General features: G+C 37.8%; 11 protein-coding genes and 1 long non-coding RNA gene across 26 annotated transcripts in view; 5 read left to right on the plus strand and 7 right to left on the minus strand.

Annotated features, from left to right (window-relative positions):
* Positions 1 to 9,771: 9,771 nt before the first annotated feature.
* Positions 9,772 to 30,396, plus strand: LOC148850186 (Polynucleotidyl transferase, ribonuclease H-like superfamily protein). Of its 5 annotated transcripts, none has more exons than XR_016099962.1 (10): positions 9,794 to 9,933; positions 10,042 to 10,104; positions 12,732 to 12,880; positions 14,364 to 14,421; positions 15,042 to 15,110; positions 15,190 to 15,285; positions 15,436 to 15,525; positions 15,647 to 15,691; positions 26,682 to 27,255; positions 29,991 to 30,396. XR_016099962.1 is itself a non-coding variant. In XM_088947826.1 (9 exons), exons 3-9 carry the CDS (start codon positions 12,732 to 12,734, stop codon positions 17,889 to 17,891), a joined length of 618 nt encoding a protein of 205 aa, XP_088803952.1. In that variant the 5' UTR covers positions 9,772 to 9,933; positions 10,042 to 10,104; the 3' UTR covers positions 17,892 to 18,321. The 5 variants fall into 5 exon arrangements, 3 of the variants coding, with proteins under 3 accessions (XP_088803952.1, XP_088803955.1, XP_088803954.1); XR_016099963.1 differs by having other exon boundaries at positions 26,682 to 27,048; XM_088947826.1 differs by lacking the exons at positions 26,682 to 27,255; positions 29,991 to 30,396 and adding an exon at positions 17,781 to 18,321 and having other exon boundaries at positions 9,772 to 9,933.
* Positions 25,139 to 26,300, minus strand: LOC148850187 (cytochrome B5-like). The gene is made up of 2 exons (XM_088947830.1): positions 25,798 to 26,300; positions 25,139 to 25,685 (listed from the first exon to the last, which is right to left on the minus strand). Exons 1-2 carry the CDS (start codon positions 25,879 to 25,881, stop codon positions 25,344 to 25,346), a joined length of 426 nt encoding a protein of 141 aa, XP_088803956.1. The 5' UTR covers positions 25,882 to 26,300; the 3' UTR covers positions 25,139 to 25,343.
* A 10,150-nt stretch (positions 30,397 to 40,546) lies between the features above and the next one.
* SRFR1 (Tetratricopeptide repeat (TPR)-like superfamily protein) lies at positions 40,547 to 118,725 on the plus strand. Of its 4 annotated transcripts, XM_088947832.1 has the most exons (25): positions 40,547 to 40,931; positions 41,057 to 41,166; positions 53,100 to 53,587; positions 54,614 to 54,658; positions 54,776 to 54,877; positions 54,964 to 55,044; positions 75,852 to 75,918; positions 81,984 to 82,084; positions 82,396 to 82,503; positions 84,391 to 84,461; positions 84,540 to 84,596; positions 87,941 to 88,049; positions 88,152 to 88,232; positions 88,455 to 88,520; positions 90,565 to 90,651; positions 98,852 to 99,058; positions 102,265 to 102,587; positions 110,957 to 111,043; positions 111,116 to 111,215; positions 115,219 to 115,310; positions 115,525 to 115,563; positions 115,654 to 115,744; positions 117,512 to 117,609; positions 117,697 to 118,008; positions 118,459 to 118,725. In XM_088947832.1, exons 1-24 carry the CDS (start codon positions 40,810 to 40,812, stop codon positions 117,983 to 117,985), a joined length of 3,021 nt encoding a protein of 1,006 aa, XP_088803958.1. In that variant the 5' UTR covers positions 40,547 to 40,809; the 3' UTR covers positions 117,986 to 118,008; positions 118,459 to 118,725. The 4 variants fall into 4 exon arrangements, with proteins under 4 accessions (XP_088803958.1, XP_088803960.1, XP_088803957.1 ...); XM_088947834.1 differs by lacking the exon at positions 88,455 to 88,520; XM_088947831.1 differs by lacking the exon at positions 118,459 to 118,725 and having other exon boundaries at positions 117,697 to 118,340.
* An 8,144-nt stretch (positions 118,726 to 126,869) lies between these two features.
* LOC148850189 (glycine-rich protein) lies at positions 126,870 to 134,561 on the minus strand. Of its 3 annotated transcripts, none has more exons than XM_088943772.1 (6): positions 134,180 to 134,561; positions 134,027 to 134,068; positions 133,800 to 133,914; positions 133,643 to 133,687; positions 127,335 to 127,367; positions 126,870 to 127,253 (listed from the first exon to the last, which is right to left on the minus strand). In XM_088943772.1, exons 3-6 carry the CDS (start codon positions 133,837 to 133,839, stop codon positions 127,084 to 127,086), a joined length of 288 nt encoding a protein of 95 aa, XP_088799898.1. In that variant the 5' UTR covers positions 133,840 to 133,914; positions 134,027 to 134,068; positions 134,180 to 134,561; the 3' UTR covers positions 126,870 to 127,083. The 3 variants fall into 3 exon arrangements, with proteins under 3 accessions (XP_088799898.1, XP_088799899.1, XP_088799900.1); XM_088943773.1 differs by having other exon boundaries at positions 133,800 to 133,882; positions 134,180 to 134,437; XM_088943774.1 differs by lacking the exon at positions 134,027 to 134,068 and having other exon boundaries at positions 133,800 to 133,882; positions 134,180 to 134,548.
* Positions 134,562 to 138,650: 4,089 nt separating this feature from the next.
* On the plus strand, positions 138,651 to 145,045 carry LOC148850190 (uncharacterized). The gene is made up of 2 exons (XR_016098969.1): positions 138,651 to 141,300; positions 144,480 to 145,045. It is a non-coding gene; the product is annotated as an uncharacterized LOC148850190 (long non-coding RNA).
* Positions 145,046 to 149,899: 4,854 nt separating this feature from the next.
* Positions 149,900 to 151,820, minus strand: LOC148850191 (3-oxo-Delta(4,5)-steroid 5-beta-reductase-like). 3 transcript variants are annotated; one of them, XM_088945506.1, is made up of 3 exons: positions 151,579 to 151,820; positions 151,337 to 151,470; positions 149,900 to 151,232 (listed from the first exon to the last, which is right to left on the minus strand). In XM_088945506.1, exons 2-3 carry the CDS (start codon positions 151,373 to 151,375, stop codon positions 150,102 to 150,104), a joined length of 1,170 nt encoding a protein of 389 aa, XP_088801632.1. In that variant the 5' UTR covers positions 151,376 to 151,470; positions 151,579 to 151,820; the 3' UTR covers positions 149,900 to 150,101. The 3 variants fall into 3 exon arrangements, with proteins under 3 accessions (XP_088801632.1, XP_088801633.1, XP_088801634.1); XM_088945507.1 differs by having other exon boundaries at positions 151,337 to 151,498; positions 151,579 to 151,774; XM_088945508.1 differs by lacking the exon at positions 151,579 to 151,820 and having other exon boundaries at positions 151,337 to 151,527.
* A 33,195-nt stretch (positions 151,821 to 185,015) lies between these two features.
* Positions 185,016 to 188,154, minus strand: LOC148850192 (Pentatricopeptide repeat (PPR) superfamily protein). Its single transcript, XM_088947658.1, has one exon. The coding sequence runs from the start codon at positions 187,906 to 187,908 to the stop codon at positions 185,419 to 185,421; it is 2,490 nt and encodes an 829-aa protein (XP_088803784.1). The 5' UTR covers positions 187,909 to 188,154; the 3' UTR covers positions 185,016 to 185,418.
* A 6,400-nt stretch (positions 188,155 to 194,554) lies between these two features.
* Positions 194,555 to 197,551, minus strand: LOC148850193 (uncharacterized). Its single transcript, XM_088943678.1, has 2 exons — positions 195,232 to 197,551; positions 194,555 to 194,837 (listed from the first exon to the last, which is right to left on the minus strand). The coding sequence occupies exons 1-2, from the start codon at positions 197,081 to 197,083 to the stop codon at positions 194,671 to 194,673; spliced, it is 2,019 nt and encodes a 672-aa protein (XP_088799804.1). The 5' UTR covers positions 197,084 to 197,551; the 3' UTR covers positions 194,555 to 194,670.
* Positions 197,552 to 201,077: 3,526 nt separating this feature from the next.
* LOC148850194 (SWIB/MDM2 domain superfamily protein) lies at positions 201,078 to 206,236 on the minus strand. Its single transcript, XM_088942691.1, has 2 exons — positions 205,622 to 206,236; positions 201,078 to 201,577 (listed from the first exon to the last, which is right to left on the minus strand). The coding sequence occupies exons 1-2, from the start codon at positions 205,913 to 205,915 to the stop codon at positions 201,458 to 201,460; spliced, it is 414 nt and encodes a 137-aa protein (XP_088798817.1). The 5' UTR covers positions 205,916 to 206,236; the 3' UTR covers positions 201,078 to 201,457.
* Positions 206,237 to 223,334: 17,098 nt separating this feature from the next.
* On the plus strand, positions 223,335 to 225,477 carry LOC148850195 (uncharacterized). The gene is made up of 2 exons (XM_088942693.1): positions 223,335 to 224,154; positions 225,218 to 225,477. Exons 1-2 carry the CDS (start codon positions 223,522 to 223,524, stop codon positions 225,302 to 225,304), a joined length of 720 nt encoding a protein of 239 aa, XP_088798819.1. The 5' UTR covers positions 223,335 to 223,521; the 3' UTR covers positions 225,305 to 225,477.
* A 20,470-nt stretch (positions 225,478 to 245,947) lies between these two features.
* Positions 245,948 to 249,353, minus strand: LOC148850196 (uncharacterized). Its single transcript, XM_088942440.1, has 3 exons — positions 248,477 to 249,353; positions 247,388 to 247,735; positions 245,948 to 247,289 (listed from the first exon to the last, which is right to left on the minus strand). Exons 1-3 carry the CDS (start codon positions 248,897 to 248,899, stop codon positions 246,669 to 246,671), a joined length of 1,392 nt encoding a protein of 463 aa, XP_088798566.1. The 5' UTR covers positions 248,900 to 249,353; the 3' UTR covers positions 245,948 to 246,668.
* Positions 249,354 to 277,568: 28,215 nt separating this feature from the next.
* Positions 277,569 to 288,358, plus strand: part of LOC148850197 (transducin family protein / WD-40 repeat family protein) — a 17,593-nt gene continuing 6,803 nt past the window's right edge. Inside the window, exons 1-9 of one of the 4 annotated variants that reach the window (XM_088946047.1) lie at positions 277,682 to 277,857; positions 278,852 to 278,918; positions 280,772 to 280,870; positions 280,973 to 281,025; positions 283,863 to 284,469; positions 284,557 to 285,231; positions 285,822 to 286,262; positions 286,679 to 286,873; positions 288,000 to 288,056. In XM_088946047.1, coding sequence (XP_088802173.1) covers positions 277,826 to 277,857; positions 278,852 to 278,918; positions 280,772 to 280,870; positions 280,973 to 281,025; positions 283,863 to 284,469; positions 284,557 to 285,231; positions 285,822 to 286,262; positions 286,679 to 286,873; positions 288,000 to 288,056 — 2,226 coding nt within the window. In that variant the 5' untranslated portion in view covers positions 277,682 to 277,825. Of the gene's footprint in view, positions 277,858 to 278,851; positions 278,919 to 280,755; positions 281,026 to 283,862; positions 284,470 to 284,556; positions 285,232 to 285,821; positions 286,263 to 286,678; positions 286,874 to 287,999; positions 288,057 to 288,358 lie in introns of all 4 variants that reach the window. The other 3 variants (XM_088946046.1, XM_088946045.1, XM_088946048.1) reach the window with 3 other exon arrangements.

Consider the following 288,358-nt stretch of genomic DNA (forward strand, 5'->3'; position numbering starts at 1 on the left):
CAGATTCTCTTCTTTTTCGTTGTGCCAAGTGCCAACCACTCTGACTTCAGATTCTCTCTCTCTCTCTCTCTCTCTCTCTCTCTAATCCAAGTAAAACCAATAATAGACTGGTTTATGGTGGAGATAATTAATGATCTTAACAATAGTGCTTATCCACATCAATGGATTTGCAAATGCATCTTAATCTTTTGGGTTTAATTAAGAGGTTGAGGCCAAAAAGGGTTGGCAATGTGCTTAATCAGTTAACTAATGCACAAGATTTTCTTTCTTTTTTTATGGTTTATATTTTATTCATATTTAATTTTATATAGATCTATTTATGTTTTAATCAATTCCAATTCAGATGTGGAGCTGTTATGTGTTCAAACTGATCATGTTTGTGCTTTTACAGAGTACAAAAACCCAACAAATTATGGAGGATAGATCATATTATTGTTTTCAAACTGAACACATATGTGTTCAAACTGATCCCATTCTAGCAAAAAACAAACTAAAAGTTATAGAAGATAGATCAGATTCGTTAGCTTCAATACAGAAATCAAACTATTACAGAATGCAAAAAACCAAATCCATGATTCGATAACTTCAATGCATACAAAAACCCAACAAATAGATACAAAAAAAACCCAACGATAGAAAGCTTGAAGGTGAGAGATTTGGCAAAGGAGAAAGAGGGAGTAACACCACCGAAATCAACAACAACAGAAACGAATAGAAGTGTAAATTGGGTCGTTCCGTCCATGGCCCGGCCCGACATGATGGTCCAGGCTGTACTGGGTCTGGGGTTTCAAGTCCACGAGCCAGCACAGCATGGCACGACTGCTGCCCGCAGCCTACGTGCTGGCATAGCCCATCCCATGGCATGACGTGCGGCCCGATCCACGGGCATGAAGGGATGAGAGATTCATCATATGGATGGCTGAACCCTATAGGAAGGTTGAGCGAAATTTCAAAAATTTCACTCTCTTCCATATGGAATCGCATTCTATTTTAGAAAACTGCATTTTCAATGATCAATGTTGAACCAAATCGGACCAGATCTGAAACCAAAAGGGATGAGAGAGATATACTTGATATGGAGTAGCAGTAACTCCCAATGAAGGTGTTCACGCCCAAGGAGAAAACAAAAAAACTGCTTCCACTGAAAATGACACAGTGTGAGGTGAAATAGGATCAACAAGTTGGTTCTTCAGCAAGAATGGAGTAGAGGGCTGGTGAGCATGACTTCAGATTGCTTCTTCTACCAATAGGCAATATCAAGAACAATTCTTGATCACTCCCACAAGTGGAAATCGAACTGGGTAGGGGCGGCAAGAACAGGGAAGAACTCTGCACTTTTCTATGTCTTGTCTGGTGTGTTTTGCATGTCCGCCCTGCTCTCTTATTTATAGCCTTAAAGAGACAACCTCCTAATCTGATTAGGAGTTTCTGATCCAAATCTTTATTTGGATATGGACTATTTAAGTGATAAAGTTAATCCCTTATCTTATCTGTAGTTTAAGATCAGCTTAATCCTAATCAAATTAGGAGTTTCCTGATCCAAATCTTTATTTGAATCTAGACTCTTTGGGTGGATATGACTTATTCTCTTATCTTTATCTGCTGATCCAAACCCATATATGCCCCTATTTAATTAATCTAATTAACCCAGTTTGAATTGGGCTTTAGGCCCATTAAGTTTATGTGCTCACTTAACCTCTTAACTTGCTGCCCAATTATCTCTCCTTGTATGGCATGAGACCCAAACATTGATTTATACATCAGCCACATGGGTTCAGCCTAGCCTTTGTTACAAAGCCTGGCCGAATTCACTGTAGGAGACATTGAACCCCTGAGTCCATCACCATGGGCTCTTAATGGGCTTAATAGTTATACTAAATGGTCATTGGGTCCAGCCACCTTATGAAAACCCAAGGACTGTGGGCAGATGCACGATTAGCCCATTAGGTATTAATTTCAATGGTCTTACACTTAACCTCTCAGCCCATAATGATCAAACACTGTCTGACAAGAGAGGACATCTCCCTCGGCTGCAAGGAACAATGCTGCACTCTCTACTCACATGGATCCCGGGAATTAAAACCTTTTCCATCAAAGAGAGTGCATCCCTGATCATTCACTTTGTCTAGCAAAGGGGCTGATCTTATCATTATGATCACCCACTCAAATGAATTTTCGGACTGTCCCAACATACCTAAGTTTTGACCATCTCTAAGGATCTCACTGATTGGCATATCAAAGACAGTCCGATCCGACACCTAGTGCAGTACCATAATCGAGTATAGGGGTTAGGTGTAACATTCCAGTTTTGCCCATTTATCTCCAAGGTCCATGGCAATACTGAAATTTTGGTTCGGTTTAGGGTTTAAAAAAAACCCACACTGCATGTATCTTAGGTTTCACATTGGCAACTAAGACAAGCCACCCCAACCAACTTGGTGATACATCAATGTCAGCCTTGGCAGGATAAATCTCCCCAAATCTATCCAACGGCTGTAGAGATTCTAAACTAACACGAGTTTCATTAAGTGTCCAGTTTAAGGGTATTACATAGAAACACACCACAATGACATGAATCAATTATGTACTTTATTCATTTACAATAAATGTCAAAAGATATATCAATCTGATTGGAGCTAAGAGCATAACTGTCCAACAGGGCCCATAAAGGGTCGCGCTTCGCCCTTCCGATGAACTAGCTATTAGGGGGGTCTCGAACGTCTAATTTCAGCTTTTTTTTTGGGGGGGTTACAGAAATACCCCTCAATAGCTATAAACAGCTATATAGGGGGTGTTTATGTATTTTGGTTTTGAGGGAGAAAGAATGATACAAATGCCCCCCAACAACTAATTTGGGGGGCATTTTGGGTAAAGTGATAAATAACTATACAATGACCAAAATACCCCTCCCAACAACTAAAAAATGACTAGTTTTTAAGGTTTTTGGGCAATTGAATTATTTTCAATTCCTATAAATAGTCCTATCCTCCACCATTCTCATCACACCAATTCAACAATTCTCTTAATCTCTTCTCTATTTCTCAAGTCTAAATCTTTCATGCGATCTCTAATTCTCCAATTCTCAACTTTATTGAAGTTTCAACAAAAAAAAAAAAGGCTTGCTCAACATCTCAAGTATCTCAACTCTCAAGTTAGCAATTTAGGAGGTTTGGACTCTTGGAGTTCAAATTCTTCAACCATTGAAATCAAGTTGAGATTCTAAACAGGCAATCCAGGTAAGTGTAATTAAATTAATTTTATTTTTTTAGAATTAAAAAACATGGTAGACTTCCTCCCAAAACCAATTCCCCAACATGTTCAATGTCAATGATATTCAGTTACAGCATGGTAGTATTAGCACCGATATGGATGCTATTGATATTGATGAAATTTTCACCCCTAGTACTGATACTAGAGAAAAGAAAAAAAAGGTCACTAAGTTGATTAGCCCGGTTTGAAAAATATTTAAAATAGAGGAGGTTCAGGATAAGAGAAAAAGAGTTGTTTGGAAAAAATGTAGGAAAGACTTTAACTATTGTAGCAAGGGTGGTACTGGCCATTTAGGCAGGCATTTGGTCACTCATGAGAAAGAAGAAGAAAAAGGGAGAGAAACAACACAAACACAAATTGGGCGGGGGGTTTGTACTTTGAAATATTCTCAAGAAAAAATGAGACAAGAATTAGCAAAATACATTGTACATGTTGAACAACCATTTTTGTTAGCTGAAAATACTAAACTTGAAAAATGGTTACGTTATTCTATAAATCAACAATTTAAAAACGTTTCTAGGAATACTATTAGATCATATGCTTTAAAAAGTTTTTATTCGAATAAAAATTAATTTATATGTTATCAAATCTTAATTCTAAAGTTGCAATTACTTATGATATTTGAACTTCTAAATTTAAATAAGTTATATTTGTGTTATCGGTTATTTTATTGATGAAAACTGACTTTTAAATAAAAGAATTTTTAAGTTCTACTAGGCTTGAATGGCTATATATTGTCCCAGGTATTGTTGTAAATGTTTTAAATACTTTACATGCTTATGGATTTGACAATAAATTATTTTTTATTAGTTTTGATAATTCTAATAATAATGATTCAGCAATAAATATTTTAAAATCTCAATTAAAACAATGTTTAAATGGAAGATTATTTCATATTAGATGTGCATGTCACATCTTAAATTAATGTATTCAGGATGCTTTAATATCATTTCTACTCATATTTCTAAAATTAGAACGTGTATTATATATTAAAAGTTCTGAGTAAGAAAACAATAATTTAAATATTTATGTCAAAATTATGATTTAAAATATAAACATTTTATATTAGATGTTAAACATAGATGAAATTCTACCTATGCTATGTTTGAAAGTTGTATTTTTCACAAACAAATTCTTAGTGATTTTTATATTATATTTGAGGAAGACTAGAAATGGCAATTTGTATAAGAGATTTTGTAAAACATTTTTATGATACAACTAATGAATTTTTGGATATTTATTATCCAACTATTTGTAATTTAACTTATCAATTAATGATTATTAGTAATTGTTTTACAAAATATAGAAAAATCCATAGTTTAAAAGTATTGTTGAAATAATGAAAAATAAATTAAAAAAATACTGGGAGAACATTTCTCCTCTTTATTGCTTAGCTACAATAATATATCCTGGGATTAGGAAAAATGGTCTAGATATTTTACTTGAAACATATTGTAAAAATATGAATATTGAAATTAGAAATAGATAAATAAGTAATTAATAGTTTATTATTTGAAATGTATAGTTTATATGAATATGACATAACAGGGAATAATAAAAATTTATAACTTGTATAATTGCATCTTCAACTTCTGAACTTGAGTCCAATAGTGAAAGAGAAAAACTTTTTAATTTAATAAATAATAGGCAAAAATCCATTGCCTCAACAACAAGTTCATTTACTGAACTTAAGTTTTATTTACAAGCAAAATTTTCTACTTTAGGTTATTCTTCCTTCACCTCGGAGGGAACAAATAATTTTGATATTTTAGCCTGGTAGAGTGAACATTCAAAAATTATATAGTGGCACGTGATCTACTAACCCCTTCGGTGTCTTCAATTCCATTGGAATCTTGTTTTAGTAAATGTATTAGGGTGTCGGACAACAAGAAAAGTTGTGTGAATGATGAAAGTCTAGAGATGTGCATTTACTTTAAAGATTGGTTGGATGTTGAAGATAAATTACAAAACAAAAGAGGGCATGACACTAAACCCAATGTTTCACCTGAAGCAAATGATCAGAGTCAAGAACAATATGAGAAAATGATGAAGTCATTTTTTTTTGTATACTCAATAGTTTTATAACATTTTTTAAAATTATTGTAAATTTTGTTTTAATTTAATTTTATTTATTTGATATTTTTAATAACATAATTTTTATTTTCAATATGTAACTATATTGTACTTTTATATTTTATTAATTTATTCCATTTTCCATTTTTCAATTTCCATATTGCATTCACCCAACCATTGTATGCTTTGTATCATTCAAATTTAAATGAAATAAAATTCCTATTTTTCTTCCAATTTGTTATTCATTTTGAGTCTTTGTCTTTTTGACTTCTTATTTGGTTAAGTATTTTTTCATTTCTTTGTAGATTTCTTATTTTTTCAAGTAGTTCCCAAAGGAAAGTTAAATATTTTAGTTTTACTTAACAAAGAAATAAAAAATAATAAATGTCAAAAAATAAAATAAAAAAATATTTTGGCCCAGTTCGGTCCACGCCCAAGGCCTGACTTGTGGCCCAGCTTGGTACAGTCTGCAGCCCATTCGGCCTAAGCCCGCATGGGCTTGGGCATGGGTAATGCCTGGCCCACCCCCCAAATTATCTCTAGGGAGGGTGACGTGACCCATGATGGCCCACACTTTGTGTTGGCCGTGCCATGCCATGCCGACCCGCCATGACCCGTTTTACACCTCTATAAATGAAGGAGAAAGAAACGACGGAGGAGAAAGATGACATATAGGCGGTGGAGAAAGCCTGCAAGAGAGCTTCAGTGAAGGAGACCTCCCTTTGTGGCGGAGCATAGCGACAACAAGATTTTGCGGTGGAGAGGTTAATGGCAAAATGTTGTAGGGTTAAGAGTGTGTATGTGAAACATAATATAAAAAATGAACTATGGGCACACAACCCTTCCACATAAATAATCATTGACGATATTTTGGGGTGTGGATAGGGCCGATTTAGTATATAGTGTGGACTGGTCCCATCCATGCTCAACTGAATTGCATGTTCACCCCGTGGCATGGATTGAAATGGTCCATCCACGAGATGAATACACTATCAAACACTCTCTTAGTTGGGCGGAATCCGAATCCCATTCCTATTCCCAGCGGACATTCCCTCTCCCTCTTTTGAGAATGAAATCGCATTTTAGCTAATTCTAATTCCCATTCTAATTCACGTCTAAACTAAACAAACTATAGGAATAGAATAGACCATTCCCATTCCAATTCTGACAGTGGGACCAAATGGAAACGGAATGAAGCCTTTAGACAAAAGATAAATGTCTAGATATCAGCTTCACTATAAAGGAGACAAAAGAAAAATGCAACAAAAATTGGAGATATGGATTGCTAAGATTTCTATCATAAGAGGGAGAACCACATTAGTCATATTTGTGACACAAACTATTTCATTTTTCTTGATGTCAATGAATTTGTTCCAAGCTAAGATAATAAAGAGAATAGGGAAAAGGCAAAGAGTTTTTTGGTGAAATGGGGATAAGGAGACATTCAATAGCATCGAGAGAAGCTATGTACTAAAGAAAGAAGAGGGTTAGGATTCAAGAGAGGGAAAGAGCTGAACTTAGCTCTATATAGCAAATGCAAACTTGTTTGGAGATTCATGATAGAAACAAATAATTGACGGCCGAGATGTAAACATGTCCATATGCAAACACGGATGAGATGCAAATTCTATTAGTTTGTAAACTCAGTATAAATGTCATTTGAGATATGCCATTTATCTATTTTCTCAGCTTTTTTGTATTTTTCTTATTTTCTTTTGTTTTAAAAATATAAAAAGTAATCATTGCTTATTTTGATTAGATTAATAAAACTGCACACTATTAGAGAGAAAGACCTTTAGGTTTTCCAAAGCCTCTTATATTAATGCATGTTATTATTATAGTTAAAAAAAAAAAAACATTTAAGAGAGGGGGTGGGGGGGAGAAAGGGAGTAGTGATAATAATTAATGTATTTTAAAATTTATAGTATTAATAGTAATTGCAATATTTTTAATAACTAACAATATTAATCATATTAATTAAAAATAATGTATTTATTAATTAACAATATTTTTTAATAATTATAGTATTTTGATTAATACATTATTTTTATAAATTACAGAATTATTTATTAAAATTCTGAATTTATTAGTTAACAATATTTTCAATTAATATAGTACTTTTAATAATTATAGTATTTTAATTAATTAACATTATTTATACAAAATAATGTATATTTTATTAACAATGTTTTTAATAATTACATTATTATAATAATTAACCATATTTTAAAGTATTTTCAATGATTGCAATATTATTAATTACATTACTTATTAATTAATAGTGTTTATTAAAAAACTGTTTTTATTAAAAAATACTAATATTTTTATTCATTCATTAGTTAACAGTTTTTAAATTGTTAATTAATGTAAGTTATAATTTAAATTGTAGTTTAAATATTATTTAAATTATATTTGAAACTATAAGTAATATAATTAAAAGTATCTATATTTAAATTATTTATTTAAATATGTTTTAATCTATAACTAGCAGAAAATTACATTTAATGAATAGAAATTAACCAAGAAAGTAACCAAAAATAAAGTTCCATTAATTTTGTCATAATTACAAAAAATTATCCAAGTAATTACCAAAAATGGATTAACATCATTTCTAATAAATATGATAAGTTACCAAAAACTAAAAAATATAACCATTAAAATTAATTTTTTTAGAGAATATATTTATCTATTTTCTCATTTTTTTTTGCATTTTTTCTATTTTCTTTTATTTTAAAAATATAAAAAAGTATTTATTGCTTATCTTCATTAGATTAATAAAGTTACACACTATTAAAGAGAGAGACATTTAGCTTTTCCAAGGCCTCTTATTTTAGTGCATGTTATTATTACATTTAAAAAAGACATTTAAGAGAGAGAGAGAGAGAGAGAGAGAGAGAGAGAGAGAGAGAGAGAGAGAGGAGGGAGTAGTAATAATAATTACTGTATTTTAAATTTTACAGTATTAATAATAATTACATTATTTTTAATAATTAATAGTATTAATTGTATTTATTAAAAATAATATATCTTTTAAATAACAATATTTTTTAAATAATTATCAGTATTTATTAAAAACAACATTAATTAATGCATTTATTAATTAATATAATGTGAATTATAATCTATTAAACAATAGTATTAACAATTACAGTATTTATTAATTAACAGTATTAACTGTACTTTTAATTAATACCCTATTTTTTAATAATTATTTATTTAGTTAAAAGTATTTATTAAAATATTGAATTTATTAATTAATATGTTACTTTTAGTAATTGCAGTATTTTAATTAATTAACATTATTTATTAAAAATAATGTATTTTTAATAATTACAATATTAATATTTAACTGTATTTTATAGTATTTTCAATAATTGCATTTTTGTTAATTACAATATTTATTAATTAACAGTGTTTGTTAAAATACTATATTTATTAAAATTGTTAAATTAATGTAAGTTATAATTTAAGTTGTGTTTTAAGTTTTGTTTAAATTATATTTGATATTATAATTAAAAGTAATTATTTTTAAATATAATTTATGCTATAAATAGCAAAAAGTACATTTAATGATAAGAAATTATCTAAGAAAGTAACCAAAAATAAAGTACCAATAATTTTGTCATAAATACCAAAAATTATCCAAGAAATTACCAAAAATGGATTAACATGATTTCTAGTAAATATGATAGGTTACCAAAAATTTAAAATATAACCATTAAAATTAATTTTTGAAAAATGTACTAATTATTAATAATCTTTAAGAAGTAAATGTAATTTGTTCATAGTGTATTTAAAATACATTTGTTTTTTTGTATAAATTATAAATTATATAATTTAAACATTGATCCTTGTATATGATGATATTAGTTTATAGTGTTACAACCGAAAATAGAAAAAAATGTGTTTACTGTTATGTATTTTCATTATTTTAGTTTCAATCAACAAAGCCTGTGCATTGCACAGGTCTCTGATAGTTTGATATATGTCTTGTCTATGTCACTATTCCTTGGCTCTTGTTTGCGATACAAACATCGAACTTGGGTGTTTATGTACTCAATTCGTGTTTGAGAGTATTTATTTGACATATAAAAAGATAATGATTAAGAGATCAAAAATGTATTTTGTTACATTTTTTACTTTGATCAGAGAGCATTGTTGTAGTTATTTTTTAGATACAATTTGTGCTATTTCTGATAACTTTTCTTTTTGACCAAAGTTTAAGAAATTGGTGCATAGGTAATTGGAGTATTTAATGATGGAGCCCATGTTTACATTTACATTTACATCGCAACCAAACGCAGCCTTGAAAGAAAATCTAAACTCCGACTCCGGAATCGGAATCGGAGGCGTTTGATTGAACAGAATCGGAATCCGATTCCAATTTCAGGCGAAATGGCCTTTCCCGAATCCCGACTCACCCCCGGCACGGAAGGCCATTCCCGCTCATCGAAATAAGAAAAAATGAAATGACACAAAACCCCTCAACCCTCCTCTCTACCCGATTCCAATTTTCTAACCCCCTCACCCTCGTCTCTCGTCACTCCCTCCTCCGGCAGCTGAAGTATCGATCTGAATTGCGGCGGCGTGGTAAGTCACCGCCAATTTCTCTCTCCCCTTTCATCATCATCTTCTTCTTCCTATCTTCTCTCTCTCTCTCTCACATTTTTTCATTCCTCCCCTGTTGCTCCGCTGCAGCAAATCAGACCACGAAGAACCATTGTCGTGTGCTCAGTTGCTCACTCTCATCCTGCAATCAAGGTATGATTTATAGGCTAGGATTGCTATTTGGTATTAGCGTTTATAGCTATCTAATTCTTTGTAATCTTCGATAGGATATTCATAATAAGATCTATATCATCTGGGTTAACGTTAGCATCACTGAGCTCATCTTGCATAGTTTTGAGTGTAAGGCTTTCAGATTTGGGTTTAGGTTTTAATTTTTACTGGCCAAAAAATGGCAACTCTACTATATACTCTATCCCCTTTTTAATGGATCTGATTTTTACAAAGATAAATGCTGAATATCTTTATAATAATTACTTGCTCCTAACATCATCACAATAGAATATTAATGGCTTATTTAGCATTGAAGCCTGAAAAGAAAGGGTTGTGTGGTTTCAATGCCAAAGCTAAAACTGAAAATTTGATGTAAACGTAGAGAACCCTCTTTTGTGACCATGCTCTAAGCGCAGGCTCTAAAATATGAAATTAAAAATAGGAGGAACATGCAATGCAATCTCAAATTCCAATTTTGAAATCTAATATCAATATGAAATTAAAAGTCTATTTCGTAATTACACCTTAAGTTCAAACATTGGAAACTGAAGCAGATATGCAATTTATGTTCAAAATTTAAACCTAATGTCATAATTGAAGATGAAAATCAGTACCCACACTTTGACTTGAAGGCATAAGACTGAAACAAATAAGTAAAAGGCAACATAGGAAACTAGCTTTTTTGAAACTAGCAATTGGGAACTTGTTTTTAGAATAAAGTTTAGGGCTGAAATTGAAAAGTCACAATGTACATCCCAAAGATGGATTTGAAGCCCGAGCCCTACAGTTCATTAATTTCAAGTTTAAAACAAAGAAAGAATGTTGTCATCCATCTTTAATTTAAGTATGAAAACCCAAATCCTTATTCAACTTCCATGGCCAAGTTCTAAAAAAGACTTTTTGTAATTTTTTTTGTACTTAGATCTAAAAATGAATTGAAGCCCAAAGGCTGCATACCCTTCTCAAAGTTCAAAATATAAATAAGGGGGAAGCTACAGTTTGGATTGAAAGCCAAGTTGCAGGCTTGGGTTCTGGTCTACAACTCTTCTAGAAAACCAAAATGCCAAAACTGAAATCCGGTTTTTTGACCATTTTTCCCATTTGATTCCAAAACTAGATCCAGCTTACTAAGCAAGTTGCTTCCTTGCTTAAATTTTCTAAATCTAGCTTACTAATTAGCGGAATAAAGGTATTGGCTGCTAACCTGAATTGCTCATTCAGGTAGATCCAAGATTGGCAAATTGTTTGGTGGATAATTTGGCTAACCCTGTACACTAGGAGTAATCATAGAGGTAACCCAGGGCTGGATGGGACAAAGTAAATCATATTAATTAGTGTATAAGAGCAGTCAGTTACATGTTTTTGCATCACCACCCGTTTCTAACATTCTTAACTGCTCCTTCCTAATTCAAATCACACATCACCATCTTTGTTTCTGAAACATGCCAATGTTCTCTAAGTTCAGTATTTAGTTCCTCTACCTTCTTATAAATATTGATTCCCACCCATGGGTGTTTCTAAAACAGCACTGACTTTTTTTTTCAAAGAGCTGACCTGCTTCCAATGCTTCATTCTTATTATTGCTGAAATATGCAGGTTGAGTGGAATTCTCTTCACTGCTCAAAACTTCAAGCCTTGACTTAATTCCTAGGACTCGTAGACAAATGGTTGGATATGGATTCCTATTTTAACATAAAAACCACCTACTGGCAGGAGGTAGGCATAGCAATTCTGCTGGTCCCAATTGTCATATTAACAGATTCCTAGGCCTAGTCCAGTGGCCTACAATTATCATATTAACAGATTAGCAGCTCTATGAAACATTCTGTTTAGAGGACAGGTTAGATGAATGACTCCTGTGTGGCTGGAATTTAAAGGGTAAAAGACTTCAACATACCTTGAGTTTTTAGGTATGTTTCAAAATAGACTTAAATATACCTTGTGGGCTGACCCCACTGGACTTAAACATACCCTCCATCAGTGAAACATCAAATTTGAGCTCACTTAAAATTATTAAAACCCTATTTTGCCCTTCTATCCCTTTAATAGATGCAACTTTTGAAAATTTGAAACAATAATTAACTTCAAGTCTACAACTAACAGTTTGATGAGTTCCCAGTGATGTCTATGACACATGAATTTATCATCCCCCAAGTTCTTCAACAACATTTATAATTCCTTGGGTGATATGAACCTGTTCAAATTGATATCAAATACCAATATAACTTTCAATTAGGCAACCTCTTTCCTGTTCAACTCAATAAGCCCATTGTCATCCAAATCAACCTGCACCATCTTTTACAACTCCTCTCCTGCCGTTGGGTTTTCCAATCTCTCCATCCCCATTCATATCAACTTTCTTGAAAACATTCTCTGGTTCTTTGATCTGGGTTCTCACTTCTCAAATGAAGTCACAGATTCAAATAAACCAATTTCTCTCTTGGGGAGTTCTTTGATCTAGGAAGTTTTCCCACTGAACATGTCTTCAATTGGGCAGTCAAAACTTCCATTTTTATGTTATTATAAATGATTTTGAATCTCAAAAATATGAAAACTAGTAAATGGAGGTTGCTTTTAACATATGTTTTTAATTCTTCATTTCCTCACAGATGAAGTATATGAAGTCAATTAATCTGTTCCATGATTTACTGAAGTCAAACACAGCAGGAAAAGGACGGTTACTTGGATTAGATGTTGGCCTTAAATATGTTGGTTTAGCTGTTTCGGATCCCTATAATAAAATTGCTTCTCCACTAAGGTATGAAATCCAAATTAGCTTGATATACACATTTAATCTAAATAAAGGTGATCATCATTATTTGTATGCTTTGAAAATTCTGTGTGCTATATGTATATGCCAGCTTGTATATTGAATTAGCCTAATACTCATTCCGGCATGTGACCACTAAAGGTCACTTTAGTGGGATCCTCTAACAGTTGATGCAGAAACATGTTTTTAATGTGTTTGCTTTTGTACAGTTAAGAAAGTATGTGTTATTTCCTAGGTGTAGATATATCCCGTAGCGATAATACTGTCTCTGCAGGATGTATTAACCAATTAAGATGTTAAATGAAGATTAGTCTCTGTATTTCTTCATCTTGAATGAACTATGAAACTAGCTAAGAATCCATCATATGCTTCAGAAACTGTAATGTTTCCTCTTTGCTTTACCAATTTTAAGTTTCTTTTTTTGAAAAATTAGTTTTATTAACCTATGTTAGCAAGCCTGGGCCTGGGCATTTATTACCAGGCCCTGGATGTGGGCTGGGCAGGGCTGGGCATCTCAAAATGCTCTTATCACCCTGTAAAACCTGGCTCGGTTTGACTTATGATCATTCCTATAGCTATCTGATTGGGACCTTCTGGAATGGGTGGAAACTGGTGGTCCTTGGGCTCAACTCAATGACTTATTCAATTTTGATGTTACTATTGCAACATTTTAGACCCATTCTTTTCATGTGGGTTGTCCACATTCAGCCTTTTGTGTGCAGAAGAGGGAGAGAGCAACTATGATATGGGGTGAAAAGGAACTGCCAATTGGAGAGAGAAAAAATGACTTTCTCAATTGGCTAGGCTTCTATTTAATATTGGTCTCTTAAAACAGAAATGATGTTAAATCATTTCCCCTGTTCAATAATATAGAAGAAAAAGCTACTCTACCTCACTAAAGTAATAAAGGCAAATAGACAATTATACCCCCAAATAAAGAATTCTCAGGCATGAATATTGGATATCATAAATAACCAGAAAAATGCTCTGCCTCAACATGGATTTTTGAAAATCTAACCACTGGTCCACTGTGACAACTAATGAAGGTCCATATAGGCTAACAGTAAAGTATAGGGTTGATTTCTTCCTTAGACTTTGCCCCCAGTTCAACATCTTTGAGTTCTTGTCCTCCCATAAGCTCTGTATTATCACTTCCTGTGTGCACCTCCACATAATCTTCTCTTTGTAGGAGAGAAAAGAAAACTGTGCTAAAAAAGAAAATTGTCTATTTATTGCTTCCCATTATTTGTACATATAATGTTTTTCCTTTGAAACGTATATTTACTAATAAAAAGCCTATAACATATTCTCTTAACATCTAAACTCTATCCTTCTGATTTATCCACTACTCCGTCCTACCAAGCTGGGATCTTATTTTTCCCCTACCCAAAATTGTTCTTTTTGTTTTGTATTTTCTTTACTATTTCTGCTTGTAATTTATTCCTTGTATTTGTCTTTTTCAATTCTGCAGTGTACTGGTTCGAAAGAAGTCAAATATTGACTTGATGGCTAAAGATTTTCAATCTTTGGTGAGTTTGCCAAACCTATTTTCTTTTGACCAGTAATCTTGAATTAGTGAATTTGGTTAGCTGTATTTTTCTGATGTAGACTACCTGGATGATTGATGCTTGTGATTTATTTCATCTGTATTCATCTCAGGCAATAACAGATTAGGTCTCTTTATGCTATTTGTGAATACTTATTGGAGGTATCTGCCACAGATATGTTTCAATTTCCAATCTTTCTGGTTTTAATACTTCTGCATGTATAGTGGTTTCTGATTGGCATTTTCAAGTTTTTAACATTGGGAATATGAGAAAAAAAAAAGTGTTCTTAATCCATCTTGGGAATATTGCTTTAGTCAATCACTATTGGAGTAGCTGTGGCTGTTGCTTTTCTCTTACAAAGTTTTATTTGCTAAGAGCCTAAGACCAGAGTGATAAACTAGATACTTTGACCGAACCCAGAACCAGGTTTTAGATACCCATTTAAAAGTGATGTAAAATGTAGCCATGTGTTATGACGTGACAGCATGCATGGTTGTAGATCATATATTGAGATACTGTTGAGTTTATGTTTTCTTTCTGTTAACTAAAATTCCACAGCCTGATGTTTTTGAGCTCTTCTCTCACCTAGTGTTTCTATGCAGATTTCAGAATTTTCTCTGGTGGGCTTTGTCGTTGGCTATCCTTTCGATTATCAGCGTAACACTCCAGATGTATGTTTTTAGTTAGTCCATAATCAATTAATTTTGCTTTTCTCTTCTTCCTTTCAACTTCTTCTACTTTGGATTATAGGCTGTTCAAGTGAAGCTTTTTATTGAGGATCTCCGCAAAACAGGAAAACTTGAAGATGTGAAGTATACATATTGGGATGAAAGTTTTACATCAAAGGTAAAGGGTCGTACTTTCATTGGTGAAATGTTTTTCCCCCCGTTAAGCTAACTCCTGGATCAAAGCAGATGAGCATGAGTACACATTGTAACAGTTGAACCCAGTTGCACCGATTGGACCAATAATAATATTAGTGATGATTTCTTTCAGTGTGTGGAATTACTATTGAAGCCTTTGAATCTGCACCCGGTAGAATCCAAGACAATTCTTGATAAATTTGCTGCTGTTGGAATACTCCAGGTAGTAATCTCGTTGATGCCACCTGTTTATACTCTCATGCTGCAACTGCATGCCATATATCATTGTTGTCTTGCCTAATATTATGCATGTTTATGCTGGTTTTATTTTGGTCTTTTGGCAGGGGTACCTGGATTACGTAAACATGAACTTGAAGTTGGAGAAAGAGGTAAATGATACATAGCTAGCGGAGTAGTGTTATTTTCCTTAATATTTTGTGACTTCTAATGCGAAAACCTCGTCTTGTTACTCTTACTGGTTTTATCCTTCGGAAAAGTTGCATTTCATTGGATAGATATTTTAAGGGGAGAGAGAGAGATCCCAGTTTACCGTGGTATATATATATATATACCCATATATATATAGAATTATGTTTACATATAATATATGAAATATTATATGTATTTAATTTATGTTTTTTTAGTTCAGTTTTAGATTCTTTTATTTGTAAAAAATATTAAAATTACAATTTGAGGCCAAATAGGGATTTTTTTGGAAAAAAAATAACTGGGCAAAGTGCCTACATCCCCTTGGGATGCATATATCTCATAGTTTGGAAGGAGTAGAAATCTATAAATTTGCATTTGTACTCCTTTCAAACTGAGCCAAAATAAAAAGTTCACCTCAGACATTGGAATGCAAAGTATGGCCTCCTTTAGTTTGCAAACACATTTAGCATGCAACCCTTGGCCCAGTCATCGGGTCAAATGGGTCAACGGTCCAACTATTTGGGTCAGATGATTTTGACCAAATCAACGGTTTTTTGACCATTAGGATTTATTCAAACTGGACCTAAAATCTTGACCAGATGACAATTCGAGTGGTCCAATCAGTTGGGTCAATGACGGGAAACAATGATTTTGAGTTTTCAGAGCTCACTGATGTGTCACTTGGCCATTAAACATTTAAACTCATCCTAGGTTTATTGTTGGGGAGTGAATTTCATTCATTCAGGGTTGTTGCAAAATTTTCTTATAGAAGAGAGAGATTCCAGTGGGTATATTTCATCATTTTGGATTGCATTTTGCAGGAAGATGCTAAGTGTATTTCATTCATGGGTTTGTTTTGAAAACTTGAAGAATAGTAAAGGGTTAAAATAGTATACTTCGTTATATATCAATTGTCAGAAAAACTTAAGTAAGGGATTAGAGTTGGTCCATTTCTTTAAACTAAGAGATTCATAATTTTATGGGTACATAATTTCATGGATGCCCCACCTACATGGATACATGCATAAATATTGGTATTATCAAAAAATTAAACCGAAATTAAAACATAATTTATTTGTAACCCATGCTATTTAAAAAATATATGTTTGTAACCCATGCCCGTTGTTAGGGTCAAACATATTGATGGTTCATCCATCTGGATTGACAGTTGACAGGTATTTAACCAAGCCAACAGTTTTTGACTGACTACTGGGTTTGGGATTAACTTAAACCAGATAGTTGTTAAGTGATGGTTTGAACGATTACTGAGCTGCCTAAGAGTACGGAAAGCCACTAAAATCAAGTTTTTTGTATGTAGTAGTAAAAGGGCACGTGCGCAGCATGAAAGGTTGTCATGAAAATGCATAAGAATGGAAAAAAAAATACTTTACATTACCTCACGACAAATAAGGGTGCCAATGGACTGGTTTTGGATTGGATCCCATTCGGTCTAAAATCAATTTAGATGGATTAGATGGACCAATAAAACATATTGGATTGGATTCATCCGGTCCAAAATATTTATTAGATTAGATTGGACCTCCCTGGTTCATTCATAACAAATTTATATTAGACTAGGTTGGATTAAGTTAATATCCCGTCCATTGATATAAGATAAGAATATGTGTTGATGGACCAAGCTTGGGTTGAGACCAATCTAAATCAAAATGGGTTTGAACAGATTGGATGGTCTAAATATTGAATTAGACCTGTCTAAATTAGTTCAAAACATTCATTGGATTGGATTGGACCTGATCCATTTATAATGGATTCACATTAGATTGGATCAGATCGGACCAAATCCAATCCAATTGACACCTTTAAGGACAAATTTCAAAAGAGGACATTAATAGTGTACAATATTTGACACGAAAAAAATACTTAGCCTCAGGACAAATTTGAAAACAGAGGGCATCAATAGTCCAGCATTACCTTTAAACATTACCACTTCCTCTTGTCCGGTTGGCTCCTTTTTAAAATATCTGAACTTTGGTTGCTCTCGTCTTTGAATAATGTCTCATGTGCTTGCTGTTTCGAACTTGTGCTTAGACGAAGGGAATCCCAAGTTCCATTTATATACATTCCCAAATGAAACTGAAATATGTTCATTGCCAATCGTGGAAATGGTGGAAGTGGGAATATTATTCGGTTCATCTTTAGAGCGTGGAGTTCGTGGGAGAAAGGGCCTTGTTTCCTTCGACTTTGTGGAAGAAAGAGCCTTTGTTCTTAGAGACAAATTTGTGCAAATGGCAGAAGTGGATCAAAGTGGGAGTAAATTCTGATTTCTGAGAGATAACTGCTGCAGTGAGTTGTGGGAGATGAATCTGATTTGTGAGAGAGAGGGCCTCCTTCCTCTGTTATAAGATATAACTGTTGGACCAATTTCGTGCAAATGCTAGAAGTGGATCGAAGTGGGTAGTGGGAGATGAATCCGATTTGTGAGAGAGGGATTCCTTTCTTTGAGAGATAATTGTTGTACCGAAAGAGGAACTATAAATGTAGCAGTAGTAAAAGACAATAATACTCTCCATATGCTCACTATCTGGTTAGACTAATGGGGTAATAAAAGTCTAATGAAAATTTTCAAAAATAGGTATTCACTCTTTTAATAATAGTATAGATAATAACATTACAGTATTGGGCCTTCCGGAGTTTGGGCCCAACTTTACTTAAAGCTGACTGTGTTCTGTGGTGAGAATACGTGAACAGCACAGGTTGTTAAATGTAGACAACCAATTTTTTCCATATTGTGAGACCCATTGGTAATACTAATAGGGCACTAGCAATAAAATTTGGACAAATTTCTTAAAGTACTCCAATGCATAGAAAATTGACTAATTTTAACCTCTTTACGTATTGTCTTAAAGTACTCTCACAATTGACTAATTGTTGTTAATTTTTGAAAATTTTTAAAACACCCTTTTCCATTCTTCTCCTCTGGTTCGGTTACCGAACTTCGGTATCCTGTCACCGGCTCACCGCTGAACCAACAACAGTGATTCCATTCTCATTCTCTCTCCTTTTTTTTCTCTCATTTCATCCTCTCCCTCTCGCTCGCTCGCTCGCTCTCATTTTTCTCTCTCTTGATTTTCCTCCACCGGTTTCCCTTGTTTTTTGTCAATCAAACTAAATCGCCGTCGTTATTGCAACTTCTGGCGGCGGCAGTCCTCCACCTTTCATTGCAGAAGCGTTTCATTTTTGGTTTCCATATCCTACTTGATCTCCTCCTTGAAACCTTCACTTGACTTCCTGCAAAACCTTAACTCTGTTGATCCAAATCCCTCTGGTTTCTTTGTTGTATCAAGGAATTCGATCCCAAACCCAACTTCTTCTATTCCTCTGAATTCTTCACCGACCACCCCGATTTCCCGCACCCCACGTCACCTGGTCGTAGGGAAATGACATATTAAAGTTTGATGTGTCTCCTTGTCCCATTCCTTTTTCTACCTTCGGAAGCATTGTGACAACAACGAGGTCCTGAAAGCGCTCTACAACAAAGCCGGTTGGACCTTCGGAGAAGACGGTACCACTTACAGAAAGGTAAGCAAGAAAATTCTCCCTTACCAATCTATTTTTTCTACTCATTCTCATTGCTCTCACCTAGTGGTATCTTGTTTCACCCGACGCATTTTTTTTACCATAAATGTACATAGAAATTCTATAGGCACATTAGTAACAGAATCCATTTCTTCCCCACACTTTCACTCTTACCAGTTCGGTACTTCAGTCCAAGCAGATTTGTGGAGTCAAATTAATCTGAAGAGGCCTTGGTCTTGAACTTGTAGAGGCGCTTCTTCTTAGAGCTTTGGTTGTCAATGGTGAGGACGATCTTCCCTGGTTCTTCGATTTTGAAACTACTGCACAACAGTGGTTCCTCGCTTGAGGCGATCATCTTCGATTTCTGAATATGATCACAATGTATCCATCTTCAGCGCTTGGCACGAATTCATCGCCATAGCTGACATCCCAACCCACAACTCTAAAAAGGTTCAAAATAGGGCGTATCGGTTTTTTTTTTTTTTATTTAAATCTGATTTAGAGGGATCGGTCTATAGGCGAGAGCAAAAAAAACCGAAGAATCGAACTGACCGAAACCAAATTGAAACAACGGTTAAGCGAACTGGCGGTTAACCAAACCTACTGATATGTATTTATTTATTTTTTTAAAAATCGAATAAACACCTTCCGCGGTTTGAAAGTTTAAGACTGCCGAATTATATAATAAGCACTTTCAGACATTCTCTTTGAAAGTTTCAAAGAGAAATTTTGAAAATCAAAAATAGATGAAACTTTCGGCCGAGACTGTCAGCGTCTCAGTCTCGAAAATAGAAAAGTTTAAAGCCTTTAGCCCTTTTTTCTCTCTTGTCTGGATGGTTTTTCTTCCACCAGCTTCTTTGAACCAGATTCTTGTCTCGATGGTTCTCCGACTGAAACACCGATGGCCTCTGACAGTCGAGTCACCGTTCATTGACGTTCGACACTCCAACCAGGCGACGAGTGTTCACAGTTCTGTCTCATCTCTCTCAGTTAAGAGTTCTATCTCTCATCTCCGACCAGCCCTTTTTCTCTCTCATCTCTCTCACTCTTTAGTTCACAGTTCTATCCACTTGTCCAGTGTTACTCTCTCCAAACCATCGGCAGGGAAGGTTTTCCCCCCTTTTTCTTAATATATTGAAGGCATAAAAAAATCGAAAAACTAAATCGTGGTTAACTGGTTGCATCGGTTTAGTTAAATTGAAAAATTGAACAGTTCAATTCGATCCAGAAAATCATCCCATGATTCGGTTAACCGAACTATAAACACCCCAATCGGTCTACCCCTAAACCACTTGTTAACCCAAAACACTCCTTATAAGGGTATATTGAAAAGGCTCCAATACATACATATGATCAATATAGGCCAATACATAACAATATTTTGAACCTTAAAAATGGCATGCCTCAAGATGTAGGAAATTCTATGGTAATCTCGTTAGCAGAATCAGGGTTGGTGAATTCACCTTCACCTTTTATGCTAACCTCCAAATTGTCTTGAACTTTCAACACTGAAGTCCATTATTCAATGACCCTATTAGCTTCTTTATCATCACTAAATATGTTAATGAGTGCGGATGTTGGAGGATTATTAGCTAAACCACTGGTCAGATTAAATGAGCTCCGTACCTTGGACCCAAGAAATCACGCATCTATGTGCCCTTTCATTCTTCTTTCGTAGGATATAACCGGTAGAACAATCCTTTTGCAGTGTTTTCTACTAGCGCACGTTAGATCAATTTCAGGGGGTGCTTTCTTTTCCTAGCCGCATGAAGCATAAAGGTTTTCTGCTAGTCTACACGATGACTGTAAATTTGACCTGAAGGCATATAGGACGCCATGTTCCCGGAGGCATGTTCTATCGAAGCTAAAGCTCCTCCCGTAAATGGAGGCATGGAACTCCTGTATTATCGGAATGGTTTCCCTTATCTTACCGGAATCTTTCAACAACGATGAATGTCTATTGTTGGGCACTAGGGATGTCAATGCAGTAGGCAAAGATGGGCATACTTTTGAAACTTTATATATTTGGTTTGAAGGAAAATGTAGGGAAAAGAAGGAAAACCTTCACAACCCTTGTATTGGTTTTCCTATCTTTCCCTTCCTTTTCCTACCTTTTCCTTCAAACTAAACATAGCCTAAAGAAGAATGGAGGGTAAGATAGTCTTTTTCATATTTCCGTTAACAGACACTAATGACAAAGAATGCTTAGTCAATAATATGTAAACAGTAAGGGTAGAGTTAGTTAATTTCCTAAACCAAAGGGATACTTTAAGAAATTTGCCGATAAAATTTTATGTTGGGCTTCGGTGATCCTTAATCCCTATTTGGGAGTTCTTATCCACTAAGCACTTATGAATGTTTGGTGAAAAATCTTATTTCAAACCGGCAATATAGGTAGTATATAGGTATTCTCAGAATGATGTCATGGGTCAAGATAGGCTATGAAGGAAATAAGTGCCTAAAAATAAGGGTAAATTGCAATGTTTTAAAAATTGACCTAGAGGCCGAATCGTTTTTGCCTCTGGGTTGCGGGTCACCAATTTGATCGGTTGGGTCAAATGGTTTAGACCGTGCCATGTCGGTGTATATATGTATTAAGTATATATATTTATATACGTGTGTGTATGTATACATATGTATATAATTATATATTTTAGCAATAAATAATGTATAGATATTGATGGTGTGTGATTTGGCGCACCCTATTGGTAGACAATTGGACGATAGACTAGGTAGGTTGCTTGGTCAAGTTGTAAAGAAAGAGAGAAAATATCAGAGTACCCAGGCTGCTTTACCCGGTGTGGGCACTCCGATGCTTAAGTTAGCGAGTTGGAGTTTTTAGAAAGACTAAAAGCAAGAGAGAGAGAGAGAGAGAGAGAGAGAGTGTTAAATTGTGTGTCCCCTTCTTAGAAAATGTGGGCGCCTTTATATAGGCATCGGTTGGCATGAGCTTTACACACCATGTCTAAGATCCCCAAGAGGATGTCACTTATTAGTCCAAAGTCCTCGGAGGTAGTTTCACATGTAGATTAGGCTTTTGTGCCTTATCCGGTTGCCTCCAAAACAATCGGTGCGGGAGCTGACTTTCGGAGGATCTGAGAATGATAAGACATACACAGAGGAGGTCGACAAGCACATTCGCCACCTAGACCTCAGTTAAGTCAATAAGTCCTTCGATGTAGGTCACTCCTAACACCGAGGTCCCTTGGACCGGTACTAACAAGGTACCACAGGTCAGCCCTGGACGAGGGGCTGCTAGCTACTCTCCCAAGGTACCACAGGTCAGCCTTATTCGATTGCCTCCGAAATAATCGGTGCGGGAGATGACTTTTTGAGGACTTGAAAGTGATAAGACATGCGCAGAGGAGGTCGGCAAGCATGGTCGCCACCTAGACCTCAGTCAAGTCAATAAGTCCTTTGAGGTAGGTTACTCCTAACACCAAGGTCCCTTGGACCGGTACTAACAAGGTACCACAAGTCAGCCCTAGACAAGGGGCTGCTAGCTGCTCTCCCAAGGTGCCCGAGCTGTATGCTCCAGTGTGCAACCTGTGACCTAGTCATTGGGTTGAATGGGTCAACAATTGAACCAACCGAGTCAAACGGTTCCTAACTAAGTCAACAGTTTTTTATCGTTTGGTGGGTCTTGACAGACCCAGACCCAAATTCCTGGACGGGTGATGGTTTGAACGGTTCAACCAACCAGATCAATAGTGGGTTGAAAACATTAGTAAATTGTTGAAACTTCCTTTGAAGTTTTTGGTTGTTATTGAAACCAACCTTGAAGTTTGGTAGTTGTAATTGCCTCCCTGATGTGTCCGGAAGCGTGTCGTTAACCACTTCAGAACACTAGTTTAAACATTTATAAATTTTTCCGATTCTCAAACAATTACAAACGCAGTAAAAGGGTGAGAATGGGTCGTATTCACAAGGAAGCAAGAGAAAAATTAATACATACTCAAATCCGGACAAGAGAACACAAGAGGGAAGTGCATAAATATAAAAATTAATTAATTAAACTAAGGAAAATATAGAATTCAAATAGTATTGAAAGTTAAATGTGTAGAAACATAAATAAATACAGAAATAAATAAATGAAAGAAACAAAATAAAAATCTGTAATCCAATCAGAGGTAGTAGTCTCTGGATCTCTCCTTTCACCCTTGAACTTCTCGAACTAGGCCTTTCGTTTTACCTGGCCGAATTGCAGATCTACAGAAAAGAAAATGAAAATCAAACGGAATGAAAATAAATTGTAGAAAGAAAATAACGAAATTGGAATTGAAAGAACATAAATTAAAACTAAAATAAAGTAAAAGTGGTTGGAATCCGATTCCAGAGGTAGTGGTAGTGGTGTTGGCGAACTGTAAGTAGGAACCCCTCCTCTTGCCTGAGCGTCCTCCTCTTTCTCTACCATTGAACTTCTCAAGATCAACCTTCCATTTTACCTAGGGACAGGATCCAACCCTTTCTCATGAGCTATTGGGCCATTTTATAGAGAATGGTGGATATAACTGGAATTGGAGATAAAGAAGGGGTTGCAGTTGGGTTTTAGCAAAAATATGGGTGCCCTAGGGTTTAGAATGAAGGGTTAGGATGGTTCTAGGGTGATCCTAAGGCTTAGAAGAAAATGAGAGGGTGGTCAATATTATGTAAGGTTGAGATTTAATGATTAGGGGTTGAATGGTGAGGATTAGTAGTTAGGTGGCACCCTAGGGTTTAAAAACTACAAAAAGAGTGTCTTAGAATGGATGGTGGAGATTAGGAGTAGAGGGTGGAGATTAATCAGATAGGGGTGGTTAGGGTTTGCTAAGAGTGAAAAGAATGAGTTAAAAAGTGCCCTAGGGTTTGCTAAAACGTGGGGAGCATGCTAATACATTAGGAGGAGAGCCAAATTAGGTTTAGTAGCTAGGAGACGCCCTCATGCTTTCTATTTTTCACAAAAAACATCCCTCTCTTAGTTGGACTTCACACCAGCTTCCCAAAATCTACATTTTAGCCATGAAAACTTCCTAAATTTGCATAGGGACTCTCATAGGTCACAACATTGAAATTAACCGGGAAAAAGACACAATTTGACTACTCTAAGATTAAAAATACCCCTGAATTGATGCCCTTAAGGCATTAAAATGTAGAGTTATCACTCCCCTAAACTTTCTAACATAGTTGCAAGTAGATCCCCTTTGTTAGAACCCTCTTACATGAAAATGTCCAAAATACCTACATAGTTACTTTTTATCGAAATGTATATCTTCTAAATTTTCTCTTCATCTGGTCTTGGATGGCTAGTCCAAACCCTTCTAATCTCTTTTTTGAAATAAGATTTATTTTTTAAATTTGCTCTTTGATTAAATCGCTTAAAAGTAAAGCTGCAACTTTATATTCTCTTTTTTGTTGTTTATAAAATTTATAATTTTTTTCCATGGAAACCAGCTTCAATAATAATTGCATAAATATTTTAAATATTTTTGTGTTTTTTATTAGCAGATTACTGTATCAAAAAGTTGAGGGAGACGATTGCATTTACCAAATTTCAGGATAGGTTTAACAAGGGTAGGTTTTAGCAATGTTCAAAAACTTCAGAGGATTTTTTGGCTTCTTAAAAGCTGACTTATTTTTACTAATCTGCTTTTTCATCAAATGCACTTGTATTTATTGATATCATATCAGCCTAAAATAAGTAAAATAAGTGATTATTCAAATAAACACTTAAAAATAACTCTTTTAAACAGGGGCTTAATTACGATTGTTCAACCACTTAATTGTACGTTAGTAGCATCCAAAGATTTTTGCCTAGTTTGAGTGGACGTTTGTTCCCCTGGCTATTTGTTGCGATATTAAGTAACCACATGGTAAATGCAGTGATGCACTGATTTTGGGTGTGGAGGAAACACACGAGAATTATTCATCGATCTGATACTTATCATCGCACATCACATCCTTACTATAGAAGAATTAAAATATAAATAAAAGACGCGAATGGGGAAGAAGAAGACGGAAAAGGAGAATCATAAGAACAACGAAGAAACAGCATGCACGGCGTGCGGGGAGTAATCCCAAGTAGATATGAGATGTGATCTATTCTGCCCTGAGCAAGTATCTATATGCGAAGACGAAGCCGGCAACCAGTAGTGGGACGAAGAACTCAATGAAGGCAGCGTATTTGGGCAAGCCATCGTCCTTGATCACGAACGCAGTCATCTCCTTCCCTTTGGTTTCCTTGATGGCCCCATCCTTAGAATCTTCTTGTTGGAACTTGAAACCCTGGAGGACTCCCACTTGGTACTTCAGCAGTAACGCCTGAGCAACTTTGCTGTGGCCGATCGCCTCGAATTCCTTTGACGCATCCTTTCCTGCCGACTCTAACAGCACCTCTTCTCCTCCCGGGTGTTCTGCCAGGAAACTTGTCACGTCCAAAACCTGTAAATTCACGAATCATTTTAAGATCAATCACAGAAAGAGAGAGAGAGAGAGAGAGAGAGAGAGAGAGAGAGAGAGAGAGAGAGAGAGAGAGAGAGAGAGAGAGAGAGACCCTGCCATTGATGACAAACCAGCAATCTTTCTTAGATTTGTGTTGGGCGACCTGTGAAAGTGTGAAGACTCTTTTATCTGCCATTATTTTCGATCTTTACGTGTGTGTGTGTGTGAGCACTGAGCAGGAAGGAAATTAAAACTGGCAGAGTGGACACCACGGAGATGGAAATTTGTAGGGGGAAGAAATCCCTTCTCAGTTCTCACGTTGTCTTCATTTTTTTTTTAGGTAAAACCCGTTGTCTGCTTTGAGGGTTAGGTGAGTTAGAAACCCAACCACCGAACCAAGAGGTTTAAAGAACTTCACGGTCCAGCCCAGGGAACATGTGTTTTGCAGATGGTTTAAACTTTAAATGCTTCAGAATCGGCCGGAAATAATGGTCCTCATTCCTCAGGATTGGATTGGGGAATGGGGATGTATATTATCTCCTCCCTATTTGGTTCTGGCAATGGCTGCCAATGTTAATTGTGGTAGGTGCCACACGACTAGCTACGCGCCCACGCGAAGTAACAACTTCTGTTAGCTGCCTTTTTAATTGGGTAGTTACTCACGTGTTCTTCGTAACCAGAACTTAATGGTCCAACACAAGACAACTCTACTTCAGCTCACGTGTTCTCATGAGTTTTCTTCTCACAATCATAAAAACCTCTTTTATAGTTTCGATTTAACAAAAAAAACCCCTATACTTTTAAAAAAATATGCAATTACCTCCCTTTTTAAACAGAAAAGTCAACTTAATGTTTTTGTTTTTTTTTTTTAAATACCTATTTGCCCTTATATTTATTAAAATACTATCGACACCATCCACACACCTTTGTCTCTGTCTCTCTGTTCTTTGCAGCATCTCCAATTCCTCCGATTTTAGACATGATCCTTCTTTGCAGATGCAGGGCGACGGCTTCAACCTTGCTTATTCCCTCTTCATGCAAACATCGTCCTCACTATTGTCGCCTTAGATTGCTTTCGCCTTCTCAGATATCCCCAATCAACACCGACCTTGTAAGTCCTGGTTCTAGCTCTTTTGCCTCCTATTCGGCAGGAATAAATGGCATAAATAACATGGTCGTGGGTTCTCCTCTGGCCACATCATCTTTGTTAGCTACTACTTTGGCTTCTCCTTTCTATGATGGTGATACCGATCTGATTGATGAGATTTAGCTCCAAGACCAATTGTCGTTCCTCAACAATGATTCCTCCACACATGGACTCAAAAACATGCCCCTCCACGTACCTCGTGATCCCTATCGTATGGTATGTATCTTCGTCCTCATCCTTTCTTGTATGCTTATGAAAAACTGCTTAAGTGCACTTCCATTCAAGAGATGGCTTCCGTCCTCGCGACTGTAGCGAAGAAAGTTGGTCTAGCTATACAACAACAAGCGCTTATGTTGATGGATGCTGCAACCGTTAATATATGCCATCTTTTGAAGCTTGGTGTTAAGGCTCATGGTTGCAATGGTTTGTCTTATGCTCTCAATTAAGTAGGTTTGAACTTCTTTAATTTCATTATGGTGTTCTAAAATTTGATGAAACAACTGTCTTTTTGAGATTTATAAGGCCAATGGATTGCTTGAAATGTAGAAAAGATGCTTGGAGCACAGAGGGTTTTAGATTTTCATTATTGCCAATCAGAAAAATAGAATGTCATTGTTTACAGATCATTTGATCTCCAAAAATTCTAGATGTTTCCGTTTACTACAATGGTGGATTCCGTATCGTTACCAATCCACTGACACATTTTCAAGATGTGTTGAGGAGTCTCTGAAATTGATTTTGTTTAGGAAAAAGGCCATGGGTATACGATGGACATGGTAAATTAAAGAAAGTGGGGCAAACTTAAGAGATACAAAAGGCTGGTGGCTCTGGTTCTCAGAAAGAAAATGAACAGTGTTTTGGAGGGTATTTTAATAAATTCATGTCTAAATAGATAGACATAAAGGCAAAATAGGCATTTTAAAAACAAACACATTTGGTCTGCTTTTTTATCTAAGAAGGGAAGTAGTTGCATATTTTCTAAAAAGTATAAGGAAGGTTTTTATTAAAGTTAAACTATATAAAAGGTTTTTATGATTGTTAGAAAACTAGGGGAGATTTTTGTTTTTTAGCTTTTTATTTAGATAATATGGAACTGTAGGAATGTATTGTAGGCCATGATTTCACTTCAGCGCTACTCCCTACCAATGGATTTTTTATTGTTTATTTCGTTCATTACAGATTACATAAGAAACACATTTTTGGTGGGTTGTGCTTGATTTTTTTTGGTAAAAGACTTAAGTCTCCTTTTACATTTCTCCTGCAACCTCCCGTATTTTTTTAATGGACTAAGACCTCCCCTCCCAGAGACAAATAGCCTTTATTACAAATTGATAAATTAAAAAGTTTAATATACCCTTACAATAAAAAATACTATCATCAACAATATTAAATATAAACATAATTTTGCACAGAAATATACATAATAATTGGAACAAAAAATGTTTTCGGTTAATATCAATAAATCCTTGGTTCAACAATATAAAATTTTCTTGTCTAATGTTGCCTTCAAGTATCAAGTCAATTATTCTCCACGCATGTGTACACTTAATTCACCAAATTCATCATCAGCTTCTTCAGTTATCTCTGACGAGTGGATAGCATCTAATTTCGTTTGGGGAAAATCTATGATACATAAAAGATATAATATAGAAAGAGTTTTGGCCAATCAAAATTCACCTATGAATTTTGATAAATAACACTTTATTTGCTTTCATGTTTACGATTTTAATTTATTGATCAGTTATTTTTCCCATATCATAATCAAACCCGTTTGCTTAAGCACTTCATTGATTGATAACCAAGGGTGAAGCTTTAATGGTGCCTTCTTTGGGATAATTATTTATGTACACGTTTAGGAAATTAAATGTATCCTATAATTTTAAAAATTACTTATAAAAGACAAAAATATCACTTAACTGTCTATTAAATTTTCAAAACATGCCAAACTTTTACTTCTCCCAACTCAACGAATTTGAGAATGCAGGTTTCTCTATTTCTACAAAAGATCCACATATCGCACATATTTGCCACTGCACATCGCTTTTCATGCTTCACAACACTCCTTAGAAGTATTGAACATTTTTTTTTGGCAAGATAAAGGCAGCTTCATTACTTATAAGAGAGCTTTACAGATGGTTGAGTGACCAAATTATAACTGATCATCACTTGGCCTTAACTGATTAAACTGTCTATTTATATGCACAAAGGATATAGACAAAAGCCACCCAAAGCTCCAATTTCTTGATCCCCTTACAACACTTTCCTTCCTCTAACTCTGAGACTCCCTCCAAATTGTCGTTAATTAGAGTTGACAATGACACCGCTAAATCCAAGTCTACGCCTGAAGGAATTCTGGGTATAAAGACCACGGATCGATACACACGTATAACTAGATAGCAAGAGGAGAGACAGCCCAACAACTAGCTCCGGAATCATTGGCCACATATTTCAAACATTTTCAATGTCCTTTTAGTTTCTTATGTTCTCTCTCTCTCTATGGGGTTTGGTTCAACAAACATTGTTTCAAAGGGGTTTGGTATTGTCCACGATTGAGTTTCCGTGGCAAATGCTTCAATTATAATGTATGTGTTTGATAGAACTTTCATTTATTAATTAAACGTCTGTATTTAATTTATCTTTAAAACTGAAAAAAAAAAATGTCAACCGTATATGATAAGTAGGTGCCACTATGTCATTAGGAACTATGCCAAATTGTTAGGAGAAGTGTTAAAATGAAATTTTCTCCAACAGTAGACATACACATAAATCAATGTAATATTTTACAGGTATCCATGTGTATGAATTACCATGAGGGGGTTAAATGATGATTTGACAATAACATGATAGTATTTTGATAAATACCTATCATGAAAGGCCCATAAAACAAAATACATGCTATATGGTTTGATAAAACGTTTACAGGGCTAGGAGTTAGCGGCTTGTGAAGCTAATGATGCAGAGTTTCAAGTATGATTGGAGATTATCTCTTTGTTCTCAACTTGATAAATTAACAGCTTGTTCCTCTGTGGTGTCTTTCATCTTTCATCAACTTTGAAAGAAATATGTACTTGTACTACTATACTTGATTTTGATGCATGCCATAAATGTTAAATTTAATTGTATAATCTCAATTTTTATTTTTACCTTTTATTTATTAGAATGGATATGTTGATGTATACCCTGAAAGATGAGTTGAAAGGATCGTCGGAGGCATTGTTTATATACCCTCCGGCAAGAGACGAAGCCATTACGAACCCTCCGGCAAGAAACAGGCCATTACGACAAGAGGAAGGAGGATTAATGTTGGTCATAGAAGAAGAGGAGAACTGGAAAAGAGAGGAGAGGGAGGAAATGGATCTCCAATGGGTAATGGATGAGAAAAGTCCCTAAAAATAGGTTTGGAGCTCATATTTATAGAGCTTTTTGGTCCATAGTCTTGAAGTTTCTTATCTTATTCTTTTCTACTTTTACCCTTAATTATTTTGTAATGTTCTAATACTTAATTAATCACATGTTTAATTAACATTTTAGAATATTTATGACCTAATCTGAATGGTTTGTTTTTCTAGAATATTTTATCATTTAATTAATATTCTGGAGTATTCAGCACTTGGACCTTTAGTTGGGTCTAACCCAAATTTATCCCAAATCACCTGAGTCCAAATACTTATGTAATATCATCCTCTTACTGTATACATGCATAATGCATTACTACACACCAGTATTATAAAAATATATTATATATTTATAAAATATAAAAAGATTATATTCTTTTATAAAATATAAAAATATATTCATTTTTGAACTTTCAAGTTAAATTCAACTCATTGGATATTTAATGAAATTGAGCACAAACGTGAAAATAGAGTTCAAGTCAAATATAAAAATAATAATATTCTAGTAGAACCGAGACATGACATGTCAAAATTCAACTTGACTTAGGGTAGATTATACGGGAGACTGAAGGTCCTGACACCACACCTCATTGCTAATTCATACACAGCCCAACTGTGGGATCTTTTGTTTCACTTTTGCCTGTATTTGGTAACATTATATTTATGTATTATCAAATGATAGATCAATGTATACTTCTGATAAAAAAAAAAAGTATATGCATTATTGAAATTTATGTTTGCACCCATTACAGTTAAAAGTCTGTTTTGTAAGTTAAATTTATCAGTGCAAAATTATCCAACTTTGCAATTTATATGAACCGCTTTACACTACATATTTGTATCACACTTATTTACATTGTTTCCAAATGCAACTTTAGGCTCAGTTTGGAGAAATATAAATACAAATATGTATAAGACAAATACATACAAAATAATACAAAGTACACTCTACATATTCATATTTGTACTCATTCCAAATTGAAGAGAACTTTTGCTATTATTAAATTGTAGGTACAATGGCCACTTCACGGTGGATTTAAAGCCACCTCATTCAGCATTGAAAATTTTTGACAAAAACAAGGAGGCATGGATTCATGTCCACGTTAAAAGCAATTGCAACTACAATTTAGTAGGACTGAAAGATTTTTCTCCAAATTGAGCCTTAAGCCCTTGATGCGGACATTGCTCCGTTCCTGTTTTTAGACTTAATTTATCTTTTTGCATCCACTTTAAGTTATTTTAATGATTAGTTTTTATGGAGAATGACATTTCAGTCAAAGTTCAGAATTTCTAGGCCCAAAGTACCTAGAGTGGGGGTTTTTGACATTTTGAATATTTATAGCTCTGTAGTGGAAATCATAAATCTGCATTGGGTCTGTTTGTACTTCTGTAGTTTTTATAAAAAAAAAGAGAAAAAAATATGGGATCTTGGGACATAGTTCACAGTCCGCTATCAGAGCAGGTCGTTTAGACCATGGCTTTCAAAATCGGACCGGATTGGACGGTCGGACTGGAAAAATCGGGAACCGGTCTCTAGTTCTGTTTTTCTCCAAATCTGCTTTTTCTCCCAAAACCATTGATTTTTGTCAGCAAACCGTTGAACTGACTGATTAACTGTTCGAAAGGTTTTGACCGTTTTTCAATTTTTTTAATTTTTTGTTAGAATAGACCAACTATTCGGATCGAATAATCAAACCGTTCAAACCAATAGCCGGACCCATAACCGGTTTGGTCTTAAAAACCATAGTTTAGACTAAACTCTAGATCTCAGATTTTACTGCTTCGACTGCAGCCTTAGCATCCAAAACCATCCAAACTTTTGGAAATCCTTTCAGCCTTTCTCTATGCTTGTTTTTGAGAATTTGGGAGAGCCCAAAAAATGAAAAAAAAATTATATATATATATATATATATATATATATATATATATATATATATATATATATATATATATATATATAAAGCAAGTATTGGCATTATATTCTAAAAGATAAGCTATGGATCATTTAGGAGTCCTGTTTCTTAAGTTGTCGGCATTGGAGCACTTCGACAAAAAAAAGACAATGGAGTACAATTAAGGCTCAGTTTGGAAGGAGTATAAATGCAAATTCATAAAATATAAATATATACAAAATAATACAAAATACAAGGTTTTACACTCTACAAATTTGCATTTATACTCCTTTGAGCCTAATGACATGAGTGGAGAAAAACATGTGATGTTTACGCATTCACTTTTAAATTACAATTGAACTCCTTGATATACAATTGTGGAGAGCAGATTTTTTTATCCATCTTCACACCATGTTCACAGCTATTGCAGCCACGAATTGGGAACATCTTGTTATTTGTATATTTATAGTCATAGTGAGATATTTTCAATGTACGGTTGTAAAGGTTGTGAAGATGGATTTTGTTAGGACAATATCTGAATTCACAATTGTTGGGGTGTGATAGAATTCTTTTTTTAGGTTTTCTAATATTACGTATCATATTTTTCAGGGCAATCATGGGTTGGGAGAGAGCACAAGTAGAAAAGACCAGTGTATTCAAAATTGAAATGGGCCGGATGGTCGGATTGGAAAAACCAGGAAATGGTTGTTTTTTTCACCCCAAAATCATTTTTTGGCCAAAAACCGTTGATTTGGTCAGTGAATCGCTGACTCAGGCAATTGAACTATCAACCCAAACAATGGTTTTTGGCCTTTTTTTATTTATTTTTTGTCAAAATGGGTGATCCATTTGGACCGGATGATCAAACCATTCGACTTAGTGACCATACCCCAGAACGGTTCCCTATCTAGTCTAGTTTTAAAAACCTTGCAAAAGACCCACTAATCGTATCACTCATGGTTTTTAAAACTGACCCGGTGATCGAACCGGTTAGGGGTCTGGTTGTCGGGTCGAACGGTCTGATCGTTTGAATCAAATGCTTAGCCCGTTCTGACAAAAAAAATTCAAAAAAATGGTCAAAACTGTTCGAATAGTTAACCACCTGGTTCAATGGTTCACTGACCAAAATCAACAATTTTGGGGGGAAATACGATTTTTGGGAAAAACGGAACCGATCACCTGACTAGTTCCCAATTTTTCTGGTCCAACCATCCGATCCGATCCGGTTTTGAAAAACATGGTATCACCATACCAAGGTTCAAAATATTGATACGCCTGATGCGCTAATACACCCACTATAGGGGCATATCGAAAGGGTCCCGAAATGATACGTATCGGCTGATATAGGTTGATACGTAACAATACGTTGAACCTTGCACCATACCATGGGAATCCTATGATTATGCAAGCTTGATCCCACACCTCTTGTTGTGGAAGGTTGCCAAATGGCCATTTCAATCACTAGATCAGCAAAGAAATGATCACAATCATCTAAAGTGCTTTAAAAGAGACACATAAGAGGAAAACAGAAAAAAAAAAAAAGATTTGATAACTCATCCCCACCAATATACACATGATTGCAATCGAATGTAGTTCTAATTGAATAGTTCGGGCTCGAATTCGATTAGGCTTAATTTGAGTTGGAATCAAGTTTGAATCTCAAGATAAGTTTGATTAGTTATTTGAACTTAAGCTTGACCGATAAAAAAATTGGCTCAAAAACTTGTAAACTTGGCTTGTTTAACACACACACACACACACACACACACACACACAATATATATATATATACAATGTTTTTGAATCGTCGTTGACCTAGAAGGTCGGATCATTCGAACTGGAAACCGTTCAGGCAACTGGTTCCGTTTTACCCCAAAACCTGTTTCTGGTAAAAAACCGTTGAATTAGTCAATGAACAGTTGACCTGGACAGTTTGACTGCTGAATCGTTTGACCCAGAGAACGGTTTGTGGTTTATTAACTTGTAACAACAAAATGAAAAGGAAAGACGATCTCTCAAATCTAAGATCTGAAATCTCTCAGATCTGAGATCTATTGAGAGAGATGTGTGAGACAATGAGAGAGATCTTACATTTAGAGATCTAGGAGAGAAGTTTAGAGTCTTTAGACTCTAGATGAAAGATCTGAGAGAGAGAGAGAGAGAGAGAGAGAGAGAGATCTGAACAGAGAAATTTCAGATCTACTCTCGTTTTTCACCATCGCCGTTGCAGCCTTCAAGCCCTCCTCTTCCTTCTTCTTCTTCTTCTTCTTCTAAACTCTTTCACCCTAATATTCCAATCTAATGGGTAAGATGATATATCACTATTAAAATACTCAAACCGTCCAAACCGTTTGACCCAGATGGTCGAACTACTGACCCAAAAATCGGTGGCTAAAACAATTCCATTTTTAGGTCAGTTTTTAAAACCTTATATATATATATATATATATATATATATATATATATATATATATATATATATATATATATATATTTATGTAAAAATACATATATATTCCATGAGAAAACCCTAGAACCACTAAGGCTATAATTGACCTGGAACCACGAATTAGGTCACTACATAAATCCAGACCAGAATCTCAATCTCTCATTCTTGCGACTTTGGGACTCGCTCCCGCTAGAAATCCGAGCAGAAACAGTTGATTTCCAGAGTCCCAATCTATTCTTTTCTTCATCGGAAATAAAAGTATTTTCACAGGATTATCATAAGCAAATCTTTAAATTTCACAGTGGACCAAATCAATGGAGGTTGAGGATTTAGCCATTGATTTGCTGCACAATTAGGTACGTGCAGGACTATTCCAGTGGGTGACCACATGAATGATTTATATCAACATATCTTCCAATTCCTTTGCCTTCTGCGAAAGACCAAAAGATCTTGATTTTTTGTTGTTATTCTCTTTCATATTTTTTGCTTAAGAGAAACTTCGTTTTAAATGAGATAAGTGAAATAATAAAATTTATTCATTAATTAGTTAAGAAATTATGCTTTATTTTTATTATTTCACAAAACTTAACTTATTTAATCATTTAAAATCAACCTTATTATTTTTAAAGTTTATTATATTATTTTAAAATAATAAAATCAATAAAAAATATTAATATAAATTCAATTAAAATAATAAAAATTAATGCAAATTTATCTAACAATAACTAATATACATAAACTATTAGTGAAATTAATAATTAACAAATACTATCAAAATTTAAAAATCCACTTAGATTCCATTTAAAAAATAATAAAATTTTATTAATTATAGAAACTGTTTTTATTTTAAAACCCATAAAAATAATACAAATTTATCTAAAAGTATATAATAAAAAATAAATAATTGGGTTGGATTTACCAGCTGTTCCTAAACGGAAATGTCTTAAGGCTCCTTATACTTTAATTTTGTTTAGCAAAGTGTATGCATTTCAAACATAATTAATAAAAATAAAATTGTTGTTAGAAATAAAATCCATTTAAGTTTAATTTAAATTTAATAAAATAGTAGTATTTATTATTTAATAATATTTATCTAAAAATAAAAGTTAATAAATATAACTGCAAAAATAATGAAAATTTTCAAATAATACGTGAACACAAAATTTGCTTGGGTAGATTCAATTTGGCTTGGCCAAATTAGGAATTTTATAAGATTCCTTGTCTTTTAATTTCAATTAACAAAGCCCATTCATTTCAGGGTCCTGACTAGTAAATATTATTAAAACCTTTTATATCCCCAATAATAATTTTAAGTATGAGATGCAAGAGTGAGGATAAGCCAAAAAGCTTAACGGACAGATTTTCCCCTTGCTTTCACACAAATTAGGGCTGCAAGTGAGGCTACCTTATTTGAAGAATTTCAAAATTTCAACTACATCCAAATTGGATCAAGGTCCAAGTTAATTTTTAGCTTCATTTAAAAATTTTATAATTTATTAACCCAACTGCACCTATTTATTAATTCATCCACCTAAATAGTATTATGAACAAGGAGATGCACTCAATGCATGGAGTAGTGTGTTGTGGGTAGATTTGGACAGAATTCTTGTGGGCAGGAGATTCGGAGTGTAAGTTGCATCCCAATGCAAAAAGAAACCTGAAATGGTTAGCCAATTGCTCCTAAAAAATACTGAACATTGTAAAAGCTTGATATCAAACCCAATGAAAGGATCTTTTCAGCTTCCAAAAGCCAAACATCCAAATAAAAATGCATATGGACCAACATTGATCCAACGTAAAAACCTTGCGGTACAGGATGAGAAGAAGAAAAGCCACATGAGTAAACAAATATGGGCACTAATAATACTTATTAGTTATTATTCACAGGAGGTGTTCCCAATGCACGGTGGATGTGCCTGTGAGGCGCTCATTTGTGAGGAGCATATCCCATCACTATCTGGCGAACCCACGAACCTTGACATGTGGCATTAGACGGATGCATCCTTGCCATTAGACCTATTCATGGGCCGGGTGGCCCAACGGACCGGCCTGGCCCCCGAACGGGCTTGAACATTCTTATAAGCCCGCGGGCTTAAATTCAGGCCAAAAAGCCCAACCCGCAATAAATTTGAGCCAGGCTTGGGTTTTGTTAAAATAGCCCGGCCCGAGCCCGAGCCAGCCCGACCTAATATTTAACTTAAAATGAGTTATGTGATTATGTCCATTTGAATAATTTTTTTTATTTAATAATGTAAAATTGTGTTTTAAAATATAAATAAAGGGAAAAAATACCATCTTGTAGGCCCATTGTTCATTTAAATAGAAAAAAAAAATACTATATGAATTTTTAATTCTAATTTGAATAGGAAACATTGTTTTTTTTTTCAATTAGGTCAGGCTTCGGGCTTTTTATCAAGGTCGGGCTCGGGCCCAAGTTATAGGCCCGTTGGTCGGGCCGGGCTTGGGCTCGGGCCTAGTATATTTTCATTAGTGACAAGTGAAAGTCCAGCCCGACCCATGAACAGGTCTACTTGCCATCCATCATCAATCACTGCCAACCGCCGCCATCTGCTCCCAATTGTCCATCTTCTTAGGCAACTCCGACTATAAAAGGGGCTCACACATTGAGGTAACACACACAGATTTAAGCTCTAAGTTTCCTCTCTTGCTTGGTCCAACCCCTTACAGCTCTCGACTAACTTGACCATTGGAGTTTACGCCCCTGCCCCTAGGATAACTTCTGGGGCCTCTGACACTACAAATTACGTTGTTTCCCTCGACTCCATATTTGGCAGTAACAATTGGCGTCGTCTATGGAAAATATCTTCAAAACCCTAACTTGCTCCAGAATGTAGTACTTCTCGACCAAAGCCCTAACTTGCTCCTTGTCAAGAATGTTATCTAGGTTAGAGCAGGGATAACGCCCCAACATCACGCCTCGGCCCGATCCTCAGTTATGGGTCCCTTGGTCTCTTCCACATCTACTACTTTGGGAAGTGCAAGAACATTTCCAGTGGCATTGGCCCTCGGCTGCGTCGAGCCAGTACTCTTATTAGCAGAGTTCGCACTCTGCTAATCGCGCTCGGCCCTGCAACACGTGACCCTCTCCCTCAAAACTTGGACACTAGACATTCGGGAAAAACTCTCGGAGTCATTACTATTGCTCTCATCGTTGCTAGGAGTGTTGCTGTGAAGGTTGTAAGCTTCAAGCTCAGAATCCGAGGTTGACATGTTAAGGAAAGAGGTTGTTTACCTAAGAATCGTTTGTAAAAAGAAGTCTAAGGAATTGGTTGTGGAAAGCCAAGGTGTCCTCAGTAGCTCATAGACTAAAGGTTCCAAGCAAATGGTGGAGTCTCGCTCAACTAGCCCCTTATTTAAAAGAAAATGTATGGCTGAAATTCAATTGATTCAATGGCTGTGGATCGACCGACCTAATAGCCCGAACTGATAGGCTCCACATGGCACTGGCCTTGGGAGATGAAATGATGCCAATAGACAGGGCTGGTTCACCCATTGACTTTGACTCAAGGACGCACCGAACCGGACCCCCTGTGCCATCTTGTGTACGACTTCAAACAGTCGACCCCAGTGCCTGTTCTATGTATGGACTTATGACAGATGATGTCAACATCCGTAGGGGGTATGGGCAATGCACGTGCGTAGCCTATGCTCGTATGACCACGGTCATACACCCTTGGCCTGGAATGATCCTTTGCTGACACAAAGGATGGATAGAGGAGTAGTCGCCACATAGCCACTGAGAAGAGCTCCACAACCGAGGCCTCAACCATACTCTCTTCGGCCGAAGCCAAGGCTTCAATGTAACCCGCCTACCAACCTTGGCCGCTACAGCCTCAAGAGGGGGGGGGGGCAAGTGATGTTGGGATATCTGGATGACTCACGAACCTTGATACGTGGTGTCGGCCGGATGCATCCTAGCCATCCATCATCAACTACTGTCAATCACCGCCACCTGCTCCCAATTGCCCATCTTTAAGGCAACTCCAACTATAAAAGGGGCTCACAGATTGAGGTAAACACACACAGACTTAAGCTCTAATGAGTTTTCTTTTTTGCTTGGTCTGATCCATCACAACTCACGACTAACTTGACCATTAGAGTTTATGCCCCTGGGATAACTCTTGGGGCCTCTAACGCCTTCTTTCTCTCAACAAATTGGACCCATCGACTTTGAACATCAGAAATTATATTATTGCCCTTGACTTCGTATTTAACACTAACAAGCATATATGGATCAAATAATGAAACCAAGAGAAGATGACAATGCCAACGATCACAATCCTCAAAACAGCCAACAATACTAACATTATAACATACCTGTGCCTTAGATAACATCGAAGGATATGTCACGGTTGGATGTTTTGTAAGAAATTGTTTTAGGGCGTATTCATGGGATCCATGCCCGTCGACACCCAGATTTACTACTCACTTTATCTGCATTTCAATGCGAATAGAATGTAGGGAGAGACTAGAGAGTAGTGAGGCAGGAAATCAGATTTGAGCCTTGAGCGATAAAAGAGATGGCAATTATTCATAAAAAAAAGAGATGGCAATTAGATATTTGGATTGAATGCAAGAAATTATTAGGTGCCGCTGCCCAAGTTGCGAATGTGGATTCGGATTTGCTAGAAACAACATTTTACACACCTATCTGGAAATCAATCATGAGTAGTGACTAATGAACACGCCAGTATTTCATCAAATTAATTGAAATTCATAATATAATATGTAATATATAATATACAATAAATAACATTTAATATATAACATGTTATATATTATATATAATATATTATAATGAAATTTAATTTCATAATATATATATATTATAAGTTATAATATATAATATTATATATATTAATTAAATTCGATTTTTAATCAAAATAATAAAAAATCGAATCGAAAATTTTGGTTTTGATTATTTTAGTTTTCTTGTAATTTGATTTCAGTTTTTTAAAATTTCAATTTATTTGATTAGATTTTTAACTGAATAAACTAAATACTCACCCCTAAACTTGATACATTTTTGTTATTTATCCAAAAACAAGAAAAAAGAGAAGACATCCCTCTTTTAGGTATACTTTAGGATGCCAAGTATTTCTTTACTGCTGTTGAGTAGCTGTTACCATTTAAAGAGGTCCGGTGGTGGTCCCGATAGAGTGATAGTAGTGGTCCAATAGGTTGAACTTGGAAGCTAGGTTTTAGCTTTATCGTGACATGGTGTAGAGATCTCGACCTGCTAGTCACGCAAACGCTAGGCACTTCACGGTTCTGTGCCATACTGCCATTTCTACTCAACAAATGAATATCATGAATTTTTGGCAAATTATCTTCCTGGAAATTTTCTATAGATATGGCTAGAGGTGTAAACTGGGCTGTGCTGTCTGTGGCCCATCACGAACTTGAACTGGTCTGGCATGACAGTCCATGGGTCATGTTGGGCCTAGGATTTTAGGTCCATTGGTCGTGTTGCCTGTGGCCTGTGGGCCAGCATGGCCCACATATATATGTATATATATTATAATTATATAACATTATATAAATTATACATATATAATAATATATAATATAATATATTGATAAAACAAATATTTTTTAATATTATTATATTAATTTATTTAATTATTGTATATATAAACAATTTTATACACAAAATTTATATAAAATTAAAATTTTAAATTTTTTGTCATTTTTTTTAAATAAATAACTTTGGCTTAATGCACGGCCCGACCTGACCCATAGCACGACATGGCTCAGGTCGATCCTCGAATTTTTCATCAAGGAGGGTGGCATGGCCCGTAATGGTCTGCAGACCAGCACAGCTCGGCCCGCAAAAAATATAGACCGCCCACCCCACGTGCACTATTATTTGGATCAAATGAGATGTTTACGGTTACAGGTGACCGAGGGAAACGGTGTCTAAGTTGTATTTGTTGTGGTGGGAGTATGTATCGTATTGGTAAGACTGTTAGAAGTAGGTAAGAGGAGTAGTTCTGCTAGGGCCACCGTATCCTTTGGACAGCTTCCACGAACAAGATTTACAGGCACGGTCGCTACCCGGTGACACTGAGAAACAGATAAAAAGAAAAAGAAAAAGGAAAAGGAAAACGAAGGAGAAAAAGAATTGAGAAAGAAAGACGGCATTAATCGAAGAAGAGCAGCAAAAAGACGGGAGAGTAATAATAAACGGAGAGTGGGGGAGAGGGATCCGATTTGTACGATGGGATCACCCGTCTCCCAGAGGGTCGAGATTGCCAGGTTCTGCACCTCTCGGAACTGGTCTAAGGCCATTCGCGTTCTCGATTCTCTCCTTTCTCAATCTTGTACCATCCAAGACCTTTGGTAATCCTCTGCCTTCTTTTCCGTCTCCATTCTGCCTCTTTTCTCTCTGATATATTATAATAATGATTTCGTCTGATGCTGAAATCTTGGATTGACTGAATTATGACTGCAAATGTTGGTTTCAGCAATCGAGCCTTCTGTTATAGTCAACTTGAGCTGCACAAGCACGTGATCAAGGACTGCGACAAAGCACTTCAGCTCGATCCCACACTTCTGCAGGCATTTATCCTCAAAGGTCTGTTTGATCCAACCAACCCACCCTTTTGTTTCCACTAGTTCTCGGCTTCTCGCTTCTATATTCCACTTCAGATAATTGGGTTTCACGGTTTTGTTTGATGAAATGACTTAAGGCAATCGCGTCAACCTGGTTTTCTGAATCCCTGGTTTTTTGCATGAATAGTTGTGTGGAATCGAGTCATAGCTTTGGGCAGTGGCAGTTTGGTCTAATTGTTTGAGCTTATTATTGGATTCTTACATCTGTTTATTTTGAATTTGGATAAGTAACGTTACTGCGTTGAGACCATAGGGCATGCGGCTCACATTCTGGTTGGACTTGCTGAAGTCCTCAACGTTGAATCATTTTTATCTAATTGCCACAGAGCTTTACTGTCCTCAATACTTAGAAGAGTATTTATCTCAAATCCACCGAAATTTTAATATTGAACTCATACCACTGTTACTATGCGATGGTTCTTTTGTTTAAATTTCTTGTTAATAACCCACATTCCTCGTAGTACCATTTATGAGTGAACGACAACTTATTGGTATTAAACATTGATGCATAATTTGGCTTGTAATCTCTTCTTCACCTGCATTGGTTAGGTTTCTATTTGAAATCTTCTTTTGTAGTTTTCTGTTTACAATTAGGTCATTTTTTTTTCCTGCTCTAAGCCAATTGAGTCATACACAATCAGGTGTTTAGGACAGAGCAGACATATGTTGATGAATGCAGATAAACCTATACCTTTCCTATTGTAGTTTAAGGCATTGCCACTTTGGATGATAGGTCCTGCCTGTTTGCCAGTTGATGCCTGGGTAGTAGTTTAGAGTTTAGACTACTTTTCATGTTAAATTAAAACGATTAGCTTTTTTTTTTTATATTTTTATATATGAAACCCTTGTTCAGTTGCATCCCTAGATTCATCAACTCTCCAGATGATATACTCGGGGAGGATGCTTTTTGTCTTTTTTTTTTTTTTCAGACCTGATAGTGACCATTTTGTATCATGGATTCTTTTTTTTCCCCTTCGTAAGGAGTCTATGAGCTAAAAAATTCCTATACTTTTTACATTTTTGATTGGTTAGATCTTTACATTAATCAATGCATTACATTTAAAGTTGCTGATGAAAAAAAGACATTGATCCACTTTCTTACCATTTTTTTTTGATCAATAACAGATTCATTAAATTCATCGAAATATCAAACTATTTACAGCAAGGAAGACAAAAACTCTTATCTTCCGAATACAACTTAAACCCTCTAAAGAAAGAAAAAGAGAAAAAGAAACAATTAAGTTACAGCTTAGCCCAAAACATTGATTCGTTTTCTATCCCTTGTTTAGCTAAGCCATCAGCTAAGGAATTAGCTGATCTTTTAACCCAACTCATCATGATTTCCATCTCTCGCACCAGCCACCTGAATTTCCTCTTCTCATTTCTGTAGTTTCATTAACCGCAGTTGTCTTTAATCAGCCACCCTATCACCACCTCTGAGTCTCCTTCAATTATGAGTTTCCTGACATTCATCTCCTTGGCTTTCTGAACTCCTTCCATAACTACCAAGATCTCAGCTCTAAGGGAATCCCCCACACCAATTGGGCCTGAGAACAGGGCAGAAATGACCCCGTTCTCATCCCTAAAAACACCTTCAATCCCTGATTGTCCCGGATTCCCCCTACAACTCCCATCAAAATTTAACTTTAAGAAGCCTGCAGGTGGGGGAGTCCAAGACACCCTTATTATTGGTTTGATCTGAGTGCAATTTGCAATCTCACCTCACTTTCTCAACATGTCTTCCACAGTGTAGTCTATAAATAGCTATAGTGATTTCAGCTACTGTACTGCCTTTATGTGGATCACAAGCCTCAATTCTTCAGCCCCTCTCTCATTTTCTGAGAAGATCCTAGTATTTCTTTCTTCCCATAATGTCCAACATACTGCAGCCCTCAAACCTCTCCACATAGTCCTTCCCCTTTTCATGTGCCTCCTGGAAAAGGAAGGGGAAAATAGGCTCTTCAAGTCTGATGGAGGGTTCCACCTACACCCAAAGAGAGAAAAAGCCCACTCCCAAATTGACTTAGCAAATTGGCAAGACACTAGTAAGTGAAAACCAGTCTCCCCATCCGCTTTGCAAAGAACACACCAATGAGGTGACAAACAAGTATTGGGTCTCTTCTTTTGGAGCAAATCCCCAATGTTGAATCTTTCCAAATAGGCTTCCCAACAAAAGCTACTAACCCTAGGAGGAATCGGTCTGCACCAAACCTCACTAACCGGGAAAGGGGAGGTTGCAGGACTGGTGGACTAGCAAAGGACTTTGAAGAAGGAAGTGCAAGAAAAAGAGCCCATGGGGGTAGGGGTCCAAATTCTAGAGTCCATCTTAGAAGGGTCCAAGAAAACATTATGAAGAAGTTCAAAGAGGCTCGAAATACTATCAAGGTATGAGTCCCTCACAACCCTCCTCCTCAGACCTAGGTTCCACCCAAACCTTGAACTGGAAGAGGAAGGGGTGATGAAAGAAGAAACTGGCTCATTTTTAAATTCAGAAAGATAATACAAAGAAGGAAACTATTCCTTAAGAGGAACATTCCCCACCCAAATTTGTTCCAAGAATTTTATGGAATTACCTGAATTCAAATCATGCCTGGCATGAGGGGAGAAGATTGGAAGCAAATCATGAATGGCTTTCCAAGGTGAAGTGCTTGTGGTCTTTGCTATGATTCCAGCATCCCATCCATCTTGTTCCAGCCCATGTATGCTTGCCATTATTCTAGCCCATAGCTTCTCCTGCTCTAGAGGGAACCTCCACAACCATTTCCCCAGAAGGGCCGAATTCGTCATTCCAATGTTCCCAAGCCCCAAACCCCCATAAATTTTACTTCTGGTCACCACCTTCTAGCTAACCCTGTGGACCCTCTTCTCTTCTCCCTGGTCCCAAAGGAAATCTCTCATCAACCTCTCCAACCTACTACAAACCTTCCCTGGAATCTTAAACACTGAAAGAAAATAAATGGGTAAGTTTGCTAACGTGGTGACCAAAAGTGTAAAGAAAGCATTCAATCTTAAACACTTTCTTACCATTATTACCTAGAAAGCATTCAATCTGCATTAATTACATCATGGCATTCATAAGCATTCTAGAAATGGAACTTGGACACTAGTTATTAATAAACAAAATCAATAATAAATGAAACTATATTTACGTGAAGATTTATTATGTCTATAAGTGTAAAGAAAGCATATAAACAAGTTAAGAAAATCATGACCTCCATTTCAATCCTCAAAGTCAGGAACCCCAATTACAAAGGTTATCAAGACCAGCTGCAGAAATTGAGACATTGAGGAGATGGACAGTACTCATATAAAATTCAGTAGAACTGACGTGTTTGAGGGTTAGTTAAGTTGTATTCATTGGAGACTTGTGTCAGCTATAGCCTATAGGTTATAACTTTTGGTTTTTTGCTTTACTTGCATCTTGGTTTATTTCTAGGGCCTAGATATTGCTAGGAAACAGAAATCATTCTAACGGAAGAAATAAGTTGGTGACAGAAATCAAGGGCCATTTGTCTCAAAGAGGGGGATAAGAATTCAACATATTTTCACATGTTTGCAAGTGTGAGAATTCAACATATTTTCAACATATTTTCACTGATCACAGGAGTCAAAGTAGGAGATGAGTTGTTGGAAACTTGGGAGGGGATTCAGAGGAGGATAATGGAGTTTTACAAAAGTCTGTACAGACTACAGGGGGAGAAGGTGGAGTTGGGTGTCCTTTAGGGGATTGGAACCAAAAAAATTAAGTGATTTTTCTGCAAACTGGCTGGAAAGGGAGATTGGGATTGAAGAAATTAGGGAAGCTTTTAATAAGATAAATGGGGACAAAGCACCAGGGCTGGATGGATTCGATTTCAATTTCATAAAGGTTGGGAGTTTTTTGGAGGAGGATTTTGCTCAGATGATAAAGGAGTTATATGATTCAAAACTTTTGGAAAAGGTTCAATGCAACTTTCATTACTTTGATTCAAAAGAAGGATGGGGCAGTGGACAAAAAAGATTTCAGACCAATAAGTCTGATTAGCAGTCCTTACAAACTGTTGTCCAAGGTGTTATCTAGGAGGTTAAAGGGAGTAATTCATGAAGTAGTAGGAGAAACCCAAATGGCCTTCATGTTTGTGGAAGGCAGGCAAATCTTAGATGGGGTCTTGGTGGCCAATGAATGCATTGATTCCAGGTTAAGAAGTGATAGACTGGGGCTGGTTTGCAAAATTGATATCGTGAAAGCGTACAATCACGTGAAGTGGGTTTTTTTTGGAAGAAATGCAAAGATTAATGGGGTTTGGGGAGAAGTGGAGAAGATGGATGTTCGCATGTGTTTCATCTGTCTCCTTCTCCTTACTTATTAATGAAGTTTCTTCGGAATTCTTCCATGCCTCTAGGGGTCTCTGACAAGGAGATCCAATATCACTGTTGCTGTTTGTACTAGTAATGGAAGTATTGAAATTGCTCATGGTTAAGGCCTCACAACAGGGTTGGATTGAAGGTTTCAAAGTGGGGATGGAGGGTCCTAACATTTCACACCTCCAGTATGCTGATGACTCGCTATTTTTCTTGGATGCTTTAGTGGATCAGGTGCTGAATCTGTTAATCTATGAGAGAGAGAGAGATAGATAGATAGATAGAGAGAGAGAGAGAGAGAGAGAGAGAGAGAGAGAGAGAGAGAGAGAGAGAGAGAGAGAGAGAGAGACCAGGAGTTCTAATCTGTTAGAGTTGATCGGTATATTCGAAGCAACCCAGAAAGAAAGAATTTATATTAAGTAAGAGAATGGACAAGATTGTCCTTACAAAAGAAATAAAGGTACGGTGCCTTACAAGACAAAACACTAATGTGCACGCCTACTAGATTACAATAAAGAAAAAATAAAATTATAGAACTACCTTCCATCTTCTTTGCACTTCCCCTCAAACCATTGTTGGGGAACAAGCATTAGTTTGTCCATAAGAAAATTATGCCGGGCTTTGGTCATAGCTTTGGTGAAGAGATTTGCAAGCTGCAAGCCTGAGGAGACGTGGGAAAGAGATGTGACCTGCAAGGAGAAGGTCACGGATGAAGTGACGGTCCACCTCAATATGTTTAGTATGCTCATGAAATACCGGGTTGGATGCAATCTTGGTAGCACTCATGTTGTCAGGAAACAAAGGGATGGTGGATATCATTAACATATACCAAGAGGAAAGTCAACCCTTGTGCTTGCTTGAGGGTAAATAGAGAGTAATCTGAAGCACTTTGCTAAAAACTAGCCTCCAACACCACTATACAGAAGTGGTCAAACTAGGCTCGTGGGGCTTGTTTAAGACCATATAATGATTTCTTCAGTTTACACACCAAAAGAGGATTGTCACAATATCCAGGAGGTGGTTTCATATAGACTGTCTCTTGTAAATGCCCATGGAGGAAGGCATTCTTAACATCCATTCAATGAATTGTCCGTTGTCTAAGAGCAGTGATGGCCAAAAGTAAACGGACAATTGTCATTTTATCCACTGGAGCAAAAGTTTCATCATAGTCAATCCCATATTCTTGCTTGTAGCCTTGAGCAATCAAGCGAAACTTATATCTGTCTAGAGTATTGTTTGATTTTTCACTGAGTAAACCCATTGGCTATCAATGATGGAGGCATCTAGGGGAGGAGAGACAAGATCCTAGTTATCATTCTCCAATAAGGCTTGAACCTCTAAGTCCATGGCATCTTTCCAATGCTTAACTACTACAGCCTGGTTGTAAGACTTAGGAATGTTTGTGGAGGACAAAAACAACAGAAAAAGAGCTATGATCGTAAAAGAAGTCATAGCGGTCAGGTGGGCGAGAAATATGAGATGATCAACACAAAGGAATTGATGAAGGCAAATCAAGAAGAAGAGAAGAGGAACTTACAATAGTGATGGACGGAGAAGAATGGCCAGTCATTGGTGCTAGAGGTGGAGGAGGCATAGGCAATGAGTGAGCTAGATGTTTCCTGAAATAAACCTGAAGTTGTTGAGAGATAGGAGAAGGATCACCTGCAGAGCCAAAATGATGCAGAATAGAGAAGAATGGTGTAGGCAATTTACTAATATGTTCAAAGAAGGAAAGGTTCTAAAGAAAAATGACATTACGGGATATGTGCAATCTACAAACTTTGGGATGATAATAGATAAATCCCTTGTGCTCCATACTATATCCCATGAATGCACACATAGATGATTGAGTTGTTAGCTTTGTGCGTTCACAGGGAGGAAGATAGACAAAGCAGACACAACCAAAGACACGAAGCATGGACAGATTTGGTGGATGATGAAACAAGGACTGATAGGGAGAGGAATTTCCAAGGACAGAAGTGGGAAGAATGTTAATGAGGTGTACAATAGTGCGGGCCGCCTCCACCAAGAAGGTAATGGGAACATGGGAGTCTTGTAACAAGGATTGCACCATACTAGCAATGTGACGATTATAGTGCTTAGATACCCCATTTTGTTGAGGTGTACCTGGACAAGATCTCTGGGACCGAATGCCATATTGTTTGAGATAGGTTTTAAACTCACCATACTCATCATCAAAGTACTCTCCCCTTGAATCTGACCCCACGATGCTTATAGTATTCTTAAATTGGGTCGTAACCATAGCATGAAAGCTCTTAAGTGTGGAAAAGACTTTTGATTTATTTCGAAGAAAGTAAACCCATGTGTATCTAGTGCAATCATCAATATACAACACAGAATATCTGTAACCCAAGTGTGAAATAACTGGAGACGACCAAACATCATTGTGAATAAGGTAAAAAGGTGTAGAAGCATGTTCAGTAGAAGATGGAAAAGGCAAAACATGACTTTTACTATAGCAGCAAGTTAAGCAAGATTTATCAACATTCTTAAATGAAGCAACAATCATAGGCAAACAACCAACAGAAAACAAATAGTCCAAGTTTTTAGCATGAGTGTGGCCCAAATTTCTATGCCATAAGTGCCACACATTATTACAAGAAGTAGAAGAAACACTAGTAATAGACAACAAACAAGAGTTTGATGAAGCTTGCTTATTTTCAAATTCTAAGACAGATAGTCTCCCAAGCTTACACCCCTTCCCCTTCAGCTCCCGGTGTGTTGGTCTTGGATAAAACAACTATCACGAGTAAACAGAACATTATTGCCATCATCAACAAGTTGTCCAACGGAAATAAGACTAGTAGTCAACTTAGGCACAAAAAAGGTTTTGGAAAGATGTAAAAGTGTAGACTCAGGAGTGGAAATAAATAAATCATCACACCTACATATAGGAAGAGAATCACCATTAGCAGTAATAATATGGTTAACAGAGGTGTAAGGTTTAGAAGATTAACCAAAGGAAGCCTCAATCATGTGGTTCGAGGCCCAAAGTCAATAATACACATGTGTGAAGGAGAAGAATACAAGTAAGCATACTTACTAGCTGGTCCAATAGCAGAAAAAATAGAGGAAATAGCTGAGGACATAAAGCTCATGAACCTTATCTTCAGTCAAGTTTCATTGTGAATCAGTTTTGTTAGCTAATGAGGAGGAAGCAATATTAGTTAGAGTTGGTTCATTTGAGGCTTGATAAGCCTTATGTTGTCCTTTGTTGGGGGGCCTAATTGGGCATTCCACTATAATGTGTCTTTGCTGTTTACAGTAGGTGCAGAAAATTTTCCTCTTGTAGTGGGATGCCACATGCCCAAATTCCTTGCATTCATAGCATTGCATCTTTGAAAAGTCCTTCTTCCCCTTCTGTTTGGTAGCCAGGAAGACGATATCTATTCCATGTTCCTTCTTTTGATCAAGAGCAGACTGAGTGAGAATACGGGTTTCCTCTCTTAATAACTCTCCAAATATTATGTCAAGATCAGGTGTAGGTTCTCTGCTGAGTATGCTAGATCGCAATGTTTCATAATCAGGTCTAAGGTGCATAAAAAAATGCTTGATCTTTCTCTTATTAAGGCGTTTCTTCATAGTTTTCACACAACAATCTATAGAAAGATCCCCAAAGTGAGCCAGTTCATATTCAGTCCAGAGGTTCACAAAGCCAACATAATATTCTTGAATTCGTTTCTCTCCTTGAACATACGAAAAAATATCAACTTCAATCTGATCTTGCTTAGACATGTTTGATTGCTGATACACCTTGTCAAGGCATTCAAACATGTCATGGGAAGATTTGAGTCCCCTCATCGGAATACTAACATCCATTGTGATAGAACCAAGAATCCATGAAACAACCTGTGCATTCTCAAATTTCCATTGTTTCAGTCCTTTGATGTCACCAGCATTGGGTATGGATGTGGAATCATCAATATAGCCCCACATACCCTTCCTTCAACAAAATATTGGATGTGAAACTTCCAAAGTGCATAGTTGCTTCCATCGAATTTGATTGAGATAATTTCACTCTTTTCAAAACCCATGTTGAGTAAAACACAAAACATAACTAGCTGAAGCAAGCAATATAAACTGAGAACCAATCCAAGAGAGTCAACAAATAAGAAAACAAACCTCTTACAGTCAAGAGAAAGTGTCCAAAGCACAGCAAGACTGAGATTTGAGAACACAGTCCAAAAAAGGAAAGATTGACTGCTGCTGCCTAGTAGAGATGTATAGAAACTTTCACTCTTCTTTTTTCTTTTCTTCTTTTCCTATATAAAAAATAAGGGTTCAGCCCCTATATTTTTAAAATTTTCTTTTCCTTCTTCTTTTTCTTCTCATGAATATGTTGCTTTTCTATACTTCAGCATGAACTCTATACTTTTCTGATGAAACTTATGAATAATTATTAAGGAAATCTGGTTATGGTACCTAGGGAATTACCCTATGTTTTATACATAAAAAAAGGTGCCCCCCTGTCGCCTAGCCTCGCCTCGCCTTGGCGCCTTGAAAACTATGCTTGGAATAGAGAACATTTTAGGAGGCTAGGGGAAACCAAGGAGAGGATATCAACTAAGACTGAGGAATTGGGTAAAAAAGAAGCCCAAAGAGAAATTTCAAGAGATTGGCCATTAGAGTATTAGGACTGCTATTGGGTAGCAAGGATCTACTTGGGAGAGGAAGAAGTTCAAATAATGGCAAAGATTTTGGGTTGTGAGGTTAGAGATTGGCCATTAGAGTATTAGGACTGCTATTGGGAGGGAACCCGGTGGTTGAAAGCTTCTAGAAACTTTCAGTGGAGAGATTTGCCAAAAAGCTGGTCCTTTGGGCAAAGGAATTATGTCTCATTGGGAAGAAGAATAACCTTAATAATTTGTCAAAAAAACAAAGAATAACCTTAATTAAAGCCACAATGGCTAATCTACTCATCTATTTCCTATCTATCTTTCATATTCCGGTTAGAATGGCCAGGCAACTAGAGAAGTTTATGAGAGATTTTTTGTGGGAACAAGGGGAAGAAAGGAACACTTGGTGAAATGGGAATAGTTTAGCAAACCTAAGGAGCTGGATGGGCTAGGAATTGGACAGATTCATTGGAATGCAACTCTCTTAGGCAAATGGTTGTGGAGATTTCCCCTTGAAAGGGATAGATTGTAGCATACGATTATTGCAAGCACTCATGGTGTGCAAGACAATGACTAGGATGCAAAGGTAGCTCCTTTCTTCATTTTAGCATCTCCTTGGAAAGCAATACAAGAACTATACCCAAATTTCCTCATTTTTACTTGTTTTGATGTGGGAGTGGGAACAAGTTCTCTTTGGGAGGACATCTAGTTGGGTGAGACTCCTCCTAAACTGCAGTTTCCTCTACTTTATACTCTTTCAAATTACAAACTTAAACCTATCTCAACTTTTGAGACCTTTTCCCAGGTGGGGTTAAATTGGGATTTTGGGTTTAGCTGTTTAGGGGGAGGCCTTAGAGATAATGAATGTCATTCCCTTGTTTAACTACTAGCTAAACTGGATTTAGCCTTTTTCGTTCAAAAAACATCAGCTTCTCCTGATTTTTTTTTTTAATTTTGTACTTGTGCTTTTTTCTTTAATACCCTTTTACAATCCAATACTTTGGGGGAGAACTTCCTAGTGAAAGAGATATGGAGTAAGACTGTTGGGAAGTATTCCTTGGAAAGATAAATACCCGTGACATGCTCTAGAAAAGAAGGCCAAATAAATGCCTATCTCCTTATATGTGCTTCCTATGCAAAGCAAGTAGTGAAACTGTCTCCCATTTACTAATCTCCTGCCCTTTTGTACTTTCTATTTGGGAATATTTTTGCTTTCTCTTTTTGTACATGTGGGTCCTTCCTCCAGACGTGGTAAGTCTCTTTAGCTCAAGTTTTTTGAGGCAACCGAAGAAAAGAGGGAGAGCTATTTTGAGTTTTGTTTTCCTCTTGGGGAGGGTTAAGAGAGTTTACCACTCCCTCTAGCTTGCTTTGTACTTTATCTTTAATTCTTTAATAAGAGGTTCTGTTATTGATAGAAAAAAGTGGGAGTGTTATGTAGAAGGCGGTTAGAGCAGCAATGGTGTGGACTATATGGGAAGAAAGGAATGGGAGAATTTTCAATGAAATTAGTAGATCCAAGGAGAAATTAATATACACTATAAAGATCAAAGTGGCATGTTTGGTAAAGACAATGGAAAATTTCCTAGCTTTCTCAGTGAATGATATAATAAGAATGTGGGCTGAAGTGACACAATCATCTAAGGAAAACGACAGGTTGGTTATGGAATGGAAATCTCTGCTAAGCAATATGTTAAAGCTGAAATTTGATGGGAGTTCTATGGCAATCCAGGGCCGGTGGGTATAGGGGGGGTGTTCAGAGATTTCTGAGGAAGGGTGGTGGCTACGCACTCAGGACCTATTGGAGTGGGAGACTCTTTGAAAGCTGAATTGATGGCCTTACTACAAGGCCTAAGATTAGCAAAGCAATCTGGCAAAGCAATCTGGCTTCCGCTGCTTGGAAGTAGTGGGGGACTCAAAGCTGATCATCACTTGGGAAAAGGCATTTGCCAAGTCCCTTGGATCTACAGGCATGTCTTCAGGGAAATAGAATGCCTCTCGAAATAGTTGAACACCTACATTTGGGTTAGAAGAACTGCAAATGGGATAGCGGACCCATTAGCAAAACAATGGGTTAATAGACATCAGCTGTTTTGGGATTTGGTGTGAATCTTTTATTATCCTGGGTTGTTGGAATATCTCAATCCGATGTACTAAACTTCTTTCATATATTCAATAAAATATTCTTTACTGATAGAAAAATTAGGTTGTAGTTCTTTTCATATCCCACCAACTATCCTTGGGCTGTCCTTTAACTAAATTATTAGATCCATTTAAATCGCATCCACTATTTTCCTTACACTTCCCAAAACAAATCTAAGATCATTCATGCTGAATACTGTAAATTGGTTTGATTTCACTGAAACTTGTGACAATGGTTTTGATATAAAATGTAAATTGTTTTCTTACCAAATAAAAACCCAACATCTGGGCATTTGGGCCTTGCATTTGGTATGATAGGCCAAAGTACTCATCAGGTTGACGGCGTTGGCCATATATTCCTATTCAACTTCTCGATATGCTTAATTATTTCTACAATCGGGCATATGTCTCATTATCTTGCATGTTTCTATCCTACCTAGTTCCAATTTCCCAGTAAAAACTCCAAAAAGTAAAGATTTTGATAGTACTTTCTTTGTGAAGAAATCCCTTGAGTGATAGTTGGTAAAAGTTCCTTTTGCAACCCAACACAAGAGCCATTATTCTTCATCCAGCTGAAACTCATGTGTCTCTTATTGATGTTCAGGACTGTTTTAAGTGTTTCTTTTTTTTTTTTTTTTTCAGTTGGTTATATGGTTTTACTGATTTAAAAACCTTGATCATTTTCCTTGAATCTAAATTATGAATTGAACTGTTATCACTTTTTATTCTTACTAACTTTTGTCTTCATCTTAGTTTTAACTGTCATTTTGTAATTCAGGTCGTGCGCTATCAGCTTTAGGAAGAAAAGATGATGCTCTTTTGGCTTGGGAGAAAGGTTATGAATGTGCTGTTCATCAATCTGCAGATTTGAAGCAATTGATGGAGCTAGAAGAGCTAATTACTTGTGCAAAACAAACAAAGGCTATCATTTCTGAGGATCATGTTATGGAGTCCTCCAATCAAACTGTCCCTCTTTCTGAGTCAGGACTTCAGAAATTGAGTGAAAACAATAAATCAAGCGATACATCTGAACTAAGCAGAAAGTTGAATGATACACATGAAATGTACAACAAATCAAGCGAAACATCTGAAATACACACCAAATCAAGTAATACAAATGAGATACACAAAAAATCAAGAGATGCACCTGAACAACGGTGCAAATTGAGTGAGGAACCCAAGAGGAATAGTAAAATCTTTGTAACTGGCATTCCCAAAACCAAATCGATAAGCTTGGATTTTCGATTATCAAGAGGAATAGCACAGGTTTGTGTCAATTTCTCCTTTCTTGCATGCCTAAAACCTCAAAGCTTAGTGGTTTTTCTAAATTAAAATTTTAAATTCAGACTTACTGACCATTGTGTTAGTCTCTCCAGATCCTTTATTGAATCCTTTCTTATTTCTCTTAGATCATTTTGTTGTTGTTTGTAGTTATTTCTCCATAATCTAATTTCTTATCAGCACATATTTTGATTTTCATTCCAGCATATTATCTATATATTGTATCCCTATTCAACATCTCTATCCTTGGCTAAGCATCTGTTATGCCCAATCTAAATCTATGCCCATAAACCCTGTTAGGCCATCCACAGTTAAATGATTACTTCTTATAATCTCTCTTTTCCACCTGATAGCTGTCACAGACTCACCAAGGCATTTGATAAACTTATGCTATACGAATTAGATTTTTTTTTTCAGTAGACTTTTTTGCCCTTTTGATGCATTTTCTGGTTAAAATTTGATGGATGGGGAAAATTTGTATATTGAAAGAGTTTCACACCATGAACTTCTGTATCGACTGCATGCTACCTCCTCCCTATTTTCTTCCTGTGTGTTACATTGTGGTTCTGTTGGAATTGCAAACTTCTACTTTCTTTTTTTGGGGGGGGGGGACAACAATGTTCTCAACCCATCTTGTACCGGCCAGTCAGACTGGTGACCTGACAATCTGGTAATAATCCCAGTTTGTGTCAACCTCTAACCTGCCATATTACAGAAAATTGTTGGCTCGGTCAACAACTCAATAATCGAATGGTTAAACCATTGACCTGTTTAATGGGTTTCTGTTTTTTTGTGGTATTTTAGTTTTTTGATATTTTTTATAATGATGACATCTTGGGTTGACTGTTGATCTGGACAGTTGAACAGCTGAACTGTCAACCTGGAGGGAAAAGTGATTCAACCTCCAGGCTAGGTTTTTAAAACACTCATGGACAACTCAACCAAGCCTTGCCCCAACTATACTGTTTTGATGAATTCCTATTTGTAACGATGCAAGAGTGTTTTTTCCAGGTAAATGAAGGGAAATATGCAAGTGCTGTTTCCATCTTTGACCAGGTTATACTTTCTAGATATGTGTCTCATCATGCTTATTTCAATTTTCATCCGTTTTTGAATTTGTCCATTTATGCTGTTTTTTGGTTCCTCTGATTATCATCAAAACTATGCATACAGATATTGAGAGAGGATCCTACTTATCCCGAGGCATTGATAGGAAGGGGAACAGCATATGCATTCCAGCGAGAACTTGATGCTGCTATTTCTGACTTTACAAAGGTACAAACCACCTGCTTTCTGTCACAACTTGTTTTTGCAGATTTCTTCCTTCTAGTTATAACTGCATTGCATAATGTATTTTCTAGGCCATAGAATCAAACCCATCAGCTGGAGAGGCATGGAAACGACGGGGGCAGGCTCAGGCTGCCTTGGGGAAATCTGTAGAGGCAAGATTTCACAGCTTCTTCCTCGAATTCAGCTGCCTTTTTACTAATAACTTGGAATTACTAATGCTTTCTCTGGTCACCTAAAATTTGTTGCTTCTTGTTTTTTGGATCTGAGATAAAATTTAACTCTAATGAAATGGTTAAGAAGGGGAAAACAAAATGAGGAAGGAAAAAGAAAGGGACCATAGGAGAAGTTTATAATGATGATGGCAAATTGCAATACAAATTACCCCTTGGGACCAGTCATCCAACATGATAATCCTTCTCACTAATCAACGTTAATCAGGGGAGAACTAGGATTTTGTTTGGATAAGCTTTTGCTTTTGTGTTTTTCAGAGGACAAAGCACGAAATATATTTCATACTTTTACCGTGTAGTTTTGCAGTTTGGTAAATATTGTTTTCAAAACAAGGTTTTGAAAGTGAAAGCATAAATAAGCATTTGGTTGTGACATATTGCTTTACCACAATCGACATGAAAAATTCTACATGTCAGCATATTATTTGTGCCATGTTCATCTTGCCACATGGCAAATCCACATGTTTTCAAAGAGCCTATCTCTTTTAAGCTGCAATGTGCCATCAAATCAGCCAGGCCATGTGCTGTGGTTTGTAAAACAGTTGTTAAAAATGACAATGGTCATGACATGCTGTACAAATTAATACCACGTGGCACAATTTTTGGCCATGTAGCAAGTATGAAATTCTTTCCAACTGAACTTTCATGACCTAGAGACATGACATAAGAGTGTCATGTGGCACAAAAGTGCAGCATGGCAATTCTAAATATGTGGCATAAAAGTGTCACATGGCATGCCATGTCTTTACAGTATATATAAATATGGCATGAGGGAAGGCTTTACATGCTCACGTCTTCTGTTTGGCTTTTTGCGAAAAGGAAAAAATGCCCCAAGCTGGCAGCCAATGCATGAAGCATCCTATTCTTCATCATGCTTTTTATTGCAGAAGTGTTTTTGCGTTGAACAACACATGTTACCAAACTTTGAAGCAGTTTTTTGCTGCCTAAAGCACAAAGGTACTTTCAGAAAGCTTATCCAACACAATCCTAGCTTGAAGCTGACTCGTGGATATGATTAATAGTGTGAGATTATTCAACGAAGTATTTCTCTTTCATGAAGCTGAATTAGTCAAATATATACTGAAAGAAAATGGGTATGGATGGAGATTCACAAGAAAGTATTGTAACCATGTAAACACATCGCAACACATGTCAGGCTACCTTGACAATTCTTGATTGTCATAATAAGGTAGTAGATGTTAGAGGTAGTCTCTATTTTTATATTGTAGAGATGCAGTAAATTAGTTTGTTGTTCCGTTGGTTATTATATTTTTTATTGTTGTCTTGTTATTTTTATTAGAATGTTACTTTTCTTTCTTTCTTACTGGGCAGCAGGGGTATTCCTGTCATTGTATACGGATTTTAAGTGATAAATATAAATTGTCTTAGGGGCGGTAGGATAGTTAGATTTTCTGCACCTTTTTTTATCATTCTTCTTCTCTTCTACCATCTTCTTCTCTTCTACCATCTTCTTCTCCTTCTCTTCTGTTTTCTCTGTTCTTTTTCTTTTACTGTTTTTTTCTTTACTAAAATGGGTCTGAGTACCATTGGTTACAGCCAACTCATATATTAGTGGATTGTTTTGTATCATTTGGGGTAGGAAAAAGGCATGCACTCACAGAGTGATTTGATTTTTTATTTGATTGTTGGCAATTTTTGTGTTTTATTGTAGGGTTGCAAGAAAGTGTTGTGACCATGTGAACTCATCAAAACCATAGCCTAACATGTTGAGCAATTAGCTCAAACAACCATGGAACTTACATGCAACCCTCGAATAAAGCACACATGCTATCAATCAAATGAAAAACCAAACCACCCATGAATGCACTCACTGGGTGATTTGTTTTTTCATTTGATTGATGGCATGTTTATGTTTTATTGAAAGATTGCATGAAGGTATTGTGGTCATAGTAAGGTAGTAGACCCTAGAGACAATCTCTATCTTTTTATATGTTAGTGTGTCATTTGAGATAGCAATATCAGGATGCACTCATTGGATAATTTGGTTTTTCATTTGATTAATAGCATGTCTGTTTTATTAGAGGATTGCAAGCAAGTGTTGTGACCACGTGAAAACATCAAACCAAATCATCCAGGAAAACACTCACCGGGTGATTTTGTTTTTCATTTGGTTGATAGCATGTTGTGTTTTATTGGAAGGTCATGAGATCTCATTGCTCCACATATTAAATTATGTTTGTATTTCTTGATTGTGAAAGTAAGGTAATGGACCCTAGAGGCATAGTTTTCAAGGCATCAAGGTGAGGCTAGGTAATGTCTTTTTTTTTTCCCTGAATAAAAGGATAAAAACCATGAATCATAGGGTATTTCCTTAGGTTCCATAGCAATCAACAACTATCTCTTTTTTGGTAGTAAATTAAAAAGAAAATTTATTAAAAACCATCTTTTGCTATTAATTGTCTATAATATTCATAAAAAATTTATAAGCTTAATTTGAAACATAGAAACTCAACGTATTCGTGATAAAAATGGAAAAAAGAAAAGAAATTTCAGAAAATAGAGGGGTTGAGCCTCTACTTTTGTCCTAGGAAAAGAAGAAAACAAAACAAAGGGTAAAAGAAGAAGAAGATGATGATCATGATGAAAATAATTGATATGTGTTGCTTGGATAAAATTTTGAGTTCTTCTGTGCTTATTGGTTCAAGTTTTGATGTGTTCGAGGGTTCAAGGCAGTATAAATGTTGATTGAACCCTAACAAAAGAGAAAAATAATAAAAAGAAACTAGTATTTTAACTTAAACTGAATAATTTAGTTTAATAATGTCTATTTTATTAATATAATCTCAAAAAAGCTAAGAATATAAAAGTATCAATAGGACCATGTAAAATCATCTTAGCGATTATGCAAGCCGACCTTCCATGAGTGTCTTATTGCCTACCTGTGTCTTCTTCGCCTGTACTGGGTGACTCTAGTAAGGAAACATTCCAGTTATAAGTGCTAGGATTGATCAACAACATTGGGTGTATAATAGGAAGAGAAGAATCTCTATACATGTTGGTGGAGGGGTTGGTGTTGAAGGGGGAGAAGTGTATGAACAGGGGGAGTCAAGGGAGGAAGATAGGGGGGAAAGGAGGTGATAGAGGTTCCTGAGGGAGATCAATGCTCAGGTAAGGGGAACATTAATGGGGGAAGGGTGGACATTGATCAACTAGTTGAGAGACAAGTGGTAGTGGGGAAGTCTCTTGGGTCTATTCTTCTTGGGTGGGAAGAATGCGGTTAGGAAAGCAATTATTTTAATCCCCAAACTTTACTCCAGGTGGAGGGGTGCCACCGAAAATTGTATTAAAAGATATAAAAAAGAGTACCTTTGAGGGCGAACATAAAAACCTAATCCCTCTAAAGAAGCTATACATGGGGATAATCGGCTTATAAAAAACAACAAGAAAGCATCCGAGATACTCTAAAATCAATGTGAACGAAGAAAAGGGATCCCACACCCATCAACCCTGATCAGAGTGCTGACGTGAGAAGGGAGATCCTCCAGACTTGTAAAGAACTTTTGCTGCGTGTGAGAACATCTTAGCTTAGAGAGAGCACCAGCTTGCTGGTTTGCTTCCCTATAAATATAAATATGTAAAATATTAGTCTCTAAGGCTCAGTTTGAAAGGAGTACAAATACAAATATGTAGAATGCAAAACCTTATATTTTGTATGTATTTGCACTGTACATATTTGTATTTGTACTCCTTCCAAACGGTGCCTAAGGTATTCGCCATATCTGTAATCCGTATATGCTGTACCACAGTTTCTAAGGAGGTGAAGCTCTGCCCATGATGATATGAAGTAAAACCAAGGAGTCTGACTCCACCAAAATCCTATACAATCTCCCAAAGCTTATGCCAAAAGGAGCCCATCCAACAGAGCATTTGCCTCTGCCATTAAATTTGTGTCAACTCCATATTGGTTATGAAAAGCTCTGATAAATCCATTGTGACCATCCTTTAGAAGCCACCTCCACCACATAGCCCTGGATTTCCTTGTGACGCCCCATCAACATTCAGCTTCACAAAGCTGCCACAAACTGGGTTTAGGTAAAACTGTAGACCACCTTCATTCTTTTTGGCTTGACACGACAGGAGAAATATCAAGACCCATGGCTAAGATTGAGGTACATTGGCTATGGCTAGCTGGGCACTGGAAGTTAATCAAAGGAGAGATCTCATGAGCCCACCTCAAAATTAATCAAATCACCACCTGTGAACATCTATATCTGCCTTTTGACTGCTGTTGGTTTCTCTCTTTCCATATTTCCCACATAGTAAAACAACCCACCATGCCCACAAAGGGTGCCCATTGGTTTGCCACTTAAGAAGCAATCTGGAACCAGCCAAGCAAGAGCTCCCTTGCTGATTCAGTACCCCTAAATTCCACACCCAGAATTCTACTGAAGTGACCCCATTACTTCTTCTCCAGGAAACCATGCACCAGAAGATGATCCATATCTTCCACACTAGGTTCTCTACGACAGTTATATTGAGAGACTAAAGCAATACCCAGTCTTTGGATATCCACATCTACTCCCAATCTACCCATCAATATTTTCCAGACAAAGAAACTGATTTTCATTGGAATCCCCTTATTCCACACAAATTTATACCAATCCACTGTTGGCCTGGGGGTTCAAAGCATATTCCAAGCTGATTTAGTTGAGAAATCTCCTTTGGAATCCCTAGTCCAAACAATAGTATCCTTCCTATTGGAAATTGTAATATGGGAATTGCAAATCATCTCAATCACCCCCTGGCTCAAAAGATTTGTGACACCCACTAGATTCCAGTCACCATTTTCATTAAGAACATCATGAACTAGAATGCCCACGTCCAAGCCCTCTACATGAGTAACCTGATTAATTAATGGTCCCACTTCCAACCATTTGTTGAGCCAAAAATCAACACGACCCTCTCCAATCATCCAAATAGAAGAGTCAACAAGGTCCTGTATCATGTTAAAATTTCTCTTTCAAGTCCAGGTGGCATAAAAATGACAAGAAGCAATATAAAAGTGATTATGGGTGGAGGAACTTAGCCTTAAAGAATTCTGACCAAAGAGTAGAATGGAACAATACCTTCCAAAGGGCTTTCAGTCGGAGATTTATGCACATTTGCCAGCTTCTTGATCTGCAAACCCCCTCTTGGTAAGGTCTCGTAATTCTTTCCCAGGAAATCCAGCAATGCTTCTTCTCTAAATCCATACTGGACCATAGAAAGGATGCAAGCATATTTTCAATTCTTCGAAGCACAGTACATGGGGTGTGCACTGCTGTGATAATATGGAGTGGAACGCTATTTAACACATGCCTTGTCAACATCAACTTAACCCCGGCTGAGATTAGCTTCCCCTTCAATCCAGCAATTCTAGCACCAATTCTGTCCACAAACTCATCAAAATGAGCTATTTTCAATCTTCATTTTGTAACTGGAACTCCAAGGTACACAAATGGCATTTTCTTGTGGGCATAACCAATGGCATTCTCAATCACCTGAATTCTGGTCCAGGTTGCCTTACATGACGTGAAAAAAAAAACAACTTTTGGATGTGTTCACCAACTGTCCAGAGCAGGCCCAATATCTGTGGATCACCTCCTGAGGAGGGGGGTGAGGTGTGGGAGGAAGGAGAAGGATGAGAAGAAGGGTTTGTGGAGGAAGAGTGAAAGAAGCTGGTTGTAAGGTGAAGGTGAGTGGGGTGGGGGAGGTTTGCAGTTGAGGATGAAATTCTTGACATGAAATGTTAGGGAGTTGAGAGAGGGAAGGACATTGATGAGGAATGTGCTGCGGAAACACTTATAAAAAAAAACAATGTGCTGAGAAGAAAGGAAGAAGAAAGAAGAAAGGAAGAAGAAGGAATGAGAGAAAGAGCAGAATGAATTAGTTCTGCTGCCCCCTCATTGGCTTTTATGTTACTTGAGAAAAATAAGATACAATGACAAAAATACCCCTGTCGGCTTTGACAGAGAGAAAAAACAAGTACAGCAGTCTGAAACAAAACAAATAAGGTATCCCTAGAACATATAGAACCAACTAGGTATCCCTAACTACATCTCTACACTCCCCCTCAAGTTGGGAATAGATATTGAGCATTTCCAATTTACGTAAATCTGTTTCCAGCTTGACTTTAGGGACGGCCTTGGTGAAGATATCAGCCAGTTGCATATCAGAGGCAATATATGGCAAGCACACTTATTGAGAGGGCTACTCTCTCCCTAATAAAGTGTTGATCCACTTTAATGTGTTTTGTCCTATAATGCTGTATTGGGTTATGGGCAATATTAATAGCAGCTTGATTGTCACAATAAAACATTAAGGGCTTCTCATGCTCAATTTCAAGTTCTTCAAGTAAGGATCTCAGCCATAGAACTTTTGCCACTCTATGAGCCATAGATTTGTATTCTGTTTCGGCACTTAAACGAGCTACTATATTTTGTTTCTTACTTTGCCATGAAACCAGATTTCTTCCATTAAAGGCACAATACCCGGAGGTAGATCTCCTATCATCTACACGTCTAGCCCAATCTGCATTAGTATACACCTCAATCTTCATATGACCACTATTCTTGAAGAGTATTCTATGACCTGGACACCTCTTGAGATAAGCTAGGATCCTCTCAAGAGCCAACAAATGAGTGGTTCTTGGAGAGTGCATGTATTGACTAACAACACTGACAACATAAGAAATGTCAGGCCAAGTCAGACAAAGATATAAAAGTTTCCCAACCAATCGTTGATACAGTCTTGTCATCAAGAGGTTCACCTTCTTCTGCACTTATCTTATGATGCAATTCAATGGGAGTATTTGCAGGTTTAACTCCCAATTTTCCTATTTCCTCTAAAAGGTCAAGGAGATATTTCCTCTGAGAAATGAAAATACCATGCTTAGATCTAGCCACCTCAATTCCCAGAAAATATCGGAGATGACCCAAATCTTTCACCTCAAACTCTTTGTGAAGTAATTGCTTGAGGGAATTAATCTCATCAACATCATTTCCTGTTACCACAATATCATCTACATATACAACAAGGAGTGTTAGAGAGGAGTCACTCCTCTTGATGAAAAGTGTGTGTTCTGAGTGAGACTACATATACCCTAATTTCTCCAGAGCAAGTCTAAACCTGTCAAACCAAGCCCTTGGAGATTGCTTTAAACCATACAATGCCTTCTTGAGTTTGCAAACTTTCCTACCTACATTTGTATCATAGAAACTAGGGGGCAACTCTATATACACTCCCTCCTGTAAATCACCATTGAGGAAAACGTTCTTGACATCCATTTGGAACATGGGACATGAAAAATTTGCAGCTAATGATAACAGAACACAGATGGTATTCATCTTAGCAGCTAGTGCAAAGGTCTTAGAGTAATCAATGCCATAGGTTTGTGTGTACCCCTTTGCAACAAGACGGGTTTTATATCTTTCAACTGATCTATCTACATTATGCTTCACAGTGAACACCCATTTGCACCCAATTGGTTTCTTTCCCTCAGGTTGATCCACTAGCTCCCATGTCTCATTTTTAATGAGTGCATTCATTTCCTCCTTCATTGCATCTTTCAACTCAAGCACAGAGAGAGCTTCCTGTATTGTTTTAGGAATGGATATAGTAGAAATGGATGCCAAATAGGATTTATAGGATGGGGAATGGTGGTCATATGAGAAAAACTGAGATATGAAATGAGCAGTGGATGTGGTACATCTCCGTTTCCCCTTATGGACTACAATGGGAAGGTCAAGATCCTTAGAAGGCAATGGCTCTGTGGTGGTAGTCTCAAGAGTGGAAGGTGAAGTGGTAGTATCTAGATCAGGTGATGCAGAGGAAATTGGAACTGACCTGGGCTGATCAAGAGCACCAAAATCAACTTGCCTCCACCTCCTATGGAAAACCTTCAACTCCTTACATTTTTGACAATGATCCTCCATACATAATTCTTTTTCAAGAACAAGAATAGGAAGGGGAACTTCAAGAACAGACATCCCCTCTCTTCTCTCTCCCTGAGATGAAACTCTAGGATAAAAATGAACATCCTCAAAAAAGGTAACATCCATAGACATAAACCGAGAACCAGAAGTTGGGCCATAACAACAATATCCCTTTTAATTTTGTGCATAATCGAGAAAAATGCATTTGGAAGCTTTTAGATCAAATTTAGAACGATTAGGCCCCAAAGTCTGAACAAAACATGTGCACCCAAAGACTTTAAGAGGGATAGTAAACAAGTATTTCTCAAGATATAATAAAGGGAGCTTTCATACCCAAGACACCAGAGGGAACTCAGTTAGTGAGATACACAGCCGTATGAATGGCATCCCCCAAAAAAACGTATAGGGACATTTGAATTAAGCATAATGCTTCTTGCAACCTCAAGGATGTGCCTATTCTTTCTCTCAGCTACCCCATTTTGCTAAGGGGTATAAGGACATGTGCTTTGGTGAATAACCCCATATTCAATGAAGTACGAGTTCAATGGTTTAGTGAAATACTCCTTGGCATTATCAGATCTGAAAGCTTTGATCCTCACCCCAAATTGAGTGAGAACCATTTGGTGAAAGGCATGGGTCAAAGTAGGGACTTCATCACGGGAACGCATGAGATAAACCCAAGAGAAATGAGAATAATCATTAACAAATAACAAGAAATACTTGTATCCCCCCATAGCTGTGATATGATATGGTCCCCAAACATCAGTATGCACAATTTCAAAAGGAACAATGCTTTTTTTATTACTCAAAGTATAGATTGATCTATAATGTTTTGCCAACTCACAACTTTGACACATTAGATTGGACACTTGGACTGATTCAAACAAAGTAGGAAAGAGACTCCTTAAAGACCTAAAAGACAAATGACCTAACCGATTATGCCAGAGCATAATCTGACTCACAGATTGAGAGACAAAAGACCTTCTAACTCCTTTATTTCTTCCAGGTGGATGCTCAAGCAAGTAGATCCCATTCGCCTCATGGCCAGTCCCAATCACCTTTGTCACCAGATCCTGGAAAACACAATGATCAGGAAAAAAAGTCATTGAACAATTCCGACTTTTAGTAATGCTACTGATAGAAAGAAGGTTAATACTAAGTTTGGGCACGTGTAAAGTTGATAAGGAAAGTGCATCGGAAACTCTAATGTCCCCATTGCTAGAAATGGGAACAAGAGAGCCATCAACAATAGAGACCTTATCTCTACTAGAGGAGAAATGATAAGAACAAAACAATGAGGCTAAACTAGTCATGTGGTCAGAGGCACCCAAATCTACAATCCAAACAAGATCTGTGTTACCTAGAGTTGAGGCATGATGGGCAATAGCTCTAGTACTTGGGTGAGCAAAAGCTAAAGTAGAGGTAGAAGGGCCCGAGGTAGACTGGGATGGTCCATAAATGCTAGCCTCATTCTCCAACTGTGTCAGGACTGCCCTGATAGCAGCCAAGGCATCCAAGGAGATTGGTCTAACTCCAGTAGAGGGTGAAACATCTGTAGCAGTGGCAGCATTTGCATTCCCCTTTGTTAGAGTTGGCCGAATAAGGGTAGATTAGTCATCTCACCTTGGTTAAGTTATGAGCTTATGTGGCAGTCTTATTAGAGGTTCTCTGTCCCATACTTAAGTAGGGGTAGTTTAGTCCTTGTACATTTAATTAGAAGCCTAGTCACTATTAAGAGGTCGACTGATAGGGTTTAGCTATCAAGTTCGACATTTCTTTCATCTTCTTCTCTTCTCTTTCCTCTTCTCCTTACTGGTTCGGACTACTGTAGCTACAGTGAAAACATGGTATCAGAGCGTGACAACTTCAGTTCGTGGCCTATTTCAGTTCGTGACAACTTCAGTTCGTGCTTCAGTTCTCTCCTTTTCTTCTCTGGGCTGTCAATGGAGAAAAGTGATTCGTCCCAGGCCTGAAACATCACAATTTTTTTCTGGTGCACAGAACCTTCTTTCCTAAGAAAACAACTTCAGCAGTGAATGGTTGGCTGAAGCTCTCAAACGAAGGTTGGTTATCTCTCCTCTGTGTGCTGTTGGTATTTTTGGGTTGAAAATCTTCAAGAACCTGAGAGAACTGATCAGAACCTAGAAAACTAAGTTGGTTGTTGCCCTGGTTCTTGGAAAAATTCCAAGAACAAGCTGTGTTTACAGTGACCAAATGGTGTAAGGGCTGCTACTGTAGGTGGCCGAATGGTGCAAGGTGTAATGCAATGGTACTAGTTGAGTTTTTTTTTTGTTGGTCTTGTGGTGCCCTCTTAAAAGCATTAAAACAGGTATGTATTGTGTGTGACAGCTATGGCTGTGTGGTGGTGCTTGTAATGCACGAACTCTTGACAACAGTAGTGGTGTGACAACAAGTTGAGTTTTTGTTGAGTAGTTGTGGTGGTGCTTGTAATGCACAAACTCTTGACAGCAGTAGTGGTGTGACAGCTAGTTGAGTTTTTGTTGAGTAGTTGTAAATGAGCTTACATGTGGTTAGTAAGTGCTGAGTTAATGTTGGTGTAGTCTGTGTTTTTTTTGTGAAATTAGTGGTGTGGATAAGAACAAAGGCGTGTGTATCTATCATTGTGTTTAGGGACTGCTGTAGGTTCTGGAACATAAAACTCTTGACAGTAGCACTTAGTTGGTGATTGGGAATTCAGATTAGAGGCAGCATTGAAGGAGTATCATGGCAGCAATGGGAGATGGCTGTAGTGATCAGAAACCTAGTGTGGTGGTTTCCTCTAACTATCTAAGTGTACAGATGACCTCGATTAAATTGAATGGTGAGAACTATGTTCCATGGGCCAAGTCGGTGGAAGTTTTTCTCAAGGCAAAGAGAAAAGTGAAGCATGTGAAAGAAGATAAACCACCGGCTGACTCTCCAGGGTTTGATGATTGGGAACAGGATGATGCTCAAATCATGACATGGCTATGGAACAGTATGGAACCCAAAATAAGTGCCAACTTCATGTTCTTAGATACAGCTAAGGACATATGGGAACATGCCAAGAAGCTGTATTCTGGGCAAGATAATACTACAAGGGTATATCAGCTCTATCAGGAGTACTTTGGTCTACAACAAGGAAATAAAACCCTAGAAGAGTACTATGCCAGTATGAAGAACCTCAGAAATGAACTCAATGTCTATCATCCTCTCACTCCAGATGTTAAAGTTCAGCAACAACAGAGGGAACAACTAGATGTCACAAGGTTCTTAGTGGGGTTGAAATCAGAGTACGAACCAGTTAGAGCCCAAATATTGGGGGGCTCTACCCTTCCTACACTTGAGGATCCTGTCGTTGCTCTTGTTGCTGAACCTTCAGGACTTGACCTACCCATTGCCTTACGGAAAGGTAAACGTAGTTCTACTCTCCATCCCATTTCCAATTTTGTTTCAATATCTCGCCTTTCTGCCTCACATCGCCAGTTTGTTTCACTATTGTCATCTATTTCCATACCTAACAATGTCCAAGAGGCTCTTAGTTCACCTGGGTGGAGGCAAGCAATGAAGGAGGAACTCTCTGCTCTTCAACATACTCACACGTGGGAGCTCACTACTCTTCCCCCTGTTTAGCATGTTGTGGGTTGTAAATGGGTGTATACTGTTAAATACTTGCCAGATGGTAGTGTGGAGCGTCTGAAAGCCAGACTTGTTGCTAAAGGGTATTCACAGTTGTATGGAGTGGACTATATGGAGACCTTCTCTCCAATGGCTAAGATTAGCTCTGTCCGTGTGTTAATTTCCCTGGCAATTATGTATGATTGGCCCTTATTTCAACTTGACATAAAAAATGCCTTCCTTCATGGTGACCTTATAGAGGAGGTATATATGGAGCAACCACCTGGGTTTGTTGCTCAGGGGGAGGCTGGTAAGGTGTGCAGACTGAAAAAGGCAATTTATGGGTTGAAACAATCGCCTCGTGCTTGGTTCGGGAAGTTTAGTGAAGTGGTGAAGAATTTTGGAATGAAACAATGCCAGGTTGATCACTCAGTGTTCAACTATGACTCAGAAGCTGGAAAGATTTTATTAGTGGTCTATGTGGATGATATTGTCATAACTGGCAGTGACAAATTGGGGATCGACAAACTCAAGGTCTTTCTGCAAAATCATTTTCAAACAAAAGACCTTGGGACATTGAAGTATTTCTTGGGTATAGAAGTTGCTAGATCAAGACAAGGTGTAAACCTGTGCCAAAGAAAATATGTTCTCGATCTATTGGACGAAACAGGACTGTTAGGTGCAAAACCGGCTGAGACTCCTATGGAACCAAATGTTAAGTTGAGCGGTGATACAGGGGGAATATTTGATGATCCTGGAAGGTATAGACGACTAGTGGGGAAGCTGAACTATTTGACTATCACAAGACCAGACATCTCCTTTGCAGTCAGTGTGGTGAGCCAATTTATGCAGAACCCTCGTATATCTCACTGGGATGCAGTTCTTAGAATTGTAAGATATTTGAAGGGAGCTCCAGGTCGTGGGCTATTGTATAAACTAGGAGGAAAACTTGAAGTAGTTGGGTACACGGATGCAGATTGGGCGGGCTCTGTGTCTGATAGAAGATCTACTACAGGTTACTGCACATTTCTTGGAGGAAATCTTGTGACGTGGAAGAGTAAAAAGCAGAGGGTTGTGGCTAGAAGCAATGCTGAAGCCGAGTACAGAGCCATGGCACACACTACATGTGAATTAGTGTGGTTGAGGAATCTCCTACAAGAAATCGGGTTCCACATGGATAAACCTATGAAGTTGTATTGTGACAATCAAGCTGCGCTCCATATCTCATCCAACCCTGTTTTTCATGAGAGAACAAAGCACATAGAGATTGATTGCCACTTTGTGAGGGAGAAGGTTCTTACTAGAGAGATAAGCACAGAACATGTAAGCTCAGGTGATCAGTGGGCAGATTTGTTTACAAAAGCCTTAAGCTCAGGGAGAGTGAACTATATATGTAACAAGCTGGGATTATATGATATATATTCTCCAGCTTGAGGGGGAGTGTTAGAGTTGGCCGAATAAGGGTAGATTAGTCATCTCACCTTAGTTATGAGCTTATGTGGCAGTCTTATTAGAGGTTCTCTGTCCCATACTTAAGTAGGGGCAGTTTAGTCCTTGTACATTTAATTAGAAGCCTAATCACTATTAAGAGGTCGACTGATAGGGTTTAGCTATCAAGTTCGACAGTTCTTTCATCTTCTTCTTCTCTTCTTTTTCCTCTTCTCCTTACTGGTTCGGACTACTGTAGCCACAGTAGCTACAGTAGCTACAGTGAAAACACCCTTCTTATTCTTAATTCTTAAAAGAGCCAACTGAGGATGAAGCTTCCAACAGGTCTCTTTAGTGTGCCTAAGTTTCTTACAATATTCACATATAATCCTCCCTTTTTTCTTCCTTCCTTTACCTCTCTCTCCTTGTCACCATAATGCTTCAGCTTCATAGCTGCAAAAGCTGTTTCAATCTGAGAGTTTTGTAACAGAACTTCCCTCCTACTCTCCTCACTGTGCACTAAAGAATATGCTTGAGACAAGGAAACACTCTCCCTAGTAAGAAGTTGTTGTCTCACTATATCATATTCAGAATTCAGCCCTGCAAGAAATTCAAAAACCTTATTCCTTTCCACCAATTTGTTATATGTTGCTGCATCCTTTTGACTTTCCTATTCAATTGTCTCCAAATGATCAATTTCATGCCATAGAGATTTCAAGTTTGAGAAGTAAATCGAAATAGGTCTCTCCCCCTGTTTCAGATTTGTCACTTCATTCAGCTCATAGGCCCTTGCTACATCAAGGGGCTGAGAGTTGGTTTCTTTCATATTATCCGAGATGTCTTTGGCAGTCTTTACCCACATATAGTTTCTACTGATATGAGGCTGCATTGAGTTGCAAAGCCAAGTCATGACTAAATAATTTTCTTTAACCCACTTCACATAGGAAGGGTCTTCCTTGGCTGGCATCTTAGTGTCACCATTTACATACCTAACTTACCACTTCCTCCAATAGCCATCATCGCAGATTGAGCCCACTCAAGATAGTTTGCTCCATCAAACTTGTTGAAATAATTTAGTTGTTGGTGTTAGGGTCTGTTTGGCTGGTTAAAGTGTTTTTTATTTATATTTTTTCACTTCTGTTATGTCTGTTATTGTACTCACTTATAGCACGGGCACAAGGGTCTTTTCCTTTCTTATTTCTGCTGCCCTATATATATTATAATAAAAGCTAGCGCCGCCAGCACTATTACATTTGCAAATCCTTTCTCTTCTCTTCTCCCTTCTCTCTTCTTCTTCTCTTCTCTTCTCTTCCTCTTATTTTTGGTTGGCCATACTGTCAAGATGGTATCTGAGCAGGAATACTGACTGAGAGAGCAGATCGAACAAGCTTCGCTGAGAGAACAGTTCGAACAGACTTATCTGGGCGGAATTGAGATATGAATTTGGACTGAGGAAAACAATCCTACAACTGGTACAGTTCTTCTGTTTTCTCTTCTTTACCCTCCTTGGTCATGTACCAAGTAAAAAACCAAATGAACCTGGGTTGCTGAATGCCGTCGGATCTTTATACCTCTGTTATTTTTGGATCGTGTGATCCTGTTCATGTGTTAAGACGATTGTAGGTCAAGGATGTCCTGTCATCTCAATAATTTGACTTGATTATAAGTGATAAGGATCTCTCCTGCTGATTAATGGTTTTAGACATTTTGGAAGGCTGGTAGGTTGGGACTGTTAAAATCGTACAGGTCTGAAATCTGCTGAATATTGTCTCTGTTTTGTCCTGAAATTGGTACTGTTTGTGCTCAACCTGTTTTCAAACTCAAGTGTGTGGGTGTGGACTGAGTGGAGCATTTTTTTTTTTTGTAGAGTAAGGAGGGGTCCTAAATCCGGTGTTTGGGATTGATTATCTGTTTTGACCATGTCGTCTGAGAATTCTGCTATTTCAAAGATTTCAGGGAGCCACGGTGGAGTGAGTGGGGGAATGGATATGAGTTTTCCCATGGTTGTTATTCCCTTTGATGGTCTGAACTACCTTGAGTGGTCTAGGGGAATAAAACTCTACATCACTGCTAGGGGGAAAATAGGATACATCAATGGGAGAGTGAAGGAACCGAAGTACGGAAGTGCTGAATATGATAGGTGGAACCAAGAGAATAGTATGGTGATGTCTTGGCTCTTGGTTTCCATGTGCCACAAGTAAGGAAGACTTTATGTGGGCAAAAACTATTTGTGAGATATGGGAACAAGCGAAGTCCACCTATTCAGAGTAGAGACACTATGCCAAGATATATCAACTACAAGTTGAATCCTCTACTTGCAAGCAAGGGGAGAGGAGTCTCTCGATGTACTATTCTGATTTGACATCGATATGGAAAGAACTTGATCACTATCAGAATGTGAATTGGAAGTGTGATGAAGATGCAAAGGCATATAATTCACTTGTATCTCAGCAATGAGTCTTTGCCTTCCTCCTAGGGCTGAATCCTTCGTATGAGTCCATTAGGGTGCAGATCTTGGGTAGTAAAGACTTCCCGTCAGTTCAGGAGGTGTATGCCTTGGTGTAGTCAGAAGGGAGTAGAAGTGTGATGGATGGTGTAGAAGGGGAGTCAGTTGCCCTAGCTGTTCGGGGAAATTCAGATACAAATGTCGGATGTGGTTTTAAAAAGGGTGACTCTCAGAAAAAAATAGATGATAAGAGCAAATTTTGGTGCACTCATTGCCAGAAGACACGACACACGAGAGATACATGCTAGGATCTCCATGGAAAACCTAAGTGGGCATAGGATTTGGGTAAGAAGTCAACACTTGATCAGGGCAAGAAACCAGGCCAGCAGAATCAGAAAAAGTATAACTCAACTAATATGGCGTCGACAAAGACTAGTCCTTTAGTAACTCAGGAGAGGCATCCGGTTCTAACCCTAAGGAAGATATTATCAACTTCTTTCGTGAACATTTGGAATTGTATGGTAGGACTCTCCGCTAGATGGATTCTGGTCCTACTTCCTCTACCTCGTTTGCGTTTACATCAGGTAATGCTGCCACTGCCTTCCATGTGTCATCTCATACCACTGATTCTCTTTGGATTATTGACTCCAGAGCCTCAAACCAAATGACTGGTAAGTCAAATTTGTTTCAGACATATAACCTTCTCTCTGGGAGAGATAAGGTAAGACTAGCTGATGGTTCTTTTTCTACCATAGATGGCCGAGGTACCATTACCTCTCCCACTTGGCCTTACCCTTCCTAATGTACTGCATGTTCCGAAATTACCTATTAATTTGCTGTCCATTAGTAGTCTAACTCACTCCTTGAACTGCTCAGTCACTTTTTTTCCGTCTTCATGTGTGTTTCAGGATTTGGCCTCGGGGAAGATGATTGGTAGAGGAAGCATGGTGGATGGTCTCTACGTGTTGGAGAATAAAGCTGGTCTTGTGGCTATAAAGTCCATGAGTCCGTCAAGTGAGAGTCAAGCCTATTTATGGCATAGTCGTTTAGGTCATCTGTCTTTTGAGTCATTAAAAGTTATGTTTCCAAAGTTGTTTGAGTCCTTGTCAGTGAGTTAGTTACAGTGTCAGACGTGTCAATTGAGTAAGCATTGTAGAAGTTCTTTACCTTTGCAAAATAAAAGATCTGAATTTCCATTTCATATTGTTTATTTTGATGTTTGGGGCCCTGTTACTCTACCTACTGAGGCTGGCTATAAGTACTTCATTACCTTGATTGATGATTATTCTAGATACACTTGGGTTTATCCTATGCGATCTCGAGATGAGGTGCCAAAAATTGTGAAAGATTTTCAATGCATGGTGTTCACTCAGTTCCAAACAGAAATCCATATCTTCCAGTCGGACAATGCGAAGGAATACTTCCATAGTGATCTGACGGAGTTTTTTGCTTTGAATGGATCACTTCAGCGAAGCTCTTGTGCCAGGACACCTCAACAAAACGGTGTGGCTGAACGGAAGAACCGCCACCTTCTCGAAGTAGCTTGTGGCTTATTACTTCATATGAGTGTGCCAAAACATTTTTGGATGGATGCAGTCTTGTGTGCTACATATATCATCAATCGCATGCCCTCTCGGCTACTAGAGTATAAGGTCCCACATCAGCTTTTGTTTCCTACAGCTCTGTTGTCCACCATTCCAATGCGTGTTTTTGGGTGTCGTTGCTTTGTCCATAACCTGTCCCCTACTCGAGGTAAGCTTGATCCTCGGGCTATTCCTTATGTTTTTCTTGGTTACCCTTTATCTCAAAAGGGGTATTGCTGCTATTATCCTACCTCTCGCAAGTACTATGTCTCCATTGATGTCTCCTTCTTTGAGAATCAACCTTTTTTCTCGGTTTCTCCTCGGGGGGAGAGTAGGGTTGAGGAGAAACATGCGACTCAAACTCAACTACCTCCTTTACCCAATCCTCCTCCATTTCGGGTTTTTCATCGTCGCCATAAAAGCCAGCAAAGTTCAAGTGCCGTGGAACCTGACACTATGCAACCAACATCATCGGATTCACTCGAGGTAGATCCGTCTCATCAGCCAGGTACACTTGCTCCTATTGATATGTTTGTTCCTCTAAATGTTGTTTCACTTGTCATCAATGATCTTAATATTCCTATTGCTAAGAGAAAGGGTGTTAGGTCTTGTACCACTAATCATCCTATCTCTAATTTTGTGTCCTATGATCATGTTTCACCTTCATACCATGCATTCCTCTCTTCTGTGGACAGTGTCCCCGTCCCTAAGAATGTGGCAGAAGCTTTGTCTAAACCTGAATGGATAGATGCAATGCAGGAAGAAATTGATGCTTTACACAAAAATGACACTTGGGAGTTGGTGGACCTTTTTGAAGGGAAGGAACCAGTGGGTTGCAAGTGGGTGTTCACAGTGAAGCACAAGGCTGATGGAACTGTTGAAATGTACAAGGCTAGACTGGTAGCAAGAGGCTTTACACAGATATATGGAGTGGACTATGCAGAGACTTTTGCTCCAGTAGCCAAGATGAACTCTATCAGGATTCTTCTTTCATTGGCAGCAAATCTTGACTGGGAACTTCACCAATTGGACATCAAAAATGCTTTCTTGAATGGTGACTTGGAAGAGGAAGTGTACATGACCCAACCTTCAGGGTTCTGTGCCAAAGGCAGTGAACAAAAGGTGTGCAGGTTAAAAAAATCTTTATATGGGTTGAAACAATCACCTCAGGCTTGGTTTAGTAAGTTCCATTTAGCAGTTCAACAGATGGGGTTCAAACAATGCCAGTCAGATCACACTCTATTTGTGAAAAGAGGTGAAGAGAGAATTGCAACCCTTATTGTGTATGTGGATGACATAGTGATCATAGGAGATTGGGAGGCTGAAATACGGAGACTAAAAAAATTCTTAGCCACTCAATTTGAGGTGAAAGATCTAGGCCCTTACGTTATTTCCTTGGAATTGAAGTTGCCCGCTCTCACAAGGGCATTTTTATTTTCCAACGGAAATATGTACTAGATCGGAAATATGTACTAGATCTACTAGAAGATACAGGCAAGTTGGGGGTAAAACCAATTGATTCACCAATTGAATCTAATCATCATCTGAGAGACAGTCAGGGAGAGTTTTTGAAAGATGTGAAGAAGTTCCAGAGACTTGTGGGGAGACTTTTGTATTTGTCTATGACCAGGCTTGATATTGCCTATGCAGTGGGTGTCCTTAGTCAATTCATGCACAACCCTAGGACAACTCACTTCGAAGATGCAGAGAGGATCTTGAGATACCTCAAGAAGTTTCCCGGAGCTGGTTTGTTGTTCCAGAAACATGGTCACTTAAAGGTGGAAGTATATACTGATGCAGATTGGGCAGGAGCAGTTAATGACCGAAAGTCTACTAGTGGGTATTGTGCCTTTGTAGGAAGAAACCTGGTCACATGGAGAAGTAAAAAACAAAGTGTGGTGGCTAGATCTAGTGCTGAAGCAGAGTATAGAGCGATGACTCATGGGGTTGCTGAAATCATGTGGATAGGAAATCTGTTAGGTGAACTGGGTTTTGCAGTTACCAATCCTATGTCACTCTATTGTGACAATAAAGCTGCTAATCCAGTCCTGCATGATAGGACGAAACACATTGAAGTGGACAAGCATTTTATTAGAGAGAAACTTGAAAATGGAGAAGTGTGTACTCCATATGTCAGCTCAGAAGAACAACTTGTAGATATCTTCACCAAAGGTCTTCATCATGTGTGGCACAAAGATTTGTGTGACAAGTTGGGCATGATTGACATCTATGCTCTAACTTGAGGGGGAGTGTTGAAATAATTTAGTTGTTGGTGTTAGGGTCTGTTTGGCTAGTTAAAGTGTTTTTTATTTCTATTTTTTCACTTCTGTTATGTCTGTTATTGTACTCACTTATAGCAGGGGCACAAGGGTCTTTTCCCTTCTTATTTCTGCCGCCCTATATATATATTATAATAAAAGCTGGCACCGCCAGCACTGTTACATTGCAAATCCCTTCTCTCTTCTTCTTCTCTTCCCTTCTCTTCCTCTTATTTCTGGCCGGCCATACTGTCAAGAAAACTTAATGGTGGTAATCTGGAAGGAGCTTTTGTGTCACACTACCAGCCCCTACAAGTTCTTCCCCGATTGATTTAGACTCATTTCCCATATTATTCCTTCCTGACTGAGCAAAAATATCACACTTCCCAGCACTTTTCTGATAAGAGAAGTGATTTCCTCTTTAAAAAATAGCAGTCAAGCTGAAACCAATCGGCTGCAGCACAAAACTGGTCGTTCCAGCAAGGAAAAAACCTAGAAAACAGAGGAGAACACAAGAGAAGTTCCAGCTGCAACTTCCAGAGACTTCAGAAAGCTCTCCACTTGCAGTCGATCTCTAAACAAATAAAAAAACTGCCCAGAAAATACTGAGCACCACTTTTGGCCTGAGGTTTAACCCCTAAACCTCAATCGAACAAGTCTCTCTAATTCCTCCTGGTCACTGGGCAAAACAGAAAACAGGGAGGTGCAGAAACAGTGCACCGAACTCCACTGACCTCCAAGAATCAGCCAAAAAAGTTTGAAAACTCCAGCTCTAATGAAGTCTCATCTAGCCGGTTGGGCTAAGCATACATGAGACCTAAACCAAACCTAAACCTGCTTTGATACCAACTTGAACCACAGCTGCAGCAGTCCTAGGTTAGTTCGAAATCTGTTCAAGAGAAGAAAAGAAGAAGAAAGAAGGAGAAAAGAAGAAGAGGAGAGGAGAAGAAGGAATGAGAGAAAGAGAGAGCAGAATGAATTAGTTCTGCTGCCCCCCTCATTGGCTTTTATATTACTTGAGAAAAATAAGATACAGTGACAAAAATACCCCTGTCGGCTGTGACAGAGAGAAAAAAACAAGTACAACAGTCTGAAACAAAACAAATAAGGTATCCCTAGAACATATAGAACCAACTAGGTATCCCTAACTACATCTCTACAACTATCAAAAAAAGAGTGCCTTATCACCTAGGTGTCACCTTGACAACTATCCTATGCACATGTAGTGATGAATATTAACAAAGATGGGTTGGTGGGATTCTATGCACAGAGTGCACCATTATTTAGATAGAACTATGTAACCTATATAGTCATCTCTACCATGTAGAGATACCAATCTCTAGCTATCTCTTGATTGTTGGAGTCTCTATACAAAGTAAACATCCTTTCTATGGCATTTAAATTTATTTGTATTTTATATAATGTTACTTTTACCATGTAAAGATGCTTCTATGATTCTATCTGATTGTTTCTTGATTTCCAGGCTATTGAAGATTTGACCAAGGCATTGGAGTTTGAGCCAAACTCGTCAGATATCTTACATGAAAGGGGTATAAATGCTCAGCTCATCTTTCCTGCACCATCATTTCACATTCTTTCTCATGTACTTAACCTTTTTGCTTTCCCTGTCATTTTCATAATGTATTGAAGAAGATATTGGATTTGAGGATTATGGGAGAAGGCACACCTTTAACTGTTGTTGTTATTGTCATTTTTGTTGTTGATCTAGGGAGCAAGCTTGCTAGTAAGGTTGTTTTGTGAAGAACTCTAAACAAACAAGGAGTCTTCCACATGGCAACAAGCTTTGGGGCCAAAAGGAGTTCTAATGTTCTTCTCCCATCCTTTGTAAATTTCAGCTGCAAAATACTTATGTCTTTAATATAGTTTGTTCTTTTTAGGAGTATTTTAAGTTGAAAAAGGTTGAAAGTTCAAGGGTATTATTGGATGGAGTAAAGTCCAATACAAGGTGAGGTGAAGCCAATGTGGTATGCTAGCAAATTCAACCATGTTGTGGAAATAGGTGGAGTTGCCTCGGTAGTTTCACTGCATAGAGGCTCACTCGCATAGAAGACCACTCAAAGCACCAATGAGAAATGTGGTTCACAATTTTGATATTGATGGACATTTCGTCATGTAGAAATGAAGAAGTATTAGGGATTTCTTGCTGGTTTTATTAAGATATCTAGAAAATCTAGAGAAATTGGGGAAAGATGCCTAAAGCATAGATGGTTTATTTTCCTGTGCATCTTTCTTTGGTTTGCTCACTCATATTAATCCTATGGGGGTAAACTTCCCAGTGAGAGAAATTTGGACTAAACCGATCCCTCCAAAAGTACAAGCTTTCTGTTGGGAAGTGTTCCTAGGGAAGGTAAACACTTGTGATGTGCTACAGAAAACAATTGCCTCTCTCCTCATGTGTGTGTCCTTTGTTTGGGATGTGGTGAAACTCTAACCCACTTACTATTATCTTGCTCTTTTGCTTCTGGTATTTGGAATGCTGTTTGTTCTCTCTTTGGATGCAGATGGGCTCCCCCACAGGATGTGGTAAGTCTATTCAGCCCCTCTTTCCTGTGGCAACAGAAGAAAAGGGGAAAATGCATATGGAAGGCAGTGAGAGAAGCTACAGTATGGACTATATGGGAGGAAAGAAACCTAAGAATCTTTTCAGGAAAAAGCAAAACAATGGAGGAAGTTATTGAAGCCATAAAAATCAGAACTGCACATTAGGTGAAGAGCATGGAGATATTCAGAAACTACTCCATGAATGAGATACTAAGAAATTAGGCTGAAATAGCACAAACAGATGTACCCAAAGTTCTTGTAAGCATGGAATGGAAGCCGCCAGCACGGAACAAACTAAAACTGAATTTTGATGGGAGTTCTCTTGGCAACCCTGGAAGGGTAGGCATTGGGGGTGTGTTTAGAAATTATCTGGGTGTGGTGGTGGCACTCTACTCTGGACCAATAGGTTATGGTGACTCAATACAGGCTGAATCTCTAGCCCTACTTCAAGGTCTAAAGATGGCCGAGCAGAGGAACAACAGACTTAGAAATTGAAGGAGACTCTCTATTGGTCATCTCTTGGGCCAAAAACATCACATCAGCACCTTGGAAGCTCAAGTTTATTTTTAGAGAAATTGACACACTTGCAAGGAAGTTCAACTCTCAGTTTGGTTGGGTTAAAAGGGATGCAAATGGGATGACTGATACCCTAGCTAAACAAGGGGCGAATAGATCTTCATTGTATTGGGCAGAATTGTAACTGATTGTTGGAGATTGCAATTTATTCCTATGCAATCTTTAGCTATTGTATGTTAATCTCTCTGTTATTAATGAAAGATTTTTAGTGATTAAAGAAGATGCCTAAAGCATAGCATTTGTTAATGGGAGTCCTTGGATTGTTAGAAACAATATTTTAAAACATGAAGGCGTGACGTGAGGTGTTACACTACCTAGAGGCATGAGGCATAGTTTAGAACATAAGAGGCGAAAGCCTTCTTAAGAGAAGAGGGATGAGGAAGAAGGAGGAGGGGGAGGAGGAGGAAGAAGAGGAAGGAGGACCTCATTTTTTCTTTTCTCTCTCTCTCTCTCTCTTTTTATTTCCCTTCCCTTTCTTTTCTTTTCCTTTCCTTTTTTTTCCTTTTTTTTTTCTGTCTTCTCATATGAGGATGCCTCTAGTATGCCTCATGAAAAAGATGTATGAGGTGTACATTGGTGACATTTTGGGTGTCAATGCCTCTAGCACGCCTTATAGGTGTCAATGGCTCAATGCCTCTAGTATATGCCTCAAGGCATTTTGGTGGCACCTTGCTTGGAGGCACGCCTCCAGGCATATGGCTTCCATGCCTTTTAAAACACTGGCTAGAAGTATAATTTCATGTTTAAGACTCAAAAAGAACCATAGCAAATAATTGTGCATATCAATAAAGAAATGATTGAGACTAAGATAGGTATGTTGATTACTAAAGGTGTTCAATTCATTACTATCAAAGGAACATGTATGACCATTAGAGTTTAGGAAAAGTTTTAGTGCCAACTACAACTTGACGCAACCCTCCTTTATCCAGACTTGGGAGTTGGAACCTGTGGTATAAGGCAAGCTCACACCAGTGGTATAAGAAAATATTTGGCTCCACGCCTTTTAAAACACTGACTAAAAGTATAAATTTCATGTTTAAGACTCAAAAGAACCATATCAAGCAATTATGCATATCAAATAAGAAAAGATAGAGACTAAAATAGGTACATTGAGTCATTGATTACTAAAGGTGTTCATTCTTTACTATCAAAGGAACATATTTCATTGTCTTTTAGTTTAAATTTATTGAATGCATATGTTACACCGATATAATTATGTTTATCTTATAAGTTTTCTTAATTTTTCCTTTTCCTTTCTTTGTTATTTAATAAATTGATTTATATATTTACTATGGAACAACATTTCTATAATACATGAGATGTACAATATCAAGATCCATGACCATTAGAGTTTAGGAAAATTTTTAGTGTCAACTGCAACTTGATGCAACCCTCCTTTATCTGGACTTGGGACTGGTGGTATAAGACAACTTCACACTTGTGGTGTAATACATGAGATGTTGTGCTCACGCGTAGAAAGACATGTCTGAGGTGGGGAGGCCAGAGGTGAGTGCTGATGGTTGGTTTTCGTCTTTCAATGTTGATGGCCCTGGGAGTGGGGTCCACTTCTGAAATTTGAAAGTTAAGTTTAAAGTTAGAGAACTCAGAGTAAAATTTTGAGAATTTTAAAAAGAAAAAAGTTTTAAGTTTTCAAGGTTTGGAAGAAGAGTCCGCTCCAAAGATTGTAGAAGGAAGACTGAGGAATGGGTTTGGAAAATTGTTAGATATGACAGCGTAGAGAAGGAAAATGTGCTCTCGATGCCGCGAGTTGCCTTTTGTGGCTAGTGATTCAAGTGCACAAAGTGGGGGTTTTCCTGTTGCAGACAAAGAGGGTGACCAGAAGGTAGGTACATTTAAGCTTAAGTTTTGGCTTGTTTTGGGTTGAGCTCCAAGGAGCATTTCAGGGAGGGAGTTGGGATTCAGTGTCTCTGTCGGCTGTAGGTTTAGAAGGGAGGGAAGAGGAAAAGAAGTTAGATTTAGGAAGGAAAAGTGGAGGAAGATGGGATTGATAAAGAGGGAGATGGGGAGATAGGTGAGAGGTTTGAAGATTAAAGCTCGGAAGTAAGTTGCGACTCTAAGGATGTTGGTAAGGAGAGAATAGTGTATTTTTTTGTATTAAAGTTTTCTTTTAATGAATTTTACTTTCTACTCTTAAAAAAATGGTTTCCTTTTCCTTGTAAGTTTCTTTGTAATCAGTTGAGAGAGGCGGCAGCTTGCACCTCTCCACGGGCTGTTGTATGAGATCTCCATTATCTTTTGAAGTAATAAAATTATCTTTATTCATAAAAAAAACTTGTAAATTTACACATAGTTCTCATACAATCCTAGGGATCTATATCACTTGAAGTAACCCCGAAAAAATTGGTTTTTGTCTGCTCCTTGTTTCGCTAGAGTTTCTTCCATGCTATTTGCCAATCTTGGTGTCCATACCACTTGAGCCCTGAGTTCTGTTATTAAATGATTTGTCTCCCTTACTATGTGCCTATACAGCCATGGTCCTGGTTTGTTTTGTGATGTCCAGCACACCATTACCTGAGTTTTGCCTTCCACCACAAGATCTCTGTAGTTACTTTAATGATTCTCCTAGGCCTATATGTCCTGGGAACAAAGCCAACATAACTCCATTATCATCTCTAAAACCACGATCCAAATGTGATCTTCCTGGTTTTTCAAAACTGCATCTGTTAAAGTTGAACTTTAAACTGTTTATGCTTGGTGGACTCCAAATTGCTTGTATATGTCTCCTTGCTGGTATGGAATTCACAACTGTTATCCATCCTCTTACGATCCTCAATTGAAGATGGATTGAAAATCTCCATTGATTTTATCCAATGAGCATGCAATACATATATTTTGTGTATACATACATACATACATACATACATATATATCATATATTTTTGTATATATTGATCAAGTATTTATACATACAACCAACAAAATATTTTATGAAATCTCTATTTTTTCTTTTTGGGAAAAACTCAGATGATTTTGGTAATGTTAAAAAATTCATTGATATTCTGATATTTTTTAATGTTAAATGTTTAATTGTTTGGTGACTTTTGAAAAATCTCCAATATATCAGCTATATGCCTATATGTTGGTGATATAAGGGGGAATTTTTTTTAGGACTCACTTTTCTGTTGTAAAAGGAAGTTTCATCAAGAACACAAGCTCTGGTGATGAGACATCGTCAACATCTCCAAAGTGCACAAGCTGAACTCCCTCTTCTATCATAACAAAATCACCACAACAAACAGAAAAGGACAAAATAAAGAAAAAAGAAAAAAACACCTTCAGCACCTCCCCTACAAATTTCCAATTCCTATCAATCAACACTAACTGGAAAGATTGTGCCACAATTTCCTTCAGATCCCCCTTAAACATCTAAAACTTGTTAATATCACCCCCTAGAGAAAGAGTGGGATTTCAGTGAAATTTCATTAAATCTCATTGCTATTGCAAACCATGCTGAGAATGAGTAAGCATGATACAGGTTAAGAGTCCTAGAATATCTAGGGGAAGATGGAAAAAGATACTGTGTGGACTGTTACTGATTAAAGGATTAAACCATAACTCTTTTTTTTTTTTTGTATAATGAATATAGAGTTGAGATGGTCTTTTGTAAAGCTCTGATGCCAATCTTCTCATTTTTTTTTAAAGACTGCTGTAATTTGATCTTTTTTCTATAATGCAATCCTATACATTCCTTAAAAAAAAATATTGATTGAAGCAGTGAAAAAAAACCCTAAGAACTCATAATTAAATAGGGGATGTGGTCCTTACAAAGTGGAATTGCAAAATATAATTCATATAGCAGATCCCAATTAGTTGTCATAAGGCTTTGTTGAGTTGAGTAGCAATTTAATAGTCCAGGCAACTGGTGATTGGAGGAGTTTCTATATAGATAGTAAAATCATGGTAATCCAAGCCTACTTGATTGTTGGGATCAGCTGACTTAGTCAACTGCAAGTGCCAAACTCTTCTCTCTTCTCAAAGGTTTCAGATTATCAAAATCCACGAGCCACTAGGGGATTTCTTAGGACTTTCTCAAATTGTCATAGGTTGGATAAATCAGAATTTGCTATCTTTTTAAAGGCAAGGCTTTTGATACCTAGATTGAATGCCTCATATTAGGCTCCAACATTGGCCATTTTGATGGTAGATTATCAATCTATGCATTTTCGAGTGGACTGTTAGCCTGTTATGAGGTATCCTTTGCCAAGCTGAGATTTTCCTGGGCATATTTGTATGAGAAACCCACACGAGGGCCTGAGATGTTCTGTCTTTTATTTCTTCATGAGATTTGGATTCTGTATTTTTTCATTAATATTCTCATATTTTGACACTCTATTTAGTACTAAACAATAAAAAAAAATATTTTAGGCAAAGAGGTCATGTTATGTTTTCATTTGTATTTCATCAGCTACTTACAGGAAATGGCATACAATGATACTCAAACCTGAAACTAATGCAGGAATTGTTAGATTCAAGTTCAAGGATTACAATGCAGCTGTTGAAGATCTATCTTCATGTGTGGCAGTTGATAAGAATAATAAATCTGCATTTACTTACTTAGTGAGTAGCTAAAACCTTACACTTTCAAGAGTTGAGGATTTGTTTTATTCACACAACATTGGTCCCTCCTATCTGGGAGGGGTGGAGTGGATATAAACTTAACCTTCAACATTTTTTGTTCACAAAGTGGAACCTCTCACAAATACCTTTATATTTTTTTTTGCACAATGCTGGTTCCAGTATATTCAAATATAAAGTATTTTCAGGAGTTGAAGATAATATTAATAAAGATCCATGCATTTATCTTCTGCTAGGATTTGTAAAATTTTGGATTGAGTGTTTTTTTTTTTTTTTTTTTTTTCCATTTGTAGGGTTTGGCATTATCTCAAATTGGTGAGTACACAAGGGCTGAAGAGTCACATAAGAAATCAATACAACTCGATCCAAATTTCCTTGAGGGATGGGCCCATCTTGCACAGGTATCCTTGTGAAGATATGTGCTATGACTTTGTTTTCTTTATTATTATTTTTTAATTTTTTGGTTTTGGTACAATATAACTTTGTTTTCTTTATTCTTTTTAATTTTGTATACAATCTGCAAGGTGACAAATGGATTGCATGTTCTATTGTTAGTATCCTGTGGTATAGTTGTTGAGAATAGATGCTTTGTGGAACATTTGTTTTGAGAAACATGGAAATAGATCTTCCTAGTATCAAAATTTACTATGCAAGAGGGACAGTTCCTGCTAAAACAAGGAAAATTAGTGGTCAACTTCCAAGGACGTGATAAAGTAGCTCTGTTGGAGAGTCCCACACCCTAGTCATAAACATTCATGAGCAAGACTATGAATTCTCCTGGTCATAAAATTCCATAAGCTACTTGCTTTGAAGGGAAGTCTCCAAGAAAAAGAAAATCAGGGCCTTAAATATTGAGTCATAGACAGGTAGGTTACAGAACATTGATTAGTTGGGCTTGACCTTTAGTAAGATGAAGTTCCTAACATAGTTCTGGTAGATGAAAGGTGTTATGTGCCTTGGGAGAACTTGCCCCTAAAAGCTTGCTGTTACCGGGAGGGAACCCAAGCACATATATACCCCACAACAGTATCCCATACTATCAATGTGGGATATCTCACATTAGCATCCCATACTACCAATGTGGGACAAATGGATCATAACATTCCACCATGCTCTGCAGTCCTGGTGCCCACGCAGATTTGCTTTGCACTGGTCCACCTAGTCCCAGCTGAACACTGCAATACTGATGTCACCACCTGCACCGCACGATTGCAACTAGGAGGCATAGTGTAGGCTCTGATACCATTTGTTACATGCCTTTGGAGAACTCACCCCGAAAAGCTAGCTGTCAGAGGGAGGGAACCCAAGCACATTTATACCCCACAGCCACAAAAGCATCCCATAATACCAATGTGGGATATCTCATATTAGCATCCCATACTACCAATGTGGGATATCTCATATTAGCATCCCATACTACCAATGTGGGACAAATGGATTGTAACAGAAGGCAAGGTCGATGGGTAGCCTTGCTTCAAAATCCAATAAAGTATGCTCTGAATCTAGGGGAAAATCCAGAGAATAGTTGCTGGTTTTCTTCTAAGCAGGGAACTACTAGAAAGTAACAAAAGAAAGAAGTAACCACGTGTTTCTCCAACAATGATTTCAAGAGAAGAAAGTAGCTATTGAGAAAAAGAAATTAGCTCATTCAATTCTGCTGTTTTGGACAGATTGACATGTATATCTAGACTAGTAAAGCTGCAGTTGACTCCTAATTAGAATCCTAGTACTCTTTAAAAAAAGAAACTCAAGAAAATAAAAACTTCTTACAAACCAGAAAATGGAAACTCCTAAAATAGAAAGCAGAAAATAGAAACTATTCAAAATAGTAGTTGCCTACAAATTTCCTAAACAAGAAAAGGCAGAGAGACATGAATGAGGTGAGGAATCAGGGATCCTGGTGAGCTTGTTGATGTTTTACTTTCTAGTTGATTGTGGATGTCTAGAAGCATGGGTGATGCTTGTTGTGGTGTGTTGATTGGTTTTAGTGCAGGGTAGCCTTGTTTAAGGATGGTCAGTTGGATGTCTTTGGTTGTGAGGTTCGTGGATGCTTTTTGTGGCACTGGGGGGGGGGTGTTCTTTCTTTGTATGAAATTGTTAGTAAAGAGAATTGTGCAGGCTTGATTCTTTATATTTGTCATTCCCTGCTTTTCTTTGACTTATTTTCTTTTTGTCTCTACTCCTTTGGCAGAGTCTTTACTTGTGTACTTTTTTTTTTTGTTTAACACATCTTTTGTAATGGCTCAAATAAAGATAGTTTTGATTTACATGTGAGATGTGACATGCAGTTTTACCAAGATTTGGCAAACCCAATAAAGGCTTTGCAGTGCCTTGAACATGTTCTTCAAATTGATGGAAGGTAACGTTGATACTAATATTCTTTTCCATTATTTTCTCTTAAAATATACTTTGTAGTCAGAATCTTCTGATGGTATAGGTTTGCCAAAGCTTATCACTTGCGTGGGTTGCTACGCCATGGAATGGGAGAGCACAGGTAGTCTTTCAGTTTTCTTTCGGATTATCTCAGATTAGTCTTAGCCACCAACACAAACCGAACAAGACTCACAGAGGCACAGACTTTTTTTTTGGCTTTAAGAAAGATAACTTGTATTATAAACAAAAAGAGGAAGAGTGTACATGAGAGGATGTACAGAGCCTTAAACAGATAATATGGCATTACATTTGCACTAACTCAAAGAGAAGAAAGACTACCAAGCACTTAACTATGAAAACAACCAAGAAAACACTAAAACCTAAAAATGAACAAAAAACAAACTATATAACTGATTCAACAGAGACTTTGTCTTTGACTAAAACATTTTCATCCATTCTGGAACTTCACCCATGAGAGTTTTAGATTCAATTAGGCCAAGCTGGGCAGCCAAGTGTGCACAAGGTTGGCTTCTCTTCTCACATGTCTGAAGACCACTTCCAAGCCCTGGATAAATGTCTTTTATAAAAAAAAATACAATCTCTTTTACAGGAAAAGGCTGCACCATGGTGGAGGGTTCAAGACCTCCAGTTGCTTGCAATAACTTTTAACTTCCTCTCATAACAACTTTAAAACATTGACCAACTCCAATGCCTCCATAACTGCATGAGCTTCAGCTTGTTGGGGAGTTGATGCAGAACATTTTCTGAACTTGGATGTGAAAAGAACTCCCTTGCTGTCTCTTACCAAATATCCAAAAGAAGCTCTTTTATTTTGCAAAGGGGTTCAATTTAGTCCATCCTCCATTTGGTCACTTCTGAAAGCAACTGACCTGCTTGTTCAAATGGGTTCCAAGGTTGGCTAATGTGATTGATGATAGCCTAGCTAAGGCAGGGGCCTCTAACCAATGGTTTTTGTGGGGTATTGCTGGGCCAGGTTCTGATTTGTAATTCTCAAATCTCAATATATAGCTTTGTTTGTATTGTCAGCTGGTTAGCTGTTCTTGGTTGTAACGGTCTCTTCTGATTTCTATTGTCTCTTCTGTTCTTGGTTGTTCTGGTTAGCAACTGACCTGCAAACCCCATTATTTTTCTTGACAGGTAGTGATTAATCATATTAAATTTATAAATTGTTATAAAAGGATGTGCAAGAAAAGATCCACCTAAAGATCATGGCTCTGACAAGGATAACAAGAAAAGATCCCCTAGCCAAGCCAGGATCCAAAGAAAAAAGATGGATCATAGAAAGTACAATATTTCATTGGGCTGCTTGTAAAAATATGATTTTGCTTTTTTTTTTTTATTTCTTGAGAAATATGAAGTACAGTTCATTAGTATGGTAGGGCAATAAAAGTACATAAGGGATACTTTTAACTCCCAGATACAGTAAGAGATTGCCTGCACATGGATAAAAATGGTGGTTTCCAGTTGGCTCAGGAAAGGGTGGATTTTGGAGATGGATAGAATCTCGTGGATTTGTCGCTTCATGGAGAAAAATTCACATGGAGCAGTTTGAGATCATGCCCATCTTTATCCAAATTGGATAGATTTTTGATTGACAGTAGGTGAGAAGATCATTTTGGTGAGATTTCTTAACAGGCCTTGCCTTGGCCAATGTTTGATAACAAGCCAGTTACTGTACAGGTCAAAAACCCATTTAAGAAACAAGGAGCTCCATTTTGTTTGTTTGAGGTCTCAGGTTTCCTTGAAAATTTGGAGGGATGCGAAGTATGCTCGAACCCACAAGGGGTACAATATGAGAGTGGTGTTTGTGAGTTCAACTGAAGGAACTTTTGATAGGCTCAGGTTGCTAAATAGAAGTTTGGTAGTGCATTTTGTCAATGCTGAACCAGTTGTGGAAGAGATTTGGGCTTGGGCTTTGGCTGAATGGAAACTGAATGAGCCTTTCCAGGTGAGGAGACTTAATGTAGTTTCTTTTCTTTTTGCATTTAGTAGCAAAGATGAAACTCTGGATGTTCTTAATCGTGAACAAGATCAAATACGCTATCCAGAGTTAAGGTTGGGAAGATGGAACCCTCTTGTTGGGGCTCTAAGAAACTTGGGGCCCTCAAGTTTTGTCTGGATAAATTTTTTTGGCATCCCTCTGCACGCATGGAGTTTTCAAACGCTCAGGACAATTTGAGAAATGTGTGGTAGTTTATGCTTTGTTGATTCAAGAACCATTGCTTGGAAAAACCTCTTTTCTGTGCGTATCCTAATTCAGGTAGAGGAAGCCCACCTTGTTCTTGATTCTTTATTGCTTCATTACGGTTGAGAACTGTATGACTTAAGAGTGGTGGTTGAAGGGTCTTACCCTGGTAGATGGCTTGAAAACATGGTTGCATGGACAAAGTGGTGTAATATCTTTGCATCGACTGGTCCGAAGCTGAGGAAGTCGATTGGGCTCCAAATAAAAGTTGAGTGAGAGGTTGAAGGTGAGGGCATTTTTGGAACAAAAGTTGCTAATAATAAGAGTGGGGGCAGTGGGTTGGGGCTGATTGAGTTTTGAGACATTGGGAAGGTGGAGAGGGCTGACTCTGGGGAGTGGGGACCACTCAAAGCTGGCTAAATAAGTAATTGAAAGTGGCACATGTGGCTTAGAAGTTAATATAGGAGGGGAGCAAGAGACGAAAGGTCACATGGGGGACCAATTTAATAAGGGGTCGGGGCCAGATGAAGGAGTTGGAAAGGCTTCACTGCTTTCTATTGAGGAGATAACTGTTGGTTATTGTTTTGGGCTGATATCACTTGTTTTTATTTACATAGCATAGTTACGGAGTTATTGGGCCCAAGGCCCATTAGTTTATGTTTAAGTTATAAGTGTTTATTTAGTTTTTACAAGTAGCCGACTTACTAAGGGCATACTTGTCTTTGTATTCCGTTTTTATTTGTGACTATATAATCTAGTGAAAGGGGCGGTCAGACCTAATTTTTGGCTTCTCCCATTCTCTTCAATTTCTCTCCTCTTTTCTTCTCTGCACAAACCTTCTCTTCTCTTTCTTTTCCTCTTTCTTACACAGGTTTTATATCAAAACACATCTTCTAAACTTTTCTTCTTGGTAACTGCACCCTTCTTATACTTGATTAGTCCTGGATAAATCTATTTCCATTGAAAGAAGTGATTGAATCTTTGATGTTTTACCAAACTAGTTATGTTACAGTAGGCATCTCCTGGAGGAGGCATCTTCTTGTGCCTGCCCTGGATTGTTGTTATTGTTGGTTGGTTTATTTAAAACTTTACCTTTTTATAAAAACAGCTGTCTATTAGGAATTTATGGTCTTACTAACACTAGAAGCTAAAAGGAATTTATTCTATCTGATGCTTATGGTCTAGTGCATAAATTTATTCTATCTTATTCTCTCCTTCAGCACAAAAATTTTGTGATTATTGGTGATTGTTTGTCGCAGGAATGCTATAAAGGATTTATCCCTTGGTTTAAGCATTGAGAACTCAAACATTGAGTGCTTGTATTTACGGGGTTCTTGTTACCATGCAGTAGGAGAATATAGAGATGCGGTATTGGATGGCCTTTTAGTATTATTGGTGTCCTTTTACTGTTATTATGACATTTATTGGTCTTCTGTTTCTTATTGCTTAAATTAGATGCAATTGTTACAGGTCAAGGACTATGATGCTGTGTTGGATTTAGAACTAGATTCTATGGAGAAATTTGTGCTTCAATGTTTGGCATTTTATCAGGTGTGTGATTTATAGCACATATAATGCTTTGTCAAAATTTTAGACTTTTCTCAGGCATTTTACCTTATCTTTCTTGGTTGAAAAGTCTCAGAGAGTTCCATTTTGGTGTTAGTATATAGAAGCAAAAGCTTGCTTACTTGGCTGATGGTCTTTCCAGGCAGGGGCTTGGGAGGACCAAGTTGTATGGGGTTTTAACTGTTCTATTCGATGTTCTCAACCCAGTGTTTTAAAAGCGCAAGAGCAAAAAATGTGCAAGGGGCTTTTTGCACCCGAGGTACAAGGTGCAAGGTGAGGCACAAACCTTTTGAAGTGAGATGCAAATTTTTTAAAATTTTTGAAGAAAAATGAAATTGCTAAAAATTTAAAAAATATTAAAAATAGATTAATAAAAATGTGTACTTAAATTTTAAACTAAATGTTTTAAAAAGCCTATTAGTTCAAATTAAAATAATAAACATAACATAAACACATTCAAGCATGTAAATCTTTCAATCTCTTTATTTCTTCCTAATTGCTTTACCCTAGTTCTACAAGCTGCTTTGTATTGAGCCCCTTGTGGCAATGTGTCCATGCTAGGGTCTTGAGTTCTTATGTCATTCATAAAAGATTGGTTTTTAATTTTAATTATAGTTCTTTATCTTTTAAAAAGGAATGAACAGCATTAGTAAAAGGGGGGGAGGGGGGTCTGGGGGCAGAGCCCCCGGCCCAACTGCCATGCTTAACAAAAAGGTAAAAAGTGCAAACTTTAACAAAGGCACACTCCTGGGCTGAGGTGCAGGGTGCACCAGGCACATGCCTTTGTAAAGGTGCTGCACCTGGGTCTGGGCAAGGCGTAGTCCTTGAGATGTGCCTCACCTGTGTGCCTAAGCATGTCTTCTAAATCACTGAGTCTCAATGACCCACTTGACACAACCAGTGGGTTACAGGTTACAAAATACAAATTATAAGAAAACTCCGGAGGTCATAACTTTGCGTTCAGTTATCAAAAGGAGCCTTGATCCACTATTTTTGCCAAAAAACACTTTTTTTTGCTCTCAAATCTTATTTTTTAGTATAAAAAGTTAAACCCAAAATAACAAAATATATATGTTATATGTAGAATATAATTATATATTCTGAATAATGTGTGTGTATACATGCATATATTATATATTGACGTGTCACTGGTGACCCATGACCTGGAGGGAAACGGTTCAGCCTCCGGGTCGGTTTTTAAAACACTGGTTTTATCTGGTTGGACTGGTTGACCTGTAACGCAGCCTCCACTCTGGCATTGGTGGCATTTTTAGGAGTCAGAATAGGAGATTGTGTAGGTGTAGTCAGGACTGGCGGTGGTGGGGAATGGAGGCTCAGTAAGGTTTGAGTTACTGTGATTTTTATGAGCTTTGTGGCTGATTTATGTTCTAGGATATACCACACATGTTGTGGAGGGTTCTCAAGTCATAGTGAGGTTAAGAGATGATGGAGAGGGTTTTTCAGTTTAATGCCATTGTACTGAACAGACTAGATAATTGGCCACAGTGGGAACATCTCATTCAGCTGGATCAGGAGATCTACTAATTATTTAGCCAACTCTTTAACTTCTCTCATGGGTATACATCTTGATTTTTATTGGCAACTTACATTAATTTTGTTAATTAATTGTAAGATAGTCATTACAAAGGGCACAAGCAATACCCAGCCCATCATCATATTCACATGGTTCCCTGCCTTAGCTTTTAAAAGGTTCTGTTTACATTACATCAAATCTCCATCAGTGTCTGTGACACCACAAAAAGTTTGCTCTTACTGGTCCTCTTTCTTGCTAGTTTTGGCCATCCCATTTGCTGATCCATGTATCCAAAGAAAATTGCATACAACTTTCTTGCCTCTCTGAACTTTTGCCTCTGTTTGGGCTTCATGTTGATCCAGGTTGGTAATAGGTATATAGCTTGGGTTTAAAATTTTAGTTGCTTTAATCGAAATGAGCTTTTTTACCCAAGTATATTTTCAAATTTTGCATCTCAGCACTAAAATTATTGTTGCTGTCATGCCATTATGTTATAAATATTTGAATATCATGCATGGTGGTTTTTCTCCACTTTAAATAAATAGTGCATTTCAGAGCTTGATGTTTATGAATTTTCTTTGTTCTTTAAAACTGTGTACTAATTTGCCTTTTCCCCATCTATCAATTTTTTTATCATTTTCTGCATAAATATTTGTGCACTTTCTTTTCTCCACTTTGTCATTGCATTTTTTTACTTTTCTTTGGAATGGTATCATTTTGATTGTTAACCTTGAAGTTTACAGATATTTTTGCTCAGCATTTCATATGCAACTTTACATGCAGAAAGAAATTGCTCTCTACACTGCTTCTAAGATCAATAGCGAATTCTGCTGGTTTGATATTGATGAGGATATTGATCCCATCTTTAAGGTAACATATGTCAATGAATACTTGTTTCAATTGAGAACTAGGCTCCATTTATTCGAGATGGAATCTACTTAATTGCTGCTTTAGTTCGCAAGTCAATGTCGCCTTTTCCATCTAGCCATGCCAGGTATTTCAGAGTACTATTTTTTAGGTTCAATCTGTATATGTGTACTTTAGATTAGAATTTTTTTCTTTGTAGTCAAATTATATTTGTCCTTTTTATTACATATATATTCTTTTTAATGTAAATCCTTTGTTTTTGAAAATTTATTTTTTATTTTGTTTATAACCTTCTTGTAGAGAGACTGGGCCGAATGGGCCCTAATATTTGTTTTATGTTTAAGTAGTGCTCTGTCTGTTTTATGAGTTAATGGGCCTGTTAATCTCTTTTTAATTTCTTCTAAGTTCTTGCTTTGCTGGCCGCCCACTTAAAGGGCAGACTTGTAATTATCATAATTTATTAAGATTAGTGAAGGGAGAGAGAAACCCATCGAACACTCTTCTTCTTCTCCATCTTCCTCTTCTATTCTGCTGTAGCCTTCTTTTCTCCCCCACTTTTCTTATTTTTTATCAGTTTTATATCAGATTTGAAGGACAGATTCACATCTTGGTATCAAAGCAGTTCTTCCTCTTTCTTTTCTCTCTTTTTTTTTTTTTCCCATACACCCTTCGGTTAGAAGAATATATGGAGAGATAAGTTTCTGATCAATTAGAGGACTATTTGCCTAGTTTGTAGAGGGTTTGGAGTGTTAGAATCTGGCCTAAAATTGCCAGGAATTGAAGCTGTAATTTTTCTGCCCAAAACCCTAGCCGACTAGAGAGATTTCAAGTTATAGGTTAAGGAGAAGGATTGGGTGTGGCGCTTAGGTCTTGGGAGGTGTAGTTTGATCCCCAGAAGTGTGCGGTTGAGATTTGAAGAAGGTTGGGAAGCTTTGGTAGGAGCGACTACTTCTCTCTTCCTTCCCGATAGCCAAGTGCAATGAAAATCTAGTTTTTGAATCTCCAGGTACTGTACTGACCTCGGTTAGGTCTATAAAGACTGAAAAACTAGTTTGATTTTCGTTTGATCAATGGAACAATTTGGAAGTGAAATGAAGCAAATGCGGGTATCCGGGGTTGGTCCGGTAGGTTCCTTTTTGACTGGTGTGACCACAATTAAACTAGATAGAACTAATTATCTTGCCTGGGCATAGTCCATACGGATTTACATTTGCAGTAGAGGTAAACTAGGGCGTCTCACAGGTAGTAAGGTGAAACCTCCAGGGATAGACCCTACATATGAGAAATGGATGCAAGAGAACTACACAGTGATTAGGTGATTGGTCAACTCTATGCAGCCCTATATAAGTCAGCATTACCTCTGGATGACCTCAACCAAGGAGATTTGGGATAGTGTTATAGAAACATATTCACAGAAGTTAAATGTTGAAAGAGCCTATAAGTTTTAGAGTGATGTGAGCAATCTGAGACGGGGAGAAGAGTGTAACAGTTTATTACTCTATGTTGAAGTCACTATGGCAAGAAATTGATGTTATGGAGACAGTTGTATGGAAGAGTACTAAAGATGCAAAGACATTTAGAGAACTGGTGGAACGAAACAGGGTGGAATAAAGTCGAAGGGGCTGATTAAGAAGAAGGAAGTAATATGTGAATACTACAAGAAGCCGAAGCATACTAAGGACACTTGTTGGAAACTTCATCTAGATCTTCTCCCGGACAGGTTTCAGAACAACAATAATAACAACAATTTTAAGAAGAATGGTCAAACTAGGAAGCCTAAGAATGCTAATGTTGCCACAGTGCCTGAGGGTGGAAACAAGGAAAGTGAAGAAAGATTAGCTACCAGCAGTAAAGGCAGAGTTTGAAAAGTATGGGAGGTTACTTAATCACCTGGAGACCACTATTTCAACATCCAAACCTTCAGGCAACACCTCATCTTTCACATTTGACCATACGACCAGTTTGTCTAACCTCTTTTGTTCATATCAGCTCCTCTCTGGTAGAGAGAAGATATCCCTTGCTGATGGCTCTCTTGCTCCCATCTTTGGCAAAGGAGATATCAAGGTCTCTGGCACACTTGTTTGATCCTCTGTTCTTCATGTCCCTAAGCTTAATACCAATCTTTTATCTGTTAGTAGCTTAACTAAATTCATGAACTATAGCATAACCTTTTCTCCTACCCATTGTGTTTTCTAAGACTTGAAATCCCAGAGGACGATTGGGAGTGGCTATGAGGCGAATAGAATATACTTGCTGGACACACCTGATAGGAGTCTTGGACCACCTAATGGAGTTGCTTTGGAGTCTGTTTTGTTAGGGTCATGTTATGTCATTTATAGTTCGATCATTTACCTTTTCCTGCCTTGAGCCATTTGTTTCCCAATATGTTTAAGGGAGTGCCTTTATCGAGTCTTCATTGTGAGTCTTGTGAACTTGAAAAACATTAGACATTCTTATTCAATAAGCAATAAAAGATTTATTTCTCGTTTTCATATTTTGCACTCTAATGTGTGGGGACCATATCATTTGCCTACTATTGGGGGGGGGGAGGGTGTTACAAGTATTTTATCCTCTTTATTGAAGATTATTCTCGCTATGCTTGGATTTATCTCATGAGATCCCGGGATGAAGTACCAACTATTGTGCAAAAATTTAATGAACTTACCCAGTTTAATACTCGGATCAAAATATTCCGATTTGATAATGCTAAAGAATATTTTGAGAAGAACCTCTCATCCTACTTTGAGACCTTTGGGGTTATTCATCAGAGTTCTTGTTCCTACACTCCATAATAGAATGGAGTGTAGCGGAAAGGAAGAACTTCCATGTGGTCAAGGTTGCTAGATGCCTCCTTTTTGCATTTCATGTTCCTATTAAATTTGGGGGGATGTTGTCCTTACTGCCACTTTTTTTATTAACCATATGCCTCGTCGGGTTATGGGTTTCAAGACCCCATTTAGCCTTCTCTTTTCGGATGAGGATCTCTTTTCTTTTCCTCTTCGAGTTTTTCGGTGCACCTGCTATGTACATGTTCATAATCATCAGAGACACAAATTTGAGCCTAAGGCACATAAGTGCATTTCTAGTGCATGCCTCCACAGAGAAGAGATATTGTTGTTTTGATCCAGTTCGTGGCACCCACTTTGTCTCTAAGGATGTCACTTTTGTTGAGTATATTCCTTTCTTTGGTATTCCTCCTAAGGGGGAGCATTCTATGGAACCATTTGCTATGTGTCCAGTTGTTCCTCTTCCAGTTCCTTTTGAGTCATCTTCTTCTATTGCCTCTCCTTCCACTGTGTCTACCTCACACGTTCCTGCTCCCCCTCCTCCCCCAGCTCATCCACCTATATTTTCCTCACATCTTGTTCTCCAAAGGTGGTACCAAAGACAACGATTCAGGCATGGGAAAGTTGTTTCCACTCCTTCATCAGAGCCTCTTGCACCTCCCATCACTACTGAGGTAAGAAGTCAGCCTTCCTCTGACCCATCTGCTACTTTCCCAGACCTTGACCTTCCTATTGCCCTTCGCAAAGGCAAGCGGAAGTGTACAGCACATTGTATCTCTAAACATTTGTCCTACAATCTTCTATCTTCTACCTATTATTCTTTTCTTGCCTCTGTTTCTACCCATGTGATTCACAAGTCTATACCAGAAGCCTTATCCAGACTTGAATGGAGGAATGCTATGATGACTGAGCTAGATGCTTTGCATAAGAACCATACCTGGGATATTGTGGATTTGCTTGAAGGGAAGGAACCAATGGGTTGTAAATGGATATTCAGTATCAAATATAATTTTGATGGCACTCTTGAGAGGTTTAACGCTCGATTGGTTGCTAAGGATTACACTCAGATGTATGGTATTGATTACCTTGAGACTTTTGCTCCTGTGGCTAAAATGACTAGTTCAAGTTTTATTGTCTCTAGCTACCACTTTTGATTGGTCCCTTCACCAGTTTGATGTCAAAAATGCCTTCTTGAATGGAGACCTACATGAAGAGGTCTATATGACTTTACCTCCAAGCGTGTGTGGAAAGGAAATGCAAGGGAAGGTGTGTAAATTGAAGAAGTCTCTTTATGGTCTCAAACAGTCCGCTAGAGCATGGTTTGAGAGATTCAAAGCTGCCCTTATTTCTTTTGGTTATACATAGACTCGATCTGACCATACTTTGTTTGTGAAGAGAAGTAACTCTTTGGTGACTTTTCCGATTATTTATGTTGATGACATTGTGGTTACGGGTAATGACACTCAGGAAGTGATTAAGCTCAAAAGATTTCTTAACACTGAATTTGAGATAAAAGATTTGGGGGATCTCAGATACTTCTTGGGAATTGAAGTTACTAGATCTAAGGATGGTATCGTCATTTTTCAACGCAAGTATGTTCTTGATCTCCTTGCAGACATTGGTAAACTTGGTGCTAAACCAGCTTCCACCCCTATAGACCTAAACAATAAGCTTTCTGATTCTGATACTGATGGTGAATTGTTGACTGATAGGGGAGTGTTCTAGAGACCGCTCGGGAAGTTGTTATATCTCTGCATGAGTCGGCTAGATATTTTCTATGCAGTAAGTGTCATTAGTCATTTTTTGCATTCTCCTAGAGATACACATTTAGCAGCTGTAGAAAGAGTTTTGTGCTACTTTAAAGGCACTCCAGGGAAAGGTATTCTATTTGACAAGCATGGACACATGAAGCTAGAGGCATACAGTGATGCTGATTGGGCCGGATGTATTGTTGATAGGAGATCCACTTCAGGATATTATGCTTTGGTGGTAGGGAACATTGTCTCATGGAGAAGTAAGAAACTGTTTGTAGTTGCTAGATCCTCAGCTGAAGTAGAGTACAAGGCAATGGCACATGGAGTGTTAGAATTATTGTGGTTGAGATCACTTTTGGGAGAGTTGGGCATTGACTATGAAAAGCCAATGATGCTCTATTGTGACAACCAGGCAGCATAGTTTTCAAGGCGCCAAGGCGTGGCTAGGCGACAAGGGGGCGCCTTGTCGCTTAGTCGTCTAGGCGATGGATTTTTTTATGTAGAAAACATAGATCCTAGGGTAGTTCCCTAGGTACCATAACCATATTTCCTTAAGAATTATTCATAAGTCTTTGGGGGTTCAATACAGCATTTAGCAATGTTTATATTGATTAAACCCTAACAAATAAGAAAATAATAAAAAGAAATTAGTATATAAACACACAAAATGAATATTTTAGACACAAAATTTATAGTGCCCGCTTAGGCGCCACCTCGACAACTATGCCTGACAAGTATCAACATTACACATAATCCTGTTCAGCATGATAGAACTAAGCATGTAGAGGTTGATAGACATTTCATAAGGGAGAAAGTTGCTTAAGGGGAAGTTTGTTTGCCATTTATTACTTCAAAAGAGCAATTGGCCGATGTTTTGACTAAAGGTGTTCCGAAAGGAAAGTTGGCACACTATATAAGCAAGCTGGGCATGATTGACATCTATGCTCAGCTTGAGGGGGAGTGTAGAGAGATTGGGCCGAATGGGCCCTAATATTTGTTTTATGTTCAAATAGTGTTTTGTCTGTTATATGAGTTAATGGGCCTTTTCTTAATGGGCCTGCTAATTTCTTTTTAATTTCTTTTAAGTTTTTGCTTTGCTGGCTGCCCACTTAAAGGGCAGACTTGTAGTTAGCATAATTTATTAAGATTAATAAAAGAATAGTGAAGGGAGAGGGAAACCCATCGAACTCTCTTCTCCTTTCTCTTCTTCTCCATCTTCCTCTTTCGTTCTGCTGTAGCCTTCTTTTCTCTCTCACTTTTCTTATTTTTTATCAGTTTTATATCAGATTTGAAGGACATATTACATTTCTTCTTTACCTAATTGGATATATGGTTTATTTTTTAATATAAGCTATTTATAAATATCTTCATATGAATATTTTTTACTATATAAAACTTCTTTAATGGTGCTAAATGGCTTGTAACTGAGAGTGGTCAAAAAGAGATTGGCAAATTTGTCATGCTTAGGGCTTCCATTAGGGGCCAATCCTAGGGAGAGTAGATTTTGGACCCCAGTGATAGAAAAGTTTGAAAAGAGATTAGCTTCATGGAAGAGGAATTATATCTCTTTGGGAGGGAGAATTACCTTAATAAGAGCTACCTTGGCTAACTTACCTACCTTTTTTTTTGTCTATCTTTAGGATACTAGTTAGGGAAGCTAGGAAGCTGGAGAAATTGATGAGAGATTTCCTATGGGAGCCGGGACAAGAAAAAAAGGATCATTTGGTTAATTGGGAAATTGTGTACGGAAGTAAAGAAGAGGGGGATTTGGGACTTGGAAGGGTGACTAAAAAAAATCAAGCTCTATTGTGGCGATGGCCATTGGAAAGTGAGAGGCTATGGCATGAGGTGGTGCCGTGGTAGGAAGCATTCATGGGAGATCAGAGAATGGATGGGATGCTGGTGTATCAAGGCAAGCTAACCTAGCAGCACCTTAGAAGGCCATTCACAACACCCTTTCTCAATTCTTCAAATTTATCAGGTATGAAGTTTGTTCTGACAACGCTGTTCACTTTTGGGAGGATCTGGGTTGGGGACACCCCTTTAAAGGACTTGTTCCCTTTGCTATTTTCTGTTTCTTTGTATAAAAAAGAGGTGGTCTCAAAATTTTTCTCATCACTGGGAACACCCTTAGCTCCTGATTGGGATTTTGGGTTTCATAGAGGACTAAGGAATGATGAAATTGAATCTCTCCATGTCTTGCTTTGTTGTCTTAATCAAATTTGTTTGGGTTCCTCAAAGCCAGATAAAAGGGTGTGGACTCCTAGACCCAATGGAACCTTTACTTGTGCTTCTTTCTTCAAGTCCATCTCTCAACATTCTACTCAACAATCCTTTCCGCCAAAGGAAATTTGGTGCAGGCCAGTTCCCCCAAAGATTATGGCATTTTGTTGGGAAGTATTCCATGGGAAAGTAAACACTCTAGATAACCTACAAAAGAGAAGACCTTTCCTCTGTATTTCTCCCAATTGGTGTATCCTCTATAGAGCTCATAGTGAGGATTGTTACCACCTACTAATATCTTGTCCCTTTTTTGCAGACCTTTGGGCTTGGCTACTTAAGTTGTTTGGGAGTAGTTGGAGTCTACCAGCAGAAGTTCGCATGCTCTTCAACCATTTTACTTTCTTTTGGCCTACAAAAAAAGGGAGACTTATGTGGAGATGTGCTCGCGCTGCCCTGATTTGGACTCTTTGGGAAGAAAGGAATGCTAGAATTTTTCAAGAAAGGGAAAGGAACAGTCAGGAATTGAAAGACTATGTGCTGAATAGGGCAATACCTTGGCTGAAGACTTTGGAAATCTTTCATCAATTCTCTTTTAATGATCTTTGGAGAAATTGGTCAGCAATAGTGAGGTGTTCATCCCTAAAGGACAAAGCAATTACAAGCTGGTTTCCTCCATCTGAAGGCTCATTGAAGTTGAACTTTGATGGAAGTAGCACGGGTAATCCAGGATTATCTGGAATGGGGGTGCTTTGAGAAATGAGAAGGGAGAGATTATGTTGCTCTACTCAGGTCCCTTAGGAGTTGGGGACTCTATCAAGGCAGAGCTATTAGCTGCTGTACAAGGGGTGCAATTTGCAAACCAGCTGGGGGTACAACACCTAATAATCGAAGGGGATTCCAAAGTGGCGGTGGGTTGGTTGAAAAATCTTGAAGAGGCTATATGGCACTACAAGAATGAAATGAAGAAATTCAGTTGGTTGACAAGGAATATGTTGGTCACTGTACAGTGGGTGGGGAGATCAGCAGATACTTTATCAGATGTGTTGATCACTGTCCAGTTTAATAGGCTATTTGGATCAGGCGTATGCCTCGCAAAATTTGAGGCTTAGGCTTTAGGTAACATGCAATGGTGTTTGAAGCTGGGCACTTTGGCTCTGTCTCACCTTAGTGCCTTAACTATGGTCCTTCTATCAGTCTTCTTGGTAACTTGTGAGCATCAATATTAATAAAATTGGTTGAAGAATATAATTGCTGGATATACTTTATATTGGTTTGATGCTTTTCATTTAATTTATACCACATATTTTATAAAAAGGGAAATTTCTCCCTCCAATTATTATTATCAGTATTTTTATTATTTATTTATGTAATTTTTTTATTTCTATTTTGTTTCAAGCATGTTCATTACTTGATTGTGTGTTCATTACCTACTTTCTTCAGGAGTACTGGTGCAAAAGATTGCATCCAAAGGATGTGTGTGAAAGGGTTTATAGACAACCTCCTCTTCGTGATTCTTTGCGAAAGGGAAGCCTAAAGAAGCAAGATTGTGTTATTACAAAACAGAAGGCTATGCTCCTACAAGCTGCAGATTCTATTGGCAAGAAGATCCAATATAATTGTCCAGGCTTCTTACCTAATAGGCGTCAGGTGATTTAATTTCAACAAATATTGTGGAAATATGATTTGTTATTTTGGTGGGATTTTAAGCATTTTACGTCTTCTTTTGAACTGAAAATCTAACCTATAAAAACAATTAAACTTCCTTAATTTTCTGGTTTCTGGTTCATATTTCATGTTGTATAAATTTGTGGTAGCTGGATGAGGATCTGTAGCAATTATTATCAAGTATTGCACCAAAAAATAAATGTGAACAAATATGATATACATTGAACTTACTGTTTGGATATTCTCAATCTAAAAATCAAATGGATCTACATTGTCTTCATCTAGAATTAGTATTAGTTTTGTCCATTTAGTTAAAATAGTAAAATTTCAAAGACGAATGAAGGAACCCTAATCCTTTTCAACCTAGCACCAAACAAAATTGTTCTTTGTTTGTGGAGTATATTTCTTCAAAGTTACTACAACTACAGAGAAGCATAGATGGTTAACTGTCATTCTTGTATAATTTTCCTTTTTGAGAAAGAGAGTATCACATTTACCGGATAAGGAATTTCTGCAGTGGACCAAATGAAACTAGAATATATCCACACATAATTAATTGTAGGAGCACTTCTGCATGTTGCTGAACCTTGATAGACACTGTTGGCTGGCCTACATATTGTTGATGGTAGACACTGTCAGTAGTGCCTGATGATGCTTATCAAATTTTGGCTGTAAACTCTTAATCTACGCATTGTGACAAGGGAGGCCATCATCATCATTATCCATGCCTTATGCCAACTATATGGGGTCGGCTACATGAATCCTGTTTCATCAACCCGTTCTATTTAAAGCCATATCCACTGTGAAATTATTAGTGCTTAAATCATTCCTTACTACTACCCATGTCCTTTTTTGGTCTACTCTGAACTCTTCTAGCCCCTTCGATGTGTAACAAAATCACTTGTTCTAACTGACACAGTTGATGGTCTTCTATGCACATGCCCAAACCACCGTAGTCTACTGTCTCATTTTATCACCTATTGGAGCTATTCCTAGGTCCCTTTGGATAGCTTCATACCTAATCCTATCCTTTCTAGTTTTTCCATTCATCCATCTTAGAATTTCCATTTTTACCACGTTCATTTTCTGGACATGTTGTTTCTTGACTGCCCATAACTCTGCTCTATACAACATAGCTGGCCTTAGAACTGTCATAAATTTGATGAGGGAGACCAACTTCTTGGAAATATCTTTCTGCTGGTAAACAATTAGCAACATGATATCCCTTCTACTGCATCTTCAACTAAGTTGGCCCTGATTGGATCTAGTAAGAAAACCTATTAGTGATGAAATTGACCAATTTGTTTAAAGTTTATACCTTATTAGAATAGACTTCCCCTACATGATCAGCCACTATTTTCAGTCTACTCCCAGACATACCATAGAACAAACTGCACTTAAACACCTTTACACGATCTTTCTCTTCTTGGTTGGGGTGAGAACAAAGATATGTAAAATAGTCTAGAAGTGTAAGCCAATGCTGGCCATTGCAAGTAAGTGGTACAAAGGTTTTTAGAGAATAATTTCTAAATAAGTAGCATATAGAGACACCGCCCTGCATAAGAAACACTTGAAAAGAAAATCAGGTACTTCTCTGGAAAAGATAGAAGCTGGAAAGATGATTTCAACTTCCATTTGGTAAGCTGGAAAAAGGTTTGTGAACCTATAAATGCAGGGGCAGCAAGACTTCTTTGGATAGATTGCATTAGTCTGGAACTAGAGCCCGGGCAACAAGAGGTTTGCTGACAGCTTCCATTGACCATACCAAAATCACAGCTTTGGCTCCGATAATTCTTCTACTTCTTTCCTTCCAAAAATTCCAATATCTTGCAGATGGAATGCAGCTCCAAACCATCCCTGCTTTCTTGATTCTACTGTGCGACTTATTTCCTCTCTCAAGCCCCTACCATACCAAGATATTGACTTCAACTTCAAAGAGAGCCCCCAACTACCACCTCTACCCTTCATGCAATCTCTCTCTACTCTTCATCAACTATTCCTTCTTCCCCCTTTCTTCCTTCTCCCATGCTTCTCCCCCTTCCCCAATATTTTTCTTTTTATTATGTTCTTCCCTTTAGCTTCTCTCAAAATGTTCTATTACCTTCCTCACTACCCCTTTTCCTCTTAGGAAAAATAGGCCAAGAGCTTTCCCAATCTCCATCTGTCTATCAATCATCTGGTCAATACTCACCCTTCCTTTCTCAGTATTGTCTTCCCCATTAACCTTTTCAATTTTGATCCCCACTCTCTTCTCTTCTCCCTCGCTTGTAACCTCTCCACACTCCTTTTGGTCCTTTGTTTTTGAACCTTTAATTCCAACCCCTGAACTTCCTTGCGCCACTATCCTTTTCCTGTTATAGACCTTGCATTGGCCTTCCCCTGATTTTTTTCCTTCTCACATTGTTTCTCCTTTCATCTGTAGCTTCAAAACCAACTCCCATTTTATCTCCTTCTCTTGCAGGAGTTTCTAAACCCGAAGAAGTAAAAGAAGCAAGAGGAGAAGTGGAAGAGCCAGAGTCCAAACCTACCCCATTGTTCAGTTGAGCTATGATTTCCAGAGATTTCGCTCTAGTCGATGTTTTGTTTATTTTTCATCCCCCAACCTCAGAATCTCCACCTTTCCATTCGACTTCCCCTTGTAAACCTTTTTCCTTCCCCACCTGTGGAATTAATCAAATGGACTCTAAGCATTGGAGTTCTTTGTCTTGAAGAAGTTGCTTGATGATTTCCTCTCCCTTACAGTCCTTACCCACTTGAAACAAACACCCACCTCCCTTGTTATGCTAAGAATTTCCCTTATCAGCTGTCTATATTGCCAAATTCCCAGTTGCTCTGATTGCATCCACCCAATTACCAATTTGAAATCTCCCTCTACCTCAATCTGCTGTAGCCCCAATTGTTTGGCCAGTTTTACACCTTGATGTAGTGCCAAGATTTCCGCTGTTAAGGAATCTCCAACTCCTACTGGACCCGAATACAGAGCCGTTATCTTGCCTTCATAATTTGAGGCATTCTTACACCATTAGTTGTGTCAGCAGGTATTTAACTAGTTTTCCTATTAGTAGTTAAGTCTGCCCATGATTGTTAATCTTGTATTTTTATCTATTTAATACAAATACATGCCTTCTTTTCCCTAATTGATTGGCAAAAATAAACCTTGCAACTTATTGTGTAAACATGTTATCCAGCACCGTATGGCAGGATTAGCTGCTATTGAGATTGCACAAAAGGTCTCAAAAGCTTGGCGAGCAGAATGGAAGAATTCAAGTAAAAGCCTAGCAAAAAATGGTAAGAAAGTCAGGAGAAAGGAAAAAATCAATTTGACTTGCCAGAATAGAGGTGGTGCTTGTAGTACCAGCAGTTCCTCAGAAACATCAACTTCATATGGTGTTACCGAGGATAGATCTTCAGGCCATTCCCTAATCCCTTGGCAAGATGTATATTCATTGGCTGTTAGGTGGAGACAGATTTCTGAACCTTGTGACCCAGTTGTGTGGGTAAACAGACTCAGGTAAAATCACTTTCTTTCATTTTCTTCTACTTTATTATGTCAAATTTGGCAGCATAATTGAAATCATCAATTTTGTGAATCCGTGCTCTATAGTCAGATCCTTTTCTCTTGGAACAGAATTAGAACAGTGCAGCTTTATAGCAGAAATTGGAATGACATCAAGAGAGTAGTTGTTCCAGTTCCACAGAATTGAGGTTGCACTGGAATTCAAATCCAAATCCAAGTCCAAACCTTTGGTTAATATATAATGACTTTTTCTTTTTGGGTAGGCAAATGGGATGCACAACAGCGGTAGCCCTCTACCAAACCCCTAACCCCCCCAACCATGGTGAGGGTGGGACTCAATCCCAGGTCTCTGCTACAACCAATTAGAGACTTTACCAGAAAGCCTAGCTGTTACCTTAGTTAATCAATAATAGACATACAAAAAGGGCCTAGAGTTAAGTAACTTCAAAATATCCCACCCTCCACACCCAAAATGGTGTTTAAGTAAATATTGAATCTCTCTAATTTATGTCCTTGAAGCCATTAAGCACTAAAGCTCAATTCATATGAAAGGACTATTTGCATCTTCAGCTAACTGCAACAAAGGCCTCTCTGGACCATTATAAAAAATCTCTTTCTATTCGTCCCAAACCTCCTAACAAATAGCAAATGAAACCATGGACCAGAGAACAGAGCCACTACCATCCTTTGAAATCTTGGGAGAAGGGAGGATGACTTCCTAAATCAAGGGAAGGAAAATCCAAGAGCTCTGGAAAAGAGAATAAAAGATTTCCAACAGAAAAATGGTACTCAGGGAAACACAAAAAAAAAAAAAAAAAAAACTTCCATTGACTTTCATGTAATGCATCTATATGTAGTTCCAAGCCCCTATTATTTAGATGATCAACAATGAGCAAGGTTCAAAATGTTGGTGTTGGTGGAAATGCTGGCTATCCAAATATAGGAAACATGCCAGATATGTCAGAAATGTCATATGGAAATTTTATAAAAATTATAGATCAGGTGGAAACACTGTTCCAAACCAGCGATAAAGCACAGAAAGTGTAAATGATTCTAATAGATAAACAAAATAATCTGTTACACCAAAAACTAAGATTTAATTTCATATATAAAAAGAATTTTGAGCTAGCTCGATGTGGCAATCATGCCTATTAGTCAGGTAATGATGCTTCTACTCCATATATCTACAACATTGTTGCTAACTTATGTAATAATGCCATCATGTGTACTCCACACGGTGCCAGTAATTTTACTCTGGGGAATATGTTGATTCCAGTAATACTTTGTGTTGGCAACTTGGCACCAATGGAAATGGAAATATGTCCTAGAAATATTAGGAAATATGTGAACATTTAAACCATGACAATGGCATCTTATAGACAAAAAAATAAAAACTTGAACAACTGAACTCAAGGCAGAAAATGCCTCTCTAAGGTGTAGCTTGATTAAACTGAATGAGAATCTAATTGAGAACTTCCCCTTTGATCTAGCATAATTGACAACATTACATTGTCAAGTTTTTCGCAAAACAAGCATCAGATCTCCCTAATGTGGTTCATGAAAAACCACATTCCACATGATACAGATAACTTTGACAATAGAAAAAGGCCATAAAGGTTGCAAAGTCTATTACTCTATGTTGGCCCCAGCTATCAGGGGTCTTGGGAGGGGTAGGCTGAGTAGGGGCTGAGGCAACCCTACCTTGAATTATGTTAGTGAGTGTACTCATTGTAGACTTTTATGATTCCTTCCATACCCAACATTGTGTATTTGATACCATGATGTTTGAATTATTATGTCAATGTTTTGTGCTTTGGGCAATGGTATTTGTAATAAGTGCTACCAACAGAACCAGATTGTCCAAGTTCAGATTTGAAACCCAAAACAACTGAACTGAATATGAATCCTAATTTTCAGATCTATTTGTAATTGGATCTAATATGGATAGATCCCAATCCAATCTGATAATATTACTTCATGTACACATTTATTAGCAAAGTTGGTTGAAGTATTTTATATTTACTGAAGAGTTGTAGGTTCATGTCTCTAGTTATTTTTAACTTTTTAATGATATATAATATCAAAGTCATTTAGTTTATTTTATTAGTAATGCATGATATTTCTGGCATTTTTAGTTTATTTATGATATATACCAAATCCAAAGTCTTTTCTCTTTGATCCATAATTTATGATGTTATTTGATAAGTGAGCCCAAAATGTTTGAATTACATATTGTTTATAGCAAAATTATGGTTTTCTATGGGTATTGATTATTTTCTAAAAGAGTTGCTCTTTGTAGCCCTTAGTATTCATCAATCAGAAATTCAAGACTGTAGCCTACCTTCTAGTCATTTTTAATGCAAGATTAGTTACCTTCTAGTCATTTTTAATTCAAGACTGTAGCCTACCCCTTCTTTATTGGTAAGAAATTTCATTTAATTGGAAGGAACTGCAGATACTACAGCAGTAGGGAACTTTGTAGAGAAGATGGGCCGAATGGCCCATAGGTTGTTTATTCTTCTTATTATTTTTGTTTCTTTTCTGTAATGGGCCTTATTTTGGCCCATCCTGTCAATATTAAGTTCTTTGTAAATTCTTGCCCAACTAAGGGCCTCCTTGTAATTATTCAAATATATCTAATAAAACAGTGTTAGGGGGCTGAGAGAGGGTGAGTTCGAAATCCTCTTCTCAGGCCCTCATTGCAGAACCCTCAACTCTCCTCTCTTCAGTTTCTTCATGGTATTAGAGCGTATCTGAACTTGAATATCCTAGGGCTGGAGGCTTAGTCACGTACTGCCTGATTCTTGGAGGTCATTGGACGAGCCCAAGACTAGAATCTCTTGGAGAAGGGGTTCGGTGACCAGGAAGAAGAAAAAAAAGGGGGGGGGGGGGGGGGGAAGAGAACAGCTCGGTTCTGTTTTGAAGCTCAACTGTGTTTGGACTGTTGAAGCTCGAACAGTAAGTTGTGCTCAGTTTTCTGGTTCTGTTTTGAAGCTCGACTGTGTTTGGACTGTTGAAGCTTGAACTGTAAGTTGTGCTCAGTTTTCTGGTTCTTTTTTGTATTACCTTCCACTGTGTTTGGACTGTTGAAGTGTCCGAAAATCCTAGCTGTTTTGTACTACCTTCGACTGCATTAAATCTGGTTTAACCCAGAAATTTCTGGGCTGTTTTTCTCTTCTTGGACTGTTAAAACCTGCCGAAACATCCTTGTAACAAGGTTGTGTATTGTTACTCTTGTTTGGCTGTTTTAGGAGGTTGTACGAACTGTTTTTGGGGTCTTTTCTCTTCCTTGACAGTGGGGTTGTCTCTATTGCCCACATTGTGTTTGTGAAAAGGCCTATTCAGCAATACCAATTGGTACTTACTCTTCTTGGCTGAGTGTACAACTTTGAAAAGGTACTTCGACTGAGTGCACAATGCCTAGGAGTTTCTGATTACTTCTTGAAGCCTGAACTCAGTGTATAGTCTTCTTGTGGTCGGTTGAACTCAGTGTGTTGCCTCCTTGTGGTCGGCTGAACTCAGTTATTGCTTGTCCTTATTCAGTATACTTGTAGAAGTCATCTGAAATCATATTTGGAGTGTTTACATGATGTGCTCCTCAGAGTTTGAAAACAAAAGTGGTGCTGAATATGGACTGGTTCAGGGGACTCCAAGTGATTCCTTATTGACTGTGACCACAGTTAAACTAGATGGAACTAATTATCTGGCATGGTCACAATCAGTAAAGATTCATGTATGTAGTAGAGGAAAGTGGGGGTTCATTTATGGGAGTAAGAAGACTCCCCCAGAAGATGATCCATTCTACGAGAAGTGGATGCAAGAAAATTACACTATCATTGGGTGGCTTGTGAACTCAATGCAGCCACAAATCAGTCAATGTGGCCCGGGCATATAAATTGAGAAGTGATGTAAAGAATTTAAGGCAAGGAGAGAAACCTCTTGTTGTATATTTCTCAACCCTGATATCCCTATGGCAAGAGATTGACCTAATAGAAGTTGTAACTTGGGACACCACCAATGATGCAAAGACCTACAGAAAATTGGTTGAAAGGAACAGGGTTTTTGAGTTCTTAACTGGACTAAACCCAGAATACGATATCACAAAACAAAATATTCTTTCCAAGGAGTGTGTCTCTTTGTCACAAGCTTATGCATTGGTGAGCAGTGAAGAGAGCAGAAGGGTTGTCCAGGTTCAAGGGACTGATATTAATGATCACTTTGCCAATATGGGGATTAAACCTAAAGGGAGTGCTGGAACTTCTAGTGGCACAGGAAAGAAAGAAGTTATATGTGAGTACTGCAAGAAGCCGAAGCACACCAAAGACAAGTGATGGAAGTTACATCCTAATCTTGTTCCCATTCGGTTTCAGAAAAAACATGATAGTAAAAGATTAGGAAGTGCAAATTTAGCTGTCGGGCCAGATAGTGAAGAGATGTTTACTTCTGCACAGTGAGAGCAGAATATGAAAAGTTTGGGAAGATGATCAATTAGCTGAGTGATGTGACCTCTCCTTCCAACCCTTCAGGAAATTCTACTGCTTCAGCATTTGCTCATTCAGGTATAAGGGCTTCTGCCAATCATGCTACCTCTTCAGGTAATCTCAAGATCCCTAGGATTATTGACTCAGGTACTTCTAACCATATGACCAATATGTCTACCTTGTTTGTTTCATATGACTTACTTCCTAGACGTGATAAAATCACTTTAGCTTATGGTTCACTTGCCCCTATCTCTGGTAAGGGAACCATCAAGGCTACGGATTCCTTGTACCTACCTTCTGCCCTTCATGTACCTAAACCAAATACAAATCTGTTGTCTGTGAGCAGTTTAACCAAGTCACTAAATTGTTGTGTAACCTTTTTTCCTTCCTACTGTGTTTTTCAGGATTTGGAGTCTCAGAAGGTGATTGGGAGTGGCCATGAGGCGAACAGAATATACCTGTTTGATACTCCGGGACAATGCACTGATCATCTTGGGAATGTTGCTCTTGGATTTGTCTCTTCAGAGTCTGTTATTCGGATTATGTTGTGTCATTGTCGTTTTGGTCATCTGTCTTTTTCTGCCTTGAGTCATCTATTCCCTGAACTGTTTAAGGGAATTAGTCTGTCCAGCCTTCATTGTGAGTCTTGTGAATTGTCAAAGCATTGTAGAAGCAATTATCCTTTGAGCAATAAAAGATTTTCTGTTCCTTTTAATATTGTGCATTCTGATGTGTGGGGACCTTACCACTTACCCTCCATGGGTGGCTACAAATATTTTATTCTGTTTATTGATGACTTTTCACGGTTCACTTGGATATTCCTAATGAAATCCCGTGATGAAGTTCCAAGACTTGTAAAACAATTCCATGAATTTGTTCTAACCCAATTTGATACCAGGATTAAAATCTTCAGATCGGACAATGCAAAAGAATACTTTGAGAAAAACCTATCATGCTATCTTTCTAACATGGGGGTTATTCATCAAAGCTCATGTGCTAGGACCCCAGAACAGAATGGGGTTGCTGAGAGGAAAAACAGGCATATTGTTGAGGTTGCAAGAAGTATCTTATTTCCCTCACATGTTCCTACCAGGTTTTGGGTTGATGCTATAATTACTGCCACCTATCTTATAAACCGCATGCCATCCAGGGTTTTGGGGTTTAAGTCTCCCTTCACTCTTCTTCATCCGGACAAAGACCTTTTTTCTGTTCCTATTCGTGTCTTTGGCTGCACCTGTTATGTACATGTTCCAAGTGTCCAAAGGCATAAGTTTGAACCCAAAGCTCAAAAGTGTATCTTCCTTGGTTATTCCCCCACACAGAAGGGTTATTGTTGTTTTGATCCAAAGTCTGGCAATCGGTATGTCTCAATGGTTGTCACCTTTGATGAGTTTTCCCCTTTTTATGGTTCCTCTCTAGAAGGACATTGTCCACAGGGGGAGGATTTGGCACAGGTGTTTTCTCTTCCTCTTCCTGTCCCTGTTAAGTCCCTTGATGTGTCTGCCTCTCCTTCAAATGAATCAAGGGTGGATCAGTCGTTCCATTCTCCTTGTCCCAGTACTCTACCTCCTCGTCCTATCCTCAATCCCAAGGTGTATCAAAGGCAAAGATCCAGAAATGTGCAGGTTGTTTCTCTTACAACACATGAGCCTCATACACTTCCAGTCACAGAAGAGACAACAGGTACTGGTTCAGCACCTTTGGTTTCATCCTTCCCTAACCTTGATATTCCCATTGCTGTTAGAAAAGAAAAACGGAAGTGCACTGCACACTGCATTTCCAAGCACCTTTCTTACAGTTTGCTTTCACCTTCATACTTTGCCTCTCTCTCTTTTGTTGCTTCTCATCCTATTCCCAGGTCTGTGCCAGAAGCTCTTAAGATTCCAGAATGGAGGGATGCTATGAAATCTGAAATCGATGCCCTACACAAGAATGACACATGGCAAGTGGTGGATTTGCCTGAAGGGAAGGATCCTGTTGGTTGCAAGTGGGTCTTTACTATCAAATACAGAGCTGATGGCACCATTGAAAGGTACAAGGCCAGGATGGTTGCAAAAGGCTATACACAGACATATGGGATTGATTATTTAGAGACTTTTGCACCTGTTGCCAAGATGACATTTGTGAGGGTTCTTCTATCTTTAACTGCTCACTTTGACTGTTCCCTTTATCAATTGGATGTGAAGAATGCATTTCTGAATGGTGAATTACATGAGGAGGTTTACATGTCTCTTTCTCCAGGGATGTATGGAACTGATATGAAAGGGAAGGTACACAGGCTGAAGAAATCTCTTTATGGACTAAAACAGTCCCCTAGAGCATGGTTTGAGAGATTTAGAACAGCACTTGTTAACTTTGGTTATGTGCAGACACAGTCCGATCATACTCTTTTTGTGAAAAGGAGTGGACCTCTGGCAGTATACCTCATTGTGTATGTAGATGATATTGTAGTAACTGGTAATGATGCCTCAGGAATTCATGATCTAAAATCTTTTCTCCATACAGAATTTGAGGTTAAATATTTGGGGGAATTGAGATACTTTCTTGGCATAGAAGTGGCTCGATCCAAGGATGGGATTCTTATCTCCCAGGGGAAGTATGTTCTTGACTTGCTCTCTGAAACTGGAAAGATGGGTGCTAGACCAGTTGCTACTCCTATTGATATGGGTCATAAACTCTTAGCCTCAGAAGGGACATTGTTAGAAGACAAAGAAATCTTTCAGAGACTTTTGGGAAACTTTTGTACCTATGCATGACTCGGCCAGATATTGCATATGCAGTCAGTTGCATTAGCCAATTCATGCATGCTCCTCGAGACACTCATTTGGCTGCTGCAGAGAGAATTCTATGTTATTTGAAGGGCTCCTCAGGAAAGGGTATTCTGTTTGCCAAGCATGGTCATATGAAGCTTGAAGCCTACACCGATGCTGACTGGGCCAGGAACATTGATGACAGAAGATCTACCTTTGGGTATTGCAGCTTGGTAGCTGGTAATGTTGTTTCTTGGAGAAGCAAGAAACAATCGGTTGTTGCTCGGTCTTCTGCTGAAGCAGAATACAGGGCCATGGCACATGGGGTTTCTGAATTATTATGGCTAAAATCTTTGATGGAAGAACTTGGAGTTGAATATGACAAGCCAATGATGTTGTACTGTGATAATCAGGCTGCCATCAACATTGCTCACAACCCAGTGCAACATGATAGAACCAAGCATATTGAAGTTGATCGACACTTCATTAGGGAAAGGGTCTCTTCGGGTGAAGTGTGTCTTCCTTTCATCACATCTGAAGGACAGTTGGCAGATTTTCTCACCAAAGGCATTCCCAAGGCAAAACTTCAGCATGATACCAGCAAGCTTGGCATGATTGACATCTATGCTCAGCTTGAGGGGGAGTGTAGAGAAGATGGGCCGAATGGCCCATAGGTTGTTTATTCTTCTTGTTATTTTTGTTTCTTTTCTGTAATGGGCCTTATTTTGGGCCCATCCTGTCAATATTAAGTTCTTTGTAAATTCTTGCCCAACTAAGGGCCTCCTTGTAATTATTCAAATATATCTAATAAAACAGTGTTAGGGGGCTGAGAGAGGGTGAGTTCGAAATCCTCTTCTCAGACCCTCATTGCAGAACCCTCAACTCTCCTCTCTTCAGTTTCTTCAAACTTAACATGCTCTGTTAGTTTATATTTAGAAAGGTTAGATCTATCTTTTGACTTAGAATTTTTGGTTGTCAATTTTTTATTATTTAACACATCAATATTCTCTTCTCATTTCTCAGTTGTTATTTTTTTCCCTGAAGTTAAAATCCATAACTTGCTGTATCACCTTCATGGTATGCATGTTTGTGAAAATGATGTTGGATATGCTTTTTTTTATCTGCAACCCAGTGAAGAGTTTAATTCTGGATTTGGGTCTCATACTCCAATGGTTCTTGGACAAGCAAAAGTTGTGCGCTACTTTCCAAATTATCAAAGGTACAATCTGTTCTCATTTTATTCTGGAGCCGAATTGTTTGAAAGACTGATTATTATTTATTAACGTTGCAGGACACTAACTGTTTTAAAGACTTGCATAGAGGAGACGAAGAATGTAAATAACAAGACAGATAACATTATTGATCTGTCGGAAGATTGGAAGTTGCAAAATGTGAGTTTTTATTTTTAATTTGATTGTCTATATTATGTGCTATACATTGTTGTTTCATCAATGCTGTTGACGTATTAGTTTTATTCTTTCTTCATTTCTACTTGCCTCCACCTGATAGGAATACTATTCTGATATCCGTGTAATTCAATTCTCAATCAAGACTCTTTTTCATCTTACCTGTGTGCTTTCAGTGGCTTGATGAAGCCAACATGGGCCATTAGTATCTAATCTTCTGTGAGGGTGGAGAGCAAAATTTGGTAAGGAATTCGAAGGTGTTGTTTGAGAATTTTGAGCTCATCTCTGATATGAAAGTCAATCTGGATAAGAGTCACGTAGCAGGAATCAACTTGGAGGAAGAGGAACTAAATTGTGCTGCAAATATCTTGGAGTGTTCCATCGCTAGTTGGATGTTGACCTACCTAGGACTTCCTCTAGGTGCAAATCCTAAGGAAAGCAGGTTCTGGAACCCCATAGTGGAGAGATGTGCAATGAAACTAGCACCTTGGAAGAGGAATTATGTATCGTTGGGAGGAAGGATTACTCTGATCAGTGTTTAGAATTCCTACCAATTTATTCCCTGTCAGTGTTTAGAATTCCTCAAAAAGAAGCCAAGAGAATTGAGAAGATTATGAGAGACTTCTTGTGGGAACCAGGCGATGGAAGGAAGGATCATTTGGTTAAATGGGAGATTGTGTAGAAATCTTCAACAAGGAGGATTGGGTATTGATAGCATGGATAAAAAGAATAAGGTTCTGTTAGGGAAATGGTTTTGGAGGTGGTCGGTGGAAAGGGACAGATTGTGGCATGAAGTAATAGCTAGCATACATGGAAGGTTGGGAAATGGTTGGGATGCAGGTGTATCTAATGGAGCTACTCTGGCCTCGCCTTGGAAAGCTATTCACAACATCCTACCTCACTTTCTCCACTTCGTCAGGTATGCTCTGAGATTTCTATTAAATTTTGGGAGGATACTTGGGTTGGTTCTTGTCCGTTAATGGAAAATTTCCCCGCTTTATACTTGGTTTCTTTGTACAAAAATGAGTTTGTTGTTTCCCCTTAAAATCCTGCGGAGCTCAATTGAGAATTTAGATTGCGTAGAGGTCTTAGGAATAACGAAATTTTGGCTTGTTCGGACATGCTACAACTCCTTCAAAGTGTTTGCTTGGAACCCAGTAAACCTGATAAGTGTTTGCTTTCTGCTAGGAAGTAGTTCACGGGAAGATAAATACTATGGACTTGCTTCAAAAGAGAAGACCTAATTCATGCCTCTCCAAACTGGTGTGTCTTATGCAAATCCAGTAATGAGAGTTGTTGTCATTTACTGATTTCCTGCCCCTTTGTTGCAAAATTTTGGCTTTGGTTTTCTTCTTTGTTTGGATGCAGGTGGACGTTACCTACGGAGGTTACTATGCTATTTGATCCCTCCTGTTTTACTTGGCCTAAGAAGAGAGGGAGGATAATGTGGAGATGTGTCAGAGCAGCCTTGATTTGGACCATTTAGGAAGAGAGAAATGCAAGAATCTTCTCAGAGAAGGAGAGAAGCAAGGAAGAAATCAAGATTTGTGTGATGGTTAGGGTGATCCACTGGATCAAGACTCTGGAGTTGTTCTCCCAGTTCTCCTTTGATGATATTTGGAGGAATTGGGGGATAGTTGCTAAAAGTTCTAAGAGAAAGGACAGAGTGGAGGTGGTCTGGACACCACCATCTGAAGGTTTTGTTAAACTGAATTTTGATGGGAGTAGCCGAGGTAATCCAGGCCCATGTGGAATTGGAGGGGTGGTGAGAGATGGAGAAGGTAAAATTATAGCAATGTTTTCTGGCCCTGTGGGTATGGGGGACTCTCTCAAAGCTGAATTGCTTGCTGCAATTCAAGGGGTGCAGATAGTGAGCTAAACTTAGACAAATGTGGTGATAGAAGGGGACTCAAAAGTGGTGGTAGAATGGCTAAGGAATCTGGAGTCTATAATGTGGTGCTACAGGAGTGAAATGAAAAAATTTATTTATCTAACCAGGAATATGAATTTAAGGATACAATGGGTGAAAAGATCAGTAAATGGGATGTCAGATGCCTTTGCTAAACAAGGGGTGAACAGGTCTAGTCTATTCGGGGCACAATTGCAATACTTGTATGAGAGGTCGCAGCTTGTGCCTCTCTAAGGGATGATTGTAAAGTCTTTACATAAAGTTTTTAATAAATCTCCAATTATTCATTAAAAAAAACATGGGCCATTAGTATCTATATATTCTAGTAAACACTATAGCAACCTTGTAAATTTTTATTTACTTGATCTTTTTATGAAAAGGAAAAGGAAAAAAAACATTAGAGAAACTGCATCCAATCCATAACAAAGGAACTGTGGTAGTTGATCAAATGGCACCCGTCAAAAATAAACTTCTGGTAGAATTGTATCCAACTTTATATTGCCAGGAAAAGCAAAAATAAACAAGAGGGAAAGAATAAAAAGATAACCTTAGACCTTCAGGTGTTGGAGTACTCTTCAGAAATGATAATGGAGTGATCATCCTCACGTCTTCTGGACCCATTAGATCAGGAGACTCAGAAAATGCAGAGTTTCTATCTATCTTCAAGGGTTTCAACTATTGGTTTCTTTGGGCCTTAAAGGACTTCTGTAAGGAAAATGGAGAGTTGACCCATCACCTTTTATTCGAGTGAAAAGTTGAAAAATTACCTGTCTATTCACCATAACTATGCATTCCAGGTTTTCCTATCAATGTATTTATTCACACTATCTACCGTGAAGAGGTGTAAAATCATTTTGAGGTATACACATGAAGCTCATTTTTGGAGCATTGAGGAAATGAACAGTATGGTCTTCTTTTATAGTTCGAGATCCACAGGGGAGAAGACTTTTGATTTGATTATTATCTGAGTAATATAGTGGATATTGATAAGGGTTGAGTTCAGAGACTTCAAAGTAGATAGTGTGATCCGTGGATGTTGCACAATTGTGAGATCATCATCATTAGACATTGCACCATACAGGAGTGGGTTCCTGCACTACATAGAACCATCAAGTTTAACTCCAATAGTGCCCAGATCCCTCAGATATAGGGGCCACTTTACAGACCCCAAGGTAGTGATAATCATGGTTTATTATGGCCTGAATTAGGTGGCTGATTTCAATTAAAACGAATACTTTGCCACTGCTTTTGGAAGTCGGACTAATTCTTCATTAGGCAAGAGAGTATATGTTGAGAGAGACTTTCTAGAGGAGTTTCCAGGATCTCTTTGTATTAGGGACCTGATTTTTGAGGATAGTTGCTATTTTTTCTACTTCCTTGCTTCTTTTGTTATATCTCATGTTTAAGGGGACCCATGAGCCCAGACTTCTTTTGTATCTTCTTATCAAGAATCCCCCTTCTTTTGTATCTTCTTATCAAAAAGGTAGAGTTGCTAATATTGCAAGAGACTAAATTGGAGAGATTGTAGGGACCTATCATTTCAGATCATTGGGGCTCAAGTAAATTAGGGTGGGTTGGTGTTTTGGGTAGCTTACTAGCTTCTTTTTGATCATTAACAGGTCAGAATCAGTTTTGTTGAATCATGAACATAAGGAATTTACCGCAGAAATAGAGCCTCCAAGGCTCCAACATTACCCATTATTAGTAAAATTGAACTCTTGGACCACCCACCCCAAAAAAATTGTATAACCACTTCTCTTACGACAATTGCTGCTTTTCAAGATCTTAGCATTTTTACATATTTGGTGATCTCTTCCAACTTTTGCTCTTAGTAGTTCAGATCTCAAAACCAAGATTTGAAACTTTTATTGCCTTTGGAATTCCCCTGTTTTTCTATCAAGTCATGAAGAAATATTTTCATGTTTTCAAGTTTAATTCATTTTCCCCATTGATTCATTCATTCACTGACTTCTATTTTCCATAAGCATATCTTTGCACTGCTAGGGGTTTCTGTCTGGTATTTATTTAGGTTCAGAAATTTTAGCTGTCTAGTACCTAATTTTATTTCACCATTTTCAGGTAATGAATGCAGAAACATGTTGTGATCTTTACAATGTTGTTGGGGAAGACTTCTGGTTAGCAACTTGGTGCAAGAGCATAGCTTTTGAAGGGTAATTATGTCCATTAATCTCAACTTTCCATTCACTTTCAGTTGCAAGGGCACGGCTGGACATGGTGTCAGATACAAATTTTCCGCTAAAAATTGAAGTATCTGACACCGTAGAGCACCCTTATACGGGTACCGAGATATGATAGAGAAAAAAAAGGAAAAGAAAAAGTTGCACTAGCATCATCTGAATTTCTAATTGTCTCTGTGCATTTCAGGAAGCGCCTTGAGGGGACAAGGATCACACTACAGAAGATGTATTGTAAAAAGCTTGATGTTATATAAATTGCAACCTTTTTTCCCATTTTCCCTATGAAAAACATCATGATTGGAGAATTTCCTTGCAGGCCTGAATGTGGATTTGACTTTGCAATTAGAACACCCTGTACACCTTCTAGATGGGAGGATTATGATGCAGAAATGGGAATGACATGGGAAGTATGTCATATTTGAACTTAAGCTGATAACTATTCTTCCTCTTCATCTTCTCTGGCATATATACCTTTGCATAACTAGTGTTTTGGTTTATAGTGACTACGAGGTTATTTTCACCACTGTCACAGTTGTCATCTTATATTTATCAGACTGGTGTAATTAGAAGATATTGTCACATAAATATGATTGGACCTGCTTATTCAGACAATATGTCAGTGTACCACAAATAGGAAAGACTACATCCAAAACAAATGTGCAGTACAGAATATGCTTTGTTATCTTTCAGGACATCCCTTATCAATAGAATGTAGTTGATGGAACTTTCATAAAATGTGAAGTTCTTTTCCTGTCATTCCAAGTCAATTAATAGCTTCTTCAAATATTAAGAAAAATTGGATTTGATTTTCTAATGCCTTTTCACCATACTGAAGCACTGATTGATGTCATTATCACAATTCAAAAAGCCTGCATCCATTTCATATTTACTTGGACACAGAAAATAGTTGTCAATCACTGAAGCAAGTTGCAGCAACTTTTTTTCCTCCCCTCTAATCTCAAGCATCTGATTTCTTCAAAAAACCCCATGTCAAGAACTCCTAGATTTCTGAAGCCTAGCAGTTCAATTCACAGTATCAATACCAAAAACAATAACACGTGCCTCTCCCATTTTTTTTAAGTTTTATTTTATTTATTCATTTTGCTTTGGAGCAGTGACATGAATCCACTAAGGTTCAGTTTAGGAAGAGTGCAAATACAAATATATACAGTGCAAAACCTTATGTATGGTATTTCTAAACCCTGTATTTTCACTATACATATTTGTATTTGCACTTTTCACGAACTAAGCCTAAGGAAACAGATAAAAATCTATGTAAGTGGTATAAACAAAGAGGCAAAGTAAGCTACACCAATACCCAAAATCCTAGATAGTAAAAACCACCCAATCAAGCAAAAGACACCAAGAAAAGCACACCCACTGGCTACCCCTTCTTCAATGCACACCTAATAGAGCCCCTACTTTAACAGCATAGAGAACAATAAGTTTTGTTTTTAATTTCACCTCTTTATATTTAAGTCCCTCTAACACAAGAGTTATTCTATAAGAGTAAGTTAAGGTCTTAGAGCCTATAAATTTAATACAGATAAACCAAAGCAGATAATTTGTTTTGAATGAAATTGAGTTCTTGCTTACTTTCTCTTTTGGTAAGAATGTTTCTCGTGAATATTCATTACTTCTTGCTTTTATTTGCTGGAGTCTATCAAGATTTTAGCAATATTAAGATCAAGAATGAAGATCTTGCTTTCTTTCATCAACCTTTCTAATAAACAATTCCAAAGTTAAGAGAGCAAGACAATACACTGGGTGGTAAACTAAAAAACATCCGGATGTTTCTTGGGGTATGTTCAATCAAATATATAAATTTGTAAATATTAGATTTCATGAACCATAATATGATTTGTCAAGATCACATGAAGTTATGACAATTTCATAGCTATTTTCCAGTATGTAACTACAAACATACAAATTCTAAGGCCTGGCAGCTCTGTCATCTCCCTATCCTATGCTTATTGTGGATTCTATTTTTGAAATCATAAAGATTCAAATTCCACAACACTTATTTTTCCAGTTGTGAAGTATGCCACCTCTTAACTGATGACCATTAGAAAGTATACCTTTATGAATCAAATGAAATTCAGGAGCTCTGAACTAGGCATGATATGTAAATTTTACATCTACTTGTGTGACTGCTTTTAAATCTACACTTTCAGACTTTGTGCAATGCTTATTGCGGGGAATTATATGGATCTACTGATTTCAATATGCTCGAGAACATCAGAGATAGTATACTAAAGATGACATATTACTGGTAAATGATGGTAATTTCAACATGTGCAAATATTTTGTTTCCTAGAGAATTGGTGAGCTGATTGTGTGAAATTGAATGACTTTACAGGTACAATTTCATGCCACTGTCAAGAGGCTCTGCTGCTGTTGGGTATGTAGTTTTGCTTGGATTGTTTCTTGCAGCCAATATGGAGGTCACAGAAAATATCCCACAAGGTGTGCAGGTGGATTGGGAAGCTATTCTAACTTCTGACCCCAACTCCTTTGTGGATTCCATCAAATCTTGGTTGTATCCACGCCTCAAAATTACAACATCTTGGAAAGATTATCCAGATGTGGCATCAACTTTCAGTACAACAGGATCTGTCAGTGCTGCTCTGAGCTCTTATGATGATTGAGTTTCTTTCAAATCCATGTAGATGTGAGTAGCTGCAAATTGCAATAATAGGTTGTGGGCAAATATTCCAATGCTTATGTAAATGATGGAATAAGATGGATCATAACAGGGTTGATGTAGAGGTATCATCCACCATTGTTGATAAATGTCTCATAGTACAGAAGGTCTCTGCTCACAATAAAAGGATCCAACTTAGGATATTGTCTATGCTGGGAAAAAAACTTAGATTATTTCCTGTCTACTAAATGGATCCTATCATCTGTTTATGCTGATTTCTGAAAATGGTGAGCTCTTTTATGGAACCTATTCAATGGAAGTGCCTGTAACATGAGATTTGTTAAAAATTTTCAAGTCAATACCTCTCAAGTCAACCCTGTATCTAACACAAGCATTTTTTTTCATGTTTTTTGAATTTGCTGAATGTTGACAAGGACTAATGAGAAGTTGGGGATTGATTTAATTTGTCGTTGACAGATCAGATTAAGGAGCAATTAGAAGCCTTGGACCATTACAATCTGGCATCAGTTGAGGCAGGATCAATGCTTCTTGTTCATTGTTTTAGAAAATATGGTTTATTTGTTGTGTCAGTGTACGATTTTGTGTTGTATCATTTAATTGCAAGCTTTTCAAATTGTCTTCGTCTTAAATTGCTTTTGAAATTTTCGTGTAAAAAATCCTGCCTCTTGGTGTAGTTTGATCCGTATAACTACATGAAAGAGTGCGAACTTAGATTGTGTTTTACATGGTCTTTTCTATGAAATATCCACATAAATCAGATGTGCATGCTTGTAGGCTGTCAATGGGTCAGTTCTACCGGGCTGACCGAACAGAAGCAAACCAGTTACATCGGTTCTGGTTCTGTGATTTTGTCCTGGTTAATAATTGGGTCAGTTCTGGATTTTGCATGTTCTGAAATGATTAGTTTGTCAATAATATAAAGGTTTTCTAGTGTTCTTGTAATTTTTATTCTTTGTCTACAAGGGTATATCTTATAGATAATATATTATATATAAAATAGTTTTATTTAAAAATACTTTATTTATTAACATATAAATAATTTACTAATTTACTGTCATTTTTATTTAGGTTAATTGTAAAAAAAATAAATTATTTATCTATACTACTATTAAAAATGTGAATGAGAGTGGAATTTTTGTTTAACTAAAATACCCAATTTTTGAATTTGGTCCTCTAATTGTTAGGACAAATATAATATGAACGATCACTTTTTTTTTCATTCAAATCCCTCTCATTAAATCTTATATTTAAGGTATTAATCCCCATTAGCATTCATTGAATCCTACCCTTGAATAGAATACCCTTATTTGAATTTGGTTTCTCTCTAATTGTGAGAGCAATCAGAGCACAAGATCCTACCTTGACGGACATTTCTCTTCATTCAATTCTCTCTCATTAGTCTTCTAGTTAGGGTATTAACACTTGTTATTCTATTGAATTGTATATTAATTAATCAATATTAAAATAGAATAATTGTTTTGTTGATGATAGAAATAAAATATAAATTTAAAGCCAACCCAAAAATGAAGTTTTTTCTTTTGGTGACAAGTCAACAATTCAACCTTTTGAGTCAAATGTGTTAACCCTTGATGTCATAGTTAAATAATAATAAAAGTTAAAAAAAAAAAAAGACAAACACATAAAAGATACAAAAAAAAAAAAAATTTGTAGAAAACATTTGATCACATCTCCAATACTGTATATTCATCTCATTAAAAAAGCTGTAGAAAATTTTTGAAACATATTATTTACTATCATCATAAAAAAAAAAATTGTCACGTGTAAAATACATATACTATAAAATATGGGTATCTCCATTGTTTGTGGATTTTTTTCCTTAACCAAACTGCTTTTTGTTTTGAATTTACTCCACCTCTATTTTGAGGGTAGAAACTTTAGTTTGAATGCAATTATTAAATTCATTTTATTCCTTCATATTAAACCTATATTTATAGTATTGACTTTTTTTCTCTTTCATTAAATCCTATGTTTAAGTTATCTTTGTTTCCCATCATTAAATTCCGCTAATTAAATCCATGAACAATAATTTCAATGGTATAAAACCCTGTATTTTTAAAACAATCCACAAAACTTGTATTAATTATTTTATTAATGATATAAATGAATTACAAAATTTTAAAAACCTAAAAAGTAAATCATTTTTATATCTAGATGGTGAGTCAATGGTCCAACCTTTTGGATCAAATACATCAATCAAGATGTTGTAATTAAATAATAAATATTTAAAAGGATAGAAACAAAAACAATATAAAAGAAGGAAATTTCGTAGAAAACATTATAGCACACCTCTAATATTATATATTCATCATGCTAAACAAAAATAAGTGTAAAAATTAAGATTTGTTTTCACTAATAATAAAAATGGAATACAATAAAATTGGCCCAAGAGTAAACCAGTTTTTCTATCCATGCAAGCAGTGGGACACTTGTTTGAATCATCTAAATCAAATGGGTATACTATGATGTCATAATTAAATAATAAAAATAAAAAAGATAAAAATATAGTAAATTGTAAAAAATTGAAATAAAAAAAATGTTTTTATATATTCATCATATTAAGAGTATAAAGGTAATGAATAAAATGCTTTTATTGATGATGAAAATGAAATACAAAAAATAAAGGGAGAAAAAGAATTAATGATTAACTTGTGACCCCACTAACTTGGTGAAATCGTTCAATGACTCGAATAGTTAGGTCACCACATTGTTAATCAAGCTAGTGGTTTCTTGAAAACAAATAATTTGATGATAAATGGATCTGAAATATTGGTGTAATGGGTCAACTAGTTGACCAGATGATTTTACTATGAGATGAAAAAACACTATTAAAAAACAATATTCTAAAAATCAAACAAAACCACATTTTCCTCGTGACAAACAAGTGAACTTGTGATGTCATAAATTAAAATAAAAATATAGAAAATATTATAAAACTTACAAAAAAAAAATAAACATGTTTTTAGTATTATATATTTATCATATTAAACAAAAATACTTCAAAAAATGAGAAATATTATAATTAATTATGGAAATAGCTAAAATACAAAAAAAAAAACGAAAAACAAAATATCTTATTCATAGCCCGTTGACTTGGTCAAATAGGTCATCTAGTTCACCAATAGACACCATACTTCAATTACTGTCTTTGTTACATGGGTTTTAATAATAAATTATTATGTTTCTTTGTTACCAGTATAATTGACTCTATTAGGTCAGAGTCTCAGACCCCATTATCCCAATTAATAATCAGAGGGTTTTAGGTCTATCATTTGTGCTGATCGATGAATAATTAGAACTTAATTGGGACCCAACCCAGACCCGACAAATTGACAGCCAAACATGCTTGATTTTTCTATAATTTAGTAGTTTTAGTATTAAGAGACTGTAGTCCTTTTTTCTTGTTTTTTTTTAAGCTACGCAATAGCGAGGTTTATAATGTCAAAATGGGGACTTAGTTTGAAAACAAAACATAATGCTACACCATCATATTTACAGTTCACAAAATTCAAAAAATATAGCAAACTCAGAGTTCAATTTGCGATTTGCAGTTTTCTTAGCCGAGTTAAAACCAACTACCATAGCACTTACTGTTGAGTTGGGATCTGCTCCCAAGCCCCAACATAATCTATCCATGTCTGCACATTGGAAACATGATGGGACAGTTTTTGTAGGGCTTTCAACAGGTCAGTCCTAGATAGAATGGGAATCAACCAACAAGTAATAAGGAATCAGACCCTAATTTTAGACCTATAATCAAATCAATCGATTCTCAAGACAATCAAGTCCGATTCGATGGGCCCGATTATAATAAACCTATTTATATAGGAAGAAGAAATTGATCTTTGTGATGTAACTTAAAGGTTCTTTTTCCATTTAGAGCCTTTTTGGAAATTGGAAGTGCCATGTAAAGAATAGTGGAAAAAGCAAGGTTCCATTCTTCTCACGGTCTCACCTTCACAGTTAAAAGCAGTTTTTCAACCTGTTGTTGACCCAAACGATCAAATTGTCAACTGTAATCAAGGTTTAAATTATTGATACGTCTGAAACGCCTGAGCATATCGGGTGAATCAATACACATTTTGGTCCTTTTTTTTTATTTATTTTCACAACTGATTGAGGGGGGTCAGTTTAGGTCTCCTCTACCCCCTGAACTGGTCAGCCTCTGATACATCCACTGTATGGGCATAACGAAAGGGTCCCGGAATAATATGTATTGGTCAATACAAGCCGATACATGTCGATACTTTGAATCTTACCTATAATGATTTTGGGTTCAATTTTCCTAAAACCTCTATTTGACCAAAAATCATTGACTTGATTAAAACCCATTCTGCTTAGACGGTACACCGTTGATCTATTAGACTTGATCACCAGGTCACAGATAACATAAGATGTATATATCAACTTCCAGTCTATAACTTGGTGCTCAGTTGTCCAATTAAAAATGTTACGGTCTGACAGCTTGACCTGGAGACACCTTCAGCCTCCAACATAGTTTTTACACTGATTAAAAGCAGCAGGAGGCATATAATTCTGTGCCCCTTATTCTTCGTCTTCTGTTATAACAACTGTTGTTGTCTATTGAAGCTTTGGGGATGCATTTTGGCCATATCAAAGATCTTTTATCTTAATGATGGCTGAGTACTTCATCCATTCTAAGGTTATTCTCCAAATGGACCCTAAAGGGCGTATAGAGGCATCAACATCAATGGCCCCAGCCATCACATGTCAGAAATCAAAGATTGTTACGTATTTGACCAAATATATGAAAAGCCTTAACACATCAAGCCAATCACTTTAGAATTTAGGATAATTGCATACCACCATGCTAACTACTTCAGCGTAGTTCTCTCCATGACGATTCACATTCTGGAAACAAGTAGCCCTCCTAAGTCCTATTCTGCTAGCGGTTTTCACGATCAAGGTTTTAAAAATCAACTTGGACATGAAACCACTTTGATCATCAGTTTCTGGGTCAGTGGTTCAATCATCTGGATTGAACGGTTTAGACCATTTAACCTTTAAATTGGAAATTGAGTATATTAAAGTTCTATCTCTTCTTTTATAGAAAAAGGAGAGGGCTAGAATTAGGTGGCTGCTGGCTGAAAAAACAAAGAAAAAAAAAAGAGAAAGAAGGAAGGAATGAGAGAAGGAAAGAAAGAAAGAAATAAAGGAATGAAGGAAGAAGAAGAAGAATGGACCCAGATACATGACCAGTCCTCAGGTCAAATGGTTCGACTATCCAATGTAATCCGATTTTTAAAACAGTGTTCACAACCCTTTTTGTGTTTTGAATTTGAGACATGGTGATTAAGCTCTGATACCATATATTTAACCCATTGACCAATATGCCAAAAGCCTTGGAAACACACCAAACCAAGTACATTCAAGTTTAAACATTTAGAACCATGACAGAGGTTTGTCCTTAGAGGAGCCGAGGTCCAAGTTTTCTAACAATGTTTTTTATGTTTAGAACATGTATTCAAACTTTATGTTCTTTATTTCACCTTTAGATCGTAGAAGGTTACGCTTGGTTGCCTTGTGGCTGTATGGAGTTGGCGTGTTGCTTTATTTTACAATGCACATTTGGGGCTGTTTGAATTAAAGCCAACAGCAAGAGCTAAATCTGGCCCTGGATTATTGTCACCCGATGTCATGCTGCCCCACCCAAGTGTCAGCACCCAATTTCCCCCTCCCCCCAAGCCCAATCTCATCCAAAGCCTCGGAGCTTAGTCCTCTAGAAAGTTGCTTAAATACCCCCTGAAAATTACTTACAGATTCCCTACAAGCTCTCCTTGGAAATCAAGCTTCCAAATGTTGCCATTAAGCCTTAAATACCCTAAATTCTCCATCTGATAGATTTCAACCCATACCTCCCTTTTACCCCTTAAAGCCCTTCTTATTGGTTGAAACCTTCTGTGAATCCAACACTTTGACACTACTTAGACCACTCTAACACTTTCACTAGGCCCCAAACACTCCCAAAAACTTCACCTATCAAATTTCACTTCAAAACACCCTCATTTAACCCCTAATTAAACCACAATTACATTAGCCAAAACTTTCCAGTTTCAAATTTATCATCATGACACCTTTCCTAACCACCCCTATCATTAGACTCCTAATCTCTTGAAATTCCTACTTGCCAAATTTCACTCAAGATTCTCTCATTTGACCTTTGATGGAACTAAGATTCTAATAAATGTTACCAAAATACCTTCACTTTCTACACTTAAGCCCTAAATTATCCACTTGCCCCTACAGATGTACAAAAGTGCCCCTAGACCTTAAACCCTAAAAATAAAAAGACTAGCATACCCTTCCTACATACACTCTCCCTAAAATATCCATTATCCCAAACTTAAAAAGAGGAGAGGGGGGCACTCATTAATGTAGGGAACAAAACAATGCCCCAAGCAGCTAAGTCTCCCAGGACCTCACCCCTTTTCTCGGCCATTCCAATACAACATCCAGATATCTCTCAAAGACACTCCCAAATCGTAGGTAACATTAGAAATAACATTCCCTAGCTTTTTATTTTTATTTATTTTTTTGTAAATTCTTGAGTAAGGATTACAGGGTTTAAGTTGAAAGGCCTACATTAACTCTCATTCCCCTCGTTTCTCTATAATATTTAGGATTCAAACTTCAAAGGAGGTGGAAAAGAGAGACATGAGAATTGAGAACCAACAACCTGCTAAACCTTAGACCAAAACCGGGAGAAGTGATGGTATAGGAGTGTAGGGATGCAGGCCACACCTTCCCATTAGCATGATTGCATGAACATATCTAAATATTTGTTCATTTGCTCTATTTGATTAAAATTAGTCTTTGACAAATGTTAGAATGCGCTTTTTTTTTTCTGTCAAGAGAATGTGACGCGGGAAAGGGAATTCACTACGTTTAGGAGAGGGGTGCTAAGTGCTAACCCCTTCCCTCTCCCAGCCTAAAGCCTAGGGTTCTTTTGGTAGATGCATACCCAGTTGGAGTTAGGGGTGAGCAAGAAAAACCAAAAAAGCTGGACCAAACCAAAAAACAGACCAAAACCCAACTGAAAATCTAGTTAACTGGACTGGTTGGTTTGGTATTTTTAAAAAACCGAAGGTGCAAGTTTGGTTTTGATTAACCAATATAAAAAACCGGCAATAAACCAAACCGACTGGTGGTCTGGTATACATGTATTTCTATATATTTTATGTATATATACATATAATATATTTTCTATATATTATAAATTAATAAATATGCATTAAATATATTAATAATATATAATATATTATTTATTATTTAAAATATAATATTTTATATATATTTCTATTTTTTATTATATATATTTTATAATATATATTATAAATATAAAAAAGCGAAAAACCAACAAATCGAACCGACAATTAACCAAACTAGTCAACCAATCAGTTTCAATTACCAATTTTCCAAAAACCGATAATACCGGTTTGGTTTCAAAAATAGGCCCACAGTTCGATTAACCAAACCATGAGCACCCTTAATTGGAGTCACTAGTGTATCACAAAAAATAAATGAATTCTTTTAGGGACTCACCGCCCAAAAATGGTGAGTGTCGACTTCATCCTTGTGAGAAAAAGGGAACTAATTTTTGAGGTCTCACACCGTATCCCTCTAATTTGTGTACTCCCAAATAAAATAGTCCTGGAACATTCCCCCTAGTCTCAGTTTTTTTTTTTTTTTTGAAATAGTCCTTAGGCATCATATTTCATTCAATCAAAAAACTTATACGAAAAAAGCTGACAAGGCCAATCAGAAAACCCATAAACAATTTCTCAAGAGAACAAAATATAACAATGGATGAAGGAGAACCTAAAGATCTTCTGTAATCGAGAAACGGTGAAGTCAAATCACCAACAAAAGTAAACGAGCACATCTCCAATCCACCACAAACGGCGAACGAAATTGACGGGGGAGGATTCCAAAAGGCTACCATCGCCGGAAAAAAGCGAACGGATCTCACTATGAATAACATCAACCGGAGAACCACGAACAAAACTCACCATGAACAGCAACTGCCAGAGAACCGCGAACTGACAGAGGAGGAAACCAAAAGACTGCCTTTGCTGGCGAACAATGGACTTGAACGAGAACCACAAACAGAGAAACAAAACATGGAGAAACTCAAGAGGAAAATCTCGAGAAAACTCGAGAGGAAGGCTCTCTCAAAACAGAGAGATGGAGGGAGGGAAACCAGAAGGAGGAAGGTGAAGGAGAGCCCAGATGAGCGGCTCCCTTCAAGATTCCCTGAAGGGAGCCGCCCCCAAAGAAATCCCTTTGAGAGCACCTCTAACGAAAAAACCCTAGAGAAAAAATCCCCACTCTCTTGGGACCTTTCCCCCGCTTTTCACTATTTGTTTCCCCCCTAGTCTCAGTAACCATAACTACAAGTTTGTAATTAAAATCTGTCCCGGACTCCCAGAGTTTAGATGACATCCTCCTGGTCCCTTACCAGTTGAACTTGATCCTTATTAGCTTATCTCTATCAAGAAATGGCCTCTAATTTATGGCCCAATCGGATCCTTATTAGCTTATCTCTATCAAGAAGTGGCCTCTAATTTATGGCCCAATCGGATTTTGCACTTCTGTGGCATTGATGAAGCTTATTTCATAAACAGAAATCAGTAGAAGCCAATGCTGTGTTTAGTTTCTAGTTTCTTGGATATGAATTGAGAATGGGAGAGTCGTAAGAAAGTTCTCAAGGAATTTCATAAAATACCTTAAAAGCATTTATCAACTTTCCCTTTTCAAATAACTTCCCGAGAAACCAAATAAATCCAAGGTGGGAGGTGTCCCCAATTGTAAGTAGAAGCTCATTCCAATTTCACCACAAAATTTCCAGGCACTTGACTGATACATATATCAAATATCATATTGATATTGCATCCTTTTGTTGTTCAATAGGAAATCATATTGTACCATAATTGTCTAAAAAATAGAGATCATAAAATACTATGCAAGTCAGGCTCTCTGAAGCCCACACACCTTTGATTGATAAGGTTACGGCAGCATTATGACGAATGAGCAGTGTGAAAGCTACTTTGAAGCACAACCGTCCTGCCTATTTGACAAAGCTGTAGTCTCATTGGCTTGACTTGTGCCATTGAAATTGATGCCCTGAAATGTGATCTCACTGGAACGGTATTGACTACCAAAGGCAGATCCAAAGCCCCATCCAAGACCAAGTCCTACCCCACATCCACCACCTTCATGAATAATTCAACAAAAATTAGGCATGCAATATAAATGTTAAATTATTGAAAATATAACCATTTTGTAGAATGTACCTATACCAAGACCCATTATATGCAAAGGCATGCCTGAAGCAAATAAATGTCACCAGTTAGTAATAAAATGGTTGGAATAAAGACAAAAACTAACTCAGAATTTGCAATGTGTTGAGAAGAAAATGCACAAAGGTTATGAAGGGCAAGCATCTAATAAATTGGTGCTAAACTTGATGCACCTTACTCCCACTAATAATATCATCCATTTGCAGAATATGATTTCACATGAACAAAAAACAAACAAATTGCCAAGAATTTTATCTGTTTTATTGATTAAAATCACTGTCCATTGAATGAAGTAGCTGATGCAAGCAAAACATTGATCATATGCATGTCTGAAAACAAGAAACTACCACTAATATCACTAGCCTTAAGAAATGTATCCTGCACTTGCTTGAATAATCAAAATGTGATGTGTCAGATTCCCTCAGCAAAAATCAAATGGCAAAAAGTCATATACTTGAACAATAGAGGGGTTGGGAATTCCTCTTTCCTCAGCAGAAAAATAATAAACCATATTTAATGATCCCATCAGAGAACATGTGAATGATGAACAAGCAATGGACAAAGCTGGGTTATTCAGGACCAGCACCAGTCACAGCAACTAGTTTTTCAGGTCTTTGGATTCTCTGCAACACACATGAAATTGATTTCAATTGTTAACTTCATTTTGGGATAACCCAAAACTTCAATGAGCATCTTGTATCTCAGAAATTTGTGGCAATATAATCCTTACAGAAAGGCCATCCTCTCCAGCTTTCTATAAGAGATTCCTAACATATCACAGGATTTCTGTTCTAAAAAATCTGCACTTTTCCAAATCTAGGATGTTTCCAGTCATTTATATAAACCATCAAAGGATTCCTCTCTCTCTCTCTCTCTCTCTCTCTCTCTCTCTCTCTCTCTCTCTCTCTCTCTCTCTTCCATATCTTCCCGCCACTGCCGCTGCAAGTTGCAGCGGTGGCGGTTCCCTCTCTCTCTGCCCCCTGTCTTCCCATCACCACCACTGCAGCGGCGTGGTTCTCTCTCTCTTTGAGAAGAGGTAACTAATTTATTACTAAAAGAGAAGGTACATACTACCTCTTCTCATATGATTTTTGCATTAAGTGATACAAGTAAAAGCACATTTAGCCAAACAAGCATATTGGAACTAGACCTTTTTTTTATCAATAACAGTAAAACCTTATTAATGATGTGAATATTTGTGAAGGTTTAGATACAGTAGGGGAGGTAAAAAGACTTAACTCCCCAACAACAGAATACAAAGACAGAAAGTTAAAAATTAGCCCAAAAGATAGCCTCCCTATTCACCCCCTGCTTGACCAGCCCATCTGCAAATGAGTTGGCAGACCTCTTCACCCAGCTATAGTGCATCTCAATGTCTCTGCCCAACCAATAGAATTTTTTCTTTTCATTGTTATAGCTCCACAAGCCACTGTCCTCTTCTTTCAGCCAGCTAATCACCACCTTCGAGTCACCTTCCAAGACCAAACGTCTGATATTTAGTTCCCTTGCTCTTGAATTCCTTCCAGAGCTGCAAGGATCTCAGCCCTAAGAGAGTCTCCTTCCCCAATGGGACCTGAGAACAAAGCAATAATAACCCCCTCCTCATTCCCGAACACTCCCCCAATCCTAGAACGTCCTGGATTCCCCAAACTACTGCCATCAAAATTCAGTTTTATAAATCTAGAGGGAGGAGGGGACCATGAGGGACTAGAGTCCTCTTACACAAAGCAGAAGTAGCTATCTCTTTCCAATTTCTTAATAAGTTAGCCACAGGAAAGTCTGAAAACAGCTCCAGAGATTTTAGCCAATGGACAGCCCTTAAAAGTATTAGATCTAATAGGTTTGCCAGGGATCTATCCTTGTCTGAGAAAATTCGTAAGTTTCTTTCTTCCCAAAGGAACCGACATACAGTTGCCCTAATGCTCCTCCACATAATCTTCCCTCTCTTCTTAGGCCAACTGAAAAACGTAGAAGAGAACATCCTCTGGACACTCTCGGGAGGATTCCAAGAACACCCAAAGAGGGAAAGAGCCCACTCCCATACAATTTTAGCGACCTTACAAGAAACCATAAGGTGGTAACTAGTTTCCCCATCAGCTTTACAAAGAGTACACCAATTAGGAAGTAAGCAAGAATTGGGTCTCTTTTTTTGAAGTAAATCATTTGTGTTAATTCTTTCCAGGAAAATTTCCCAACAAAAACTATCAACCCGAAGAGGAATGGGCTTGCTCCAGATCTCTTTAACTGGAAAGGACACCCCAAATGTGACAAGAGGCTGAGTTAAAGTTTCAAAAAACGAAGCACAAGAGAAAGTACCTGAGGTGGAAGGAGCCCAGAATCTAGTGTCCTCCTTATTAGGATCCAGGAAGACATTCTCAAGGATGAATAACAAAGATAAGATGTTGTCCAAGTCTGTATCCCTAATTGCCCTTCTCAGGCCTAGGTTCCAACCAAAACCAAATGTGGAATCTGAAGGATCTAAGAAAGAAGAAATAGATTCATTTTTCAAGTCTGACAAAGCATACAAGGAGGGGAATTGGTCCTTCAGAGGTGAATCCCCTACCCAAGTCTGTTCCCAAAATTTTATTCGATTACCAGAGTAAAGACCATATCTGACCCAAGGGGAGATGGTTGTGGGGAAATGATTGTGGACATGTCTAATTTGAACGGGCCTGGCCTTAAGCCAAAGCCCAATATAGTGTAAAGTCAGGCCCGAAGCCGAGCTTGTGAACAGGTCTAATTGGAACAGAAAATATCAGGTAATGAATAGGTCTAGTCATGGCAAATGCAAAGTCTAATGCTGAGTTCCTCTAAACCATGCCCTTCTGGGATTTAATATATGTGGGTACATGATAAAATGTTTGATCAAATAGTTGAAAATTCAAGGGAGTCTATTGTTTCTGCTACCTTAATTCTGATTATTAGAGTTGGCCACATGAATTGTCTCACCATTGCACTCTATCATGTCCTCTGTCAAATTGATGCTTTTCTGCTATATAATAAAACCAAACCTCTCCAAAAGCATGAAAGAATGTGGAATAAGTATTTGGACATATACAGAATGGTACGGATGGTGTATTTAAGAATCTTCACTCAATCCAAACTTTTCTTTGGTATGTAATCCAAGGTTAATTTTCAAGGTACTGTTCTCTTGAAGATAAGATATGTGCATCCCTCACTTCTGCTAATTACATGAAATATCTTAAAATGGAAGAGGTGATGTAGGCCCGAAAGACACATCCAAAGCTTAGGTAGGATGTTGTTAGAAAGTTTAAGGTTTGTTAATTATTCGATTGACAGAACTATGACTTTTACAACCACTCTTGGGCTCATATAACCCTGAAGGTAGATAAGGCAAGGAGATATCATCCCTTTGCCTATTTATTTTGTGCATGGATGTTCTATCTAAAATGATTGAAAATAGGATACACCAGAAGTCACCAAAAACTACCAAAATTCCACAAGGAGCTCCAAATCTATCTTATTTATTCTTCAAGGATGACTACCTAATCTTTGAAGCTGCTAAAATTTCTTGTGGGTGTGTTCTTTTATTTATAAGAATTTAGGTGTCGGTAGTGTTGTATTTGGAAGAGGGATCATGTGTTGTCAGTAATTATTTTTGATAGGTTTGGGTTTAATGCTTGGCAGTTATGTTATAACTGGGAAGAGAATGGGTAATGATTGTTATGGATTTGGATTAGCAGGGGAAGTTGCATTGTGCTGGGAGGAAGTTGTTTCTTTGTCTTTTATGATCTCTTTCAGTGTTTTGTATCACCCATTTTTTATTGTAACATTGTTTGTATCCTTTATTGTCCAAAAATATAATCTCTATGAAGTGGGTGTTTCCTAAGAAGGTAGTGGAGGTAATGTGGCAATGGAAAGGTACAGGTTTAGGTAGAAGAGGAAAGCTGTATTGGAGGGCTGGTAGCTCAAGCTGATATGTGGGGTGTATGGGAAGAAAGAAACAATAGGGTGTTTGAGAATAAAGCGAGAACATAGAAGATATGATCTCCTCTATTACTTTCCATTACAACCTGTGGGCCATAAATTCTGGAGAATTTGCTGGACTCTCTTTGAATGACCTCCAACAAAACCTAGTGGAAATACTTTTGCCTTCCCCAAGATAGATACTCCTAACCTTTGCTATAAAAGGGAGGAAAGGATGATGAGATTAAGTTTCGACGGGAGTGCTCAAGGATCATCTAGTCTAGCAGAGGTTGGAGGTATAATCCAGGACAGAGAAGGGAACATATGTTGGGCCTTTAATGGCCTGATTGGTTGTGCTAACTCTACAAAGGCAGAAATAGTGGCAGCCCTCACAGGTCTTGGTTGTGCTAAAATGTTAGGAATTTCCTCCCTAGCTATTGAAGGTGATTCAGCCAATACGATAAGATGGCAAAAGGAAAAAGACAGCAGGCCTTGGAATTTGGCTCATCTCTTGGCAAAAGCTAGAGACATTTTGGACTCAATGCAGACTAAGTTGAACTGGATCCCCAGGGAATTGAACACTGTAGAAGACGGGTTACCTAATAGAGAATGTTTATTTAGTGATAGTGCTCTACCTCTGTAGTCCTTTCTCTGTTTCGCTTTGGTGTACATCTTCTTATGTATCTCCTTATTTTTTAATATAATCATAGTCACCTTTTACTCAGAAAAAAATAAATAAATAAATCTCTATGAGTCCACTTCAGTTATTGTTAAGAAAATCCAGGCAGACTCAGGTCTTACCGTAAATTTAGTGAAAGTAACCATTATTTTTCAAAAACAATATTACAAGAAAGCATACTAAAATATTAACTGATACTTCCAAAATGAAAGGTTTACAAAAACCTAGGAAATGTACAAATCTAACTATTTTGCAGGAAAGAACTACAAAACAAATGTTTACCTTTTTATTTGAGAAACTATGGCTAGATTGCTAGGGTGGAAAGCCAGAACTTCAAGTTTAGCTGGCAAAGCTATTTAAGTATGTCCTTGAAGCTCTTCCTAATTATGCTATACAAAGACACAAATACTGAAGGAATTCTAAGACATTTGAACAACTTAGAATATGATTTTATGAAGGAGAAGAAAACCAAGAATTCATACTATGGGCTGAAGCACCTTCTGATAATCTATAATGATCATATCAAATTTCAAAGCTACAAGGATCCAAATATCTGTGGATCCTGGATCCTACCCCTAAGGTGCTAAGAATTCAATTCAGAGGAGAAAATATCAAATACACACAGCTGTGGAAGGAGACGACTTATCACTCTCAGTTGTCATTGATTGACTCAAAGCACCTAAACTAAAATGGAGAAAGACCATCAGTTGAGGGAGACCATTGGTCGACAACTGAGAGCCAACAGGGTGGGACGTGAGGGCTGGGTGGGGAGGGGAGCTGAAAAGGGGATGGAAGCCATGCTAGAAGCTAATTCTAAGCTATAAGGAACATTTAACAGGGAGGCAATAATCATGTGACACAGAATGTGGAAGGTGCATCTAAATATCAGGAAAAAAGGCCAAAAATGAAGTATAAAAATATGCACAGCAAGGTTAATTTTGAGGCTAACTGGTTAGCAAAACTAGCATTCAAAAAGAACTTTTCAGCATATGAGTTACAATATTCCCCTATGAGCTTAACCTTCTTTCTTTACTTTTCTTTTCTTTTCCCTTTTGGGGAGGCGGTTTGGGGAATAACTTTTGTTAAAACATCTTCTTTATGTATCAAAAAGGAATCAATAAAGAATATTCACATTTGCATATGCAGTGTTATGAAAAAAAGTTAATAAGGCAGGAGAACAGCAGAACAACTACCTAGCAGACCTCTGGATCCCATTTGGTCACGTGGATTACAGGAACTGGTTATTTACTGATTTTAACTTGCTCTTTTACTTTTTCATCAACAATAAAAAATATAATGAAATAAGTATTATGAGAAAGTTTGCAGACTCACGAATCAAAGATTGAGGAGAAAGTTTTGTTTTCATTCTTTTCTTAAATCCTAGTCTAACTCTAACCTAGAATCCATCAATCCACTACAAATTACCTTAAAGGTATACTTCTTAAAGTTCATTTTTAGTTGGTTCCTCAGAGGAAGGTATTTAGTCCTGCATATCAGGGTGAAATCATTAGGTGTGCCAGTCATTGGACATATATCTTTTTATTTAGACTTTTGGCTCTTGGTTCTGCAGAGAATATAAGATCGATTTACCAAAGGTTTTACATTATTATAAATGAGAAAGCTGAAAAAATGCCGTGCAATGTACAATAGACACATTATATGGTGCATCGGTAAATTGAATTGGAGTAAAACAGACCTCCAAAACCCCATCCAATACCAAAACCACATCCAACGCCGAAACCTGTAGCAAGGAAACGGCATAACAAAAATTCTCATAAAGAGTTATTAAGTAGTCCAAAAGCCATAAAATTAAAAGGCAATGGCAGAATAATAAGTCAAAAAGTAGCAAATACCAAATCCGACACCGGTGCCATTGAAATTTGTGAGAACCATTTCCTTCTTTTTTCTTTTTCTTTTTTTTTTTACCTATGCCTCACTGACAACCAAACAAAAGAACTTGAAACGAACCTAAGAACAGGAAAAAACAGCACGATAAAACAAATAATGTGGGTTTACGGAATTCAGAGAACTGCACCAAATATGGAAAATTGAAACATCAGAAACATATAATTTGAAATACCTAAGGTGAAATGGTGGAATTTTGAGTAACAAGGTGTTTGAGCTGTTAGAAACAAATAGTGTAGAATTAAAAGAAATAGATAAGCAGAAACCATCAAGAATACCAAATGTCAATAAATAATCAATCGGTTAAATTATCAGAATTGATACTCACATAAATGAAGTCTAAGAGCTTCAGCATAAAGAACTCCAAATTGGCTTTGGCGTGGAAAAGATGTAGGAGAGTAGGGAAGTCTCTGCGTGTCGATAAATTGTCCAAATACCTACATCGGCGTTCGGCGACCATAATCCTCAAATAGGACACGAGTGCGACAGTAGTACCTCAGGGTTCGGAAGTGATGCCAATTTACGGGCAGGCATTGGTGCATTAACTGTGGATTGTTAGCATTTTGAATGTTTATTGGGCCTCTCCGTACTTTTATTCGAATGAAGTCGAATTATATTTTTTAGGGTAAATTGTTAACTTTTCCTAATTTTTTTAGCATTGTTGAAATCTCCCTTTACTTCACATAAGCTTTTTGATACAATTGAAAGTAGACCCTGTTTGTTGGAATTTGTTAATAAAAGGTAACGTTCAAAGTATGGTATCGTATCAGTACTTAGAAATGGTCGAAATTTTATTTTTTTAAGTTTTTTTTCAAATTTTGGTTTTTTGGGAAGTTTTTAGTATGCTTTTTATTACTAACAAAAATTGGAAGTCTGAAACCCAGCAAAAAGGCGTTTTGAACCGTATCTTTTTCAAAAGATACGATACAATATGCCTCGTATCGGGTGTATCATATTGATACTTTGAACCATGATAAGAGGTACAAAAATGTTCAACATACTCGTGCAATTACTACTAAGGCTGGTTTCTATGGAAAAACAATAACAATAAAAAACGAAAATTTAAAGTTGTAACCAAGGTTTTAAAAACTGACCTAAAAACGAAATCGTTATGGCCACCAGTTTCCAAGTTAGCGGTTCGACCGTCTGGGTCAAACGGTTCGAATGTCTTACCCATTAGATTGGAATATTAGGGTAAGATGCATACTGTATAAGAGAAAATAAGGTTTGAATGAGAGAGATTTGAGAAAACTATCGACTAAAAGAAAGAGTTGCAACAGCAACGGCAATGACCTACAACTCCAACGACGGCGATGACGAACTACAGTGGCAACAGCGGTGCGATGGTGGCAAATTGGCAATGAAAGTAGATATGAGATTTCTTAATCCCATATTTCACTTTATCTCACTGTCTCACACATCTCAACTCTCTCTCACTGTCTTACGCGAAAGAGACAAATTTACGCAAATATGAGATATCTCAGTCTCAGATATGAGATTTCTCAATTTTTAAAACCTTATCGCAAACCATTCTCCGGATCGAATGGTTTAACGGTCAAACTATCTGGTCAATGGTTCACCGATTCAACGGTTTTTGACCAAATACTGGGTTTGGGGTAAAATGGAACCAATCGCCTGAACGGTTTTCGGTCCAAAATGTCTAACCGTCTCGGTCAACGACAATTCAAAAACAATGGTTGTAACTTTATCTTTGAGTGATTAGTATGAAGGGTAAAGATGAAAAATAAATCAATTAAAAAAAGAGAGAGAGAGAGAGTTGGAAAGGTTTGGGCTAGTGATTCATATGAAGAAAAAATTAAAAAATAAACATTTTTGGTGAAAAGTAACCACATATGTATATTGGACATTTTATACTTCTTTTTAAAGAATTTTAACAAAAGGGGCCTACTTATAACTGCATCACAAAGTTCAAGAGAAACGATTGCAATTATCAAATTTTAGAAAATGTTTGAGCAATAACTAAAACTTTAAAGGTGGTTTCAGAAATTTACTTTTTTTTTTAAGAAAAGTAAAATCGCAATCAAATATTGAATAAATTAACAAAATATTATATATTATTTGCAGCTAAAAAATATTATACTATTAATAAAATAAAATGCATTTAAAATTGTATTAGAAAGACAAAATGAAAAATTCACACCTACGGCAATTGAGTCAAAACAGAACATTCAAATCATAATTATTAATAGACGTGGTATTAAGCATTTATGAGCATATTTATATTTATACTATATAAAGCCAATATTTACCTTTTTAAGTATGTTAAAGTCATAAAAATTAAATTCATTAATTCAAATATCATATTTCATATATATGACTAATAGCCTAATACTTATAAATATATATAACACGTGATCTTATATTAGCATATTTAAATCAAATCACATCTCCAATTAGGAGGGCTCTGAAAAAACAAAATTAGAAAATGAGGGTTCTGACAACCCTTTTGTTATTGTATCTTCTTTTATAAATCCATTGAAGAGAGAGAGAGGGTTAATTTTCTTATACTGTGAAAAGTAATAAGGTTCTTTAAATCATCCTTTCATACTTGTAGCTGCAGTGCTGTGGCCTACGCCAGTGTGCTGTCAATCGTTTGGACGAGTAACTGAACCGAACCAATCCGATTATATAGGGTTTAGGTTACACTGTGTTCTAACTATAATAATTAGGTCATAATCTTTTGATTGCTGACCCGACCCATTAACGGCACTACATGCTTGGAACATCCTGATCGACCCCGTTGGAATAATGTATTTTCTAAAAGAAAATAAAGCATAACCATGAGTCCATGACAATTCAGGTGTTAATTGCAAGGTGCCGGTTAGATAGGAAGGGTCGAATTCAACCATCATCAGGTGTCATGGTTTGCTGTGTAGTCCCATCCCCAATAACCAATAATGCTATAAAATAAGTATTAAATCAAATTTCTTTTTTTTTTTATATTTGAAATTGAACTCTTTAATATTATATATTCATTATAATAAATAAAAAATAAGTATTATATGTAATAAGTAATTTTATTAATGATAAAAATGGAATATCAAATCTAAAATTATTCTAGAAATGAAATGATACCATAATCAAATAATAACATTTTTAAAGATAGAAAAATACAAAGAATGGCAAAATTAAAGAAAAAAATAGAAAAAAAAATATGGCCACTTATTTACTTTTCTAATATTATATGTTTATGATACATAAGAACTAATTTTATTAATGATAGAATTTTAATACAAAATTTAAGGTCAACTTAGAAATCAAACCATTTTCTTTTTTCGGTAATGGGTTAGTGATTTGGGTCAATTGGATTAACCGGTGATGTGTACATTTAAAAAAAATAAAAAAAGTATAAAGAATTAAAAGAACATAAAATATTATAGAAATTTGGACACATCTCTAATATTATATATTAATTATATCAAACAAAAATTAAGTGTGATAAGAAAAAAATATTTATATAGTATAGATTAAATATATAATTTAAAATTGATATGAAAGAAAACTTATTTTACTATCTTGATGGTTGGTCAATGATCCAACTAAACATTTTGTCCAAAACATTTGATAACATTTATAATGTTATATACTCATCATATTAAAAAAACATAATTGTTAAAATAAATATTTTTATTAAATGATAGAAATGGAATACAAATTTAGTAAAATGCTAATAATAACAACAATAATAAATAATAATAATAATTGTTATTATAGTTTAAAATTTCCTTGTGAATTACACGTGAACATTTACTAGTATTTTAAAATTTCAAAATTATCCTTAAAATATACTATTCATCGTTTTCTTCTTCTTCTTCTTCTTCTTCCTCAAGACACTATTCATCATCTCTTTTTTTGAGTTAATTGCTATGCCTTGAAATTAATAGCATATTGTGTGTAGCAGAGGCTCACAAGACATAAGTCCTTGAGGGTTTTCTACCTTTCTCTTCTTCTTTGTCATCAATTGTGGCCGAAAGCAAAGAAACAGCCATGGGAGCCACCACAATAGAGAAGACTACAGAAGAGCTCGGAAAGCTTCATCGTCAACAGTGGGAGGTTCGTCCTCCTCTCTCTTCGTGATATTTCTTTAAGCGTTTTTTTTTTTATTTGACCAGTTTCTGTGATGCAGATCATCAAGCACCTTCGAGACCCAAGGAGACTCCGCCAAGGAGGATTGACCAGCAATGGACCTAAAGAACATTGGCGCCAACGAAGCAGACCGTCAACGAGACATCTCCTTTTTGGCTTCTCTTTTATCTTGATTTGCGCTTTTGGTTACATAAAGCTTTGATGTTGGTTTTCTGTTTTTCTGTATTCAGGTAGATTGAAGATGGGGAGGCCATTTCGGATTTGGAAGGAGCAAAAGATATGAAGGAAAAGGATTCAGTTATAGAAGATGGTAGTGATGCCAAGACTTCTACTGATGAGAATGAGACATAGAAAAGGTTATCGAACCCACAACGAACGAATCAGCGCAGTGGGTTTAGCCATTGCTATCGGGGTAATACAGACAGGAAAATGTTCGGAGAATCCCAAAAGTGTTTGCCAAAGATGGTGTCGGGATTGTTCCTCATCCCAAGGAAGTTGAATGACTGCGGTCGGTTCCTGGTATGAGCTTTTGTTTCTCTGCATTTTGGTGAGCTCGGATCGTCCGTCCCCTGGGGACAGAATTTTTTCTGTCCCAACCAATAAGAACCGAACACACCACCCTCTCCCTCTTTTGTTTGATACTAACGGAATCCAGACTTAACGACAGTCTGCACTAAAAAAAAATTATCAAATTCAATTAACCCGCTTTTTTTCATTTCCTTTCTATTCTCTTCTCTTCCTAGTCCCTTCCCACCGCCTCCTCACCCTCATCGACACACAATGAATTCTCTACCGCCGTCGGAGATGCCTCTGCAACCCTCGCCCCTGCAATTTTTTCATTTCTTCTCTTCTCTTCTCCTCCCTCAACCGTCGGAGACGGCGACGGCAAGGTTCCTTCATTATTCTACTTCATTGTTTGAGGGCAGCAATACTCTGATTGATTTATCTAATGTTGTACCTGAATCTTGTATCCGCCTTTAAGATGACAACATCCCTTACAATGTCCACATCTCTGATTCTGGAAACGGTGTTAGGATTACAATTAGGATTGAAAGTCTATTGTAATTGTAATTGAATCTGGAGTCTCCTATCCTTGCATACGTAGGAGACTCGAATGTATATATTTGGGTATTGTTGGTGAATAACATATGTAAGTAGAACCCAGAGAAGCTCTCGTTTTTCATGGTATCAGAGCGAGAAACAGGAGGCGGTTCCGTTCGGCTGAAACTGTTGATCGCCTTCTATTTTTGGACATCTAGCAGAGGCGGCGGCAACCATCCCACCTACCCTCCGTTTTTACCTCTTCGAGATTCCTGATTGCAAGCGCCGAACACCATGTCAGTTTGAAGCAAGAAGATAAGAAACGACACCCCTGTTCCGGCGATCGAATTCAGGGCAAAATCTAACCGGATCAAACCAGCGTTTGCTCATCTTCCTTGTTGAGACGGCGGCTGCGATCAGAGGTTCCAAAATCGAGTGACAGCGGCGACCTCCGGGTGGTAACCATTGGCACGGCGATCGAACCCAACCCAGAAGAGCGGCGGTGAACGTCTTCCTGTTCCGGGTGGTAACCATTGGCACGGCCGTTCCCGTACTACCTCTCTCTGCTCATCTACTTCCTAGCCCACACACGGCCGCCTCTTCCTCCCCTGCCTCTCTCTGCTCTCACAGATTCGGCAGGCGGAAGAGGCTTCGAAGGGAACTTGACGAAGCCTGCTGCGCTTTCTGTTGAGGCTGCTTCTTCTCTGCCGGCGACGAAGCAGCAACCTTGGCGGCGATGGGTTCGCCATTGGCGTCAACAGGATTGCTATAGGCGACAACAGAATTCTCCAGCAACGATCGTTCAGCGGCGGCACTTCGGACCAGTGATCAACGGCGACTTCGAACCAGTGATCAGCGGCGACTTCGGACCAGTGATCAGCGGCGACAACGTTCTGCGCTGTGGTTTTCAGTCCGGCGCTGTGTTTTCGAACCAGCTGCGGCACTTCGGTGATCATCGTCTCCTTCGGAGAACAGCGGCAGCACTTCTCTGGTTGGAGTCGTAAGCTCTGGTTTTACGATACGGCCCGCCGGGAACTGAAAAGACAAGCCTGTTCGCTGCCATTGCGAATTTCCTCATCTATGACCTCGAATTAACGGCTGTGTCGAGTAATTCACAGCTGAGGAAGCTCCGGATCTCGACTTCCAGCAAATCGGTGATCGTCGTGGAAGACGTCGACTGTTCGCTTGATCTTTGAGATCTTAGAGAAGAGGAGTCACAACGGCAGAGGAAGTAATAGCTTCGGAGCACTGTTAGACTATCTGGGGTTCTGAATTTCGTCGATGGGCTCTAGAGACAGGTCCTGCCTTTGCTAAGCTCGTCTTGCGTCTTCCTCCACCCACGGTCTTTTTTTTGTTGATGCCAAAGTTTGTTGAAGAGAAGAGAACGGTTTCATGACTCCGCTAATAAGCAGAAAGCAAAGGGCTCGAGTCTTCGATGAGAAAACGAGAGGCCATTCGTACAGAAGAATAGAGGAGATTCTTCTACTTCTGCAGAAGTTCCGTTTGGCCGAGACTGTTGATCGGACAATCGTCCTAACAAAGGGCTCAAGTCTTCGGGGAGTCAACCTTCTGTGGAAGTGGAGATTGGCTCAGTCATTTGTGGCGATTTTGCCACCGATTGTGGGTTTTCAAATACATTATTCGGTTTGAGTGAAAACAAAGAAAAAGAACAAGGTGAACAGAAACAAGGATTTGGGGTAGGAGGAAAAGGTCGTAGTGGCAAGTCAAGGACTATATAGTCAAAGCCTCTATATAAGGCAATGCTTCTCAAGGAGAATCAATTGATGTAGCCAAGACTAGATTAAATGGACTGAGTAGTAAGCAGTGGAACATGTTACTCAAGCTTTTGAACACACAGAAAAAAAGGGAATCAACGACTTAGTGGTAAGCAAAAATTGATAGAATGGATAATAGACACAGGGGCCTCTCATCATATGACAGGAAGCCTCGAGTCGATGAGAGACATAAAGAATGTCATTCCGTACTCTGTCGGGCTACTAGACGGGAAAGCGACAATAGCAGAGAAAGCATGCACAATTGCACTGGACGATCATCTGAAACTGACTAGTGTTTTATATGTGTCTAGTTTGAATTGCAATTTACTTTTTCTATCGCAATTGATTAAGGAATCGAATTGTATTGTCAAATTCATTAATAAATTCTGTGTGATATAGGACCGCACTACGAGGATGCTGATTGGAGCGGGTGAGCAACGAGATGGACTCTATTCCAAAGCATTGCATCAACAAGAGCAATGAAGATTATAGAAAGCAGGACAAATGGCGATATTTGGCATCAAAGGTTAGGGCATCCTTCTTATAGAATTGTTAAGTTGCTGCCTTTTATTAGTACTAAGAATAGTAATGATGACAGTATTAAGGGTTGTGATGCATGCTTCCGAGCTAAACAATGTCGAGAAGAGTTTGTTTCTAGTAATAGTAAAGCATCCAACATTTTTGAGTTAATTCATTGTGATTTGTGAGGTCCTTATAGAACTACAACTTCTTGTGGTGCTCATTATTTCTTGACCATAGTAAATGATTTTTTCTAGAGGCATTTGGATTTAACTTCTGGTTGATAAGACGGAAGTGGGACGGGTTCTTCGAAATTTTTTTGTTATGATTCAAAGGCAATTTAACAAACCTGTAAAGGTGATCCATACTAATAATGGGATTGAGTTTATATGCTTGGCTAGTTATTTTGCTAAAAATGGTATTATCCATCAAACCACTTATGTCAGGACCTCTCAACAAAACGGGAGGGTTGAAGGCAAGCACCGCCACATACTCAATGTTGCCCGAGCTTTGCACTTTCAAGCCAGCTTTCTATTGATTTTTTTGGGGAATGTGTCCTAACCGCATGTTATTTGATCAATCGGACACCGACCATTCTGTTGAAGGGAAAGACTCCCTATGAAATATTATTTGGGCGACCTCCTTCTTATGATAATGTGCGAGTTTTTGGTTGCTTAGCATATGCACACAATCATGGAAATGGAGGGGATAAATTTGTTAGTCGAAACAGATGGTGTGATTTTGTTAGGTATCCTCTTGGAAAGAAAGGATGGAGCATGTATGATTTAGAGTTCGACATGTTCTTTGCATCAAGAAATGTTACCTTTTTAGAGCATGAATTCCCTTATGCACGCAAGGAGGATAAACAACCAAACAAAGCACAAGGCCAATTTCATTGTGGGATAAGTGGGACAGATGAGGTGTTAGTGCCATCCACTTATTTACTAGGACAAGCAAATGGTGAGATGGAGACTAACCAACGAGATGAACTTGTAGAAGGAGTCAGTGTAGAAGAAAGAACCCACGTAGACCCAAATGCCAATACTAGTGAGCCCATGCACTCTTCTGACGTCACCACAAAAAATACAAGCGAAGACAGTCCTGACGTCAGGGGGGTGGTAATGTTAAGCAACAGTAGCACTCTGATTCTCATTTAGGGCGTGGGCATCGACAAAAACAGCAGTCCACAAGGTTAAGAGACTATGTGCTTCACACCACACAACGCTTGAGTCCCTCTCCACGTTCCTTTGCAAGCTCACCCAGCCAATCACATCCTGCAGGTAGTCCTCATCCCATAGATAACTATGTGAGTTGTAACAATTTTTCTTATCAACATCGTGCTTTCTTGGTAGCTATTACTACAGGAGTTGAACCTACTTCTTTTGCTAAGGCCATAAAGGATGAAAAATGGAGGGATGCAATGCAGAAAGAAATATAGGCACTTGAGAATAATCAAACATGGACCATAGAGCCTTTGCCATTTAAAAAATGAGCCATAGGATGCAAATGGGTATATCGAATCAAGTACAACGCTGATGGGACAGTGGAAAGATACAAAGCCCATCTCGTGATCTTTGGGAACAAGCAGGTTGAGGGAATTGATTATAATGAAACTTTTGCCCCGGTTGCAAAAATGGTTACTGTCCGTACATTTTTGCAGTCGCAACATTTAGAAATTGGGAGCTTCATCAAATGGACGTATATAATGCATTCTTGCACAGTGACCTTCATGAGAAAGTCTACATGCGAATGCCTCCTGGTTTTCAATCAGATAAACCAGGTATGGTGTGTTAGTTGCAAAAATCTTTGTATGACTTAAAACAAACGCCGAGATGTTGGTTGCTAAATTAACCGTAGCCTTAAAGACATATGGGTTTCAACAATCAGGTTCAGATTACTCCCTATTCACCTTTCGTCAAAACATGGTACATGTGCTTGTCCTCGTGTATGTGGACGACATTATCGTGTCAGGTAATGATCATATGGCAATTCAAGTCTTCAAGAAATATTTGAGTGACTGCTTCCATATGAAAGACTTAGGACCATTGAAATATTTTATGGGCATTGAAATTGCCCGAAACTCAACAGGATTTTTTCTGTCTCAATGAAAGTATGCTCTGGATATTATCGCTGAAGTTGGATTATTTGGTACAAAACCTGCTCCTTTTCCTATGGAGCAGAATCACAATCTGGCCTTGATAGATGGACCTCTCTTATCTGATCCTGAGCGATATAGGCGCTTGGTGGGTAAGCTTATTTATCTCTCAGCAACTCGTCCTGAGTTGTCTTATTGTGTACACGTTCTGTTCCAATTCATGCAGCAACCGCAAGAAAGACATTGGGAGGCTGCATTGCGAGTTGTACGCTACTTGAAAGGAAATCCTGGTCAAGGAATTCTCTTGCGTTCAGATTGTGACTTGCAGTTATATGCATGGTGTGATTTAGACTGGGCAAGTTGTCATTTGTCCCGATGTTCTCTGTCTGGATGGTTTATTCTACTTGGAAATCGCCTATTTCCTGGAAAACTAAGAAGCAACACACTATGGCTCGTTCTTCAACGAAAGCAGGGTATTGTTCTATGGCCACGACCACATGTGAATTAAAATAGCTGAAGGGATTGTTATTGGCTCTTGGAGTTATGCATTCAAACCCAATGCGATTATATTGTGATAGTCCGGTAGCCTTGCATGCAGCAAACCGAGTGTTTCATGAGCGTACGAAACATATTGAAGTTGATTGCCATTTTGTACATGATGAGATTCAAAATGGTTGCATCCGTCCTGCTTATGTGTCGACTACCGTTCAGCTAACAGACATTTTTACAAAGGCACTGGATCGCAAAGAATTTAAGTACTTTCTCTGCAAGTTGAGCATTCACAATCTGCATATTTCAATTTGAGGGGGATGTTAGGATTACAATTAGGATTGAAAAGTCTCTATTGTAATTGTAATTGAATCTGGAGTCTCTATCCTTGTATACTTAGGAGACTCGAATGTATATATTTGGGTATTGTCGGTGAATAACATATGAAAGTAGAACCGAGAGAAGCTCTGGATTTTCAATTTTCCTAGTTAATAAACTTTGGCACCATATTTTGTCTGTCCTTTGCTGCAGGTTATACCCTTTGACTTTGCTGCTTGAAACAATTACAGTTTATGATAAACCCAGAGCTTCTTGACTTTCAGGTCAACCCGACTTTGTGGAAAATTAATCACTGGCCACATGGTGTTAAAAATAAAACAAAACTATGACGAAGCAACAGAGGAGAACGCTTGGAGGCTCCTTGTAGAGGCCTCCCCCTCTGAAGGGAGGTTCCAGAAGGTGATGGCTCTGATTTTTGAAGCCATTGCTTGCAACGTCGATGTAAGTGGAAACATCGCTCAAAGCATTGGAGAGAAAGCAGCTGATGGGAATCAAGGAACAACACTACGATGACTCATGGGAAGCAGGAATGCCTTGTCCAGTATTAGTTGGTGTGTGCAAAGAACTGGGTGATTGTGGTAGATGTATCGTGGTCATTCCTGGTGGTAACCTAAATAAAGGAAACCGTGTTTGCCTTTCGCCATTGTCATTATTGTTCCGGTGTCTTGTCTTGGTAATCAAATATCTTCTATGCACATCGGTTTATGCATACTGTATTGTACTAGTTTTAGATGAATTTCCTTGTACTTGAGCCTTGAGGATAGTTAAAAGGTTATTTATATGGTTCTTTCTCCTGTAAAAATTAATGGATATATATTTTCCATTGAAAGGGCCTAATTCTCTCAAAATTAATGGCTGAACTGAAGCTTACAAGAGTTGAGATGCCAATTATAAGAACTTCCAAAATTCAGATGGGCTAATCAAGTGCTCTAACACAGATACCAACGTTGTTAGTCCAGTTTACAAGAGTTGAAGACTTAGAAGCAGCAGTGCAGAAGCCATAAGAAGTAGAGCGCCTTGCATATTTTTCTTTCCACACTAGTGCAAAACCGGGTAGTAGAACTAGTTGGGTTGCAGAGGCATCTCTGACGGCGGTGGAGATTCGTGAGAAGAACTAAAGAAGAGAATAGAGAGGGAATAAGAAGAGGGTGCTGTATATAGGCATCTCTGCGGCACCGACAGTTGTCTGGAAGAACTGCGAGTAACAGAGGGAATGAGAAGAGAAGAGAAGCAGCGCCAGTTCCGATGGTGGTGGAGATTCGGGTTGTGTGGGGAGAGCGGTTCGGTGCTGAATAGGGGCGGCGGTTGGTTGTAGTAGTGGCGGTGAGAAGGAAGAAGAAAGGAGGAATTCATTAAAATTGAGCGGCTAATAAAATTTAATGCTTTTTGGAGTCCGGACTGCCATTTAAGTTGGACTCTGTTAAATTTGAGTTTCAACCAAATAGGTGCTGTTGCAGCATTCCATTGATTGGGACAGAACTAGGGGACAGACGATCCGAACTCTTCAAGCTATTCAGAGTTGCATTGTCTGACCCAACCAACAAGAATTGAACACGTTGCTCTCCTCCCCTTTTATATCAAACTAACGGAGTCCAGACCTAACGGCAGTCTGGACTCAAAAAAAAAAAACATAAAATTCAATTAATCCTCTTCTTTTCTTGTTCCCTCTCTCTCTGATATTTTTCTCACATAACGTTAATGGCAGCTACCCATCAGGCCATCATCTTAACAAACATAATATTCCTCTCCATCTGCTCTCTCTTCTTTTCTCTCTCGTATCCTCAAGCTCAAATTCAAAAAACCGCCTTCCAACACCAACCCTATGGCTCCTCCAATTTTAGTCATTCTCTTCGTCAATTACAACGGTCCCCGGACATTATAATCTCTGGTACCACTGGCTAGACGTGTAAAGTAGGTTGTATCGGGCTATGCCACGGGCCTGAGCCATTAATGGGACCAGACTGAATGGATAACAAGATATGAATAATAATTTATTTAGAATTATCATAAATAAATAAATAAATGTATAAAATAATTCAAATAAGAATTTTATTTCATTTAAATTTTAATGAATAGTGATATAAATTATAAAGCATATAAATATTGAAATTATGAAATATACAATGGTTGGATACTTCATAATGAAATATGAAAATGGAATAAATTAATAAAATATATAAAATACAACATAATTACAAATTAAAATTATAAAATTACATTAATAGCAAATAAATAAAATAAAATTATAAAAATTTGAAAAAAATAAAAAATTGTGGGGTATTTGTTAAAATTTACATATACATTAATCATTATAACAAAAACATTCACACAAACTTTCATCATCAGCTTTAGGTGAAAAATGAAATATCCGATGTATGTAATAGAATCATGCCCTCCTTTGTCTTGTAATTGTAAAGTTGTAATCTATATTTTGCATCATGATTCATAATTGCATCTAGTCAACCCTGTACTTGCAAGTACCGCACTAAAACAACTAAACAAGACTCTAATGGAACTGTAGCCTGTAGACATCGGAGGGGTTAGTAAATCATGAATCACGTGCCATGGTGGGATTGGCGGTGAGAAACGTTCTCTAACTTCTCGCAATATTTTTAAAGTTTATTTTCCATTATTTCAAAAATTCATTTAAATTATAGGTTATTTTTTCTTCCTTCTCATGTGTGAGAAAATGTCTGGTCAAATTGCCAATACCACCCTTACTACAATAGCTAAAGTATTTTCTACATTTTTGGTAAACTACTCTTTTCCCCTTCCCCTCAACATCCTCTATTTTAAATGTTCTCTAAATCGGACTACTAAACATGGGGTTTTGGGAAGAGATGGCCTTTTTTTTTTCAAATTCAAAAAAATATAAAATTAATTTAATTGGACTTACTTCAGATTGCTGGTTCAGAATGCCAACTTGATTTCAACAGTTAAAACCTTTCAACGTGACAACGTCCAAGGCTCCAAACCTCCCAAATTGCTAACTTGGGGAATCAACTAATCAGCCAATCAACCATTCAGACTATGAGACTATTAGAGTTCACTCAGATTGTAGAGAATGTATAAGAGACTGAGAGAGATTGAGAGACAAAGAGAGTGAGAGACTGAGAAAGGGGAGGAAGACCGAAGAGATTAAGAGAATAACTTAATAAGAGAATTGTTGAATTGGTGTGATGAGAAGAATGGTGGAGGATAGGGCTATTTAGAGGAATTGAAAATAATTCAATTACCCAAAAATACCCTAAAAACTAATTATTTTTTAGTTGTTGGGAGGGATATTTTGGTCATTATAAAGTTATTTATAACTTTACCCAAAAAGCCCCCCTAAACTAGTTATATAATAGTTGTTGGGGGCATTTGTATCATTTTTCTCCCCTTCATAAGCAAAATACATAAATACCCCTTTATATTAGGGGTATTTATGTAAAAAACCCCCAAAAGGCTGAAACTAGCTATTGGGGGGGGGGGGTTGATAGTTTTCGAATGGACCGAGTGTGGCCCACTACAGATTGGATTGTGCCGGCACGCAGGCCGTGGGCGGCACAACACGAACAGACGTGCCATGCCGTATCGGCCAGTGGACCTCAAACCCTTGGCCCAACACAACACAAACCATCGTGTTGGGCCGGGCCACCCCCAATGGCCACAACTTCAACATCATCCAGGACTAGCTTGGCCGACTTCTTTACCACCTCGAATGGAACAATGCCACTTCCTTCTACAGGGTGGTTCTCTGCAAGAAGATCCGTTCATATTATGACTTCTGAGTAGGGAGCAGTACTCAAGGATGAAAAATGGCAAGCAAGCAAAGAAATGGGGGACAAGCAAAGAAAAAGATCGAGAATAGGGGTGAGTGAGCAATGTCAGACAGCAGACGAATACACCAATGAAAGTTGTTGAATGGAGTAACTGCAGTTGCGACTCCTGTTGCTCTCCCCAATCGTCGTGGTGCTGTCACCGAAAAATGGGGCTATTGTGTGCTCTGGCTCCGACCCAGGTGGTAGTTGAGGGTCCAGCGGTGGCCCCACTAGCGTTGGACATGGTTTGAGGAATTGTTTTGTGGGTGGTTTTGCCGTGTTGGAGAGTTTGTTTGGGATGTATTTTAAACCATAAATAAAAGTGGATTTTCATTTATGTATACAGAGATTTACCATATATATATATATAACCTCTCTCTATGATTGAGAAAACATTGAGATAACGAAATGTAGGGTTCAATTTTACCTTCTTATACATTAACTCATAACGCAATCAAAATCTAATTGCAAATCGAGAGCTATCCTTTGTCTAGAGTTCACACTTGTTGGTGGGAACTATCACCTTTCAGAATTAACAGAGTACCTCATCTTGTACAGTTGTACATTGCGTGAGTCCTCGGGTTCTGATCCAACGGTGGGTTGCTAGAAAATGGGTCATTTTCCAGTGAGAGAGAAGAAATGGAGGGGAGGCGAATTTCATATGGGAGAGGGAGAAGAAGAAGCGGAACTAAAGCGGGTGGGCCTGGGCGAAAATAGCGGGTTTACAAAATTTATATTGTTTTTGAGTCCAGACTGCCGTTAGCCGCCAGGACTCCATCAGTTTCAAAAGAAAGAGGGGAGGGTGCCGTGTTCGGCTCTCATTGGATGGGATAGAAAAATTTCTGCCCCATGGGGACAGACGATGCGAACTCAGTTATTCAGCTATTAGTGGTTTTGGCATTCTTTCATCTTAATTTGTATTGGGTGTCTTTCCTTTTCATTCTTACTATCTTCTGCTTATGCCTCAAAATTAACAACTCTATATTTAAAAATTTAGCATGAGCTTCATTAATAATAAAAGGGAAATTTTCCAATTAATACCTTATATTTTGACTTAAGTGATAATTTGGTCCCAAAACTTTAAATGTGATAATTCAGTATTTAGACTTTCAAAATATGATAATTCAGTATTTGACTTTTAAAATGTAACAATTAGATTCTTCTAAATAATCATCAACTTTTTTGAATAGAAGAGACTAGAATTTAGAATTGTTGAGTTTTTTGTCAATGTTTGAATGGTTGATAAAGAGAATTAGATGACATTTGAAAGTCATTTTTGACTTTTCAAATGTTAGTTAGCAGCTAATTAACGGATTGATTATTGATAGGTATTTGATTGTCATATTTTGAAAGTTCAAGTGCTGGATTATCAAATTTTAAAAATTCAGGTACTAATTGTCGTATTTTTAAAGTTTAGAGACTAAATTGTCACTCGAGCCAAATTACAAGTACTCATCGAAAATTTTTCCATAATAAAATAAACAAGGAAAACATACAAGAAATGTTATTTATGGACCATATGGGACGACTGTCTTCTAAGGCTATGAGATTGTAAAGAGATGGAGTGACAAGAACAGCAAGAGGAACTTTATACCAGAAACAGAGAGAAAAAATTAGGATGAGGTGAATTCAATATAGTTGATTGATAAAGAAAATTACACATATAATGACAATTTTCACAAACCCAAAATTGCACGTTACTACATTTACCCAAAAATAAAAGACAATTTAGGTGTTAATTTTTCATTCTCTTATTAATCCCCTCTTTATTTGATCTTGGAGACATTTTTTTTTTTTTAATTTATGGCAAGAAATGCTTCTTACGATAATTTTGGTTCAGTAAACAAATGCTTCTTTCTTAACTTAAACACATACACAGATAAAATAAAATTGCATCTTGCTTTTATTCTCCACTGAAATGTGAAATCACCAGCAGCAACGTCATACTTGTGAAGTATGGACAGAAGAGCAGAACATTCAACTTCATCGTTATTAGTTATTACCTTCTCTCGCCTCCTCATTTCTTTCGATTAATCTAATACCAATCAATCAAGAATCAACAAGAAGAGAAATGCCATGAAATTAAGGCACAATTTTATAGGATTTCATCTTGTCTATCCAGGAAATAAAGGAATTGGTGGAATTTCTGAACCCCAGGAAGCCATGCTCTTTACTCTTGTTCATGCTAGCCAAGTACGACTCCTCCAACCCAAAAATGGCGTCCACGAACCACCATACTCCCACCTCCTCCAGCTTGGTTGGCACCAATTCCTTCTCCCTTACAATCTCGTCCCACACCGGACCCTTATCCTTCATCATCTCCTCCAAGCTCAGTCCGCCCTCCTCCATCATCAATTCCTCCACCCCGAACTGCTCCCCTAGCACCTTCCATAGATGCTTCCACTTGAATACATCTCCGTTGCTACAATTGAAGGCTTCGTTCTTCGCGTAAGGATCTACCGACGCCCATATCTGATGCTCCGCGATCATATCCGCATCCGATGCATCGGAATAACCCTCCCAAGCAATTCTTGTCCCTGGAAACCTCAGCGGCATACCCTCGTGCTTACAGATGGTCGCATAAACGCAGAGCGTCCCGATTACGTTCATCAAGCTATAAGGAGAGAATCCAAAGATCTTCGCAGGACGGTGGATCGACCACGTCAACCCTTCCTTCTTCTGCACCTCTTCCAACAGGATGTCCTCCATAGTATAATAGAAATTGGGGACGTTTAACCTGGGGAGATCCTCGTGGAAGGGAGTATCTTGGTGTTGAATCCTACCGAAGGATTCGAAGGGGCCGACGTAGTGCTTGACACCGGTCTGGAGGCAGATATGATTTAGATTTGGAGCGTTCGGGATGACTGCTGTGAGAACGTTACGGAGCATGGCGCCGTTGGCTTCGCAATTGGCGGACTCGGTTTGGCGATTGGTCCAGGTGACGTAAAAGATGTGGGTGACGTCGGTGAGTGGTGAGAGCTTGCTTTGGGTTTCTTCGGGGTCGGAAACATCGCATTGAATGTATTCGATAGGGTGATCAGCATTCCAGGAGGGACGGGGCCGGCGGGCGACGCCGTAGACCTTCCATGGGCCGCCTGGGGTGTCGGAGAGTGGGAGGATTTCGGCCAAGCTGTTGCCGACGATGCCAGTCACGCCGATGATCAGTCCTACGCTCTGGTGCTTGAGAGGAACCACATCTTCTTCGAATTTCTTCTGTTATGTATAAAATTAATCAAAATAAAGAAGAAAATCAACCACAAATAAATAAAGAAGGATGCTGGAATAATAAAGGGTAGAGAGAGAGAGTGGATGCATGCCTTTGCAGCTCCAATAGCTCCTGCCCACCACCAACTCATTTTTACAGATAGGAATCGAAATAGACAGGCAGACAGAAGAGAAGATATAAGGAATTGAAGGGCGAGATCAGCAGCTAGAAGGCTACTGGTCCGAACTGATTGTTGTCGAGAAATGAGATGGCACTGGTTAATATGAAATATTATACAAAAATGAACATCATATTATGCATTAATACATCAATTGAAAAACAGAACAGGCTTACTTTGCTGTCGCAGACTCGCTGGTTGCCTTGCTGCTGACTCTCTCTCTCTCTCTCTGTAGTTTAATCTTTATTTATTAATAATCATATCAAAGAGAGAGGAATTAGTACCCAGATAGAGAGAGAGAGAGAAGATGGAAACGTGATAACCATGGCCACATCTCTTATGAACTTTGGTGACAGTCGGCACAAACCAGTCAGTCAAACCAATGGGCATTTCTCATTCATAATTTCTTTCGGGTCACAATCAGTCGCATTCACATAGGAGACATATATCCCACGTGGCATCTGTTGTAGTTATCCATAGACGAACCGATGAATGATGAATGATGAATCTCTTCCTGTGAAAATTGGAGCACCCGCTTTCTATTTTCGTTTTCTAACATGTAACATCCAGTCACCCACCCCCTTCAGACCTTTGAACCTGAACCAGCAACCGGTGCCAAACAGGTGTTAAAACTAAAGCGCTTGTAGTTGTCGCGATCAAAACGTTAATAATTGTTTGTTCTAATTCTAACCGGCTAATTGGCTAATTAAGCTAAGCCAGAATCAAATATGGATACGGATTTTGCCACCGCCAATTTATTTATTTATGTAAACAACTAATTGATAAACATAAAACATGCATAATTTCGATACATGTTACATCATATATATATTCATATATTGTATCAGGGGATTGTTGGTATGTCGTTACAGAGAGTGTTTCGAGGTTTCATAGGCTGAATAGACCTTAAGCCAGCCCCTCTGAATTAGATTCGAAAATAATACGTCTTTACCGATGTATCGAATGTATAGATAATTTTGAACCTTGTTGGGGTGTTTATTCACATATAGAAACAGTTTAACCAAATTGATAACGAGTAAATATGTTGATTGATATCACTACTCTACACTATGCTCCACTCCAGCTAGTGGCCAGGGCTACAGATGGACCGGTCTATAGCTAGCTAAGGCCTACATTAATCATGGTTATTATTAATAGCTAAAAACCAAGAAATAAAAACAATACGTACCTACAGTAATTGCAAAGTTGTAATTAATGTGCATGGTTACCTTTTTGTTTTGGCAGGAAAAGATGATCATTCATTCAGAAATAAAAGAAGCCGGCCGATACACCCAGGCGCTGCAGTACGTATTGGCCCTGTCCATGTATACCATATTTGCATGCATTATAGGCCAGACTCCAGAGTATGGGCCATTATATTCCTATTTCTGTTTATATAATAGTAGACTGATAACAGTTTCATTCAGAGACTTCTTCCAGCTTCCTTAGAGACCAAACTCATGCATACTATTTACTTAGGGGAAGACGACTTGCCGTTAAAAGTTGTACCGTAAAAACCACCGTCATTAAAAGTTCTAGCGACAGTTTTGACGATTGCCAATAAAACTCAAAAAACTGTCACTAGAAATAGGACTTTTAGGGATGCACCGACTGCTGCTGTTCGGCATCCTTTTTTGACATATTTTTACTAGCAGTCGAGCCACTAAATCTCTAACTTTTTTTTTTTTTTTGAATTTGTTTTAAATTCATTTTCTTAAATAAAAAAAAATGTCATTGAAATTTTGCAAAATTCCTTTCATGAATAATAGATACATGAGTCCCAAGGCAACCAATAGTATTTTGTAAGGTAAAAATTACTCCATTCCATATCATGCTCGTTTAAAATACAAACGTTATCAGGAAATGATTTTGCAAACCTAAATGCATGAGATTGGGGTATACAGTAATCGAACTTCATATATGTGATGCAAGAAAAATGCAGAATATTAGTAGATCCTAGATTCCCTGCATTGGGTACTGAAAACCTTTGCCATTTATTCCCTCTTATTCAAGACCCAGGTTCAAATATTTTGAACATAAACCACCTAAGTGTACCCATTAAATACAAAAGTCTCGAGTCTTGTTAAGCCAAGCCTCTGAATACCAACTTCAACAAGAGATGTCTATGTACGGGCAGGATCATATCTTAGTTTGATGGGTAAGGGAAGGACCTGCCACCGGAGGAAGTTTCCAATAGACAATCTAGTACCGATTCCACAAATTTGCTGTTCGGAAAATGTTCAGCATAAGAAATTGATTTGTTGATCATCCCGCATCTGCCATCTAACACCCCACCATGCTCCATCTGGTCCACATGGTTCTATGTCCATAGTCTTTTCCCATGACTTCTCTTTTGCATCCTAATCCTAGTTTCATCACTGTGGGAATCAGCTGTGGCCGCCACCTGCAAAAAATGAAAAATCCAATCAGCAAGCTTCAGGTTTTACCTATCCCAAAAGCATTTTTGCAGAACACCAAGGCTATGACATCCCAAAAGTGAGATAGACTAAAGACAAATTAACTCATTTTTGCACTATGACACCCAAAGAATACAAGATCAGAATTATGTGCAATATGAGAAGGGACATATTATTATGAATTCAAGACTATTCAACTTGAATTTGAATATGCTCTCTATACATTTGTTCTGAAGTTGCTAGTTAAATCCTGGAATTTGGTGACCTGTTTAGTACTCCATTATGCTGACTTTCCTACTCTATCAGAGATATGAATATGATGCAGCTGGATACATTTTTTGATGCATTGTCTGGGCAGCAGGATTTTCGGCTGCAATTCTGAAGAAACACAGCAGCTCTTCAACATACTCTATTCAGAGGTGGCTGTAGAAGGAAATGAATCAGAGAATGATAAGATCACATCAAAGGTGCAAGCAGAGGCACCGCTGATTGAGACTACACTTCTGACTATCTTGAACAAGTTCTTCTCTGTTATCCTGAAGATTCCTGATGTGAATCAGTATGTAATATGCTTAAATTTTGAAATCTGTGCAGGAGATGACCAAATTGTCCAAAACATTAATATGACTAATTGCTGTGGTTGATTCTATGCTGTGTCATAGGAGGTTAAACAGGATCATCAATGTCCTTTTGAACAATCAGCCTTGTCCTCAGCTATATCTGTATAGCACAGCTGACAAAGTCATTTCATTTAAGTCAGTAGAGTGTAAGGCCCTGTTTGGATAGACTTTTATAAAGTACTTTCATACTTCTGAAAGTACAAGAGTACGAAAAATATGATAGTGTTTGTATTGTATACTTTGTGCTTCTGCTTTTATACTTTTTAAGAGTACAAAAACCCCCAAAAGCACGAAACAGGCTTTTTATACTTCATGCTTTTGGCGAAATAGTACTTTCATTTTCGTGCGAACGGGTGGTCACGTGTGACCACCTTCCGGTACAACTCTCGGCCCTACCTCCGTTCACCACTACAGGAGTTATACCACCGTCACTGGTCTCAGCCACCAAACCACCGGAAACCGTCACCGGAAGTACGGACAGACGTGCTATTACCAAACAGGAAATGGTTCTTTTGTTCCAGAAAGCACACTTTGCAAATTTTTTTACCTACATGTTTTCAAAGCAAAAACACCAAAATAAAAATATTTTTTGTACTTTGGTACTGTTAAAGGTATAAAAGTAGAAGTCTACCCAAATAACGCCTTAATTATTGCATACCAGAAAGGGATGGGGAGAAACATATTGGCATATAACTTTCACACATCATTCCATGTAGACTACTATAGGACTTTCCCTCGCACACATGCCGAAGAACTTCAAAAATTCTTGAAAGAATGTATGAACAATGCGAGCCATACATCGAAGCTCATGCCATCATCTAAACCTGTTTGATGAACTGTCAGGTGATCCCTTTAACTGCTAGAGGTAAATTCTAGTTCCCTTTTATCTACATTCCATTGCCTGGTATAATGATTGTTTTTGCAATGACACAAAGTTTCAAGTATATGTGTGCATTTCAGATAACCAAGCCATATGCTGTTTTCAGCATAAGATTGTGTCTGTTTCTGCAATTGTGCATTGCATGTTTTTGTTTTGAATTGCTATTTGGTTGATGGTACAGTACAGTTGAAGATTGGGATCCATCACAGCCACCAACCATCTCTCATGTACTTGGGCCTTCATGTTTTATCTTAGAAAATGAGGTATCCTATCTCCACCAAGTTTGCCTAGTTGGAATATGTTCTTTATTATTTGAAATATTTTTATGCTATTGTAGAGCCTATGTTCAAGAGGGTCATATAGCTAGTCTGATCCTTCAAACCAATACAATAATGCCAGATTTTATCCTTGGTCTTTTAAGGGTCCAGATAACATAGAATTTATTTCAAATAATCTCCAAACAATTTATTTGAACTAGACTGTGAGACGCATTTATACATGCTCATTATAACATAGGAAGATTCATTGTTTAAATCGTTATTAATATTATGTTCTTCTCCTTTATGGGAAGTATAAGGAACATGAATTGGATCTTTTAACCACAGGCTTGGTTTCAGATGGGACTTACAGACAATAAAAGGTGGGGTGTGGTGCTAAACAAACTCCAGTCTGATATCATAAGAGTGCCCTTTAGCATGAGGGATCCTTTTCCCTCATTAAGTCAATATTCTATATAGTAAAGGACATATTTTAATAGTCTTCCAGCAAAAGAAAGAACCTATATTAATAGTCAACCTCCAAATTTCGAGATTGTTACTCATTTCTTTCACATGGATAAAGTGAATACTCTTTTTTAACCCAAAGCTGGCTCTGTATCTATTTGGTGTGCTATCCATTTATTTTGGGTAGAAAGGAGTTTATTAATGAAATCACTATGGTTACGTATTAAAATGATCTTAAAATTTTGTGAATTAGAGTAGTTCCAGTACCACATTATTGAAGGGTTTTTGGCTTCTATATTAACCTGACACATCCACAAATGATCCTGGGTTTGGTAATTTATGGTATACCATTTTATCTCTGATACCTGACACTATTTACTAGGGAATGGTAATTCAACCTGGGATACCACTTAGTGTGTACGCTTCAGTTTATCCAATGCAATGCAATGCAACTTAATTTTGATTAAGCCTGTCTACAATCAATTTATTTCCAAACATCATCATGGCAAATCACCTGCCTGTGTTTAGATTATTTTTCTTTTTACTATCTTAAATAATTTCCTATTTTATTGAGGCTGCATTTTGTAAATATTTTGTAAATATTTCTACATGTAATGAAAATTTCTTACTCTACACACCTCTTGTGGGAGACACAAGAGATAATCTTGTTCTTTAAATTCAATACATGATTCTAGAGCATGCTATGATCTCTGTGTTTTTGGTGTCAACTATTTTGCTCGGTTTCTTTCTCTTTTGTTCAGTAGCTACTCCATTCTTTTTGTTTGTTCTCTTTCAATGGCAATCTGGAATATCTTTTCCACAAAATGGCATCCCTATCTCTTTTGGCTGCATTTGTTTCCAGTATAAATTTTGTTTGCACTAGGTAAAGTGTTGAAGTAAAATGAAGGTGAATAAAATCTTTGTTCACTATGATTCAGATTACACTTATTTGTTCGTCTCACTACAAGAAAAATGACTTTTAGCAGCAGTCCCTAAAACTGCCACTAGAGACTTTACTGGCAGTCGGCAAACTGCCACTAAAAGGACTGTCTCGCTAAACATTCTAGCGGCAGTTTTTACAACTGCCGGTATAAATTTTAAACTACCGCTAAAAAATTTTTTAGCAGCAGCCGCGACTGCCACTAATACTGGTTCGCCTACCGCTAAAAGTTTGGTGCGTGTTTTTTACCGGCAGCCGTCAACTTCTTTAGCGGCAGTCTTTTTTCAAATAACCTATTTTTTTTTCTAGTTTTCTTCAAATTACCTGTTTTCTCTTCTCTGTATTCATTTAAATCAAAATAAAATACAAAAATAAAAAACATCTATTACAAATAACATTTAAAAAAAAAACATTCTCCATTCAAAATATTTGAGTTACAAATACATCTAAATTTCAATTTGATAAATTCTTGGTTTGTAAAAAATTTTCTTTTCTCTGTGCTTTTCAATTTCTCCATTCTCAGCTTTTGCTTCTTTTCAAATTCTTTTCTCTGTACTTCACTCTGTGTAGTACGCCTACGAGTTCATTCAGTTGCTCTTTCATATCCTTAAGTTCAATTTCCTTCTCCCACAACTGGAACATGAGGACACACAAACCAAAACATAAGAATTAACAGGGAGTAGGAAATTGGCATCAAACATACAGAAAAGAACTACCTTTTCACTGCTAATTTCAGTTACTGAAACTCATCTTTATTCATGCAAAATACCTAATATGCATCCCATGTTCCCTTGTACCCCAAAAAAGAATGTATCTTCCCCAAGTAATTAAGTCAAGAAATAATCCATTTCTTCTATTTTATTTTGTAATTTGAATTTTTTTTCCTTTTATAGTTTTGTATGATGGAATTTCCTATAAACATTATCAATTTTAATCCATTTGGTAGAGTTTCTAATCATCCATTAGGCGCTGACTGTACCTAGATCAGTATATCAGTTCTCAGGTCAATTTCAATTTTGAACTGAAGTAATTGGGACCAATACTAGATAAACACCTTGCATCTGGAGCTGCATTAAACATGAGACAATAATATAAGGTTTTGTACTCTTCCGGCCCAGTTTGGAAAGAGTACAAATATGTACAGTACAAATACATACAAAATACAAGGTTTTGCACCTTGCATATTTTTATTTGTACTCCTAAACTGAGCCATACGGCATCAGATGGGCATTTTGTTAGGTAACTACCTAACTCAGGACTTTTCGAGGAAGCCTACCTCCTGAACGAGAGAGAGAGAGAGAGAGAGAGAGAGAGAGAGAGACTGAATTCCCAAAATCAACACCTCCTTTTCTGGCTTCCTTTCCTTATTTATAACACTTCCGTTACAATTCTGTTATATCAGCCTCTCCACTTGTCCAGTTTGTTATTTAGTTTGTTCGAGTGGTTGGTTGTTAGTTACATTACTTAAAGGCTGACTGGCCTTTTCTTGTACACTTGTCCCTCTGTTCCCCTTATTGGGTCTTAACAGTCCCTCTTCCCTTGAAAGCGACCTTGCCCTCAAGGTCAAGATGTGAAAATCTATTCTGTAAGTCCAAATAAGGTTCCCAAGTTGCATCTTCAAGTGGGAGACCTGACCATACCACCAATGCCTCAGGTTTGATGTGATGCCCTTTGCGTATCCACCTGAAATCTGTTATCTGGGTGGGTTCAGTTTGAACTTGGCCATCTTCTGAGAATGATGGGAGGGTGGTTGTTGTTATTGCTCCTGTTTTAGGCCATTTCTTTAATAAAGATACATGAAATACAGGGTGCAATTTTGATGTTGCTGGAAGGTCAAGCCTGTATGCCACAAACCCAATGTGTTCCACAATCCGAAATGGGCCGAAGTACCTTGGGCTCAGTTTGTTCCACCCGTGGCCTGCTACTGAAACTTACTTGTATGGTTGTAGTTTAAGGAAGACTTGCTCCCCAACCTGGTGTTGGACGGGCTTATGCTTTCTGTTGTAAGAGTTTGCCATCCATTGTTGGGCTCGATGGAGGTGGGATTTGAGCTCTTGTAACACCCTATCCCACTGGAGGAGTTGGTCTTCCACTGCTGCTACTGCTGTAGACCCTTTCTCATATGGGAGTAGGGGAGGTGGGTCCCGTCCATATAGAGCCCAGAAGGCAGTCATTCCTACTGCACTGTATACGTGGTATTGTACCACCATTCCGCCCAATGAAGCCACTGACGTGGCCTATCCCCTGCATAGCACCTTAGATAGGTTTCCGAACTCCGGTTGACCACCATAGTTTGCCCATCTGTTTGAGGATGTAGCTGGTAGATTTGAAGAGTCTCACTCCTTGTAATCGAAAAAGTTCTGCCCAAAAACGACTCATAAAAATTGGGTTGCGGTCTGAGACAATAGAGTTAGGGTACCATGCAGTCGTGCCACCTCCTTAGTAAAAATCGCAGCCACCATTGAAGCTGTAAAGGGGTGGGAAAGAGGGAGAAAATGGCAGTATTTGGTGAATCTGTCAACAACTACGAGAATGATGGACTTGCCATAGGAAGGGGAAGCCCCGTTATGAAGTCCATGGATATATCCGCCCACACTTGTGTAGGAATTGGGAGTGGTTGCAGCAAACCAGCTAGACATTGGGTATCAGCCTTATTTTTCTGGCAAATGACGCATTCGGTTATGAATTTTTGGACCGAATTCCGCATGCCTTTCCAATGGAATTGAGTGGCTAGTCTCTTGTAAGTGCGCAAAATCCCTGAGTGTCCTCCTGCTGGTGATGAGTGGAACAATTCAAGAAGATGTTGAATATGGGCTGAATCCTATGGTATCACCATTCGATGTTTATACAACAGCAAGTTATTCTCCACTGTGTACCCTGGGTGGCTGGTAGGGTCCTCTTGGACCTGTGAACGCAACTTGCTCAGTTGTGGGTGTCTTTCAGCTTCTTCCCTTAACTGACTCGTGAAGGAACACGTTGGGCCCGTGAGAAGTAATGGAAATAATTGTGGTTGGCGTGACAGTGCATCTGCCACCTTGTTAGTGTGCCCTGCCTTGTATTCAATGACATAATTGTAGCCGAATAATTTGACTATCCATCGCAGCTGTTTCGGGGATAACACTAACTGCTCCAACAGAAATTTCAAGCTATGGTGACCAGTTCGTATGATGAACCTCCGCCCTAGAAGGTAGGGTTGCCACCGCTGAATTGCGAGAACAATTGCTATCAGTTCTCGTTCATATACTGACTTGGCCCATTTTTGTGCTATCAATGCTTTGCTGAAAAGCGCTAGTGGCCTTCCTTCTTGCATGAGAACCGCACCCACTCCTTGGCTTGACGCATCACATTCAATGATGAAGTCCTTTGAGAAATCTAGAAGTGCGAGCGTCAGTGGGGACGAGACAGTTGTTTTGAGCATTCGAAAGCTTGTTGAGCCTCCCTAGCCCAGCAGAACCCATTCTTCTTAAGTAAACTTGTCAAGGGGGCAGCAATCAGTCCATACCCTCTGATGAATCACCGATGGTACTTGAGTCTGTCCAAATGCGCATTTTGACTCCTTTGCAAAGAGTTTGAGTCCTTAATAGTTCCAAAGTGATTTGTAGATGCACTAGGTGTTCGTCCCATGTAGCACTATATACAAGTATATCATAAAAAAAAAACTAGTATAAATTTGCGCAAATGGGGTCGAAATATGTCATTCACAAGTGCTTGGAACGCAACTGGCGCATTGGTCAACCCAAACGGCATAACCAAAAACTCATAATGCCATGTGTATGAAAGGCAGTCTTGTGGATCTCACCCTCATGGACCCGAATTTGATGATATCCTGATCTCGGGTCTAGTTTAGAGAATATTGTGGCTCAGCCGAGTTCATCGATTACCGGTATGGGGAATCGATCATTCATAGTAATGTTGTTCAGGGCCCTATAGTATATAAAAAACCGCCATGTCCCATCCTTCTTTTCACAAGTAATACCGGTGAGGAGAATGGGCTATGGCTGGGTTGTATAATTTTTTTATCAAGCATATCTTGCACTTGTCTCTTCTTGACAGTAAATCTAATTGAAGGTTACAACAAAGAGAAGAAAAGAGAAGAGAAGAGGAGAGAAGAAGGAAAAAGTGTTGAGGCAATGGAACAGTGTTGGCAGCACCAGGTTCATTATAATATATAAGGCGAAAAAATAAGAAGGGAAATGACCCTTGTGCCCCTACTAAGTGATAGTACAATAATAGAAGAAAATAAAAAAAGGCTTTGATCATCCAAACAGACCCTAACAAACATAAAATCAATTATTTCAACACTTTCAACACTCCCCCTTAAGTTGGAGAATAGATGTCAATCATGCCCAACTTGTCATACAAATCATTATGCCGCACATGATGAAGGCCTTTGGTGAAGATGTCTGCAAGTTGTTCTTCTAAGCTGACATATGGGGTGCACATTTCTCCACTTACAAGTTTCCCTCTAATAAAATGCTTTTCCACTTCAATGTGTTTCGTCCTATGATGGAGGACTGGATTAGCTACAATGTTGATAGCAGCCTTATTGTCGCAATAGAGTGACATAGGGTTGCTAACTGTAAAACCCAGTTCTCCTAACAGATTTCCTATCCACATGATTTCAGCAACTCCATGAGACATAGCTCTGTATTTTGCTTCAGCACTAGACCTAGTCACCACACTTTGCTTCTTGCTTCTCCATGTGACTAGGTTTCCCCCTACAAAGGCACAATATCCACTGGTAGACTTTCGGTCATCAACTGCCCCTGCCCAATCAACATCAATATATACCTCCACTTTTAAATGTCCATGTTTCTGGAACAAACCATCTCCAAGAAACTTCTTGAGGTATCTGAGGATCCTCTCTGTAGCTTCAAGGTGAGTTGTCTTAGGATTGTGCATGAACTGACTAAGGACACCCACTGCATAAGCAATATCAGGCCTGGTCATAGACAAATACAAGAGTCTCCCTACAAGTCTCTGAAAATTCTTCACATCTTTCAAGAACTCTCCCTGACTGCCTCCCAGATGATGGTTAGGTTCAATTGGTGAGTCAATTGGTCTCACCCCCAATTTGCCTGTATCTTCTAGTAGATCTAGTACATATTTCCGTTGGGAAATAAGGATGCCCTTGTGAGAGCGGGCAACTTCAATTCCAAGGAAATAACGTAAGGGGCCTAGATCTTTCACTTCAAATTGAGTGAAGAGTCCTACCATATAACTCCAAATGGTCACGGAAGAAGTTGATGATCTCTTCCTTAGGGTTAGAACTGGGATGCCTTTCCTGAGTTACTATGGGACCAGTCTCTTGAGATGCCATATTAGTTGAGTTATACCTTTTCCGATTCTGCTGGCTTGGTTTCTTGCCCTGATCAGTTGTTGACTTCTTACCCAAATCCTGTGCCCATTTAGGTTTTCCATGGAGATCCCAGCAGGTATCTCTGGTGTGTCTTGCCTTCTGGCAGTGAGTGCACCAAAGCTTACTCTTATCATCTGTTCTCTTCTGATAGTCACCCTTCTTAGAACCACCTCCAACATTAGTATCTGAACTTCCCTGGACAGTTAGAGCAACTGGCTCCCCCTCTGTAGAACTCATCACATTTCTTCTACTTTCTTCTGACTGAACCAAGGCATAAACCTCCTAAACTAATTGCAAGTCTTTACTTCCCAAGATCTGCACCCTGATGGACTCATTTGAAGGATTCAGCCCCAAGAGGAAGGCAAATATCCGTTGCTGAGATACAAGTGATTTGTATGCATTTGCATCCTCATCACACTTCCAGTTAACATTCTGATAGCGATCAAGTTCTTTCCGTATCGATGTCAGATCCGAATAGTACATCGAGAGACTCCTTTCTCCCTGCTTACAAGTGGACGATTCAGCTTGCAGTTGGTATATCTTGGCATAATGTCTCTGCTCTGAATATGTGGACTTTGCTTGTTCCCATATTTCACAAGCAGTTTCAGCCCACATAAAAATTTTTCTCACCTATGGCAGCATGAAAACCAAGAGCCAAGAGATCACCATACTATTTTCTTGGTTCCATCTATCATATTCACCACTTCTGCTCTTCGATTCCTTCACTTTCCCATTGATGTATCCTATTTTTCCCCTAGCAATGATGTAGAGTTTTATTCCCCTCGGCCATTCAAGATAATTCAGACCATCAAAGGGAATGACAGCCATGGGGAAACTCATATCCATTCCCCCACTTACCCCATTTTGATTTCCAGAAATCCCTGAAGTAGCAGAATTCTCAGAAGACATGGTCAACACAATTTTCTTTTTTCAAAAAACTTCAACTTAGGATCCCTCCTTATATCAGAGCAAAAACTCCACACACAACAAGTGATTAGTCCACCCACTGCAGTTTTTTTTACTTAATCTGAGCACAAGACCAACACCAATTTCCAGAATAAACAAGATGACAGATCTGATTTTCAGACCTGTACGGAATAGCAGTCCCAGTCTACTAGTTTCTCAGCAGGTCTACAAGCAATAATCACAAGGGGAGATCCTTATACACAAGGCATCAAGCCAACAAGTAGAGAAAGCAGGTCATACGTGACCTACAACAGCCTTTCACAGGTACAGGATCATAGGATCCAAAACAAACAAAGGAAAAACCTCACAAGGGTGTGCCAACATTCAGTGGTTCAGGTCCATTCGTTTTCCTCTTGGTACATGACCAAAGGAAGAGAAGAAAAGAAAAGAAAAAGAATGGGGCAGTACAGTTGTAGCTCTGATTCGAACAACCCAAATGTACTCCTCTATTCCGCCCAGATTCAGCATCTTGGAGAAGACACTTGATCGCCCAGATTCAATGACCACACTCTGATACCATCTTGACAGTAAATCTGATTGAAGGTTACAGCAAAGAGAAGAGAAGAGAAGAGAAGAGAAGAAGGAAGGAAGAAGTGTTGAGGCAATGGAATAGTGCTGGCGGTGCCAGCTTCATTATAATATATAGGGCGAAAAAATAAGAAGGGAAATGACCCTTGTGCCCCTACTAAGTGATAGTACAATAATAGATGAAAATAAAAAAGGATTTAATCAGCCAAACAGACCCTAACAAACATAAAATCAATTATTTTAACACTTTCAACATCTCTCAATCTCTAGTTTCTGAAAATAGGGGTAATGATAGGGCCTTACATTTGTGGGTGCCGTTCCGGGCAACAAGGGAATATAATGATCACGGGCACGTTCCGGTGGTAGTTCCTTAGGCTCTTGGAAGATCACCAAAAACTTCTGAAGTAACTGCTGTAGTTGTATGTGGGCTTCTTCGGATCTGCTGGATTTACTTCCTTGGGCTAGAATTGGGCCGTTCCCGTGGGAGTCTATCTGCATTAAAATGATGTGGGTTGGGTTTGCTTCCTGTTTTCTTAGGGTGGCGAGACCAATGGGCCTTGGATCCTTGGACATGCACCCAGAATGTTGTACATGGTTGGACCGGAATCCCTAGTTGTCTGACCAATGTTTGAGTAATGAAATTGAGAGTGCTGCCACTGTCTATAAGAACCGATACATGGCGCCCTTGTACCAGTCCGGTTACTCTCATAGTTTGAGAGGAGGCAAGACCGGTCAAGGATTGTAGGGATACTTCCGAATATTCTTTTGTCCATTGCCCCCATTCTTGGTTGTCCACTGGCTCGTCAATGTCTGTTGATTCCCCGACGTTTTTGGTTTCGGGTTGAAGGAAGAATACTTGTGGGATCTTACAGCGATGGCCCGGTCCAAATTTGTCTCCACATGCATAACAAAGGCCCTTTCCTCGTCGGGCTTGCATCTCAGCCCAAGTTAACCTCTTGGCTGGACCGGGGCCTGAACCGGAGTTGGCTTCCTTGCTTGTGATTCTTACTCCTGGTCTAGACTCCGGTTTACCCAAGATACCTGGTTCTAGATTCGATATACCTGCTCTGACCGCAGCTCCCAGGGATCGATTAATCCTTCTTGCCCGATTCAGTTTGTTTTCATGGAGTTGAGCTAAGGTTGCTGCGTCAAGAACGGTGGTGGGTTGCATGGCTTTAACCTCCAGCCACAGTTCTTCCCTAAGTCCACCAACAAAACTGTCGACTAGTGCGTTTTCTGGCCACCCTTGCACTGCACAGCTAACCTCTCGAACGCCATCTGATAATCTTGGGTAGAGCCAGTCTGTTGTAGCTTAGCGAGGCTTTCATCATAGTTTTCAAAAGCTGAGACACCAAATCTCATGGTTAAGGCATCGGTGAAGTCCACCCATGTGGCTCTTGGGTGTCGTCACTGGTACCACTGGTACCAGACAATCGCCTCTCCTTCTAGGTGCATGGAAGCTAGTGGAACACCACCAGGTCTAGGCATATTGTGGTAATCGAAGTACATTTTGGTTCGCAAATGCCAGAACGTGGGATCCCCCCCTGCGAAGACGGGAAACTCGATTCTTGTCGTTCTGGTGGTTCCTGATCCGCTTCGATGACTGGTGTCACTGCGTTCTTCTTGCCCTTCCCAATTCAGAACCGGTGGTCTGTTCCAGTCGCCCAAGCAAGGACATGAAGCTCTCTTTTATTTCTTTAATGTCCACCAATAATCTTTGCATTTTTCCTTTCATGTTGTTGACCCTATTCTCCATCGCGGACGACCTTGTGCTCAGCATCTCAGCTCTGATACCAACTTGTTAGGTAACTGCCTAACTCAGGGCTTTTTGAGGAAGCCTGCCTCCTGAAACGAGAGAGAGAGAGAGAGAGAGAGAGAGAGAGAGAGAGACTGAATTCCCAAAATCAATACCTCCTCTTCTGGTTTCCTTTCCTTATTTATAACACATCTGTTACAATTCTGTTATCAGCCTCTCCACTTGTCCAGCTTGTTATTTAGTTTGTTCAAGTGGTTGGCTGTCAGTTGCATTACTTAAAGGCTGACGTGGCCTTTTCTTGTACACTTGTCCCTCTGTTCCCCTTGTTTGTGTCTTAACACATTTGTGGCCAATTACAGTCTGAAAAGCCAAAAAAAAGTTGGTTATATATTAAACAATTAAAAGTTGGTTATAACCAAGGGAAAAGCAAGTTCAATATATACTTCCTGGTCAATTAGTTCATTGCAAACCTGAAATCATCTCCTATAAATATACCATTATTCTTCTCCTTGCTCAAGGTTCTCAATCATCTTCAAAAGACTTACTTCTCTCTCTCTCTCTCTCTCTCTCTCTCTCTCTCTCTCTCTCTCTCTCTCAAATCGTCTCCTATAAATATATATGTTGGAAGAGGTCTCTTGATCCATCATTCTCAGAGTACGGGAATGGATTTAATATAGTTGCCTAGAGCAAGTTGCTGATTATGGAGGGGCGTGCTTCTGAGCTTTTCTCACCAGAGCTGTGGGAAGCAGGGCCAAAGGAGAATCTATTAGGCATGTTAAGCCTGGCATCAAATTGTACAGTGGAGGCACTTTATGTGAGACCATCAATGAAGCATGTTGTAGAGAAACTGAAGCAGTTACAGACCAACTGACAACTGATCTTACTCTCAGTTCTGAAGTGCCAGGACAGTGATAAATCATGGTTCTGATGTCCTTAAGGTCATAATTAAGGTCAGTTCATTAGCTTAATCATAATAACTGATGACAAATTCCCATGTTTTCTTCCCTTGATTAATCAAGGACGGTTTCATTAATATAAATTATATAAGTTCCAAATCATTGATCACTGTCTTAGACAAGGATTTATCACTCCTAGTATACTCTTATGGAACTTATATTCTTGTGAACTTATTTTAGCAAGTCAAGGGTGGACTTACAAAGTCAAAGTAATTTCAAAATTGTTTTACTTTTTCAAAGCTCAAACAACCAAATAGTTTGCAGTTGCATGATTGTACCCATATAGTTCTGATAGGTTTGGATTATGTATGACTTGGACTTGTTGTGTTGATACAAACACTGTACGCTATGGATAAAAATGTGCTTGGAATATGTTTTGGACACCAAGTATGTTAATTTCCAAAGCAGGAATAGATTTAATGTCTTAGACTCATCATGATACATGCATGTTTACTAGCATGATTGCAACTTGGGGAGGCCAGTCCATGTCAATTTGGTTTTTTAACAACTCAAGTTTTCATTAATTATAAACAGAAAACAGCCAGAGCCTGAGGTTAATTCAAGTTGAGCCAGATCTAGATTAATTGGGTTTGGTCTGGCCTAGGCTAGAATTCGGCTCAAGATAACTGGCAGAAAGTCTTATGGTAACTATAATTTCATGTAAATATTATAGTATTTAACTAGATTCATGAATGGAGCTCTAGAATCAACTAACTCAAAGGATTCTTCATGCAATGACTGAAGACAAACACAACAGTAGATAAACCATCTGACCTGCTAATCACAAGGGAACAAAGCTTTCATAGTCAACAACCATACAGAAAATATAGTTAGAAGTTTCTTGGATGGTAAGAAGAGGTAATATTACCGAGGTACAATCCGAGTGAGATAATAATGAAATCCAATATAATGATTCAAAATTTGACTTGCTACTGTAGTTCCAAAACAATTGCCCAGAATGGCTGATTGGATAGTTTACCCATACTCCATACAGTCTACGAAGTTGCTTAAAGTCCATCCATAAAGATGCAGACAACCTGATTAGGTCACCACATCACACATTGAACAAGAAAGAATAGTACCCTCCCAAAAGCAATCATGACCCAGTAGACAAATGATACCTGAAGCAGGACCAACAAGAAGATATATCTAAAAATTATGAGCACTGTATACTCAGGCTCTAGGTACTGTAGCTTGATTCTGGAACCGAGGATGCTCTTGCTATCTGCAGAAACAAGAAATGCAAAAAAGCATTCATTTATAAGCACTAAAATATATTGGATGAAAATTTTTATCACAGAGCAAGTCATCAGATGACTTTTAAGTAAAATTAACATAAATAGATTTGATCAGGTGCAGGATTCAAACTCAGCATGATAAACAAATCTAAGGTTAGCTTCTAATACAACTTTAAGTAAAAAAATTACCAAGTTGACTTTTTGTTCTCATGTGTACAGAAGTTCTCTAAGCTCCAATTATTAATATGATTTTCTATTTAATTTAGGTTCAGTCAAGTAAAAACATATGTGATATGTAAAAGACAAGAGCTGCTATTACCCTTACCTCTTACTACCCCTAGGATCAAAACACATACCAGTAGCAGCTTTTCCTATGGCAAGACAAAACAAACCATCAACAAAAAGTTCAATGGAACTTTGCATAGTATTTGAGATCTCTTTAGGTATATGAGTTGGGTATGGGCCGGTCTATAGTAATCTCCAACTCAAATGCAAGTGCTCCGTCAATCAATTGGTTGGGAGGAATACTTTTTTTATCATTATTGTAGGAACTCCTCTGATCCCTGATTAATCTGAATAGGATAAAAAATCTTTCCATAAACAAATGCTTGTCCTCTTTGGCCAGATTATGAAGTTCTTGTATGCACCAGTTATGGACTAAGGTAATCTTGAGCATTCGTGGTCAGACTGACGATGGCTGGGATACTGGGATAGTGGCAAGATCTACTGGAGCCTACCCTTGGAAATTTATTCTGGCCATTCTCCCATCTTCTGCAACACATCAGGTATGACCTCTACTCTGAGAATCAGATAAAGTACTGGGAGCATATTTGGGTGGGTGATATACCTTTAAAGGACCAATTTTCGTCCTTATTCTCCCTCTCCCGGTACAAAGGTAAGGTTGTGTCTAATTTTCTAGTCCCTTCTGAGTCAAACTTTGGTTTTGACTGGGATCTGGGTTTTCGGAGAGGAATAAGGGATTCAGAAATTGAGATTGTCAAGAACCTGATCCAGTTATTGAATAGGGTGGGGTTGGATACCTCTGAAGGGGATAAGAGAGTTTGGACTCTTACCTCCTCAGGAACCTTCTCTTGTGCTTCATTTTTTTAAGTCCCTTTTGCCTTTAACCAGTAATTCTGCACAAGTTTTTCTAGTAAAGGAGGTTTGGGGTGAGCCAATCCCTCCAAGTGTTGGAGCCTTTTGTCGGGAAGCTTTTTGGGAAAGATGTAATACCTTCTTGGTGCTTGTCTCCTAATTGGTAAGGCTAATGGTGAAAGCTCCTGTCACTTGTTAATTTCTTGCCCCTTTGCTTCTGATATCTCGGTGGTTTCTTGCTCTATTTGGTTGTAGGTGGTCCCCTCCGACAGATATTCAAGGTTTGTTTAGTCCTTTCCTTAGATGGCCTAAGAAAAGGGGACGGATTATGTGGAGATGTGTGAAGGCTGCAACATGCTGGAGTTTATGGGAGGAAAGGAATTCCAGGATGTTCTCTGAAAAGGAAATAAATAAAGAAGGCCTTATTGAAGTAATAATGGTTAGGGTGGTGCAATGGTTAAAACCTTTGGACATGTTTGATGAGATATCTTTGGATATGTTGCTGAATAGCTGGGTGGAGGTGGCAAACTCTGCTCCTGCTTGTTCTCCACCATATCTTGGGTTTGTAAAGTTAAATTTTGACAGGAGCAGCGAGGGCAATCCAGGTCCTTCAGGTGTAGGGGGGTTTCAGAGATGAGAATGGGAAGATGATTGCAATTATTCAGGTCCCATTGGGGAGGGGGACTCTCTTAGAGCTGAGGTTCATACTGTACTGGAGGGTATAAGGAAGGCAAAGGAGCTGAATATACAAAAGCTTGTTGTTGAAGGTAATTCTAAGTTGGTTATAAGCTGGTTACAGAAGGATAGTGGACTGTGGAAATTTGGTAATGAGAGGAGGGAAATTAAATGGCTAACTAGGGGGCTGGAAATCCAGCTTCAGTGGGTGAAGAGAACAGCAAATGCATTTGCAGACACTTCAGCAAAGAAAGGGGTGGGAAGGGATAAAATATTTTGGGCTGTTTTGTAATTTTTTATCTTGTTCTCTGAGGGAGAGTTAAGTCTTTTTACCTCTCTCTGCAATGCTGTAATTATTTCTTTAATTAATTTAATGTGAGTTTGTTATTGATAAAAAAAAAAGTTATGTATGATTTCATGAAGGGAAAGATCTTTACATACTGACTTGGGATTAATCCCTAGTTGAGACGATAGCCACACTGCTCTAGCATAAGGACAAGTGAAGAAAAGATGTCTCCATGTTTCTTTATGTTGATGGCACAACGCACATAAAGAATCCTCTGTCGATAGGAAAACCATCTTGTCTTTGGTTGGAATGCCATTCCAGCAGGCTTTCCACATAAATATTTGGAATCGTATGGGCACTTTGGTTTTCCATATCATATTCCAGTGTATAGTATCACCAAAACTAGATGGTAAAAGTTTTGTGAACCTCTTGTGGCCAGATTTGACAGTATACAACCTGCTCTTTTCCTTTTCCATAGCAATGCATCAGGCTGAGAAGATCTTAATAAAGGAATTTGCAGAATACAAGGAGCTGAATCAGGTGTAAACAGATTATGAATAGTACATTCCATGAACCATGCTCATCTACAAAATCCTAGCTAAGGTCCTAGCAGAAAGGTTCAAGAAGGTTCTAAATGCAGTAATAGGAAAGAATCGGTTTGCATTGTGCCAGATAGGCAAATGCTAGACAGTGTGTTGGTAGCAAATGACTTGTTAGACTCTAGGAAAAGGCAACACAGGCCAGGATGTAAGCTGGATTTGGAAAAGGCCTATCATGTTAAATGGAAATGTTTGGATTTTGTTCTGGAAAGAATGAATTTCGGCCAAAAATGGAGAAACTTGATAAAGGTCTGTATTACTTTCTCAAAATTTTCAGTCTTAGTGAATGGACAATCGGCGGGCTTCTTTAAAAGTTCCAGAGGATTAAGCCAAGGGGACTCCCTTTCCCCTCTTCTTTTCATCTATGTGATGGAAATTCTGTCTCTTTTTATTCGTCAAGTGGGGGAAAAGGGCATGTGGAAAGGGTTTTAAGTCACTCCCGGTGGGGAGAGGGTGCAGCTCCTACAATTTGCTGATGACACCCTTTGCTTCATTTATGCAGATTTGGATCAGTTGGGTGTGCTATTAGGGGTTCATACCTGGTTTGAAGTAGTGTCGCGTTTGAAAGTAAATTGGTCAAAAAGCAAAATGTTCCCAGTGGGAAGGGTTGAGAATTTAGAAGAACTTGCAGAGGTGTTAGCTTGTCAGATTGGTTTTCTGCCTGCTATTTATTTAGGTCTTCCTCTAGGAGTAAAGTGTACATCCTCCCAAGGGTCCTAGAATCACTCTAAGGATTGTAGAAATCACTCCATACAGAAAACTTGAAAGAGAGCTCTAAAGAAATCTTCATTAGCTTCAAAAGGAAGAGAATACATCTATTTATATTTATTGGGAGGGTTTAAGAGTTTTTACCCCATCTCTTGTATCTTTTTCTATTAACATCTATTAATAAAAGTTTCTGTTATTTATCAAAAAAAAAATACATCTATTTATATTTTATAGAGTGACTTGTGTGGCCTGGAATACTGTTCACCATAATTACAAAAAAGCCACTCCCTGTCTTGTGCATCAAGAAACATAATAATTTTCTACCTACTAAGGCAAATAAACTGAAAATTGAAAGAGAAACACTACTAAGCTATAGGAACAAGATGCTATGGCCCAAGCCCACATGGGACTGGTCAAAATGACGAAAATACCCATGCTGTCCAAATATACAGAAATACAGAAATTTTCAGAAATTTCCAAATTTGATTCTTCAGCTCCTGCATTGGTTATGGAGCTGGCTAATGGGAATACTTTCCAAGTTACTAATGTGTATGGCCCTACTGAAACAAATCTCAAAGGCATCTTTTTGGAAGAGCTTGAAGCAGTGAGAGGTTCTTCTTCTCTGCCGTGGGTTATTTGGTGAGGATTTCAACATTATTTTATCAGTTGAAGAGAAAAACATCAGAAGTAGGAGATCAAGGGGAATGGGTCTTTTTGCTGAATTCGTTAACAACTTAGAGCTGATGGATCTTCCCCTCATGGGGGGAAGCTTCACTTGGACCAACAATCAAGACAATCCAACTCTTGTTAGACTGGATAGATTTCTGGTTTCTGAAAACTGGGATGATCTCTTTTCAGATTTCAAGCAAATAATTCTGCCAAGACCTATCTCAGATCACACTCCAATTCAGCTCATTTGTGGAAGCAGGAACAGGTTTAGAAGTCCTTTCAAGTTTGAGAATGCATGGTTTGAAGAGATAAGTTTTCTGTCCCTTTTGGAATCCTTTTGGCATGAAGTGCAGGCCGAAGGGTCAAGTTCCTTTACTTTAGCTCATAAGCTAAGGGCTGTTAAAGAGAGGCTGAAATTTTGGAAAGTGGAAAATAATTTGAATGCTGAAACAGAGAAGAAGGCCTGTCTAGGTCTTATTGCTGAAATTGATAGAGCAGAGGAAGCTGGTCCAATTTCTGAAGAACTCAAGCTGAAGAGAATTCAAACGAAAGCAATTTTTGACAAGTTGGCAGTCAAAGAAGAATTAAAATGGAGGCAAAGAGCAAAATCTAGATGGCTGAAAGCGGGAGATAGGAACACTCGCTACTTTCACAAACTGGCAAATGTAAAGAACAGACTTTCCACTATCAACAAGCTTATTTGGGATGATAAGGTGGGTGATACAGATGCTGAAATCAAGGTAATTGCTACCTCTTTCTATGAAAACCTCTATAAGGAGAGCTGGAAATATAGACCTTTTCCCATTGATCTCCCTTTTAAAAGGCTTAGTGAAGATCAACGGATTTATCTTGAAAAACCTTTTTCTGAAGAGGAGATTAAGATGGCAATCAGCAGATTGGACAATGAGAAATCTCCTGGCCCGGATGGCTTCTTCAATTTATTTTATGTTAAGTGCAGGGATTTTGTGAAGCAAGATATCTTAAATGCCTTCCAGTCATTCCATTCTAATGCATCCCTTCAAAAGAGCCTGAACAATGTCTTTATTACTCTCATTCCTAAGATTGAAGGGGCAGTTCATGTCAAGGATTTCAGACCAATTATCCTTCTGAATAGCTTTTATAAGATTGTGGCTAAAGTCCTAGCTGAAAGGATGAAAGGAGTTTTGGACAGTGTGATCTCTAAAAATCAAAGTGCTTTTGTGCCAGGTAGGCAAATGATGACCTCAATTCTGATTGCAAATGACCATGTTAACTGGAATTGTTTAGACAAAGTCCTGGAAAAGATGAACTTTGGACAAAAGTGGAGGATTTGGATGAAAGTTTGTCTCTTCCCCTAGATTTTCTATTCTGATCAATGGTCAATATACAGGCTTTTTTGAGAGCTCTAGAGGGTTAAGGCAGGGAGATCCCCTTTATCCCCTTCTCTTTATTTGTATTGCAGAGATCCTTAGTCTATTTAGTCAGAAGGCAGCAAATTCTGGTCTGTGGGAAGGGTTTGCAATTTCCCCAGGGGGTGAAAAAGTGACGGATGACACCTTATGTTTTTTAGATGCTTCTCTTGATCAGTTGGATAATCTGCTTGGGATCCTCAGCTGGTTTGAAGTAGTCACAGGACTGAAAGTCAACCTTAACAAAAGTCAAGTCATTCCAATGGGTGATGTCCCTAGCCTTGAAGATTGTGCTACTGTTTTGGCTAGCCAGGTGGAACAGCTTCCGGTAAAGTATTTGGGCCTTCCATTGGGAGCTAAAAGCTCATCTGTTGCCATATGGGATCCAATTATTGAAAGATTGGAAAAGAAGTTGTCATCTTGGAAGGCTAAATACCTCTCTTTTGGTGGTAGAATGACCCTTCTTAAAATTACTCTCTCCAATCTCCCCACATATTTTCTGTCCCTTTTCCCTATCCCAAATAAAGTGGCTAGGAAAATTGAGACTCCAAAAAAACTTTTTGTGGAGGGACTGGGAGGAAGAAAGGAAGATCCATCTTGTGAATTGGAACCAAATCTGTCTTCCTAAGGAGAATGGGGGTCTTGGTCTGAGAAGAATCATGGTGACAAATTCAGCTCTGCTGTCTAAGTGGATTTGGAGATTTGCAACTGAGAGAAGTGCTTGGTTGGGGAATTTAATTGCATCTAAATTTGGGGTTGAGTGGGGTAACTGGAAACCTAAACACCCCCCCCCCTAACTGGAGTTATTCTCTGTGGAAAAATATCATGAAAGTTGCTCCCTTGCTTGATGAGGGAATCAGCCTCAAAGTCAGTATAGGGGACAGAATTAAATTTTGGAAAGATCATTGGTGTTGCAATCACTCCTTGGCAGAAGAATTCCCTCTTATTTTCAAGTGTGCCTCCAACCAAGATGTCTCGGTTGCTGATTCTTATTCAGTTTTGGGTAATGAAGTGGTTTGGGCTCCTCAGTTCAGAAGAGGTCTTTTTGACTGGGAAATACAAGAAGCTTCAAATCTGTTGGAAACTCTACAGGCTCAAATCTTTGACCATAATCAAGATGACCAATGGATTTGGAATTGGTCCAAGGATGGTGTTTTTTCAGTCAAAACAATGGCTAATGGGCTTGGTAGCAGAGTGGCAGTGGAAGGTTTTCCTGCAAAACAGATTTGGAATCCTATCTGCCCTTCTAAAGTTAATTTTCTTATCTGGACTATGGCTTTGGACAAATGTCTGTCCCGCACCAATCTTGAAAGAAGAGGGCTGCATATTCAGGATAAGTCTTGTGTCCTTTGTGATGACCATCTGGAAACTACAGACTATTTATGCATCAATTGCCCGTTTGCTGCTCAGGTGTGGCATCATTTCTTGAAGACGGTTTGGACTTGTTGGGTCATGCCTAAATCAACTAAGGAGTTACTTTGCTGTTGGAAAATCAGCAATTTGAAGAAAAGAGGGAAAGTGGTATGGACCTGTTATGGATGCCTTCCTCGGGAAGACGTACCGTCGCCGCCGGCAGCAACAGGCCCCGGGCCCACCGCCAGCAGCAGCAAGGATTCAGTGATGCTCATCCTACCTAGTTCGGCAACAGCAGCCTTATCTAGATTAGATTAGCTCATTTTGCTTGTTCTTATCTTATTGTTCTTATCTCTTATCTTATCTTGTTAATAGCTTATCAGATTAGGATTAGCTTAGCTTATCTTATCTTGTTAGTAGCTTACCAGATTAGGATTAGCTTATCTTATCCTTAGCAAGATAGAACTGGAAGTCTCCCTATTCAGCAAGGAGACTCCCCTTGATTAGGACTCTTGTAATCTCCTATTTAAGGAGACCCCATTATTGAATGAGATATCAAATTATTCAGTCAAGAGAGTTAGGAGAGTTGGTGATCTCTTGGACAAATCACCAAAGGCACCAAGATAGGTTCATCACGAGCAGGAAGGAACAAGGGAAAACAGGAGGTTTTCCCCGTGGACCGACCCGTGACGAGATCCTATTCCCGGGCCCTCAACAACTTGGTATCAGAGCAAGGCGTCATGGGAGATCTGGAGCAACTACCTTCCAGGGTCCACGACCTCGAGCACCAACTCGTGGAGACCAACTCCGAAGTTCGTGAGATCAAAGGTGAAGTGCGAGAACTGCGGCAACTAATGGAGATGTTTCTTTCTAGCAGGGAAAGGGACTCTGGCGGAGGGACAGCAGCTAACGACCACCAACCAGATCTGCCAGAGTCTTCCGGCGAACAACAGTCCATCGGCCATGGAGCAGCCATCATCCCCAAGTACAGCAGGCTGGAGTTCCCATCGTACAATGGCAACAGAGACCCCCTAGGCTGGCTGTGTCGCTGTGAGCAGTTCTTCCAGAATCAACGGACAAATGACCAGGACAAGGTAAGCCTAGCCGCCTTTCATTTAACAGAAGAAGCACAGCTTTGGTTTTATCGGTTAGAGCAAGAAGAACCCGGGCTCAGTTGGCCCCAGTTTAAATCCTATTGCCTTCTTCGGTTCGGACCCCCATTGACCAGCAACCCACTGGGCGAGCTAATTAACCTTAAACAGACCAGAACAGTTGCTGAATACCAGCGATAGTTCCAAACCCTCCTCGCGAGGGCATCCTCCGTGCGACCAGACCAGCAAGTAGATATGTTCACAGCAGGGTTAGTAGAACCCCTGTGACTGGATGTCGAGATGCAGAATCCCCCAAATTTGGTCACAGCCATGAACTTAGCCCGCACATTTGAGCGCAAGCTGCAGCTCAGCCGCGGAATTTTTAACGTGGGTCGTCCACCGAACTCGTGGGTGCCCCCAAGATCAGCAGCAACGACCCCCTCTTCTGCTACCAGCCGGGAAATGAAGCCTCCCACGACCACCACCTCTAGAGTAGTGACAAGTACAGGCAGTAACATGGTCACTCCTCCCATCAAGCGCTTGACCAGGGCAGAAATGGCAGAGCGCCGAGCGAGAGGTCAATGTTTCAACTGTGATGACCTCTACTCGGCACGACATAGATTTTTGCCTTCTCATAGATGAGCAAGAGGAGGAGGAAGGGGAACCCGTCACATTCGAACCAGAGATCTTTCTCCATGCGATCACCGGTATTAAAACCTCTCAGACCATGCAGTTACAGGCACAGATTGCAGGTCAGCCGATGCACACACAACTTCATAAGTGAACATGCAGCCCTGCAGTTAAAACTACCAATGGAACTCCGGCCGCGACTACAAGTAACCATCGCAAATGGTGAAAAAGTTCACAGTCCAGGGATTTGTAAGGACGTTCCAGTACAGGTCAATTCTGAACTAATTCTTGTTGATTTATTTGTACTCTCATTGGATGGGTTCGATATTGTTCTCGGGGTCAAGTGGTTAATTACCCTAGGCCCGATTTTGTGGGACTTCAGCGCACTCACCATGACCTTCCACCTGAATGGCGAGCAAGTTTCATGGCACGGTTGCAGGGTTAAAGAAAAGACACCGCAGGTTCATGCACTCCAGACAGAACCGGCAACCATAGAAAAATTTCTCGCCGAGTTTTCAGATCTGTTCCAGGAACCGAAGGGCCTTCCCCCTTCCCGAGCTTGCGACCATCATATTCCTTTGGTGGCGGGTTTAGCACCAGTCGTTGTCAGGCCTTATCGTTACCCTCACTTGCAGAAGGATGAGATAGAAAAACAATGTACAGCGATGCTGAACCAAAGGATCATACGCAAAAGTCAATCCCCCTTCTCTTCGCCGGTTTTGTTGGTGGCGAAGCAGGATGGAACATGGAGGTTCTGTGTTGACTATAGAGAACTCAATGACCGGACGATCAAAGCTAAGTTCCCTATTCCCGTTGTGGACGAACTGCTGGACGAGCTGCATGGTGCCCAGTATTTCTCTAAGTTGAACCTCAGGTTCGGATATTTCCAAGTTCGCATGGCTCCCGGTGACGTGAAGAAGACTGCTTTTCGCACCCACCATGGCCACTTCGAATTTTTAGTCATGCCATTCGAACTCTCCAATGCACCATCTACATTTCAGGCACTAATGAACGAGGTATTCCAGCCCCATCTGCGCAAATTTGTTTTAGTTTTCTTTGATGATATCCTCGTCTACAGCAAATCATGGGTAGAGCATGTCCACCATCTGAGGACCGTTTTCGTACTCCTACGCCAACACAGCTTATTCCTGAAACGGTCCAAGTGCTCCTTCGGGGAAAGACAGGTTCTTTACCTCGGCCACATCATCCATGGGCAGGGTGTCACAGTTGATCGTTCCAAGATTCAGACTATAACAGAATGGCCCAAACCTCAATCCGCCAAGGCCTTATGCGGGTTCCTTGATTTAACGGGTTACTACCGCAAATTTGTACAGAACTATGGAGTGTTGGCAGCCCCGTTAACCAACCTGTTGAAGAGAAACTCCTTCCGGTGGGACGATGCAGCTGATGAAGCTTTTCTATCACTGCGAAATGCACTGTCTTTGACCCCTGTCCTGCAATAACCTAATTTCGCCCTCAAATTTACAGTCGAGTGCGATGCTTCCGGAGTGGGTATCGGGGCCGTACTACAGCAGCAAGGACACCTGATCGCTTTCTTCAGCCACAGATTAGCCGACTGGCATCTGAAGCTTCCAGCCTATGAGCGCGAACTAATCGGCCTTGCCCGAGCCATCCAACACTGGAGGCCGTATTTGTGGGGGCGGTCGTTCATCGTCAAAACTGATCATTATAGCCTCAAATATCTATTAGAGCAGCGTCTCACCACTTCCCCTCAGCAGCATTGGGTTAGCAAACTGCTCGGGTTTGACTTACGGGTGGAATATAAGGCGGGATCCTCTAATCGCGCAGCTGATGCCTTGTCTAGGCGAGAAGAAGACACGATGGTTCTATGTAGCATTTCCCAACCTCGGATCTCTCTGTTTGACGACATTAAGAAGGCAGCACCACAGTCCCCGGAATGGTCGCTCTTATTGCAGAAGATCCAGACCGGCACGGCCAACCCCGATTGGTCACTTCACGATGGGTTGGTACTGTACAAGGGACGAGTCCATCTTCCAGCAGACTGCCCGTTAATTCCCACCATCATCACCAGCATCCATAACTCCACCCATGAGGGCATTCAAAAAACACTACACCACGTCCGAACTGATTTCCATTGGCGAGGTATGAAGACTTCTATTCGAGATTTTGTCCAGAATTGCTCCACATGCCAACAACACAAATGGGAAAACCTACACTCGGCAGGCCTCCTTCAGCCCCTTTCCATCCCATCGCAGATCTGGGCCGACATCTCCATGGACTTCATTGAGGGACTTCCCAAGGTAGGGGGCAAATCAGTTCTCTTTGTGGTAGTCGACCGCTTCTCTAAATACGCGCACTTCATTCCTCTATCACACCCGTACAGTGCCACTTCGGTTGCCCTCGCCTTCTTTACACATATCCTTCGCTTACATGGGTTGCCGGAATCCATCGTCAGCAATAGAGACCCGGTCTTCACTAGTGCCTTCTGGAAAGAATTATTTCGACTACACGGCACCACCCTGGCCTACTCATCAGCTTACCGGCCACAAACCGACGGCCAGACGGAAGTGGTTAACCGCACTATCGAGATGTATCTCCGCTGTTTCATAGGCCACCATCCCCGACGGTGGTTGGAATGGCTTCCTTGGGCCGAGTACTGCTACAACACAGCCTACCATTCCTCCCTCGGCATGACCCCCTTTCGCGTCGTTTACGACATGGATCCTCCCCGCTTGATGTCCTACGAGCCCGGATCTACTCGCTTGGACTCAGTCGATCACTCCTTATAGGACCACGACGCCCTCCTCGCCGACGTCCGCATTCGCTTACAGCAGGCCCAGCTCCGCATGAAGCTCCACTATGATAAGCACCACCGGAAATTGTCGTTCGATCCAGGACAATTTGTTTGGTTGAAGCTCCAGCCCTACCGGCAGCGCTCCTTGCGCCACAAGGCCGCCCCGAAGCTGGCCCCTAAGTTCTATGGGCCCTACAAGGTTCTACGACGGATTGGCAATGTGGCCTACCAGCTGGAATTGCCAGAGACTAGCCGAATTCATGATGTCTTCCACATCTCCTTGCTGAAACCATTTACGGGTGTTCCCCAGGACCAAGTTCCCTCCCTGCCACCCTTGAAAGATGGCAAACTGGTCCCCCAGCCTAAAACGGTCACCCGCTCTCGTTTCAATCGTGGAATCCTTGAAGTCTTGGTGGAATGGTGTGATCTACCACCAACAGAAGCCACATGGATCCCATTGGCAGAGTTCCAAGCCACATATCCAGCTTTCGAGCTTGAGGACAAGCTCGTAGTCCAGGAAGGGAGTAATGTTATGGACGCCTTCCTCGGGAAGACATACCATCGCCGCCGGCAGCAACAGGCCCCGGGCCCACCGCCAGCAGTAGCAAGGATTCAGTGATGCTCATCCTACCTAGTTCGGCAACAGCAGCCTTATCTAGATTAGATTAGCTCATTTTGCTTGTTCTTATCTTATTGTTCTTATCTCTTATCTTATCTTGTTAATAGCTTATCAGATTAGGATTAGCTTAGCTTAGCTTATCTTGTTAGTAGCTTATCAAATTAGGATTAGCTTATCTTATCCTTAGCAAGATAGAACTGGAAGTCTCCCTATTCAGCAAGGAGACTCCCCTTGGTTAGGACTCTTGTAATCTCCTATTTAAGGAGACCCCATTATTGAATGAGATATCAAATTATTCAGTCAAGAGTGAGTTAGGAGAGTTGGTGATCTCTTGGACAAATCACCAAAGGCACCAAGATAGGTTCATCACAAGCAGGAAGGAACAAGGGAAAACAGGAGGTTTTCCCCGTGGACCGACCCGTGACGAGATCCTATTCCCGGACCCTCAACAGGACCACTGTTCCAGCAGCTGTGATTTGGGCCATTTGGTCTGAGAGAAATAACAGAATTTTTAATCAAAAGGTGAGAATGGCAGAGGATATAGTTCAGCTGGCTGTTGGTAAACTGATTTCTTGGATCTCAGTCACTCCTGAATTCAGAAACTCAAATGTAACTCATCTATTGAGAACTCAATCAATCTGGTGTCTGTAGTGGGAGTCTTTCAGACCTGCCAGTTTGTGGGCAGGTTCTGTTCTGTACTTTTTATGAGTTAATTTTAATAAATTTACCTTACCTTTCAAAAAAAAAAAAATCTTCAGCTCCAACATCAAATAGTCATCATTTGTGCTTCTTTAGATAGTTTTGTCCCAATGAGACCACTAATGTCAAGATTCTCTTGGGTAACAGAGTCATTATTCTCCATAGCTTGTTTCTTGAATAACTTGGCTATTTCATCTACATCCACAACTTCTCCATTACCATTTTTTAGGAAGTCAATAGAGTTGTGTTTTCTATGAAAATTTGCAATCATATGAAAATACTTTATATTTCTGTCACCCTCTCAACCAGATCTCCCTTGACTTCACCCTCCACATTTGCTCCTCCCTGTGAAGCCACTTATCATATTCTTTCCTTAGTTTTTCCAACTCCCTGTTTCTATGTGAAGTTTCTTCAATATTTCGAATGGTGCTTATTGTAGATTCTAATTGTTTCAATTTTTCTTCTATAACCCCAAATCTAGACATGTTCCAAATCTTTAAACTCCTCTTACATCTTATGTATGAGATGGTCCATTCCATTCTTGTTAGGCAGGCAAGGCCAGTTATCTTTAATTATATTTTTACACTCATCTTCCTCTGTTCACTTAGAACACCACCAGGAAGTAGCCAAACCACGGTCAAGCTTTTCTTTTACTAACCTTTTCCCCCTTCTCCATTTGTCCAAGTGAAATGGTTACCCACCATTTAAATCTCTTGGAGCATATAAGACTGAATTAATGTTTAAAGTGCTTTGGATGCTTTATTAGAGGACAGTTTACTCCCTTGATAATCTCATCACAATCAATTATACCATTCGAATCCCCCAACATCATCCAGTGTGAATGATCTTCTATGAATGCAGAACCCCCCCCCCAAAGTTTTTGTCTTTTTAGCTAATCAGGATAACCATAAACTAAACACAACAACCAGCTTCCCTCATTTTGACCCACCGATATATTTGCAGCTATCATTCTATCATCTTTTGAAATAATATCCAATCCCATATGATGTTTCGGGGCATAATATAACCCCTAAGGCAGTCTCTGTGCTAGCACTCCACAGTATTCAGTATATCCAAGTTTTTGATAAGTCCCAGAGACTTGACACGCAATTTGCAGACTCGGCAAAATCCACACCACTAGAATATCAACAGGGAACTGGTAGTCATTCAGAAGAAAAGAAGATCACTTACAGTGGGTCGGTTCTTCGAGAGACCGCCGGCTCTCCCAAGCATTCACATAATTCTTTACTCAGCAAAAGTCCCCCTCCTCCATCCCCCAAAGCCCCTTCTTATACACATCTTACAACATAACTGCCTTCCATAATAAATGCCCAGCTGGCCGAATTATAAATGCCCCACACTCTTCTTATTCCCAACTAACAGGCTATAAATGCTAAATGCCCCACACTCTTCTTATTCTCAACTGACAAGCTATAAATGCCACAAAACTCTCCTTATTCCCTCCAGCCATAAGTTCCCCCATGTTCAATTATTTCCCCCCCTTGGCCGAAAGCTGACCTTTCCCCTTCCTGGCATACATAAAATTAATTGGGGGCCTACCAGTTTTCTACCCAATAGTTTGTATTTGTTTGCAGACATCTTTGGATAGAAAACAATGTCCAGATTATGAATGTGACAGATCCTTTTCAAGAGTCTTAAAGTCCTAAGGTTGTTACACCCTTGGACATTCCAAGATAAGGTTTTCATAATTACAGGATGCTTCTCCAGAACAACAATTATAAGATACAAACCCAATTGTCAATATCTCCCAAGAAATGATAATGGAATACCTGAGTCAAGCCAAAAAAAATGGGCCGATGTGAATATGTTTGAAAAGCTGAGAATTCTTGGTCCAACCAAGTTGGCGGATTGGTCGATTAAACCAGGGATAATAGAATTGACCCAGATTCTCTTCTAGATGTCCCATTGCTAAAAGAATTTATGATTTGTCAATAGATTAGGTAAGGTACCTCCACCAGTTAGAAGAACGTGTCATGCCTTGCAAGTATTGCAGCCACGTGTTATATTGGAGCAATGTGTGCTAGAGACATGACTGCAGAAGCAAAAGAACTGTTAATCTTCTGAGTGAGTGAGTTATCTTCTTGAGTTTGACTCATACCTTCACAGCTAACAATCATGGAAACCATACTTCCGAGTAGGTTTCCATTTCCAATCCTCATGAAAACCGTATTGACCTTATAGGCACGTTTGAAACTTATTTGATTGAACAAAGCAAGTTGAGATAATGTTGACTTGAGAGAATCATTCACTCATCTGCTGCTGTTAACCCAAGCCTAGTAGTGAATCTTTTTATCAAATACTTAGCGAGTGAAGTTACATGCAGGCTTGGCCTCGCTACAGTTTTTTGACATCAGTTGCAGTCACAGCTCCATAGAAACTTCAGACACCTTACCAGAAAACCAGGTTCAGGTTTGATGCCATAGAAAATGTTGAGATACAGACTTGATTCTGATTACAGGCTTGACACCATATTAGAATCATCAAACCATCTTTTTCTGCAAAATCGTCGAACCATTCACGATGGGAAGTCTGATATCACATTTGAAGGGTGAGTGGCAATATTTTTTGCACTAAGTCATTGGTCATTATTTGAAAGCAAAAAGCAAGTGGATGGAATGTTTGTGTGCATGGCTAACTTACACACACACACACAAAGAAATAGCAATCATAACCACTGCTATTTCTTTAGTTAACTTTTTGTTTGCCACTACATATCAAAATGTGGATCTATAACAACGTTTAGAAAATGTATACATTTGTCTAAACCACAAAAACCTAAATCCTTTACTGATTAGTGCAAACATCACTTGTATCATCCATACATTACAAAAAAAAAAATTGCACACAATTTTCTAATAAAAGATATTATGTTATTAAAAACTAAAAATTTTCTCAAGCTAGTATAATTTGCATAGATCCCTGTATTCAAAATTTATTACAATTTTCAAATAAATTTAATACATATCAAACCACAATGAACATGTAAAAGTTTGATCTAATATGTCTACATCTATACAAAAAACAAATAACAAAGATAAAAAATTAGAATTCACATTTGTATATATAAGCTTATTTATAAAATCTAACTAAATGTGCAATACATAACAATATAATATCTGAAACTCTGCACACAATTGCTCATTAAATCAAATCAGGCCTTGATTTTCCAGAACTGGCACTTCATGGTATAGAGGTTCAACATATAATATTAATGTCAATGCCATATCAATAATCGAATTATATTATTGGACAATGAGGTGGCAAGAGAATGTACATCAAGTAGGTCTCATACTCGATGATTACACCAAGAGGTTTGAATGATTTCTGGGATTGATAGTTCAGGTTCAGCCATTTGGACTTTTGTGTGATAGGAGGAGAATACCACTTATATTAAAAGAAAAACTCTATAAAAGAGTTATAAGGCCAGCTATGTTGTATGGAGCAGAGCGTTGCACAGACAAAATAACATATTCAGAAAATGAATGTGGCAGAAATGCAAAAGTTAAGATGAATGAATGGAAAAACTAGAAAGGATAGGATCAGGAATTAAGCTCTATAGAAACCATGTTCAGATATCCTACCCACGGGAGATCTGGATTGGTAGAAACTTAGGAGTAGCTCCAATAAGTGAGAAAATGAGAGAGTAGACTAAGTAGACTAAGATGGTTTAGTCACATGCATAGAAGACCACCAACAGCTCCAGCTAGAAGAAGTGATTTCTTACAAATGGAAGGGGCTAGAAGAGCTAGGGGTAGACCACAAAGGACATGGGTAGAAGTAGTAGCAATGATTTAAACACTAATTTCCCACTTCTATTTGTTTTTCAAAAAGAAATGTTCTTGGATTTGGGATGGCCAAATTTCCCCACTTCTTTTTGTTTTTCAAAGAAACTTTCTTACTCCTTAGACCTAAGATTAGCTAATTGAGATTAACTAGATTCAGCATTAATATATATACAGGGACAAAGTTATGGTGTTTTATACTAAAAAATCTTTCCCTTTTAAACCCGATGTTAATTAATACATACACATAGATACGTTTATATATAAATACACACATAGATAAATAAATATTTATAAGTGAAAATATGAAGGCATGTCAGGTTCAGGCTGGGTTAGGTTGCCCAAGACCATAACCCTAATGCAACCCAAAGTTAAATCAGTTTCATATTTTTCAACCCTAACTCTAACCGGATCTTCAACCCAGCCCCAATTTTTCAGGTTGTCGTTTGGGCTAACCCAGCCCAAGTTCCCCCTATATACTAAACTAATCATTTTTAAAGATTCTCTATACAGCACAAATGCATAACATGTGTATAATAACATCATTGCCATGGTACCACGGTATAGATCATTATTCAACAAACAATTTTAGCCTATGGTTTCTTGAGAAATGAAATTACGAAAGAACAAAATATGCTTAAGAGAAGGCTCACCTTTCCCATACAAATTAATCCTTTCTATTTAAAACAATCAAACATGACAACCAAAAGCTGATTCAATGCCCCATACACGCATCCATTCCTGCACCTCATCCCGGACTTAAGCTGATTCACTCGGTTCTCCATTATAATGAATTGCAGTCTTCATTGTCATTGAACAAGGCAAGAAAGGAAGCAGTAATTGAATAGAATTCTACAATCCAATATTTAAGAGCAAAGAGTACAATGAAATAAATATTTTGCAGAGACCAGTAAACCACTAGTCAACTGCAAAATGATACTTAATTTAATTATGCAGGTATTTTGTACATAATACATGCTACCACTGCATTCAGCTTTCAAGACTTTCTCCATTGACATGTGTAGAAACTTGCCACCAGACAAGGTTGTCTGATGACAAAAATCCTAGCCCCAGACTGAGATCATATATCATCTGCAACTATAGTTCCAGAAATTAAAGGATTTCTGCTCATCTTCAAGAAAGAAAAAAATAGCATAGAATAGATAACTGAAATCAATCCTTGGAGAGTAAAGTGTACAGCAGCTGATATGTTATCCTGTTTCCCACAGAAGATCCTCTCAAACTATTTCCTTCTTATTCGTTCAGATAGCTGGCATTCTTCCTCCTTTGATATGTATGGATCAAGCCTGCGAAGGTTTTGAACAAACATGCTAGCCTCTTCCTGTCTGCCATGCTTACAATACCAATCTACAACGGAGTTATAAGTGTTCTGGTTTGGTTTACACCCTTGTTTGATCATGTATTGGATGACATCAATAGCCTCCACAAACATTGACTGTGCTGCATAGCTTGCAATGAAGGTATTGTAAGTTATGACATCAGGACTAAGCCCGGAATCTATAAGTTCTGCAAATATATGTGAGGCATCTTGCATTCTGCCCTTCCTCCCATAGGCAAAAATGACAGTATTGTAAGAGATAAGGTCAGGTCTTAAACCTTTTGCCTGTATTTCTCTGAGAATTTCTTCTGATCTCTCAAAGTTTCCCAATCGACTATACATGTGAATTAAGCTATTGTAGGTTGTTAAGGTAGGAGTAAACCCATTTTGGCACATGAAGTTCAAAATCTCATTAGCTTTCACAACCATCTGTCTCCTGCCATAGATAGAGATCATGGCATTCAGCGTAGTAATGTCAGGAGAAAACCCTCTTCTTCTCAGCTCTAAGAAAGCTCGCTCTGTTTCCATTAGAAGGTCACTCTTGCTATTAACCAGAACAAGGGTCTTCACAAGCACAGCATGTGGCTCAATTACACCAGAATATATGTCTTCAGCAAGAGCACGCATTCGTTCAATCTCATTACCATTGGCATAAGCATGTAGTAAAGAGCAATATGTAATCTCATTGGGTTTACATTGGCAGCCATCCGTCATTTCAGCTAGTATTTTCTCTGCTTGTACCCAAAGCCCTCCACGAGCCAGTGCAGCTAAGACAGCATTATAGGTGGAAAGGTCTGGACTGATACCAGCATCCAGCATACTCCTATAAACGGCCATAGCTTGGTCAAATGACCCACAGCGGCTGTAAGCACTAATCAAGGTGTTGAATGTATCCCTTTCAGGTACAAATCCTGCCTTCTTCATTTCCTTGAACACACCAGAAACTTCTGAATCCATCCCATTCTGCCCAAACACTGCCAACAGTGTGTTCCAAGTAACAATATCTGGGGTACACTGACTAGTCCTGAGCTCCTCAAAGACCTCCATCATCTCTGCAAACTTCCTGCGGTTCCCATGCATCTTGATAAGGGCATTAAAAGTGCAAATATTGGGTTTGCACCCAGCATTTTTCATCTCCTCGAAAATCTTCAGCGCAGATTCATCCTTCCCAGCCTTCTCAAATCCGGATAACAAGGTGGTGTAGGTAAAGACATCTGGCCTTATCCCCTTTTCCACCATTTGGGACTTGAGCTCCATTGCTTCTTCCAAGAGACCGTCCCTGGCATAAGCTGAAATCAAGGAATTGTAAGTGACAGTGCCCGGGGAAAACCCATTTGCCTCCATCTCCTGCAAAACCTTCATGGCTTCCTTGGGCTGCCGTGACTTCCCATAAACATCCAATAGTGCATTATAAGTAACCTTATCAGGAACAAGACCTGCTGATTTCATCTCCTCAAAAATTCTAGCAGCTTCTTCATACAAAGAACCGCGGCGGCAGCAACTTATAAGAGTATTATAGGTGTAAGAATCAGGAAGGACACCCTCATTCTTCATCCTGTCAACAATTGCAAGAATCTTACTCCATGGCATTCCCATCTTCCCATATACATTAAGAATCACATTGTATGTTATTAAGGTAGGCTTGCATCCCTCTTCTTCCATCTTCTTAAAAACCAACACTGCGTCCCTATACCTCCCATTTCTTGAGCAAGCAGTTATCATAGAAGTATAAGTATAGACATCAATTGAAAAACCATCTCTACGAAGGCTGTGTAGCAAAGAAGAGGCAGCGGAAACCCAACCTTCCTTACCCATGATACCGATAAGCACAGCTAAGACAGGACCATTCAAGAGGAATTTGGAATCATCACGATTCCGCATCCACTCAAAGACACTCAAAGCCATTTCAGACTTTTTATGGAATCCTAGACCTTTAATTATAACTAATAAGTCGGCAGACAGACATTCTAAGTCAATATCTGATAAATACTCTTGTTGCTGCGGCTGAATTAAAGTGCGGAGGATTTGATCAATGTTAAAATCATTGTTTTCGCAATTAAGGAGGGTTTGAAGGATTTGCTGACCTTGTGGAGAGAGACGGTCGGAGGCCCAGGGCTTTCCTCGGTTTTCATCGCGGGATTTGCCAAGGCGAGTTCGTCTTCGGAGGAGGATAGGGGGCGGTGGGGCGTGAGGGAGATGATGGCTTTGGGGGTTTCGAGAATTGGGGTTTTGGGAAGACTTTGGAATTTGTTGGAGAAGGTCTTGGAGAAGAGGAGCTAACGTAGAAGAAGAGGAGGAGGAAGTGTTGTTGGCATGGCGGGGTTGTTCTTGGAAGATTGGCTTTGAGGGAGGTGGACCTGGTAGCAAGAGAGGCAGAGCTAACTTATCTGCCATGCCAGGGAAAAGGGCGAGAGAGATAGAAATTAAGTTGAACGCTATACTAGGTCCACCAGTCGGAGGATTCCGGAGTCAGGGAGTAGGAAAATGGAGAGAACGAGGGAGCGAGCAAGAGCGCAAAAAATAACCCACTGGGGAAGGAAAGACGTTGAAGACTTTGAGCGTAGCAAGTCGAAAATCTAGCAGTCTGTCAAAGTACCAAAGAACAGAAAATCTAGCAGGCGATGATGTCACCTAGCTCCCACCTGGTCCCAAGTTCACAAACGTGGCTAGAAGCCTAGAACACGAGAGGAATGTTAGAAAAAATAAAAATAAAAAATATTAAGAGTCCGTTTGGTTTTGCAGTCAGAATTTAAATCAAAATCGGAATAAAAAACCTTCATATTTAGAATTGGGATGGTCTATTCTTATATTTTGTTTTGTTAAAACAGGAATCCCAATAAAAATTTGAATCAATTGGAATGGGATTTTATTCCAGAGGAGAAAAGAATGATCATTCCCTTAAATACGAGAGTAATTCCACCAGAATGGGAATGAAAATACAATTCTGCTCAACTAAAACAGTTATAATCAAAATGAATGGCCCATTTCAATTCGGATTCCAGATGAACCAGACCCCTATTTCCATAAACCAAAAAGGCCCTAAATTAATCAGTAGGGCTAATCAATTAAGGAGTAAGATTTACTTGCATGGAAATTCACCATTAATTTCACAGCACGTTGAACAGTTAAAGCATTCAACTGATCTAAATAGTGGCTAAAAGCTTACACCGTTGCACAGTATGAATGGGTAAAAGGGCCAAAAGGCCGGACCATTCTCCAACTTTGGGTTGGGCTGTCGTGGCCATTTCATTAATAGGCCCTGTTATGAATTTTTTTAGCATTCAATATTTTGGCAATATTATTTGAACATTTGAAAGTTAATATCCTTGCTCATGCAATGTATCGGATCGGATTTTAATTAGCGTATATTCGAATCCGATCCAAATATTTGGTAGAATTTAATAGGACTCTATTTGGATTTGAATCGAATCTTCGGATCTTATTCAATCTGATTTTTTTTTTAATTTAATAAAATTAAAATAAAATAAAATATACTAATTTAAATAAAGTAAAAACAAAAAAAATACATGTATTTTTAATTATTTCATCATATTTATACATGTTTTTATAAAAAGAAAATAAATATAATAAAAATTTTATAAAAAATAAATAATATATGTATTATATATATTTATAAGTATATAATATATATCGGATCAGATCGGACCATGATCTGATCCATGTGCACGCCTAACTATCCTCTACCCTTAGAATTAAGGAGGATGCGAATGATATGGATTAAGGAAACTTCATGTTCTCGTAGATGCAAAAATTGTTTTGTGGACTGTGTGATCTGGGTTAAGGATGATATGTGCCCAAATTTGTCTACATTTTTTTTATAGGATGAACATATAATATTAGGGATGTACAATGTTTTTACATTTTTCATAATTTTTTGTTTTTATCTTTTTTATATATTTTTTATTTAATTATGATGACAAGGAATGACGAATTTTACCCAGAAAGGTTAAATTGGTGATCCTCTACCAAATAGGAAAGCATTTTTATTTTTACTTTGGTTTTATATTTTGTGTTTCATTAATTTCCATCATTAGTAAAACAAGTCTTGTTTATCGTGCTTATTTTTATTTAGTATGCTTAATATAAAGTACTAGTAAATTTTTTATTTTTTTATATTTTATCTTTTTTAAAGTTTCATTATTTAATTCTAACATTAAAGGTTGACACATTTAACTTAAAAAGTTGAAATATTGATCCAACATCAAATAGGAAAACAGGTTCAGTGTTGACTAGTTTTAAATTTTGTATTTTATTCCAACATCAAGAAAAACAATTATTATTTATCATACATGTTTTTCTTTAGTATAATTCATAAAAAATATTAGAGATGTGCCCTCCTTTTATATAATTCTTTATTTTTTATAGGTTTTTATTTATTTACATTTTAAGAGTTTTACTATTTATCATGGGTTGATCCATTTGACTTTGATATCCATGTTTATTGACTTTTGGCCACCTATCCATGTTTACTAGTCCCCGCCCCCCCCGGCAAGAGAAAAATCTAGTTAAAATGAAAACCATAGAGCACTGTAGATTCAAATGAGAATTCAAAACACTAGTTTTCACTAGGAGTGTCCACAATTCGGTTAACCGAACCATGGCACTTTTTCCTAATCTGAACCGATGGTACCGGTTTTCCCATTTTGCTAAACCGAAACCAAACCGGTACCACTGGTTAATCAGTCTGCCGGTTTCAGTTTTTGACCAATTCAATTCTTCGCTTTTTCGGTTTTTTATATTTATAATATATATTAAATAAATATATGTATAATATTATATTATAAATAATAAAGTATATATAGTATATTATAAATATTTTAAAAATATATAATATATTTATAAATAGATCATTATAAATATAATATAAGTATATATTTATATATATAATGAATATATATTTATATATAATACATAGAAAATATGTGACATATATTAAAAATATATAAAATAGACATATAAATAAATATACCGGTCGGTTCGGTTAACCATTGGTATTTTTGTAGGTTAACTGAAAACTGAAACAGTCCTTCAATTTTTAAAAATTCCGAACTGAAACCAAACCAATCGGTTCAATTAACCACATTTTGCGGTTTGGTTTTTCGGTTTTTCATGGACACCCCTAGTTTTCACTATATGCTTGGCATTGATACCATGGATAAGATCTGTTGCACCATTTTTTGACAAACGGTTTTTTTTCTTCTATTTGGCATCGATGCTACCAATCGTCCAAGCCAATAGATACTGAAACAAGTACTACTTTGTTCAAACACACATGGTGTAGATCTCGTTGCAGACCGGTGATGGTGTAGATCTGCAACGATGGTTTATATCTTGTTGCAGACCGGTGATGGTAGAAAAAGAGTTTCTCGTTGCAAACTGCTAATGGGGTAGATCTTGTTGGAGACCGGTGATGGTGTAAATCTTGTTGTAGACCGGTGATGATGCAGATCTCTGGCGATGGTGTAGATCTCGTTAACTCCACATCAGTAGCCATGTAATGTAGCCGTTGGTAGCAATGGATGTGAAAATGGAAAAAACGTTTAGCGACTGTTTGGCATCATTGTCATTTTTTGGAGCAACGATGCCACATCAGCGCCACGTAGGAAAAAACGGTGCTCCAGGAAACAACCATCTGTTTAGAACCGTTTTTCCATAGAAAACGATGTTCCAAGACACACCTTGGAATTAGGAAGGCATGGCTTGGAGCAACGCCAAATTTGGCGTTTCCTGGAGCTGTAGTTCATTGCTGCCAATAGGGCAATGATGTGGCACAGGATGATAGGTAGAAGTGCAGAAAACGTTTCCTGGAGCAATGGTGCCAAACAGAAAAAGTTGTTCTTGCTACAGGAAACGTCTACCTGGCAATAACAATTCCAAACAAAAAAGGCACCATTTTCTAAGATAATGGTACTTCTAACCCACACATCAGCAACACCGTTTTCTTTGCAACTACAACATCGATAACAAATATATAGCGGCTATTTGGAATCATTGCCGTTTCCTGGAGCCACATCAATGCCACATTGGAAAAAACGATGCTCCACAAAACGAGCATTTGTTTGGAACCATTTTTCCATAAAAAACTGTGCTCCAAACCACACCTTGGAAATTGGGAAGCCATGACTTGGAGCGACACCAACATGGTGTTTGGAAGCATGGGTGCTTTTTGGGACCAAGTTTCAAGAAAAAACACCCATGCTTCTAAGATCCATTTTTCATAAAAAAACGCTTCTGCCATGTAGGCAGTGAGCAACACTATGTTGTTTGGTAAGGTGATTTTCAGCATCGTTTTTCATGTATGTGTTGACAAGTAAGCACCACATAGGATACACATCAGTCAACCATTGGGGGAAATAGTTCACCAATGCATGAACGATGAGGGTTCCGATTTTCGAGGCATGCCCGATTTTTTAATAATTGGCTAAACCAAACAATGAGATACATGGGTAGTGATGTGGCATTGGATAATGGGTACTAGTGCTGAAAACATTTCCTGGAGCATTGGTACCAAATAAAAAAAGTTGTTGTTGCTCTAGGAAACATCCTACCTAGTAGCAATTATTCCAGACAAAAATAAAAGAGAAAACGGTGCTTCCAACCACACATTAGCAGCACCTTAGAAAGTGGTGCTTCAACTGCAGCATCGATGCCAAACATATACATACTCAATTTGACATTTTCTCAAATAATGCACTCTTGAGTTATAAGGCATGGCTGTTTTTCTGAAAAAATGGAACCAAATAAGCTTGCATTTCTTGGCAAACCGTTTTTTTCAGATATGGCGCCGACATGAAGTTGTTTTTTGAGATAACGACATCAATGCCAAACACCACCATAATTAATCTATTAATCTTAAGGTTCAATTATGATATAAAAAAGATATAATATGTGAAAAACAACTGACCAATAAATTAAAATCATAAACATAATAGGGAACATGGTGTTATTTATCAAAATTCATGGGTGAGTTTTAATCGGTCAAAACTCTTTCCATATTATATCTTTTCTGCACCATAGATTTTTCCTTAATCTTAATACACCCTAAATAAATAAAGGGGGTGTGACATTGCAATCGGGATCTGTCCATGGCAAAACAACACTAAACACATTATAGTTTCGGGCCACATGTCCCTAACAAGAGACTTTTTAGTTTTTACCACGTATGCAAGACAGGTGATACAAAACTGTGATGCGATGTGCCTATCGTTGTTTTTAATGGCATGTCCAAACTTCTGATATAACCACTGGATTAGTGTTGGATAAGATCAATATTTTCAACTCATCATGAGATTAATTTTATAAAATACGGTATTCTTCAATATTTTCAACTCATCATGACATTAATTTTATAAAATAAGGTATTCTTTGTACTTTGTGATTATTGTATTGATAACATGAAGTTTATGTTTGGTTTGAAGGAAAAGGTAGAGAAAGGAAGGAAAATCTATACAAGGGGGATGTTTGGAACCATGGCCGTTTAAAAAAAAAAAACGGTGCCACGTTGGATCCACATAGGTGTTTCAACAAACGCCCATGTATCTCATTGTTTGGTTCAACCGATTATTAAAAAATAAATCAGGCATGCTTCGAAAATCAGGACTCTACCAACATATGAAAAGCGTTTCCCCCAATGGTTGACCGATGTCTATCCTATGTGGTGCTTACCTGTCAGTACATACATGAAAAACTGTGATAAAAATCACCTTACCAAACAGCATAGTATTGTTCTCTGCCTACATGGCAGAAGCGTTTTTTTTTTTGTAAAAACGGGTCTTGGAAGCATGAACATTTTTTCTTGAAAATCGGTCCCAAAAAGCGCCCATGCTTCCTAACACCATGAAGGTTTGTAAATGTTTTCTTACCTTTTTCCTTCCTTTCCCTACCTTTTCTTTCAAACCAAACATAGCTAATTTAACTTAATTTTTCATTTTACTTACCTTTTTTTTTCATTTCTTCAGCCATAATGAGCTCCAAATGAATTTGGATCAACTGAACGCAATGACCATGAAATCAATGATAACCACAATGCTAATAAGATTGAGTGGTTGTGTCATATGCATTTCAAAACTAGATTGAATCCTATTAGAATTTGAGAAGGCCACTCAGTGAGGGTTGGCCGTCCGTTGTAGTATTAACCATGAGGTTAACTCGTCCTATAAAAAAACTCTCAGAGCGTGTACAGTTCGTTTGATATAGCATTAATGAATTAACTCGTCATTCAAAAGCCTTATCCCAAATTCCCAACTACCATTAGGCTACCAAATACGGAACAGAAGAGAAAAAAAAAAAAAAAAGCAAAAGGAAGTCTACCTTTCGCCTTTAGTTGTATCTGCCTAACGCCCTCCCAACCTAGATATATTAGAACAACACTTAACACTTTGGTTTGGCCTGATTGCACCTTGACTGACATGACAGCGAGCACTAAAGTCCAAAAAATTGTTTACAGGGGATTCCATTTATAATCTTTATTAGATGACATTATGTAATGGGGTACCATTGGAGATGTAATTAATTCACTTTTTCTTCACAATTTCACACTTGAAGGTGCAGATGACCAAATCAGAGATGTAAGCTTTTTAATCTTGTTTTTTGGCCAACCCTACATTTCTTGTGGGAACTGTGGGATCTCCTACTACTAATCCGACTTGGAAATGGAGGAACATTTATGCAGAATTCTTGTGTTTATTAAATGCTTGGATTTGAATCTTAAAACCTGCAACTCTGTAAGCGCCCTTATTACGGATTGGAGAGTATGGAGCCATCTATCGTTAATCTTTTAGTATTATTGGCTTAAGGGCCCATATAGATACAGAAGCGTATATTATAACGTGGGCTTGCTGTCTGATGCCTCTTTTGTTCATCCATCCCAAGTACATTGGGCCCATTATCCACTCACCACCACGGACAACCGGACAAGTTACCTTTTGAGTATGTGCTTTTTGTACGGAGCTCTTCCTTTTCTTCAAAAAACATATAGATTATCTGTTGGAGAACGGTCGTTTTATTTCATTATTTACCCTTTTTTTTGTCGTTGTTGTATTATTTTCTTTAATCACATATACTCCATCTCATCATCGCTTCATTGATAACAAACAATCCTTTACCCACCCCTGACCGAGTGATCTAGACACCAGATCAGTATTCGTCTTTCCTCCTATTCATCACACTTTGTGGTTGTGGGGCTATTCTGGCTTGGGTCAGTCGAGACATCACACCTTTCTTTCGCTGCTTCCTTACTCCTCCAAATCTTCTGCTCCACCGTTGATTTTCCATGAAAGGTTCTTCTGCAATGGTGGACAGTCCTGAAAATTTAAAGCAGCACAGTCCTAATAAGTAATCAGGAAAAAGATGTGAAGAATAAGGCCCATTATGTAAGGGCAGAGGCCCACTAATCAAACGCGGTCATGGCCCATGGGGATTTGACATTTGAGGATTTCAGTCGTGCCGTGCACAGTGAAAAGAGTAGCCGTGCTCCTATCTTGAACGGCGGTAAAGGATTCCATTGCAATAGCAATAACGAGTAACACCTGAGGGGTGTCAGTTATGCACAGGATCCCAATTCCCAACCCACCTCTGTGCATGTTAGCGGGAATCCATTTGAATTTTAAAAGCTAGCATAGCAAGAAATTCTGTACTCTGTAGTTCGTAGTGGATACTGGATAGATAGATAGAAAGCAAATAAAGCGGAAATTTTACCAGACAAATAAGCTTTTTTCTCCTTTATCATCATCATCTCATCATCTCGATCGTCGACGTCGTCTACCTCCTCCTCCTCCTCCTCCTCCTCTTTTTCATCTCTCTCATCATCACCGTCAGGTTCGTCTACTTGGTCTTCATTTCTGCTCGAATGTCTGGAATGGGCACCAGCAAAAAGCCATGTGGCATTCATTTGCTTGTTGATCATGCGAACCGCGTAGTAGGGGACCTTGATACGTTTCGTCTCCTCCGACGTGATACAGCTGTTGACGAAGACTATACAGTCCATCAAACTCTCCTTGGTCAATGCTTTCATGTCGTAAGCCTGCGATCTCCTCCAGAGGCTCTTACCATGACTGTTCGCTGGACTCGACAGGCACAGAGCTCGGGTCGTGTCGCTAATGGCAGGTTCTGGATTCCTCAATAGCAAATAACACTGGGCTCTGTTACTATAAAGAACAATCCTCTCTTTTTTCATCTTTAACGGGCACAAATTCAGGGCTTCGGAATACTTCAGTACAGCTTCTTCGATGTTCCCGGACCAAAACCTACCGTTTCCTTGTTGCTTTAACAGACTTACTAAAGCCCTTCTCTCCTGCACTTCTTGTTCGGAGAGGAGCTTCTCTTTCTTTCTCCTCTCCACCTTCAAATCCCATATCTCTTGTAAAGCTCTCTCTACCCTTTTGTTGTTCTTGAATTTCGATTTGTTTTCTTTGTAATCCATTAGGAGCGCTTCTGCGATTGGGTCTCCTACTCTTGATCTTCCCGCGAGACTTCGCAGTTCAACCAAATCGGCCAGAGACATAGCTGCCATCTCCATTACTTTGTACCTCGTATCTGGGTCCCTGAGAAGAAACAGAAGGCAGTCGATACCCATGTACTGCCAGTCGTCGGAAGATCTCGAGAGATTACAGAGAGTTTCTATAACTTCTCTTGAGTCTGCAATTCTTTTTCTGCCGGTCTCGCTGTAACAAAGGATTCTAATGAGTCCGACCCCTGCAGGCGAACTGTGGTTTACCAACCCACCCCACATCTCGCTCAGATCCTTCAAGAACTCTTGTTTGCAGATGAGATGCAGAGATCTCTCTTTGCAGGCAAAGCAATTTAGGATATAGAGAGACCAGCACTGAAGCTGGCTAGCCCATTCCTCTGCTTTTCGATTCTCCATCTCCAAGCTTCCCACCCCTCTGGTAAGCAAGTCGCATTGGTACTTCAATCTCTTCTTCCTATCCTTCACCCCGACGAACTTAACATACACCACATCAAGGCAGGCGGAAGCCAACTGCATGGCTAGCTGGACTATCTCTTCTTCGTGTTGCGCAACAGCCTCGAATGTTCTTTCGTAACTTGCCAGGTGACCCAGCGCTCGAACGGCGACTCTTTGCTCGACCCAACTGATCTTCCCTCGAAGAAGCTCCATCAGTGGTGAAATTACACCAGATTTTACAGCTTCCTCTGCGAACTCGACCTTATTCATAGTGTAGGAACCGATGACGTGAGCGGCGTAGTAGGGGATGTAAATATTCTGGTCTCTCAGAAGCCAATCCCGGTCGTTGACTCCTCTATGGATTAGAGAACCCATGCATTCAAAGATGCCGAGGGACGGGAATTCAGGGTCGTCAGGCTGAGACATGGCAATGGTCCAGAGACCACTAAGAACCAGAACTTGTTCTTGATCGTCTTGGTGAGGCATCTCTTCAAAGCATTTAGCGATCCCAGCTCTTCTAAGAGATAGATCCGACTCCTTCATGATACAGAAAAAACAGCATGGGTTGTTACAGGCAGACTCATCAGAGCGCACGTCAGCGTCCTCGACGGAGGTCGTCACCTTCTTCTTCTTCTTAGTGTCCATGGCCGAGTGGGAGGAGTTTCAGAACTGTTGTCAGAGGAAGGAAAGGAAAGGATGGTGTTGGGTAGGGAGGGTTAAGAGTTAAGAATGTTATCAATTTGAGAGATTTATATATATGGAGAGAGAGAGAGAGAGAGAGAGAGAGAGAGAGAGAGAGAGAGAACATATCATATACAGTAGTAACACAGATGACTATGAGGGAGATCGGAGACGAGATAACAAATTGAAAACAATAATAAGTTAGGTAAAGGTACAAAACGGAGAAGCGGGGGAGTGACACCTAGCGGCGCATGGGAGGATTTTTATCACTATAATTTGTTATTATGCGCCTTTTCACGAGGAAGGGCGGGCGACTACACTGCGTTCAGTTACCCAGAGTGGTGAATTCATTCTGGTGCTGACGCGGATTATATTTTGTGCCTTTTTTTTTTTTTTGCTGTTTTTTCGCCATATATGATATATGCGTCCCTCAGCAAATTAAAGCTCTTTTTATTTCCATTATAAAGACGGTAACTGAGAGGAGGAGAGTTGAAGGTGAAAAGAAGACGACGACGACAGCCCCAAGTCCAAGTGAGTGTCCTTTTTAACTGTTGTCTCGCATTCGCATGATCATGAATGGAGAACGAAAAGGAAAATCTTTCTTGTATCCCCTCTTCTCGCTTCCACTTCCCATGTATGATGCATGTAAAGCTCAAGGCTTCAACCCTCCAAAACATAACTGTGGCACGAGGGAGTTCTAGCTATAATCATAATCAGCCAAAACTGCTACATTGGAAAAGCTCATGTCTAGTATCGATTGTCTCAACAATATAAATAATACAGTCAAAAAGATCAGTCAAACAAACGTGATTTGGCTTAATATATTTTGGTTTGATGGCCAAAAATGAATTTTAGCACCGCAAATTCTATTTATTTTATATTTAGTAATATATTACATTTTATAATATAATTATATTTTATTCTTACCTATACCTTGTCTATATTCTATAAACTATGTTGCTCGATTAGGCTGTGTTTGGTTCTCAGAGAATAAGTGAGAAAGGAAAAGCTATGGAAAAGCTGTTAAGATTTAAGAATTTCATAAAATGCCTCGTCGACTTTTTGCAAGGAAGATTTTTCCGCATCCATTTCTTTGTCCAATAACAGTAATACACGATTAGGGGGATGTTTGGTTTGACAAAGAATAAAAAACATTCTTACATTCACATTGTCCAAAACCCCTTAGGCTCAGTTTAGAAGGAGTACAGTACAAATGAAAATTTGTAGAGTGCATATACATACAAAATACAAGGTTTTACGCTCTACAAATTTGCATTTGTGCTCCTTCCAAACAGAGCCTTAATTTGTTGGAGTAAAAGAGTAAAAGACCATCTCAACCAGAATAGTTGTTACATAAAATTCTCCTAAATGGATGAATCGCCTATGAGCAAAAAAAGAAAGACAAGTTAGGTTGATATCCAGTCTGTCCTTCTCGAGACCTGGATTGCGGGGACCATCATCTAGAAATGTCCCTTTAGATACATGGGTTTTTTATAATTTAGGTGCAATACATAAAACAAAAATGCAGCAAAATTGAGTGTTTCATATATCGAAGTATGAGGAAGTAGGGGATTAGTTGCAATATATTAGACCTAGAAAAGCTGCCTTAGAAAACAAAGACTGTTTGGGTCTTTTCTTCTTAGGGTCCTCACTCTTTTGGAAGTGCCTCCCACATCAAATAGCAAACAGCACCCCAAGATATGGATCGTCCTTCTTCCTAGCTTTTCATGTTAGTCCAAACAACATTAATTTTATATATATATATATATATAATAGGGAAAAAGAAACAGTTACCAGAAATCCTTTTTATTTATTTCAAACATACATCCTCTAAAAATGAGAAAGTGGAGGTAAAACAAAGTGCAAATATTTGACCCACGCACTAATGTGCAAGTCTGATCATCTAATGGTTTGTGATGTTGTCTACATTAAGAGGAGGAAGATATTTAAACCTCATCATGCAGACCAGAGATGTTCTGAGGCTACGCTTGAACAATACAGATCATCAAAAAAAAAAAAGAATGGTCCAGATGAACGCATCCTGGTCCATGCACAGAAGGTAACAATGTGCACTTAATAAGTCTGTAACTTTCAGATCTTCTTTGGGCTTAAAAAAAAAAAAAAAGCCCATTTGGTCCCTTCAATGAAAAAAGAGAAATGATGGTGCAATGTGCATAGTGATTGGATACAAACTACAAAGAGCGAGGGACCATGACTTTTCTGTCAGATATTGTCTTTCAAAATCAAAACCAGCTGTGGTCCCTTCTTTATCCATCCAATAGCTCAACTTACTTTGCTAGAAACCCTTCCCGATTTGCAGTATAGTATGTATATATATAAGAAAGCCACTCATGGTGCATATGCATTCCAACTCACACAAGGCAAAGAGGATTGCTAAATGTGTAGTAGTACTATTTACAGTAAGGGAGAGGGGTGGTCTCAAGAAAATGCGGCTACCATGATTAACATATAATAATATATAATAGAGAGATTAATCCCTAATTAAGCCTAGTCTGCTATTCGGAGGGTTTGATCAATGATGTTGATATATGGCGCAGACGTGCAGTGCAGTTTCTACGGGGACATGTGTTTTGTCGATTGAGATATGGGAATAAGCTTGATTAGTAAAAGGTAAATTGGGTTAATGATGACTCCCTGCTTAAACGGGCAGAAGTGGTTTTCAAAAGGTCTGTGATGATGATGTACTATCGCGTGGTGGTACTTGGGTACAATCCAAAGTTACAAACGGCGTGATGATATTCATTTCTAGGCACATGAACCTGGAGATGCGGCATCCACTGCGACCACGTGCCACAAAGTTTATATAAGAAAATAGAATAATTAGTTTAGAGGAGTGGAAGAAACTTGAAAGTTGAAAGTTGAAAGCAATTAAGCTAACGTAAATTTCTCGTTAGTTTCACACTTTACAATTTATAAAGAGAGCGAGGAGGATTGGAAATGATAAAGTTGAAATCAGGGTAGCTGAATGGATAATGCAGCACACACTGTCATTGTCATGGGTATATTGAAAGCAAAAACCGTGTGAACAGGCTCTTAAGACCCCATGATACTAAATTAAGTTGCTGTGCGGAAAGCAGGACAGTCATCGAGTAAGCCATCTGTTTCATCTGCAGAATTTAATAGTGCGAGTATGACTTGTTTTATTGTACAAACCAGATGGCCATCGGATCTGGTAAACAAAGAAACTGGAGGGGGGGGGGGGGTAATTTGTATTTTGTAACCCAACATCTGGCAAAACCAAAAAAAGAAGAAATTGTAAGCCAACATGAACACCACCTAAATAGTTTCAGAATCTTGAAGTGCCATAGGAGCAGAAACCCGGGAGAAACATGTGAAATTTTCAGTTGGGTCGCAAGATATAAGGACCCAAAACATGCCTTGTGAGGGAAGGCAAATAGCCTAGGGCACCTGTCGTAGCCCACCTAGTATCCAACACTATTGGCTATCTATTTCTGGTCTATTGTTCTTTAGTTTGATTAGTTTTTACAAAAGTTAGATCATTGATTGTTTAGGGTTTGTTAGCAATACAAAAGAATTAAAATGTATAAGATCTAGATAGGTATGTCTTGGATTCGGAGTGACTTTGGCCTTGGAGTTGAGAATGGCTAGCCTCTTTATTAGAAACCATTGCAATTGAATGTTTGATTTGACGAGTAAGAATGTGCTGGTTATTCTTGCGGAAGCCTGCTCCTGTTCTATTTTCTTTCTGAATATATTTCTCAATATTTCATATCTATCAATCGCATATTAGGTAGCTCATCCTCCCAACGCAGGTGCAGGATGGATTCGATCCCAAATCTCCGCTACAACCAGCAGAACTTACCAACCAACCGGTTGGCACCTTGCAGTTGCATATTTTACTGTTATTGCTTTCTGTAGTGTCCTCAAGTAGTTCAGATTATAGCTGTCAAAAACGTTGCTTTCAATACCACATCTATTAAGCATGCTGAAACAGAATTTCCATTTCCCTGATGCATGAACAAGTTTAAAAGAGTGTAAATACAGATTGCATGCATACCCTCTTCATAGAAAGGCTGAAGGTGCTACCAGGAAAAATAAACTTTGCATTCACGTCTCCTTGCTAAAGAAGCAGGAGTAAAACTAACTGAACCATGCAACTAGAACCTCTTAATGCTCACAAAGCAACAGCATGTATCTGCACCCTAAAGAACTACCCTAGAGTTGAATGAAGCAGCAGAAGTCATATTTTTTTGCAAGTTGAACCAGTATGCGTCTACACCACCCATGTACAAAAAAAAATAGCTAATTCACCGACGATTTTTGAACTTCCAAAGTTGATCTCTGCAAAGTTGGACTTCACTTGAGGAAATGAGGATTGATCAGCCCTGCGATCTCAAGAAACCCAACACGCTCTCTCCCTCCAAATATGGTCTTCAGCTTTTCATCACACATTATGATCTTCTTGTTTTCAGGATCCTAAAAATAAAAACGCACATGAGAAAACGAAAAATGAAAAATTGCAATTGAGTTTTGTGGTAAACTCAAGGCATTTAGAATCTAGCAACAGAAAACTACAGCAGCAATTGAATATCATTCAGAATCTAGCATATTCTATGAGGCATAAATCAAGTTCAGTGAAGAAAACAGTGATACCAGAGGGGGGATTACAGATAGATTAGTGTGTCTAAGAAGTCCCCAATAATAATAAGTATCAAACATTTACTAGAAAATGCTACAGCATAGATCCCACAGTCAGCACTTCAAATTTGAATGTAAAATTCTTGTCCAACACTTCATCCATGCTGCTCCTTGTCTCTAGAGTATGGATAATGTAAGAGTAAAGGCCAAAAGTCTAAGGTGCCGTTTGGCAAGTCTTTTTTGACAGATCTTCTAGAAGATCTGACAGCCAAAAGATGTAGTGGGCTTTTACATAAAAATCTTGGCAGCCCAGAGACTGTTTGGTTGGAGGTGCATCTTTCATGCATCTTTCTGTGCGAAGACAAGATGAAAAAAGACAAAAAGAAGCTCCATTTCTAGCTTCCCAAAATAAGCTTGAATCAAGCTTCTCGTGTCTTTTTGGGGTGCAGTCTTTCGGTGGCTAGATCTTCCCCCAACCAAACAGGAAAAGACAAAAACATGGGCTACTGGGTTGACTTCTACACAGCCAACAGCCCGCAAAGACGCGCCAACGGGGCCTTCAATATCTATCTATCTATCGACAACTGAAACCCAGTGCTAGTGGCTGACCAATGATACTAATTGAGTTCAATGCTCCAAAATCAGTAAATAATGCCACAGAAACAGAAAGATGCCCTAAAGTTATTGAGCAACTATGACTATGAGCAGGCATTGACAACAATAAAAGACAACCAACATATTTCACATCCCAACAATGAAGCTAGAGCACAAGGAAAAATGAAAATAACCAGCTACAGAGTGGAGTGGAAGAATTGGAAAATGAATCAAGCCCAAGTCCAACTTGTGTATCTTCTGTTATTATGCTCTAGTTTGCCTTTTTTTTAATGTGTCATAAAGATTTTGTATCATACCCTGTTTCTTTCTTGCTTCAGCTCTGTACGGGTCTTGATGGCCCTTGGAGTATTCAAGTTAGCTTCTTTAAATTTCTCTTTTCTCATTAAAAACCTACTGGTTTCTTAGGTTTCATGTGAGCCCAAGAACAACTGTTAATTTCACAATTAGCATCATTCAATAGTACACAAAGCAGATAGACAAAACAAATTCTGTTAGGTCCGTTTGATTTATGGGAAGGGAAGGGGAAATATGGAATATTCTGGAATATTCCTCCTTTCCCAATGTTTGGTTTGTGGGATGTCATGGGATGGGATGAGAAAAAGGTAGGATTATAGACCCCAATTCTTGGGATGTGAAGTCCCACCATCTTGGCAGGAAACAAGTGGGAATGTAGGGGGAAAAACTTATTTAAAAGAAAAAAAACCCTCCTTGTAGTATTTCTAAGAGTTAATACTAGATCCGTGACACATAAATAAATTTTTATTAATTTAATAACATATTAATAAAATAATTTATTAAAAAAATTAATAAATAACTTAAAATAAATAATCAATAAATAACTTAATAACTAATTATCTTCCAGAATAAAATATTAAAATTATTAATTAAGCCATAATTATTAATAAAAAATATAAACTAATAAAAAATAAAATAATAATTAATTAATTAATATCCTAAGCTAGTACCCATGGTAACCCATGTCACAAACAGTCAAGAGGGGGAATGGAACAGGTTTGATGGCATGACCTAGTTCTGTTGCACAAGGAAAAGTAAAACAGCCCAGTGGGGAATGCCACCACCACAGTGACACTCCATGTCTCTCCAGGGGCAAACAAAGAATTCCTCAATATGTTGTCAAGCCCAGTGTTGCATAACAAGCAGTAAGGTGTCTGCTAGTGCTCAGCTTAGAAATCATGGCATGTTTAAATATATAAATGTTAAATTACATAAATAATTTATCCATATTCTAAAGAAAAGAAAATTTAAGAAAAACAGAAGGTTGACACTTACTAAACATGTGCTTTTCACATGACACATCCTCTTAAGAATGTTTACTCTGAACATTTTTCCTAGATACAGCATGAAGCATCATAACTTCATAAGCATGCTATAAGAAATGCCAAGAGCTAGTAGCTAGACTAGACCCATATCAATATATAGGGGTGGCCACGAGCCAAACTGTTCACGACCCTAATATATAGGCTCGTTTAATAAAGTTGGTTGAAAGGACTATGCAAAGCAATAGAACCTATCAGTCTAAAGTTGGCTGAAAGCTTTTTTTTTTATAAATAAAAGGGGCATTCTATAACATGAATGTTTTTGTTTTCACTTATTTTTGGAATCCTCACATCAGCAAAAAAAACAAAAAACATGTTCTTGAACTCTGTTTTTGTTTTCAAAGGGAAAACAAGTTGGTTTTGTTTCAAAAAACAATACATACTTTTGGAACCAACAAAATATTGGTTTTTAAAACAAAAACAAATTTTATAGTATAGAAATTATATGATTTATGGAACATGATATTGAATAATCAAATGAAAACATGATTTTGAAATCAGATTCAAGAACATGTTTTTGGTTTCAGTTTTGAAAACAAAATACACATACACAACCAAGAAAATGTTTCCTATGTTTTTGTTTTAAGAAACAATTTGCTTTCAAACAAAATGGTTTTGATTTGTTTTTGGAATCAGCAACAAGAAAAATAATTCATGTATGATTGTTTTTGGTTGAAAGCTTGTTTCTCATAAACATTGTATGGTTCACTATAATGGAGATTCAAAACCAAAGACAACTTAATGGTTTCCTATGTATCCAGGAGCCCATTGTTCCAACAATTTCACGATTAAAATCAATGTTTTAAAATGCAGTGTGATGCTAGACCTTCCACTACCTGCAGAAATGAGGTATAGTTCAGAACACAAGAGGCATAAGCCTCCTTGAGAAGATACCATCTTGTTTTTCTTGTTTCAGTTTGTATGAAATATGTCGTATTAAAAAGAAAGGAGATACATAACGCTAGCTGAAAGGGGGTCCTGTCAAAGTGGAGGTGGGCGAACCGGAACGGTATCAATGCCTCTGGCATGCACCTTGAGGCGTTTTGGGGACACCTCCAGCCATATGTCTCCCAAGCTTTTTTTTAAAACATTGATTTTTTTTTTAAGCATTGATTAAAACAAGGGATGAGGTGGTCCAGGTATGATTAAGAATTAACCAACAAATAGATTAAATTTATTTGGTGATCATAATTGTCATGATATGATAAAATAAAGAAAGTTTAGATTTGGCTCACTGCACTCCCAGCTTAGTCTGGTGTTTGCTCAACCAAAAAAAAAAAAAAAAAAAGATGCTTTATACTCCAAAGTACAAACCCTCCGTAGTTGAATCTCACAAAGCACAAGCCTTAAACACCTTTTACAGCATTGTTATAGGATACAAGGATGGGCATCTTATAGAATGTTAAAAAGCACAAAACATAGGACCATGGAACCAGAACACCAAGTCAAGTGTTACACCTCTAAAGTGCTTAACATAACTTTTGAAATTTTGAATATGTGATATATCATAGTGACATACCAAGGTCTTGCATTTCAAATGTGCAAGCAAAAAAAAGCAAATAAAAACCGGTGCAAACGAAAGTATGTTGTCCTTCTACCCTGTATGAAGACGAGAAACCCAGCAAACATGAAACCATATCCAGCTATGGTAACATCTCGGACTCAAAAACCATCTAAAATATTTAAAAAGAAGCAATAAGCCAAAAACTTAAAAAAAAAAATGGAAGAGGGGGACCACTAGGATACTAACACCAGTGAGCATGTACAACCTTATCCAAAGAAAACATATGAAGAGACCCTCTTCGGATGCATTCTCAATGTTGAACTAGTGGGTGCATTAAACACAAGCACATGGAAGACATGGCAGAAATCAAATAAAATGGATTCGTACTCTTGTCATTGCTACGGAGAGGGGAAGTAAAAAATGGACCTGAAGATTGTGCTGTTTGATGTAAGCCCAAATCTGCTTGAGGGCTTGGGTACGAGGGATCTCCTGAACGCCGAGAAGTGCTTGCATTGCAGGAGAGATGGGTTTAGGCTTGGTGATGCCCCTGGGCTCACGTTTACCGGTTGTTGCAGGCTTGGACGAAGCAGCGCTGGTTACGAAGCGAACCACGCGCAAATTAGCAGGAGAAGGAGCAAAGCGGAGGGTTGACGAAGACTTAGCCTCCATCGACTGCCCTGCCAAGAAGCTGGACCAGCAACAACCCAACGACATGGCCATTTTCTGTCTTTCCTTTTGCTATAGACACAAAAACAGATGAAGAACTGCCTACCTCTCTCTCTCTCTCTCTCAAGTTTGAAAAGAAAGAAGAAGAGATTTTCTGGTCTTAAAGAGGGCGGATAAAGGAGAGAGAAATGGAAAGCTCTGTTTGTAAAAACACAAAATCCCGCCACTGAGATATCCCTTTTTAACTTCTGGGCTCCGAGAGACGAGAGGAGAAGGTTGTGAGAAAAGATATAGAGGCAGAAACGTGAATTCGGATGAACTCCCAACTGAGCGCGTAACATTAGCGCCCTACAAAACGCGGCGTACAGGCGCCCCACATGTCTCAGCGCGCATTGTCATTTGTCAACATCTCCGTACTTGTTATTGGGAGATGATCCCAACATACGGTTGGGATGTGCTGTTGAGCGCCCATGCGAATTCCCCGAGTCACGGGAGATGTTCTCAAAAGGCGCGGATTGGAGGGTGTTTTATCAATGGGCGTTTATCGAAAACCGTCACCGCATCAGGGCCATATTAGTGTTAACGTTTATTATGCATGAACGCAAAGAGGCTGTTTGGCATCGTTGCCGTTTACTAGAGCAACGGTGCCACATCAGCACTACATCAGAAAAAACGTTGCTTCAAAAACGGTCATTTGTTTGAAATCGTTTTTTTATAAAAAATAGTGCCTCAAGCTATATCTCAAAAATTGGGAAACCATGGCTTGGAACAATGCCAATTTTGCCATTTCCTGGAGTTGTAGCTCATTGTTACTAACAGGGCAATGATGGGGCACTGGATAATGAGTATCAGTGCTGAAAAAGTTTACTGGAATAATGGTATCAAACAAAAAAAGATACTTGCTCCAGAAAACGTTCTATCTAACAGCAACGATTTTAAACAAAAATAAAGACACTATTTTCTGAGAAAAGGGTATTCTAAGCCACACACCAGCAACACCGTATATTCAGAAAGCGGTGTTATAGTTGCAGCATCGATGCCAAACATATACTAAAAGCCATAAATGGTGAAACCACAGTTTTGTTTCATCATTTATCAAATAAATACTATAAGTCATAAACACTTGGATTTTTATGTAGTGGGTATTTGGGGAAAAGTCAAATTCTTATTTCCTTTATTTTTTCAACATTTCTTAAAACAAAATGCTTATGTAACATATTTTTATGGGCTGTTAATGTGAGGTGGAAAGTAAAAAAAAGGTTTGAAGTAATGTCCTACCAAACAAGAAAAGCAAAAAACTTTTAAAGTGAAGTGGTACAAATAAACATTAAAAGTAATAAGTGGCCCATCTATAAATACCCACAACCAAATATATACTTAGTCCTCACGAAATATATGTTTGGTTGCCTTGGCATTTATCCATGAGTGTTTATTGCTTTTATTGTTTGATTAAGCATAACTTTAAACATTTTCACTTTACAAACCCAAATTAGCACCTCATAAAGTATGCAACATAAGCATTTCATTTCAATAAATGCATGGGCGTTGAGGGAAGCAAGAATTTTATGTTTCCCAAAATGCCTCATGCACATAAATCTAGGTGTTTATGCTTTTTAGTGTTTATTTGATAAACATTAAAATCAAACAACTGCTTCATTTTCAACTACAAATGCCCATGTTGCCTTGATGTGGAAGTGATTTTTCAATAAATGCCAACTAAATAAAAAAATTCCAGGAATTTTATTTATACATTCTCACTGCCCTTTTTTTATATCTTTTGAAGGGCTACACAATGGGGGTAGCCCATAAACCCCCGACTCAAGTGCATATGGGATTTCATCCCAAGTTTCCGCTACAACCAATAGGAGATCTTACCAATCAATTGGTAAGCATCTTGCATTCTAACAACCTTTTTCAGTTGTGTCTTGAGAATAACCTCATATTTGTATCTTTTTATTTATGGAGACTTGTTCCCAATACACAACTAAAAAAGGGTTGTGAGAATGGTTTGAGCACAACTTTGTAAGCACCAAATCCAATTTCATTTTCTCAATATACAGGGGGAATGAGTTGTAGGGATCCGCGACCATTAAAACACTCCCAACAACATCTCCCTGTGAACAACACAAAGTATGGGAGCCAAAGTGATGTTGGTGTGAGGAGCAGATCCAGACTTCGGTATTCACACTACATGATAGGTCCCACTCTCAAGGTGGGTCACTTCTCAGCCTCACGTTGAGATGTTTGGACACAAATCTGGTACCGGTATTCCCAAAAGTCGAGTCCTATTCCAACCTTGCTTTGGAGCCCTCTATATATGATCCTAGTGGCGTCTAAAATTTCATAAATTTTTGGGAATGGTCACATAGCCTCTTAAAATGAATGAAAGAATGTGGTTATATGGTTTTTTATTAATAAAACTAACAAATAGAGGTGTAAAATGCCCCCGCCTGCAGTTCACACAAAGTGCGGGCCATCTTGGGTAGTGCCACCCTCCACCAAGGATAATTTGGGGGGTCGGCCTAGCACAGCCCATGGCCTAACCCATTCGGGGCCTTGGCTGGGTGGGTTGCAGGCCATGCAGTGGGCCTGGGCCATACCAAGCTGGGCCACAAAGCCTTGGCGTGGACCAAACCTGGCCATACTGGTTTTTTTGTTTTTGTTGATATTTTTTTATTTTTTTATTTTTTTATTTCTTTGCTAAAATATTTAAATTTTTTTTGGGAAGTATTTGAAAAAATAAGAAATCTAACAAAGAAAAGGGAAAAAAATACTTAACCAAATAAGAAATCAGAAACAAAGACTCAAAGTGAATAACAAATTAGAAAAAAAATAGGAATTTTATTTCATTTAAATTTGAATGATACAAAGCATAAGATGGTTGGATAAATGAATTATGAAAATTGGAAATTCGAATAAATTAATAAAATAAAGATACAATATAATTACCAATTGAAAATAAAAAATTACGTTGTTAAAAAATAAAATTAAAACAAAACTTACAATAATCTGAAAAAATGCTATACTACTATTGAGTATACAAAAAAAAAAAGTTGACTTCATTATTTTCTCCTATTGTTTTTTGACTTTGATCATTGTAGGAATTGAAAAAGGTGGAAGATAGGGTTATTTATAAGAACTAGTAAGCATGCACGTGACAAATCTAGATGATGATAATGATAATAATAATGTATCCACAAATTTTTATGAATATGTATTTTTTATTTTGTTTTTTAATTATTAAACAAATGGAAATTGCAAAATCGAAATCTAATTACATAAACACCTCATCCAAATATGTGATAATTGGATCAATTTGTGAAGTTTCAATTATCATTGATAGGCCTACCTTCTTCGTTGGATTCTTCTTTTTCTAATATTTTATCTTTTTGGTGTATCCTTTCTTGTTCATTTATAGAAAAAAATGTAAGATTTAAATAGAGGGGAATTATGTAATAGTAGTAGTTCAATTTACAATTTAAACGTCACAATTAAATAGAGACTAAATCCAAAAATAAGTATTTTAGTCAAAAAAGAAAATTCCACAGTTAAATTGATAGGTCTACCTGCTTCGCTAAATTCTTCTTTTTCTAATGCTTTATCTTTTTGGTGTATCTTTTTTTGTTCATTTATAAAAAAAAGAATGAAAGATTTAAATAGAGGGGAATGATGTGAATAGTAGTAGTTCAATTTACAATTTAAACGCCATAATTAAATAGGGACTAAATCCAAAAATGAGTATTTTAGTCAAAAGAAAGTTCTACAATCTTATTCATATTTTTTATAGTAGTATAAATATAGAATTATAGATGTGTTCAATTTGGTTCGGATGGTTGAATTTCTTAGCCACCATTTGGACAAAAAATGTTTTTTTAGTCAATTTTAAAATATATGGGTTTATGCTATTAAAAATATTGACATATATCTAATTAGTAACATTTATTAGTAAAAAAAACTTAAATATATGATTAATAAGAAAGAATGAGAATTAATAAGCGAGGGAGGATTAAATGAGGTGGCAAGTAATAATTGAAGTTATATTTTCAACCATTCCCATTAAAGATGGATTAAATACACAATTATGGACATTTTAGTAGTCATAAAAGTTGACATTAAAGTTGTAATAAAATAACTTTTATACCCTTTCTCAAACAAAGAAATAGAGGGTAGTTTTAGTCCAAAAAACTTTCACATTGCATTCCCACTTCTATATATAGTATAGATTGTTGAATTGGTACAATGAAAATGACGGAGGATAGGGCTATTTATAGGAATCGAAAATAATTCAATTGCCTAAAACACCCTAAAAACTATTCATTTTTTAGTTGTTGGGATGAGTATTTTGGTCATTGTAAAGTTATTTATCACTTTATCTAAAATTCCCCCAAACTAGTTGTTATATAGCTATCGGGGGGCATTTGTGTCATTCTTACTTGTGGGTCGTGTCATGCCGGTCCGTGACGGGAGCTGGGTCGTGTTGGCGCGTGGGTCGTGGGCTATGCAACACAGTCATGCCATGCAGTGTTGGCCCGTGGACCTAGAACCCTAGGCCCAACACAACTCAAACCATCATATTGAGCCTGGCATAAATCCCGTGCCAGGGCGGTCCAAATTCGAGTTGGGTCGTACCAGGCCAACACGACCCGATTTACACCTTTACTAATAAATGAGACTTGAAACAATAGATTTTGGCAGTCTGATTATCTTGGATTATGATGATTCATTTATACAATTGCATCATATTCAGATTTAGTTCCATCTTATCCAATTTATATATATATATATATATATATATATATATATATATATATATATATATATATTATGCTATGCTATATATTTATATTAATTTATCATATGTATATATAATATAAAAAAATGTGCTCCAAAATCTCCCTTCCAATTTTTTTAGAACTTTGAATTTTCTATTTTTTACATGTATTTGGTTTTTTAATGGTGAGATAATACACATCCTATATTTTTACATTTTCCTGCTAAACCAATTAACCATTCACATGAGGGACATGTTGTCATATGCTGGACTTTCATTTTTTGCTTCAATAATGTCTCAATGGTAAACGTCTCTACAATTGCTTCTTGTTTAAAGTTCTTTACCAAAAAATGTCACATTTGAAATGATTTAAAAAATTTAAAATACTATTTTGCCCTTTGATTTACATTCACATCTCTTCTCCCATGGCTGTATAGCTTGGATTGGTGTCATTCCTTCATGTTGTTGACTTGATGCTTTTGGACCCACCCTACAATTAGAGGACCCTTTTTGCATCTCTCATTACTACTGCTGGTTAAGTAATGGTCTAGTGGGTGCCTTACTTATTGAGGCTAATGCCATCTAATCCATGAATATTCTTATTTAGACACTCTTTCTCTTCAACCATCAATAATTTGTGATGGTGCGCAATCTCTGGTAGCTCTTTGGTGGAAGGCAGATTGGACGTTAGGTTAGTGAGGTTGGTAGGTCGAATTGTAAGAGAACAATGTGAGAGCATACATGGTATTTTATTTGGGATGGACACTTCGATGCTTAAATCAACAATGATAGTAAAGGAGAGCAAGAAATCTTAGAATGCAATAATGAATGAATTCAATGCACAATCGCATGTATCCTTTGTAGGAGAAGGAGATGCCATTATATAGGCATCGGTCTCACGTAACACATCAAAGATCTTCAGGGGGGATGCTATCGGTCTGCCACCCTTGGAGGTGGTTTTAGTGGATAGTGATAAGGCTTATTTGATTATCTCTAAAGCGGAAGACATCGAAGTCAGTTCTATTGATTAGACGATGTGATTATAGAGGAATCAGAGACAATAAGTTGCATGTAGCAGAAGTCGGTTGCCATGTCACATAGGTCACCACCTTGGACCTTGGTCAAGTTGATGAGTGCTTGGCAGGAGGTCGACCCTCCTATTGAGGTCCCTGGTTTGCTCTCGCTAAGGTCTCTGGTCTGCTCCACTGAGGTGTGTACGTTGTGTAAGGCTATGCCCTCCTTGGCCTTAGCCGAGGTGATGCTGAGTGCTCACCATGTCTCGAAGCATTCGAGGTGGTTTTAACTAACTTGGTAAGGGCACATCATTGCCGACATGGCATCGAGGTGTTACGCAATGGTTCAAAAGTGCCATGTAGTGTGGTGTCACTGGAGTGCTAAATTACCCCTCATCAATTGCCCCCCTTCTTAGTCGAGGTTAGTTCTGTGAAGGGAGTAGCTCGTTGTAGGAGGTCTTTGGCCCGAGGAAACTTGGCTTGACAAGTTCGTCAGTGTTGGTCAGGATCGCTCGCTTGAATCGGTTTGACAAGGCATGCGAAGAGGGCATCCAGACTTTGCGTGGCAAATGCAAATTTCAAATATGGCATTCAAAATTTAAATCAAACCGTTCTTGGAAGTTGAAGCAACGCGCCCCTGTGAACCGTTAGATTGAACGCACCACAATGATCAGTTGCTCATGTCCCTTGTCTATATATAGGGGGCCCCTGGGGGTCCCATTTGCACAGTTTCTTGGAGTTTCTTGGAGCAATAGAGTGAGAGGTTGGAGAGCTCAACAAGCACAGGTGAGGTCGGTCTAGTTTCTTCTCAGTCTCATAGGTGAGTCATTTTTCTCTTTTCTTTATAGTAATTGTATCTTCTGGTGAGTTAGAGGGGGATTACTATTAGGCCGCTCGAGCCGAGGGGGAGACCTTATCTCAAGAGCAGCGAGGGTCCCAAAAAGGGGCCACAACCTCTCTTCGTCAGCCAAGGACTAGGTCAGAGTTTGGATCCATCAAGCTGAGTGACGAGGAGATAGTAGACTTAATCACTACGTATCACATATTAAATGCTTACAACTGTATCCAACATAACAAGAACTAGTTCCCTTGGAGTCATGGATGAACTAAATTTGGTGTCTTCAAGGAGGCCTTCGTGGTTGGACTCCATTTTCCTCTCCACCCTTTTACTTGCGAGGTGCTTAGATTTTATGGCATCACCTTAGGTCAACTCCCTCCCAAGTAAAAAGGATGCCTAGCAAACCTTATTTCTTTTCCTTGAGTTACCGAGCTCCTTCAAACTCTTGGTCAGCTTCCCTGTTAAGGTGGCGCATCGGAAGAGGAGGTTCTTCTTTTTGTCCTAGGAGAATGGCTGACCTATGGGCACGATATGCGAAAAGTCCCGAAAGTTGATTTCGACGAGGCACTACTGAACGAGGTACAATTCCTTGTTGGACGACAACCACTGGTCGACGAGCTCCTAGCTGAGCTGGTCTAAGCCCTTTGGGTAGGTCATCCTTGTTATACTTAGCTTTTCCCCGATTTGCTATACTTTATTGTCTTGACTGACTTTTCCTTGTTCATGTGGTAAATACGTCTAGCACCTTGTTTATCATAAATGCTGCTAAGAGGCCCTCCGAGAAGACTCGGTTCTTCCTGTACGTTAGCCACTAAGCAGGGGTTGGTAAAGAGGGAGTACGATGTGGTAAACCTCAAGGAGGAGGGGTAGAGACCCACTGTAAGTTAACTCGTCCTCCTATAATATACCGGGTCCAACTACATAGATGGTGATGCCCTACATGCCTATGTCTGGCCCTACAACCGATGCCTCTGGCTCGCATGGTTCTCCTTTCATTCATTGATAGCGTGTTTCTACAATGGATCGGATATGGGATCCCCACATCGCCCTTGCAGGGGGGTTCGGATCCTCCTTCCTGAGGGCATTTGAACTCGATATGAGAATATTTGAAGGGCTTTATCTAGAACTCTATTTAAAGAGCTTTATCTAGAATTGGGATCCTCTGCCAACAAAACACATTCCAACCCTCTACCAATTTTATCTAACACCGTACACATCTCGTCATAAAAATGGGATTTGCCCTGTGAAATAATGTTGGTAGAGAGTTGGAATGCATTTTGTGGATAGGTGATCCAGATTCGTTTGTCCATACTTTCTTATGTTTTATTTTATGTATATACTTTCTTTTAAGTGCTTATTCAATGTGTGCTTATCTGATTCGGACTGAAAATTTACAATTCGATAAATGAAATCTTATCATAGACTTGAATCCGTTTAGTTTGCGAGAATAGGTGTCTAGAACTGGAATCCGAATCCGGTGAAGGGAATGGATCATTTCGATTCGGAAACAAAGGGACCCTTAATTCTTATTTAACGAGTAGTTAAATGCACGTTAGGTAGTGAACGTTTTTGCTGAACCACGAGGATAAAATGAATTAATGAAAGCTAATCATCTTAACAAAAGATAACTGTTACGAAAATTGTTGCACTCAAGTCAGTTGAAGAATGTTAACTGTTAAGGAGACGAAAATGGCATCCATTCATTTTACATTTTTACCCTAAGAATTGCTCTGCAGGCATCCATAAACTCGTTGCGAGTCCTGATCTGCTGCATCCATAAAAAGTAAGGACTAAAGAATGGAGTGGTCCCTTGACCAGATTTTTGACAGTTGTACGCTCAAAAGAATCTAATCCAATTCCTCTTTCTCACGCAACACTAAAGTACTGCAGCATGTCATTCACCTCCCGAAAGTATAATTGTATTTAAAAAGTTTTGAGTTTGTGGCCTTCTTGTCCTGGTGAATACCGTTTGTTTATGTATCTCACCTCTTTTCTGGCCGTCCTATAACCACACAGTCCTATCTTTATGACCTCTCCAATTTCATCGCTAATGGTTTTGTTGAGAGGTATGCCGTTGAAAGGACCAGTGCATTGTGCTTGATGTAAATTGTATTTTGTCATTTGAAGCTATGTTGAAGGTTCAAAACATCGCTCACCCCACGTTGAAAGGGCCTACATTTCCTCTCTCAAGATACTAAACGATCCTAAACTTTATGAAGTTTGAACCTTGTGTTAAATCAATATAAGGTGACGTTTTCATTTTCTATTGGGGGGGGGGGTACGTACACTACACGGCTTGCTCATCCCCTACATCCGTAACCCCTAACCAGCAGACTTGATCTTTAGTCTTCACTACAACCAACCAAAGACCCTTCCAATTGATCCAATTTATATCATCAAGGGTCTATTTGATTTACAGTTACTGTTGGAATTAGAATCGGAAAGAAAATTCCATTATGTGTTTGGTTTACATAGAAATGGGGGGAATGCATTCCAATTCTATCCAACTAAAATTACCTGATTTCAAACTCCTATCCTTACAAATCAAATGGGCCTTGAAAATCTACCTTTCAAATGGGAGGATAAAAAGCACTTCTACAAGAATAATTTTTTAAAGTATGCCTTCAAAGTAAAAGTAAAAATAGTGTTTAGGTATAAGATGTTGAATATGTATATATATCAAGTGGCATCAATATTCACCTCAAAAAAAAAAAAAGTGTTAATGTACCTCCCAGCCAAGAGAAAGATGCACACATGGTTGCATTCTAAAAATGTAAAGAGTATTTCTAAGCACAAAAGCAGAAAATCTATTTTTTCATGCGTCATGGTTTTGACCTTTCTTTTTCATTTTGTACTTCTACTTTCTATTTTTTTTTTTAAATTAAAAAACAACCCAGACCAAATGTGAAGGTATACTTTTTGTTTTTGTGTATTGCAATGAATATATCCACATAGGTGTAGAGAGTTAGATCATGCACAAATATTTGCACCCTTACACAAGATCCCCATCTCAATTATGTGATTGCCTTTCTTGTTCATCTGAAACTCTCTTACCCTCCCATTTTAAATTCACCACCAAAAGTTCATAATCTTTATCCTGTTCACTGCATCCTGTACTAGTTGGTTCAGTGGCTTAATTAACAAAGCCTCACACAGACCCTAGAGGGGAAATTTGACTGTTTGGTTTGTAAAGAAATCCCTTCTGATGCTGTTCGATCCTAGGTGGTGCAAAAACCGAGGTTGCAGTTAGATAATTCTTACCAATTAGGTGAAGCCGAGGTAGAAGAACGAAGCCGCACTCTAAGATTTGCAACCAAGAAAGAGATTAGAGGCCTGAAGAGTTATCCCTGGATAGGCACTCCGACACTTGAATCAATATAAGGTAGCAGGGAATCGGGCTGAGCAGTTGGGGGATAGTGCCGGTTCGAGTAGAATAACGGTATGAGAGTTAGAAGTTAGATCATTTACCTTGAGTGGGAAATACCTTTTTATAACTGAAGATCTGCGTCCTTGTCGGATGAGGCTTCCGGGATTGTTGGGATAAGGTTAGCTGTCATCAGGATAAGGCCTGATCCCCAACAAGGTTATCCCCATCCTCTCTTCTATCTTGATCGTGCTTATCCGCATAATGTGGAGTTTATAGTTAACTCTTTTTTCATTATTAAATATTCAATATTTAATATTTTTTATCAATAAAATAATATTTAAAATATTGATTTTTTTTATTTTTAATATTTAAAATAATATTTTTTAAATTTAAAAAAATGCAATTGTTGTCTACATATTGATACTTTTTTTCTTTGATTTATTTACCATATAAAATGTAAAAATTAGACATTTATGATTGATTGTATAGATCTCCTATAAAATGTATATGAGATACATAGAATAAAAAAAATGTTGTGTAGACTGGTCCATACAATACCTACGAAATGTCATCGTGCGTGTGGATTAGTCCGGTCCACACAATCTACCCACAACTTAGAATAACTATAGACTGTGGTGTGGTGTGGGTTGGTCCCTTCCATAGGATATGGTGTGGACTCCACACCCACAAATTTCTTATCCACACTACAAAACACCTCTTTCATTTGATGATTCAACAATGGTTCAAATTATGAGAGTTTTACACTTTTGTACAAGAAGACATGTGAATTGGGGAGTATTGAGGCCTGGGACCAGCACTAGGGTCGCTTTAGTACAAAACTGTTGTGTGCCTACTTGTCTCATCTTGCTGGAGTTCGGATCTGCTCCTTGCACTAACCTCACAGGTACATCGATCGCACCATCTATCAAGAACATATTCTGTACTTTTATATGTTCATGAGAGATGTTTTCAATGCATGGTGGAATATAGCTATGAGGTCGGTGTGAGGATCTGCAATTCATCCTGCGGCTCTCCTTCCTTGTAAAACCCATCAAAAGATGGAGATTAGATGCTAAAAAGAAATATTGGAAAGTTACAAGGTTTTAAAAGCTAGATCAGACATAGAACAGTTTTGGGGACTGGTTCCTGGGCCAAACAGTCTGATTTTCTGATTTGAATGGATGACCCGCTGCCCAGATCAACGGTTTGCTAGACAAATCGATGGTTTTTGACCCAAAACAATTTTAGGGTGAAATAAAACCAATTACCTAACCGATTCACGAATCAATTGGTCGATCGTCCGATCTATCTGATTTTCAAAACCATGGAAAGCAATTGAGCGAAACTCACTCAACGTCCGATCTATCTGCCGATGAGACACATTTCTAAAGCACTACCATGGCTGAGAGTCCAATAGAGTGTATTGATTATTTCAATCTATTGAGACAAGTATTCCCACAATTAGTTGATCAATTTGACAACTCTTCCAGTGTTAAAAAGTTAAAAACTTGAAAGGTTTGATGCGTGAGACCTCCGGAGTCGGGAGTTGGGACAATACAGCCTCTCTGACATGTCACCGTCTTTCCATGTTTGAGGCTAACAACTCTGTGCCAGGTTGGCACACGTTTTCCAATTTCCACCTATATTTATACTTGCAACGATTTGAAGAAAATCGCAAGGTGTTAATTTAAGATTTGTTGCAGAAATAAGCTGAAAGTTTATTTGTCTTGGTCGGATAAGTTTATGTAGCTATTCTACAGGGTTCCCCATCCAATGGATTGCTTCAGCTGCCATGGCAGCTCTATGCTTAGCATTTACCCACTACTATTACTATTACCACTGTATGCTCTGCAACTTTTATATATATATTTGTTCTTGAAGCTGATAGTTGTATTGGAGGGTTTTAATTTTCAATTTCACAATTCCACTTAAACCAGAAACTAGAAAAGATGAGATTAAGAATGAAATCATCCATAAAGATTTAGGAATAAGTCAAATAGATAATAAAATTAATAAAAAATAAATTAAAAGAGTTTCATCACATGCATAAAAAACCTAAAATGATATAAATAAAAATAGTAAGAAATAATTAAAGCATTATTAAAATTAACATTGGATATAACATTTAATGGATCAGATTGGTGAATTAGGATCGTTGTAAATGAACCTATATGGTTAGGATAAAGCATGGATGATGATGAATTCCACTGATCCAATGTAGCCCAATGAGTTCAATTATAATACCAAAAAGCCTATAACCGAAAACTGAAAACCATTGAACCGGGTTCAAAGAAAGAAGTGGTAGTTCAGTCCGACATCATAGAAACCAAAATTTCTTACTGTCAAAAGAACGTGATGCTTTTATTATGAAGCTGTCCAGTCCAGACTCCAGACTATTTAAATATTTATGAATTTATCGATTGGGCCCTCTTTTGACGGGGGTTAAAAGAACGAATCTTATATTGGATGGACCAAATCTGATGAAAATAAGTTTACACATTCTGAAAGCTATTATTTGTATAATTATTTGTTTAGTTGTCGGCTTGTAGCTTTTCGTGAGAATCAATCAATAAGTTGCAAAGACACATTGGGGATTGGAGTAGGTGGCCAGTAACATCCTTCATGCGATCATGTTTTATAATTGTGGAGACGTCCTTTCTTGGTCAAAATACATGAAAATAAGTTCAAACTCTATGATTCAATTCAGGCTTTAGTTCAGCTAACAAAACCTCGCTCATTATGCTGGTGGGCCTAATGAGGCCCAAAATTAGCAAGCACCGGTGCCCATTATCCAACACATGTAGTAAAACCCAAAAATATAAAGATTTGACTATTTGGTCCGGTATCTTCAACTAAACAAAAGGCTTCAACAACCTAACATTTTTTTTTTCTTTCTTTTGTAAATTTGCAACGTATCAGAAGGGATGAAAGCGAGAACCGGAGATGATGGATCGTTTGTCAATTTCCTCATTAGTAGCAACCAAAGATTATTATGATTGACAGCTTGCTAGAATAAAAGGACACAGGCGGGGTACCATTTTACTGTGCCAATTTGTACACTATATTTGCATTTGTTCTGCTTTATTTTTTTCTTTATTTTTTTCTAGAGTTTGTACATAATTCATGGTTGTTGGGGACTGGCCTACATTTTTATGGTTATATTCCAAAATCCCATTACTTCTTTTTGGTAAATAAAATATTTCATTCACCAAAACAACAAGAGCATAGCACAAACTAACAATAAAAGATTTTTGGAGGCTAAAGCCTCATTAAGCATTTTTACAACTCATTAATGGAATGCATGTAGGATGTTTTTTCTTTTGTAAAGGACAATCATGCCTTTAACTTGTTAGTTCCAACAAAGAGTGGATAATATTGTTGAATTCTTAATACTGGTTTTCAAAATCGGACCGGAAAAACTGGGAACCAGTCCCATTTTTCCCAAAACCAGATTTTTGTCAAAAATATTGATTTGATTAATAAACTGTTGACCCAAACGATTAAACCATTCAACAAATGTTGATTTGATCAGCAAACACTGATTTTGTCAGAAGGAGCATACTGTTTTTATTTTTAAAAACTTTGCTAAATACCTACTGATCCAATAAGAAAATTTAGAGAATTCCATTTTGCAAACCTAAAATTTTTGTGAGGTTTTCATTTCATTTTTTCTAGATGTGTTGAGTTGAAATTTCCATAAGCTGTATTTGGTTGCAAACAAATGTTGACTGGGTGCAAAATTTGTATTTATGATTTTGCATTCCTTTTATTTATTTGGCATTCATCCATTTTGCATCATCACTACCTCTAGAGCTATCAATGGATCAGGTCTATTTGACAGAACCAAACCAACCAAATCGATTATGTCAATTATGGTTCTGTGGTTTTGTCCTGATTAATAATTGGGTCTCGATTGATTCTTTCTGTTCTGAATTAATTAAGACCCGAACCTATTATATAGTTAATAATATTTATATTTAATGGTTTCTTGTAATTTTTGTTATACCTTATGTATAAATTTTACATATTGTATATAAAATATTTTAGTTAAAAATATTTGTTTTATCACTATATAAATGGCTTACTGTTTTACTATCATCTTTATTAAGGTTATAATATAAAAAAAATGAAGTTTTAAGTTGTTATTATCACAGATAATTATGGTGTCAACTATAATCGAGTTAATTGAGGTGATACCTAATTATCCCAATTACTAATTGGTTCAGTTTTAGGTATATTTTCTATAACCAAACATATTAGTATATATTTGGCATCGATGCTGATGTATGGGTTGGAAGTACCGTTTTTTGAGAAAGCAGTGTTTTTTATGGTTCGGAAACGTTGCTACCAATAAGAATTCCAATGCTCCAGGAAACTTTTTCAGCACTGGTACCACTTATCAGTGCTACGTCACTGCCACCTCATGTCCATATTACCAGCAACAAACTGTAGTGTCAAGAAACGCTAAATTCAGTGTTGCTCCAAGCCATGCCTTCTCAATTTTCAAAACGTGACTTAAAATACTATTTTTTATGAAAAAACGATTTTCTGAATCACCAATCTTTTCCCACATAACACTGATGTGGCACCATTTTCTGGACGGTTAATAGTTGGTAGTTGGTACAAGACTGGTACATCATGTTGACAATTCTACCATCCTACCTTAATTCATTCTCATGAAATGTGGAGACTAGGTCATCTTGCAACCTACCTTCATCCTAAAGAATTAACCTTCTTCTACCTCCCTTATTTTTATTTAATGTAAATGTCACTTCATTTTTTTTCCTATTTGACTTCTGAAAAACAAATAAATGAAAATCAAATCCCTTTTGCATAGTTACTTTGTTTATTTTGGTTACAAAGAAATAAAAAAGGGTGGTCCACAGCTAAATTATACATTACTTTATGCGTTTGTTTAGTACTTTTTATTAGTGCAAGGACACATAATATGCACGTGTACCCAAAGCAAAGCATGTATCCCCTTTATTATAACATGGAATGTGTTATTTGAAATCATTTAGTTTGTTTTCATAAAATCCCATAAATTACACTAATGTTTTAATTATTATTTTTTTCTTTTTCGGTTCACCTGTGCTTTCTCACTTCCGCCCATTTGTGAGATATGTCCCCCTTTACACGTGTAAATACGTAGACCTACACTTACGATAATACAGTAACGGGACACGTGGATCGGATGGGATATGATAGCCTGGCCGTTCAGATCAATGACCCAGTAGAATTTATTTGGGGATTTCAGAACCCCAATTTTCATATCATATTTATTTCTATAAAAATGAAAAAAAAAAGGTTGAACAGGGCGACTGAATGAAAATTGCCTGGAAGTGGACTTGGACAATGGCCAATCCGATCTCATGTGAAACAGAAGGATCAATTGTGAGGAAGTGGGGGCATTTGTTAGACCATATGACCGTGAACCAGTCTCCTTGATTTCCGGGTTTGTGAACGATCCTCCAATTCCTTTTCAGTTCATCATGTCATGTGGATCGATCCAGCTCTGGTCAGCTATGCAATGTCAATTAACCATCCTGATATGATGTCAACTTAAAAAGCTCATAGGTGCCCTAATCCAGCCTCTATCACTACTCAGTAACTCCTTTTCTTTTCTTCTGGAAAATCTGGCAAGTGGCAGGTTGGAGAAAAAAGTATCGAAGTGGCCTTCCACTGTAAGAATATAATTGTAAGGTCTTGGCACACACACACACTGGACACATCCATCCTCCTCTCCCCTTTGAAATCAGGCTTTTGCTACTTTTCATGCTTTATTACCAGAAGGGGATGACTGATATGGCAGAGATGTCCAGATGATCTCATTTCTGTTCATTAATTACTAACCAAATGCAGTTACGCGGTTGTGTTTGTGTATGTTGAAATTGGACACACAAACAGACTTGACTTGACTTATTAGAGGGGTCTAAGTCTAACTAACGTCATTTGGGGGAGAAAAATTTCCCCATACACGATGCAGTATGAGGTACGGTTTGAAACTTGAGAATCCCCTTCGTAATCTAATAATGTGTATGCCATAACGACACCTACTCTATACCTCCACAACTTGGCCAAAATGAGTGAGAGATCCATTAATTGAACAAGTATTCGTACCACCCAACATTTTCCTTTCCTGGTGATTGGATTCACGTTTCTATCTTCATCTCTCTGCCTGTATCTGTGTGTACACATGCATCTCGATCACCAAGGAAGAAAAGCCCATGATCAATTAACCATGAGACCAAACGCTACAAATTAAAATAAATAATTCTTTTTTTTTAGGGAAATTAATTGAAAACAAAGAATATATATGGAGTCGGTGTTATGATCAAAGGGGTGGTTTAATGCAGCCAAGGAAGATGGAATAAGATCCATGTTGTGCTGCTGGCTACTTGGGTTGGGCCAGAAAGTTCAAATGGTTGATTGTGGAGAGAGAAGAGAGACTGGGAAATCCATGGACGCCAACAAACAAAACAAATGAAAGATAATCAATTATTAGAGAACTAACGGGTGGATGTCATAGATCGCGCTTTAACGTTACACCAAAGACGCACCGCAGAACAGAAATGTGACCGTTAACCCAAACTCTCCTCTTCTCTTCTCCGCGTTTTATTGTAGAAGTTGGAACCAGAATGAGAACGTTATATTGGAGAGACGAGACGACAGAGAGTGACCCACCACCAACATTTCTCCTTCACTCTCTCTCTTAGCTGTCCCTCCTCTTCTCTCCCCAACGGGAAGTAGGGGTCGGGGACCACCCCAGAGAAAATTATCACCAACTCCTGTCGTTTATGTTTCTCTTTCAATTTCTTTCTGTTTTCTTTTATTTACAACTAGGCACGTATATAGGTATGACCAGGGGAGCCACCGTAACACCGAACCGAGGGCCCCATCTAAATAGGCGGTGCCCGACTGCCCGTTCCACTCTGCACTCTGGTAATTACGCCCACCACCAAGTCACTTGTCATCAACCAATCATGTTGTCATTGCATTCTCACTTGACACTTGTGAGTTGTGACGACCCTATTGGGGCCTTCTGGCGGAATGGGTCCCACCTTAATCTCCCTTTTAATCTGGATGGGTCTTATTAGGCTCTAGCCGACGGCATTAGATCTCCCTTTTTCCGGTACACCTCCTCGCTAATTTTTTTTTTTCATCCAAGGACCGTTTTACCCATGTGAATGAAAGAAATGCAAAGCTACATCAAAAAGGAGAAACAAAATTATGGTCATACCGGAATTAATGAGTGGTGGATTTACACGAGTCGGTAATGTGTGCAGAGAATCGTTTCATATGATACGTGTAATGAATCTATTGGATTTCTTCTTATGACGTGTAAAATCCACAGCCATAGTACTTTTGGAATTGGCCGGCCACATGATACAAGTCAGGTCGGGTCCACTGACAGTCTGGGTTGGGTTGGGCCGCCACATAGACACGCAATTTTGTTTTTGTTCGTTATTGCCAGATGGGCCCCCAAACCCTAGTGTTAGCAGTTACTCTGTTCATCAGCGCCTATTTATTCTCTCCTCTACTGCCACTTCTCTCCACACCCTTTATTCACACTCTCTCTCTCTCTACCGTATTGGGCACACAGATTCTAACTTCTAAGCCGGGAGGTAGAGAGAAAGCAGCGTGCGTTGTGGAATACGAGACAAAAGAGAGATGGATCGGAACACTATACTGACTCTTGCCTTCGTCTACATTATCGTGGTTGGTGTTAGCGGCCAATCTCCGGCCGCAGCACCCACCACCTCTCCCGGAACTTCTACTTCGGCCACTCCTGCTGCTTCCCCAACTGCCAAGGCCGCTGCTCCAACCACTACTAAAACCCCTGCTCCTGTCACACCTCCCACTGCCTCACCCCCGACTGTCGCTTCTTCTCCGCCAGTTTCAGCTCCTAAGGCTGCTCCGCCAACCCCAACTGTTCCCGCTCCGGTCGCAACTCCACCTGCGGCTGCTACTCCACCACCGGCTGTAGCTCCAGTTACCGCTCCGCCCGCTCCGGTGCCGGTAAGCTCTCCACCATCGCCTCCACCTGCTGCATTGTCTCCTCCGGTGCCTGCGCCTACCACTCCGCCAGTGGCTTCTCCTCCGGCACCGGTGGCTTCCCCGCCTGCAGAGGTCCCAGCCACGCCCGTGGAGGTTCCAGCACCGGCCCCGAGCAAGAAGAAGACTAAGACTAAGAAGCACACTGCCCCAGCCCCGTCGCCCAAGGCACTGAGTCCCCCTGCTCCACCAGCAGAGGCTCCAAGTCAGGATGCTTCCTCGCCGGGACCATCTGAGGCCGCTGACCTGGTACGTTTTCATGACATAAATTTCCACTTTAATTTTATGAGGAGTTTAGTATCACATTGGTATGTTCGTTGTTGGATCTACACTACTGTTGCCGTTCGTTAAACCTGGAAATGAGATCTGGACTGCTTGATTCAGATCAGATCAGATCTGGTGATCTTGGCATTTTAATTTTAATTTTTGAGTTTGTGGCAACGCACGCAGCGACCCCAGTATGGTCGGCCGCCGGACCTGGGCTTAGTAATTTATTTCCGATCTAATCGTCGCTTGGGAGCGTAAGATGGATGAGAATTCATAGATCAGGGAGGGATTAGTATAGTACTTGGAGCCGCTGCCAAATGCCAATGCCATCTGATCTCCCTTCGTCATAATTGGTGTTTCGTGTGCTCAACGGCTTAAAATTTGCTTTGACCATTGAAAGAGGATTAGCAGCAGCAGTATCAGTAGCGCAGAGACTACTCTCTCTCTCTCTCTCTCTCTCTCACTGTCAGCCATTGTCTTTGATTCTCTGTTTATTCGGATCAGAAGCACGTGTAGCTGCCAACTGTCGGACTCCAATTAAAATCAAATCGATATTATTACTACTGGCTCGTATGTCGGTTAATTAATCCTAAGTCCTGAGTCCTTAGTCTCCTGACTTTTGAGTCCTGATCCCCACCTCTCTCTCTCTCTCTCTCTCTCTATCTTGGTTAACTATTGGAATAGTCACCGTTGGATATTGAATCATGATGAGATAACCTCGACGGCATAGATGCAAAGTCATCTGATTCAATGCCGTAACCAAGGCAGAGAACGTAATACGACAGCAGGTAATGCCAAATGGGACTGCTGCCGTTGGCGGAACAATACACTGTGAAAAATGTAAAATTTTCAATCTCGAGAGTGGAGGAAGGACAGGAGGCAGTACAGTAGGATTTCCTTGGGTGAGTGGGTGGGTCAGTGATGAATTTTCTTTTAATAAATTAAGTATTAACTTGTCAGTGATGAATTTTCTTTTAATTAATTAAGTATTAACTTGTAATACTAGCATTAATGTGGGTATTAAATTACGTTTTCTTTGGTGCAGAGCGGAGTTGGAAAGATCTGGAGCGTTCAGAAGATGGCTGGAAGCTTGATCCTTGGATGGGGTGTCCTCTTCTGTTTGTTTCTTTAATTGCTAGAGAGAGAGAGCATTTGATTTACTAGTCCTCATCTGCAGTTCATTGTCTCTTGGTGGTGGTTCTTCACTTCTTGGTTTATTTTTCATATTTTTGTATTATTATTTTTGGGAAGACCTCTGTACTATTTACTTTTGGATTGATTGATTGATTAAATTTAGTGGGGGCACTGGCCGTGTTCGCGCACACATGACATGAGGATAGAGAGAGAGCATACACATACACACAAACTTGTTCATGATGCATCATGGAATGCATGTTGTCTCGTACTGGGGGGATTGTTTCCGTACACCAATCCAACAATATCATGATTCTTTTTTCTTTCGACGTTGGACGGTTGGGATTGGAGCATATTGTCTCGTAGTTTGTAATTAATTCACTTCACTATTATTATTTTATTTTGGTGATAGGAAGCATATTAGCCGTAGCCATGTCCAGATGATGTCCTACGGTCCTACCCTCTTGTTCCCTTCAAAATGTCTCTGGGCCTCAATTATGTCAGTATATAAGTATAGTGGTAATAAGAGATAAGCTTAGAATAAGATATTACATATTTTGTATACCTCTGAAGAAACTGTGATTGGAGCATAATTTTGTATACCTCTGTGTCTACAAAAAAGTAATGTTATGTATACGGGGCGTGGAGGATCGAAGGAATTTGTCCCAAATCTACTTGTTAGGTTTGACTTGAATCTGGATTCAGCAGATCCAAGTCCCAGGTGGAAATTGAATCTCTTGTATCTTAGAATAAGATATTACATAGGCGCATCATAGTGGAATTGACAAAGTAGAAAAGAAGATGATCAATTGAAAAAGAAATCAAGGTTCTCTAGATTAAATGGCACTGGCTGGGTCCACATGTTTTGTCCAACCATTTCTATCAAAATTATTAGGGAATCACAGGCAAGAGTGTGGAAGACATGGTTGAAGAGTTTTTCTTAGAGAGCTGAACAATGCTTTTATTGTTTAGAATTAGATACCTAACAATTTCTTCTAATAAGCCTGTGCAAGGCTTCTTGTAAGAAGAAGTTTTGACAAACAAGCTAAAGCACGTGCCTACTTTTGCTGTAAGATTTATTTCAGATAAAATTCTCTTTTGACTCGGGAAATGGTTCATACTATCAGAAGTGTTGAAAAAGAAACTAATAGTTTATTAAGCTCGACAAGGGGGGATAAGGCAAGCCGACCTCGTCTCCTTTTCTTTCTGTGCACAAGAGAAGTCCCAGCATTTCTCATTTTCTCTTTGCAGGTGATAGCGCAAGAACATTATAAAAATTTTGAAAGGTTGGAAGAAAGGCTTCAGGGAAAAAGATAGGTGTGCATAAAATGGAGGGAGACCTTTTTCAGAAAAAATACCCCTCGATAGATTCAGAGGTTGTTAGCAAAATTCATGGGGAGAGATGGGCTGTTACTTGCTTCCAGGTAGGTTGTGTAACTTGCTAGACAAATGACAACCTAAGTTTTGGTGGGGGGGTGTTCGGCTTTTGGGTAAGGAAATAAACTCGATTGGCTGGGCTACATTTTGTCAAGTCAAAAAGATGGCGGGTTAGGACTCAAAAGAAAAGAAAAAAAAAAGACCTAAAATTTCAACTTAGCAAAGTTGACAAAACAGGGGTGGAGAGAGGCTTATGAACCGGAGTCACTTCCAAGCAGTGTTCAGAGCTAAATATTTTCCAAATAAGAGCTTCGTTGAGGCTGTTAAAACATCAATTGGCGGCTGGAATAGTGTTAAATTCTAGACATTGGTTACCTATGGGAGGATAGAAAGTGGGAGATCCATCGGTGTTAATTTGGTACGACGTTTGGATAATCAACATTCTTCTTTCCGGGATTCCAGGGCAGAAACCAAGCAAGGTGGTGGATCTGAGGATGTACGATCTCATTGATCCCACAGCTGGAAGAAGGAGATGGTAAGAGTGTTGTTGCCGGAGAATATAAGCGAGTTAATATTGAAGATTTACAGCGGACCAGCTACAGGCTACAGCTCTACTGCGTCCACCAAAAGTCTGGTGACTTCTCCTATCATATAGCTCAGGACCTTCAGTTTAACTACGAGGTTTTAAGCCGTCAACCGGATAAATGGGCTTTTTTGGGCCTTAATATATTGCATTTGACTTTTTTTTTTTAGCAATGAATCTTGTGGATTATCACTATGTGGTTCTTGGGCCAAATCATCTTATAAAAACCCGGAGACTGTGGGCAGATGCAAGATTAGTCCATCAGGTATTGTCTTAAATGGCCTTATACTTAACCTCTCAGCCCATAATGATCAAACACTGCCCGACAAAAGAAGACCTCTCCATCGGCTGTAAGGAAAAGTGTTGCACTATCTACTCACATAGGTCCCGGAATTTAAAACCATTTGCAAACATTTTGAAACCATACATAAGTATATATTATATATATACATTTTACAAAACAAAATTCTAACGATTGAAATCAACTGTCGGCTGTTTGGTTTCCATCAGAGAGAGTGCATCCCCGATTATTACCTTTGTCCGACAAAGGGACTGATCCCATCACTATGATCAGCTACTCAGATGAATTCTCAGACTGTCCCAACATACCTAGGTTTTGACCCCTGCTAAGGATCTCACTGACTAACATATCAAAAACAACCCAATCTGACACATAGTGCAGTATCATAATCAGGTCAGTAATCCTACACTGCGTGTGCCTTGGGTCTCACCTTGGTGGCTTAGACAAGACACCCCAATAGTTGGTAGCACACCATTGTCAGTCTTGACAGGATAAATCTCCCCAGACTTATCCATCGGCTGTGAACATTTAAAACTAACACAAGTCTTACACAGAAGTACACCACACAATATGAATCAAACATGTACTTTATTTATTTACATTAAATATCAAAAGTATATCAAAATTGATTGAAGCTAAGGGCATACAAAACTGTCTAACAAACCTTCCAACAAAACAACCCAGAAACTGAAACTAATGAGATTAATTTGATGTACAAGAAAATAATCCAAGGTTATGCCTGTAACAAATTATAGAGCAGATGCGGAACTATATATTTTTTATTTCTACCGCTCAACAAAGAAGAATCCGGAATTGAGGATAGTATTCTAACGCAACATTTTGTAGACCTTCCATTAGTTTTGGAGTTTGGTTGGATCTAATGATGCATTTTGAGCAGCAGCTGATCATTATTAAATAGCGCAGCAGTGTTATGTTATATCTAAGCAGCTAGCCGCACTGTGTTCATTCAAAGCAACTATTTTGGAAAGTACAGACTATGGGAAGAGTGCAAATACAAGTTTTAAAAATTAGTAAAAAACCGTACATAAGTGTTTGTTTGTACTGTACGTATTTATATTTGCACTGCAAAAATGAACGGGCTGAAATAGACAAACTTTGAACGGGCTGAAATAGACAAACTTTATTCTCTCTGGGGCCTAACACCTTATAACTAAGGGTGTCAGTGGACCGGTTTTAGATTGGACCCTATCCAGTCTAAAATCAATTTGAACAAATTAAACGGACCAATAAGACATATTGGATTGGGACAATTCAGTCTATAATATTCATTAGATTGGATTGGACCTGATCCATCCGTAACAAATTTATATTGGATTGGGTTGGATTAAGCTAATATATGGTCCATTGATATAATATAAGAATATATGTGTCAATAGACCGGATTTAGATTGAAACCAATCTAAATCAAAATGAATTTGAGCAGATTGAACAGTCCACACATTGAATTGGATCGGTCCAAAACATATTGGATTGGACTTAATCCATTTATAATGGACTCACATTGGACTGGATCGGATTGGACCAAATCCAGTCCAATTGACATCCCTACTTATAGCGAAAGCTTATAGGGGAAAAACAACTCGCAACTGTTAAAAACACTTTTGGATGGGCTTCAGGATTTTGTGCTTTCAAAGCCCAAAGGGCCGTAAATAGGCTGTTTTGGGTTACATAACTCTGTGTTTACATAAAGGTGCTGTGACGTCATTTAGTGTAACCCAAAAATCCTTGTTTGTCAGGTATTTGCATGGTAGAAACAAGCAGATAAATGAAGTTCCGACTATTCTAAGCACTTCTCTTTGCAATTTGTCTCAACATGACAAAGGAGTTGTTTGGACGTTCTGCACTCAAACTGTACAGTATACAGATGGACTGGTCTGACAGGTCGATAATGTATCTTAGGCTGTGTTTGATTGCAATGCAAATAAATTTTTATTGATGTAAAATTATGACAGTGCAAATGATTTGAGTTTAGCTTATTTTGTTTGATTACAATACAAATGAAGTAAATTAAGACATGAAACAGAATAAAATAAAACCCAAAACAAAATTAAACGAGAATTGGCATTCTCATGCATTTATATTAGTACAAACAAAAAATTCTACTACAACCAAACACAGTCTTAAGCTCAAAATAATACAAATACAAGGTTTTATACTCTAAAAAATTGAATTCGTACTCGTTCCAAACTGAGCATGAACCCCCCCCCTCCCCCCCCGATACTCTAACTTTCATTGCTGGGGTATATGGCTTTAACATGAAGACACGTGAGTATGTAACATGGAAAGATTACATCTCCTTTTGAACTTATTCCGTTAGCATTGTGATTCAAATTCTCCTGGACAAATAAATAGGTTGTTTTGTACTGTACAATTTACCACTCTTTTCGTTGTTACTAAAATTTCTCATCCCTTTTGTATTCTCGTTCAATGTGGTTAGAGACTGAGCCACTGAGGCTTTGACGGATTAGTTAGTTTGGTCCCAGCAACCTATGTAAACACTGAGTTACCTTGATTAGTTCGGTCCCCCACCAACCACAATCAGTATTGTACTGCCCCAGTGTTTTTCGAGTCTGTCAAACCATGACCTAATATCATTGTCAACCCCAACTCCCCCTCCCCCCTACACACACAAAAACATAAAAAAAAAACTATAAAGAAAAAAAAAAAGAAAAACATGAAAACAAGAACAGGGAAAAATGAATGATCTGCACATGGTACTTAACTAGAGTGGTCAAGCGCCAGGAGAAAAGAAAAAAAATAGAGTCGTTAAGTATGGATCTGGGCCTAGGCTCTAGACCTATGTTATGGGCTTTATGTAAAATAAATACAATCCAGATGGATTTTTCTTTGTCAAATAAATTATCTATAATTCTATAGTTTAATCAACAATTGGGTAATTAATTGCATCCAGATTTCTCATGGGCTATTTTTTCGCTTCGGCCTTTGTTTTTTTTTTTTTTTTTTGGGTATTGTAATTACACATATGCAGAGGGACTAGCAGGTGGGGATAGAATTGGCTCAGAAGAACTCTGATCCTAGCAGGTGGGTATTGTAATTACAAGGATTTGATGCCACACCCTTATATTTGGAGGGACTCAGAATGATCATCACAACTGAAATATAAGCTCAATTTAGAAAGAATATAAATACAAGTATGTACACTATAAATACATACAAAATATATAATTTTGCATTCTACATATTTGCGTAGAAGGTCAAGTGAGAGAGCTAGTGACCGCTTGGTTCCAACTACACCTACAAAGTGAACAACGGAACAGAGGGCATATCTCGTTAAGCAGATTGTATTCAAATAGAGCAAGTTAGAGAGAATTGAGAGATCAAATCTAAAAGCAACAGAGGCATGACCGTATGAGTAGAGATTCGGACTGAAGAAGAAAGAAGAAAATGAAGGGAAAATAAAAAGAAGAAAGAAGAGTGAGGAGGATTCATACCTGCTACAGATTCCATTAGCCATTGCACTCAGAGCAAAATGACAGTTTTACGAATGCCCTTACTCAAATATAGGAAGATCTATGCGCTTGAAAAAGACTTAAAGCTTCAAATGGGGCTTTTGAATTTTGGGCCAATTTGAGCTTTCTCGAGCTTTTTGGGGGGCCTGTCTTTTTGGCTTCTGTCTCTAGAAAGACTTGCCAAACGCCCCTTAAATCTTTACTATTACACTGATATTAGTATTACATACTAAATATTTTGTTTATTATTTGATGGATTCATATTTAGCTTCTCTCCTAAAATTTAGTATTTAAATTTTCCCTTAATAAAAAAACGGTGATTACTCTACTTATAATTATTTTTTCTTCTCTTATTTATCGCATCCTTTTATTTCCCCTTAGATTCTGTCATTCTTAGGACAAGTTCTGATTTGTTTATCATATAGAGTTCCTCACACCAACCTTACATCATGTCTCAGCCACACATTGATGGGAACATCTCCCTATTTGTGTGTTGTTATTCATGGGGATGTTCTCAATACACAGTGGGATGTACTGTGAGGTTAGTGTGAAACTGTTCTCATTCCTTTACACATCTCCCTATTTCCTACTTCTCATTCCTTTATACACAAAAAGACTAAAAAGAAAAAAAAAAAAAGACTACGAAACTGTTCATTCCTTCACACACAGCTCTTTTCATATGTTTTTGTGGACGCTCGAAGGCAGAACTTAGGCTCCATTCACTTTTCTGTAAGTTATTTACCCATGTTCTTATATTTTCCGCGTAAAAAAATAAATGACCATTTTAACAATAAAAATCTATTATTAAAAGAGACATTTTTGTCCCATTTAAGTGTTGAAAACTTTTCCCTCATGTGAAAAAGTTATTTACCCACCTAAAAAATGAATATCTAGCAAAATAAACTTTCCCAAATCCCCACATTAATCTAAAAAAAGAACAGAAGATTCTTGGTCAATGAAAATCAAAATCCCATTGACCTATTTTCCCCTCTCAAAATCCAAAAAAAGAACACCCCTTAATGCATATTGATTAATCAAACCCAGAAATATTTGACCCCATCTCTGGTTTGAAACTTGAAAGAACCTGTTATGACTTGTGTGAATAGTTCCCAAGTAATTTAGCATATATGCCAAATCAGGACATATTCGACGTGGAAAGGAACCCTGGACCAGGCTCCAAGCAAGGATCAACCTTTCCCAGCCCAGTAATTTAACTGGACAATTGTCAGTCAGGTCCAGCATCCTGTATTGTTCTACTAGGTTTGTAGGCCCACTTCCCCAGCTGACCCAAAAAAATATCAATGGCTAGATAATCTTTTAATAAATTTCTAACAGCAAAGTTAAACTTAGTTGGACCATTGACCTGGCACCTGGTTAGGTTTTTGGGGGCAAATGTCTATTTGCCAAAAAGAAGAAAATGTTGACTTGGTCAGTGATCAGGCTATTTGTCCAACTTTTTATACACAATTTCTGTATTTTATTTTTGTATTTTATCTATTTAATATTTGATTTATGACATTATAAATTGACACGTTTAACCGAAATAGTTGGACCACTGATCCATCCCAGGAGGAAAATCAGTTCTGTTTCAGGGGTTGTTCTTGAAAACATTGATATCCAACAAACACAAGTAACATAAATTCCATTTAAACAAGGGGTGCAGCTGGGGCAAGTTCGGGTTGGGCTTTTTTCAAAATTTGAATGGTCCCAGTTCAAAGGCCCAAGCCCAAAAAAAAAATGCAAACTTGAAGTCTTGAATCAACCAGAATTGCACCCCCTAATTTGAACTTCGGCAAACTTCTATATCTGGACGGCCCAACAAGGGAGAAGTGTATAGAGCAACAATCCTGAACAGATAAGGCCTAGTTTGAATAATGTATTTCTCTCTTGTTAAGTGTTGAAGCTTGCTTAATTTTTAGACAAGGCGGGTGAGGAAGCAGCCCAAATCAAATCCAAACGTGGGCCATGCTGTGTCTGTCTAAGAACATGAAAGTGTCAGGGACCTTTGAATCACAAAATGACAAAATTTATACAGCAAGTTTAATTTATGTTGTGCAAATGCATGGGTGGTATTCTAGGGTATTCAGTTTTGTTTGATATCGCGGCATTATACAGACTTCACACGGACCTCATCTGGGGGACCTTATATCACCCATCAAAATCAAATCTTGTGGTTCAATCTCGATGATTATTACAGAACTGCATGATTAAGTTTTGCAAAAAAGAAAAGAAAAAAAGATAAGCTGTTGTTTCTTTCTTTTTAACCCTGTTGTCCGCCCTGAAATATCTCTCTCTCTCCATTCTTCATTCTAGATTCTACCATGACCAGTGGTTATCAAGGGCCTACACTATTGCTTGCTGTTAACAGTGCATTGATCGTTCTTAACATTTCACATTTAACAGTACTCACTCCAACTGTAACGCAAGAGTATATAATCCAAAAGAGACAACCGAATTTAGAATAGCAAAAAGAAGGAACATAATAATATTAATAATGATGGAATCCAAAGACAAAAAAGAAAGAAAGAAAGAAATGGTGGTAGAACGTGATTTCCTGACATTTATGGCAACCCTTGTAAGTAAGTTGTAACCTTATTTTCTTATTCTTATTCTTATACCAGTCTTCAATATTTTACTTAGCTACTAATATGCATATTTTTTTATCTTTTCTTCCCTTTTCCCCTTATATATATATATATATATATATATATTTTTTTTTTTATGGATAAGTTTAGCACATAAGCCAAGACTCTAGGCTAGACAAGCTTAATTTATCAATGAAAATTGAAGAGTTATCTAGTGGGGACAATCGTGAGATGTTACAAACCAAAATTCCTCAGTCCCAGACGATGAGCCACAGTACTCAGAGTTCTGCTAATGCATATAACGCGAGAGTGAGGGGTTATTGGACTACTGCCGGCCGGTGCAGTGTGCAATGATACCTCACACATAACATATGGTGGAGCGGATTTGAGCTCTGCAACAATGTTTGCAACATTAATTACATCACTTTCAGTATGAAAACCTTCTGACCAGAGTTCATCATGGGCAGCATAAGCCTTTAACTTCCTTAGCTGTCAAGTGAGAGTGAAAGCATCGGTTTGTAGAAATGAAGCAACCAAAGCATCATTAACAAATGCATTCTCGGTGATTACTTTACACAGACAAAACCCATCACAGGTAATTAGTTGGGTTGAGTTGTAAAGGTTGCAGTTGCATACTTGCAGCATAACAGTCAATGTCAACCACCTAGAAGTAAATAAATTGGACAAAAGGTCCATATTAACTCAAGAATTAGAAAGTAATCCACTTTTAATAAGCCGTTTTGTGCTTTCCAAAATCCAAGCATAATCCGGGATTTAAGTGTGTGAGTTCTTCTTTGTGCTTCCTTACTTGTGGCATTCCACATCTCTTTTGCATACAAGGAGTCTTTAGATATATAATTTTCTTGGTAAGTAAACCTCATTATTGCCTCAATTTCATGCCGTCATAGTTAAATCTCACCTAGTAAAACTGTGTAAAACTGTAAAACAACAAGTATTCAGAGTATAGAGTATGGCAAACCAAATGGAATTTCAAGGGGGTCTTTGGTTTCATTGATAACATTCTTTTAGAAAACGGTATTAAAACCATATTATTCTCTGTTATATCGCCATTTTAGATAATCGTTGGAATAAATAATGGTATAAAAATGAGAAAACACTGTTTTTGACAATTTCTCATACCACTCCTTCCCGATTTTCTAGTTGCCATCGCTTTTCAATACTTTTCCAAGAAAAAAAAGCCAACCAAATAAAGAATGTGACTTCAAAATTTGAAATGTCAATATAACGTTGATGTGACACCGTTTGAGAAAACAAGTCCCAAACATCCCAAAATGAATGGCATAAACAACTACCAGTTTTTGCTGACATTTAAGTTGTTTTGGGTCCACTTGATTCATGGTCAGAATTGGAACTGAAATCCCTTGGAATCAAAATCAGACTTGTCTATTCTCCCACCTGTTTGGTTTAGATAGGAATCAGAATTGGGTTTTGATAATGCACAATGTGGTGCTCTATGTTGGTAAATAGGTCGGACATCAAACTAAGTAGGTCGCCTGGTCGAGCTGCAAAAGAGAGAGATTAGAGTGTTTGGGTTGCTTTACCTGGTGTGGGTACTTCGATGTTTAAGTCAATGAACTAGAGATGTGATTTCAAGGATGCAAGAAAGATAGAGTGCTTGAGAGCTAAATCGCACGTACCTTTTGATATTGGAGGTGAAGCCCTTATATAGGTAAGTTGTCGTGAGCTCACGAAGTGCGTCTGAGATCTCTGGTCCGTCTGGTTAGGAGGTGGTTTCACGCTTGGAGATGGACTCCGTGTAAGAGGTTAGTACTTATCCAATTGCACCCGAAGCAGGCGGGGTGATAACCGACTCTTCTAATATAGCGTCATGATCCCGGGAAAGTTGGAGACAATAACCCGCTTAAGGAAGCCTCCCGACACGTTATGTAGGTCGCAAGCTGAACTCAAGTCAGGTCAGCAGAAGTGGGTCGCCTCTCATGCCAACCTGTCATCTTGTCGAGTTGGTTCTTAGTTCGATCTGCCGAGATGGTGCTGAGGTCGCCAGGCAAGTTTGAGGTATCCGAGGCGCTTCCATGACTTGTGGTGTTGAGATATCATCTTACTGTGTTACGATGCCCTGCGTCATCAGTCATTAGAGGGCCAAATTACCCCTCATTAAGTTCAAAATAATGATTCCATAACCTTGTTATGTAACCTTTGACATAACTATTCACATTGTAAAAAAAAAGGAAAAAGAAAAAAAAAAAACCCAGATTTTCAATTAACGATAATAATAACTGCTTGGGCAGAAAAAAAAAAAAAAAAAAAACAAAGAACAAACAAACAAAAATCATTGGACAAATTTTGGATGACTATCTTGAACCCTTCAAATTCAAAGCCATCTTATTGCATCAAATGGATTCACTACCCGTAAGCGTTAAAATTGATTGACAGTTCATTCCGTATATCCCCTTATGGTCCTATTCATCATCAATGTTTTCCGTTCTTATAGAATTTGCCTTCAAACATGTCGATGAATCTGCAGAAATTCAGAACCGATGTTTGTTGCTAGAAGAGAAGAATGAAGACGACTTGACTACCGATGTGATGAAATATTGAGGTGACCCCTGATGTAAATTGCCAAATTAACCCTAACCCTAATATTTATTACGTATTGCTATAGGCTCGAAGGGTAGAGGACAGAGATAGAGGTAGCACTAATGGTATTCATCCATAAATTTGTATCTCCTCGTAAAGCATAAAGCGTTTGTTTTGTTCCCTCAGTGTTTTGTGACAAATGTTTATTAAAACACCGTTTTATCATTGTCAAATAATCATTTTTTTTTTCATTATATTTATTCATATATATTGATATTCATAAAAGTAGATTTTGATTTATGTCACATTATATAATCATTAGGAGAATCTTCAATTTAACACTTATCCTAATGATTGAGTGTTTATTTACTATTCCATTGTATTGATATTTATCTATGTGTATTGATATTCATGAAAGCAATTTTTGATTTATGTGCATACTAATTATTGAGGGAGCTTCATTTTAACGCTTTCCCTAACGATTGAGTATTTATTCATTGTTTCGTTGATGTAGTGCCTAATGACACCTAATTGTCCATAAACAGTTTATCAAGTACTTTTCTTAATTTTGAAAACAAATTAAATACAAATGTTTATTTAATAAACCAAGGCTATGCCAAACACATGAAATTTTAACAGAAAGTTTCCTTTGCTGATTATTAACTCACCTAAAAAAAAAGAGTTCAATTATGTGGATTTCCAATATTGGTGCTTTGCAAATCGCATTCAGGACTGGATAGAATCTTGGGTTAATATTGATAGAGAAGACTATTGACAACCTTCAGTGCCTCCTTACTGGTGCATTTTACTTATAGCACATATGGAAACATTTGAACAAGGTTATGTTCAAGAATGAGAGACAAAACCTCTGAGGCTGTGTTTGATTGCAATGAAAATAAATTTCCATTGATGCAGAACCATGACAGTATAAATAATTTGAGTGTAAATTAAAACATGAAACAGAGTAAAGTAAAACACAAAACAAAATTAAATGAGAAATTTCCATTTTTGATATTTGCACTCCTATACATTTGTATTAATACAAATAAATTTGCACTGCAATCAAACACAGCCTAAGTTGATATTACTGCAGCCCAAAGTCACTTGAATTTCCTTTTATCTGTCTCTCCTCAGGACTCATGGAGCTAGTCTCCACCTTTGATTGTTAACCTGCACCAATAGATTAGACCCTGGGAGTCCCATCTCAAAATGAATGTTGATGCAACTTGCTCTCGTGGAGGCAGTAGTGGGTGTGGTGATTAGGCCATTAGGCTCAGTTTTGTATTATTTGCACCGTATATATTTATATTTATACTCTTTTCAAACTAAGCCTTAGAGACTCGAATGATACCTGTTTTGTGGCTAGATCCAAAATAATATCCAGATGCCTTCTGATTGAAATGGAGTCTCAAGCCTTTCTCTTCGCCATTCAATGGGCCTGTGATCTCAGCCTCCATCGTCTCATTATCGAAGGCCACGCTCTTGTTCCCATCAAGCTCCTCTTGGACACTTCCTTACCGTCTTAGTGACACATTCATTCTCTTATAACAGATTGTCGAGCTACTACTTTGTCTCAATTAATTATCGCATGTTGCCTTCTCTCATGTGCATAGATCAAGGATTTTCCCAGCCCATAAAGTTACTAAGCATGCCTTATCTGATTGTACTGATACCTCTCTTTTGAATTGATAATCAAATTAAATAGATGTATTTCCCTTTCATTGAATCATATTATATAAGATATACTTTCACAATTAACAAAGTGTTAAATTAGCAATTTTCATTGAATGGACCATACATTTTTCCATTCAAAGATTCTTTAAATTACAATCAACATCTGCAAATTCACAACTGGAGAACATTTCTTTGGTTTGGAGATTGGACTAGAGAGGCAATAACTTATTCATCAAGTCATCAATCAAGACACCAAAATCCCATATCAAACCTACATCCAATGAAGTAAAATAACAAAAGAGAAAACAGGAAATCAAAAACCTGGTCCAATATGTCAGTAACTTCTTGGTTGAGCACTTGAATTAAATGGAAGTAGTCTCCTTTGGTTCAGAAGCAAAAGTCCGTTCGAGATGAACCCGTTTCACCAACCATGGGAAAACGGAAAAGAAAACATAACAAGAAGAGAGATTAGCCCATAAATAAAACAAGCAACCTACTTTAATTAAATATTTCATTTCAAACAGTAAAATTTTCCGACAGTCCTCACAGTTGGGTCAAATTAGACAGTGATGTTGCTGGCCATCCTCCTTGACATATGATAGAGAAGGATGGATGAATGGATCCTTGCATTTATATATACGAGTAAATATGTACGTGCATTTGCATGTAATAGTATCTCTAAAATAAAACTAATTATAATTTATGCACAGTTTTTTAACAGTTATAAGCAGACAGTTTCTAAAACGAGAGTATATATATATGTTAGTGTGTGTGTGTGTTTCTCTGCTTGTGTTTTGAGGCTGTGAGTATAATAGACTATGACTTTCAACCAAGGTTTTTAAAACCGACCCGGGAACAGAACCAGTCAGGGGTTTGCTTTTCGGTTCGGTGGTTCAACCATCTGGGTCAAACAGTTCAACCCATGATGCCATAAATCAATTAAAATAAAAAATAACATGAAATTTAATAAGATACAGAAAAATAAACTATCTAAATACAAAAAATAATAAAGTACAGAACACATAGAAAATACAAAAAAATACAGAAAATCTAAACAATACAAAAATTTCAAAAAATACAGAAAAAATATGAACAAATAAATAAATTAGGATGTGCAGAAAATACAAAAAGTTAATAATCAAGAAGCAATTAGTTCAAGCAAAGAAGCATCATTTGATTAATTAATTGAAAATAAAGAAGAGATTTTGTTCATTCTTCATTTCTTTGACATCATCATCATCATCATTCCTTAACATAGCAAATAAGCAATGTAATCTTACTTCAATAAATCCATGCATGAATCAAGAAGCAAAAATTAATAATAGTAAAAAAATCAAGAATCAAGAAGAAGTTGATTTAAATAAATAAGCATCATTTGATTAATTAATTGAAAATAAAAAAAAGGGATTTTATCATTCATAAACATCATCATTCTTTGACATAGCAAATAAGCAAGGAATTGAAAAAAAAAATGATGAAGCATGATTAAGTAAACAAATGTGAATATGTGACTCTCTCTAACTAATTAAGCAAAAAAAATTAATTAAGAAAAGAGTACTGGAAAAGAGAATCACTATAAAATACTATGGAATCCCAAAAATTTTAGATGAATGCATACGAATTCAAAAGAAAAAAACATGTTGGGCTCACAAAAATATCATTAGGGATTTAAAAGGAAAAACATAAATCATAAAAACAAAACATAAACCAGATTTTAGAAGCAAAAAGATGAAAACAATCAAATGGTATGATGAAAACGGTGTTGGGTTCTCAAAAATCATTGTCGGTGGATTTAGGGGTGTAAATGGATCGAATCCGAATTGGATAAGGCAATATCTGAATTCGAATCCGATTAGAAAATCCGATATTCGAATTCTATTCGATATCCAACAAATATTGAAAATTAATATCTGAATTCAAATCTGATTAAATATTCAAATATTTGATTTGATTCGAATTCAATTAATTAATTATTTTAGATAATTTATAAATATATAAAATACATATTTTATTGATATAAAGTATATAAATAAATATAAAATAATTATTATATATAAAAATTGTATAAAATATTTTATATATTATATACAAGAATTAAATAATCATTCGAATTCGGATATTTATCGAATAGAATCAGGTCATATCCGAATTCGACCGATTAGATATTCGAATTATCCGAATTTGATTCGACTATATCGAATATCGAATTCGAAATCAGATTTTCGAATACCATTTACACCCCTAAGTAGAAATTATTGGTTTTTCCGATCAATAATTCCGGCAGCCACTGCAATATAGAAAGCAGAAATTGCCTAGTCACGTACAACTACTACAAAACTGCCATAGATGAAGCCTCACTGCTGTCGTCGGTCGTCGTAGGTCGTGGTTGCCGCAAGTCGTCGAGGGAGGAGGGCTGAGAGTAGGGAAGGGTTAGAGTTAGAACAAAAATGAGTTTCGTTCTAACCCTAGCTCACAAATGAATTGGTGTCGGGGACATGGGAGTCCTTTTCGATAAATTCAAAATTATAAACCCATGAGCGATTGCCCGGATTGAATGATTTAACGGTTCAACTGTCTAAATCAACGGTTCTTTAACTTATTCAACGGGTTTTGATGAATTAGTGTTTTACAGTATAACCAAAACCGAGGGCCTAAACGATTATTGGTTTTTCCGATCCGATCCGATTTTGAAAACCATGCTTTCGACTGTGGGAGCCCATATATAAGTCCTACTTAATTAAAACCTATGATTTTTATTTGGGAAAGGTGAAGGAAACTCGGTTAATTTATTAAACTAAAAGATAATAGATGTCATTCCCCACAAAACAATAAAACTTAAAGGATTTAAATGATAAAAAGAACAGAGCGACTCTTAGACATTCATTATGTATGTATTAATAGGGGCATGTTAACTGCAAAAAAAAGATAAGAATTGCCAAATGCACCCTTAATTGCCATCAACCCCCAGTGGATCCATCTCAAGGCTTAGATCAATCACATCAATGAGAAAGAAGCCAGAAAATGTGAACACTCGCATATGGATCATGTGTTACTTGATTTTGACGCTTCATAAACATAAAAGTAAAAGAGGAAATACCATATAATGGGCTGAAATCTGAATAGAGCATCACAACATGGAAAAGAACAAATCAGCAAATGGATGATACACCGTTCATTTTCACCCTTTCTATCAAAGTCCTGCAGTTACAAAATATTTTGTATATAATATTTTTACTCAATTCAAAAGATGTTTATATTTGTCCTTTCAAACTGAGACAAAAGATTAAAAACTGGGGAAATGTAAATAAAATTGGATAAACATTGTCGGTTTTACGACTTTTGAATTGGTTAAATTGGATTTCCACTTTGATTGGGAGGGATGGTACATTGTCACAATCCCATGTCACATCCTCTCGGTAGAAGCAGGGCACACCATGTGAGAATGTACTTCATGATGCATTACAGAAAAGAAGAAATAATAATAATAATAATAATAATTAACTCCCTCTTTCCAATGTAGAATTTGACCATATGGGAACATCATCGTGGGGTGGAAACTTCCTCTTTAGCCGTGGTAGTCATATATTACCACTTGCTAGTTTAATGGCTCGTGCAATAAATGAGAGAGAGAATGGTGTTATATAAATATGAATCCTGTTTTGCGATTCTGTTATGCTATTTAATACTAAATATATTGTTCATTTGTATTCATTTAAATCATTTCCTACTAAACAAAATATAAAAATTCTCATTCACATAGGGTTGTCAATGGGTTGGGTCTGATCCAAAAGACCTTATATATCTTAATGGTCCATTCGGTTGCTGAGAAACAATGGGATGAAAAGGGATGGGATGGAAAAGCATAGAATGAGAAAGGAGATTTTATTTTCTCATTTTTGGTATCTTGTGCTTGTTTGATGAGACTTATTATCCTACAAAATTTGTCTTCAGTGTTTGGCTAATGAAAAAATTTTATAGAAAGAGGTAGATGCCAGATCTAAAAGAGGTGACGTCAGAAGTTAGATGTAGAGCTTAGATGTTAAAATGAATGGAAATGTTTGTCAACATGGAAGAACGATGCCTTTAATGATAGATTTACCATTTTTCTATAAATGGAAATTGATCTTGAAGACCATGGATGGTGGTAGACAAAGCGGTAGACAATGGAAGCAAGATTTGGAGCTCATGCGTTAAACTGAACGGAAATTGCTGTTGACATGGAAGAATGACACCTCTAACAATAGATTTACCATTTTTCTATGAAAGGAAACTGGTCTGGAAGAACAAGGACGGTGGTGGATGAAGGTGAGATTCGAATGGTGATTCATTCAATGAAAGAAGACAAATATGGTATAAATATGGCGGAAATTGTGAGAGGATGCCAAATTTGAGCTTACCTTTCGAAAAAATCACCATAGATGGTGCCAATGAGATGACCGTTGGATGGCATCCAAGAAGAAGACGACGCTCTCTAGGTTGTTGGCTCAACAAAATTTTCTCACAAAGGCCTCTATTTTCCTTTCTCAGCGGGGTCTCACCATTTTTGTGTTATCCCATATTGGATTTTGGGAAACCTTGTCCCAAGTCTTTCTCTTCCCAACCTAGTTTTTCTTTCAAAACAAACAACAGAAAAATTGAATATTCTTCAAAGATTCTTCCCTTCCCATCCCTTTCTTGGCAACCAAACATACCGTAACTAATTGGACCGATTCTAGTTCTAAAAATTGAAAATGATGGGTTGGTTTTAGGTTCTAATATAGGGTCTCGATTATTATTGGTTCGAAACTGGTTACACCTAGTCCCAAACTGATTCGAACCCTACCTGATATATATTAAATACAAATATTTATTTTTTATTTATTATAATCGGGGTTGTCGGGTTAGACCTGATTGTCCCGAGAAGTGATCAATTTAGTTCCATGTCCAAAAATACAAACCCCATTGAGTCTGATTCCATCTGGTTTGCCTCAACCCTAACCCAACCCTCCAACACCTTGACCCGATCCGACCCTATAGGGTTTAACACGATTCTAACCCAACTTGACCCGTATAATTTCAAGTGTATTTTTTTAAGGTGTTATTTTTTTCCATTTAAAGAAAAAAAGAAGAAAATCAAAATCAATATATAAATAGACTATAAACTTTAAGCCTATAAAGTTAGAAGTAAAAAAATTATAAGAATACTTTATATATATATAGCTGCAAGATATCATGACCTAGCGAGTCGGGTCACTCAAAATTTGAATCTGACTTGGGTCAAAGAATCAAAACCCTAACCCGATCCTAAAGTAAATATACTTGACCCTAACCCGACCCATTAACATTCCTAATTACAACCCGTTGACAGCCCTACTTTCAAAACTCTATTTAATTATTATTTTTTATATGATGTTTCACGATTAGGTAAAATAGTAGGGAGTCTAATGATTAAACCTTGAGACCCCTATAAATCCGTCTAAATGAATAAATGATAATGATATATCGCAAAACAAAGTTAAAAAGTATTGATGTTTCACGGGTAGAAGTATTGTACAATGTGTATTGATTTTCAGGGTCATCGAAACGCTATGATAGTTTTATATGATAAACCATGATGTGATACCTAAAATTTAAATGTCAAATGCAAAAACTAAAAAAATCATTGATCAATTAAGAGTTAAAACTCGTGATATGTTAAATTTTCGTAACAAGATTAATCGATACTATGAATAAAAAAAAAAAAGATTATTTGATACTTGGAAAAACTGATATATTGCAATATTTTGATCCTTGTTTCTTACTATTTTATTCATGTGGTTTTGGTTTACCTCTAGCCCTTCCCTTCTAGCTCTTTCAACTTGATTGCTTCTTCTTTTAAGTTAAATTTTGTTTATGACTAAATCATCTTATTCTATTTCCCTTTTATCATTATGGTTTATTTGATTTCATATACATTTTTGCTGCATTTAATTTTTGGGGCATATTATAAGAGAAAGGTACAATTTAGATCAACTTTCCATGATTAATTTCACGGGTGTGGACACTTGAAGAATGTTTGGTTGGAGGAATCAATTTGTTAACTTTGATTTATAAAATTTCCAAATTAGTCAATCTCACAACTCGTGTGAAACGTGAAAACCCCATTTGGTAAGGAGTATTTAGTCACAATATTCATGATTTGAGATGATGCCTAAAACTCAGACATATATCATCATGAATTGGGATGATATTTTCACATGGATTCTGTACATGGCAATGGCATGTCCATGCTAACAATGTAACAATCGATGATGTTTAGATACTTGTATTTTTTTTTTTTTTTTGGAGAAATCACTTCATCAGCACAGTATCTATCACACATGTATTCTAAAAGAAATCAGTGATTTTCCAAAACCCTCAAAACTGGAAATGATTTTGACAAATTGATTTCTCCAACCAACACCCAGTATTCTTTTTTTTTTTTTTTTTGAATAAGACAGAATGTTATCTTTTAAAATCTAAATTCAATTAGGCCTTGTTTGGTTGCAGTGCAATAAATGCATGGGAGTATAAATACAATGAGTGTAAATTCTGATTTGCTTTTGCTTCAGATATGACCTTGTATTGTTTGTTTACCAAAAGTAAAACAAGAAGTAAAATGGTATAGTTTTACCTTACATGCAAGAGAATGGAGATAGGAGGATTATTGGTTTGGGAGTGGGGTAGGAAGCAAGATGAAATGGTCCCACCTTATATAAGAGAGAATTGAGATAGGAAGAAGATGGTATATATCAATTTTGAGATGCAAAATTTACACTATCAGTAGTGGTGCATGTGAAACAAAAAAAAAATAAAAAATTTATATTATGCAGGACTGCAAATTATAGTTACAAACAAATAGATGCAAAATTTTCATTTGATTCAGATTTCCACAGCAACCAAATGCAGCCTTAGGAGCAAAATGATATGCAGAACTTAAATTTTAACCATAATAAATAGATAGTTACATGAGTACATCAATTATAAAACAGACAGGGAAAAAAAAAAGCATATAACATATGACAAGGGTTTGAATATGATATCGGAAAACTTGCAACCAATCAACCAGTATAAAAAAAAGGGTATCCAATCAGGTAATATTTATCAAAATTCACTAGAGGGGGTTTGATTGGTCAAAGCTCTTCCGGTTATGTATTTCCGACAGCATAGTATTACTATGTTTTTCTATAAAAAATAAATGTCATTATATTCATGTATAGTAAAATATACTTCGAAATAAGGCATTCGGCAATTTGTATTACTTTTTTAAACCAGTCCAATTGTATAGCAATCTGTTACTGAAGTGTAGTTGAACCTTGAAAGGCTGGCCTAATTGGTATTCTCAAATTCAAGTTGGGTGGAGACTGGAGAGGAAGAAAGCAGTATCATAATAAAACACTCGCTTTTCATGTTTGGCAGAAACAAAGCTATTGGGGCATTTACGGTGTTGATGAGGAGTGTATAATTAATTATATTGGCAAACTATGGATGTGATGACTACTCAGAAAAGTGGTAAGCTTTTTCACAATTCAACGTGCAGCATTGAGCTAAAGGGCAACCCCCACCATTCATTAATTATCGTTTTGGAAAGCAGCCATTGCCATGCGAGGAGCCCCAAAGCCTGCATTGATACTTCTCATACAAGCTTTTCCCTTGATCGATGCAGTTCCTGTGTCCCCAGGCTCCGTCGCCCTATGTTTTGATCCAATTCTTAGTTTGGTTAGTGGTTTGGGTGCAGCGGTCAGAAAAATAAAGGGAAGGGAGTGGTTAAAAAATGGAAAAGAAATGTTGAATGTAAGAACGCTCGACAATGACATCCATCCGACCCAGATATGGACCCATTTTTGACACTGCTTTTTAAACTTTCCCGCAAGTCCATAACTAACCACAGGCGCTGTCTGGTGGCCATGTCGTGCCCTGCGTCAAAGGGTAGGGGAAGGGTACGTTCCCCCCAGCCCCCGCACAGGAAAATGACCTCGGTCTTACACATTCAACCACTTTCTTTTAATCTTTTTCTTCTTGTTGTTTATTCAATTCAAGAGGCAAACCATCCAATATCTACTGTTATCCACTGTTTAGAGAGAAAATAAATAAATACTTGTTTTTTTACATCTTTCCTTATCATTCGTGACAATATAACAAAAACCCAGATCAGACACTCAACTTTTGGCTACAGCAGAAAGGAAAGAAAAAAAAAATATGGATTTTCATCCCCCTCCCGTTACCATCCAACTCCTGTACCAGGGCCAAGCTCGAGAGAGACTCAGCCAAAGACAACTTCTACATTACTCAAAAACCACGCCCACACACCAAAAACTAACAACATGAAAAAAAAAATAAAAAAAAAAAATAGTGCCAAGCCATGACGACAGGCAGCCAGATTCTTGTTGCCACCGCCGTCACATACTTCAGGAAAGAGAATTAGTAGAAATCATGGCAGGTTAGTGGTGTCTCTCCAAGATATCAACACAACATCGCCACCAGCCTCCGTGTATGGAAGGTACACCGAAAAGCGAAAAACAAAAAAAACAAACCTCTCCATCTGTACCATCTCCCGGCCAGAAATGGAACCCCGACCTCTAATGCTGCCTTTGAGGGTATAAAGATTCGTGCAGGCGCCAAGCAGGACCTCCTGTGAGTGATTATGCTCCTATTTACAGAGATTGGATGATTTTCCAACTCCAAAATTACTTGGTCAGCTTCACTCCTACACTTCCACCTTCTAATATGTCAGTCAATTAAAGTACCCACCACCTGTATGAACAATTTTACCCTAATACCTACCCCCACAATTGTTATACTTTCATCTTCCATACAACATTATCCATGTTGTGGTTATGTGATTTCTCAAGTGCAGCGACTTTGGCCCGATGTGTTGCCACTGCCGTGGCCTTTCCCCTCTCACCACGAGGGAGCTCACATGCCTCGCTGATGGAGCCACACCTTAAATCAGCCGGGGGAATGAAGCAATCTATCGACAGACCGGGAACATTGAACGCTACCTCCTCAATTGTCCATGCCTCCTCCATTCTTGTCTTGGTGTGACTCAGTGCCATCTCGCCAAACCTGAAAAGAGTCACTACCGAACGGCCTGAATGGGCTATCATAATTCCTTCCACAGGTCTATAGTCATCAAGAAAAGAATTAATGGTTGTTTCCCAATACACGGCATCACCACCATTTGACTGAATGCGGCTAAGATGGGAGTCTTCCATCTGGACAAGGAGACCCGTCCTTTGGCTGAAGTAGCCAAACAAAACGTGCCTTATTATCTCCGCCGGCCCTTCGCTTCGGGCCTTCAATGTCTGTGGATCCGCACAGAGCTTTAGGATGAAGCAATCCTCACCATTGACCTTCTTCTCTCCGATGCACCTCGCATTAGCAAACATGCTGGCGGTGGTTCTTGGATCAAGACCCTGAAAATAACAAAATATCAGAATGGTCAGATGGCTAGCAGCAAATTTATCTACAGAGGCAACAGCTTGACATGATGAACCAGTGATTTGAACTTCACCTGAAGTGCACGACGTAATGGTCTAACAGGCCCTTTTGCAGCATGCGCACCAAGCCATGGGGTGTGCCTCCAGACCAGCTTTCCATTGCAACCAGCATGAACCTTACTGCCACCAACTGCAAGCTCCACATACCACATATCTGGGTTCATCTGCCACAGAACAAACCCACCTGATTCGGCCGCTCTTGAAGCATTCCGGTTCCTCATAACCTTTGTAGCTGTCTCGAACTCGGAGGCTAACATCTTGACCTTTCCCATGGCATAGGCATTTCGGATGGAGCTCTGCAGCCTTTGCCCTCCTGATGCAGCCGTGTACTGTTGCAATATGTACTGAGCAGACGAAGTTTCCTGCAACATCGCCAGGAATTCATCGAAAAAAGTACTAACTAAATTGAGAAGGGGGTCTCACTAAATTGTAACGGTGAGAAGAACTCATACAGGGGACAACTGCTGTGCAATTTTGGAACAGAGGAGAGGGGGCATCCACTCTACGTTTGTTCAATACATAAACTTCTAGCGTTTTGGATTTTGCCATTACAAACTTTCAAACCATGAAGAATTCGTCAGGAGTTGCAAATCTACGATTTTTTCACTTTAATGTTCACGAAACAACGAAGGCAGTACAGAGGCGCCCATTTCCGTTTATCGCTAAAAACTCAATTATCTAACACCAGAAAGAAATAGTGACCCCAGGGAATAAGAAAAAAAAAGGTAATGGTTCTAATGCCATTTACTACTACAAAGACTACAAACCAGTGCTTCCATTAAGGTTTCAGTAGTTTTAAGTGAGATCTTAACTGGCATTCTCTTACGAGTTACGAGTCCCTATTATTAGAAATGCCCAGGGATTCCAAGTCATTGATCCAAGCCCCATCCCATGTAAAGAGAAAATAAAAATGTTAAAAAAAGAGAAATGCACAAGGCATTGTTAAAAGGAGAAATAAATGGCAGCCGGAAGAACGGAAGAATACTCCATAAGCAAGGACTAGAAACGTAAATAAAACCACAAAGTACGAAAACAAAGTGTTCGTATCCGTATGTGTGAGAAAGGGGGGGGGGGGGGGGAGAGGGAGAGGGATAGAAACTCACAATGGGAGTGTCTTTGATGCTAAGGTGAGGCAGAGGGTCGGCAGTGCTAACGTGAACAGGGGCGAGAGGCGCGCCCATGACACCAAGGAGAAGCCTCAGATCGGAACGCTTGAAAGGAGACGAAGAAACCGACGGCGCCCTTGAGAGCTGGCCTTTCATCCAATGACCCCATCCTTCCTTCTTCGAATCACCACCCTCGCAGGCATCGGGATCAGGCCCTTCCATCAACGGTGTCAGCGTCTCCCCCACCGGTCTCAAGCTCCCGGATCTTGCAACCAACGGCTCAGGATGGGCTACGTACTGCTTCCTCCTCCGGAGAAGCCCAGAAATCGGGGACGGACTCCTGGTCCTCGACCTCGCCGGCGATAACCCTCTTACCACCTCTTCCTTTAAAGCTGAGAAGAATCCCTGCTTCTTCTCCATTTCCAAAAACTACCGTCCCCCCTAAAGCCTACTCAAACAAGACTCTAAGAGAAGCAGAAGATCAAGCCCTTACCCCTCTTCCCTCTTCTGCTGTCTAATATTAAGAAAATATTTATGTGAGAGAGAATGAGCAAAGCAACAGCAAGACTAGAGACCAGAGACTACAGAACTATCATCGTACAGAATGTTCCGACGGAGTTCTCTAAGAAACCCTAATATACGGGAACGGATCGAATGAAATGCGCTTCCTGTTTGAAAGAGAGAGTAAGAGCAATGAACAGAGAACTACTACAGAGAAACTACTCAAACCCAAAAGGCAGCGACGCCTAAAAGGTGAGAAGAAGTAGAAACACCGGTTTGGAACTATTGGAAGAGAGTGGTCTTGTGGACAACCGGACTAGGATAATAATAAATAAATATAAATTTAATATATCTAAAAAAGAAAAGACAGAGAGGGTGCAGAACCATTTTAGCTATTTTGGTGTTTTTATAAAATACAAATATTTATTTATTTAAATAAAAATAAAAAGCTTTCGCGAGTGACGACAAATAGGCTAGCACCGAAGAGAGAGTTTGTGGTACTGTAGTCCGGTAGAGTATAACTGAATCAAGCGGCTTTTTCGTTACAGCATATATTTTGCGCCGTTATTTTGACGCCTTACAAGATAACGGGAATCAAACGGCAATGGATGGTGGAGGAATTTCTTTCTTTCCTTTTTCTTTTTTTTCCCTATTATATTTGATGATTACAATGGAAATCTAGTCCTTGTCAGCTAGACCGTAAACACGGTTTTAGGTCCGGCAGATGCATCGTTCCTCAATAAAAGGGTAGGACGTCGAGCGTCGACGAGGAAAACCTTTCGTCAGTGGGACCCAAATGGGTTGGATGGGACGGACATGTTTGAGAAATGAGATTACAATGTGGTGTGGACATGGGATGTTAACTAGATTCTAATCTGACGTCAGAAAAGTTCTCTCTCATGTGAGGAAGGAGCCTCATCACTGCTGATTAAAGCAACCCATGCCACATTCACATTGTTTGTGTAGGTGCTAGTTTTGGAGTTTGGGACCACTAGTGGGGTGGGGGAGCGAGCCCATTTAACAGAGTTTTCTGTCCATGGCCCATCTAAACTTTCCTAGGTCCGTTCTGTGTTTGACGGACCGCGCCAAGAAAATCAAGTCAATTCTTCGCCATATATGGTCTTGCAGCTCTTGCTTTTTAAGTGGGACCCAAAGCAAACCTACCGAACCGAACCCATGTGTGACAAGTTTGGTGCTGCTAATTAAGATTTATTACCGATCAAGCCCCTAAGTTTGTCTTAACTGTCTAAAGATCATTATTTTGTTAATCCTCGAAAGAGATTATGTGATACTGATGGTTAGATGTTACACAGGCAACTTCAAGAATGATTCCTTCAGTACTACATCCAAAGTATAGTTGAAAGTATCAAAACACCTGAATACACAGGAAGGGGGCTGTAACAACCATGTACATTCTCTCTCTCTCTCTCTATATATATATATATTTTTTTTCAAAATTTCATAATAATGTTTTTTCATGTTATTTAATTATTAGGAAGGATTTTCTAAAATAAGGTAAAAGAGGTATCGATTATCTAATAACCTTAAAAAAGACTAATCGAAGCCTATGGTATTGGACTATCTTCGTCCAAAATAACCTATTTCTAACAAACCCCTGTTTGGTTGTCCCTTGCAGGGTTATCATCGGGGAACAGCTCAACCATTCATTTTGATATTGGTTTAAAAGTCATAAAAAATACTAAATATACTGATAAATGTTAACAACAAATGTTTGCTATAGATCTGGACTAAGTCAATACTCATATCGCATTTGGCACAATGTAGCGTTTTGTAGACATCTGTGATGTGGTGATGTGGTAACTCATTCTCCCGATGCTAATTGCTAAGGGTCTGTTGGGTCAGTTGGGCTCACGCATTCTCGAGGCTAATGAGGTGAACAGAAAAATCGAACTAAAAATTTTGGGTTTGATTTTTTGGTTCGATCATTTTGATTTTTAGTTAATTTGGTTTGATTAATTTAATTTTATAAATTTTTTTGTTTCGGCTTTGGTTTTCATGTTAGAAAATTCAGATAATAATAAAATTGAATTAATCAAATTTTATTATTTATGTAATATATACTAATATATATGCTATATATCTATAATATATTACACTATATGTATTATATATATTGTAAAATAATATAATATATATTAATATGTTAATGTGTACTAATATATTAAAGAAATTAAATTTTAACTAAAAATTAAACAAAAAATTTCAGTTTTGATTACTTTGGTTTTAAAATTTTCAATTCGGCCAGGAAACCAGTGAGGGTACCAGTTCTGTTTCAGCCTTCAACTGCTAAAAAAAACATTGAACGATCCATCAAAGTATGAATCCATTTGACTTGGACAATGGGTTTGAGGCTAATTTTTATTTTAATTATTTATTTTAAAGCATTGCAGGGTGATCTATTCGGATCAAATGGCTAAACCACTGACCTAATTGATGGTCAAAGACGCTTGTATCTTAGGTGGTGTTCGGTCTGTTTATGTTTATTGAATAAACGTTTTGTACTTGTGTAGCTGTAAAATCAAGAAAAACAATTAATGATGGTGTTTATGACATATAGGCACCATTAGGCACGACATCAGTAAAATGAAACTTTCTGAAATAGGAGAGTCACACAGAAATTTGGTTTTGAAAACATTGATATGTCGGATGCAATTAATGAGGCCTTTACTGATGGGGCGCCTATATGGCACCATTTACTCAATAAATATAAACAAAACCAAACACATACTTAATGAGCCTCTACTTTCTTATTTTGAGTTAGAGAGAGAGGGAAAGAGAAGAAAGAGAAAAGGGTGCAAGTTGGACTGACTCGAACTAATAATTTACACTGTTTTGGGCTGGCTTCAAATTGGTCCATTGAAATTTTGATAAAATCTAACATGCAAAAGTTGCAACCCTAAAGAGAGAGATTTGAGTAGCTTCACGTGATATTTTAGTGCAATGTGCAATTATAATTTGAGACCCAATCAGGACCGAACAATTAGTGACCCATATAATTATAAGATGTACAGTCATTAACGTTTCTACTCTTGATTGGGTTTTGTAATTGTACAAAATTACAATAACTTTTGTTTTAAACCATCGCAATAAGAATTGGGATTTGCTCCTCCGAGAGTCCTCAATACAGGAGATGCTCCCTGTGCGGTTGGAACATACTGTGAGATTGGTGTGCGGAGCACTCCTTAAGTAGTAGCAGATCCAACTCTTGCAATAACTTCAATTGTTATGTTTCTCTCTTTCGAAATTTCCATGTTAATGTTTTAGCCAGAGATGCACACGGTAAGGTTAATTAAACAATTAGTTTTGGTTTACAGTTTTTCAAAAACTGGCAATACTAATTGTAGGCTCTCATTGATAGTGGGCCTCACCAACCTGCACTTTGCCGTGTCCCTACTCGTGTGGCTCTACTGACCTTTGATCCGCTAATCTGACCATTCGGATATCAAATATCCTCTCCATACGTGCACTACATGTAACATTTAAAAAAGTGTTTTGATTTTAACGGGAATTATGAATGATTTTGTTTTTAAAACAAAAACAAAAAAATTGCCGCTTCATAAAAAAAAATAATCACAATAATTACTTTTGTTAACATGATAATTACTTATTTTCAAGAAATTATTTACGGACAACACCTTGTAACTCTCCGTTAATGAGTACAAATACAAATATGTAAGTTTTATATTTATATAATACACATTTGCATTTATACGCTTTTTAAACTGAGTCTTAATTACTTTATTTCAACTTGTAAAAGACAAGGAATCAAAATAATTTGAATGGAAAGGAGTCAAGGTTACTAATGCTTGGGAATGGTGTAAGAAGCCAATTAAGGAGCTGGCAAACCAACTCGTGATGGTTTTTTATTTAAAGAGTATTCAAAAGTCAAAGTATGGGAAACTCAGACCACATAGCATCAGTGTTGACCAAGACAACTTGCAAACCTTTTATCTATAGTAAACCCTAAAAACCTTGAGAGGATAAAATACATAACTAATAAAGAATGATGCTTTTGGTTGGTAATTGGTGAAATTGCCATTTTAACGGATGTACCAAATAAGCATCCCTTTGGATTGGCTGGGTTATGTGTTTACTTTTGGAGGTCCCACTGCAATTCAGCTCCATACTGAATAAAACTCTTCCACCATTCTACAATTTATCGAAATTCTTATATTAAAGTAGTAAAAAAAAAAAAAAAAGTAAGAAAGAATTAATGTTATCCATTATAATAAAGTGGGATGAATTATTAATCTCTAGCTAAAATGAATGTATAAAGAGAAGAAAGCTTTGGCTGTTCACTTTCCAGAGCCCGATAGATTGTAGACGACCATGGGATTGCCCACAAGTAAAAACTCTGCACATACACTTAAAACATGGGAATTCACTGGTACAATGGGAATATCTTCCCATGAATTTAGTATGTATGAGAGATATTCTAAATGTGTGCAGAATTTTTTAATGCAAGAAATCCAAATTTGCCAAAAGGAATCACACAGGAAATCTCTGTGTAAATCAAAGACCAAAACGTCAATATGATATTAGAAAGGCATCCCTGATCCTTAAAAAAATATAAAAATAAACCAAATATAGAGTATCAATCATATTAATGGCATGTCGATATTTTGATCTTTGGGGCTTGGAAGTAATTATTTGGAAAATAAGTGTTTATTGAGCAAGTTAACAGGTGCTCATGAGCATTTGGTGAAAAAACACTTATTTAAAATAGGGGTAGTATATGTATTTTCAAAATGACATGGCAGGCCAAGATAGTCCGTAAAAGGAAATAATCATTTATTGAATAAGCACTTAAAATAAGCCCGCAAATTTGGGATTATTGAATAAGTGCTTATTCGGGCTTATTTCTCAAACACAAATAATTGGTTATTGGTGTAGTCCCAACCCAAAACAAGTGCTTATTTTTAAGCATTTTCAAATGTAGCCTAAAAAGTAGGGTTGTCAATGGGTCGGGGTCTGACCCGATGGACCTAAACTGTTTGGGCTTGTTATAGTTCCTCCGATGGGTCGGTTCCAGGTCCTGATATGAAATCTGAAAATTTTCTGACCAGTCAATTAAAATTATAAACGTGATAGCCAATCATGTGTTATTTATAAAAATTCATGGGTGGGTTTTGATTGATTAAAACTCTTTCCATATCATATCTTTTCCGCATCATTTAATGATACACCTTTTAGAATCAGCCCATTAATTAATATCCATTTTAGGTTGCCACCTGTCTAGATATAGCATGTTTTGAACACTACGTACAATAATCATTTTATATTACCTTTTAATTGGTTTGAATACCCATTTTGTTATTTGTATAACCATTTCATGGAAAATAAAAATGACTCATAAACAGGCACGCATGAATATAATGATGAACCCACACAATCAATTTGGCGTTTATTCTATGTTTTGGTCACCGACGGAAGGTGGGTAATGAATACAAATGAGATAAGGCAGAAAGAAATTATATCCCTTGAAGACAAAGCAGTCATCCCCTTGAAAATTTGAAATACATGTCATATATTTTTGTATTATGAACACATCTCTATGTTTTCTTTTATTTATTTATAATGTTGTTGCGGGCAATACCTCTTAATTTACTTACTTTTTTTTTCAACATAGTAGGGAGAAGATTATTTTAGAATGATGTTAACCATATTAGATATCTACGGCTTCCCTCACCATTGCTTTTATAGTTTACAGTTTACATCAAAGTAGTTTAATAAATACACCACATAAACACATGTAAAAGCAGTGGTGTGAGAGAGTAGGGCTCTAATGGAATTGGATGTGACAAAATCCGATTCTGAAAGCTGTATCGATTAGATTTAAACATCTTGGATTCGAAGTTGAATCTTAACGGATTCAGATCGGATTTAGATTTAATCTGATTTTGTTTTAATTTTTTTTAAATACAAAAAAAATTACTTTCCAACTTTTATATAAAATAAATTAATGTGAATATGTATACTGAATTTATTATATATAGATTCATATATAATATAGTATATAAAAATATATATTTTATAATTTAAACTATAATTATATATTAAAATTAATAAATATCATAATATAATCGAATTCAGATTTTAGTCAAATCGGATAGAATTAAATCTAAACTCAATCCAATTATTAATTAGATGTAGATTACAAAATACAAATCTGACACAATTACATAAATACATCATCCAAATTTCAAAATAATTGGATCGGTCTCAGATTTTCAGGTATCACTGTCAAGCCTAGGTGAGATGCACTCTAAATTTAATCAGTAGCTTAACAAATTAAATCTACTCTCTCTCTCTCTCTTTGGAGAGTAAGAGTAGCCAAAATCAGCATTTTTAATATAAAAACATATATATAGAAATGGAAGAAAATTAGAGCTTTGAAACAGGAAAGAAAAAGTAAAGACATAAAGGACCCATTGGCTCAGCTGCCTAGTGTGACAAGAGGACTTAGTAACTTGCTTTGTCTTGGAAAAGGAAACCCAACTTATTTTAAACCATTTAACAAAATGTTCCAAAATATTAGCCCCCAATTAAATTAAAGTAAAAGAAAAAGAGATGTTTAGAGGTGGGAGATGCAGAACATGATGAAAAGTAAGTATTTTTTTAAAATAGCCCAACCCTCTTGTCTTAAAGCTAAAGCCTCTTCGTAGCTGCTATTATCTTCCACAAGACCATATATATAATTTGCTCTGACTTTGTTGCTATTATGTTCTTTTTAGTTATAAACTGACACTCATATGTATATGTTTTTTATATGAATTTAATGTGAGAGAGAGAGACTGAGAGCTTTTAGCATTTGTTTGAAAAACAATTAAGGACATAATTAATACTTATTAATTAAGTAAATGGGGGGGGGGGTACGTAATGCAAACCAGCCAAACAGGGTACAGTTTGGTTTCCGTGTGGGCCCCAGATGATGCTCTCACTTCTCACTCACTAGTCACTTCTCAATTCTCTTTTCTCACGTTGATGCCCACTACACCACACCACACAAACAAAACAACCTACCCTTCAGTTCACGCGCTTGGGGCACGTGCTGGCGCATCTGATGCTAACGAATTTCTCCTGTCTTCCTCTTCACTGCTTTCCAAAGCACGTTCCGTTTCAAACTTTCAAGCAGCCATGAAAGGAAAAAGCCAGATGAAAGAAGAGCCCAGTCCAGTTGGATAGATACAATGTCTGGGCCTTTATCTTCTTCTCTCTACTTCGCTAATTCCTGAATATTAAAATTGGAATCCATCAAATGAGAAAGTTCTACTTCTACGGTTCTACCCTCTACCAAAAATATAAGAAAGAAAAGAAATGGAGGTGTTATTTTTTGGGGGGCAAATTACACCAACAGCTAGCGTTTCTAATTAATGACTGACATGCCAATAACAAAGAATCTTTTTATTTTAATGGATTGCAGAAAATGCATTTTCCCAACCTAAAGGTATATTCCTTAGTCAATTTGGGAAAATCTTTTATCACTATTATTAAATAATAAAGTTGAAACCTGCAGAAGCTTCCTGTAGGTCCTGTCTACCTCTTGCGCTGGAAAATGTGAACAACTTCAATGGAGACTGCCTATCTAATTCATTGAGAGGAGGTTTAACTTTTTTTTTTTTTTAATTAAGTTTAATGAGTTTGGAGTTGGGAATGGGAGGCGAGGGCTGACTGCTGACCAGCTAGATGATGGATCAGTTTAGCAGAACGCAAGTCAACAGAGAGACATCTTCTCAAGAGAATCAGCCAACGTATGCTGCGCCCAAATAAAAAAGGAGTGAGAACAACTCAGATATCACATCTCAAAACGAATTCCAATTTCCATGTGTTGTCGATTCCCGCCAGGCCCAGGCTATCCAAAACGGCATCTACTAATAAGGACCTTGACCTGGATTATCTGATTATTGGTACCATCTCTAAAGTCGGAAGGCTACCTGCTATCAGCTATCAGCGGTACAAATTAGTCCCGATTGGCTCAACGTGAAGTCAACTTTGGTACACTATCTAATTTTGATGCAACACAGCCCATCTTTGTACTTGGCATTCTCTAACCATAATCCTGATCCTGACCCAATTGAACTGGGTTGGGTTTGTGTCAAGCCCAACCCAAATTGGTTTGAAATGGCCGTAAGCTAATAACCAAGGGTAGCAGACAGACAAATGTCACGGGGGTAATTCTACAGTGGAAGATACCCGTGCGGCGTTCTGGCCAAGGCAGGCTAGGACAAACCTTTGTGTGCTTAGAGGCTAGGAGTTGCCCGATGGGATGGCTCCACCAACGTTAGTAGCACTGGATCATGACCTCAAGTCCAATGGCCGGGGCACTCTCCTAGCTCAGACCGGTCCATGGGAGGCGCCGCTTACGTGCTAAAGGGGGGCAACCATAATGGAAGGCGACCATGCGCCGATGAGGTGACTTGGCGCCGATGTGTAGGGTCTCCTGTATGCCGATGATGACAGGCACCTGTGTGCCATGATGATAGGCAACCGCTTGGTCCGGAACACACCCATGCGCTAGGGGCAACGGGATAGTTCAATCAGCTTGGGCAAGGAGCTGGCGAGGTGGAGGGACATGCTTGAGCCAGGCCCGCGTGCCAAGCCTCCCTTGAGTATCGGTAGCGCAGTGCCGGTCCAACACTGTCCCCATGAGCAAGTGTGCGCCCATGAGGAACCCTGATAGCCATGCTAGCCATTAACCAGGGCCGCCCCGCAAGGGGATGAAGGTCTAGAAGTGCCAAGGTTAAGCACCCAAGGAGGTCGACCACCCCTCCTCAAAGAGTACGTTAAGCTTTTGGTGGTCTGCCTGAAGATGACATCAGTTCTCCCAAAAATCTTACAGGCGAAAATGACGGACATATCCCTAACGTAAGCCTGCCAAGCGTAGGCAAGGCTAAGCCTGATTTGAACCGTAACACAAAGGCAATGCAGATATTGTCCGAGCCAGGCAAACTCTCACAACGTAATACCTTTCCGGCATCATAGATATTGGAATATTGTGGCATAGTTATTATACGACGAGTCAAAGTCAAAGCTAAGTGTCGTCTGCGCTACCACTATTTGATGCTGCTCTTTCCCTTCTATTGGGATGCATCGACCCCCTCTTTAATTAGTGTATATTTTACTTGCATCTATGCTCACCTTCACCCCAAAAAAATAAATATGGATTTAATCATAAAATACTAGTCTCACCTTTACTCCAGAAGTGCCTCTCCCATGATATATATATACATATATTAACCATTTCAGTTTGATTATATTAAATGGTCCATTCACCCTTCCTCTGCCGTCTGATTGATTATATTTTCCTGATTGCAGTGCAGTTTTGCATGTTTGTCAGTTCTTTTCATTTCCATCGCAGTTGGTTTCGTGATGTTTGTCTCGACTCTCGACTAAAAACCTGTTTCTCTCAACTATATATATATATATATTCAGTCTCTTAGAGAATGGAGAAGAAAGATAGACTAAGATTTAGCAGTTTCAGAATGTGTGCCAAGTTACTCTTATCTGGAATCCTTTCGTACTCGAGGATCGAGACCTTGGGTTGGACCATAACTTTGTATCTCTTGTTTAACCGTTAGCAAGTTGGTATCAGGTGACCTCTAAATTGTAATATACGACGTGAGTGAGTGTGAGTTGCGCTCCTTTTTTGATAATTAATTAAAGTGTAAGTTCATCTTCATCGTGTTCTTACTTCTTACTTCTTAGAGCTCAGGATGAGATGAAAGCGTTGCAGGGTATAACGTCCATATATAATACCTGCCCTCACCACAAGTGATGACGACCAATCTCAAAATTTTTGTTTATTTATTTAATTCTCTCTCCGCACTCATTGACCATTACCGACACACGTGGTATAATCAAGGCCGTTCATCTCTCCTGCCTGCGCCGTGCGGTGTTCACAAATCACAAGTTGGCTCTTACTAAAAATATTGATGGTACGTCTGGTACAACTTCCCAAGTTGCCAAGACTGGGATATGGAATTATGAATAATACTCCTTTTTTTTTTAATATGAGATTCGGGTCAAAGTTTGGGCCTCCCATACGTTTTGGATAGTATATAATTATATATGCTTCCAAGTTCCAACCATAAATGTCTCTGGACCAGCCACGTGTAACTCTTTCCTGTTAGACTGAAATGTCACGTGATGAAACAATGGAAGTGAGAGCCTACTGCGGTATAGGCTGATAGCACCTACTACTGTAATATTGACAAAATTAGCAATTAAATGTAAGTAAGAGTAAGACCTTCGCACCGGCCGGGTTCGGCCGGGCTTTGCCATACCATACATAACACGATCAGGCCCCAGCCCCGCCCCGCCCAGCCCGATCTGAAACTGAAAATTGCGTAAGACCGTAAGAGGCCATTTTTATTTATTTTTTAACTTAAAAACAAAATTGATTTATTTATATTAAACTACTTCGAAATCCAAAAATACTGAAAAATCTCATTCTAATTTGAAAAAAAAGAAGAAAAATATATAATATATTTATAAAATATTTATCGAATCAAGATTAGGCTAGGGTAGGGTTTTTGAAAAAGCCCGGGCCTAGCATTAAAAAAGTTGGGCCTAAGAGCTCAAGCCCAAGCTTGTAGACTTGAAAATCATGTCCAAGCCTAAGAAATAACAGGCCAAGCTTAGGGTTGTCAACGAATCAAGTTTGGGCTGGGGCCAGTTAGAACTGGAAATGACCCAATATGAAATATTGAGGACCCGGAGCCGAGCTGGACCCAACAAAGTCTGACCTGACAGGCCCGATTATAATAAGTAAGTAAATAAATAATTTTAATATATATTATACATTATATATTAAATATATATATATATAATTTATTTAATATATATTATATGCATGTAGCTCAAGTCGGGTTTGAATAAGTTCGGGACTTCTATCTCCTGAAACCAAAATCGGCCCAATCAATTTGGGTACATTGGATCCGTTGCATCAGGCCCGACCCATTGACAGCCCAAGCCATGCTAGGCTGGACCATCGAGCTACATGGCCTTTACATAAGTCCATAGCCTGACCTGAAAATTGGTCAAGAAGACATTTTTTTGTTTTTTTGTTTTTTTTTTTTGTGCTTAAAAACAAAATTGATTTACTTGTATTAAGGTATTAATCTACCTCAAAACCCAAATATACTAAAAAAATCGAAAAAAAAAGAACAAAAAAATATATAGTGTTATTTTTATGATACAAAATATTTATCGGGCCAAGACTATGCTTGGGTTGGACATTTTGAGAAAGTTCGAACCCAACATGAAAAAAGTTGGGCCTAATGTTTTGGGTGTATGCAGCTATGCTCGAACCCACATACCTAAATCATGTCCAAGCCTAAAAAATAACGGGCCAAGCTTAGTCAGCCCATCAAGCTACCCCGCCCATGAACAAGTCTAAGGGCCTAGTTGTGGCCTCTTAATACTGAATGTTAAAAGATCTATACGTTTTTAGAGTCAATCAAAGTGTTTGGTTCCATTTTTGCACTTCAGTCTTAATGTCTCTCATCCATCTTTTGTTCTTCGAATATTACCCCCAAAAGCTTGCTCTTTTCACGTATGCTACAATTTGAAAATCCTACAACAACAATAATAACGATAATGATAATGATTTTCTCATCAATTTCATTCTTTATAAATTATTTTATAGCCATTTAATTAATTGTTAATTAGTTTGTTAAATAATTATATAAACTTTCTTATATTCAAGGTTAAAATGGTCAATTGCCATTTTTTAAAATTCAAATTTCATAACAATATCGGCCTGTATCGATGCTTTTTTTATGTTTTATTTATTATTTTTTTCAAAACCGATTCAAAGAAATCGATTTAAGTCCCGGCTACTCTCTGAATTATGACCTGACACGATACACCCCCTATAAAATCATATAAAAAAGGCCTATGATACAATGCATATTGACCGATACATAACAATATTTTAAACCTTGCTTTAGTACAAACAAACATAGATTTTGCCCATATTATTAAGGTGAGGTGAAGTGATTGCATCATAGATTTTGCCCATATTATTAAGGTGAGGTGAAGTGATTGCATCATAGATTTTGCCCATATTATTTTAAGGTGAGAACTACAGAAAATTTTAGTACATTTTTTAATTTTCCTTGCTCCCTACACTATACTCATCCGTATCCTCTCTTTTAGCACGTGAAAGGGCACCTAATCACTCAGTTAGTTGCTTAAAACAGAGTAGATCTTACAAAGTACAAACATAACTTAGAATTAAGAAAAAAATGAGCGTTTTAAGAGATAAAACTATATATACTCAATTTTATTTAAATAATTATATAAAAAAGAATATAAATTATTTTCTTAAACATTTAATTATTTAAAAGTAGTACAGTAATAACTGACAATCTAATTAAAAAAACTACGTTATCTTTGAGATTAAAGATTAAAGATATACTGGCATATCATCTTGTTTTATGAATATTGCAAGTGACTTATATACACAAATACCTATATAAATCAACGCACACACACATATATAAATTAGCTTAAATTACAATTCCAACTACATGATTTTGACGTGAATAATGAGTAATATAAAAAATATCAATAAATCATGTGAAGGAGAAGCTTTGAGAGGAAGGCTGGAATTGGCCTATACAACGGGGAGTCCAAATCTGCTGCTCACAACACATTATTGGCCACGTTTAGTCAGCCACACATATACAAAATAGATTGTATTATGATTATTAATATTTTCAATGTGCGACTGAATGAACGTGACTAACAATATATTATGATCAACAGATCCAAACTCCATAACGGGGAAATAACCCATCCCCCTAACCCATAACACCCCCAACTATGGTGCAGGCAGGGGTGTTATGGGCGGGTGGTGGGGTGTCTGCATCGCTTTTAAAACGTAATAGAAAGAAAATGAAAGCACACAATGTGTCAAATGTTTATCCCCTCCCTTCACCCCACCACCTTATAAAATAAAAGCAACATGGTCTTGCTTTTGCCATGTTATTTGGGCACGGTCCATGCCTGAAGGTTAACAAACCCTTTCTCTGTTTCGATCAATTCTAACACAACTTTGTGGCCTTTGTTTATCTTCACTCACAACATAGATGTGTTTCACTTTTCACTAATAAAGCAAAGCAAAAGAAAACTGGGGAAGTTTATCCTCCCTTTGCATGTGATAAACAGCTTTGAATTACTTTTATGACACCTAAACCAAATCTGTTATAAAGTATATAATATCTCATAATGTTATCGGATAGATGTGCGCAGAATTGTCCTGAGTAAATAAACCCGATTTATCTCAGATCCATAACTTACATGGAATGGTATCTGCGTGCTTGGTATGAGCTGTAGAGCATGTGGTTTTTAAAGTACATACATGCCCACTAGGGCCCGAGATCTATGAGATGGTTCCAATCTCTAATGCATCTCAATTATTAAAACAAGAAAAAAAGTTCAATTGAAATAAGACTGGTTTTGGATCAATTGTATGTTCATTTTGAGAGCCAAAAAAATAACAATCTTCTAGGAAATGGGTTGCTTGGCATATTGAAGGGTTGACACTGATTTCACTTCTTCCATCTGAGAGATCAGAGAGATAGCTATACACATGGGGTTCATTTATCTTATCAGTATTATTTTAACATGCTACTGCAACTATTTTTTTAGAATGGCCCTTTAGGACAAATCCATTCGTCAATAAATTTGGTTTACATCTCTTGTACAATAGTACCAAGGAGGAAATCAGGCACTTGATACCAAGTTTTAACTATTCTACAAGTAGTAAAAAATTTAGCTAATTTATTGGCAGCCATGTTAGTTCTTCTTGGAATGTGATAAATCAAGTAATTTGAGAAGCAATGCAGCAGTTGTTTGCAACCAGCAACCAAAACACGAATAGACCATGGTAGACCTAACGGATCCATCAACTAACATCTTATTAAAGTGAGGGTGTCGCTCTCAACTAGGATGTTAAAAATACCTACCTCTAAATCTAGTTTCAGACTTGATTAGGGGTAAATTGGTTCTCCAAATTGACTCATAACACGTGTCCTTCAAGTAACATCTCAGCGCTAAGTAAGCAAACTAGTTCGGCAAGTTAGCTTGGAGCACCTCGCCTAAGCCAATCTCCACCTCGGCCGGGTCGAACTGATAGGCTCCCTAACCCGCAGCGACCTGCCTCAAAGATTGGCCGAACTGTAGGAATCCACAACAACCTGCAAGGAGAGCTCGCTAACTTGGACTGATAATGCATTACCAGCCCGAAAATCTCTGGAACGCTAATACCTCAATCGTTAGACCGGCCTACCGCATTGCATGCCTCAGAGTTATTCGGGCAAATCATAACCTTCACATAGGTCTCATAACTAACATATTAATGTGCCCAACTAAGCAGAAACAGCTCCGCAAGAATGTGAGACCTATTGTAAGAGGGTTCTAACCACCGATACTATATAAGGCGCTCACTTCTACCCGTAAAAGTATGTGTGACTATACTCTCTAAAGCTATGTCATTCTCTTAAGAACTCTCTAAACACTTTCTAACTTAAGCATTGGAGTTCCCTCCCTAGGTAAAGACAATCCAGGCACTCTAATCCTCTTTCTTGTAGAACATATCATCTTTGTCACCTCCAGCTCGACCCTAACAGAAAATCATCCGTATTAGCATCCAAGTTGTCTGACACAAAGGAGCAATCAAATCGTGCGACATCAAAACCTTCCACAATTGCCAATGTTTCAATGATCAATGGGCTTTCTTTATTGCTTGAGGGTTGACAATGATATGATTAATGCTGAGAGAATAAACATGAGATGACTGATGAGATGCTTTGTTTGCACACCCAAGTGTGTTCTTACTATATGTAGTTTTACATTTGTTCAACCAGTCATTTCCACACACACACACAAAAAAAAAAAAAAGAAGTGAAATCTACCCATATATAGCTGACCTCTTATATATTTCTCATAATGTTACACAATAAAGTGAAATCAAATAGTTAGCAGCTTTTTTATTTCTCAATGAAAATTGTCTAAATAAATAAATAAATGATATTGCTATTGATTCCCGTCAATAATTTTAGTCTTTATAACAGAAATAGATTATTTATTGGTACAATAACGAGTTACCCTCATAATGATTTATAATTTTTTCCATAGCATAAAGTGTTATAATTGCACCCATAACATGAATATCAAATTAAATGCTATTATTTACAAAAGTATTCCCTCTATCATCTATCTAAATATATTATGAAACTCAATCCTGTTGTAATGGATAACTATGATTCAGTGCATCTATATTTATACTATTAATAAAAGAGTGAATAGTCCTATTTTTTGAACATTTCATTAGACATTTGTATTCCTAATTTAAACAACATACAACGGGCATAAAAAAGGGTATATATGTCTTTTACTCTCACTCAAAAAACTGACCACTTATAACTATTCAAAAACTGTCTATAAATTGTAAATAATTTTATCTTGGAGATATTGTCACGTGTAAATAATGTTACAAGTCTATAATGTAAGGAAAGATTAGGAGGCAAGTGGTCTCACCACAAGCTTCACACATAGCGCTTTGGCCTCTAAGTCTTTATACGTATGAGCCCTTTCAATTAAATGGCAAGTATTCCTCAATTTTTAATCAATTTCATTTGTGTATAGACCTGTTCATGGGCCGGGCCGGGCTTTACTCATCATTAATGGAAATACGCTAGGCCCGAGCCCAAGCCCAACCCGACCAACGGGCCTATAACTTGGGCCCGAGCCCGGCCCTGATAAAAAGCTCGAAGCCCGAGCCCGAAGCTCGACCTAATAAAAAAAATTACAATTTTCCCTATTCAAATTAGAATTAAAAATTCATATGGTTTTTTTTCCTATTTAAATGAACAATGGGCTTACAATATGGTTTTTTTCCTTTTTTTTATGTTTTAAAACACAATTTTACATTCTTAAATCAAAAAAATTATTCAAATGAACATAATCACATAACCCATTTTAAGTCTAATTTTAGGTCAGGCCGGGCTGGGCTATTTTGACAAAACCCGAGCCTAGTTCGAATTTATTGTGGGCTAGGATTTTTTGCCCGAATTTAAGCCCGCGGACCTATAAACATGTTCAAACTTGTCCGGGGGCCAAGCCGGGCTGGCCTGTCGGGCCACCCGGCCCATGAACAGGTCTATTTGTGTAAGTTTAATTAACTTAATAGTGAGGTTGTTCATGAGGTTAATTAACTTAATTTTCTAATTTTTTGTGCAAGTAACCAATGAAAAGAAGAGACGTTTGGAATTCCAAAACATCTCATTCCGTATCAATTTCCAAAAAGTCTGGACTTCCAAAACATCTGATTCTCTATCAATTTCCAAAAAGTTTCGAGTTGGGAAAGAACATTGGACGATCTCTCTCTCTCTCCTCGCAGGAAACCCCTTTCTAACTAAAAACAATTGGAGGCAAGAGACATGTGGACTTCCAAAACGTCTCCCGCCCTTCTACGGGAAGGGGATTATATTCCCCGTCCCCAATCCCTGCTGGGGATAAAATTGCTATCCCTACTAAGGATACTACTCACCTTCTTCCAAGGATCGAAAAAATGCTAGAACCCAAGTTTAAAGACATTGCCAGCAAGCCAAGACCCGGAATGGATACATTGTGATCAGAGGACTACATGGTTTGTTTGTTTTTTTTTTTTTGACCATTCTTAATATTCGTGTCTCATTACAGATCCAGAGTAATAGGTTTTGGCTAGATTCTTGATGAATTTTCTTCGAATTTTTAGTTTATTCTCCCAAAATAATAAAGTTTTGATTTCTTTGCGTTCTTAGGTTTTGCACTTCAAAATTATTATTGATGAGGGCAGATTTGGCCCTCCAGTAAAATTGTGACACGTGGCACCTCGTGACAACTAGGAAAACACCCAGCCAACAAACTTACGAAGTTGGTGACCCACCCGGGCACTTGTCTGGCCGGCCTGGCGCGACCTGCGCGCGGCCTGACACGCGCCTGCGCGGCGCGCACGAACTGCACGGCGCGCGCGCGGCCTGCGCGAACTGTGCACGGCCTGCGCGACCTGGCCGACCTGGACCTGCCTAGCGCATGATCCGGCCAAGGCGCCAGCTTGACGACCTGATCTAGACACTGACACAGGCGCCAGCTTGACGACCTGATCTAGACACTGACACAGGCGCCAGCTTGACGACCTGATCTAGGCACTGTCCCGCCGACCTGACGACCTGGCCTAAACACTGACCCGCCGATTGACGTAGGCACCCCTCTGACAATCCGGCCCAGGCACCGACCTGGCCGCTTGACACAAGCGCCAGCCTGACGACCTCGAGGAGTTCACCACCGTACCCCGGTTCTGACCGGATGCGACGAGTCTTACCGTTTGGAGGCTTTTCACCCACCTAACCCGCGAAGACTCCGATATATAAAGACCTCACCCCCCAAAGGGGAAGGGGATGGAAAGGAAAGGGAAGTAACCCTGCTCTCTAGCTCTCTCATATTATCATCAAAGCTCTCTACAATAAGAGTGCTAACTTAAGCATCGGAGAGCCCCCAACGGGAAAGTACCCCCGGGACCTCTGATTCAGTTCTCGCAGGTCCTTCAGCTCCCGCCGCCTACGAAGAGGAGGAAAAGATGCAGTTCTCGGAAGTCCCTCAACTCCCCCCACCTACAAGGAGGAAGAGATGGAGTTCTCAGAGGTCCCTCAGCTCCCGCCACCTACAAGGAGGAGGAAAAGATGGAGTTCTCGCAGGTCTCTCAGCTCCCGCCACCTACAAAGAGGAGGAAAAGATGGAGTTCTCGCAGGTCTCTCAGCTCCCGCCACCTACAAAAAGGAGGAAAAGATGAAGTTCTCGCAGGTCCCTCATCTCCTGCAGTCTACAAAGGAAAGAAGACCGCCTCATGCTGAGGGCAGTCGGATTGCGCCGCACCAGGGAGCTCCAACATTCTCTATGGCATCGACCGCCTAGTAGGGGGTTCGCCACCAAGGCAGTTCGCCACCAGGGAGTTAGCCTCCAAGGCAGTTCGCCCCCAAGCAGTTCGCCACCAGGGAGTTCGCCACCAGACAGTTCACCACCAAGGCAGTTCGCCACCAAGGCAGTTCGCCCCCAGGCAGTTCACCACCAAGGCAGTTCGCCCCCAGGCAGTTCGCCACCAAGGCAATTCGCCCCCAAGTAGTTCGCCACCAGGGAGTTCACCACCAGGCAATTCGCCACCAAGTAGCTCGTCACTAAGGTACGCCACCACCGGGTCGAATAACGAGGTACTTTGCCAAAAAATTTTACATCACAAAACATTGGTACGTGGCCGAAAACGGTTACATCAAGTATGACTATTAATTGGGTAAACCTACTTCTCTTGGTTCCTTTATAGCTTCTCCTTTGGTAGGATTTGTTTTATTATTTTCTGGTTTTCTTCATTGGTAGGTTAAAGAAAGTGTGGCGGAGTGGAAATGAAGCTTCGTTTTTGGGTGTTTTGTATTGTTTGTTTGATTAGGGGATTGGGTACTATTTTTTCTATTTGTTTTTTAGTATTATTATATTATTTGGTTTTTGTTTTTTCTCTTTGATTTGTAATAGGCTATATGTGTTCTTCTTTGGCATGCATGGTCTTCATTCTTCTTTCGTAGGTTAGATGTCTTGAAAGAGATTCTCTCTACTTAGAAGACTTGGGGTGAGATAGGAATTTAAGTTTTATGGATTTTTAGATTAAGCATTAGCTTGTTTAATTGTATTATGTCCAGTACTCTTTTACAAAAGGATATTTGGAAATGGAACATGCCACGATTTGGCTTATGTCTACATAAGTTTGTCATGGAGGCATGATGCTCAAGTTTGGCTGACCAAATTCAAACAAATCAATCCTCTTGTTGTAGGTATATTGTTTACCTTATTTACTTACTTAATTACTTATTATTGTCTTGGGCTTTTTTTCTTGAGGCTCTTAGAGTGGTAGATTGAAAATGGACCTAGCCTCTGGTTCATGTGCACTTCATGTTTACAAATACTACCATATAAGGGCTGGTCCTTATATATGCCATATACCAAAGATTGATGGATATGTCACTTGGGTCTTTCTAATTAATGTTAGTGTTTTCTTTTCAGTATATACCATTTTTCTTGAAATTGGAGCAAATTGGACAATTACAGTGGACTAGAAATTGGTTTAAAGTCTCAGTTCTTGGTTTTGGGTAGCTAAAGATTTGCTCTCTCAGTTTTCCTATACGCATTTTGATCACTTACATCATGAATCCAAATAACCTCATATAATCTATGATCCTAGGAAGAAACTCAATTATTATAATTATTAATATATATATATATATATTTATTTATTTATTTATGATTGATAGGGTGTTTTCCCAAAAAATGTGGAATGAAAATTGAATTTAGTTGGATTTGTTATGTTTTTTATTTTGATTTTTGGGAGAGGAACAAGAGGTCTAAATATTGACCGACTATTTTCTGGCCTGAATTTTTATTTGGATTTGCAAGCTTTGTGTGTGTGTGTGTGTGTGTGTGTGAGAGAGAGAGAGAGAGAGAGAGAGAGAGAGAATAAGATTACGGTTGATAGCTCATATTTGCATTAACTTTGAGGAGGTAGTTTATATAGAAGTGTTTCAAATTTTCAGGGAGTTTTGTATGTATCCTGTGGGTATTTGCATGTGTTTCTTGATTGAAATAGGCATAAGATGGATGGAATCTGCTTAAAATTACTATATTATTAATATCTAATATTCTGATTGGTTTTTCATTTGTATCCTAGTGTCACAGTTGGACACCTTAAAACTATATGTATGTAATTTATCTTGAATGGTAATTGAAAAGTGTTTATTTGTTATGGATGTTTTTTTTTTCTTTTTTTTGGCATGCTTACCTTGATTTAATGGTAATCAAGGATAATGGATTGTACCTTGTCAATCATTCTTTTGCTTATGTTTTTTTTTTTTGTGTGTGTGTGTGTGAGAAATGAACTAATTTACCAATTGACATGTCTTATACCAAAGAATCACAGATTGTAATTGAAAAGTTGCTTATTTTAAAATCATATAACTATTTTCTATTTCTTTTTAGGATTTTTTTCCTCTATTTTTCCAAAAATATGAAATTTTAAGGATGTGTTCAGGGCCTCTTACCTTGAAGTTGTTTTCACACTTGGCCTGTTGCGTGGCTACCTCTATATTATAACATTCACAATGGTTAGCTTAGTTGTTATTTATACTTTAAGAGAAGCTCGAATTTGTCAATCTTAATAGAAGATGGAGCCAAACAAGAAGAGAAATGTAGGAGAGATGTAGCCAATATATACTTCGAAAAGTGTTTCTTTGGTTCGATATTTTGTGCAAAGGTTTGTTTTTTGCAGTTAAAGAGATTTAAAAGAAAACATCATATAAGGTCTTGATTTGGTGGTTGATTCAAATTTGGTGCTTAATGTAGACCACTGTTGAACATATGTGGCAAGGGAGAAAATAGCCACCAGTTTTCCTTGATTCACTTAAAGAGGCTCACCTTTTATTTCTAAAGGGGATGAGAAATGGTTTGCTTCATGAAAATTTATCATCATTCTTTTTTTTTTTCAATTATATATGCACTACCCCTCCTAATCACATTTAGATTCTGGTTAAGAAGCTATCACCCGTCCAATTGATAGTGTGGCAGCATGGGTTGGTAGTAGCTAACTAGCTACCCGGACCATCGGCTGTGTGCCCATTGTGAATCATGACTCATGAGTAGTGAAGCTTTTGGGTTGAGTGCAAACTTATGGGCTAGTGTCACGCTTGTTTCTGGGCCCCCATCAGTTCACGAAAAACAGATGTCCACGGAGAGCTTTATCTTCGCTTTTATTTATTTGGTCTGCAGCAATTAACTACTGTATCCTTGTGATTATTAGCTAGATTGGTAATTGACAGTATAGTGCAATATTTAATAAAAAATGCCTTATTCAAGGCATCACTCCTCGAGTGGGGATTTCTGCCTTCCATGACTGTTCATCATGCTGAGGTTGGGTTTAAGGAAAGAAAGATCGCATTATCATAACGCAGAAGGTCCAGTCTGTCACTGACTGGGCTTAGTGATTAACCTGCACTGCAGAAATTGATCCAATAGAATTTAAATAAACAAATACAAATATACAGGGTCAAGTCCACTTCATACAAGTAGGACTGCGACAATTGGTAAATAGTTTGTATGGTCACTTGCTGTCGTTACTTTTGGGACCCGTAGTCGGCCCATTACGTGGCCCACTTAAACTGAATAAATTCCCTCTCCGTGTTATGTTTATGCGTGTACTTTGTTAGCCACACAAGAGGAGCAGGGGGTAGCCCTCCCCCAAACCACTAGACCTAGGGCTATTAATGGGTTGGGTCTACCTGACAGACTTGAATCGTCCGAATCGTTTATAACGGTTCTGGTTCTGCGGTTCATTCCGATGAATCGTTTTTGGCTTTAGTTTTTGTGTCCAGATTATTATGATTTGGAATTGGTTTTAGCTGTCTTAAACCACTTTTCCATTCGAAAAAAGTAAAGTTTTGGACTTTGGCTTCTGGTTTTTATTTCAATTTCTCCCAATTTTTTGGTAAAGAATGAGATGGGGTGTATTTCAGTATTTCTAACTCGATAGTTCATCATCCATATCTACAAATCCTCCCCTACTTGATGAAAAATTAGGGTTTTCTAGACGTCTATGCCAAAACCATATAGACATGAAATCCCAACGAATGCTGAGTTGGTGATTGCTCCTCTTACCATCTTAAGTATGGCCTTTTATTTAATCGGCTCCTCTTACTATCGTTTTTAGTAGTGGGTTAGAAACGGTTCTACCCTATCCCAAACCAGACTCGAACCATTGACAGCTTTACCAAGACCCCATCCCGGGTGAAGGTGGAACTCAATCTCAGGTCTCCACTACAACCAACCAGAGATTGTTATCATCAGCCGGTTAGCAGGCACCATCTCATGTGTTATGTTTGAGCAAGTAACACCCCTTACTGTGATCAAATATTAAGCCAATGGTTTCCAGTCCATAATTGTTGCCCGAAGCCCCGAAGTGTTTTCAGCGACAAGCCCCGAAGTGTTCTCCCTTTTTTTTATTTAAGATATCACAAGCCAATTCCCCCGAAGTGTTTTCCCATTTTATTATTTAATAAGCCAATTTAACCGAAAAAACATACATCCATCTGGACTCACTCCCAAACTAACTCATTTGCTTTTCCATCCGATGGGAGAACAACTGTTTTGATTTTATGAATTGCTTCTTGAGACAATAGACCATTTATTCTGGTTAAATCCCAGTTTCTTGAGCTTGAATCATTAATATCCTCCAGTGCTCCTGTTGTGGCTATCCTCACCAAGAGGAGTTCTTTGTTTTCTTTGTTTGGAATAGATCTTTTAAGTATTTGGCCCGCGCTATATTCACCTAAAGATTGTTCCCATCCTTTAATACTTTCCATCCTAGTTTTAAGAGATTAACTTCATTCATCATGGTCTTTTACTTTTCTTATACCCAACCCATTATTTGTTCTTGACATACAAATTTTGTCCCATTTTTAGAGGTAGAAAGGCTTTTTGTCTCTTTTATTTCCCCCTAATGTTTTTATCCCCACTTATTCAATTCTTTGATTGTGTCTCTTAGGCTGAGTTTAGAAGGAGTACACGAAGGAAAGGGAGATCCATCATATGGATGGCCGAACCATGCAGGGTGGCTGGGTGAAATTTTAAAAATTTATTTCTCCCTTCCTGGAATCCTATTTCATGTTTTAGAAAAACTGCATTTTTCATTGTTCATTCTTGAAACAAACTGGACTAAATCTGAAACCAAGATTAGGGAGAGGTATACCTGATATGTTGGAATCCATGCGAAACCTCCTCCTAATGTAGGTGTTCATGCCCAAAGAAATTACCAAATCCTTCACCCACTGAAGATGATACAACTTAAGATGAGGAAGAATCAGCAAGGGGTTCTTCAGCAAGAATCGAACAGGGTTGTGACCACAACATTAAGATTGTTTTTTTCACCAATAAACAATTTCAAGATTATCTTGATCACTCCAAGAAGTGGAGATCGAACAGGGTATGTGACAAGAGCAAAGGGAGAGATAACTAAATGTAGAAAGTAGTAGAATTGTATAACATTTTTCCAGTTCACCCTCCTCCTTTTATATAACCCTTAAAGAGTTAACCCCATAATCTGATTATGAATTTCTTCATCAAAATCATTATTTGGATTTGAATTCTTCAAGTGATAAAGCATATCTCTTATCTTTTCCGTAGATCAGGATCAGTTTCTCCTAATTAAATTAGAAGTTTCTTAATCCAAATCTCTATTTAGATCTAAACTCTTTCACTGGCTAATTTGGTTCTCTTTGTATGGCATGAGACTTCATCATTGATCTCTACACCAACCACATGGTTTAGCCTAGTCTCTATTACAAGGCCTAGCCGAATTCATTATTGAATACAGTAAACCCCTAAGTCTATTAGTATGAATTCTTAATAGACCTAACATTTGCGCTAAATGGCCTTTGGGTCTAGCCATCTTTGTGAAGGCCCAATGACTGTGTGCAAATGTGAGATTCACTCATCAGGTTTATTATCACTAAATGATCTTACACTTAACCTCCCAACCCATAATGATCAAACACTACTCGACAAGAGATGACCTCTCCCTCGACTACAAGGTACAGTATTGCACTCTCTGCTCACATGGATCCCAAGAATTAAAACATTTTGCAAACAATTTGTGAAACCATATTATATACGTATATCTCTATATAAATATACTTTGCAAAACAAATTTAAACAAGTTTGAAATCAATTGCCGACAGTTTAGGTTTTCATCAGAGAGAGTGCATTCGTTGATCATTCACTTTGTCCGACAAAGGGGCTGATCCTGTCACTATGATCACTCACTTAGGTGAATTCTCAGACTGTCCCAACATTCTCAAGTTTTGACCTCTGCTAAGGATCTCACTGATTGACAAATTAAAAACCCAATCCGACACCTAATGTAGTACAATAATCAAGTCTAGGGGTCAGGTGTAACATTTCAGTTTTATCCATCTATTTTCAATATTGATATTTGGTCCAGTTTAGGGTTTCAAAAAACCCCACACTGCATGTGCCTCAGGTCTCATCCCGACAATTGAGACAAGCCATCCAACCCACTTTGCAGCACATCAATGTCAGCCTTGGCAGGATAAACCTCACCAGGTCTATCCAATGGCTGTAAAGATTTTAAATTAACACGAGTCTCATAAATGTCCAATTTATGGGTATTACACAGAAACACACCATAATAATATAAATCAATTATGCACTTTATTCATTTACAATAAACGTCAATAAGTACATCAATCTGATTGGCGCTAAGGGCATACACCGTTTAACTGTACAAATGCAAATATGTAGAGTGTAGAACTTATATTTTGTATTATTTTATATGTATTTACGTTGTACATATTTGCATTTATACTGTTTCCAAACTGAGCCTTAAGAATTGAAACATGCTCATTTGGCATGGTATTGAGCCTTATTACCTATCATTGTTTTTAGCATCGCGAGCCTTCCCCTTAGAAAGAGCATCAAATTAGTCCTCCAACCCTCCAATTTATTTTTAATTTTATTTACACATTCAACAAAAGTGTGCTTCCCTAAGTAATTTTCTTTTAAATTGTTTTCAGGATTTTAGTAGTTATTTTGGCCAATAGTTTTTGAAACGTTACTAAAGATTCTTGGAGAAAAATATGAAAACTTTATGGTGGATTTGTTATAGTTTGGCAATGACCCGAAGCCCGAGCATAGCTTTCCAGGGTTTCTTTTTAACCTTTAACCTCCAATTGGAGTGATCTTTATAACGAATTTATGTAACTTTTGGGATCCATTTATTTCAATGGGTGAAGGTGCCTTGTCCCACTATTTTTACGAAAAAAAAAATAAAACTTTTGGCCTCAAATCTTGCTTTTTGGCCTTATATTTATAAAAAATAAAACTGGAATAGAAAATATAAATAAAACCTAATATATATATATATATTATATGTAGAATATAATCATACATTATTTAATTGATAAAATACAATTTTGCACACATATTTTAATTTAAGTTGATAACATATTGTGGTTAAATCGGCCGGTGAATCATGACCTGAAAGGAAAAAACAATTGAACCTTTAGTCCATTTTTAAACCACTGGTTTGCATAATATATTAGAAGTTTGAAGAGTGGGAAGGAAGGCCAAAAACGAAAAAAACGGTTTGATAGGAAAGATAGTTATAAGGGTAAATTGGATATAAAAAGAAACATAGCATACAATGGTTTTGTATTTGTACCGTAAACAAACAGTCTCATCTCTCAACTTTCTTTCAACAAAGTTCATCTTGAGAAGAGCTTGAGAATGTATTCGTTAATCAACACCTTGAAAAGATTTGTACATTACAATGATTATTTTCATTTTCATCATTTTGTTTGGGGTTCGACTATGTTATCATCTGGAATCATAAATGTGACAGCCAATTAGGTGTTATTTATCAAAATTCATGGGTGGATTTTGATTGGTCAAAACTTTTCCCATACCATATCTTTTCCGCATCATAGATTTTCCCGTTTGGTTTATTGTTGTTAGTCCATAGATTCTTGAATGAGCAATTTAGTAATTCTACTTTCATTGGTAACCTTGTTAAGTGGGTTAGGGAGAAAGTGCTGGAAAAGTTCATGGGTAAGGGGATGGGGGTGGGGTTAAGTATTACTTCCCAACCCATAAGCAATATTTTAAAATCTGGCTCAGATGCCAAATCGTTTTTGCCTCTAGGTCATGGGTCACTAGTTCAACTATTTGGGTCAAACAATTCCATTTGTGACATATTAGCAAATTTTTTATTTCAATTTTCATTTTTTTTAATTTATAAAAAATACTCTAAATTGAGTTTTGAGGCCAAAAAAAAGGTTTGAAAGCAAAAATTGCAGGGCAAGACACCTTCCACCCTTGGGACAACCAAGCACAAAGAGTGGTCATTCAAAAATTTCAGTACATGTAATGTGTAACCTAGAGCTCCAAATGGTATCTGATTATCCAAACTTAATTTGATCATGTTAAGGATGATCTAAGTTCGATCTATTTATAATTGGATCAAATATGATGCATCCCTATGCGATCTGATATAGTCCAATTTGATTTGATTAATATATATATATATAATGCTCATATATACTTAAAATTTATATTATATTTATAAGTAATGTTGATTTGAATGTTGTGTTTTCACTAAATTGTCATGGAGTCAAGTTTCATACAAGTAATTTTTAATTCATTTTGTTCATAAAATACAATATTAAAATCATTTGAGTTCATTTTATTAATAAATATAATATTGTGATCATTTTTAGTCCAACTTATTTATACTATTAATATCTGAATTCAAATCTACTAGATATATGATGGATAAGATCCAATTCGAATTCAAATAAAAATGAATTAAATTTGGATATCCTTATATTCCATAGGTTCAATCCATTTGCAGTCATAGTGTAACCTGTGACCTAGTGATTGCATCAAACATGCCAATGGTTCAACTACCTCAGATGGACGCTCTTTAACCAAGTCAACAATTTTTTTGTTAGAAGTCGAGTTTTAGGATCATATCCAAATCAATGGTGGATTGAGAGCATTGCTTGAAAACATGGTTTTGGAAACTAGACCATACTAGATGGTTAGGCCGATTGAATTAGGAACCGTAAAGGCAACCAGTTTCGTTTCACCCTAAAATCGTTCATGGGCTAAAAATGTTGATTGTCAACGACCCATTGACCCGAACGATCGAACTATAGACCCGTCAATATGGACAATGGTTTTGGTCATTTTTTATTTTAATTATTTTATTTTATTTTTAAATCAGAATGTATTGTCCATTTGAACTAGACGATTGAACTGATAACCCAGAAACCGGTGGCCAAAGTGGTTCTAGTTCCGAGTCAATTTTTAAAACATTACTTTTAAATATAGGTCCACAATCTATCCAAAAATAACTACACATATTTTCTATTTTGAAGTCAACAGTGTGATGAACAATGCAACCAACCAAAGGTTTTGATTGGATCAAGGTTCAAAATTTCAATACGATATGCCCCGTATCAAGTGTATCGTGTAATATCGATGGCTTTCCGATACACCTATTTACAAGTGTTTCGGGAACCCCCTTATTTTTAATAAAAAATAGGGAAAATTCCTGAATAATACCTTGAACTTTGAGGGTTGTGTCAAGTCAATCCCTGAACTTTAAAACGTGTCTAATAGGTCCCTACCATTAATTGACTATACCATTTTACTGTTAAAAGAAGGAAAGGAAAAGAAGGGTTATGAAATTAGACAAATGATCGTCCCATTAATTTACAGTTGATCATTCAACGGAGGAGGTTGAACAAAGAAACACTGATGCAAAATATTTCTCCACGTGTAGTGAATTTGTCGGGATCTTTTGTTTACACAACCATCTATAATGGGCTAGATAACCAATTACAGATGAAGACGCCAGTATTTAGTATACATGGCATAAAGTCCATGCCTAATATTTTGAGCACAACAACAATTTGAATTGGGGTATAGGCTCCCGTGGGCTGAGACTAAACACAAGGGCAGGTCCAAGTCCAAGAGGCCCACCATCTGACGTGATGGACAATGGCATCAATTTGGTCGCATAATTTGTGAACGTGATAAGAAGCTAGAAAGTAGTGATTGTCGTCAGACTCGGCAATTGAACCGATAAACTAGTAAGCGGTTCAGATAAGTTTTTTTGAGTTTTGACGATTTTTATGGGTTGGATAATCTAACTTTATGTTTAAACCCGATAAAAAGTAAAAACTATTACGCTTTTTTTTCCCTCACTCTGTTTTTTAATCGATCCGAGTGGTATATATGGATCCTTTTTATTAGCTTGATAAGGCAAATTCCATTCAAATTAATACTCATAATACAACCACAAAATGATTAGTAAACAATAAGAAAACCCCACTATGACTAAGTAGCAGACAAATTCATCCAACCCAATTCATTAATGTAGTGTAAAATTGTAGTATTCGAAAGTTTTCAATATATCACCTCACCGGTCAAAAAACAAAAAAAAAAAAAGAAAGTTTTCAATATGTCGTAATTTATTATTCGTAACCTTTATGAACGGGTCAAATCAACAGCTGTTTCGAGAATAATGGATTCTTAAAAAAAACGGAACCGAAAAACACTGGAGTCACGGTTCGAACGATTCGACCGTTCGGGTGATGATGTGTACGATCATCAATACCGAAAAAGTATTCCGTACGATCATTCGTGAAGTAAGGTCGATCTATGCTGGTGCGTGGATCTCCCCAAATCTGATCATCATCCAATTGTTGGTCCCACTCGCGTGTACGGGTATACCTCCTTAAGGTCAAATCTTTTTGTTTTGTTTTATGGTATATCCTAGGTCAGATCTAATCATCAGGGTCGTCAATCCGTCATCAATTGAAATCAAGGGCCACAAAATGATCTTTTATACTGGGCAAAACGTGGCACTAAGAATTCCAAAAGGATTTTTTCCTTACTTTAAGAACTTTTGCTGCGTGGTCAAGTTTTTTTCTTTTCGCTTGGGGAGGGAGAGAGAGAGAGAGAGAGAGAGGGCAGGGATGCAATTGATGTCTACGTCGCGCATATCCATTAATGAGATGACACCTCTGTTTCTTACATTACTTAGATTGTAATTTTTTAATATATAAATATGTAATAAATATTGAATTAGAAACCGGCGATTTCCTCCCAGACTTAGCCGCTGTTCACAAATAGAGAAGAACAAAAAGGAAAAGAAGGGCCGCCATGGTTATCGATCTCTCCACATTAGAAGCTAGGTATCATTTTTTTTTTAATTCTCTTTCTTTGATTCTCATTTCTCACTCCATGTCTTCCCTTTTATTTCTGTTTTTTATTTTTTTATTTTGGAGTATGGAGTTATTGGCGAAAACTCTGGTTTGACCTTCTCAGAATTTTGTATGCTTTGTTAAGAATTTATCATCTGCGATGTAAATTTTTAGTGCATTTTAGTTATCCGGAATTGTGTAGTTGAAGAAATGCCAGTTCTATGATTTCCTCTCCTTTCTGTTTTTGGTTTTTCTGGACTTTAGATTTATGAATTTGGTGCTTGGCTCAGCTTTTGATCTGTTTTTGGTTGTTTACAAGCTCAAGGGGAATGGTCTGGTTACACACTTAAAACGAGCTAATTGGCATGTTTGATCAATATCATGGCACAACTATTGGAGAAAAATTTACTCGGAAATTGATATGCATATGACATAGTTCATGGCTTCCTGCACTGCAAAAGTGTGAATGTTTATCTTGACAGCTTTGTTATTTCTACACATAAAAGCTCATTTAGTAGCTAGAATGGAAACATGTCAAAAAAAAAGTTTCACTTGTGTCTTGGTTCCATTTGATTTTTTCTTGGATAAGTAGTACTATATAGTAAATTGAGATTCACCTTGCTATGTATATCCAATGGCATCATCTTGTTAAATATGAAGCCAATAAGATCCAAAACTAACTTGAGTAAAAGTTGGTTTGGTAGGGTCTATGGGGTTAGATTACTCTCTGGACTTAGCACCAGTAATTTGCGTAATATGCACTTTTCTGATGTTGAGTTTTCTTGGTTGATTTAGTTTAATGGCAATAAAAAATATCCAAGAGATGATGTACAAAATTGTATTCCACTATTCTAGCTTCATTCCCCTCCCCTCCAGCGAAAGGAAAGGGAAAGAAAAGTTGTCAATTGGTACGACTTGTCATGGATTGCCTTGCCAGTATCTATTTTTCATAATTAACTCCACATTTCTTTGTTTTTGGCACTAGATATGTTGATTCTTGCAAAATCCAAGGTGTGCTGCCAAATTCTGCAATTTTATCAGCTTTCTTTAAGGTTTGTCCTGGACTACATCATATTGTTCATAATTTTCTTTTGTTGTTTCACTTCATAATGTACTTGCACTCATTTTGGTTATGAATAAGTTGTGATATGAAAGAAATTTTGCATTATTGCCTTGGATCTTTATTGTGATGAAAACTTAGGAAACAACTGAGAGATCCTAAGATGAAACTTGGAAAGTCAGAATTGTTAAAGAAAGTGTTTTCTGTAACCTAGGAATAATTCCAGTGTCCATTCTATGTGCTCAAATAGGAAGATCAATATTGTTTGAATAAACCTTTTACCATTGCAAGTCTGTGCTTCTGGTTGTTAATCCCTCATCAGGTTTACTACATTCTCTGTAGTTGTAAGAAATTGAGAGGGGATCTTGAATTATTTGACAATGATTATTGATCACGTAAAGCTATGATAGATTAAGTGTGGGAAATGCCTTTGTTTGCTCATTTGAAAGAGTTCAAAATAAAGAATTTTCCTTTTCTTTTTTTACTGAAAATTTCCAGGTAGTTCAAAGTAAAGCACCTGTCAGTAGATGATTTGAAGCATTTCCGACATGATTAGAGTGCTATAGATGGGTGTATCATTGCTTAGGTTATTGTACAACACTTGTTTTCAATCATGTTGAGTTAAATTGAGTTGATGCTTCCATATATCAAAACACATGATTCAATCAAACAACACTATCAGACTATCTAACATGACATTCACAAGGAGAAGATCTTTTAACTGAAAGATATTTTATTCAATCATGTTGAGTTAAATTGAGTTGATGCTTCCATATATCAAAACACATGATTCAATCAAACAACACTATCAGACTATCTAACATGACATTCACAAGGAGAAGATCTTTTAACTGAAAGATATTTTATTGAATTGTCCAATGGTTGAATTAATTGAACATCTTGTAGAGGTATCATCCTATTGGGGATGTTAATCAATGACCTACTAGCCATATCATGTGACATGTTCTTGAATGCCAAGTCTTCATGTGCTACCTTGTATAGTGTGACATTGGGCTATGCTCCCAACATAAATAAACAATGCTGTGTTGCCATTAAGTTATTATCGTTGTTTGTTCTTGGTGTCACCACCATCATTGTTGTCCTTCTACGGTTAGGATTGGATGCAAACAGGAATTTACCAAAAAAAAAAAAAAAGGTAGACAATAGTCATTAGTGTTCTAAAAATGAAAGGTTAATTAGTCTCTTGGATAAGTGCACTTTAGCAGCGTTCTTTTATTGTAAAGTTGTATAATTACTGTTTTATCCAAAAAAAGTGACATTATTGTCCCTTCACATATTAGCAAATTTCAGCGCGGATGGGTAAGTGATTTACCCAAGTTTCAGTAGGGTATTATTTGCCCAGGTAAATGAGCTGCTTGACAATCTTCTTTTCTGTGGGACCCACTAATACCTTAATACAAATACGAGTTTATTTCTTTTCTGTAGGACCCACCAACTTATCCACCTCCACTTCTCAGAAAACGAATGAGGCCTATAAGGCCAACCAAATCATTTCCTATTGAACTTTGTAGCTTTCATGGAATCATGGTGAAGTCTTCCATGTTGATCAATTTGTTATGTATCTAAGTTTGAGCTTCAGATACCATTATCTAAATAACTCCATTATTCCTATCTTTTCAAAAATAGCAAAGAAAAAACTTCCTTTCTTGATATTTCATTAAATATATTTCTTGTTTGGTTTTTTTGCTTCAACAAAGACAAGAGATGGGGCATGTACTCCCCCCCCCCCCCCCCCCCAAATTTCTTGCTTGTTATCTTGTGTCAGAAATTGTTGGATGCATTTTTTGAAGTAAATTTCCGATGGCTAGTTTACTTTTTATTCAGGCCAAACTTCAAAAATCTCATCATGAGCCATGTATCATAGAGGTTGTCTTGGACCAGCTGAAAGATTCTGATTTTCCTTCATTAATTGAAGTGTTCTCGGTAATTGACTCGTCTGAGATTGATGCGGTAGACATATTTCATGAATCTCTGTGTATATTGGATGGACAGTCTGTCTTATCCTTGATGTTTGAAATCAATCAGAAGCTTCGAGTTGTTGATCTTCAAGATTTGTCATTTGATAAGGACTTCCTTAGGTAAGTAGTAGTGCCTACTAGTTCATTCTTTTTTGGAAGCATTGTGTCTTCAAGTTTTTGATACAGTATATGGCTTTTTCCTTCTACTTTCTTTTGCTGAATTTTTTGAGAGTTCATGCAATGAGAATTATATGCTTGGAAACTTGGAAACAAATGACCAATCCATGTTCTATTATTGAATTTCCACTAGGGAAAAATACTCTTAAAATTGTAGTTGTATTGTAAACCATAAGATCATTTCTGCTTTTTTTAAGAAATCTGTCAGAAAATTAAAATATATAAAAATTTAAGTGGTTTTACTCCAATTTTAATTCATATCTACCATATATGTACTTTTTTGCTGCTATTTACCATATGGGTACTTAATACAAAAGAGTTTACCATTATAGGTGTACAATGATATAACTAAGTTTCACTTGAAATCCAATTGAGACTTCAAAATAGATCTTTAATGATCTAAGTAAATCATATTTAGTAAGGATCTTAAAAGAATACCCATTGAGAAATAAAATAAATAAAAGAAACAAAGAAATTAATAGTGAACTAGGTTTCAATTGAGTTGATTCCAGTTGCATGAATCATTATAAATTGTAAGGTTGAGACAGAAATGCATGGTTTTTAAAGAAAAGGATAATGCTAAACTATTTTTTAGGAAAAGGATTCAGACATAAGATTTGAACTGAAACCCTCAAGATTCATGATTTGGTGAATTATCTTGTAAATTGTAAGATCTTTGGACAACTATTGAGCTCACATGTGATCAATAAATTAAAAGAAAATGCAAGGTGTTTGACTTTCTAACTATTATTACTTTGCTTTGATTAAGAGGATGCAAACTGTCTCTAATTTCCAGTTTCTTCATGGTATGATTGTTCCACTTTGTTGAAACCTAAGCTGATCATGTGTGGTTCTTGGGGAATTTCTTCATCTAACCTATTTCTTTTCTAGTCCTAATCATTCGTAATGCTTCATCTGTTGAGATGTTTGAGCCAGTGTTACTTGGATGCAAACATGGGAATTGGAAACCGGTGCATGTCCAGGAGTCTGAATGAATAAACAAGGACTTGTGGACATGTCTATATAAAAGTATACACTATTAAAATAGTTTGACTTTTAACATTATAGATCTATAGAAAAAGGTATGAAAAATCGTGTTTGTTACTTAATGTCATTTTATAGGAAAAATGACATTTATAGTGCACATTAGCTGTTCATTTGTATTGAATAAGGAGAAAAATAAAAATGTCATGTAGGAGTGTACTTCAAGAATCCATGGAATGTTGGAATCCAGTGCATGTCTGAGACGAACACTTCATCCACTGAGGAATGTCCATGCAACACTGGTTTGGGCATAATAATGGTTGCACTTGCGATCTTAACATTGTCTGAATGGATTTTGTTTGTATCTTTCATGTTTTATTCAAGTTTTACATTTCCCCTGAAGCCGTAAATTTCTCATTGCATTTTCTGAAGGTGCAATCATATGTCCATCCATATTCCTAGTTTTACATTGTAATAATCTTTGATGCTCAATAGGCATGGCATAATACTATACATATCCTGGCTCAATGCTTTGCATTCAATGTCTGATGGTAATCTACCCTGCACATTAGGTTATTTCATAGCTATTTGAGTTTCTTTTTCTTTGCATTCAATGTTAGTTGAGCAAGTTGTCATCTTTTAAGAGACTTGAAAAATACCTACTCTATTAGCTAGAAAATTGAAAGCAATATGAGGTGCTAATCTACTGAAGTCTTGTTTTATTGAAAGAAGTAAGAGCTACAAGTTTTTTTTTTTTTTTTTCATTTATTTAATGAAAGACTTCTCTAACAAATCTTTGCTGACACGCGTTTATCAAAAGATAATACCCTAACACCTAACTTACGACCTAGGATATCAGTGCAACTATTGTTCTATTGTAACTTCATTTAAAATCAAAGAATGACCAGCGTACCTCTAGAACAAAGATTTCTCTTTAAGGTTCCAATACATTGTCTAAATTGTTTGTAAGTTGCTCAAATAACGTGCAACTCACTTGTTTTCAGATTGGCTAGATAGATAATGGGAAAACACTTTTATGAAACCAAGATAAAGCCTAGTTTTTGACATGTCAAATTTAGGTTAAGAAGAATGGTGGCAGAGGAATGTCTAATGGAAGATAAGTCTTGGTTCCATGCTTCAAAAACTATAAAACCAGACCTCTTTTGGTTTCTCATCTATTTTTCTGGTTTTCATTCTTATCACTATTCCACCCACGTCTTTGACCTTATTTTGGATCATTATTCTGATTTATCAAGATAATGTTTTAAATGCCGTGGATTGTGCTTTAGGCTCCATTTTTGCCTTTCTGGATAAGAGATCCTTAGAGAAGATCCATAGATTGCCGTCTCTGCCCCTAGTATTGTCACCATTTGTACTTTGGAGGATTTTAGGTGTTTTTTGGTTGTCATCTGTGTATCATTATTTCCTGACCTAGTTATTACTATTGAATCAACTTTTGGGTTCACTTTTGATACATTTCATTGTAGATTTTCTATGGCATATTCTGGTGTAAGTTTTGGAGTTGCATGCATCATATTACGTATGGTTTATTTGATTCAAGCCTCCCTTTCATCCATTTCTTCATTCCTAATTTTATGTTCTATTGTTCTTCACACTTAAGTAATTCCACCTTCTGAAAGATGCCTCAAGAGATAGGTCATAAGTTTCTTCCCAAGGAAATGGTACATCTTCCACTGGTATCTTGAATCTAGTATGAAATATTATTTTCTATTATTCCGCTTTATCATTTGTTCAGAAGGTTTGATTACTTGGATCAATTTCTTGTCCACTCTTAGGGATCTTTTATGCAGAGGTTTGACATGCCAAGTATTAAACTTGAGGTCTTCCAACATCAGAAAACTGAACATGGCAGGGAAATTCATGCAGTTACACACCCTTAATCTCGATTTTAGTACTTCACTCACTAGTTTCAGGGAAGATTGCTTTTCTTGCATGCCAAGTTTGATGCGCCTCTCAATGTGTGAAACAAGAGTTGCTAATCTGTGGACAACTAGTGCTGCACTAGCAAAACTTCCTTCTTTGGTGGAACTTAGGTTTCAAAATTGTTTGTGCTGCAATAATACTGGGCCATGTCCTGCATCAATCAATGAGAAAGCAACCATTTTTTATCATGACAAAATTGATTTGGCTCGGCTGGATTTACACCACTTCTCTGTGACATCATCCATTAATCGTGGAGATATATCTGGCACAGAAGACACATTTAGGAATTTGCTTTCTTTGAATGATCTGGTTATGACCCAAGATATTGAAACTACAGCTGAAGAATCATCAGATGATAGCGATTTGGACTTCTCAACCCCTCAGCAGAGAATTGGCTTGGTAGAGTTACTGTCTAATGTTTTTCCTGTGTTGACTGGACATACTGCTTTGCCAAATGAGGTAAGCATGCAGTTTCATAATCATCAAAGTGTCTGCTTTAAATGATTCTCTAATGCCTTAACATGGATTTGGTATTTTACTTAGCAGGTTTCTTCTGGTACATTGTTGACTAAAGAGGAAAAGGAGTCTTTTGCAGATTCCCTCAACTTGAGTCATAGGAAAGATGCTGCACATATTGCTCTAAAGAAGTACATTTCACATCATCCATCACCTATTTGCTTTGAGAAGCACTACAGAGAATACATGATAGCTTCATTGCCCCGCCTGAAAGTTTTGGATAATTTGCCCATCAAAATATCAGACAGGAAAATGGCCAAGATTATTTTTTCACAACACTATGAACATTTACCATATAACCGGCAATGCAAAGAGAGTGTTGTTAGTATCTTGCAGAACCGTGAAATAGGACCGAGTACTACTCATTTGCAAAACTCTTCCAGGACAAAGCAGCCATATTCTTCTAGAAAGAGTCAATATTTTTTTCCCAGGTCAATTGGTGCTGCTAAAGTTGGTTCTGCTGCATGGCCACTCTTACATCCAATTTCTAAATTCAATGACATTTTGGGGGAAGAGAGTAAAAGCTTTCGTCCACGGCAATTTGAGTATCATCCAATTGATCCCAGTCTTATGGTTTTTGGTACTTTAGATGGTGAACTAGTTGTTATCAACCATGAGAATGGGAAACTCGTAAGATATCTACCATCAATGGGAATGCTTAACAGTGTTTTAGGGCTCTGCTGGCTTAAAAAGTATCCTTCTAAGGTAGGTGATTACTACATAGAACTAGATCAAGATGACTTGAATTCAGATCAGTTTGTTATCTCTTACACCACCTTTGTATTGTCATTATTAGTCCTGGTTGAAAGATGCTATTCAAAGGAAATCCTTTTTATAGGGTAAAGACGTAGTCCACATGTTTTAGATTGCAGTTGCCATCTTATATGGGATATCATAGTAATCAATGCATATGCATGGGATTAACAGTACATGTCCCAATGAGTTCTTGTAGGCAAGAGAAATATTGTCATAAGATTGTTCCACCCAACTTTATCACATTATTTTGAACAGTTGAAGTGTGGAAATATTGTCAGATTGTTTCATTGAATATAACCACGGAAAATCTTCCCATTTACACCTAGGAAATTTCCTAGGTGGCATCCGTCAGATCCTGGGCATGAACCTTATGAGTGCTTAGTTGCCTCAGTTCTATTTATGGATGCTAATTACCACATTTAATATTTGACTAAATCTAACTCATTGGTGCATGTTAGAATATCCTTTTTTTTTTCATTCGACTGCTTCTGATCCTTGCTGACGTGGAAATTGCTGATTTTGCTAAATGTTGATATCAGCTTATTGCTGGTTCTGATAATGGTTCCTTGCATTTATACGATATCCATCAAATGGCCTCTACAGTTACAGACAGATACAGCTATGTGGGTTCAGTTACTTTTGATGATTTTGAGCAATTGACTTCAGTTCATGTCAATTCAACGGATGAACAATTTCTTGCAAGTGGATATTCGAAAAATGTGGCTCTATATGACATAAACAGTGGGAAACGCTTACAGATATTCACTGATATGCACCAGGGGCATATCAATGTTGTTAAGTTTGCCCACCATTCGCCCTTTATATTTGCTACTTCATCATTTGATCAGGATATCAAATTGTGGGACTTGAGGCAGAGGCCACTGCAGCCTTGCTACACGGCTTCAAGTTCAAGAGGAAATGTAATGGTGTGCTTTTCTCCTGATGACCACTATCTGCTTGCATCAGCTGTTGACAATGAGGTACTCACTATGAAGTATAAAACCACAGTTGTGTAGACAAATAGTAAACATAAATGGTGAGGTCATTAGGAAATATTTCTGTAATGCAGTGAAACACTTAATTTGATGGATCTGATATAGGTGATTATCACAAAATAAGAAAAGGAAAGAAATATCTTTATGTTATGATGATTTTTACCTACTAATCATATAGTTTTCCCCCAAGGCACTTGGGCAATCATATGGTATTAACTTTGAACTAAAGACCTCTTCTAGGCGAAAAATCCTAGCACTGTGGATGCTAGCTCCTGTATGTGTAAATAAAATACGTAGCTAACTGTGCAATACTGGACTATATGTTTACCTTCTCTTGGTAGATGCATGTTGTTGTCCAGCAACTTGATCCATATTTGGCTAATGGCAATAAAACTTTGTAGGTTAAGCAACTTTTGTCAGTGGATGGAAGGCTTCACATGAAATTTGACATCACTCCAACAGGAAGTTCCCATAATTATACTCGTTCTTATTACATGAATGGAAGGGATTACATTATTAGTGGGAGCTCTGATGAACACGTTGTCCGTGTTTGCTGTGCTCAAACTGGAAAGAGGCTTAGGGATATTTCTTTGGAGGTAACTTGATCACTTAATTCAGTTTGTTTGTCTATTGTTGTCCCAAACACCAGATGATATTATTATATATCACATGATTTGACACATTGACAGGCATGTTGTGCAGGAGCTGGAATGTATCTGTGTGTGTTTGTGTGTGCATTGATGTAAATGTATGCTCAAAATGCATATTAGAATGATAAAGAGGTGAAATAATATCATACCTAACCGCAATTATATTTGAACTCAATGACTTGGAATGGGGGTTACCACCTTAAATTTTGTAAGGAGTTTAAAGTTTGAGGTATTTCCTAAATAACCTGGGCCTTTCAGGGATTGGGGTTTTCTCTGAGATAGTATGGTTTGGGTAAACTATGGATAAAGTGTAATATACTTAATGAAATTTGGCTTCTCTTGGGTTTTTGTTCTACTGCTGTCAGGCAGATATCTAGGGATTTGAGTGATATAGCTGTTGTCCAGTTAGATGGGGCTTTCTATTCTTTTCTTTTGTCTCTGTTCTTTTAGGGTGTCTGTTTGGGGGGGGGGGTTGTGTCCACAAATCCACTTTGTGCAACCTCCTTTCATAATCATTAATAATGTTTACATTTATAAAAAAAAAATCATTAATACTGTTTACAATTTATATATTTCTCTTGATACTTACTATTTAAAAGGCTGCCTAAGTGGAGTTAAGAGGACCTATAAACCTTATTCCTTGAGTGATGCTAATACAAAACAGATTTCAAGCAGTTAAGCCCAACTGATCTGACAACCAAACTGATATAGGATGGGAAGAAAAAGGGCCTATGAGGTGTGCATGATGGGTAATAAGTTGTGGAAGAAAAGATTCACATTGAAATGGAGAAGACTGCACCGAAGACAGTAGAGAGATGTTATTGACCCTTTTAGGTCAATCACATAATATCTAAGAAAGCATTCCCTCAAGTTAAAATGGAGCACATTATCTCTTTTATGGATCATAAGAAATTTTAGGCTGTATTTGGTTTGAAAGAAAAGGTAGGGAAACCAAACAGTCTTAGGTAATTGATTTGAATTTGTTGAATGCTTTTCTTTTTTAAATATGAAATTTTAATTATATTCTTTTTCCTTTTAATATTGACTAATAGCGCCTTTTCTTCATTTGCAGGGTGGGGGCTCATCAAATTCTATGTTTGTACAGTCATTGAGGGGTGATCCTTTTAGGGTAAGCCCCATTTTATGAATATACTTGATTAATAATCAGGTCTTTTAGAGAAATTTACACAACCCAGGTAGGAAGATGGTTTGGGCCCAAAAATGTGCTCCGGGTGTCTCTCCTCACCTCGTATGTAGGAGAAATTTCTACCTAAGAGACCTAATTACGAGTCTAAAATAAGCCCTTTTATGTGGACAACTTAAAAACTAGAAAATTGAAACTCTGAATTGCTAATTTTTTGGGGGGAAACTGACAAATCAAGGTGGGATATGAGACTGATGTAGAGAATGAATTTGAAAACAGGGACAGTA

The sequence above is a fragment of the Nelumbo lutea genome, chromosome 5 (assembly GCF_056320005.1).
Source record: "Nelumbo lutea isolate HS-2025 chromosome 5, American lotus-T2T, whole genome shotgun sequence".
Lineage (NCBI taxonomy): Eukaryota > Viridiplantae > Streptophyta > Magnoliopsida > Proteales > Nelumbonaceae > Nelumbo > Nelumbo lutea.

Coding starts and splice junctions, on each gene's coding strand:
- LOC148850194 (XM_088942691.1), bottom strand. CDS start 205,915: ATGGCCATGTCGTTGGGTTGTTGCTGGTCCAGCTTCTTGGCAGGGCAG. Junction 201,578..205,621: donor TCAAACAGCACAATCTTCAG/GTCCATTTTTTA, acceptor TTTTATTTTTAG/GATCCTGAAAACAAGAAGAT.
- LOC148850186 (XM_088947826.1), top strand. CDS start 12,732: ATGAAGTATATGAAGTCAATTAATCTGTTCCATGATTTACTGAAGTCA. Junction 15,111..15,189: donor ATCAGCGTAACACTCCAGAT/GTATGTTTTTAG, acceptor TTTGGATTATAG/GCTGTTCAAGTGAAGCTTTT. Junction 15,526..15,646: donor CTGCTGTTGGAATACTCCAG/GTAGTAATCTCG, acceptor GTCTTTTGGCAG/GGGTACCTGGATTACGTAAA.
- LOC148850189 (XM_088943772.1), bottom strand. CDS start 133,839: ATGGTTCTCACAAATTTCAATGGCACCGGTGTCGGATTTG. Junction 127,368..133,642: donor TATTGGATGGGGTTTTGGAG/GTCTGTTTTACT, acceptor TATTTGCTTCAG/GCATGCCTTTGCATATAATG. Junction 127,254..127,334: donor TATAATGGGTCTTGGTATAG/GTACATTCTACA, acceptor TTATTCATGAAG/GTGGTGGATGTGGGGTAGGA.
- LOC148850195 (XM_088942693.1), top strand. CDS start 223,522: ATGGATCGGAACACTATACTGACTCTTGCCTTCGTCTACATTATCGTG. Junction 224,155..225,217: donor CATCTGAGGCCGCTGACCTG/GTACGTTTTCAT, acceptor TCTTTGGTGCAG/AGCGGAGTTGGAAAGATCTG.
- SRFR1 (XM_088947832.1), top strand. CDS start 40,810: ATGGGATCACCCGTCTCCCAGAGGGTCGAGATTGCCAGGTTCTGCACC. Junction 90,652..98,851: donor ATATTGATCCCATCTTTAAG/GTAACATATGTC, acceptor TACTTTCTTCAG/GAGTACTGGTGCAAAAGATT. Junction 117,610..117,696: donor CTAAAGATGACATATTACTG/GTAAATGATGGT, acceptor ATGACTTTACAG/GTACAATTTCATGCCACTGT.
- LOC148850193 (XM_088943678.1), bottom strand. CDS start 197,083: ATGGACACTAAGAAGAAGAAGAAGGTGACGACCTCCGTCGAGGACGCT. Junction 194,838..195,231: donor GAAAAAAGCTTATTTGTCTG/GTAAAATTTCCG, acceptor TTAAATTTTCAG/GACTGTCCACCATTGCAGAA.
- LOC148850196 (XM_088942440.1), bottom strand. CDS start 248,899: ATGGAGAAGAAGCAGGGATTCTTCTCAGCTTTAAAGGAAGAGGTGGTA. Junction 247,736..248,476: donor GCATCAAAGACACTCCCATT/GTGAGTTTCTAT, acceptor GCGATGTTGCAG/GAAACTTCGTCTGCTCAGTA. Junction 247,290..247,387: donor CATTACGTCGTGCACTTCAG/GTGAAGTTCAAA, acceptor TGTTATTTTCAG/GGTCTTGATCCAAGAACCAC.
- LOC148850187 (XM_088947830.1), bottom strand. CDS start 25,881: ATGGCAGATAAAAGAGTCTTCACACTTTCACAGGTCGCCCAACACAAA. Junction 25,686..25,797: donor GGTTTGTCATCAATGGCAGG/GTCTCTCTCTCT, acceptor GTGAATTTACAG/GTTTTGGACGTGACAAGTTT.
- LOC148850191 (XM_088945506.1), bottom strand. CDS start 151,375: ATGAGTTGGTGGTGGGCAGGAGCTATTGGAGCTGCAAAG. Junction 151,233..151,336: donor GAGCTATTGGAGCTGCAAAG/GCATGCATCCAC, acceptor TATACATAACAG/AAGAAATTCGAAGAAGATGT.
- LOC148850192 (XM_088947658.1), bottom strand. CDS start 187,908: ATGGCAGATAAGTTAGCTCTGCCTCTCTTGCTACCAGGTCCACCTCCC.